At 43.1% G+C, this 288,358-nt stretch overlaps 10 protein-coding genes, 1 long non-coding RNA gene and 1 pseudogene across 22 annotated transcripts in view; 4 read left to right on the forward strand and 8 right to left on the reverse strand.

The window, feature by feature from the left end:
* The first annotated feature begins 37,950 nt into the window (after positions 1–37,950).
* LOC110536376 (F-box only protein 21) lies at positions 37,951–50,980 on the forward strand. 4 transcript variants are annotated; one of them, XM_021622129.3, is made up of 13 exons: positions 37,957–38,217; positions 40,857–40,992; positions 41,479–41,588; positions 41,851–41,972; positions 42,986–43,132; positions 45,035–45,171; positions 45,805–45,941; positions 46,248–46,427; positions 46,578–46,592; positions 46,688–46,820; positions 48,354–48,544; positions 48,924–49,081; positions 49,393–50,980. In XM_021622129.3, the coding sequence occupies exons 1-13, from the start codon at positions 37,994–37,996 to the stop codon at positions 49,659–49,661; spliced, it is 1,959 nt and encodes a 652-aa protein (XP_021477804.1). In that variant the 5' UTR covers positions 37,957–37,993; the 3' UTR covers positions 49,662–50,980. The 4 variants fall into 4 exon arrangements, with proteins under 4 accessions (XP_021477805.1, XP_021477804.1, XP_090047252.1 ...); XM_021622131.3 differs by having other exon boundaries at positions 37,959–38,217; positions 41,494–41,588; XM_021622130.3 differs by lacking the exon at positions 46,578–46,592 and having other exon boundaries at positions 37,951–38,217.
* Positions 50,981–51,203: 223 nt separating this feature from the next.
* On the forward strand, positions 51,204–62,671 carry LOC110536377 (calcineurin B homologous protein 3). The gene is made up of 8 exons (XM_021622134.3): positions 51,204–51,567; positions 54,699–54,768; positions 58,363–58,443; positions 58,971–59,110; positions 59,602–59,663; positions 60,965–61,072; positions 61,287–61,334; positions 61,789–62,671. The coding sequence occupies exons 1-8, from the start codon at positions 51,504–51,506 to the stop codon at positions 61,876–61,878; spliced, it is 663 nt and encodes a 220-aa protein (XP_021477809.2). The 5' UTR covers positions 51,204–51,503; the 3' UTR covers positions 61,879–62,671.
* On the reverse strand, positions 62,348–91,581 carry LOC118937383 (F-box/WD repeat-containing protein 8-like). Its single transcript, XM_090191128.1, has 6 exons — positions 91,374–91,581; positions 89,351–89,532; positions 88,745–88,908; positions 79,928–81,338; positions 64,546–64,661; positions 62,348–63,985 (listed from the first exon to the last, which is right to left on the reverse strand). Exons 4-5 carry the CDS (start codon positions 80,144–80,146, stop codon positions 64,629–64,631), a joined length of 252 nt encoding a protein of 83 aa, XP_090047254.1. The 5' UTR covers positions 80,147–81,338; positions 88,745–88,908; positions 89,351–89,532; positions 91,374–91,581; the 3' UTR covers positions 62,348–63,985; positions 64,546–64,628.
* A 381-nt stretch (positions 91,582–91,962) lies between these two features.
* On the forward strand, positions 91,963–94,168 carry LOC149979871 (uncharacterized). 2 transcript variants are annotated; one of them, XR_016484699.1, is made up of 2 exons: positions 91,963–92,413; positions 92,961–94,168. It is a non-coding gene; the product is annotated as an uncharacterized LOC149979871 (long non-coding RNA). The 2 variants fall into 2 exon arrangements; XR_016484700.1 differs by having other exon boundaries at positions 91,978–92,426.
* Positions 94,001–103,501, reverse strand: rnft2 (ring finger protein, transmembrane 2). Of its 3 annotated transcripts, none has more exons than XM_090191130.1 (10): positions 103,351–103,501; positions 103,006–103,085; positions 102,312–102,799; positions 101,925–102,001; positions 101,644–101,744; positions 100,883–101,036; positions 98,585–98,734; positions 97,235–97,300; positions 95,062–95,163; positions 94,001–94,819 (listed from the first exon to the last, which is right to left on the reverse strand). In XM_090191130.1, exons 2-10 carry the CDS (start codon positions 103,050–103,052, stop codon positions 94,685–94,687), a joined length of 1,320 nt encoding a protein of 439 aa, XP_090047256.1. In that variant the 5' UTR covers positions 103,053–103,085; positions 103,351–103,501; the 3' UTR covers positions 94,001–94,684. The 3 variants fall into 3 exon arrangements, with proteins under 3 accessions (XP_090047256.1, XP_090047257.1, XP_090047255.1); XM_090191131.1 differs by lacking the exon at positions 100,883–101,036 and adding an exon at positions 101,314–101,341; XM_090191129.1 differs by lacking the exons at positions 103,006–103,085; positions 103,351–103,501 and having other exon boundaries at positions 102,312–102,989.
* Positions 103,391–107,446, forward strand: spring1 (SREBF pathway regulator in golgi 1). The gene is made up of 5 exons (XM_021622138.3): positions 103,391–104,216; positions 104,420–104,576; positions 104,854–105,005; positions 105,288–105,401; positions 105,780–107,446. Exons 1-5 carry the CDS (start codon positions 104,124–104,126, stop codon positions 105,861–105,863), a joined length of 600 nt encoding a protein of 199 aa, XP_021477813.1. The 5' UTR covers positions 103,391–104,123; the 3' UTR covers positions 105,864–107,446.
* A 376-nt stretch (positions 107,447–107,822) lies between these two features.
* LOC149979872 (uncharacterized) lies at positions 107,823–110,726 on the reverse strand. Its single transcript, XM_090191132.1, has 3 exons — positions 110,626–110,726; positions 110,307–110,452; positions 107,823–109,004 (listed from the first exon to the last, which is right to left on the reverse strand). The coding sequence occupies exons 1-3, from the start codon at positions 110,660–110,662 to the stop codon at positions 108,609–108,611; spliced, it is 579 nt and encodes a 192-aa protein (XP_090047258.1). The 5' UTR covers positions 110,663–110,726; the 3' UTR covers positions 107,823–108,608.
* A 2,747-nt stretch (positions 110,727–113,473) lies between these two features.
* On the reverse strand, positions 113,474–117,877 carry LOC149979873 (uncharacterized). The gene is made up of 2 exons (XM_090191135.1): positions 115,707–117,877; positions 113,474–115,171 (listed from the first exon to the last, which is right to left on the reverse strand). Exons 1-2 carry the CDS (start codon positions 115,830–115,832, stop codon positions 114,737–114,739), a joined length of 561 nt encoding a protein of 186 aa, XP_090047261.1. The 5' UTR covers positions 115,833–117,877; the 3' UTR covers positions 113,474–114,736.
* A 197-nt stretch (positions 117,878–118,074) lies between these two features.
* LOC110535112 (cytosolic arginine sensor for mTORC1 subunit 1) lies at positions 118,075–147,776 on the reverse strand. Of its 2 annotated transcripts, none has more exons than XM_036936300.2 (9): positions 147,427–147,776; positions 142,963–143,033; positions 138,844–139,037; positions 135,070–135,205; positions 134,660–134,783; positions 134,363–134,473; positions 123,847–123,929; positions 123,613–123,707; positions 118,075–119,300 (listed from the first exon to the last, which is right to left on the reverse strand). In XM_036936300.2, exons 1-9 carry the CDS (start codon positions 147,537–147,539, stop codon positions 119,232–119,234), a joined length of 996 nt encoding a protein of 331 aa, XP_036792195.2. In that variant the 5' UTR covers positions 147,540–147,776; the 3' UTR covers positions 118,075–119,231. The 2 variants fall into 2 exon arrangements, with proteins under 2 accessions (XP_036792195.2, XP_090047260.1); XM_090191134.1 differs by having other exon boundaries at positions 123,527–123,707.
* A 331-nt stretch (positions 147,777–148,107) lies between these two features.
* nipsnap1 (nipsnap homolog 1 (C. elegans)) lies at positions 148,108–165,324 on the reverse strand. Its single transcript, XM_021622140.3, has 10 exons — positions 164,392–165,324; positions 162,382–162,500; positions 161,700–161,745; positions 161,143–161,237; positions 160,832–160,902; positions 158,821–158,961; positions 149,937–149,968; positions 149,646–149,740; positions 149,339–149,422; positions 148,108–148,828 (listed from the first exon to the last, which is right to left on the reverse strand). Exons 1-10 carry the CDS (start codon positions 164,463–164,465, stop codon positions 148,764–148,766), a joined length of 822 nt encoding a protein of 273 aa, XP_021477815.1. The 5' UTR covers positions 164,466–165,324; the 3' UTR covers positions 148,108–148,763.
* Positions 165,325–178,540: 13,216 nt separating this feature from the next.
* Positions 178,541–193,628, reverse strand: LOC149979874 (leucine-rich repeat-containing protein 74A-like; annotated as a pseudogene).
* Positions 193,629–199,766: 6,138 nt separating this feature from the next.
* Positions 199,767–288,358, reverse strand: part of LOC110535113 (nitric oxide synthase 1) — a 94,875-nt gene continuing 6,283 nt past the window's right edge. Inside the window, exons 4-29 of one of the 5 annotated variants that reach the window (XM_090191137.1) lie at positions 279,307–279,444; positions 268,011–268,156; positions 267,007–267,169; positions 263,962–264,053; positions 258,215–258,356; positions 249,907–250,046; positions 248,337–248,511; positions 243,418–243,519; positions 242,253–242,447; positions 227,957–228,042; positions 223,224–223,368; positions 219,810–219,914; positions 219,569–219,627; positions 218,980–219,096; positions 218,227–218,401; positions 217,317–217,452; positions 216,981–217,059; positions 214,833–215,026; positions 214,144–214,313; positions 207,526–207,736; positions 206,968–207,055; positions 206,198–206,319; positions 205,809–205,957; positions 204,848–205,042; positions 202,610–202,728; positions 199,767–201,756 (exon numbers count right to left, since the gene is read on the reverse strand). In XM_090191137.1, the coding sequence (XP_090047263.1) occupies positions 201,744–201,756; positions 202,610–202,728; positions 204,848–205,042; positions 205,809–205,957; positions 206,198–206,319; positions 206,968–207,055; positions 207,526–207,736; positions 214,144–214,313; positions 214,833–215,026; positions 216,981–217,059; positions 217,317–217,452; positions 218,227–218,401; positions 218,980–219,096; positions 219,569–219,627; positions 219,810–219,914; positions 223,224–223,368; positions 227,957–228,042; positions 242,253–242,447; positions 243,418–243,519; positions 248,337–248,511; positions 249,907–250,046; positions 258,215–258,356; positions 263,962–264,053; positions 267,007–267,169; positions 268,011–268,156; positions 279,307–279,444 (3,456 nt within the window). In that variant the 3' untranslated portion in view covers positions 199,767–201,743. Of the gene's footprint in view, positions 201,757–202,605; positions 202,729–204,847; positions 205,043–205,808; positions 205,958–206,197; positions 206,320–206,967; positions 207,056–207,525; positions 207,737–214,143; positions 214,314–214,832; positions 215,030–216,980; positions 217,060–217,316; positions 217,453–218,226; positions 218,402–218,979; positions 219,097–219,568; positions 219,628–219,809; positions 219,915–223,223; positions 223,369–227,956; positions 228,043–242,252; positions 242,448–243,417; positions 243,520–248,336; positions 248,512–249,906; positions 250,047–258,214; positions 258,357–263,961; positions 264,054–266,630; positions 266,659–267,006; positions 267,170–268,010; positions 268,157–279,306; positions 279,445–288,358 lie in introns of those variants that run through there. The other 4 variants (XM_090191136.1, XM_090191141.1, XM_090191138.1 and 1 more) reach the window with 4 other exon arrangements.

Below are 288,358 nucleotides of genomic sequence, written 5' to 3' on the forward strand. Positions count from 1 at the left end.
TTACTGATGTAAGACTTGTAAAGGTAACTGCCAGAATAAAGGAAACACTTTAAACAAGGGATGTGAAGTACATTGAAAGCAGGTGCTTCCACACAGGTGTGGTTCCTGACTATATTAAGCAGTTAACATCCCATCATGCTTAGGGTCATGTATAAAAATACCCAGTTGCCAAATATTTTGGCTACCACGGCTAGAAGAAGAGATCTTAGAAGAAGAAATCTCTTTTGTCTGCATGAAAAATAAAGAAATATGCTTTAACGCACGCCCTGCTATGTGTGTGGAGAACGGAACCAGCTTTTCTTCAGAGGAGTGGATTTTGCTCAAAGGGAATGTTTATTTCTGGAGCTTGCCGCATGAGTTATGTTTTGGTCTGCACTTGGGCTCTCTGTGTGTGGATGGCTGGTTGGATGGTGTCTGTGACGCCGGGGGTAGTTTTCAAAATTGCAAAATTGGTCATGGATCTGATGGCGTATCTGGGCTAATTCTGGAGAAGTCCCCGAGACAGACAGGATTTTGTTCAATGAGAAAGTAAAATAATGACGGATCAACGTTATCACAGTTGCTTATTATTGAAGAGGCATCAGCTAAATACTAGCTATCATCTTCCTCCATTTCTGAATAACATGTTGGCTGTTTATTTCTGGCTGGCAAAATAAGTGAGCTAGATTTTGTTTGTGTCCTGCCATGTGTTGATAACATAGCCAAGTTTGTCACGGGTATGGGCTAGTCAATATCCTAAAGCTAGCCAGCTAGACAGTGATAGCCGCAAGCTAAAAACAAGGACAGAGGGAAGAGAGAATTCTCTTTTTGTTTAATCTGCTGCTGGCTTGATAATGTTCACGCAAGTATTTTTCCCACATGTAATTGATGAAATTAGATTTTTATTCGATAAAGATTGTAATTGTGTCAATATGTTGTGAATATTGTAGAAAAATCCTCAGTCATTTTTTCATACTAAAATGCACAACCTGGTGCGCACCAGTTTACCATGTACAGTAGGCTACAGTAGGCTCACCGTGTGAGTCATCAAAATTACCATCTTGGCATAGGCCCTTTCCAGCAGTCTTTGTGTGTGTGTGTGTGCGTGCGTGTGTGTCTCAGTCACCAGATCTCAATCCAATTGAACATTTCTGGGAGATTCTGGAGTGGTGTCTGAGACAGCGTTTTCCACCACCATCAACAAAAGACCAAATTATGGAATCTCTTGTGAAAGAATGTTGTTGTATCCATCCAATAGAGTTCCAGACACTTGTAGAATCTGTGCCAAGGCATATTGAAGTTGTTCAGGCGGCTAGTGGTGGCCCAACGCCCAAGAAAGACACTTTAAGTTGGTGTTTGTCATATTTTGGCAGCTACCTATATAAAACCAACTAATGTAACACCGGGCAGGTACATGACCAGTGTAAGTTTACCTTGTCCTCCCTCTGTGCCCAGCTTAACAAGCAGTGGTTCTATCCTCCTATGTCTCTGCAGTCATCTGGTACAGGTTGATCACCTGAAACACAGAGGTATATATTAACCACGAAAATTTAAACGTCAATGTGTAGGTTTCCTCTCTAGGTTTCTTCCTAGGTTTTGGCCTTTCTAGGGAGTTTTTCCGAACCACCGTGCTTCTACACCTGCATTGCTTGCTGTTTGGGGTTTTAGGCTGGGTTTCTGTACAGCACTTTGAGATATCAGCTGATGTACGAAGGGCTATATAAATACATTTGATTTGATTTGATTTGATAGACCCACATATTCAGACCTATAAATCAATGTGTAGACCTACACAATGTTATCTAATTTCCATGCAACAATTCCTAGCAGCATTCAAGCTAACAGACTAACAACAGTCACTCACCAACTTGGGTAAGAGTTAATCCTGATCCAGAAAGCCTGGTTTGTGAACATTGGAGTCATAGTCTCCATAATGCAAAGTAAAGAGAGAAAAACAGTTAAAATGATATGGTCAAGCAAAAATTACATAGTTATAATATGATAGTATATCTCTATCTCGTCCTAAAGTTTATGATGAAGAGGTGAAGGAATCAAATTGGTTAAAATGACAGGGGTCAGTCTTCCATCAACGAGGAGTCTCATTTACTTTCAACACACACACACACACACACACACACACACACACACACACACACACACACACACACACAACAGCTCCCTGGTCATCAGGAAATGGTGTCATTTCAGAAATGATTGATAACTCTTCATCGCTCCATAGGACATGAATAATACTAGACTAGAGGAGACAGGAAAGACCTTCAGTGGTGGTATCAAAATGATCCACTGACACGGAAATGACCTCTGTGGTCGTTCCTTTATAATTCAGAGGGTGTGTGTGTGTGTGTGTGTGTGTGTGTGTGTGTGTGTGTGTGTGTGTGTGTGTGTGTGTGTGTGTGTGTGTGTCTGTCACACATTCAAATCTGTCCTTTCTGTAACTAACTATTGTGTGAGGGCAGCAGCAAGCAGCAGTAACATCATAGCTGGCTTCTCTCACTGCCACATGCAAGCTGACATGGAACCGCTGACCTGAGAAGAGGACTGCACTGGTCTTGCTGTTCTGTGGCTTAGCTACTCAGACAGACCAGGACGCTAGCTTCCAGACTGGTACAAAAGGGGCAATTCTACAGTTAAAGAATGACGCTGAGACTCACTTAGGTTTTTCACTTAGGTTTGTCGATGTGGAATTGCCAAAAGGCCAAATGAAAGACTGGGGAGACCTGATGATGATAGCTGCCGCTCTTCAGTGGTAAACTACTGGGTAAATAAACATAGAGTCAGTAACACAATAGGAAAACCTATGTACAGTGTGTGCAAATGTAGAAGAGTAGGGAGGTAGGCAATAAATAGGCCAAAGGGGCAAAATATTTTTAAATTAGCATTATTACTGGAGTGATAGATGTGCAGATGACTGTGTGCAAGTAGAGATACCGGGGTGAAAAAGAGCAAGAGGGTAAGTAATAATATGGGTATGAGGAATTTGGGTGTGCTATTTACAGTTTGGCTGTGTACAGGTGTAACAGTATAACTTTAGACCGTCCCCTCACCCATACCCGGGCGTGAACCAGGGACCCTCTGCACACATCAACAACAGTCACCCACGAAGCATCGTTACCCATCGCTCCACAAAAGCCGCGGCCCTTGCAGAGCAAGGGGAACCACTACTTCAAGGTCTCAGAGCAAGTGACGTCACCGATTGAAACGCTATTTAGCGCGCACCGCTAACTAAGCTAGCCGTTTCACATCCGTTACACAGGTACAGTCATCGGTCAGCGATCAGTAAGCTGCTCTGACAGCTGATGCTTAAAGTTAGTGAGGGAGATATAAGACTCCAGCTTCAGTTATTTTTGCAATTCATTCCAGGTATTGGCAGCAGAGAACTGGAAGGAAAGGTGGCCAAAGAAGTGTTGGCTTTGGGGATGACCAGTGAAATATACCTGCTGGAGCGTGTGCTACGAGTGGGTGTTGCTATGGTGACCAGTGAGCTGAGATAAGGTGGGGCTTTACCTAGCAAAAACTTATAGATGACCTGGAGCCAGTGGATTTAGCGACAAATATATAGTAGTATAAGGGGCTTTGGTGACAAAACGGATGGCACTGTGATAGACTGCATCCAGTTTGCTGAGTAGAGTGTTGGAGGCTATTTTGTAAATGATATCGCCAAAGTCAAGGAATGGTAGGATAGTCAGTTTTACGAGGGTATGTTTGGCAGCATGGGTGAAGGAGGCTTTGTTGCTAAATAGGAAGCTGATTTTAGATTTTAATTTTGGATGCTTAATGCGAGTCTGGAAAGAGAGTTTACAGTCTAACCAGACACCTAGGTATTTGTAGTTGTCCACATATTCTAGGTCAGAACCGCCCAGAGTAGTGATGCTAGTCGGGTGGGAGGGTGCGTTTTTGAGTTTTGACTTTTTATAGTGAACAATTACTTTGAGGCACATCCTGTGTGCAAAAACAGTGCAATTACCTTTGGAGAGGTTGAAAGGACACTTGAATGTACCCTGGATACCCCACAACACCACCACAATGTTTGAGTGAGGTTGATATGGTAGAAATTGTGTTTTTATACTGAACAAATAGCATTTAGGGATTGCAAACATGTCATAGCACTGGAATGGTCTAATTTACATACATGTGCCACTTTGGGGAGGTTTTGGGACGCTTTGAAATGTCCCATGACCACACCTGACACCACTTACAAAAACATCTGCACATTTCTAGTTGTTAGGTCTATCAATACCATTCTTGAAATGATATTGTTCACATGTTGTGGAAGCCATCTGTGTTTTCAGCTCTGGGCATCAGTAATTCACTTATCAATGAAAGATTACTTTTTTTAAATTAAAAAGTAAAACCTTTGTGTGTGCTTGATCTTGTGTTTTCTGAACTATGTAACTCCTATCTATCTTCTGATAATTTCCTCATAATCTCCCAAATGTCTTCTTTCCAAATATACAGAGTTTTGGCATGTCAGAATGCTCTCGATGGTGCATATGTAGAATTTTTTTGAGGATCTGGGCACCCATGCTAAGTCTTTTCAGTCTCCTGAGGGGGAAAAGGTGTTGTCGTGCCCTCTTCACGACTGTCTTGGTCTATTTGGACCATGATAGTTTGTTGGTGATATGGGCACCAAGGAACTTGAAACAATCAACCCGCTCCATTACAGCACTGTCAATGTTTTAAGCGAGCCTGTTTGGCTCTCCTTTTCCTGTAGTCCACGATCAGCTCTTTTGTCTTGCTCACATTGAGGGAGAGGTTGACGTCAGCAAACTTAATGATGGTGTTGGAGTCGTGCTTGGCCACACAGTCATGGGTGAAAAGAGAGTACAGGAGGGGACTAAGCACACACCCATGAGGGGCTTGAGTGTTGAGGATCAGCATGGTAGGTGTGTTGTTACCTACCCTTACCACCTGGTGGCGGCTTGTCAGGAAGTTCAGGATCTAGTTGCAGAGGGAGGCTTTTAGTCCCAGGGTCCTTAGCTTAGAGATGAGCTTTGTGGGCACTATGGTGTTGAACACTGAGCTGTAGTCAATGAACAGCACTCTCACGTAGGTGTTCCTTTTGTCCAGGTTGGAAAGGGCAGTATGGAGTGCGATTGCGTCATCTGTGGATCTGTTGGGGAGTATGCGAATTGGAGTGGGTCTAGGGTTTCCGCAATGATGGTGTTGATGTGAGTCATGACCACACTTTAAAGCACTTCATGGCTACTGACGTGAGTGCTATGGGGCTGTAGTCATTTAGGCAGTTTACCTTAGCTTTCTTGGGCACAGGGACTATGGTGGTCTGCTTGAAACATGTAGGTATTACAGACTAAGGTAAGGGAGAGGTTGAAAATGTTAGTGAAGACACTTGCCAGTTGGTCCGTGCATGCTCTGAGTACAAGTCCTGGTAATCCGTCTGGCAATTTGGACCTGTTTAAAGGTCTTGCTCACATCGGCTACGGAGAGCGTGATCACACAGTCATCCGGAACAGCTGGTGCTCTCATGCATGCTTCAGTGTTGCTTGCCTCGAAGCGAACATAAAAAGCATTTATCTTGTCTGGTAGACTCGCATCACTAGGCAGCTCGCGGCTGGGTTTTCTTTTGTAGTCCATAATAGTTTTCGATCCCTGCCACATCCGACAAGCTTCAGAGCCGATGTAGCAGGATTCAATCTTAGTCCTGTATTGATGCTTTGCCTGTTTGACGGTTCGTCTGAGGGCATAGCGGGATTTCTTATAGGCGTCCGGATTAGTGTCCCGCTCCTTGTAAACGGCAGCTCTAGCCTTTAGCTCGATGCTGATATCGCCTGTAATCCATGGCTTATGGTTGGGATATGTACGAACGGTCACTGTGGGGACTTCGTCGTCGATGCACTTATTGATGATGCCGGTGACTGAGTTGGTATGCTCCTGAAAGCCATTGGATGAATCCCAGAACATACTCCAATCTGTGCTAGCAAAACAGTCCTGTATCGTAGCATCCACATCATCTGACCACTTCCGTATTGAGCAAGTCATTGGTACTTCCTGCTTTAGTTTTTTGCTTGTATGCCAAAATCAGGAGGATATATTCATTAGGGATGCACCGATATGACATTTAGGCCGACACCGATATCCAATATTTTCCTTGCAAAAAACAGATACCAATTTTGAAAAACATTTTCTGCCTTTTAAGCATTCTAGTACAGACAAATATTTTTTTACATTTGTTTTATTTTTACCCCTTTTTCGTGGTATCCAATTGTTAGTAGCTACTATCTTGTCTCATCGCTACAACTCCCGTACGGGCTCGGGAGAGACGAAGGTTGAAAGTCATGCGTCCTCCGATACACAACCCAACCAAGCCGCACTGCTTCTTAACACAGCGCGCATCCAACCCGGAAGCCAGCCGCACCAATGTGTTGGAGGGAACACTGTGCACCTAGCAACCTTGGTTAGCGTGTGGGGACGGACCTGCCGGTCGCGGCCGGTTAATTTAGATGGGCTACTGTATTTATGTATTTATTTTGCCATTATTTCTATCTCTACTTTGCACATTCTTCCATTGCAAATCAACCATTCCAATGTTTTACTTGCTATATTGTATTTACTTCGCCACCATGGCCTTTTTTTGCCTTTACCTCCCTTATCTCACCTCACATTGTATATAGACTTATTTTTCTACTGTATTATTGACTGTATGTTTGTTTTACTCCATGTGTAACTCTGTTTTGTTGTATGTGTCGAACTGCTTTGCTTTATCTTGGCCAGGTCGCAATTGTAAATGAGAACTTGTTCTCAACTTGCCTACCTGGTTAAATAAAGGTGAAATAAAACATTTAAAAGACATGTCAAGCAGTTAAGTTTCAGCACTCTCTGTCCATGGCCTCTAATGTCGTGGCGCCAACTCATATTTGGCTTCGTATACGACAAGCACTCGGTTTTGTTCCAGCAGGCTCTCCATTCTGTAAAAAGTACTGTTCCATCTGATGGAAACTTCTTTCATAACACCTTTTCATTTTCACTCCAAGCTTCTCCTGTATTGCTTGCAGGCAGCTGTATGCGAGCTGTATGCAAGCTGTATGTGAGCTGTATGCGAGCTGTATGCGAGCTGTATGCGAGCTGTATGCGTTTATGCGAGCTGTATGCGAGCTGTATGCTAGCTGTATGCTAGTTGTGAGTGTTTAAAATGACCCACCTATTTTCCTTCCTGTTGCCACTGTGTCAGACATGCTGCGTTGGCCCAAACGCCTTCATTCACAGCCAGTTGCAGTGTGTCTGCCATGTGTCGTGTCTTTGGCATCATTAAAAGTGAATACTGTTATTTTTTCAAATCAATTCTCTGTAATTATTATTACGTGATTAAACTAATCATGTAAATGTAATTAACTAGGAAGTCGGGGCACCAATGAAAATCCTCAGATTACAAAGTTATAATTTTCCTAATTTAACTTTTTAGATATTTTAATATCTGATCAATTAGTCTTCTAATTAATGAATTATTCTTTATCTCACGTTAGTCTCATTCCAAACGTCGTAAATTGTTGGTTATCTGCACGAACCCTGTCTTTGCTATGAATCATCCATACATCAATTGTGTTAATCATTTATTTACTAACTAACTACATAATCACAGAAATGCATAACAAACAAACAAACAGTAGGTATGGTTACAAGGAAATGATAGGGGATGTGCCCTAGTGGGCTAAACCGGTATGGCGGCTTGGTAGACAAAGGGACTGAGAAGGGCGCGAAAGACAAATGACACTACACAGTTGATAATTATAATAATTGAAATGCTAATCCTTTGCACATGAACGCTGACTCATTCAGGAATAATTGCAATCAATCAATATATTTATGCTCAATGTGTTGCTTTGATCTCTGTTGGAATCGTCCTTTTCTGTTGGAAAGTTCAGAGATTCTTTCTGCGTCCCTTGAGTCTTTGGTTAGAATGGATACTCCAGAGTAACATTCAGAAATGTTTTTATAGATAGATGTTTCGGCGGTTGTCGGTCTTCGCATTCAGCCGACATAAATTCTAGCTGCAGACTAGTAATTGATATCGAAGATTTGCTCTTATTCTGTCGGTATCGATAGTCTCAGAGTTTAACAACCATTACAACCTTAGCTTATACTGAAGGTACGCATGGTCTCTACTCAAACCTTAGCCCTCTCGGTAATCGAAGTACACAAGGTCTAAAGTGGGCTTCTCCAGGTGGGGGTGTTATTCAGAACTGTGGAAAAGCTGTCCCATGACGCCAGATCGATGTCTGTGCTCATGGTGGTAAGAGAGAGAGGGAGGGTACTCGCTATACCCAAATAGGGCCACGTCATGACACATGCATGACAAACTGGTGCGTCCGCATTCTTCCAAAGCCTTTGTCATGTTACGTGCATTATCACGTAGCACAGCGTGTACTTTGTTCTTGGGGATTTTCCAAGTTTCAAACATGTTCTCAAATGCCATTGAAATGGTAGCAGCCGTATGAGAACCAGCACATTCTTGAGCATGCAATACGACTTTCCTCAGTACGAAATCCTTGTCGACTCACTCTGCTGTCAGACTCAGCACACTCATGGGGCTGACATCGCTAGTCCAAATGCCAGTCGTGAAGCTAATAGCAGTGAAGCCCATAGCCCATGTGCGTTTCAACAATACTGTGTAACTCCGGTAGGGCAACATCTGAAAAATAGTGCCTACTTGGTAGTGTGTACCGGGGCTCGAGGTGCTCCACCAGTCGGCGAAAGCCAACATCATCCACAACAGAAAACGGTTGATTATCAAGGGCAATAATTTCCATTATCTTGGCATTAATGGATTTTGCATTTGAGTTTGTCGCTGAAATGCTTTTCTGTTTCAAATGACTGCTCAATTTGAATTTGTTAAGTTGTTGCAAGTAGTAGTCTCTGAACGTTTGGGGGTGATGCACTTTCAAATGAGTAGTTGGGTTTGTGGTTTTGAAAGATTTCACTTTCTCCCCTCCTCGGGAAATAATAGCAGCACAAACGTTGCATATGGCCTTTTTGTTATCTTCCTTTGAAACTTCAAAATAGATCCACACAGCAGATTGTGTGGGCTAGGAAAGGAATGCTGTGTTGTTGCTTGTATTTTGCATGGCGTCATTACATCTACCTATGTTATACAGGTATGTATGTCAGCTTTGACATTGGTTTTGCACATCGGCGTTAAACTAGACATAGAGCCAATGCCAATGTTGGCATTTTTAGCTAATATCAGCCGATTCCGATATATTGTGCATCCCTAATAATTATGGTCAGATTTGCCAAATGGAGGGCGAGGGAGAACTTTGTATGTAAAGGCGGTAAAGGTGGTCTAGAGTTTTTTATTTATATATTTATTTTTCTCTGTTTGCACGTGACATGCTGGTAGACATTAGGTAAAACGGATTTAAGTTTGCCTGCATTAAAGTCCCTGGCCACTAGGATGAGCATTTCTGGATGAGCATTTTCTTGTTTGCTTATGGCCTTATACAGCTCATTGTGTGCGGTCTTAGTGCCAGCACCGTTTTCTGGTGGTAAATAGACGGCTACGAATAATATAGATAACTATTGGTAGATAGTTTGGTCTAAAGCTTATCATTAGGTGCTCTACCTCAGGCAAGCAATCCCTCGAGAATTATTCAATATTAGACATCGTGCACCAGGATTGGCCTTATATTAGTAATCACCCCCTCTCTCCAGTCCGCTAGTCACGCCCTCTCTCCAGTCCGCTAGTCACGCCCTCTCTCCAGTCCGCTAGTCACGCCCTCTCTCCAGTCCGCTAGTCACGCCCTCTCTCCAGTCTGCTAGTCACGCCCTCTCTCCAGTCCGCTAGTCACGCCCTCTCTCCAGTCCGCTAGTCACCCCCTCTCTCCAGTCCGCTAGTCACGCCCTCTCTCCAGTCTGCTAGTCACGCCCTCTCTCCAGTCCGCTAGTCACGCCCTCTCTCCAGTCCGCTAGTCACCCCCTCTCTCCAGTCCGCTAGTCACGCCCTCTCTCCAGTCCGCTAGTCACGCCCTCTCTCCAGTCCGCTAGTCACGCCCTCTCTCCAGTCCGCTAGTCACCCCCTCTCTCCAGTCCGCTAGTCACGCCCTCTCTCCAGTCTGCTAGGGTAGTCACGCCCTCTCTCCAGTCCGCTAGTCACCCCCTCTCTCCAGTCCGCTAGTCACGCCCTCTCTCCAGTCCGCTAGTCACGCCCTCTCTCCAGTCCGCTAGTCACGCCCTCTCTCCAGTCCGCTAGTCACGCCCTCTCTCCAGTCCTCTAGTCACGCCCTCTGTCCAGTCCGCTAGTCACGCCCTCTCTCCAGTCTGCTAGGGTAGTCACGCCCTCTCTCCAGTCCGCTAGTCACGCCCTCTCTCCAGTCCTCTAGTCACGCCCTCTCTCCAGTCCGCTAGTCACGCCCTCTCTCCAGTCTGCTAGGGTAGTCACGCCCTCTCTCCAGTCCGCTAGTCACGCCCTCTCTCCAGTCCGCTAGTCACGCCCTCTCTCCAGTCCGCTAGTCACGCCCTCTCTCCAGTCCGCTAGTCACGCCCTCTCTCCAGTCCGCTAGTCACGCCCTCTATCCAGTCCGCTAGTCACGCCCTCTCTCCAGTCTGCTAGGGTAGTCACGCCCTCTCTCCAGTCCGCTAAGCTAGTCACGCCCTCTCTCCAGTCCGCTAGTCATGGCTTACAGCCAGTGAGTGAACGCCTGGCCAGTGAGTGAACGCCTAGTTTTTTTGGCGCAGCTGTTGCTTGAAATTCCAGTCAACACGTCTCCGGATGAGGTGCCCCACAGAATACTAAACAGCAGACAAAACCTCTCCAGACAGAACCGCCCCACACACAAACGTTAATTTTACACACACACACACACACACACACACACACACACACACACCAAACGGGCATGCAGGTTTACTGTCGTACACACGCACACCCAGACATACAGACATGCATGCACGAACACACACACCTTTCTGCTTCTTTCAATCCCTTTTTCCATGTGTCCTCCTTCAGTCTCTCGGTCTCTACGTCTCTTGCATTCTAATGACTTACTTCTAGGCTTTTCACGGCTTATGTTGTCCTGTGGTCTCCTGTCTCATTTAAATCAGATTACAGATCTTAAGTCTGTACGATTTCTCTTATCTCAACCCTCATGCCAGTTCACTCATCTTTCTCCCACTCACTTCTCTCCCACTCACTTCTCTACCACTCACTTCTCTCCCACTCACTTCTCTCCCACTCACTTCTCTCCCACTCACTTCTCTCCCACTCACTTCTCTACCACTCACTTCTCTACCACTCACTTCTCTACCACTCACTTCTCTACCACTCACTTCTCTCCCACTCACTTCTCTCCCACTCACTTCTCTCCCACTCACTTCTCTACCACTCACTTCTCTACCACTCACTTCTCTACCACTCACTTCTCTACCACTCACTTCTCTACCACTCACTTCTCTACCACTCACTTCTCTCCCACTCACTTCTCTCCCACTCACTTCTCTCCCACTCACTTCTCACATATCCTTTTTACACACACATACACTACCGGTCAAAAGTTTTAGAACACCTACTCATTCAAGGGTTTTTATTTATTTTTACTATTTTCTACATTGTAGAATAATAGTGAAGACATCAAAACTATGAAATAACACATATGGAACATGTAGTAACCAAAAACTATGATGAAACTGGCTACTACATGTTCCATATGTGTCATTTCATAGTTTTGATGTCTTCACTATTATTCCACAATGTAGAAAATAGTAAAAATAAATAAAAACCCTTGAATGAGTAGGTGTTCTAAAACTTTTGACCGGTAGTGGACATTCTACATCTGCTTTGCTTGCTCTCTCGGGTTTAAGGCTGGGTATGTGTATAAGCAATTTGTGACAACTGCTGATGTAAAAAGGGCTTTATAAATAAATGTGAATGATTGACATACGCACGCACGCATAAACCTTATGTCGTCCTCCCTCCCCTGGTGGTAACACTACTTTAGAGACAATGAATAGGTCCCAACAGAACAGGAAGCTATATCTGTGGCTCCTAAACAAAAAGGAGAGGATTGCCTGCTACCAATGCTTTAAAAGTAGTGGACTGCTTTCAACGCAGTCTGTCACCACCCTTACCTGGCAACCACATACTATGTGAAGTTAAGAAAGTTATGCAGATGAACACAAATATAATTTTGTATATAAAGTATGGTGTATGTGGACACCCGTTCAAATGAGTTGATTTGGCTATTTCAGCCACAACCGGTGCTGACGGTGTTTAAAAATCGAGTACACAGCCATGCACTCTCCATAGACAAGCATTGGCAATAGAACGGTCTTACTGAAGAGCTCAGTGACTTTCAATGTGGCACCATCATAGGATGCCACCTTTACAACAAGTCAGTTAGTCTAATTTATTTTCTGCTAGAGGTGCCCCAGTCAACTGAATCACGCTTCACCTTCTGGCAGTCCTACGGACAAATCTGGGTTTGGCGAATGCCAGAACGCTACCTGCCCGACTGCATAGTGCCAAATATAATGTTTGGTGGGGGAGGAATAATGGTCTGGGGCTGTTTTTCATGGTTCAAGCCCCTTAGTTCCATTGAAGGGAAATCTTAACACTACAGCATATAACATTCTAGACAATTCTGTGCCTCCAACATTGTGGCAACAGTTTGGGGAAGGCCCTTTCCTGTTTCAGCATGACAATGCCCCCGTGCACAAGGAAAGGTCCATATGGAAATGGTTTGTCGAGATCGGTGTGAAAAAACTTGACTGGCCTGTACAGAGCCCTGACCTCAACCCCATCGGACACCTTTGGGATGAATTGGAATGCTGACTGCGAGCCAGGCCTAATCATTCAGCCTCAGTGCCCAACCTCACTAATGCTCTTGTGACTGAATGGAAGCAAGTCCCCTCAGCAATGTTCCACCATCTAGTGGAAAACCTTTCCAGAAAAGTGTAGGCTGTTATAGCAACAAAGGTGGTGACGAACTACATATTAATGCTCATGATTTTGGAATGAGATGTTTGACGAGCATACTATTCTATGTCCACATACTTTTGTAGTATATGTAGGCTTCGCCCTAATTTATGTGCTCTCTGTCACCTCCGGCCCCATGACAAATGTTCCAGCAAAACATAAAGGACAATGCCCAAGGACTAGTCAGCCCTTCCCCCTCTGACGAGCCAAAATGTATCTCTCTCTGTTACCGTATTCAGACGACTGACTATGGGCCCTGGTCAAAAGTAGTGTCCTATAGGGAAAAGGCTGTCATTAGGGATGCAGGCAGTGAGACAGGGATGATGATGTCTTCTGATAAGCAGTAATCGGTGGTCTTGACACTATCTGAGCAGCGGAGAAGGAGGAGCGGTGCTCCCAAAACCTCTGAATTAATGTGGCTATTAAGGAAACAAGCTTTATTTTTGCAGCATCCATTTTAACTTGTTGTTGTTAATTTGTGGACCGGCTTTAATAGCCGGTCCTCTAAATCGTTTTCCGCGTGGTAGGCCATTTCTCTCTTCAAAACCGCTACATCGCCTCCTAAATGCTTTAAAACAGATCAAATATATATATATATTTTTTTTTATTATTATTATTTTTTTGTCGTATGGTTTGTTAACAACAGGTGTAGACTAACAATTAAATGTTTAGACATTGCAGAGAATGACAATGCAGAACTTTTGGGGGGAAATAATAAAATAAGTAACAAATACACAATGAGTAACGATAACTTGGCTATATACACGGGGTACCAATACTGAGTTGATGTACAGGGGTAGAAGGTAATTGAGGTAGATAAGTATATATAGGTAGAGATAAAGTGAGGCTGGTTGTACATACTGCCAAATTCTCTTAAACGACATTGTAGGTGGCTTATGGTAGAGAAATTAACATAAAATTCTCTGGCAACAGCTCTGGTGGACAATCCTGCAGTAAGCATGAAAATTGCACGCTCCCTCAACTTGAAACATTTGTGGCATTGTGTAGTCTGACACAACTACACATTATAGAGGCCCAAAGAATTGTCAAAGACTCCAGTCACCCAAGTCATAGACTGTTCTCTCTGCAACAGCACGGCAAGTGGTACCGGAGCGCCAAGTCTAGGTCCAAAAGGCTCATTAACAGCGTCTACCCCAAGCTATAAAACTGCTGAATAATTCATCAAATGGATACCTGGACTATTTACATTGACACCCCCCCCCCCCCTTTGTTTTTACACTGCTGCTACTCGCTGTTTATTATCTATTCATACTCCTTGTATATAGCCTCGTTATTGTTAATTTATTGTGTGACTTACTATTTTTATTTTATTTAGCAAATATTTTCTTAACTCTATATCTTGAACTGCATTGTTGGTTAAGGGTTTGCAATGAAGCATTTCGCAGTCAGGTCTACCTACACCTATTGTATTCGGCGACTGTGACAAATACAATTTGATTTGATAAATGTGGCTAGTTGAGCTTTTAACACCTAATGTGGTCATTGATACATGTGACACGCACACTGTTGAAGCTGCCAATTCACAGCTTTATTGACAACGTTTCGATCTGAAACAGATCTTGGTCAAGTCAAACAAACTGAGTGCTCAAACCCCAAAATATAGACATTTCACCTCACATGACCATTATGCACATGACGCATGGTGGGCGTGGAAACAATGCAATTTAAAATGACCAAGTAGGAGACCTGGAAGGCATGACAAATCAAAGTGACATATTCATTTAAGAAATGGTCTGATGTCAAACTCTTGGTTTACACCTACAGGAGACATGGTGCACAAACGGTGGATCCATTACAATTTTCTTCTCAATAATAGATTATCAGTATGTTTCTTATCATTTTGATGTCGATGGGTAGTCTGGACAAAAGTAATGCACAATAAAGGGAATAGGATGCATTTTGGGACACATCAGTGTTTGTCAGGACTGGGAAGGAATTCCCCACATAGTGTGAGGACAGGGGAGAAAGAACAGTGGTATTATGCAGTGCATTGATTCCACATGGCTGAACACAATCAGAGAGGGATAATGGCAAAGTGTATTACTGAGAGGGCTCTGGCTGAGAGGGCTCTGTCGCTCACACTGTAGTAACCAGAAAAACTAGATGTGAAAGCTTGCCCTCTATTGGCAGTCTGCCTGAAGAGATCAGTGGTGTAGCTTCAGTTGGGTTATAATGCCCATTTCAATGGGATCACTGTTCAAAGAACTGTGAGAACGCCCATAACCGTTTATTTAATGGAGTATTATTACATTGATGGGCTGAGTGCCTAAAGAGCCAAATGTCTCTTCGTGCTGTCTCAAGGTCTGCAATGACTATATGATTCTCACTGAAACATTGAAAGCTTTTCTGAAGTAAACTGACCTGAAATACACCTCGGTATTTCTTTTAACATTCTTAAAAGTGGCCAGCGAAGTGAGGAAAGATACTGGGAAGATTGAACACGTTTTTTTAAAGCTGCACTGTCACTGCCCAGACAGCATGCTCTGAGAGGAATGTCAGTCACATAAATCTCAAAGTAAAATAATGGAATTAAGAAATATATCAATATTAGATCGAGCAATGTCGGAGTGGCATTGATTAAAATACGGTAGAAGAGAATACAGTATATACGGGGCTCCCGAGAGGCGTCACTACAGACCCTGGTTCGATTCCAGACTGTATCACAACCGGTCATGATTGGACGTCCCATAGGGCGGCGGCACAATTGCCCAGCATCATTAGGGTTTGGCCAGGGTATGCCGTCATTGTAAATAAGAATTTGTCCTAAACTGATTTGCCTAGTTAGATAAAAAATGTCAAAATAATCATATATACATATGAGATGAGTAAAACAGTATGTAAACATTTATTAAAGTGACTAGTGTTCCATTATTAAAGTGGCCAGTGATTCCAAGTCTATGTATATAGGGCAACAGCCTCTAAGGTGCAGGGTTGAGTAATCGGGTAGAAGCCGGCTAGTGATGGCTATTTAGCAGTCTGATGGCCTTAAGATAGAAGCTGTTTTTCAGTCTCTCGGTCCCAGCTTTGATGCACCGGTACTGACCTTGCCTTCTGGATGATAGAGGGGTGAACAGGCAGTGGCTCGGGTGGTTGATGTCCTTGATGATCTTGTTGGCCTTCCCTGTGACATTGGGTGCTGTAGGTGTCCTGGAGGGCAGGTAGTTTGCCCCCCCCCCCCCCCCGGTGATGCGTTGGGCAGACCGCACCACCTTCTGGAGAGCCCTGCGGTTGCATGTAGTGCAGTTGCCATACCATGCGGTGATACAGCCCGACAGGATGCTGTCGATTGTGCATCTGTAAAAGTTTGTGAAGTCTCTTCAGCCTCCTGAGGTTGAAGATGTCCAATCTGCAGGATTTAGAAGAAGAACAATGCTTACCAAATGGAACCTTAATCACTAGATGGTGCACTACTATTGACCACAGTCCTATGGGCCCATGTCAGGAATAGGTTGCCATTTTGGACTTAGCCGAAGTCTTTGGTGATTTCAGGTTTGTAAACATTAAAAGATTAAAAGAAGCAGATATGTCAGTAAGTGTCAGTGAGCAGAGAGAGATACATTTTATGGACAGGCCCCTGAGGTAAAGTTGAATGGTTATTGAAGGAGATGGGGAAGAATCCAAACCATTTTTTATTTTAATATTCGAAGAGAGAAATATACACTTGTTCAAGTCTTAGATTAAAAGTATTGAAAATGAGCCTCCTTCAAACAATGACTAGAGCTAGGCTCCCTTATTGGTGGCCAGCTCTACCTTAAAAATGTGTCTTTCATACATTGATATAGATATGAATTGAGTTGATGAGCAGGAATGAGTCTGCCAATCGTAGGGAGAAGAGATGCTGAGTGGTGTCCTGAACCAACTCCTCTGCGTTCTCAGGGTAAAACTTTGGCCAGGAAATTAAGGGTGATTGGTTCCTCCTTGGATACATCCCACTGGGCAAAAACTGGTTGAATCAACAATGTTTCCACATCATTTCAACAACAAAAAAATCGATGGGATGAAGTTGAATCAACATGGAAAACTAATTGGATTAGCAAAAAGTCATCAATGTAAAGGAATTGTGTATGTTTTTCACTGAACTTTATTTTATTACTTTATTTAGAGATTCAGATATAACAAAAACAGTACAACCCCAACCCCTCATTCTCCTATCCATCCATCTCCTCCACTCCCTCCCTCCCTCCAAACCACCTACCCACTAAGGCATATATATAGGTAAGTTAAATTGGAAAGGAAAAACAGAAACAAGCAGTAATAGAAACAAAAACAACGGGGGGAAAAAGTTAAATAAATATTCTTATCAGCACAAATAGCCACTAGAATAAACATGACTACTTACCAAACTATGCAAGTTACACTAAGTAAAAGACAGGCTCTCCAGGTATTGTATTAATGGGGTACAAGTTAAGTCAAACTTCTGTTGGGACCCAACCAAGCGTAGTACCCTGTTGGGGCTAGACGTTCCCCTCAGGGAACTCCACCCCCCCCGTTCAGCTGAAAAGGTGGCGCAGGGAATTCAAAGATATTCTTTAGAAATATTTAACTTTCACACATTAACAAGTCCAATACCTCAAATGAAAGATAGACACCTTGTTCATCTACCCATCATGTCAGATTTTTTTTATGTTTTACAGCGAAAACACAACATATATTTATGTTAGACCACCACCAAACCAAAGAAAAAACTCAGCCATTATATCCAGCCTAAGATAAAATCACAAAAGCAGGATTAGAAATAAAATCAATCACTAACCTCTTGAAAATCTTCATCAGATGACAGTCATATGACATGTTACACAGTACATTTATGTTTTGTTCGATAATATGCATTTTATATCCACAAATCTCAGTTTACATTGACGCCATGTTCAGAAATTCCTCCAAAATACCAGGCATAATTACAGAGAGCTAAGTCAGATAACAGAAATACTCATCATAAACTTTGATGAAAGATACATGTTTTACATATAATTAAAGATACACTGGTTCTTAATGCAACCGCTGTGTCAGATTTTTTTTAAACGATACGGAAAAAGCCTAACATTGCAATAATCTGAGACGGCGCTCAGACGTAACCGCCATGTTGGAGTCAACAGAAATACGAAATTACAACATAAATATTCCCTTACCTTTGATGATCTTTCATCAGAATGCAGTGCAAGGAGTCCTAGTTCCACAATAAATCGTTGTTTTGTTCCATAATGTCCAATACTAGTGTCCAAGTAGCTGCATTTGCTATCACTTCAGCTCACGTGCCCAAAAACTGACTGCTGGTCCAAGGTAACTCGCACGAAAACTTCCAAAAGACATATTCCAGGTCGAATAAACTGGTCAAACTAAGTAGAGAATCAATCTTCAGGATGTTATTATCATATATATCCAATAACGTTCCAACCGGATCATACGTTTTCATCTGGGGCCGATTGGAACAGCCGTAGCACCCACAGAGAAATGCGCCACAGCAAAATGGCATTCTGTTGCGACACTGACTATTTTCCCTCCCATTAGGTCAAAGTTCACAGCAAAGGCTCCATTACACTTTCTACTGAATGAGGACATCTAGTGGAAGGCATAGGAGGTGCTTCCAGATCCATATCTTTTTGGGAAAGGAGATGACGTCAAAGTTGCAATTTTCAGAATTTCAAAACTTGTTTGGAAGATTGCCTGCCCTATGAGTTCTGTGATACTCACAGACTTAATTCAAACAGTTTTAGAAACTTCGGAGTGTTTTCTATCCAATAGTAATAATAATATGCATATATTAGCAATCTAGGACAGAGTTTGATGCAGTTCACTATGGGCACGCAATTTATCCAAAGTGAAAATACTGCCCCCTATCCCCAACAAGGTACCTTCTCCAGAGGCAGAGATGACATCACCTCCTTAACCCACTGCATAAAGAAGGGTGGCTTTGCAGACTTCCAGTGAAAGAGGACCAGGCGACGAGATAGCAGCGATGAGTGGTAGCATTCTGGTCTGGAGGAAGTACCGCAAAAATGGCAGTGACCGAGTTGGTGCTAACAGTTGTATTACACGTATGTGAGAATGCCTCAAAAATGGGTTCCCAGAGGCCACTCAGATTGACATGACCAAAACATGTGTACTACAGTCGATGGACTCTGGTGGCATCTCAGACATTTGGGGTCAACATTTGGGTATATTTTTGGCAATCTGTCATTTGAGTAATGGAGACGGTGAAAACCCTTAAACTGAATAAGCCCATGCCTTATGCAAAATGGTGTGGATACGCTCAATACTTTGCCATATATCATTTGGTAGCTCGCCACCTACGTCTTGCTCCCATGCAGATTTTGTATTTGCAAAGGAAGGCAGATTATTGTTCTGTATTATGTCCTATAATCTGGAGATTGTGCCCTTAAAATAAGTGTTAAGGTCTAAGCACCTCTTGACTGGATACTTAGTAGGCTCGAGTGGAAATGAAGGGACATGTTTTTTGGCAAAGCTGTGAGTTTGCAGGTATCTAAAAAAGTGTCTAATGGGAATATTATGGTAAACCCTCAGAGTATCGAATGAGACGAATGTGTTGTCAACAAATAGGTCACAAAAAAACATCAAACCATTCCTGTGCCAGAACTGGAATGCCGTGTCAATCTGTGACGCTGGGATTAGATGATTAGATGTTAATGAAGAGAAGTCGCTTGCTTGTTTAAGGCTAAAGTGACTTTGGAATTGGGACCAGATTTTAAGGGAGTTCTTAACAATGGGGTTCAAAACATGGGTTCCAAGGTTTTCTATTTATTTTATGTACTTCACCTTTATTTAACCAGGTAGGCCAGTTGAGAACACCTTTATTTAACCAGGTAGGCCAGTTGAGAACAAGTTCTCATTTACAATTGCGACCTGGCCAAGATAAAGCAAAGCAGTGCAACACAAACAACACAGAGTTACACATGGAATAAACAAACCTAAAATCAATAATACAGAAGAAAAATCTATATACATCATGTGCAAATGAGGTAGGATAAGAGAGGTAAGGCAATAAATCGGCCATGGTGGCGAAGTAATTACCATATAGCAATTAAACACTGGAATGGTTGAATGTGCAGAAGATGAATGTGCAAGTAGAGATACTGGGGTGCAAAGGAGTAAGGTAAATAAATACAGTATGGGGATGAGGTAGATTGGATTTACAGATGAGCTATGTACAGGTGCAGTGATCTGTGAGCTGCTCTGACAGCTGGTGCTTAAAGCTAGTGAGGTAGGTAAGAGTCTCCAGCTTTAGTGATTTTTGCAGTTCGTTCCAGTCATTGGAGGCAGAGAACTGGAAGGAGAGGCGGCCAAAGGAAGAATTGGCTTTGGGGATGACCTTTCGAGATATGCCTGCTGGAGCGCGTGCTACGAGTGGGTGCTGCTATGGTGACCAGTGATCTCATGGGCATTGGGGAGTACAGGAGCGGGACCAGAGAAGTTGCCAGACTTGACTATAACTCCATGATGGCCTTAGTTAGGCCATCCTTGTTTTCAAATGTAGAAACCCAATAAACACATTTAGATATTTGCTGACCAGTAGTAGTAAAAAAATTGGGAAGGCCCAACCCGCCTTTGGGTTTAGGTCTCTCTAGATAAACCTGTGGATTTCGTGGATTTGACTTCATGTTAGCTGTCCAGTTGTTCGAACATCGACTTTGGCAGAAAAATGAGTATAATTTCAAATAAGTACAAAAACCTAGGTAGTACAGTCATCTTAACAGAATGAATGCAACCTGTTAATGAAATGGGAAGAAACAACCACGTTATGAAATCCTGCTTAGTGCACTCCAGGAGTGTTTTGAAGTTAGGTTTAAACAGAGCCTTAAATGAGTGTGTGACCTTTATCCCTAAATGAGTAAAGACCTGATGCTGTACCTTTAAATGAGAAATAGGCATACCCAATTCCGTCTGCTAACTGATTAATGGGGAGGAGCACACTTTTTGTTAGGTTTAACTTATAACCAGAGAATGTCCCAAAACATTGTAGCATGTCCAAGAAATAGGGTATAGACTCCACAGGGTTAGAGATGTATAAAATAAGGTTGTCTGCATTTTAGGACACCTTGTGAGATATTTTGCCCCTTAATCCTCTCTTCCGCCCGCAGGGCAATAGCAAGAGGCTCAACAGCCATATCAAATAGGAAAAGGGATAAACAGCAAACCTGCTTGGCCCCCCTATGGAGAGGGAAGTAGCTGGAGGTAACATTGTTGGTGTGAACAGAAGCCACTGGGGACGAGTACAAAATCCTAATCCAGGAAAGGAAAGACGGGCCAAACCCAAATCTCTCTGGTACTGTAAATAGATATTCCCACTCAACCTGGTCGAAAGCCTTTTTCAGCATCAAGAGAGATGACGACCTCTGGCTGTAGAGTTGAGTGGGCAGAATAAAGAACATTAAATTGCCGGCACATATTATAGAAAGATTGCTTAACTGAGAGAAATCCGGTTTGGTCAGAGTTAATTATATTAGGCATCACTGTCTCTAAACGGCGCGAGAGGACATTAGGGAGAATTTATAATTGCAGCACAAAAGGCTTATAGGATACTATGAGCCACAGTCTAGGGGATTCTTGTCTTTTTTAAGCAAAACCGTAATAGTTGCCTGGGTAAGTGTCTGTGGCAGTTTCTGACTAGAAAGGATTTCATTGTATATTGAGCTGAGGATAGGGGATCATTTAGAGGAGAATGCTTTATAAAATGCAATAGGGAAGCCATCAGGCCCAGGGGCTTTACCACTCTGCATGGACTGGATTGCCAGAGGTGCTTCATCATCACTTACTGAGGCATCCATGTTGGTTTTTCCATCTGAATTGAGACAGGGGATGTCCAGATTGTCTAAAAATGCATGCATACGAGATGTCAGGAGAGCCTCTGACAAGTAAAGAGCAGAATAGAATTGCTTAAATTGATTGTTGATTTCTTTGGGATTGGTGGAAGTTAAATCAGATGCAACACAGATTTCAGGTATGGTGCTGCTTGCAGCGGATTGTCGAAGCTGGTGAGATAACAACCTGCCAGCTTTCTCCACATGTTCATAGAATTTTTGCCTCGACTTAAAACCTCTTTGGGCTAGGGGGCAGTATTTTGACATCCGGATGAAAAGCGTGCCCAAAGTAAACTACCTGTTACTCAGGCCCAGAAGCTAGGATATGCATTTAATTGGTAGATTTGGATAGAAAACACTCTCCAAAGTTTCTAAAACTGTTAAAATAATGTCTGTGAGTATAATAAAACTGATGTGGCAGGCGAAACCCAGAGGACAAAAAAAATATTCAGCCTACCACTATTTTTAATGGCTGTCACCTTTATTTTAAGGCAAAATCCTCCCAGATTGCAGTTCCTAGGGCTTCCACAAGATGTCAACAGTCTTTAGAAAGAGTTTCATGATGGTTTTTGGAAAAATGAGCCAGAAATTGTAGTTTTTCTAGGTGGCTCCAATTTTGGCTGTAGTGTTTCCAAGCGTATGGGTGAGAGCACGTTCTTTGTTATTTTTCTCCTGTAAAGACAATAACGATTCTCCGTCTTAAATTGTATCATTTCATTACGTATTAGGGTACCTAAAGTTTGATTATAAACGTTGTTTGACTTGTTTGGAAAAGTTTACTAGTAACGTTTGGGATTCATTTTGTATGCATTTTGATGGAGGGAAACCGGTGGATTATTGACTGAATCGCGCCACCTAAAATTAGTTGATATGGATATAAAGAGGGATTTTATTGAACAAAGGACCATTTGTGATGTAACTGGGACCTTTTGGAGTGCCAACAGAAGAAGATCTTCAAAGGTAAGGCATTTATTATATCGCTATTTCTGACTTTTGTGTCACACCTGCCTGGTTGAAATGTTTTTAAATGTTGACACAGCGGCTGTATTAACAAGAAGTTAAGCTTTATTTTGATGTATTACACATGTATTTTCATGAATGTTAAATATTATTATTTCTGTAGTTTGAATTTCGCGCTTTGCAATTTCACCGGATGTTGTCGAGGTGTCCCGCTAGCGGCACGTCTAGCCGTAACAGTTAAACAGAAGTTGCTTTTGTCTGTTTGGTGGAAAGATTGTCAAATACCAATTGGTGTAGCAGTCTCTCTTTGTAGAGTTCAGGAGTCTGAGAAGAGGCATATCTGTAGTCCACATCTAGAATGAGTTGACATAGCTCCGATAAGTGTTTGGTGCTCTGTTTGTTGTCATAAGCTGTGTATGAAATAATGTAGCCCCTTAGATATGCTTTTAACGACTCCCACACAGTAGTGAGACATGTCAGGGGTGCAGTTGCTCTGTAAAAAGACATCAATGTGAGTTGATACTGTATGTATTTTTTAAAGGCACTACAGGATAGTAGTAGTGGGTCAAGTCGCCACACGTGCTGTGACACAGTACTGTCCGGAAAGCAGATATCTAGCTGGACAGGGCAATGGTCTGAGATAATGATGCTGTGATATTGGCTATTGTCCAGCAGGAAAAATTCAATCCTAGAGTACGAGCGGTGGACAGGAGAAATAAAAGGAGTACGGTTTAGAAGTGGGTGTCACACCCTGACCATAGTTTGCTTTGTATGTTTCTATGTTTTGGTTGGTCAGGGTGTGAGCTGGGTGGGCATTCTATGTTACATGTCTAGTTTGTCTAGTTCTATGTTTGGCCTGATATGGTTCTCAATCAGAGGCAGGTGTTCGTCATTGTCTCTGATTGGGAACCATATTTAGGTAGCCTGTTTGGTGTTGGGTTTTGTGGGTGATTGTCCTTGTAACTGTCTTGTGTTAGTTTGCACCAGTTCAGGCTGTTTCGGTTTTCACGTTACGTTTATTGTTTTTGTATTGATTCGTGTTTACGTTGTTTTATTAAACATGAATCTCAATAGCCACGGCGCATTTTGGTCCGACTCTCTTTCCCATACAGAAAACCGTGACAGTGGGATTGCTCCTCCATGGATCAGACAAATTATAGGATTCTAGAAATTAGTTGATTACTGCGTTTGATTTTGAAATGACATTGTTGGGCTTCGGTCTGGATATGTCTAGACTTGGATGCAATACATAATTGAAATCTCCGCTCAATGTCAAATGATGAGTTAAGGTCAGGAAGTGTTACGATGAGGTTCAGAAAGAAATTGATCATCATCTCAATTAGGACCATAGAGGTTAGCCAGAATAACCTGTGTGGTAAACAATTTCCCCATCACTATAATATACATGTATCTGCCATTAGTATCTGAAATTACTTTGGAGGAGACAAACTGGGTGCCTTTTCTGATGAGGATGGCTTCCTCTCTGGCCTTAGCACCAAAGTTGGAGTAAAATATTTGGTCTACCCATCCTCTCTTTAGTTTATCATGGTCGCTGGACCGGAGAATGGTCTCTTGGAGAAAAACATTTTTTTTAAATTATTATTGTTTTTATTTCACCTTTATTTAACCAGGTAGGCCAGTTGAGAACAAGTTCTCATTTACAACTGCGACCTGGCCAAGATAAAGCAAAGCAGTGTGACACAAACAACACAGAGTTACACATGGAATGATCAAATGTACAGTCAATAACACAATAGAAAATATCCATATACAGTGAGTGAAAATGAGGTAAGATTAGGGAGGTAAGGCAATAAACAGACAGTAGTAGCGAAGTAATTACAATGTCCGGACTTAAGATGAGCATACATTCGGCTAAGCTTGACCGCCTGGTAAAATCCTTGGGTTCGATTCCATAAATTGGGTTCGATTCCAAATTAAACGTTACAAAATGAATGGGGATGTGTTGGTCAAGTAATAATAGTAAATAGTTTGACACACCAGGTCCAGATGTCTCTGTCCTAGAGCCTGACACACCAGCTCCAGATGTCTCTATCCTAGAGCCTGACACACCAGATCCAGATCTGTCCTAGAGCCTGACACACCAGATCCAGATCTGTCCTAGAGCCTGACACACCAGGTCCAGATGTCTCTGTCTTAGAGCCTGACACACCAGGTCCAGATGTCTCTGTCCTAGAGCCTGACACACCAGGTCCAGATGTCTCTGTTCTAGAGCCTGACACACCAGATCCAGATCTGTCCTAGAGCCTGACACACCAGATCCAGATCTGTCCTAGAGCCTGACACACCAGGTCCATATGTTTCTGTCCTAGAGCCTGACACACCAGATCCAGATCTGTCCTAGAGCCTGACACACCAGATTCAGATCTGTCCTAGAGCCTGACACACCAGATCCAGATCTGTCCTAGAGCCTGACACACCAGGTCCAGATGTCTCTGTCCTAGAGCCTGAGGTGTTGGTCAAGTATTAATAGTAAATTGTTTGCCCTAGATAGAAGCACCAAGAAAACGCGTCTTCACATGTTGCTGCTCACCAGTGCCCCCCTTTCACTCAACTTTTAACATAAATCCAAGTGGGATTGTGGTCCAAAACCTGCGAGACAGATGAAAACAACATAAACACCATTTAGATTTGATATTTTTACAACTCAATTAGCCTGACAGTTGCTTGCCAGGCCCATGACATCCCTGGAAGACGTATATGATGGGTGAACAGAACTAAATCTCGATTCACCTCACAAGCAATATGGAGGACACTGAGTACCAACCAACACATTAACCTGTGTGGGAGATTTTGACATCATACTGGAACCCAAATAAGCAGATCTGTCTCTGTCTTAGAGCCAGGCACACCAGATCCAGATGTCTCTGTCCTAGAGCCTGACACACCAGAACCAGATGTCTCTGTCCTAGAGCCTGACACACCAGATCCAGATGTCTCTATCCTAGAGCCTGACACACCAGATCCAGATCTGTCCTAGAGCCTGACACACCAGGTCCAGATGTCTCTGTCCTAGAGCCTGACACACCAGATCCAGATGTCTCTGTCCTAGAGCCTGACACACCAGATCCAGATCTCTCTGTCCTAGAGCCTGACACACCAGATCCAGATGTCTCTGTCCTAGAGCCAGGCACACCAGATGTCTCTGTCCTAGAGCCAGGCACACCAGATCCAGATGTCTCTGTCCTAGAGCCTGGCACACCAGATCCAGATGTCTCTGTCCTAGAGCCAGGCACACCAGATCCAGATGTCTCTGTCCTAGAGCCAGGCACACCAGATCCAGATGTCTCTGTCCTAGAGCCTGGCACACCAGATCCAGATGTCTCTGTCCTAGAGCCTGGCACACCAGATCCAGATGTCTCTGTCCTAGAGCCAGGCACACCAGATCCAGATGTCTCTGTCCTAGAGCCAGGCACACCAGATCCAGATGTCTCTGTCCTAGAGCCTGGCACACCAGATCCAGATGTCTCTGTCCTAGAGCCTGACACACCAGATCCAGATGTCTCTGTCCTAGAGCCAGGCACACCAGATCCAGATCTCTCTGTCCTAGAGCCTGACACACCAGATCCAGATGTCTCTGTCCTAGAGCCTGGCACATCAGATCCAAAAGATCCTTTCCATTTAACCTGAAAAACCAGATAGTAGCAAGAATGGATTGACAGTAAATGCAACATTCTATTCTGTTCTATTATGTTCCAGTAGGGTACATACAGCACTACATAACCTATTTGGGATTTGGAACAGTCTCATAATGTGTGTGAATGATTGACGGAGCAAAAAGTGTAACTAAAAATATGTCAGAGAGTAAGCGAAGTCATAAGAGTCTTGAGAGGCTACAACAAAATGTGTTCAGGCTGGACATGTCAAATGTATTTGTCACACGCGCCGAACAGAACCGATGTAGACTTTACCATGAAATGCTTTTACTTACGAGCCCTTAACCAACAATAAATAGTTAAAAAGTAAAACAAAAATAGTAGCGTGGTTAAAATGCATAAAGCCCCTTTACTTCAGCAGGTTTGTGTGTGTGTGTGTGTGTGTGTCTGTCTGTCTGTCTGTCTGTCTGTCTGTCTGTCTGTCTGTCTGTCTGTCTGTCTGTCTGTCTGTCTGTCTGTCTGTCTGTCTGTCTGTCTGTCTGTCTGTCTGTCTGTGTGTGTGTGGAGTCACTATAAATGTGTGCAATAAGGTCAGTGCAAAACATTTAAAAAAGGGGGTCAATGCAAATCGTCTGGGTGGCCATTTCATTAACTGTTCAGCAGTCTTATGGCTTGGGGGTAGAAGCTGTTCAGGAGCCTTTTGGTCCTAGACTAAGCGCTCCAGACACCTAGGTACTGCTTGCCGTGCGGTAGCAGAGAGAACAGTCTGTGAATAGAGTGGCTGGAGTCTGACAATTTTTGGGGAGTTTCTCTGACATCAGCTGGTATAGAGCTATAATATAAAGCTATAATCAACGTGCTCCATTTTAACAGTAGGGGAGAGAAGGGTAAGTTGGGAAAAAAATGTGCTTCGTCAAGGGAAATATAGTATTCTTTTTAACAGAATGTTTAGTATCCCTGGAAATAATCAGGATCAATGTAAACATTACAGCTTTAAAAACATAGTTTGCCTGAAAAAAGTGTTTTTTTAGCATAATTTACGGGGTAAGTTGAGCCATGGGACAGGGTAGCCTAAGTTTAACTGCCTACAAATTTCTCTACTGAATTAAATATGATATAAAACCATGTCTATATTTATTTCCCAAACACAAATCAACACAATCATAATCACTTTTTGTCTTTTAATAATTTTAAACATCTTTTAAAACAGACTTAACACCTGACAAACACTTTGTATTTTTTTAATCATAGACCAGGCCCTGTTGTTACCTCAGACTTAGAATATGTGGACAAATACAAATACCTAGGTGTCTGGTTAGACTGTAAACTCTCCTTCCAGACTCACATCAAACATCTCCAATCCAAAGTTAAATCTAGAATTGGCTTCCTATTTCGCATCAAAGCATCCTTCACTCATGCTGCCAAACATACCCTCGTAAAACTGACCATCCTACCAATCCTCGACTTCGGCGATGTCATTTACAAAATAGCCTCCAACACCCTACTCAATAAATTGGATGCAGTCTATCACAGTGCCCTTTCAGCTCGCTGGTCACCATAGTAGCAACCACCTGTAGCACGCGCTCCAGCAGGTATATCTCTCTGGTCACCCCCAAAACCAATTCTTCCTTTGGCCGCCTCTCCTTCCAGTTCTCTGCTGCCAATGACTGGAACGAACTACAAAAATTTCTGAAACTGGAAACACTTATCTCCCTCACTAGCTTTAAGCACCAACTGTCAGAGCAGCTCACAGATTACTGCACCCGTACATAGCCCATCTATAATTTAGCCCTCTTCCCCTACTGTATTTATTTATTTATTTCATTTGCTCCTTTGCACCCCATTATTGTTATTTCTACTTTGCACATTCTCCCATTGCAAATCTACCATTCCAGTGTTTTACTTGCTATATTGTATTTACTTTGCCACCATGGCCTTTTTTTGCCTTTACCTCCCTTATCTCACCTCATTTGCTCACATCGTATATAGAATTATTTTTCTACTGTATTATTGACTGTATGTTTGTTTACTCCATGTGGAACTCTGTGTTGTTGTATGTGTCGAACTGCTTTGCTTTATCTTGGCCAGGTCGCAATTGTAAATGAGAACTTGTTCTCAACTAGCCTACCTGGTTAAATAAAGGTTAAATAAATCAAATATCCCAGTGATAATGCCTTCCTTGCCTTATGCCTGGGAAGAAAACACTTCAATTTGCTCCACATGCTATTGGCTCAACCATTGGCTCAACTTACCAAAAGGCAAACAATTTGATTATGTTAGCCCACGCAGCTACAAGGGTAAACTTTCATGGTAAATTTAGGACCAACTGATGTATAAAGACGCCAACTGATGTATAAAACAATCTACATTGGTGTAGATACAAGCATCATGAAACCTCTTAAACACATGAAATGAATTTGACTTTTTGGACCTTACCACTTTTTCCATGTGATTTCTGCCTTCACAGACTCCTTGAAACGATGTTCTCTTTCCTCAAAAAACACTGTTTGCAAAGTTAAACAAACCATACAACTCTATGCACAAGGTAAATATTGAAAAGTAATGCACTTCTAAGACTCTGCACCTCAAATGGCCAAACACTCAATAATTACTGTTTACCAAGCATATAATTTATACAATTATCATCCCGGTACAGACAGCAGTCAGCCCAAACCTGCAATTTCCATTCTGCAAATCTGTGTTATTACTCATTTACATTCCAACCTTGGTCCAGGCTGCTTGCCCTGTACTGATGTCCTTTCCAAGTTATTATTATGATGCGTTCTTTGCATAGCCAAGGGCTCTAGGCAATGTTCATTGCCTTAAGCTGGCTTCTATGGGAGTCAATTGCATTACAGGGCCTGAAAGGCATAGAGGACTAAAAGTAATATAAGGCCTATTCAATACTATACATCTGAACAGGTATTATCCTAAAGCCTATCATTTCCACTTTGATTTATATTGTATGATAGGATCACTGTTTTCATGACCCCCTTTTGCTGGGTCTGTCAGCTGTACTGTAAGTGACCTGAAAGAACAACTTAGAGGTGGGACATCTATCTGCAAGCCGTTGTTTCCCATGCATCTGAGCTGATAAATAAGAAAGGAAGTCCTTGCTGATTTTGGCTACACTGTGAGCGATTCCTGTGAAGTTTGAGTCACACTTCTCCAGGAGGACATTCATAGATACTCACTGCCATCTTGTGGTACATTTTATAGTTTTGTTATTTAGCAGACGCTCTTATTCAGAGCAGAAGCAGTTAGGGTTAAGTGCTCTGCTCAAGGAGAGAGAGGGAGATAGGGGGAACCTGTTGAGAGCGAAACATAAGAAGGGGCATTGAACTCCATGTCTGTTTGTGGGGTTTGTCCTTCAGCTGCTCAAGCTGTTTACCCAACTTTTTAGAGAGCAGGTAGATATACTGTATTGAACCAAGCATGCCATGAAAATTGTATATTCTGAATCAGGGGAGGATTTCCGGAACAATCCACACTTTTTGTCTTTTTTATTTTATTTATTTGAATTGGTTAGAAAGCTATTGACGAGAGAGTACCAAACATCAAATATAAAAATCTTTACCTAGGTGCCAAACAGAATGATATAACTACCGGCTTTCTAAAAGGTTGGGTAAACAATAGTTTCCTGTGGATATTTTGTCTGAAGCTGCTGAAGAACAAACTGCACAGAAAACCAGTAAAGTAAATTTAAATGTAATTTTACTCGTGTAGGTGATTCAAAGTGGCATTATTCTTCTTTGGTTGTAACTTTAGCATACAGCGACATCTTCTGGTGATACAACAGATGGGAATGACATTGATCATACTGGTATTTTTAGTAGCCAACAGTAGACCCTATATTGGTAATTATAGAGTCATCGGTTCTCTTCAGTCAGTTTGCAAAACATTTTCATTGCTAGTAGGTTAAGTGTAAATATAGCACATTGGGATGTGTAAAACTTACTCCTCAGCCTGAAGTATCCCCACGGTGGTACCGAGTTCATGCCAGGTGTGTGCCGAATTGGGAGAAAGTAGTACTCGCTGAGCAAGCAGTGTGGGGTCCTTTACATAAGCACAATGGTAAAGACAATCGCACTTACTGGTAATTGTTGATTGTAAACCTAAACAGAGGACGCAAATTTACATGAAGTGGAGATTAATCTGGTTTTAAAAAAAGCTTTTCTCTCTGCAATGTTATGCTGTTCAATATACTGAATAAATTAGTATTCAAAATGTTTGTGTACTTGACAATGTTTCTCCCAATCATTCGTCAAGCCTGTCTGCTCTCAGGGAATGAAGGACTCTCTGACCTTTCTCTTCCTGTCTCTCCTTTGAGTTGCAGCAAAGATATGATGATTTATTCCTCTAAGTCTGAATCCTATCTGGTTGCAGTCTCCTGACCTGGCGCTGGTCTCTGAAGACATAATCTACCAATGACTAAAAGCACAGCAGAACATACAATCAAACGATCGTTGCCAAATATGCCCCTGTCAGACCGCCTTTGACACAACCTCTCTCTCTCTTTCTCCACTGTCATCCTCTCATTATCGGATCGATAAAATAGAATGGATGCCTTAGTACATATTTTTTTAAGGTTTCTCATACCTGACATATGCACTTGAGGAAGTGGTAGTAGACGAAAGGGCCAAGAAAGCAAATCCCTCTTCTGAGGACCAGTGCCAACACCTGCCTCTCCACAATAATAACACTGTCCTTTTTCCAGAGTAGTTGTTTCCCCCAAGGAAGCTGATTTATTTAACTGACTCTAAAAAAATAAGAAACATTGGAAGAAGACAACTGTGAAATGCTGTACAGCCACAGTGTGTGTGTGCGTGTGTGTGTGTGTGTGTGTGTGTGTGTGTGTGTGTGTGTGTGTGTGTGTGTGTGTGTGTGTGTGTGTGTGTGTCCAGATGTTCAGCGCGTCAGACTCTTCATGATCAGAGCAGATAAGAGTAAGGAAAGAGTGAGGTCCATCAGGTCATGTTATACTTCATACCCCACCACACACCTCCCTCTGACATTTAAATGTTACGTACAGCTGAGGAAGCTGTAGCATACGTTTTCATGTCCAAGACTACCCTTTAAATAACCACTGGTTATCACCCCTTGTGGTGGTTGATGACTGCTGCAAACATCCAGAGCCTACTCACACAGTACATGTAAGGCTATTGTGAGCTATGAGATACAGCTTGAAGAAGCTCTATCTTATACAGTGGTCTGTACATAGGACTGTCGTTGCTGTCTACTCATGTCACTACCACTTTGCCTTGTGTAAATGAGGTGATTTTGAACTATGCTTGTGTGATGTTTATACTGGTATTTTGACTAGCCTTCAGTAGGCCCTAAGTGATATTGGCTAAACGAGAGAGTCATAGGTTCGGTCAGTAGCTAAGTAAAATGTTTGTATTGTTAGTACGTTAAGTGTAAGCAAAGTTATTGACAATAGCACAAAGTGTATTGTTCAGTACACAGTGGGCCCTTATCTATATCACAAGCAGTGAAGATCAACCTGACATTTACATTCATATCAATCTACATTTTATTTATATCTGCAAATACTGGATGTTAAGCCATTGATTATGCTGAATAAATTAGTTAATAGAAGCAAAAGCAAGCTGTGGGTACATGACACTGTTTATCCCATCATGCATTAATCCTGTCCTGCTCTCTCGTGAATTAAGAACGTTCTCTGAGTTGACTTCCTCTTCCTGTCTCTCCTTTGAATTGCAGACTCCTGGGCCACCGATGCTTGTCTCTGAAAACTCAGAGAGACATAAATATCCCTGAATGAATACAAGTGCAGCAGAACATACAACATTCACAGTATACTAATAGTAACAACCCACCATCACCCAATCTGTCAATATTAGACCCATTCAATCAGAAAGAGACAATCATCACTGTTATACTAGTTTGATGGATTGAATGATGAAGTGTAGATATAAGTGATGATCACAAATGTGTAGAGAATGTAGGGTGTGGTGTGGTATATCTGTTGTGTGACATGTTATTGTTGAGGTATCAGAAGAGGAGCACTATGTTACCTGACATATACACCTGGTGATTTGTTTATTTTTATTTAAACTTTATTTAACTAGGCAAGTCAGTTAAGAACAAATTATTATTTTTAAATTATGACCTACCCCGGACGATGCTGGGTCAATTGTGCGCCGCCCTATGGGACTCCCCATCACGTCCGGTTGTGATACAGCTCGGGATTTAACCAGGTTCTGTAGTGACGTCTCTATCACTGAGATGCAGTGCCTTAGACCGCTGCGGCACTCAGGAACTGTGGCAAGTGATGAGAGTAAGTAAATTACAGACCTCCTATGAGGACCAGCATCAACACCTGTTGGTCAACACATTAAATGAAGATGTACATATAGTATAGCACGTGCATTAACTATGGTCCTAGACAAAAATTGTTACCAGTATATTCTGTAATTTGTTTATTTATAATGTGATTTATCTGGTAAAATAAGAGAACATGATTGAACATAATGCTGCAGTATTTGGCAATAAGTATTCAGTGAGGAATGGATAAGGATTTATCAGAGGATAAGTATTCAGCCAGGAATGGAGGATAAGTATTCAGCCAGGAATGGATAATGAATGGACAAGGATTGAGCAGAGGATAAGTATTCAGTATTCAGCCAGGAATGGATAAGGATTGATCAGACGATAAGTATTCAGCCAGGAATAGATAAGGATGATCAGAAGATAAGTATTCAGCCAGGAATGGATAAGGCTGGTCAGAGGATAAGTATTCAACCAGGAATGGATAAGGATGATCAGAGGATAGGGCTACCTATGATGGTCAAATTCAACTTCATTATCCTTACACCCCATACACCTGTTACTGCACAATTGTAGAGCCACGTGTCAGTCAGCTCTACATCAGAGATCCTCATCTCTAGGTGTAACAGGATCAACATTCATCCTGTCTGAAGGGAAGTTGCTCATAGTTTTATTAGAGCAAAAATCACAACTGGGTCTTTTTTTCCAGATGACTTGATAAGTAGTCATGGATACATTGCCCATCAAAGCAACACTTTCCCCTAAAGAAGCTAAAGCTAGTTGACTAAAATAGAAAGAACAAAATGGAAGAAGACAACTGTGAAATACTGTGAATACGTACAGTATACTGTACAGACAAAAAAAGGTGTCAGCCAGCAAATTAACAGTGTGTGTGTATTTGTATTTATTATGAATCCCAATTAGTTCCTGCCAAGGCAGAAGCTACTCTTCCTGGGGTTTATTATGGATCCCAATTAGTTCCTGCCAAGGCAGAAGCTACTCTTCCTGGGGTCCAGCAAAATTAAAGCAGTTTACACAATTTAAAAAACATTGTATTCACAACAGACTTCAGAACACATTAAGCACGCATATTAAGTATATGACCTCAGGCCACTACTCTACTACCACATATCTATTGTGGGTGTGTATGCATGTGTCTGTGCCTGTATTTTTATTATTTTTATTATCTGAATCGATTGCTTGCATCAGTTACTTGATGTGGAATAGAGTTCCATGTTGTCATGGCTCTATGTAGTACTGTGCGCCTCCTATAGTCTGTTTTGGACTTGGGGGCTGTGAAGAGACCTCTGGTGGCATGTCTCGTGGGGTATGCATGGGTGTCCGAGCTGTGTGTCAGTAGTTCAAACAGACAGCTCTGTGCATTTAACATGTCAATACCTCTCACAAATACAAGTAGTGAAGAAGTCAATCTCTCCACTTTGAGCCAGGAGAGATTGACATGCATATTATTAATGTTAGGTCTCTGTGTACATCCAAGGGCCAGCCGTGCTGCCCTGTTCTGAGCCAATTGCAACTTTCCTAAGTCCCTCTTTGTGGCACCTGACCACATGACTGAACAGTAGTCCATGTGTGACAAACCTAGGGCCTGTAGGACCTGCCTTGTTGATAGTGCTTTATGCAGACTAGCGCTTTATTAAGGACAGGCTTCTCTATATCTTAGCTACTGTTGTATCAATATGTTTTGATCATGACAGTTTACAATTCAGGGTTAGTCACTTCAATTAGCTAAATTTCCACATTATTCATTGCAATATTTAGTTGGTTTAGGGTTTAGTGAATGATTTGTCCCAAATACAGTGCTTTTAGTTTTTTAAATATTTAGGACTAACTTATTCCTTGCCACCCATTTTGAAACTAACTGCAGCTCTTTGTTAATTGTTACAGTCATTTCAGTCGCTGTAGTAGCTGAGATGTAAAGTGTTGAGTCCTCCGCATCCATAGACACTCTGGCTTTATTCAAAGTCAGTGGCATGTCATTAGAAAATATTGAAAAAAGTAAAGGGCCTAGACAGCTACTCTGGGGAATTCCTGGTTCTACCTGGATTATGTTGGAGAGGCTTCCATTAAAGAACACCCTCTGTGTTCTGTTAGACAGGTAGTGGCAACCCTCCATTCAGGGCAGGTGGGGCTCTGACCCACATTTTTAGCTAAATAAATCAAATCTTATTGTTTTTTTGGGGGGGCTTGTCTGTTTTGCATGTTATTTTGGCATAATACTTGTCACATACCAGTTTGCAAACAATGTTAAAAAATGGTCTCTTTTTTGCTTTCTTGAGTAAGGCAGCCTAGTTCAGTGCTTTCTGTGGTGGTGGTGGGGCAAGCCAGCAGAAAATACAGAGCGTTGTGCTGTGATTGGCTCAGTGTAATTATTTATTTTATTTATCTGTTATTTTAACAGGTAAGTTGACTGAGAACACATTCTCATTTGCAGCAACGACCTGGGGAATAGTTACAGGGGAGAGGAGGGGATGAATGAGCCAATTGTAAACTGGGGATAATTAGGTGACCGTGATGGTTTGAGGGCTAGATTGGGAATTTAGCCAGGACACTGGGGTTAACACCCCTACTCTTATGATAAGTGGCATGGGATCTTTAATGACCTCAGAGAGTCAGGACACCCGTTTATCGTCCCATCCGAAAGACAGCACCCTACACAGGGCAGTGTCAATCACAGGGCCAATCACTGCCCTGTGGCATTGGGATATTTTTTTTAGACCAGAGGAAAGAGTGCCTCCTACTGGCCCTCCAACACCACTTCCAGCAGCATCTGGTCTCCCATCCAGGAACTGACCAGGACCAACCCTGCTTAGCTTCAGAAGCAAGCCAGCAGTGGTATGCAGGATTGTATGCTGCTGGGATAAATGTAATGCCACTCCTGGGGACACTACGTCACCGCCAAGTCTAAGGGTAGAGCTATTCTAGCCCCTTTGGTGCTGCCATAGAGTTACATTGGAAGTGCCCCTCCAAGAAGGCTCAAAGGTCATTGGCCACAGATAAAATGACATTAAATCACATTACATGTACAGTAGCTTTGGACTGATCATGTCAACATCATACTTTCAAAAGTAGCTAGCAGTCATCATCATGAATCAAGTCGACAATCTACTGGCAAATTATTTTTAATCCTTGTCATATGAATAGAAATACTGAAGAGAAATTATAGATAAAGGGTATCGGTGCTCATCGGCCACTGCACATGAGCATTACATAACAAGTTGGAAATCGCAAATTCAACAGTGAGTGGTTTGGAAGGAATCAGTGACAATGGCTAACTGCAAGCATTGCAAAGCTATCACTAGCCTGCTATTCAGTGGAGTGGCTGTGTGGTCCCAAATCTGGGATTAAGGGGCTCTTTTCCAAATTTAAAATGATAAACATTCAACATTGGCCATGCTGTCAATGAAGCATGATTTGTACTGTGCCCAAAACATCTGCTAACTTGACTTCAGTGAGTTCAAGACAACTGGGAAGTCGGGAATAAACAAGCTCCAATTGGAAAAATATGATTTGAACGGTCATCCAACTCAGAATTGTAAATCCGGCATCTTTCTAGAGCTACGACCTGAAGATCAATGACATCATCATGATTCGATTTAGCTTTTTTCTGAAATCTCAGTTATTTTGAAATCACCATAAATCCAGAGAATGCCAGACTTTGATGACAATATTTGCCCATGAAGGACCACCATGCCACCTTCCTGTTCAAGTGAGCACCGCACAACAAGGGGGGTCCAAAAATGTATTGTATGCTGCTGCATAAATTATGTAATATACCAGGGAGATAGATATATGTATACTGTAGCTAAGAAAGTAATACTAAGTGTATGTTGTGTAGTAAGCTGTTAGTAGCCCATGTACCTCGCCCTAATAATTTGGTTTATTTACCCCTCTTAATTTCACCTACTGTTCTGACTTGATGATGCACCTGCAGCCTATAACCTGTTTTAGAGAAATGTAATAATTGAATATTGTAAGAGCTTTCATTGTCTGCTTATATGCCCCATTTATTTATCCTATGGTTCTGACTTGGTGTACAGGGAGAACACTAAGAATGCCCCATGTTCTGAATACTGTCACTGTACATTTGAAAAGTGCTAAACAAATAGTTATATAGACTATGGCCGTCCTAGCACGCTCATTAATGTCTTAATCGAAATTGCATCTTATCCTCTTATCGTTCCCCTATGCCATAGTTTGTACATCTCAATTGTTATTAGAAACCACATTTGTTTAAGCAAGTCAGACATATCAGCTATATATATTTAAAAGGCAGTAAATTAGGCTGAATAAACAATTTCGCTGCCAGACAAGGCTCTGCTGACAGCCAGGTGTAGCGGTGGTAAGGTGCTTGGACTGCTGTTGGGACAGCTTTCTGTAGGCCGTTTGTGAGCACCGTTTGATACGGTTATAGTGGTTGATGTGTTGTGTTGTATTGTATAGTGTAGTGGCTTTGCTGGCATGCATTATACTTTCTCTTTTTTTGCCCCACCAAGATGTGCATGCTAAAATCGCCACTGTAGACCGGTAACTCTTTATCCACGATATAGCAGGGGTGTAAAGCCATAACACATACGTTTTTCCAGCAGCAGACTATGATCAATTTCTCTCAGCCAATCATCAGTCATAATAAGTGCGGTGCTTGTTGAATGTCCTTCACTATAAACGTGCTGAAAGTCTGTTGTCAATTTGTTTATTGTAAAATAGCATTGTATCTGGTCAAACACCATTTTTTCCAAAAGTTTACTAAGGGTCGGTAAAAGGCTGATTGGTCGGCGATTTGAGCCAGTAAAGGGGGCTTTACTATTCTTAAGTAGCGGAATGACTCTTGACTCTTCTCCAGACTCTCCAGGTCTGAGGGAACACACTTTCTAGTAGGCTTACATTTAATATGTGGCATATAGGAGTGCCAATATTGTCCGCTATAAACCTCAGTAATTTCCCATCCAAGTTGTCAGATCCCGGTGGCTTGTCATTGTTGATAGACAACAATCATTTCCGCACTTACTTTACCGAATTCAAATTGATAATGCTTGTCTTTCATAATTTCGTCAGATATACTTTGTGTATGTACAATTGAAATTACATTTGTTGACATCCTAACATATTAACCATGGCGTGTTGATATATCACTACTGTATGCAGCATACACTTGTCTTGTTGTGACTAACAACAGTGAATTGATTCCATAAAACGATTTAATTTTTATTTTTTAAATAACAATGTTCCAAATGTGCCCCTCCGGACGGTTTTGAGACGCTATTGACAGTTCTGTGTGATCTCGAAGTTCGGCCCCCTGCGCCAGAAAGGGGCGGACTTGTGGATTGAGGTAATCGGAGTAAACAGTAAAGATGGCGACGTCTGGAGCAGGAGATGGGTGCTCCAGCTTGAACGGGTTCGTTTCCGAGATAGAACAGAAACAATTTACAGACCTGCCAGCCGAATTACTTGAGTACATCTTATGCTTTCCTGTCCTCAAACATGTCGACATTTGCAACGTGTCCTGTAGCTGCAAGCGGCTACACGACGTTTGCCACGGCAGGGGGAAGGTCTGGGGACACCAGTACAAACTCAGGTGAACTGACATTATTATCATCTTGTTAGCTATCTTGCTAACTAGAGCTTTGACTCTCTAACGCTAATTGGCATCTAAATCGCAGTTGCCTCTGTAAAATATTAGATCTATTTCAGTACAGTCAGAACAGATCCGTTATAGCGAGTAAGCAAAGGGAGCTGTCTAACGGCCGTTGACTTTCTGCTGATGCACCACATTTGACATCACACAAAGCAGTAGGTACTATAGCCAGTTTAGCTAGGCAGCTATACTAATAAAATGTCTCAGTCAAAATAACAATTTCACAATTATTGTCTTGTGCCGCTGAGGACAGCTATTGAAATTGTGTGACCTTGAATGGTGGGAAATACAGTGATTGGACTGCAGGTCTTGTGTAACGTGAGTTGTTGTAAAAATCAGTTGGCTTGACATGGCAAGGCTTTGTTTTTCTCTGAGTCCCATGCAGTAACGTAGTGGTTCAGAATATATTGGTATTCTTTGAAGACCACCAACTATCAGCAAGCTACTTATATCATTTGCAATTTAGGTAGTGCCTTTTGAGGTCAGTTTCGATTATTATTATTTTTAAACATGAAATGCATTATGAAACGATGACTTTAAAATGTTTTTCTGAGCTTTTTAATGGCAATTCCACAGCCTAAACAGAAAATATCCCATTGTCTCTGATCAGGTCCACATTGGGTAGACATCAATAGAAACATAGGAAATTACTATGTATTATTTCAGTTGTGTATATTACTTAGTTTTTATTTGATTACGTTCTTATTTTTCATTCCTTAAAAGTCACCATCTCATCTGCTCAGGCAGTAGCGGTCAGCCAGGCCATCTAACATTGTCATCCCCATACTGTACTGTCTTTAGTCATCCTATTTATACTGAACAAAAATATAAATGTAACATGCAAGGAAGTTGTGATGTCTTTAGTAGTTAGCTACCGTGGTTGTCATTCTGACTTAGCCTAGCTATACTGAACTAAAATGTAAAGGCAACATGCAGCAATTTCAAAGATTTTACTGAGTTACAGTTCATATAAGGAAATCACTCAATTTAAATAAATACATTAGGCCCTAATCTATGAATTTTACATAACTGGGCAGGGGTGTGACCCTGGGTGGCCCTGGGAGGGCATATACCCACCCACTTGGGAGCCAGGCCCAGCCAATCAGAATTAGTTTTTTTCCCCCACAAAAGGGCTTTATTACAGACAATACTCCTTAGTTTCATCAGCTGTCCAGGCGGCTGGTCTCAGACGATCCTGCAGGTGAAGAATCCGGATGTGGAGGTCCTGGGCTGGCGTGGTTACACATGAAGTCAGTTGGACTTATAGCCAACTTCTATAAAACGATGTTGGAAGGGGCTTATGATAAATTAACATTCAATTCTCTGGCAACAGCTCTGGTGGACATTCTGGCAGTCGGCATGCCAATTGCACTCTCCCTCAACTTGTGTCATCTTTGGCATTGTGTTGTGTGACACAACTGCTCATTTTAGAGTGGCTGTTTATTGTCCCCAGCACAAGGTGGACCTGTGTAATGATCATGCTGTTTAATCAGCTTCTTGATATGCCACACCTGTCAGGTGGATGGAATATCTTGGCAAAGGAAAAATGCTCACTAACAGGGATGTAAACACATTTGTGCACAAAATGTGAGAGAAATAAGCTTTTTGTGCATATGGAAAATGTCTGGGACACTTTGAAACACTTTACATGTTGCCTTTTTTATATTTTTGTTCAGTATAGCTAGCCTTCCAAAGTGTGCTGCAGAGCTGTCCGACAATCACTTTACGAGTTCATCAAAATAGATAAGGCATACTTTCACATTGTCTCTGGCCCTCTTGTCGTTGTTGTGTACATTCCTTTCTCAGGTGGTCTGTGTGTATCTAACGTAACGTAGCAGATGTACAGGTGTGTTCTTCCAGAGATCTATCTAATGACGAGATGCTCAAGTCTCCGCCCTAACAATGGGAGTCGTTGTCCCAAAGGTGGGAAGGCAGGTGACAAACTTAGGTCCAAAATAAACCCATAGAAACGCATTGGGCTTGTTTTTGGACTGATTTTGGCGAGAGTAAAACCTTTCGCTTTGCCTCTTCCTCTCTGATCTGTCTGAACCTCAAAAAAAAACTGCTGCAAGGGATTATGACCATTGTTGTTAATTACTACGTTTCTGATCTGAACTAGGTTGAATATTTGCTTAATGAAAACTACAACTCCTTTAATCCCTGCATCCCACATGGTTCTTGATTTGATTTATTTTGTGAATGATTTGATTTCTCTCTAGAGAAATGTGTTGCTCTCTGTTCACACTGCTATGCTTTATCTTGGCCAGGTCGCAGTTGTAAATGAGAACTTGTTCTCAACTAGCCTACCTGGTTAAATAAAGGTGAAATAAAAAAACAGAATTGAAGTAATTGAACCGACGTTGGTCAATTAGTTGTTTAATAACCAAAACAAATAAATGTTGGTTAATCGTTCAGCACTAAATTGAAGCCTAATGCAGATTGCAGACATTGGATGCTTTTGGATTGTTTTATTGTGAGTGATCATGTGTCAGACTGTCACACACCTCAAGTCAATACTTTATATGGCTAACTGTCTGCCTTAACTTTCTGACTGCAGTCCCTTTTCCTACACTCCCCAGATGGCCAAGATTGCAGAAGCATTACCGCCAGAACGAGTGCTGTGATTGGCTGAAAGAATACAGAACGCGGCACACTGTTGGTCTACAAATACGACGAACAGTTGTATCCATCTCCCAGAGATTCTTCACAGAAGTTGTAAGTGATATCTTTAGTAGTAAGCTGCCATTGTTATTGTCATTCTGATTCAGCCTAGCTATACTGAACAAAAATATAAATGCAACAATTTCAAATCTTTTACTGATTTACAGTTCATATAAGGAAATCAGTACATTTTATATATTCATTAGGCCATAATCTATGGATTTCACATGACTGGGCAGGCCTAGAATTGCATTTTATATTTTTGCTCTGTGTACTTTGTGGAGACGGAAAGAGGTGTTACTAACATTGTAAAAAATGAGCATGAAAGATACTGTATTTATTGGCCATCCTAACCCCACCACGCTCAATGTTTGACTGGGCTGGCCTGATGGTGTATAAGTGCATTGTGTGTGTGTGTGTTGAGTACATGCAAGCGTGTGTTCCCTGCGCTGCGTGCATGTGCGTGTAGTGGTGTCCGTATTTGAGTGTGTGTGAGTTGGGCTGGCCTCTTTAGCACTAACCCAGAGATCTGTAACGCAGCCTTGCGTTGGCCAGGTGCTGGGGGACAGCTTTGCTGAGATCGAGTCCCTCGGCGCCCCAGAGCACTTCTGTGAAGACGAGCTGCTCTCCATACTCAACTCCGACAGGAGGTAAGAACCATGTCCACACTCCAGTCCAGCACGAACAACTATCTTTGGCCATTAATTCGGTGTTAATCCTCCCTGGAGCGTTGTAACAATGGACAATGAAAATCTGTTTTTCTCCCTCCTCTCTTGCCTTCTTTCTCATCACTCTCTCACCAATCTATCTTTCTCTCTCATTTTCACCTCCCTTGCTCCATCCCTCTTTTGCGCTCTCTCCCTCGCTCACTCTTTCTCCTATCTCTCTTCACACTCTCTCTGCCTCCCATAGGAAAAGCCTGACACTGAAGTACTATGCAAAGAAAATCCTTTATTTCCTGCGCCAGAAGAACATCCTGAGGAGTTTAAAGATGTTTCTGGAGCAGCCTGCAGAGCAGCAGTCAGCCCTAGAGGGTGAGTCATGGACGTGGAATGGGCCTAGCCATACACTACATTGCGCTTAGGTTGATAATACACTTTCATGACTTGCAGTGTAAACAAGGCAGTGGTGGAAGAAGTACCCAGTTGTCATACTTGAGTAAACGTAAAGATACGTTAATAGAAAATGACTCCAGTGAAAGTCTCCCAGTAAAACTACTTGAGTAAAAGTCTAAAATTTTGTTTTAAATATACTTAAGTATGAAAAGTAAATGTAATTGATAAAATGTACTTAAGTATCAAAAGTAAAAGTATAAATCATTTAAAATTCCTTATTTTAAGTAATCCACAATGCACCATTTTTTATTAAAAAAAATATTTACGGCCTGCCAGGGGCACACTCAACACAGTTTACAAATGAAGCATGTGTGTTTAGTGAGTCCTCAGATCAGAGGCGGTAGGGATGACCAGGGATGTTCTCTTGATAAGTGCGTGAATTGGCCCATTTTCCTGCCCTGCAAAGCATTCAAAATGTAACGAGTACTTTTGGGTGTCAGGGAAAATGTTTGGAGTAAAAAGTGCATTATTTTCTAATGTAGTGAAGTAAAACTCTTCCAAAAATAAAAAATAGTAATGTAAAGTACAGATACCAAAAATAAAGACTTAAGTAGTACTTGAAAGTATTTTTACTTAAGTACTTTACACCACTCAAACAAAGTAACGCTGAATAATATGGACATAATAACATACATGTGGTGTGGGCTTAGCCATACACTGCACTGCACACTGCACTGCACAATACACTCTTATCCTAGTGACTAGTGTTAACAAACTCAGAGAAACGGCTTGGTAAGCATTGTCTTCTTGTGAATAATGTTGGGCATCTTGGGCATAATGTTGGAAATAATGAGGTGTTTAGGGAAAAAAACAATGTCTGTGCATTGTGGTTTTTGAAAATAACATAAATAGAGTGAAAGTGTTAAGGCCATAAGAAAGAATGTGTATAACCAGCTTTTTACAGTCTCTGATTGTCTCCTCTCCTGTTGTAGGAGCTCTGCTGGTAGACCAGTATTGTAACCCCCTGGCAGATGTGTCATTGGACGGTATATCCTCCCAGCTGGAGGAGATCACTGACAAGATCAAGAAGATGCTGCGGATAAAGAACCCCTCTCATCCAAGCCTGAGGGTCACACAAGGTTGGTCTGGACTGAGGAGTTGGAGAGAAACACATGTTCTCTCAGTGTCTCTTAGGAATGAATACAAAGAGCTTATACCAAAGCAAAAAAACATAGTCTTCATGTGGAAAAGTAGTCTTCATGTGGAAAAGTAGTCTTCATGTGGATTTGAAGCAGAATAATTAGTCTTTCGTTTTGAGTCCATGCACGTTCATGTTGACATACGATCCATTTTTGTTCTGAAAATGCCAAACTTGATTTTAGAGTTAACTCGCCCTTTAAAATATCTAACCAGGTACAGTTGAATTCGGAAGTTTACATACACCTTAGCCAAATACATTTAAACTCAGTTTTTCACAATTCCTGACATTTAATCCTAGTAAAAATTCCCTGTTTTAGGTCAGTTAGGATCACCACTTTATATTAAGAATGTGCAATGTCAGAATAATAGTAGCGAGAATGATTTATTTCAGCTTTTATTTCTTTCATCACATTCCCAGTGGGTCAGAAGTTTACATACTCTCAATTAGTATTTGGCAGCATTGCCTTTAAATTGTTTAACATGGGTCAAACATTTCGGGTAGCCTTCCACAAGCTTCCCACAATAAATTGGATGAATTTTGGCCCATTCCTCCTGACAGAGCTGGTGTAACTGAGTCAGGTTAGTATGCCTCATTTTCTATAGGATTGAGGTTAGGGCTTTGGGATGGCCACTCCAATACCTTGACTTTGTTGTCCTTAAGCCATTTTGCCACAACTTTGGAAGTATGCTTGGGGTCATTGTCCATTTGGAAGACCCATTTGCAACCCAGCTTTAACTTCCTGACTGATGTCTTGAGATGTTGCTTCAATATATCCACATAATTTTCCTGCCATCTATTTTGTGAATTGCACCAGTCCCTCCTGCAGCAAAGCACCCCCACTACATGATGCTGCCACCCCTGTGCTTCACGGTTGGGATGATGTTCTTCGGCTTGCAAGCCTCCCCCTTTTTCCTCCAAACATAATGATGGTCATTATGGCCAAACAGTTCAATTTTTGTTTCATCAGACCAGAGGACATTTCTCAAAAAAGTACGATCTTTGTCACCATGTGCAGTTGCAAACTGAAGTCTGGCTTTTTTATGGCCGTTTGAAGCAGTCGCTTCTTCCTTGCTAGCGGCCTTTCAGAGTATGATGACATAGGATTCGTTTTACTGTTGATATTGATACTTTTGTACCCGTTTCCTCCAGCATCTTCACAAGGTCCTTTGCTGTTGGTCTGGGATTGATTTGCACTTTTCGCACCAAAGTACGTTAATCTCTAGGAGACAGAACGAGTCTCCTTCCTGAGCGGTATGATGGCTGCGTGGTTCCATGGTGTTTATACTAGCGTACTATTGTTTGTACAGATGAACATGGTACCTTCAGGCGTTTGGAAATTGCTCCCAAGGATGGACCAGATTTGTGGAGGTCTACAATTTTTCTGAGGTCTTGGCTAATTTCTTTTGATTTTAATATGATGTCAAGCAAAGAAGCACTGAGTTTGAAGGTAGGCCTTGAAATACATCAGAAGCTTCTAAAGCCATGACACAACTTTCTGGAATTTTCCGAGCTGTTTAAAGGCACAGTCAACTTAGTGTACGTAAACCTCTGACTCACTGGAATTGTGATACAGTGATTGATAAGTAAAATAATCTGTCTGTAAACATTTGTTGGAAAAATTACTTGTGTCATGCACCAACTTGCCAAATCTATAGTTTGTAAACAAGACATTTGTGGAGTGGTTGAGAAACAAGTTTTAATGACTACAGCAAGTGTATGTAAACTTCCGACTTCATCTGTAGGTCTTGAGTGTAAGTATAATTTTGTTTAATTCTCAGCCCTTTTCTTCACTGATGTACTTTACAATGTGATCCTGTTTTCTGATTGTGTCTGGTTCTAGGCGATTGTTTTGCTGTAGATGACTTTGATCTCCAGAGACAGGTGGTCGTTACCCTCAATGCTGTTTTATACGAGCAGCTTCAGTACAAGGGCAACGAGTGTGACTACTACAACCCTCTCAACTCCTATATACACCAGGTATGAGCTACTACAACCCTCTGAACTCCTACATACACCAGGTATGAGCTCCTACAACCCTCTCAACTCCTACATACACCAGGTATGAGCTACTACAACCTTCAACTCCTACATACACCAGGTATGAGCTACTACAACCCTCTCAACTCCTACATACACCAGCCATGACCTACTACACCCCTCTCAACTCCTATATACACTAGGTATGAGCTACTACAACCCTCTCAACTCCTACATACACCAGCCATGACCTACTACAACCCTCTCAACTCCTATATACTCTAGGTATGAGCTACTACAACCCTCTCAACTCATACACCAGGTACAGTAGCTCAGAGAGGTTATAGAGGACATGGATGATGATGTTTTCCTTGGCCAGTATTTGCAAATCGTGTCAGAGTTTTAGTTCTGATCAGTGTGTCTTTTCAATCATGATGAATAACAGTAGTTGGACAGGGGGACCTGATCCAAGATCAGCACTGTTACTCTGAGACCTTGTGAAAATGGGCCCTGGACTTGATTATTCAAATAGTGAAAGTCTATATAGGACCTTTTATAATGCTATATCAATCAACTAAGAAACATGACAGACATTATGTGGCTCTCATACTCCCATGTCTCCTCCCTACGTAGGTGTTGCTCCGCCGGACAGGCATTCCCATCAGCCTCTCTGTCCTTTACATGACGCTGGCCAGGAAACTGGGGGTTCAACTGGAGCCTGTCAACTTCCCCAATCACTTCCTGCTTCGCTGGTGCCAGCAACAAAGAGGGTAAGGGGCCAAAGTGTGAGAGGAAGTGAATGGAAGGCAAATGCTTCTTTAGTGATCAAGGACTATACGTTTTTCCATCCACTGGCATAGTTGTGCATAGAGACAATCATAAAATTAATTGATCTTGATGGGATAGTTTAACGTTTAGTTTTCAACTAGTTCATGATTGGGTGAAATTCAGTATTGCGCTCACAAAAATGCTTGTTTTCAATTTACCCGATGTAGCATTGTCTGCATTGCATGCCAGAAACCGCGTCAAAGTAACATGTTTGTACTTGTATTGATAAAACCTCATGTCTCATTCAGGAGTGGGGACATCTATGATTTTGTGTACATTGACGCCTTCGGTAAAGGCAAGCAGCTGACGGCTAAGGAGTGCGAGTACCTCATTGGTCATCAGGTGACTGCAGACTACTACAATGCCATCAGTACAACAGAAGTGCTGTTAAGGATGGTGGGAAATCTGCTGAACATCGGCAAACGAGGGTAAGACTTATGAACATAGGAATGTTTTTTTTTCTTCTGACTAATATATAATTTATGCTTTTCTGACATCAGAAAATCTCCAACCGTACATCATGGAATTGAATCAATCCAAATGTTTCTTTTTTCTTGATTTTTCTATGTTGTCCTCAGGATCTCATCCTTGAGGTAATGTTAGAGTTGGTCAAAAATAAATTCCTACACTCAACTGTCGCTGTTGTGGTATGAAACAACACTGTGTATCACTGTGCTATGTCATGCAGGGAGGGCAATGAAAAATCCTACCAGCTGCTGAGAGACTCTCTGGATCTCTACCTCACCATCAACCCAGACAACGTTCAATACCTTCTACTACAGGCCAGACTCTACTTCCACCTGGGCATCTGGCCTGAGAAGGTTAGCATGATATTTCAACACGGCATATCTACATTTACATCTTGGTAATTTAGCAGACGCTCTTATCCAGAGCGAATCCCCCATGGGAATCGAACCCACAACCCTGGCGTTGCAAGCGCCATGCTCTACCAACTGAGCCCCACGAAACCCAAATACACTACATGGCCAAAAAGTAGGTGGGACACCCCTTCATATTAGTGGATTCGGCTATTTCATATACCCGTTGCTGACCGGCGTATAAAATCGAGTACACCGCCATGCAATCTTCATAGACAAACAATGGCAGTAGAATGGCCTTACTGAAGAGCTCGGTGACTTTCAACATTGCAACTTCATCGGACGCCACCTGTCCAACAAGTCAGTTCGTTAAATATCTGCACTGCTAGAGCTGCCCTGGTCGACTGTAAGTGCTGTTATTGTGAAGTGGAAACGTCTAGGAGCAACAACGGCTAAGCCGCAAAGTTTTAGGCCACACAAGCTCATAGAACTGTACCGCCGAATGCTGAAGCGCGCATGGTGTAAAATTAGTCTGTCGTCGGTTGCAACTGCTCGTCGGGAGCTTGATGAAATGGGTTTCCATGGCCGAGCAGCCGCACACATGCCTAAGATCCCCATGCACAATGCCAAGTGTCGGCTTGAGTGGTGTAAAGCTCAACACGTGTTCTCTGTAGTGATGAATCACTCTTCACCATCTTGCAGTCCGACAGAGGAATCTAGATTTGGCGGATGCCAAGAGAACGCTACCTGCCCAATTGCATAATGCCAACTGTAAAGTTTGCTGGAGAAGGAATAATGGTCTGGGCTGTTTTTCATGGTTCGGGACCCTTAATTCCAGTGAAGGGAAATCTTAATGCTACAGCATACAAAGACATTCTAGATGATTCTGTGCTTCCAACTTTGTGGCAACAGTTTGGGGAAAGCCCTTTCCTGTTTCAGCATGATAATGCCCCATGCACAAAGCGAGGTCCATACAGAAATGTTCAGTGTGGGAAAACTTGGCTCAACCCCATCGAACACCTTCTTTCAACATCGAGTGGAAAGCCTTCCCAGAAGAGTGGAGGCTGTTATAGTAGCAAAGGGAGGACCAACTCTATATTAATGACCGTGATTTTGGAATGAGATGTTTGACGAGCAGGTGTCCACATACTTTTGCCCATGTAGTGTACATGTAATTGGACCGAATGGCTTTACCCTGGCTTTGATACTGCAGATTTTTTGTAAAAAAACAACAAAAATTGGTCTGCCTTTCTTTTTTTTAAAGTTGTATTGTCACATACACCAGATATGTCCAGTGAAATGTGTTGTTTTACACGGCACCCCTGGAGCAAATAAGGGTGCCTTACTCAAGGGCACATAGGCAGATTATTTTTTTCGCCTCGTCTGCTCAGGTTTTCGAACCAGCAGCCTTTTAGTTACTGGCCCAATGCTCTAACCGTTAACCTGCCTCTACCTGCTTACTACAGTCCAGAGCAGAGGACAAGCTTTCCCCAACTGATAATGACTGGTGTCTGACCCCTCTCCTGCCTCTTCCAGGTCCTCGACATCCTGCAGCACATCCAGGCGTTGGACCCGTCCCAACACGGGGCAGTGGGTTATCTGGTACAACACACCCTGGAACACATCCAGCACAAGAAACACCCTGTAGATCCAGAGGTGAAGAGACGCAGCGCCCCCGAACACCTAGAGCTGCAGTACAGTGTAGGCCTCATCATGAAACACAAGAGGTGGGTCTGAGCAGTCAGTCTGTCCGAGCAGCCTGTCTGCCTGCCTGCTTCCCTGTCCGAGCAAACAGTCCGTCTGCATGTCTGTTTATCCATTCCGTCTATTAATCCTTCCTGTCTATCAATCCCTCAATCTTTCCATCTGTTTGTCCTTCCATCCATCCCTGAATCAGCTGTTTGTCCTCCACCACCCTCTATCTGGGTAAAGCTGCCATCCTCTGCTGTTGATTAACACTGTCAATGTAAAACTACTGTACTCTGTTGAATGTCAGAATAGCTATTTATGGAATAATGCTTTTTATTATAATCATTGTGATTTATAAACCTGTAGTGTGCCCTTTCCCCATGTGTGACACTGTGTGACTGTCCCCCTTCTCTCCAGGTCTGGCTATAACTGTGCAATCTATGGCTGGGACCCCAAGTGCACCATGAGCCAGGAGTGGATTACCACCATGAGGGTCCACCAGCTGTCCAGCGGGGCTAACCAGCCCTTTTACAACGTCTTAGTGCAGGACGGCACCTGCCGATACGCTGCCCAGGGTACATCTATACCAGAGACATTATCTTTCAGTGACATGTACAGTATGTCATTCTCAATGTCAGGGCAGTGGTAGTTCGTTAAGGAGGCATTCTGAGAAGAAACATGACAAATGTAATACTTGAAATGCTTATTGAAGAGTTATACATGCTGGATGAGTAAGGTGCTGCTAAGGTGTAGGCCTATATACTTTCAAATGTACACAGAATATGCAGCTATCTTGTACAGTAACTTGCCTCGGCTCAGTTTGAGATTTCCTGTTAAATGATACTATACTTAGTATCTTTATGCCTCTTTTTCTCTCGTCTCCTAGAAAATCTAGAGCCCCATTCTGCCCCTCTGGAGATCGCTCACCCGGAGGTGGGACGCTACTTCTCAGAGTTCCATGACAGCCACTATGTTGCCAATGAGGAGCTGCAGACACGCTACCCAGAGGACATGGCAGAGACCCTGGGCACCGTACGGGACCTCTACCACAGACTGATGCCCAGCCCAGTGCAACAGGAGAGCCCCAACGGCCCAGAGGGACCTTCCCAGGAGAACCAGGACAGCCAGGAGAACCAGGACACCATGCCCACATAGCTAAGCCTTCATTACTCCTCGGCCCCATTCAAAACAACCTCTAGTTCCTACCACCTAGGCACAGGTACATCTGAAAGGATTGGATGTGTATAAACAATATGGCAGAATTACAACTAGCCTGTCATAGGGCAGATTGTAGCTACTACTAGCCTAACCTAATGTGGAAAGATGCCTGAGCGGAGTCCTCACTTCCGTTTTTCAGGGGAAATGGAAGTTAGGTTGAAAATACTTTATCCCTGAAAACCAGACATCCGCTTTCAGCCAATGCCGCTAAGGGTGCTACTAGCCTATTGTGTAGCAGGTTGGCGCTACGACTAGCCTTTCATAGGACAGGGAGGCATTACTACTAGCCTATTATCGGGCAGGGTGGAGCTACTACTAGGGTCTAGGGGTTGTTTCTGGACAGGGCCCTCTGTTCCCCATCCAGTTCCATTACTTGACACAACATCCTGTCCCCAAAACCATCAGGGCCGTCGGTATTCACAGAGTCTGAGTAGAAAGTGCTGATCTATGATCAGGTCCTCCACCTGTCCATATTATCTTATTCACTATGATCTTAAGGGCAAAACTGGTCCTAGATCAGCGCTCTTACTATTGAGAAGCTTATTTTGAATACTGACCCGTTAATTCTTCAGTACCTGGATCATGTGCTGTACCACCGCCTGCCAACCAACACCAGTCAAAGCCAAAGCCCCTTTTCTCTCTCTAACTTCATGAAGACTTACTGAGATCGAAAGACTTACTCTCTCTCTCTCCACCTCAATATACTTTCTCCAACATCTGTCAAGAAGAGGTCTTCCCAGACTTGACTCCCTAGTCTCTCTACCCCTTTCCACTTCCACATGAAACAATATTAAAAAAATACTTTACAGTATGAAACAATATGAAAATGAGACTTACAATATGAAAATGAACCTTGCAGTATGAAAATGAGCCTTGCAGTCTGAAACGATATGAAAATGAACCTTGCAGTATGAAACAATATGAAAATTAACTTTACAGTATTACACAATATGAAAATGAATGTTACAGTATGAAAATGAGTGTTACAGTATGAAAAGATAGGAACATGAGCATTCCAGTTTCTACTCACACATTTTGAGTTGAATACTTTCAGTTGTTCAACTGACAAGGTGTCCCTCTTTTCTTCTGTCACATTACATTATAATAATGATTCATGCACTTATGAAAGGATGACTTTCACATTTCTAGAACGTGTTATTAAAAAATGCTGTATATTTACAAGTAAAACATTGCAGAACTACAATGACTTGAAACAGGAATGGGTTGCCAGACTTAATAAATATAAATAAAATGTTTATTTTGGTCTTGACTGTGTTATTACATAAGCCTACTGCAGTTTTTTTTCTGTTATTTCTTCTAGAATGTTCTCTGACTTGAGAATATAGTAGGTATATGTTTTTGAAAGATAAGGGTCTGTAACGTTACACTCAATGACAATGCCTTTTCACTACACGCAAAGATTACATTTGAAATGAGTCTCATTCTGCTATTAATGACTGATTGTGCGTCCGTCACATTACCAGTAATTAATTCAAGGACACAGTCGATTCATTCTGAATTGACTCATGTAAAAAAAATCGATATATATTCCTCCACAATGGTACACTGTTTTAGGACCTTGGGGAAGTCAGCACATCGTCTCTCCCAATGGACCATAATAAAGAGTATGTTACTAACTTCCTTATGAAAGCAGAGGAAAGAGCTTCTTGGTACTAGTGAGGACAGTACAACTCAAGTAGTTTTACCTGCGGTTAAGATCATAGTGCGCTCCTGAAATAACTTCAATGCGCATTTGCAGCTCTTTTGAGAATAATCGCAATGGGAGCCTCGCAGTCTGCGGGCACTGAACACGAGTTCCAATATCTGGCTGATCGAACTGGATGTAAGTAGCCTAGGCTTTACAATACTCTAACAGTTTTATTTCACTTTCTATTTGATTATAGTCAAATGCAAAATAACTCCTTATTTATCAATAAATAGACTAAACTTTGATGAAGGGAAAATACTCTACATGTATAAAAGTATGTGGACACCCGCTCACTGAATATATTCCAAAATCATGGGCATTAATATGGAATTGGTAACCCCTTTACTGCTATAACAGCCTCCACCCTTCTGGGAAGGCTTTCCACTAGATGTTGGAACATTGCTGCAGGGACTTGCTTCCATTTATCCACAAGGGCATTAGTTAGGTCGGGTAATGTTGGGCGATTAGGCCTGGCTCGCAGTTGGCTTTCCAATTCATCCCAAAGGTGTTCGATGGGGTTGAGGTTAGGGCTCTGTGCAGGCCAGTAAAGTTATTCCACACAGAACTCAAAAAACAATTTCTGTATGGACCTCGCATTGTGCATGGGGGCGTTGTCATGCTGAAACAGGAACATTTTCCCCAAACTGTTGCCACAGAAGCACAAGATTGTCTAGAATGTCTTTGTATGCTGTAGCGTTAAGATTCCCTTTCACTGGAACTAATTGGCCTAGCCTGAACCATGAAAAACAGCCCCAAATCATTATTTCTCCTCCACCAAACTTTACAGTTGGCACTATGCATTGGTGCAGGTAGCGTTTTCCTGGCATGCGTAAAACCTAGACTCGTCTATTGGATTGCCAGATGGTGAAGCGTGATTCATCACTCCAGTGAACACGTTTCCACTGCTCCAGAGTCCAATGGCGGCGAGCTTTACACCACTCCAGCCGATGCTTGGCATTGCGCATGGTGATCTTAGGCTTGTGTGCGTGCGGCTGCTAGGCAAACGTAAAATCATTGCATGAAGCTCCTGACAAACAGTTATTGTGCTGAAGTTGCTTCCAGAGGCAGTTTGCTACCCAGTAGTGAGTGTTGCAACCGAGGACAGACGATTTGTACGAGCTATGCACTTCAGCACCTGGCGATCCCGTTCTGTGAGCTTGTGTGCCCTACCACTTCGCGGCTGAGCCGTTGTTGTTCCTAGATGTATCCACTTCACAATAACAGCACTTACAGTTGACTGGGGCAGTGTAGCAAATCTAGAAGTGCCTCCTCAGTTCATATTTCAAACTAGAATTCTGAATTGCATAGTCACATTTCTTTGGTCAGTCTTCTGAAGAGCACAGAATGAGATGCTGTATTCTGGCTGTTTTCACATGAATAGACAATAGTTGGATTGTCCTTCTGTCATTCAATTGAAAATTTGATTAGAGGGTGGTAGGTGGTGGTAGGTAAGGACAGAGGGACCACTGTTTATTGAACCAGCTGTATAGAATGTCATGCAACTTGCCAATATGGCTCCATGCAAGATTAATATGTTGAGTCTACAGGTTACTCTATAGTCAGATTTTTTACTTTGTAGTAAAAAGTATAATTTCAATATTGCACAGTCAATTATGTATCTAAAAATGTATTGACAGTCCAACAAATATCACAGTATTTTTGGAAGTGAAAAGTGTTGCTTCCCACTCAGTGTATAACAAGTGGATGAAGTACAGGTTTGCTTCTCCTCAGTGTATAACACGTGGATGAAGTACAGGTTAGCTTCTCCTCAGTGTATAACACGTGGATGAAGTACAGGTTAGCTTCCCACTCAGTGTATAACACGTGGATGAAGTACAGGTTAGCTTCCACTCAGTGTATAACACGTGGATGAAGTACAGGTTAGCTTCCCACTCAGTGTATAACACGTGGATGAAGTACAGGTTAGCTTCCCCTCAGTGTATAACACGTGGATGAAGTACAGGTTAGCTTCTCCTCAGTGTATAACACGTGGATGAAGTACAGGTTAGCTTCCCCTCAGTGTATAACACGTGGATGAAGTACAGGTTAGCTTCTCCTCAGTGTATAACACGTGGATGAAGTACAGGTTAGCTTCCCACTCAGTGTATAACACGTGGATGAAGTACAGGTTAGCTTCCCCTCAGTGTTTAACACGTGGATGAAGTACAGGTTAGCTTCCCCTCAGTGTATAACACGTGGATGAAGTACAGGTTAGCTTCTCCTCAGTGTATAACACGTGGATGAAGTACAGGTTAGCTTCCCACTCAGTGTATAACACGTGGATGAAGTACAGGTTAGCTTCCCCTCAGTGTATAACACGTGGATGAAGTACAGGTTAGCTTCCCCTCAGTGTATAACACGTACAGGTTTGAAGTGGTAGCTAGGTGTTTGGAACATCGATCTGCTAATCTTATCAGCTGGCTGCTTTCATAAACGGGATGACTGATTTTCAGAAGAGAGGGTGAGAGAGTTCAATGAAGACTGATAATAATACTCTGATTGATCATGGACCGTTTCCAATAAAATTCCAACTTAAGTTTATTACCATGTGTGTAAAGTGAGAATGGAGATCTTGACAATGAATGCACCGCCACCTACATTAATCTCTACACCTGCCTGTGCAAAGTCTAGTGTGTGGTAGCCTATTGTTCTGTGGTTACTGAAGCATATTCACCTACAGTAGTTGTTGTTCCTGTAAATATCCATTTGAGTGTGTGCTCTTAACAGGCACTGAGAGGCGAAGCAAGTTCCTCCTTTAAAATAAACACTATTGTCGGCTAAATAACCTCTTCCAAATATCACAAACTGTGGTTCTATAACTGTATCTAGCAACCATAACATTCAAATGCTCATGTGAAGACATTAGCCCACACATAAGTCAATAATTCAACGTTCCCTTTGAATGCAAATATAATCACACCAGTGTGTTTGTTTTTCCATCAGGCTGATTGTGTTTTTATCATCAGGCTGATTGTGTCGTAGGCCCATTGTTGTCACAGTTCTGAACAGGTCTATCTGTTCTGTACCTGTTTGCACTTAATTTTTTGCTACAGTTCAATGTTTTGCATTTCACAACATATAGAATCCAAAAGGAAAGCTTGAATGAAAATGAAAAGCAGTGTAAAGATATCCAACCAGTCTAGGAGGGCGGTGTATCTGGAAATACAATACTCTGAAGTTATTAGGACTTTAAGTCTTAAGTGGCTCACTACTGATATATTGCTAATGCTAATCTGCTCTAAACTACTGTGGTTGGTTTCTTTCAGTTTCCCTGGAGCAGATTGGCAACATCAACAAAAGATTCAGACAGCTGAGTAACAATGAGGAGACACTAAGGTATTGTCACCAACGCCCTCATACAGTTCCCCAACGCCCTCATACAGTCCACCAACGCCCTCATACAATCCACCAACGCCCTCATACAGTCCACCAACGCCCGAATACAGTCCACCAACGCCCTCATACAGTCCACCAACGCCCTCATACAATCCACCAACGCCCTCATACAGTTCCCCAATGCCCTCATACAGTCCACCAACGCCCTCATACAATCCACCAACGCCCTCATACAGTCCACCAACGCCCTCATACAGTCCACCAACGCCCTCATACAGTACACCAACGCCCTCATACAGTCCACCAATGCCCTCACACGGTCCACGAACACCCTCATACAGTCCACCAACGCCCTCATACAGTCCACCAACGCCCTCATACGGTCCACCAACGCCCTCATACAGTCCACCAACGCCCTCATACAGTCCACCAACATCCTCCTACAGTTCACCAACGCCCTCATACAGTCCACCAACGCCCTGATACAGTCCACCAACACCAATATATAGTCACCAACACCAACATATCCATATACCAACATGTCCATCATTGTCTGTTACCCATATCCATGTATTCATAACACATCACCTTTTCATTGAAAACAGTTTGAGTATTATTTACCTAAACTAAGGGTACTATTCAATCAGATCCGCTTTAGCCGACATCCACTTAGCAGTTGTTTTGGCGGTGTCGGAGGTGAAACTGTGTTAGAGCTGTCAAATCCACAAGTAGCTCCTGGCATTATACCTAAAGAGAACATGAGATGCCAAAGAAACTTCTAGTTGGTAAATGGTCAATGTAAGTTGAACAGTAAGAATGGAGACATTGACAATGCATGTGCTCCCACCTTTATAAAGTGGGGCAAAAAAGTATTTAGTCAGCCACCAATTGGGCAAGTTCTCCCACTTAAAAAGATGAGAGGCCTGTAATTTTCATCATAGGTACACTTCAACTATGGCAGACAAAATGAGGAAAAAAAAATCCAGAAAATCACATTGTAGGATTTTTTATGAATTTATTTGAAAATTATGGTGGAAAATAAGTATTTGGTCAATAACAAAAGTTTATCTCAATACTTTGTTATATACCCTTTGTTGGCAATGACAGAGGTCAAATGTTTTCTGTAAGGCTTCACAAGGTTTTCACACACTGTTGCTGGTATTTTGGCCCATTCCTCCATGCAGATCTCCTCTAGAGCAGTGATGTTTTGGGGCTGTTGCTGGGCAACACAGACTTTCAACTCCCTCCAAAGATTTTCTATGGGGTTGAGATCTGGAGACTGGCTAGGCCACTCCAGGACCTCTTGTTGTCAGAGACGTGTGTATAGGTGGCAGGGAAGTCAGGCGCAGGAGAGTCAAACAGAGTGTAAAATGGAGTCTTTTAATCAATCTCCAAGTAACATGCTCCATAACACTAATAAGAAAAATGAATATAAAACAAATATGGGTACGAAGACCTCAATCAAATCGAAGCAAATCAAATGTATTTATATAGCCCTTCGTACATCAGCTGATATCTCAAAGTGCTGTACAGAAACCCAGCCTAAAACCCAGCCTAAAACCCCAAACAGCAAGCAATGCAGGTGTACAATCCTATGTAGAAAAAAAACAGTATACAATAGTACAGTAATTTCACAGGAAAAGGTAACAGAAGTGCTGATAGTGCATAGAATACAGTACTGTAAGCAGGAACTGAAACCGTGCAGATATTTTTGATATGATGATATTTTTACAATACCTATTTTCCAGTCTAAATGTTCTCATCACACTTGCCACTGTATATCGGCTTAGATTTGGCTGTACTCGCAGTCCAGCCTCCTTCAGCGTCAGGCCGTGGTTGACAACGTGGTCGACCAGTGTTGCGCGGATCTCATTTGTCAGATTCGGTCCTCTTTGAGCACCTTCTTGTCTTCCTCTTCCTCCCCTTCCTCCTCGTCCTCGTCCTCCTCGTTCTCCCGTCGATTTGATTGTTCTCCCGTCGCGCACCTATACAAATAAACACTACACTGACAATAAACAATCTCTGACAAAGACATGAGGGAAAACAGAGGGTTAAATACACAACAGGTAATGGATGGGATTGAAAACAGGTGTGTGGGAAGACAAGACAAAACCAATGGAAACTGAAAAATGTATCGATGATGGCTAGAAGACCGGTGACGTCGATTGCCGAGCACCGCCCGAACAAGGAGAGGCAACGACTTCGGCAGAACTTGTATGTCTTCCATTTCCTAATAATTGCTCCCACAGTTGATTTCTTCAAACCAAGCTGCTTACCTATTGCAGATTCAGTCTTCCCAGCCTGGTGCAGGTCTACAATTTTGTTTCTGGTGTCCTTTGACAACTCTTTGGTCTTTGCCATAGTGGAGTGTGGAGTGTGACTGTTTGAGGTTGTGGACAGGTGTCTTTTATACTGATAACAAGTTCAAACAGGTGCCATTAATACAGGTAACGAGTGGAGGACAGAGGAGCCTCTCAAAGAAGAAGTTACAGGTCTGTGAGAGCCAGAAATCTTGCTTGTGTGTAGGTGACCAAATACTTATTTTCCACCATAATTTGCAAATAAATTCATTAAAAATCCTACAATGTGATTTTTTTGATTTTTTTTCTAATTTTGTCTGTCATAGTTGAAGTGTACCTATGATGAAAATTACAGGCCTCTCTCATCTTTTTATGTGGGAGAACTTGCACAATTGGTGGCTGACTAAATACTTTTTTGCCCCACTGTAAATCTACACCTGCCTGCACGGAGTCGCATTATGAGAAATCTCATGCAGCCTTGTTTACAAGTTTGAACACTTGAATGTGAGATGTAATCTACACCTCGATTAGGCCGATAGAAATCCTCATAATTTTGTCAAATTATTTTAAATGTGAGTGTCATTATTTCTATATCGCCCACACTTTCTCCTTATGAACTAATATTAGTGGGATGAGTGTGGCTTCGTGACAATGAACAAGAGCAGCTGCTCAGCAGTTCCACCTCCAACACCTCCAAAACATCAGCTATGCGGGTGTCGGCTATCGTCGGTTAACGCATGATCTGATTGAATCTAGGCCTAAAATAGTGCCTGCTAAGTCCTCTTGAATGTGTTGCATTGTGGGTATATATGTTATGGCCACACACAGACATAGGCGCACACACACACACACACACACACACACACACACACACACACGCACACACACACACACGCACACACACACACACGCACACACACACAATCACTCATCATTGGCAGGTTGCCTTGCATAGTGACATAGTGATAGATTGCACATGCGTTCCCTTTAAAAAGAAAGAGGGAGTGGGCAAGTATTTATTTTTGATATTCTGTACTGTACTGAATTTAAATTATATGTATTGACAGAACAATAACCTTGACCTTTAGAAAGAAAGACGCCCTTTAACTTTGATTAATAGTTGATAATGTTAATAATAATGTTTTCTGTTTTGCTGTTGACTTGTTGCGAACATATTGTCATATCATGTTTTCTGTTTTGTTGTTGACTTGTTACTAACATATTGTCATATCATGTTTTCTGTTTTGTTGTTGACTTGTTACTAACATATTGTCATATCATGTTTCTTCTGCAGTCGAGAGGATTTGGCCAGCATCCCTGCTCTAGATAACAATCCAATCCGGGCTCAAATTATTAATGCATTCTTTGATAAAAGGTGAGTATATAGCCAAAGTGTTGAAAATATCCTCCCGACACATTGGTGGTGGCTGGCTTCCGGGATAAGTGGGTATTGTGTCTAGAAGCAGTACTGCTTGGTTGGGTTGTGTTTCGGAGGACGCACGGCTCTCGACCTTCGCCTCTCCCGAGTCCGTACGGGAGTTGCAGTGATGAGACAAGACTGTAACTACAAATTCGATACCACGAAATTGGGGAGAAAAATTGGTAAAAAAATATATAAAATAAAATAATGAAAATATTGAAATCACTCATGCAATACATCTTTACTGCCATTGACTGTTATAACCAAGTTATTACACATAGACAAGAGTTTTGTTCATGAAGTAATCAGTGATGCTGTGAAGGCTTTAGTCGTGAAGCATGTTCAGCACATGGCAGTCAGTGAATTGCCATGTAACTGTGACTGTATTCCTCTCTAATTGTTTGGTTGAACCAAACTGAACCCTGTCCTCACTGGTGAGCCTGGTTTAACCAGCTAAATGCCTCCCCTGTATCCTGATCCAGAAACCTCCATCAGAATGAGACGGGTACTGTCCAGGAGATTGGCTTTGAGGAGTTCCTTATGGTGATGACTCACTTCCGCCCAGCAGCCATGGGCATAACGGAGGAGGAGAGGGAGAACCTGAGGAGGGAGAAACTACGATGTGAGTTTGGTTTGGTGATGAGTAAAGTAAGATTGTCTAAGACTTGGGTTAGTACCCTGGGCTAATTCCTAGGCTTTAACTCAGTGAGCTAACGTGGTCTTGAGTCATGCAGAATACATGGGTTTGATACTAAGTCAACACCAAGATTTATAATTGAAGAAAAATAACATATTCTGAGTTTCTATTCTAAGGGCAATTCTTCAAGCGTAGATAGAATTCTAACAAAGTTTCAGTTCAGTAATCATACTCTTGTCTAGAATCTAAATAGGGCCTAAAGTGCACCAGCCAGTCTGTCTTGATCCTCATAATCATGGCTGAATCTCAGAGGCAAATTGTTTTCTAATCATTCATTAGAGTCATTAGAGCCATTAGAGTCATATCCTTCCCCTGAACAATGATAGTAAGAGACCCTTAAGTTACACTATATTTGGGGAGAAAATATTTGGTAAAAAACATACTGTTTAGCTTGTTCCTCTTTATTGTCTCTTCAGTTCTGTTCAACATGCATGACACAGACAGCGACGGCACCATCAACCTGGAGGAGTACAGACGGGTAACGCCTCCCTTTACTTCTCTCTCCTCACCATAGTCCTCCAGGCCCAGGGCTTGTATTCACAAAGGGCCCGATTCAGACTTGGGAAATGTACGCCTTTCCTACACACTTCTCAGCAGTTGGTATTCACCTTGTGCTGGTGCGTAACAGGCTTTGCAGGCATGGTTCCCTTGGCGCACTGAATTCATTTAATTCAACTGCTGAAAACCCTCCCACTTGCTAGCCAACAGATTTTCTCGTGGAGTTTTCATTCAATGTGTTTTTCAGTAAATTTATCTGAAGCCATCCCTTTGAATTTAGTGTAGGCCTATCTTTAATTTGAATTTTCTTGACAGACTCACTAAAATTTATGGAGAGAAGGGTTCAGAATATTAGGGATCAATTAATGAAAGCCATCTAAATATATGCATATTCATCTCCGTTTCAGAACCAATTGGTAGATTTAAAAATACTCTGATCTTGTATATTATTTAGGGTTAGGAAAGTATTTATGAATCAAATAAAATACATTTATTTGATTAATCCTGAAAGTGACCATATTCAGTTGTTCAATCCATTACATATTGGAAGGTGAGAACAGTGTACAATAGGGGTTGAACAGTAGTCCTATAAATCTACCCTAATAATCATGGAACTGTGATGACAATGGTCCTGTCATTACGGCTTACTCATTTACCTAGCTCTTATCAATAGTTCTTATCAATCTGTAAATTGCAGTGCATGGAGAATGGTGTTATTTCCATCAGAAAAAAATTAAGTTGATGTTGTTCCACTTGGAACCGACAGGTTTCTCGCCCTTATTCACAGTTTCATCGCATGTAAAGGTGGGAATTAAGTCAAGGTCAGAATCCGGTGTATCTGTAGACACCACAGACAAACCTTCATTTATTTGATCTCCACCCCAAACGAACAGCAGGGTGAATAGCATGCTATTCTCAAGGTTAGTATACTCATAGAGAGAAAAGTGCATATAAGGGACTTTCCATTTACGGGTGTGTTTAACTCGGGTCGGAATTCCCCCCAAAGTGTCTCAGAGAAGTAGTGCTGATGAAACATCAGGTCCCCCTGTCCACATAGTAATATTTTACATTAGGATCTAAAACGCAATACTGATCCTGTCAGCACTCCTATCCCTGTGACGCTTTGTGATGGACGGTTTATCATTGACCATTTTAGTATAAATTGAGTTTATTCCAATATTCATGGCAGCTTTAAAGCTGAATTGCGTGTACATCAGAAATTCAAGATAACACAATAAATTAATAAATGTTTTATGGACCATTGTGCTGTTTTCTATCTAGGTGGTGGAGGAGCTCCTATCTAAGGCTGGCACTATCGGACAGGAGACCGCCAAAGCCATCGCAGACGCTGCCATGCTGGAAGTGGCAAGCACTACAAGGGGCAAAATGGTAACGGTATCACTAACACTGCTTTATTGTACTACTGATCAAATAGTTGATGTAGTAGGTATATGAGTAAGATATGCTGATAGCACGATTAATTACAGTGAACCACACCTTATTTTGAAGTGCAAAGTACTGTTCTACTGTGTACTGCTTCGTGTCGTGCCTAAGAACAGGTCATCATGCCATATTGCTTGAATTGGGTTACTTTGTTTTTCAGGAACCTGATGAATTCTATGAAGGAATCACTTTTGAAAATTTTCTACAGGTATGGTGTTACTGTGTATTGCACAAGATATTCAAATTGTCTGTTTCATAAAAAAAGGAAATGCCATTTCACTATGAGTTATACAAACACAAGCTATTAAAACAGGGACATTTGGTGTCTTTAAATTCTGGTATACTTTATATACAGTATACTTTGAATACTGTATACTTGATATACTTTATGCTGTTTACTTTATATAATGTATACTTTATTCTGTTTACTTTATATACTGTTTATTTATTTATATACTGTACTGTATACTTGATATACTTTATGCTGTTTACTTTATATACTGTTTACTTTATATAATGTATACTTTATACTGTTTACTTTATATACTGTATACTTTATTCTGTTTACTTTATATACTGTTTATTTATATACTGTACTGTATACTTTATATACTGTATACTGCCATATCAGTCATATATTCCACTACCCTTTCTCCCCTCAGATTCTAAACACCTTCGATATTGAGACGAGGATGCATGTTCGCTTCTTACACATGGACACTGCAACCTTGCGATGTGGAAAATCTAAATGAGCCTCGGTCTCCTTTAAGAGACATCGTTATGGTACTGCTGTTTTTTGTTGAATTAGTCTCTCCCGTCTTCCTCTGTAATAAGGCCAAATACTTTTCATATGCACTAAAGTGTAATTAAATACCTTTCATATGCACTAATATTTAAATACAATTAATATGCACTAATGTTTTCATACTTTTAATGATTAATGGGAAATTATTATCAGAATAATACATTGTGATACATGACATGTTAATGCACAATATTATCTACATATACCCCCCTCAGCCTTCATACCCCCCTCCTCCCTTCATACCGCCCCCCTCATGTCAATGTTATGTTTACAGTACTAACATTTTGAGTGCCTAGATGTTCACATGACCTGTTATGTGGATCACTTCTGAGGATCAGAGTTGGCAATCGCATCCAGGGTCACTATTATTCTGGCTCACATTCAGAGCCTGAGACACGGGGCACAGTGCATTCCAACAGGGCTAGAGACTTGGGACTCATTTATCTACTTCACCGAGCTTTATTATGTCTGTGCTTTTCCAATTGAAACACTGGACACTGTCCTCTTCTATGGCCTTGGTAGGGAGACTTACAGCACTCTGTAAGTTGTAAGTTTCACCTTCCTACCCTCTAAAACCAAAGAATAACCACTTAAATGTACTACTTCTTTGTTTAAGTTGAATTTCTAATACATTAAATGGATATTGTGCCTTGTGCCCAAAGAAGTTGTAGTAGCCTTGACAGTAATTTATATACATGTTCTATAAATTCAAAATAAAAAATTGTGATGAAAAATGTCAACATTATTTGTTTTGCGTGCATCTTCTTGTGAATACAGAAGCACTTTACGCAGTTCCACTGAAGTAAATTAAGCAGAAAGATTAGTTGATTGTTGTTCAATTTATGGAGCATACTGTATCAGTGTGAAGTTCAATATCTCTTTAACAAAATATAATCCCATCATGACAATGCATTTATTCTGAATTCATTTATTTTACATCATAAGTTCAATTAAACAACTCACTGTACAAAATGTGGATAGCAAAACCAATGCTTTGAATGCACATTTACACCTTTATGAGGAAACATGAGGTTCTTTAAAAAATAAATACGGACTACTACCTTCACAAACAAAATTTTAAAATTAATTCAGTTTGGAAAATCAAACAGATTTATAAAAGCTGGTTTGATTTGTGCAGACCCCATATCCTGGTTAAACCAGACGGAACACAGAACAACAGTGAGCACAGCATTCAATCTTCTTATCTATGAATAGTCATTTAACGCTACCTACATGTACATACTACCTTAAACACCTCAACTAACCGGTGCCCCCGCACATCGACTCTGTACCGGTGCCCCCGCACATCGACTCTGTACCGGTGCCCCCGCACATCGACTCTGTACCGGTGCCCCCGCACATCGACTCTGTACCGGTGCCCCCGCACATCGACTCTGTACCGGTGCCCCCCCGCACATTAACTCTGTACCGGTGCCCCCCCGCACATCGACTCTGTACCGGTGCCCCCGCACATCGACTCTGTACCGGTGCCCCCGCACATCGACTCTGTACCGGTGCCCCCGCACATCGACTCTGTACCGGTGCCCCCGCACATCGACTCTGTACCGGAGCCCCCGCACATTGACTCTGTACCGGTGCCCCCGCACATTAACTCTGTACCTCGCTGTTGTTATTTTACTGCTGCTGTTTAATTATTTGTCATTTTCATTTTTTACTTATTTCTCTTAAAACTTCTTAAAGCTTGTTGGTTGTTGGTTAAGGGCTTGTTAAGTAAGCATTTCACCTGTTCATGTGACAAATAAAAGTAGATTTGATTTTGATTAGATTTTTGATTGAACCAGGATATTAGAACAATGCAGTCACACATAACATACAGTATATAGTGTCCAGAGGCGGAGCCAGTGTATAAAAGTCCTGGTTGTAGATTGTGTACGTGGGTCAGTAGGAAGGGTAAGAGCAAGACAGGATGTCATTGGGAACGGCCGATGTTGTAACAGGATGACTCTACGTAGTGAGAACTGCAGATAGACATAACATGGTCCTGGGAGGAAGAGTCTTCAGAGAAGTCCTAGTGGCAGATCACTTCCCTGTGTCTAATGTGGACGGAGAGAAAGAGGTGAGTTAAACAACAGACACTACTCTGTCCCCTGTGTCGTGTGGACAGAGAGAATGAGGTGAGTTAAACCACAGACACTACTCTGTCCCCTGTGTCGTGTGGACAGAGAGAATGAGGTGAGTTAAACAACAGACACTACTCTCTGTCCCCTGTGTCTAATGTGGACAGAGAGAATGAGGTGAGTTAAACAGACACTCTCTGTCCCTTGTGTCGTGTGGACAGAGTGAATGAGGTGAGTTAAACAACAGACACTACTCTCTGTCCCCTGTGTCGTGTGGACAGAGAGAATGAGCCAATGCTCTCTGCATAATGTTCTGTAGATCAGAGTAGAGGTACGCTAAGCCCAAAGCTTATAAGTATGAGAAGTATCTTCTTGTGCAAGGATCTGTATTGGGATAGGACAGCCTGAGGAAGTACTTAGAACCGGGGTATGCCATGTTTATGAATAGCATTAGCATCAAACAGCCTTCAGGGTTTAGAGTGTTAGCGGGAGTCAGTGTTAGAGGGATGAGGGAGGGTCTGTGCGTTATCAGTCACCTGCAGTAGGCTGTGAGGTCGTCGTCTGTGATGCAGGCCCCTCGTGGAGACTTTTGTCTGGGAGGTTGGTGGTCATCAGGGAGCTAGTGTTGAACCAGACGTGTCTGACTGGGTGCCTGAAAATAGACAGGAAGGAGAAATAACAAACACCATTTTTTACAATTAAATATTTGTATATATATTTTTTTATATTTTTCACACAAACCCAAACACACACAAACCCAAACACACACGAACCCAAACACACACGAACCCAAACACACACAAACCCAAACACACACGAACCCAAAAACTCACAAACCCAAACACACACAAACCCAAACACACACAAACCCAAACACACACAAACCCAAACACACACAAACCCAAACACACAAAACCCAAACACACACAAACCCAAACACACACGAACCCAAAAACTCACAAACCCAAACACACACAAACCCAAACACACACAAACCCAAACACACACAAACCCAAACACACACAAACCCAACTGTGTGCCGCGTTATGGCAGTGCTGTAGCATTAATAAAACTAAGAGGAAGATTCTTGGGTCTGGTTTGACGAGCCACACATGCCCCATGGACCTCAGCTCCATCTGTTCATCACCGCTTCAGTTTATTGGGTCCCCAGCAACAGCCAGAGGATGAGTCCATGCTAAAAGCTTTCCAAAAGTTCATACACCAAATCTAATTTATTTGGGGGTGAACAGATTAAATTTCCGCTTCAAGAAATTAAACGAATCAGGGTTGCATAGCTAAATGGGCATTAGTATTGTAACTAAGACGTATGGCGAGACATGGGTGTGTCCCAACAGGCACCCTATTCCCTACCTAGTACACTACTTTTGTCCAGAGCCCTATGGGCCCTGGTCAAATGTAGTGCACTAATAGGGTGCAATTTAAGATGCATCAATGGTCGTGGCTGCTGAGTGGTGTTGTTTCAGGGGATTAAAAGTTACTGTCTGGCAGTCTGTTTGAACTGGGCCCCTGTCTTCCCTAAGCTGCCAGTGAACACACTACTACACATTCATCATTCCCATCCTTGTTTTCTACTAGAAAACACAGCAAAGTGACAGTGAGCCTGCACACACCAGATTGGGATTACATCATCGTACCGTGGACACTCAAATACTGGAACATGTTTTGTTAACAGTTGAGGTCAATAAAGGTATGTTGAAAACTAGACTAACTATTTGATGTTTTAACACATAGTGCAGAGTCACAGACTGCCATGAAACAGAAAGCCTACTAGAGGAGACATTGCAGACAGGCTATTTTTCTACTGGCACAGGACCACTGGGCACGACCTTGGCTCTCTCTCCCTCTCCCCATCTGTGGCCTGGGCAGTTATGATCAGGCAGTATTCCAGACAGCCCCGGTCTAATCAGGACCCTCATTTGCTCCCTGGAAACTCCAGAAAAAGAGTGAGAGCGCAATCAATTTGGAGAGGAGGAGGAGAGGAGGAAGACGTGCATTAGACCCTGGCCCTTGGCCACCCTAATGGACAGCCAGAACAGACTCCAGCCCCTAGACCTCCACAGCCAGATCAGACTCCAGCCCCCTAGCCCCACACAGCCAGAACAGACTCCAGCCCCCAGACCCCCACAGCCAGATCAGACTCCAGCCCCCTAGCCCCACACAGCCAGAACAGACTCCAGCCCCCACAGCCAGAACAGACTCCAGCCCCTAGCCCCCACAGCCAGAACAGACTCCAGCCCCCTAGCCCCACACAGCCAGAACAGACTCCAGCCCCCAGACCCCCACAGCCAGATCAGACTCCAGCCCCCTAGCCTCACACAGCCAGAACAGACTCCAGCCCCCAGACCCCCACAGCCAGATCAGACTCCAGCCCCCTAGCCCCACACGGCCAGAACAGACTCCAGCCCCCAGCCCCCACAGCCAGAACAGACTCCAGCCCCTAGCCCCCCACAGCCAGAACAGACTCCAGCCCCTAGACCCCCACAGCCAGAACAGACTCCAGCCCCCCACAACCAGAACAGACTCCAGCCCCTAGACCCCCACAGCCAGAACAGACTCCAGCCCCCCACAACCAGAACAGACTCCAGCCCCCCACAGCCAGAACAGACTCCAGCCCCTAGCCCCCACAGCCAGAACAGACTCCAGCCCCCAGACCCCCACAGCCAGATCAGACTCCAGCCCCCTAGCCCCACACAGCCAGAACAGACTCCAGCCCCCACAGCCAGAACAGACTCCAGCCCCTAGCCCCCACAGCCAGAACAGACTCCAGCCCCCTAGCCCCACACAGCCAGAACAGACTCCAGCCCCCAGACCCCCACAGCCAGATCAGACTCCAGCCCCCTAGCCTCACACAGCCAGAACAGACTCCAGCCCCCAGACCCCCACAGCCAGATCAGACTCCAGCCCCCTAGCCCCACACGGCCAGAACAGACTCCAGCCCCCAGCCCCCACAGCCAGAACAGACTCCAGCCCCTAGCCCCCCACAGCCAGAACAGACTCCAGCCCCTAGACCCCCACAGCCAGAACAGACTCCAGCCCCCCACAACCAGAACAGACTCCAGCCCCTAGACCCCCACAGCCAGAACAGACTCCAGCCCCCCACAACCAGAACAGACTCCAGCCCCCCACAGCCAGAACAGACTCCAGCCCCTAGCCCCCACAGCCAGAACAGACTCCAGCCCCTAGACCCCACACAGCCAGAACAGACTCCAGCCCCGCACAGCCAGAACAGACTCCAGCCACCAGCCCCCCACAACCAAAACAGACTCCAGCCCCCCACAGCCAGAACAAACTCCAGCCCCCCACAGCCAGAACAGACTCCAGCCCCCCACAGCCAGAACAGACTCCAGCCCCCCACAGCCAGAACAGACTCCAGCCCCCCACAGCCAGAACAGACTCCAGCCCCCCACAGCCAGAACAGACTCCAGCCCCCCACAGCCAGAACAGACTCCAGCCCTAGCCCCCACAGCCAGAACAGACTCCAGCCCCCCACAGCCAGAACAGACTCCAGCCCCCCACAGCCAGAACAGACTCCAGCCCCTAGCCCCCACAGCCAGAACAGACTCCAGCCCCCCACAACCAGAACAGACTCCAGCCCCTAGCCCCCACAGCCAGAACAGACTCCAGCCCCCCACAGCCAGAACAGACTCCAGCCCCCCACAGCCAGAACAGACTCCAGCCCCTAGCCCCCACAGCCAGAACAGACTCCAGCCCCTAGCCCCCACAGCCAGAACAGACTCCAGCCCCCCACAGCCAGAACAGACTCCAGCCCCCCACAGCCAGAACAGACTCCATACAAGACTACTACATCAGAGACTGATTACATACAAGACTACTACATCAGAGAGACTGAGTACATACAAGACTACTACATCAGAGACTGACTACATACAAGACTACTATATCAGAGAGACTGAGTACATACAAGACTACTACATCAGAGACTGACTACATACAATACTACTACATCAGAGACTGACTACATACAAGACTACTACATCAGAGAGACTGAGTACATACAAGACTACTACATCAGAGACTGACTACATACAATACTACTACATCAGAGACTGACTACATACAAGACTACTACATCAGAGACTGACTACATACAATACTACTATATCAGAGAGACTGAGTACATACAAGACTACTACATCAGAGAGACTGAGTACATACAAGACTACTACATCAGAGACTGACTACATACAATACTACTGTATCAGAGAGACTGAGTACATACAAGACTACTACATCACAGACTGACTACATACAATATTACTATATCAGAGAGACTGAGTACATACAAGACTACTACATCACAGACTGACTACATACAAAACTACTATATCAGAGACTGACTACATACAAGAGTACTACATCAGAGACTGACTACATACAATATTACTATATCAGAGAGACTGAGTACATACAACACTCCTATAGAGATTGACTACATACAATACTACTATATCAGAGACTGACTACATACAATACTACTATATCAGAGACTGACTACATACAAGACTACTACATCAGAGACTGACTACATACAAGAGTACTACATCAGAGACTGACTACATACAATATTACTATATCAGAGAGACTGAGTACATACAACACTCCTATAGAGATTGACTACATACAATACTACTATATCAGAGACTGACTACATACAAGACTACTACATCAGAGACTGACTACATACAAGACTACTACATCAGAGAGACTGATTACATACAACACTCCTATAGAGATTGACTACATACAATACTACTATATCAGAGACTGACTACATACAAGACTACTACATCAGAGAGACTGACTACATACAATACTACAATATCTGAGACTGACTACATACAAGACTACTATATCAGAGAGACTGAGTACATACAAGACTACTACATCACAGACTGACTACATACAATACTACTATATCAGAGAGACTGACTACATACAACACAACTACATCAGATAAACTGACTACATACAAGACTACTATAGAGAGACTGACTACATACAAGACTACTACATCAGAGAGACTGACTACATACAACACAACTACATCAGATAAACTGATTACATACAAGACTACTATAGAGAGACTGACTACATACAAGACTACTATAGAGAGACTGACTACATACAAGACTACTACATCAGAGACTGACTACATACAAGACTAATATAGAGAGACTGACTACATACAACACAACTACATCATATAAACTGACTACATACAAGACTACTATAGAGAGACTGACTACATACAAGACTACTATAGAGAGACTGACTACATACAAGACTACTACATCAGAGAGACTGACTACATACAAGAGTACTATATCAGAGAGACTGATTACATACACAACTACTACATCAGAGAGACTGATTACATACAAGACTACTATATCAGAGAGACTGATTACATACAAGACTACTACATCAGAGAGACTGACTACATACAAGACTACTATATCAGAGAGACTGATTACATACAAGACTACTACATCAGAGAGACTGACTACATACAAGAGTACTATATCAGAGAGACTGACTACATACAAGACTACTACATCAGAGAGACTGACTACATACAAGAGTACTATATCAGAAAGACCGACTACATACAAGACTACTACATCAGAGAGACTGATTACATACAAGACTACTATATCAGAGAGACTGATTACATACAAGACTACTACATCAGAGAGACTGATTACATACAAGACTACTACATCAGAGAGACTGACTACATACAAGACTACTACATCAGAGAGACTGACTACATACAAGACTACTATATCAGAGAGACTGACTACATACAAGACTACTATATCAGAGAGACTGATTACATACAAGACTACTACATCAGAGAGACTGATTACATACAAGACTACTACATCAGAGAGACTGATTACATACAAGACTACTATATCAGAGAGACTGATTACATACAAGACTACTATATCAGAGAGACTGATTACATACAACACTACATAAGGCAGAGGGACAAAGTTAAGTATTCTACTTTGGCTGTTGTTGCAGGTGAGCTGGGGGTCCCACCTTTAAAAGACTGGCTATGCACAACGAGACATAGAGTTGTCTGGGCTTTGTCTGCATTAGTCTGTCTATTTATTGCCTGATGAATTTGGTAGGAAAGTCATGGCAGGAGTTTGATTGGTAAGGATTCTGCCCAATTCTTTTTCCTTTATTTTACCTGCCAACTCCTGCACCGCTGTCAGGGACAAGTGCAGATGAAAATGGCTCGTTTTCTGTCTTTCTTTCCCCCATTCTGAGAGCCAGGTTGCAGATACAGTGTGCGCGTGTGTGTGTTTTAGCGGCTGAATGGCGAGGCCACAGGACAGCAGTGTGTGAAGGCTGCCAGCATCTGCCTCCCGTTGTCTCCCTCACAAATACCCCCAGGCTATAACACTCTGCTGATCCACGTAGCTCCCTCTTATAAAATCTATTTGATTTTTGGCCTGATTTCATTTAGGTTTTCTCTGTTTAGTTTTTCCAGGTTTCCGTTTTCTCAGGTTTTCGCTCTCAAAATCAGATTTTTCATTTATTATTATAGAAAAACAACTATATGGTTGTTAAGTCCACATCAATGCTTAAAACACACCAGGAGAGCACTTTTGAGGTCTAGGATTTTTGGGTGTAGTTATCCTTAAAATTCCAGCAAGAGGCAGTTGTTTAGCTGTGTTTTTGTAGCACGTGTGATGGTAGAGTTTGCAAAATAACTACCCACTGGATTGATGCAAATAATCATGATATCATTCTGCCAGGTAAGCATAGACTACTTTGTAGACTACTTTCAATACATTTAGTTGATTTTCTACATATCTCTCTCACTCTCTCTCGGCAACCCGAGAGAGAGAGAGGTGCGAAGAAAATTGCTTTTCTTTTTCCAAACACCTGAGCCTCCCTCCTGCAAGTATGCTGTTTGTACCTCCATATTTCAATGTTCCTAATCAGTTGTGATTGTGTGTTGAGGAATATTGTGTTGTGATAAACAGGTTTGTTTCTGACTAGAGCCCAGCGGGTGTACCCAAGGGAGCCACTGGATCTAATCTGGTACTACTGTGGTGCTCAAATCTGACAGGCATGTGTGTGTGTGTGTGTGTGTGTGTGTGCACTCAGCAGGTGCAATGACACATTGGGTCCCATACCTCCTGTCTTTGTTTCCTCACACCATCAGGTGAGAGGGGCTGTCTCTTAGGTGGACACAGGAACAGTCTCCTGCTGAGTTTCCCAGAGACACCTCAGACTGGCCTGTCTATAGACTGTATATCTGGATCTGTACACAATACTACACAGAGAATTAGACTCCTTCACTGGCTACTAAAATTATTCTGTACTTGAATATAAACAGAGGTCACACATAGAAACAGAGTTTTTTGGCAATGGATACTGTTGCTACAGACACTGCAGCATGAGTTAGATAACACCTGGATTTGAGCAGATTGAGCAGAGTGTAAAACGTCCTCATGGTGTACTCTACATCTAGCAGCAGCATGAGACATGAAGCAGTGAAGACAGACGTTGATCCTCACAACTTTCTTCTCTCACACACACCGTCTCTGTCTGTCTGAGCTCCGAGACTCAACACAACACTTTCCATTGCCTACGCTTTTACACAGGAATTCATCTCTGTGCTGTTAACAAGCAGGCAGCAGACCATGCTTTGTAACTGACATGAAGGGACATTAACAGAATCTAAATTAAATGAAATGGTTGTCAGTAATTATAAACACTACATTTTCTTGGCAAAAAGGGCTATGAATACAGTATTGTAAAGCTTAAATAACAAAAAGGTTTGAGTATGATAGGAAGGACAATGACCCACAAGCATATCAATATTAATTCAAAGAGAATGATTAATTGTGTTCCCTCCAGCTCCATAACAAAAGCCTTTTAAAATGTTATTTAAATGATGTAATCTGGCTGTGTTATAATTGGTCAATTAGTGGCTGGAGCTGTTCTCTTTTCAAAACAACACTAAACAAACTAGCCAACCTTCAGACAGAATGGGGAATGATAGATAAAGACATTAAACAAAGGATGAGAGAAAAGAGAAGAGGGGGGAGAAGAGAGAGAGAGAGAGTGTAGGAGAGAGCGAGAGAGAGAGTGTGTAGGAGAGAGAGCGAGAGAGAGTGTGTGTAGGAGAGAGAGCGAGAGAGAGAGGAGAGGTGGCAAGCAGCATGATGTAAGGCTTGAGAAGATGCCAATTGTTTTGTGTCTCCTATTTGGGCCAGGCAGCCTTAATGTGAGCTAGCCCCAAGCGGAGCAAGCCAAAATCACACACAGGACATACACAGGACACACTCTCACACGCACACAAACCCACACACAGGACTTTGAAATGACAGCTTGATGGGATTCGGGAAGGGGCCTAGGAGGAAAGGAGAGGGGGAAGGAGAAGAGAGGGGAGAGGGAAGGAGAGGAAAGGGAAGGAGGGGAGAGGGAAGGAGGGGAGAGAAGGAAGGAGAGGGAGAGGGAAGGGGGAATGAAAGGAAAGAGAGAAGGAGAGGGGAGCGGGGAGGAGAGGAGAGAGAAGGGGAGGAGAGAGAGAGCAGAGGGGGGATGAGAGGAGAGAGAGAGAGCAGAGGGAAGGAGGGAGAGGACAGGAGATGGAAAGAGAGGAGAGTGGAGAGGAGAGAGAAGAAGGAAGGAGAGGAGAGAGGGGCGATGAGAGAGAAGGAGAGGGGAGAGGGAAGGAAAGGGAAGGAGACAGGAGTGGATGAGAGGGGGCTGTCTGCTTGTCTTTTTTTCGATGAATCATCTCAGTTTTGGGGGAGGGGATTTGATTAAAAAGCAGCCCAAACCAGCTATTATGTGGAGGAGCTGTCAGTGAAAGGGAGTATAGAGGCAGTTTGACGCTAATATGGAAACAGTGTAGGGAGCACCTCAGCATGCTTTGATGAAAGGCCTCATGGCTTTGGCTACAGCAGAGTCATCGTGCTGCTGGATTCCTGGAGGGATAGTTAGAACAAAAATAAAATGATCTATAATTTGTCCTAAATCACTCCCTTCACGAGTTCCTTTGTTAAGTTAATGAAGATGAATGTCCCTAAATGATTGTCAAATTATGCAGTCAGTTGAGTTCATGTTGCATTGTTTTTACACTGACTTTCAGATGTCAGGTAGGTTAATGCATTTAAAAACAAGTAGAACTAACTTATAGATCCAATGTGAACAAACATTGGTATATCAAGCTCACAGAGTTTGAAGACACACATTCAAAGCAACTGTCAGAAGTTAATCAAGACCATTGATGCTAAACGACGAAAGCATCCTAATGGAACATGCCACAGTTTTCACTGATGGATGTGTTGTCATGGATGTGTTGTCATGGATGTGTTGTGTGTAACCTATAGAGGTGGCGGGTAACAGGGTAACAGGAGCACTGAGCAGATAGACCCCCAAGTCCACTGGCTCGGGAGGGGAGAGAGGGAAGGGAGGAATTGGGCTGGTGAAGGGAAGGAGGGTGCAGGTCCAGAGGAGAGGGAGACTGACTGTTCAGCTGACTCTGGCTGACTCTCACAGACACCAGACAGACAGGCCAATAGACAAAGACATGAATAAGACAGACAAATACACGAGACAAACAAACAAACAAACAAACAGACAGAGACAGACAGACAGACAGACAGACAGACAGACAGACAGACAGACAGACAGACAGACAGACAGACAGACAGACAGACAGACAGACAGAGAGAGAGAGAGAGAGAGAGAGAGAGACAGACAGAGAGAGAGAGAGAGAGAGAGACAGGATCATTACAAAGACCATTCATATCATAATACCTCTAAAATATGTAGCTGGAAAAGCAACAAGTCCTAGTGATGACTCAACTCCTCGGTGTGAAGAGAAAACGTCTGGATGCCACCTCCATTCTTTTCACAGCTTTTAATTAGGCATATGTCTTCTCATGAAATAACACATAACACATTCTGCCTCAGAGTGTGTTGGCAATTCTTACTTCCCACTTTGCAGAAGGAACATGCTGTCAGAAACACTATGAAACCGATAGACTTGTTAAAGCCGATTAAAAGCTGTAATTCTTCAGTTTAATTAGTGAAGCAAAAATGTGCTAATCATGAATTGGCATAATTTAGAGAAGATGAGCTAGCTAGGTCTATAGTGGAGAGATGAAACGAACGAAAACTCAATGCTCGATTTAATTCATGATCACTACCATATCAAATATTATCCAATCAGTAGTGTTGTTTTAGAATAATTCATATGGAAAAAAGAGGCCTAAGCGGCAGTATTTTGGACAGGACATGAGACATCGACATGTATGCCTAGTCAGGTTGAAGACCTGTGGAGCTGATAGGCTACAGTGGCAGGAAAAAGTATGTGAAACCTTTGGAATTAACTGGATATCTGCAGAAATTGGTCATCAAATTTTATCTGATCTTCATATAAGTCACAACAATAGATAAACATAGTGTGCTTAAACTAATAACACACAAATTGTTGTATTTGTCTTGTCTATATTGAATACATCATTTAAACATTCACAGTGTAGGTTGGAAAAAATATATGAACCCCTAGGCTAATGACTTCTCCAAAAGCTAATTGGAGTCAGCTAACCTGGAGTCCAATCACTTAGACGAGATTGGAGATGTTGGTTAGAGCTCCCTTGCCCTCTAAAAAACACTCACAAAATATGACTTTGCTATTCACAAGAAGCATTGCCTGATGTGAACCATACCTCCAAAAAAAAGAGATCACAGAAGACCTAAGATTAAGAATTGTTGACTTGCATTTAAGCTAAAAAGGGTTACAAAAGTATTTCTAAAAGCCTTGACGTTTATCAGTCCCAGTAAGACAAATTGTCTATAATTGGAGAAAGTTCAGCACTGTTGCTACTCTCCCTAGGAGTGGCTGTCCTGCAAAGATGACTGCAAGAGCACAGCACAGAATTCTCAATGAGGTTAAGAAGAATTATAGAGTGTCAGCTAAAGACTTACAGAAATCTCTGGAACATGCTAACATCTTTTAGATATGTAAAACACTAAACAAGAATGTTGTTCATGAGGGGACACCACGGAAGAAGCTATTGCTGTCCAACAAAAAACAGTGCTGCACGTCTGAAGTTTGCAAAAGTGCACCTGGATGTTCCACAGCGCTACTGTCATAATATTCTGTGGACAGATGAAACTACAGTTGAGTTGTTTGGAAATAACACAGAACACTTTGTGTGGAGAAAAAGGCACAGCACACCAACATCAAAACCTCATCCCAACTGTAAAGTATGGTGGAGTGAGCATCATGGTTTGGGGATGCTTTGCTGCCTCCGGACCTGGACAGCTTGCTATCATCGGTGGAAAAAATGAATTCCCAAGTTTATCAAGACATTTTGCAGGAGAATGTTACGCTATCTGTCCGCCAAATGAAGCTCAACAGAAGTTGGGTGATGCAACAGGACAATGACCCAAAACACAGAAGTAAATCAACAACAGAATGGCTTCAACAGAAGAAAATACACCTTTCTGGAGTGGCCCAACCCGATCGAGATGCTGTGGCATGACCCCAAGAGAGCGGTTCACACCAGACATCCCAAGAATATTGCTGAACTGAAACAGTTTTGTAAAGATCAATGGTCCAAAATTCCTCCTGACCGTTGTGCAGGTCTGATCCACAACTACAGAAAACGTTGAGGTTATTGCTGCCAAAGTGAGGGTCAACCAGTTATTAAATCCAAGGGTTCACATACTTTTTCCAACCTGCACTGTGAATGGTACACGGTGTGTTCAATAAAGACATGAAAACATATAATTGTTTGTGTGCTATTAGTTTAAGCAGACTGTTTGTCTACTGTTGTGACCTAGATCAGATCACATTTTATGACCAATTTATGCAGAAATCCAGGTATTTCCAAAGGGTTCACATACTTTTTCTTGCCATTGTATATGACATCTCTCTTGATTTTACAAGATTTTTAAAAAATCCTTTAGCTGTAACCTTGAGAGGAAGCACTGCAGCAAAGTTATCCCTCAAACTTTCTCCTAGGCCCAATATGTGGCGCTTTAGTGATAATATAACATCATCAGGAATGAGAACATTGTAATGATGTCAGTGGGATAGCTCTGCCAAAGAAATGTCTAACCAGCAGAGAGAGGCTCCATTTAGGTCCGGTCCCTAGTCACTTGACTAATTACTTAAGGACCAGTATCTGTGCCTATCAAAACATTCAACATTTAGAGAGAGACAGACTAAGGTGTTTAACAAAGTGGGTTTTTCAAACAGGGTTTTTGTCACAAAACTACATCTTGCAAATATTTATCTTGAAATACACTGAAATGCATGACACCGATTTACAACTACAGCCCAAATTGGATCCTCAAATTGGAGCTCAGGTGCATCCTGTTTCCATTGACCATCCTAGAGATGTGTCCACAATTGGCATTCCACCGGTGGTAAATTCAGTTGATTTGACATGATTTGGAAAAGCACATACAGTGCCTTGCGAAAGTATTCGGCCCCCTTGAACTTTGCGACCTTTTGCCACATTTCAGGCTTCAGTCTGGGATCTGGGACAGTCGCTGGGTATTGTGGGTATAGAAATAGCTGAACCACTCCTACTGGGCCTTGTTCCTAGGGCTAGGGTCAGTTTGTTATATCTGGAGTACTTCTCCTGTCCTATTCAGTGTCCTGTGTGAATTTAAGTGTGCTCTCTCTAATTCTCTTTTTCTCTCTTTCGGAGGACCTGAGCCCTAGGACCATGCCTCAGGACTACCTGACATGATGACTCCTTGCTGTCCCCAGTCCACCTGGCCGTGCTGCTTCTCCAGTTTCAACTGTTCTGCCTTATTATTATTCGACCATGCTGGTCATTTATGAACATTTGAACATCTTGGCCATGTTCTGTTATAATCTCCACCCGGCACAACCAGAAGAGGACTGGCCACCCCACATAGCCTGGTTCCTCTCTAGGTTTCTTCCTAGGTTTTGGCCTTTCTAGGGAGTTTTTCCTAGCCACTGTGCTTCTACACCTGCATTGCTTGCTGTTTGGGGTTTTAGGCTGGGTTTCTGTACAGCACTTTAAGATATCAGCTGATGTACGAAGGGCTATATAAATACATTTGATTTGATTTGACATGTCATCTTGCTAACTCTTCTGAAAGGGACACCCCTGTTCTGGAAAAGACCCAAGAGGTGTAACCATAGATGGCCATAACAATTACAAGAATAACCGACAGGTGCATATCTAATGGTGTCCAATGATCTAGAGCACATACAGAGTACTAGTTTTGCTGACACCTTCTGAAATAAATAATTGCCACATATGTACTGGAAAATTCACTATAACATACACAACATTGTTTCCCATTCTTTAATAACAGACTCATTAACACAAACACACAATGGGCTACAGCTCACTTCACAGCTGTGGGGAACTCAACGTATTGTAGTACTGTGTGTGGAGTGCTCTGTACGCAGCATTGTACCTTCACTGTTGTGTTTTGCTCGAAGAAAAAGCTTCATAAACTCAGTCTCCTGTAATTAGCAGAGGGCTAAATAAAGGTACTAGCCTCAGTTAGGAGAGGGGCCCTTAGATACACCACAATAATACGTTATATACAAATAGCAGATACTTTGGGAAATGGACTCAACATGTTTAGTGTGTGTATGTGTGCGTGTGCATGTGGATCAAGAGTAAAGAGTAAACCAAATACTACAGTAATTAGGAACAAGGCCCAGTAGGAGTGGTTCAGCTATTTCTATACCCACAATACCCAGCGACTGTCCCAGATTCCCCAGACTGGCGTGCACCTCCCTGTTGGGGTTCCAGAGACTGTTAATAGACTCAGGTGGGTATATTGCTACTGTCGTGTCTTTACTATCATTAAATTGAAGACTTAGTTTTTATCAAAGATTCTCTGTAATTATTATTACGCGATTAAACTGATTAATCATGTAACTGTAATTGACTAGGAAGTCGGGGCACCAAGGAAAATTTTCAGATTTAAAAAGTTATCATTTCCGAAAATAACTTTTCAGATATTTTCATATCTGATCCATAGTCTTCTGATTAATGAATTATTTACTTTACCTCACGTTAGTTCATTCCAAACGTTGTAAATTGTTGGTTATCTGCACGAACCCAGTCTTCACTATGAGTCATCCATACATCAATTGTCTTAAATCATTTATTTATTACTAACTAAGTAATTCACAGAAAGGCATAAACAAACAAACAAAGTCAATATGGTTACAAGAAACGTGCCCTAGTGTGCTAAACCGGCATCTTGGTGGATAAAAAGGGAAGTGGGGGTCAGCTGAGAAGTCACTACAGAGTTAATAATTATAACAATTGAAATGCTAATCCTTTGCACATGAACGCTCACTCATTCGGGAACAATTGCAATCAATATATATATTTACACTCAGTGTGTCGTCTTGATCGCTGGTGAAAAGTTGTTTCTTTTGTAGAATTGTCCGTCTCTCTCCCGCTCTCTCTCTGTCGTGGTTATAGTGGATAGTTCAGAGTGACATTCATTCATGTTGTTGTAGAATGGATGTTTCGGCGGTTGTCGTTCTTCGCATTCGATGATACCGAATTCCTAGTTGCAGACTAGTAATTATATCAAAGACTTGTTCTTATTCTGTCGGTGTCAATAGTCTAAGAGTTTAACCACGTGGTATGGTTAAAAGATTCAGCAATGGTCTACAACCTTTGTATTACCGTGATTGAGAGAAACAGGGTCTGGTGATCATTTCTCAAAGTTGGGTTTTATTCGGAATTGCAGAAAAGGGCTGTCCCAGGATGCCTGACCCTAACTGGGAACAGGGGCGATCCTCTGATTTAGTTAAGCTCAAAAGGGAATTGGAGTTTCCTTCATTAAACAGTCCAAAATCACATCAAACAATTTTACAAACAGTATTATACTCATTCATTAATCTTATACAACAATTAGATGTAAACCTCATATCTGAGGCTATTATATAAACAACGTTATGGCAATGTGGCCACACCGTCTCTCATGAGCTTCCCCAAAATGTGACAAACGGACCAGTTCGTAGATGGATTTTTCACCAATCTTTTATACCTTGTCCGGGAACATGACATTTGTTCGGACCTCAAGTTCTGTGAGGTGGAGGAAATTCCTTTGTTCTCTATGAAAATTCACTCTGTCTCTTATACTGTTTGGCCATGAGGCAGGGTCTTCTCAGGAATTTACAACCTCTCTCTGACCACAGCAGCTAGTTAAAGGAGGCAGGGGGAGGCGGGGAGAGGGGGATGGGCTTGCTGTACCCAAAGAGGGCAACGTCATGACACTACTCAGACTCAGATTCGTGTATTGCTACTCAGATTCAGACTCAGATTAGTGTATTGCTACTCAGACTTATTAGTGTATTGCTACTCAGACTCAGATGGGTATATTGCTACTCAGACTCAGATTAGTACATTGCTACTCAGACCAAGATTAGTGTATTGCTACTCAGACTCAGATTAGCGCATTGCTACTCAGACTCAGATTAGTGCATTGCTACTCAGACTCAGATGGGTGTTTTGCTACTCAGACTCAGAGAGATGCAGGTTTGGGGTGACGATAGGGATGCTATTCACTTCGGGTTTCCATTCAGCCCTATAATTATATCAGTAAAAACAAACATTAAAGGTTGGCCAATTTATAGCCGTCCAAATGTGTTGAGCACTCAGAAAAATAATGGTTTGGGCTTCAGTATTTGCTTAGTGCTTAGCTTTGGCATACCTACCTTAATGTAACCCTGTTCCTAACTCCAGGTACAGTAGATCAAAAACAACACCGGGGTTGTATTCATTAGAAACCCTCATTGTCTGTCATGTTTCAATGAATTCCTTAATGAATACGACCCTGTCAAAAGACTGTAATCAATGTTGATTCACCTACCTTGCCTCCATTGTTCATGGCCCATCCACAGCTCTTGACCCCCAGGGCAGCGTGTGTCACTGAGGCGTCCAGACAGATGATTGGGAGGCCGTAGATGGTATGGAGCACCCGGGGCTCCAGGTCCTCAGGGGACAGCAGGTACACTGTCTCCCCAGCAGAGAGGGTCACCGTGGGGCTACTGTCTACTCCTCTCCCCTCAGCCCCTGGTACTAGGACCATAGACTCCTCCTGTGTCCAGAGCCACTGTTAGAAAAGTTAATAATTTATTCAGCCTGCTGATTAGACTTCTCACTCCATGTGACAGTGAAGTACCTCACATATGAAAAGTCCAGTTGCACTGCTAATGAACTAATATGGTATATAATGGATTGACTGTGACAGATAGAGGAATTCAAATATGAGAAATCACAACAGCAGACTGGATCAATGTAGACACCGTTTCATTGCATCAGGGGATTCTATCATAATCCTCTTTAAAATGATCAAGCTAAGAGAGAGAGACAGACAGAGAGAGAGAGAGAGAGAGAGAGAGAGAGAGAGAGAGAGAGAGAGAGAGAGAGAGAGAGAGAGAAAGAAAGAGAGATTGAGAGAGAGAAAGAGAGACAGAGAGAGAGACAGATAGAGAGAGAGAGAGAGAGAGAGAGAGAGAGACCGAGAGAGAGAAAGAAAGAGTGAGAGAGTGAGAGAAAGAGAGACAGAGAGAGAGAAAGAGTGAGAGAGTGAGAGAGAGAAAGAGAGACAATGTAATCATATGTTTCCATTGCCAATAAAGCCCTTTGAATTGAAATTGAATTGAATTGAGAGAGAGATACAGGTTTGAGCAGCGTGGCCTGGCAGAGGGTCCTCCAGTAGCCCGTCATCAGGCTGGTCCAGCCGGACGTCTAGCCCAGCAGCTAAGGTGGGGCTCTCCAGGCTCAGAGCCAGGGTGTGTGGACCCTCCCAGAGATCTGGAACCCTGCTATGTGCTGCAAATCATGTGTGAAACACAAACAAACTCTGGCTGAAACTAATCCTGGACTTGCATGAGTAGCAGGTCCAAGATCCAAGACCAGAGTACCAGATGCAGCAGCCAGAGTCACGTGGAACCTTTTGCCCAGCTAGCTTGCTAATGTGGAATGTGTGTCTTGCTAATCACACCCTGAAACTGTTATTTCCAAGTCTTGTGAAAGCAAAACGTTTTCTGTACAATTCCCAGAAAAGGCTAGCCAGTGGAATAGCCATTAACTTGACTGGAGAGTTGAGGACCCCCAATCACCATGGCCATAGGAAGCCACACCAGACGTGACTGATGTGAGGTCTGGGGCTGAGGTCTGCAGTCAAGGGGGCTGGGCCTCAGGAAGTGAGCCTCAGGAAGGGGGGTGCAGAGTCCTAGTGGAGGGTGTCCCACAGTCTCACATCCCCTGATGTGTACCTGGGGGGGACGGAAAACAACGTTACACAACACAAGGGATTATTTTAACATTAAAGAGATTCGCAACATAGTGAATAGAAGCCTAAAACAGTCACTTTTTACGAAGCATTGATGCATACTGCTCAAGAGGACCAGGCAGATATCAGTTATGGCCAGTTAGTAGCTCTAAACAGATATAACTAGCTCATCCTAGCTTTAGACAGTCCTCTCTCTGCACATGCATAGAAACACCAAATGCTTCCCAAGTTTCCCATTTGCAGCTTAGTCAATTGGAGACATGCAGAGTTGAGTGAGGTGGCAGCTGAGTTCCTCACAGTCGGCATGAGAATAGCCATGAGACAAGCTACCCCAGGTCCACCCCAGCACCAGCTGCCCTGGGCTGCCTCAGACGGACAGAGCTCCTCCACGGTGCTGGAACCTGGATGTGGGTCAGGACTGGTGCTGGGTTGGGCTGTTGGAGAGAGCTGCAGACAGAGATAACCACAGAGAGTAGCACCAAAGGGCTGCCAGATAAACCCTTTCAACTAGTTTGCTACCAATGACACTGTAGTACAAACAAGATGGTAAGATGGCTAGCTTCAACTCCCCAAATTACATGCTACAATCACTTATACCACTTCAGCTAGCTACTGTACCACCCACTTCACTGAGCATCGGTCTCCCAGCATGAGGAAATGAGCCAGCCAGCCAGCCAGCCAGCCAGCCAGCCAGCCAGCCAGCCAGCCAGCCAGAGAGACAGACAGACAGAGAGAGAGAGAGAGAGAGAGAGAGAGACAGACAGAGAGAGAGAGAGAGAGAAAGGAGGCTAAAACTCTCCATCTGATATCTCAGGGTTTGTCAGGAAGGTAACAACACTCAACATAATTAGTGCATCACCCTTCAGCCAAGAATCAACAGGAGAAATTCATGCCTTTCCCTCTTCCAAGCCATGAAACGTTTGATGTATCAATTTTAGGCAAGATCAAAGCACAACCTGCAGTTCTGCTTCCTCAGTGCATCTACAAGATACTGTATGAAGGTGAGAGAAATATTTGATCAGTTTGCCTCGAAAAACCACCGGGGGAAAAAAATGTCAGCTAAAACTCAACCCTAGTTATACAAGGATCTCATAGTGACGCATAGTATCTTATAAAATTCAGTGATCCAAATCGAATTAAGTCAAATGTTATTTGTCCACATACACCGAATACAACTAGTGTATACTTTACTGTGAAATGCTTGCTTACGAGCCCTTCCCAAAGATATAGAGTTTCAAAATAATAAAATATTAACACAAGGAATAAAATACAGAAGAACGGAGCTATGTATAGGGAGTACCAGTACCAGATCAATGTGGAGCTATATACAGGGAGTACCAGATCAATGTGGAGCTATATACAGGGAATACCAGATCAATGTGGAGCTATATACAGGGAGTACCAGTACCAGATCAATGTGGAGCTATATACAAGGAGTACCAGATCAATGTGGAGCTATATACAGTGCCTTGCGAAAGTATTCGGCCCCCTTGAACTTTGCGACCTTTTGCCACATTTCAGGCTTCAAACATAAAGATATAAAACTGTATTTTTTTGTGAAGAATCAACAACAATTCGGACACAATCATTAAGTGGAACGACATTTATTGGATATTTCAAACTTTTTTAACAAATCAAAAACTGAAAAATTGGGCGTGCAAAATTATTCAGCCCCCTTAAGTTAATACTTTGTAGCGCCACCTTTTGCTGCGATTACAGCTGTAAGTCGCTTGGGGTATGTCTCTATCAGTTTTGCACATCGAGAGACTGACATTTTTTCCCATTCCTCCTTGCAAAACAGCTCGAGCTCAGTGAGGTTGGATGGAGAGCATTTATGAACAGCAGTTTTCAGTTCTTTCCACAGATTCTCGATTGGATTCAGGTCTGGACTTTGGTCATTCTAACACCTGGATATGTTTATTTTTGAACCATTCCATAGTAGATTTTGCTTTATGTTTTGGATCATTGTCTTGTTGGAAGACAAATCTCTGTCCCAGTCTCAGGTCTTTTGCAGACTCCATCAGGTTTTCTTCCAGAATGGTCCTGTATTTGGCTCTATCCATCTTCCCATCAATTTTAACCATCTTCCCTGTCCCTGCTGAAGAAAAGCAGGCCCAAACCATGATGCTGCCACCACCATGTTTGACAGTGGGGATGGTGTGTTGCTTTTACGCCAAACATAACGTTTTGCATTGTTGTCAAAAAGTTCAATTTTGGTTTCATCTGACCAGAGCACCTTCTTCCATGTTTGGTGTGTCTCCCAGGTGGCTTGTGGCAAACTTTAACCAACACTTTTTATGGATATCTTTAAGAAATGGCTTTCTTCTTGCCACTCTTCCATAAAGGCCAGATTTGTGCAATATACGACTGATTGTTGTCCTATGGACAGAGTCTCCCACCTCAGCTGTAGATCTCTGCAGTTCATCCAGAGTGATCATGGGCCTCTTGGCTGCATCTCTGATCAGTCTTCTCCTTGTATGAGCTGAAAGTTTAGAGGGACGGCCAGGTCTTGGTAGATTTGCAGTGGTCTGATACTCCTTCCATTTCAATATTATCGCTTGCACAGTGCTCCTTGGGATGTTTAAAGCTTGGGAAATCTTTTTATATCCAAATCCGGCTTTAAACTTCTTCACAACAGTATCTCGAACCTGCCTGGTGTGTTCCTTGTTCTTCATGATGCTCTCTGCGCTTTTAACGGACCACTGAGACTATCACAGTGCAGGTGCATTTATACGGAGACTTGATTACACACAGGTGGATTGTATTTATCATCATTTGTCATTTAGGTCAACATTGGATCATTCAGAGATCCTCACTAAACTTCTGGAGAGAGTTTGCTGCACTGAAAGTAAAGGGGCTGAATAATTTTGCACGCCCAATTTTTCAGTTTTTGATTTGTTAAAAAAGTTTGAAATATCCAATAAATGTCGTTCCACTTCATGATTGTGTCCCACTTGTTGTTGATTCTTCACAAAAAAATACAGTTTTATATCTTTATGTTTGAAGCCTGAAATGTGGCAAAAGGTCGCAAAGTTCAAGGGGGCCGAATACTTTCGCAAGGCACTGTACAGGGAGTACCAGTATCAGATCAATGTGAAGCTATATACAGGGAGTACCAGATCAATGTGAAGCTATATACAGGGAGTACCAGATCAATGTGGAGCTATATACAGGGAGTACCAGATCAATGTGGAGCTATATACAGGGAGTACCAGATCAATGTGGAGCTATATACAGGGAGTACCAGATCAATGTGAAGCTATATACAGGGAGTACCAGATCAATGTGGAGCTATATACAGGGAGTACCAGTACCAGATCAATGTGAAGCTATATACAGGGAGTACCAGATCAATGTGGAGCTATATACAGCTGCCACTGCACTGAAGATAGGAAACACTGTCACCACTGATAAATCGACTATAATTGAGAATTTCAACAAGCATTTTTCTACGGCTGGCCATGCTTTCCACCTGGCTACTCCTAACCGGTCAACAGCACTGCACCCCCCACAGCAACTCACCCAAGCCTTCCCCATTTCTCCTTCTCCCAAATCCAGTCAGCTGATGTTCTGAAAGATATATATACTACCCACCATTGCGACCTGTACGCTCTCGTTGGCTGGCCCTCGCTTCATACTCGTCGCCAAACCCACTGGCTCCATATCATCTACAAGACCCTGCTAGGTAAAGTCCCCCCTTATCTCAGCTCGCTGGTCACCATAGCATCACCCACCTGTAGCATGCGCTCCAGCATCACCCCCAAAACCAATTCTTTCTTTGGCCGCCTCTCCTTCCAGTTCTCTGCTGCCAATGACTGGAACGAACTACAAAAATCTCTGAAACTGGAAACACTTATCTCCCTCACTAGCTTTAAGCACCAACTGTCAGAGCAGCTCACAGATTACTGCACCTGTACATAGCCCACCTATAATTTAGCCCAAACAACTACCTCTTTCCCTACTGTATTTATTTAATTTATTTATTTTGCTCCTTTGCACCCCATTATTTTTATTTCTACTTTGCACATTCTTCCACTGCAAATCTACCATTCCAGTGTTTTACTTGCTATATTGAATTTACTTTGCCACCATGGCCTTTTTTTTTGCCTTTGCCTCCCTTATCTCACCTCATTTGCTCACATTGTATATAGACTTGTTTCTACTGTATTATTGACTGTATGTTTGTTTTACTCAATGTGTAACTCTGTGTCGTTGTATGTGTCAAACTGCTTTGCTTTATCTTGGACAGGTCACAATTGTAAATGAGAACTTGTTCTCAACTTGCCTACCTGGTTAAATAAAGGTGAAATAAAAATACAAGGAGTACCAGTACCAGATCAATGTGAAGCTATATACAGGGAGTACCAGATCAATGTGGAGCTATATACAGGGAGTACCAGATCAATGTGGAGCTATATACAGGGAGTACCAGATCAATGTGGAGCTATATACAAGGAGTACCAGTACCAGATCAATGTGAAGCTATATACAGGGAGTACCAGATCAATGTGGAGCTATATACAGGGAATACCAGTACCAGATGAATGTGGAGCGATATACAGGGAATACCACTACCAGATGAATGTGGAGCTATATACAGGGAGTACCAGTACCAGATCAATGTGAAGCTATATACAGGGAGTACCAGATCAATGTGGAGCTATATACAGGGAATACCAGTACCAGATGAATGTGGAGCGATATACAGGGAATACCAGTACCAGATCAATGTGGAGCTATATACAGGGAGTACCAGTACCAGATCAATGTGGAGCTATATACAGGGAATACCAGATCAATGTGAAACTATATACAGGGAATACCAGATCAATGTGGAGCTATATACAGGAAGTACCAGATCAATGTGAAACTATATACAGGGAATACCAGTACCAGATGAATGTGGAGCGATATACAGGGAATACCACTACCAGATGAATGTGGAGCTATATACAGGGAGTACCAGTACCAGATCAATGTGCATGTGTACGAGGTATTTGAGGTAGACATGTACATGAAGGCAGGGTAAAGTGACTAGGCATCAGGACAGATAATAATAAGGTAATTGAGGTAGATATGTACATGAAGGCAGGGTAAAGTGACTAGGCATCAGGATAGATAATAATAAGGTATTAGAGGTAGATATGTACATGAAGGCAGGGTAAAGTGACTAGGCATCAGGATAGATAATAATAAGGTATTTGAGGTAGACATGTACATGAAGGCAGGGTAAAGTGACTAGGCATCAGGACAGATAATAATAAGGTATTTGAGGTAGATATGTACATGAAGGCAGGGTAAAGTGACTAGGCATCAGGATAGATAATAATAAGGTATTTGAGGTAGACATGTACATGAAGGCAGGGTAAAGTGACTAGGCATCAGGACAGATAATAATAAGGTATTTGAGGTAGATATGTACATGAAGGCAGGGTAAAGTGACTAGACATCAGGATAGATAATAATAAGGTAATTGAGGTAGATATGTACATGAAGGCAGGGTAAAGTGACTAGGCATCAGGACAGATAATAATAAGGTATTTGAGGTAGATATGTACATGAAGGCAGGGTAAAGTGACTAGACATCAGGATAGATAATAATAAGGTAATTGAGGTAGATATGTACATGAAGGCAGGGTAAAGTGACTAGGCATCAGGACAGATAATAATAAGAGTAAAATAAAGAACAGAGGCGCAGCAGCAAATGATGTTTAACAAAGCGCAGTTGTTAATTGAAATCCATTCCAGGTGACTACCTCATGAAGCTGGTTGAGAGAATGCCAAGTGTGCAAAGCTGTCATCATGGCAAAGGGTGGCCACTTTGAAGAATCTCAAATATAAAATATATTTCTTTAACACTTTTTGGTTACTACATGATTCCATATGTGTTATTTCATAGTTTTGATGTCTTCACTATTATTCTACAACGTAGAAAATAGTACAAATAAAGAAAAAACCCTTGAATGAGAAGGTGTGTCCATACTTTTGACTGGGTGGCTGGAGTCTTTGGCAATTCTTCCAGCCTTCCTCTGGCACCGCCTGATATAGAGGTCCTGGATGGCACGGAACTCGGCCCAGCGATGTGCTAGGCTGTCCGCATCACCCTCTGTAGCACTTTGCAGTCAAGGGTGGTGCATTTACCATACCAAGCAGTGATGCAGCCAGTAAAAATGCTCTCGATGGTGTAGCTGTAAAACTTTTTGAGGATCTAAGGGCCTATGCCAAATATTTTCAGCCTCCTGAGGGGGAAGACATGATATTCTGGGTGAATACAATTTGCTGCAGCAGGCAGCCCTCTGTCTCTGTATGTAGGGAATAGAGTGCCTTTTGGGACCCAGCCAGAGTTCACCGGCGCCAGAGGAGAATTTAATCAGACCACTCCCTGTGGGCCCCAGCCTCCTGAAACAACATTTAACAGACTCATTTCAGCAGCTCAAGTCACACTATCATCCTACTGTACACCGGACCCAGTCGAATTTAAGTAGCTTACTTCATGTGAGAATCCATAGCTGTAAGGGACATAACATAGAGGCTGAAGTCTATTGTGTTTTCACAACAGGTTGAATTAAAAGAACATGAAAAAAAAGGAGTTCAAAGACAAGTGGTGGTCTCTTTTAGTACAGAGTCAAAACAGCAGCTCAATGTCTATTGATCTCCCTTCATTAGGCTGGAAATGTGCTGATCAACACAGCTGCTTGCCCCTTCTGACACTGAAAACAGGTTATATACTGTATATCTTACATCGGCAACAACATAGCTGTCACAGGAACTGATGTCACACAGCACCTTCTCAAAGGTCATACTGCAGTTAGCTGATTGATCCAACACGATTCTAGGAGTAGGAAGACATGCAAGTCGAAATGTTGTTTATCAGGGTCCTTGCAATTACAATGTTATTACTACAATGAATACTGTATAGTTACACATGTTTAAGTTAATACTGTATTATTACACCGGTTTAAGTTAATACTGTATAGTTACACATGTTTAAGTTAATACTGTATAGTTACACCGGTTTAAGTTAATACTGTATTATTACACCGGTTTAAGTTAATACTGTATTATTACACCGGTTTAAGTTAATACTGTATAGTTACACATGTTTAAGTTAATACTGTATAGTTACACAGGTTTAAGTTAATACTGTATAGTTACACAGGTTTAAGTTAATACTGTATTATTACACAGGTTTAAGTTAATACTGTATCGTTAAACAGGTTTAAGTTAATGCTGTATCGTTAAACAGGTTTAAGTTAATGCTGTATCGTTACACAGGTTTACGGGCAAATTCAGATGAAGTGTTATCTAAAAAAATGCATTGAGTTAAAGTGCCACACACACAGCCAAGCAGTCAGACACACACCCCTATCAAGCCAAGCTGTCTCCTACCTCCCAGTTGGAGCGCACAGTGTTCTCAGAGTTCCTGCAGTCTCGTAGTGTGTTCTTCCAACAGGGGGAGTCAGAGACAGCGGTACCGTGGTGATAACCATTCTCCAGACACATCCTAAATGACAACACATCGTCCTCCGCCAGGACGGCCCATGCCGTGGAACCTGTGGAAGCATATTGAGTGATCATCACTAGGTACAACAAAGTAGAACGGTGTAGTTATACTACACATCTTGCTGACCTGGAGAGGAAATTGAAGTGTTGGATAGTGGTCATCATCACTTACTAGGGCCTACGTCACATTAGGGTTGCACAAAACATTGTGCGGTCTGTTCAGGTCTACTTATGCTTCAAGTGAAAACAGAGTAGTCTCTGAGTTTTATATAACTGACGGATCTGATCATGATCTTAGTTTACCTGAGCACATCATCCCAACTCTCTGGGGCTAACTCATAGGGCGACTCGACGTCAAAGAAGGGAATGTAATTTATCTCATTCTGCAAAAAATAAGTAAATCAGCAATGAAATTGAGTTCCACTTAATGAAGTGGTAGGTAGGCTACCTCTACTGGTGGAATTGTCATGATCATCCTCGACATCATCTTACCAGGTCTTGAATGAATTGATCCACCAATTTGTTTGCCTTGTTAACTTTCACACTGTGGTATTGTCTCTTCCTTCGTATCCTCTCCTCTTGAATCCTCTCCAACAAGGGACTGGTCCTTCCACCAAGCAAGCCCTCGGGCTATCAATACATTGTGGTTGGTCCTCTTCTCGTTCACTGTTACCCTGTAAAGTTGCAGATGACACATGCTTCTGTCTTCTTTCTGGTCCACTTACATTTTCACAAAACATCTTATTTTTAGAGTCCTCCCGACTTGATTGGCCAAGAGAGTCACCATTGGAGTTTGGTTGCTCGTTGTTTATATGAAATCAAATTGTATTTGTGACATGCACCGAATACAACAAGTCGTGGCCAAAAGTTTTGAGAATGACACAAATATGAATTTCCACAAAGTTTGTTGCTTCAGTGTCTTTAGATATTTTTGTCAGATGTTACTATGGAATACTGAAGTATAATTACAAGCATTTAATAAGTGTCAAAGTCTTTTATTGACAATTACATTTTATTGACAATTACAGTATTTTTCAAGACCTCTGTAATCTGCCATGACATGCTGTCAATTAACTTCTGGGCCACATCCTGACTGATGGCAGCCCATTCTTGCATAATCAATGCTTGGAGTTTGTCAGAATTTGTGGGGTTTTGTTTGTCCACCCGCCTCTTGAGCATTGACCACAAGTTCTCCATGGGATTAAGGTCTGGGGAGTTTCCTGGCCATGGACCCAAAACATCGATATTTTGTTCCCCGAGCCACTTAGTTATCACTTTGCCTTATAGCAAGGTGCTCCATCATGCTGGAAAAGGCATTGTTCATCACCAAACTGTTCCTGGATGGTTGGGAGAAGTTGCTCTCGGAGGTTGTGTTGGTACCATTCTTTATTCATGGCTGTGTTCTTAGGCAAAATTGTGAGTGAGCCCACTCCCTTGGCTGAGAAGCAACCCCACACATGAATGGTCTCAGGATGCTTTACTGTTGGCATGACACAGGACTGATGGTAGCGCCCACCTTGTCTTCTCCGGACAAGCTTTTTTCCGAATGCCCCAAACAATCGGAAAGGGGATTCATCAGAGAAAATGACTTTACCCCAGTCCTCAGCTGTCCAATCCCTGTACCTTTTGCAGAATATCAGTCTGTCCCTGATGTTTTTCCTGGAGAGAAGTGGCTTCTTTGCTGCCCTTCTTGACACCAGGCCATCCTCCAAAAGTCTTTGCCTCACTGTGCGTGCAGATGCACTCACACCTGCCTGCTGCCATTCCTGAGCAAGTTCTGTACTGGTGGTGCCCCGATCCCGCAGCTGAATCAACTTTAGGAGACGGTCCTGGCACTTGCTGGACTTTGTTGGGCGCCCTGAAGCCTTCACAATAACCGCTCTCCTTGAAGTTCTTGATGATCCGATAAATGGTTGATTTAGGTGCAATCTTACTGGCAGCAATATCCTTGCCTGTGAAGCCCTTTTTGTGCAAAGCAGTGATGACGGCACGTGTTTCCTTGCAGGTAACCATGGTTGACAGAGGAAGAACAATGATTCCAGGGCACCACCCTCCTTTTGAAGCTTCCAGTCTGTTATTCAAACTCAATCAGCATGACAATGTGATCTCCAGCCTTGTCCTCGTCAACACTCACACCTGTGTTAACGAGAGAATCACTGACATGATGTCAGCTGGTCCTTTTGTGGCAGGGCTGAAATACAGTGGAAATGTTTTTTGGTGATTTAGTTCATTTGCATGGCAAAGAGGGAGTTTGCAATCCATCTGATCACTCTTCATAACATTCTGGAGTATATGCAAATTGCCATCATACAAACTGAGGCAGCAGACTTTGTGAAAATGTGTATTTGTGTCATTCTCAAAACTTTTGGCCAATACTGTACAAGCCCTTAACCAACAATGCAGCTGTTTTTAAAAGTATGTAAGACATTATTTTCAAAAATATATATGAAAACGGAAGGAAAAAAGTAACACAATAAAATAACAATAACGAGTCTATATACAGGGGTACCGGTACCGAGTCAATGTGCGGGTATGTTGTTTGTCAGTTCTTGCTTCAAACGCTCTGTAAACGCTGCCATATTTTCTACCATTGTTACAACAACATGTATCTTTAACTTGTTATTTTTAGACAAAATAACAAAGCGGTAGGGTTAACATTTTTAAAGCTAGCCCATCTCAACAAAAAAAAAACAGTGAAGTCCTGTACCAAAACCTGTCCGACTAGAGACTTTGCTATCAGATTAGTTCCACAAAATGTAATTCCTCAGTTTATTATGGGCGCATCGGTCTGTAATAGTGGATTGTTTCATATTTTAATTTCAACAAAGAATAACGTGTACAATGAATAAAGTTTAAATGAAAATACACAATTATTAAAGAAAAAGGTTTATGATCCCGATGGTATACTTTCTAGGTACAGTACTCTCAAATGTATTATACGTATTATTTTACATCCTATGATTATTCAACTAGACCTCTCTTTGACCATTATATCAAACAAAAGCCTATGCGGATAAAATGAGACGACGGGTTTTTAAGAGTTAATGATTACCTCTCTCTTTTGGGAGAATATGATGTAAACCCCTCACACCATGTGACTCTTTAATCATGAATAATATAAGAAAGAGAGAGAGCGAAACAACACAGTCCAGATCTGATCCGTACAGTAAAGAGGATCATATTACCGATGAGTGGATAAGAGGAGGGGACAAGGACAGATAATAAATATAAATAGATTTTTTGAGAACATGTGCTGGCTCCCGATAGACCAGCCTTTGCCTCTACCCGGTGACTCGATTATATGTGCCCAAGGACCCTCACCATGCTCCGGGACCCAGTCGCTCGCCTCCCGCCTCCGGAGGATCGGGGACGAGATGGATAAAACCTGGACGGTTGGCTCTCGAGACAACAGATATTACGATAAACTGGAGTTTAATAGAAAAGTCTACTTTAAACGTTTTGTATGCACAGCAATACAAATCACCGTCCTCATGCTCTTTATCAGAAAGCGACACCTGTAGGTGCGAGACACTGCAAAGGCAAAACCAGCAACCGGTAAGCTTCACAGGTACGCGTCATCACTATTGCCACGTTCAAAACAACTGGGAACTCGGAAAAATACGAGGTCAAATCATGACGTCGGTAATCTTTTGGTCGGAAAGTCGGAGCATTAGAAAGAGGCCCGAGTTCCCGAGTTCGAATTCCGAGTTGAATGACCGTTCAAATGTATTTTTCTCAGTCGGAGCTCGTTTTTGTCCGAGTTCCCAGTTGTTTTGAACTCACTGAAGTCTGAAGTCGGAGACTTCCGAGTTCCCAGTTTCGAGTTGCTTTGAACGCAGCATATGAGTAAAGCAAACAAACTTGGTTGCGAGTATAGACGGTTGATTGTCAACTTTCCCCAACAATGTTCAGCAGGTAAATTGCGGTTATAAATATGTAACTATAGTTGGTGTAAGCTGTAGTTTATTTACAATTTGAGTATGTATAATTTAGTTTTTCATAAGCAAAACTATGTTGGACTATTCAAAGATTATGAAAAAAATCTAAATATGAACTAAATGTTTATAATGCACTAACGTTTGAATTTATTTATCAATTTTAGATGATCCCGAAGAGGAGAGAAAGCTGTCAGAATATTTGCACTGAGAAAATGGATGCCAGCCAGTCAGCCCCAGAGCGCCGAGGTCCAGCGTGCACACTGACATGTCATCATGATAAACATGCCACACATGCAGCTAGACTGTTAGGAACAGGGATTTGAAAAATAAGGAATCTGACCAAAATCAAAGGACATATATTATTTGTACTTTAGGTTGGCTAAGGAAAATGTTGTGCTTCTGAATTCAGGTGACATAACATTATGTCACAGAGATTGAGTAACATTTTCAATTCAAATAATACTTTAGGACATGTGGGTCTAAGATACAGTACTGCGTGAATACATTTCTCGGTTCGCTTTTCCCCCATTTATTAGATCGTTTGACTCATTGCTTTGAATTCATTTGTATTCAGATATGAATTGACGTAACTTTTATCATCACTCTCAATGTCTGGCGGTTCTTCCGAGTAAGGAACGGTGATGTCATTCTCCCCTGACGGTTACCAAAGGAAAAACGTACTTATATTGCCCACGCAACTGTCATACGTTGATGAATTTACACTTGAATTATCGATGCACTATATACGATGTCAATTACCTAACTGAAATATCCTATTGGTATGCAAAAACATACATTTAAGAACGCGTGCAGCCTACTTTTAGGCGCATTGTCTCTTGTGATGGGCATTCTTGGTGCTCAGTGGAACAATTGCACTGTACTTGTTAGATAAGCTTCTGTAATAATAATAGACGATGTAAAGTCTGGGCTTTACCATCACTACAGATGAAAATCCATTTTGATACGATTTTTTTCCTACCGTTTTTTTTTGTTTCTATAGTCATTTATTTTTATTAGGATGAATATCGCTGTGGGCTGTATCAAATATTGATGACTGAAGAAAGGGGAATACATCAACTGTTACATTTCTTGGAACTTTTGAAATTGTCTTGGGGGCTCAGCATTTTGTAGCAGTGTTCATGCAGATAATGTTAATGAAACCGTGCAAGAAACCATGTGCAAATATAAGGGCATGCTATTTATGTTTACAGTCATAAGCTGTTTTTATATATCACAAAAACTGTAGTTTTCACAATTGCAGTGCTGAATCTGTGTCTTTTATAAAGAATGTGTTCTTTACATGCTATTTAAATATGTATTACATTGTGAATTCTGTGCTCAATCTAGGTAATAAAAGTTTGAAAAGTAAAAATGCATTCATGCTATCATTATTATACAATGAGTAATATCGTGACAACATAAAACATTAAATAAATGTTGAACAATACTGCATTAATCATGGTTTAATTGGAAAGTCTGATACACAATGAAAGACAACAGAACCTGTGCCTTTTTCTATAAAGTTTTTGTATTTTAAATAAAATCATTAAACATAAGCTGAATCTACACTACAAGCCAGGTGAAATGCATAAGTAACTAAATAAAACTAAATACATGAGCAAACAAGCAATTGTTGCACTGAGATACTACTATAGGTACCCTTTGCCAGAATACTAACCCATACCACATGGTGCTGGGTCACACTGACATAAGTTAATATTCAATTTCTTTGCAAGACATGGCTGAAGCCAAACTTAGACAAGCAGTGTGATAGGGATAGTGACAGCGGTGTAGAGAAGGTATAGTAACTGACTTGATACATTAATGGCATACTAAATTGGACTCCATAGTGCCCCCCAGTGTCTGGTGGGCATCTGGCCATCAATCACTAGTAGATCTGGACGTGGGCAGATGTGGTGCCGTCCTTCCAGCAGTGCAGGGTCTCTATGACCGCAGATCGACACAGGGGGCACGTTCGCTCACGGTCGAACCACAGACACAGGCACTCCTCACAGAACACATGCTAGAGGGGAGAGAGACAGACAGACAAAATTAAGTTTAACGTTACATGCACTCCTTCACCCATGACATGACACTACTCTACTTACTGTCTACACCACAGATTGCCCACAATATCACACAACCAGCTGTTGGTAAAAAATGACAACCTGACACAAATGTAACATAGAACTCTTAGCAGTGAATAACATACTAGTGAGGATAGTAGCTAGAGACAGGGCCATGGGTTCATATATGTCCCCTCACCTGACAGAGAAGAACGATGGGGTCTCTGAAGTCGCCCTGACAAATAGCACACACGTCTCCGGCTTCACTGCACTGCTGGCTGCTGGCTCTCACACCATAACTCTGTGGGTGATAGAGCAGCAACTAGGTGGTCACAAAGAGGCAAAGGCAGGTAGGCTAGCGGTTAACCGAAAGGCTGCCGATAACCAAACGTTTGCTGGTTTCGAATCCCCGAGCCGAATAGGTGAAAAATCGGTCGATGTGCCCTTTGACCAATGCACGTAAACCCTAATTGCTCCTGCACGTCGCTCTGGATAAGAGTGTCTACTAAATTACTAAATAATATATATATTTTTTTTAAATGTAAATGTGTACATTCCCATTCCATACAAGGTCAACTTAGTGTACAGTGGGGCAAAAAAGTATTTAGTCAGCCACCAATTGTGCAAGTTCTCCCACTTAAAAAGATGAGAGAGGCCTGTAATTTTCATCATAGGTACACTTCAACTATGGCAGACAAAATGAGGGAAAAACATCCAGAAAATCACATTGTAGGATTTTTAATGAATTTATTTGCAAATTATGGTGGAAAATAAGTATTTGGTCACCTACAAACAAGCAAGATTTCTGGCTCTCACAGACCTGTAACTTCTTCTTTAAGAGGCTCCTCTGTCCTCCACTCATTACCTGTATAAATGGCACCTGTTTGAACTGGATATCAGTATAAAAGACCTGTCCACAACCTCAAACAGTCACACTCCAAACTCCACTATGGCCAAGACCAAAGAGCTGTCAAAGGACACCAGAAACAAAATTGTAGACCTGCACCAGGCTGGGAAGACTGAATCTGCAATAGGTAAGCAGCTTGGTTTGAAGAAATCAACTGTGGGAGCAATTATTAGGAAATTAGGAAGACATATTAGGAAGACATACAAGACCACTGATAATCTCCCTCGATCTGGGGCTCCACGCAAGATCTCACCCCGTGGGGTCAAAATGATCACAAGAATGGTGAGCAAAAATCCCAGAACCACACGGGGGGACCTGCAGAGAGCTGGGACCAAAGTAACAAAGCCTACCATCAGTAACACACTACGCCGCCAGGGACTCAAATCCTGCAGTCCCAGACGTGTCCCCCTGCTTAAGCCAGTACATGTCCAGGCCCGTCTGAAGTTTGCTAGAGAGCATTTGGATGATCCAGAAGAAGATTGGGAGAATGTCATATGGTCAGATGAAACCAAAATATAACTTTTTGGTAAAAACTCAACTCGTCGTGTTTGGAGGACAAAGAATGCTGAGTTGCATCCGAAGAACACCATACCTACTGTGAAGCATGGGGGTGGAAACATCATGCTTTGGGGTTGTTTTTCTGCAAAGGGACCAGGACGACTGATCCGTGTAAAGGAAAGAATGAATGGGGCCATGCATCGTGAGATTTTGAGTGAAAACCTCCTTCCATCAGCATGGGCATTGAAGAAGAAACGTGGCTGGGTCTTTCAGCATGACAATGATCCCAAACACACCGCCCGGGCAACGAAGGAGTGGCTTCGTAAGAAGCATTTCAAGGTCCTGGAGTGGCCTAGCCAGTCTCCAGATCTCAACCCCATAGAAAATCTTTGGAGGGAGTTGAAAGTCCGTGTTGCCCAGCAACAGCCCCAAAACATCACTGCTCTAGAAGAGATCTGCATGGAGGAATGGGCCAAAATACCAGCAACAGTGTGTGAAAACCTTGTGAAGATTTACAGAAAACGTTTGACCTCTGTCATTGCCAACAAAGGGTATATAACAAAGTATTGAGGAAAGCTTTTGTTATTGACCAAATACTTATTTTCCACCATAATTTGCAAATAAACTCCAAATAAAAATCCTAAAATTTGATTTTCTGGATTTTTTTCTCATTTTGTCTGTCATAGTTGAAGTGTACCTATGATGAAAATTACAGGCCTGACTCATCTTTTTAAGTGGGAGAACTTGCACAATTGGTGGCTGACTAAATACTTTTTTGCCCCACTGTATATCTAATAATGTATATGTAGTAATATAACTCAATCAGAGTGCAAGATCAGGCACAACCAGTTGACAGTTCAAGGTGTACTACTTTAGCTAGAAATATTACTTCCATGGCTATAGGATAGTGAAGTGGGCTGCCAATTGACGCAGATACTTGTATTTACAAAAAGTAATAATTTCTCACCTGAGAACTGCAGAGAATTGCCATGGCCTTGCGTATGGCTGATACTCGTCCACAGAGGTCAAACGACTGAAAGAGAAACACACACAGTCAAGGCTCTAGAATCGGGTGCATTAGTGCAGGGATGGAAAAAAAACCTGCACCTCCAGCTTTCCAGGAACAGAGTTGGTGACCACTGAATTTTATCCTGAAAACATTACAAAATTCTAACTTATGACGTTCTTTCTAACTAACACAATTCTCTACTAGGTCAATATATTTTGGTTCCTTTTATATTCTTAACTGAATGAAATGTTCTATTCTTTAACCACTCAGTGAGGTGCAGTGTCCTGTCCCATTTTGCAACCTTCTGAGGGCACACATCTATGAACAACTATGACTAAATTTCTCCAGTGTCTCATCTCAACCCATAATACTTTCAAAGCTGTAGCCACCCATGATGTCTTCATGCTTTAGCCTATTTATCATGCATTTCTTGCACATACACTACCCCCACCCACCCGCATTTAGCAATCACAATACCAACAACTCCATTAAATATACAGAGTTGAATATAACTGAATATGACTCCATTGAACAGGCTACTCCAACAACATTGAATATAACTACCACCACCTACACATAAAGGAGTGTGAGTTATTTTAGCGCTACGTTACCTTGTAGAGGCTGTGGGCGAGTTATATTAGCGCTACGTTACCTTGTAGAGGCTGTGGGTAAGTTATATTAGCGCTACGTTATCTTGTAGAGGCTGTGGGCGAGTTATATTAGCGCTACGTTATATTGTAGAGGCTGAGTGTGAGTTATATTAGCGCTACGTTACCTTGTAGAGGCTGAGTGTGAGTTATATTAGCGCTACGTTACCTTGTAGAGGTTGAGTGTGAGTTATATTAGCGCTACGTTACCTTGTAGAGGCTGAGTGTGAGTTATATTAGCGCTACGTTACCTTGTAGAGGCTGAGTGTGAGTTATATTAGCGCTACGTTACCTTGTAGAGGCTGAGTGTGAGTTATATTAGCGTTACGTAACCTTGTAGAGGCTGAGTATGAGTTATATTAGCGCTACGTTACCTTGTAGAGACTGTGGGTGAGTTATATTAGCGCTACGTTACCTTGTAGAGGCTGAGGGTGAGTTATATTAGCGCTACGTTACCTTGTAGAGACTGTGGGTGAGTTATATTAGCGCTACGTTACCTTGTAGAGGCTGAGGGTGAGTTATATTAGCGCTACGTTACCTTGTAGAGGCTGTGGGTGAGTTATATTAGCGCTACGTTACCTTGTAGAGGCTGTGGGCGAGTTATATTAGCGCTACGTTACCTTGTAGAGGCTGTGGGTGAGTTATATTAGCGCTACGTTACCTTGCAGAGGCTGTAGCTGATAATGAGCATGGCTCCTAGGAAGTAGCTGGTGGACGGGTCCTCTCCCATGATGTACTTGTACCACAGCTGGATGGGCACTAAGGCCCTGAACAACTGACTCAGCTCCTCTATCACCAGGTAGAACTTACCCTGCGACATACACACACATGGAGGAAGGACACTGATAAGACATTGGAAATGCATGTTTTATGTTTCATCTGAACAATGTCTGTGGTTTGAGATGGTGTGAAAAAGAGAAATACAGAAAAGAGGTTTCATCACAAACTAATTTTAATCTTCAAAGACAAGTGTATATTTCCTCAATATAGAGTCAGTTTTTCATTAAGTTAAGTAAACGGCCAAAAAGCAGCACATATAAGGCTAGCTCTAGTCCTATCTGTTGAGCAGCAGCACACTGCAAGCAACAAGCTCCAGCCTAAGCATGGCCACCGGCGAGGGCTCCGCAGGCTCTGCAGCTTCACAGCAGTAAAGGCAATTTCCCCACACTGCAAGAGAAACTGGCAGCCACACGGCTCTCTTCACCTGCTACCCACACAGTTCAGCCCTAGGCAAGTCAACCTGTGGGGGCAGCCATCAAAATATGGCTCTTTAAGAGGCCACTCCTCCTCGCTCTCCAATGGATGCCACAGGGGAAGCCAGGAGGACAAGGCGACAGTACTCTTCAAAAATAAAAAGTTCCTGTTGTTGCTGTGTGTGTGGGAGGAGTGGGGGGGTTCAAAAACAGAAGGCCAACACTAACAGGAAATGGATTCCCAATGGCATCACAGTATGTATAATGGTTATGTGGATATCACTTGACAGAGATTAATCACTCTGGGTTGGAAACCCTGTAGCAGAGACACTGAGGGTGGGAGACCTCCGCAAGCAGGAAATTCATCTTTCCTCATTGTTGTCCCCCCCCCACACACACACTGGATGTGTCAAACAAAAGCTGGACTCCAGCCAGAAACTTTGAGCCATGGCAGCAGTTCCAACACATTCTGGGACTTCCTGCTGGGTTTTTTTCATTAGTGACGCTGACCTCTCAGACTACCAATCAAAACCTAACCAGCAGTTAGGGTACGCCACTGTTATGAGTTATCCCCCTCAGCTGCTAAAAACATGTTTTCATTAAATCTTGCTTCAAGTGGATGCATGGATACTAGAAAATACATTTCCCTGGAGTGGAGTGCACTGACAGTGCCAACAATGTAGCCAGCCAAGGAGCAATGTTGAAGAAACAGCAGAGCAAACTAAATCAAATAATAAATCAATGTACATGTGTCTGGTGTGTCTTTTTCTGTAGGGGGGGGGGGGGGGGGGGGCAGAGGATGGAGGCTGAGGTGGGGGTCGGTCGGTCGGTTTAGTGATTGCGTGGCGTGGGCTTCCCCAGCAGCCGAAAGTGAGGGGTAGTGGGAGCACACACACACACGCACACACACACCACAGTAATGGTCCAGCCCCAGGGAGTGATGACCTCACCCCTGCAGTCCCCCAGGATGAATGAGCTCAGTGGCAGCCGCCTAATTCTCAGATTGGCCTGTTTATTAGCCGAGTCAAAACCAATGATGTATATAAACCCTGGATTGCTGATTTTATGTATTGGCCATTGAGAGGCTTTGAAGCCACCAGTCAGCAATTGTGGCACTCCCCAGTAGGAGCAACCGTTCATAGGAATTAATGGAATTCTACAGTATTTCAATTAAATGTTTCATGGTCAAAATGACATGTATTTAAATATTTGTTGTTGTAGTGGGGCCAGTGGCATTAGTAATCTCAAAAAGATATAGTTTAAGCAAACATTTTATATATTTTTAAAATATATGTTTAGCTCACATGTAATTTAAAAGTATGCATTAAGGTGTCTGTAACAGAATAAATGTGGCAAAAACAAATAGACATTAATAAATACATGTCTATAGATTCCAGAATAGATTTTAACAACGGTATAGGAATGCCAATATGGAGGCACGGTGGCCTCAACACAGCGCCCCCTATCAGTCATCTAGTGTATGTATAAATCACTTGTCAAAACATACTGTGAGCCCCAGGTGCAAAACCTGCACACTGATAGAACACATACAGATACACAATCACAGACACACACTCTTTCTGTGACCACAGGTTATTATAAGCAAAACTGTCATGTGGATAAGACATCAATACACACACTGCCACACTGTGACCCCAAGGACATGAGGGAAACTTTAATGAATATAAAACACACACTAGCTGTAACCCTGAGGATAACAGTAAAAACTTTGATGAATATAAAAACACACTAACACAGGCTCTTACCCTGGATTTGAAGGCCAGGAGGATCTTGGGTAGAAACAGGATGAAGCACTTCAGACCGATTGTAAAGTACTTGAGAACAAAGTCGGTGATCCCCACCGCCCAGATTAGATCAAAGAAGTCAAAGCTGTTTATGTTGGGCTTTGCAAACATCAGACTGATTTTTTTTGGGGGGGAGGGGGGGGGCAGAGATGAGACAGATTTCAGTACTTTACAGGTTGAGGTTTGATTGTGGATGAATGTGATACCTTATGTTTGGTCTTGTCTCTAATGGTTACAAGGGACACATTCATGGATCAACAGAGGACAGTAACAAAAATGAACAACATGACTAAAAATGTGGAGGAAAAAACAAAATGTGGAGGACAAAACAAAATGGAGGACAAAACAAAATGTGAAAACAGGTGAAATGATAAACGAAAATCAATACTCACAGGACAAGAAGGCACATGGTAACATAACCTAAAGACAATGAAAATCATATTACAACAACAAAAAGGACAAAACTGAATGAATAAATTACCACAGTCATTCTGTATACAGATCGATGAGAAAGAAAATAATATCAGAGGTAAATGTCAATGTCAGCCAACTGTAAACCATTAGTCCTAAATATTGGGTGGTTGACAATGTTGGGTTTTTAGTGCAATGTAAGGTCTTCAGTGCAATGCAAGGTTTTCAGTGCAATGTAAGGTTTTCAGTGCAATGTAAGGTTTTCAGTGCAATACCATAAGAAAGAACCACAAGACATGGTTTTACCCTACCTGTTGTACAGCTCCTCAGCACTGAATGTGTAGTAGAGATACACTATGTTTCCAGATAGGAACATGATCATCCAGAGAGCTACAACCACAGACCTCTCCTCCTGATATGCACAGACAGACAAATAGTAAATAATCAAATGCTTTACTAATCACCAATGTACGCATATTCTCACTTTCTCTCGGGCTAGCTATTTACATAGATCGATAACACTCAAATAATGTTTATAAAAAGTATCAGAGTTATGCTCTCATATCAAAGTTGTACAAAAGGTGAAAATTACCCGCAGTGACACCTGGTGCTTGAATGATGAATTGGCGAAGGCAAACGTGCTGGCCATCCCAATACAGACAGCAATACCTACCAGAGAGAAACAGAAGAGTTACCAGTCAGTCACACACAGTATCTGACACGTCCAAAGTTTCCTTATTCTACTTATTCCACAAAACGACCGACTCCAATACTATACAATTACCAAGCAACTACTAACAAAAACATTGTCATTAGTGTAGTCTTTATATCAGTCTAGTATATCTGTGTAGTATTTATATCAGTGAGGTATTTATCAGTATAGTATTTATTTCAGTGTAGTATATCAGTGTAGTATTGGTATTACTACACACGTGTAAGAGTCATTTTTTTATTTATTGCGATCTAAAACCAGTCTTACCGAGCTTGTGCTGAAAACACACTTTAGCCAGGAGGATCAGGATGAACGGGAACCCCCTCTGTAGCCAGGTGACTACAGGCTTCAGCTCCGACAAGGCCGGGGCCGGTGTAGAGGGGTCTTCCGAGGCCTCCTCCCTGTTCCCATGCCTCTCTCCGGATGTACGGTGCTGTAGTGGTTGGTGGAAGTGGTGGTGGTTGTGATGATGGTGCGGGGGCGGGCGGGGGAGGTAGGGCCCACACTCAGAGCGGTGTGGCCCCCCTTCCTCCCTGGAGGAGGCAGTCATCTGGATGAAGACGTCTGGAGGAGTCCCCAGAACAAGACCAGCCGCCTGGAAGTTTGCGGAGGGCACACCAGATCCCGAGGGAACCCCGACCCCAACCAGGCCGGAGAAGAGCTGCTGGGGGGAGGTGGGCGAGTCGGGTTTCAGGCAGTCAAACACACCTCCTTCGTCCAGGCTGCTTTCTGATCCAAGGGTTTGGCTACGGCTCCTGGAGAGCAGAGAGAGGATCAGCTGCATCTTTTGACGGTTCAAAGACTGTTGTCTATTGTTTATTTCTTGCATTGCCTTTCAATGGATTTGGCTCCCGAAGTTAACCAGTTATATAAATATATATATTCAATCCTCTTTAGTGCACAATTTCAGGTTGTGATGATGAACCTGCAAATGCCTGTGTCCTAGGACGTGAACTCAAACCTTTCAGAGGGCATGCCATCCGTGTTGCTGCTGTGTCTTCTCTGCATGGCACATCCAGTTCATACCCGAGTGATCCAGGGCTATGGTGGGGTGCAGACAGACACACAGACTGCAATAAGTGCATACAAGTACAACGCCGCAAGGAGAGTATCGATGGTTGGATAGACTTTATTGCAACAATTAGCTAACCGCAGATAGCTAACGCTAACTAGCTATGATGGTTGGCAGTCGCACCATCACGCCACCATTTACATGTACAGTACAATGGTTTACTGGTTTCTCTATTGCATGATTTATATGCATGATTCTTAGTTAATATTTGTCCACGGCAATTGTTGGTCTCACCTGAATCATCGTTTTGTTTATTCTTCTCATTCCCATGTAGTTATTTTGCCTACACACCCCTGCGGCTTGCCTGGCCTGGCTCGCGACGATGTTTTTCCTGTATGACGTCAATGACATTCAACTCGGCCAATCAGCGTTCACTTTCCCACCACACATCCGTGTTAGGGAATTGTTTTGATGGTGGACGTCAGATTTCATGGGGAAAACGTTGCTTATTTTCTAAGCTTTCTCGGTCATTTATCTGAAGGCAACGTCAACAATATATGTTATTTGTCAGTAGGGGTTGTTTTGTAGAGTTATAGCCAGCTAACTAGCTAATGCATCTCACGGCAGGTAACGTTAGCTAGCTAATGTTAACTGTCAGTCTAGCTAGCTGGGTGAGTAGTTAGCCTAGCATCGTTAGCTTGTTTCCAGCGACGCAGGCTAACAAAGCAGTCTTTATCTTAAACGGCTAGCGAATGTGTACGTTACTTTGTAGCTACCTAACTAGCACAGCTGTGGTCCTTCTCTACAGCGTATTTATATACAGATAGCTAGCTAACGTTATTTACCACGGTTTCTTGCCTAGCTTTGCTAACTAGCCAGCAAAATGGGTTAGGTTGTGGTGTTGACCAAACGAAGCTCAGTTATTGAACGTGATTTCTAAACTGCCAATCATAACCAGACACCCCAGTTGAACCAGAAATTTCTAGCTACCATATGGTTTATCCAGCTAATATTATCTAGTTAGCATTGCTGCAATCCAATCAGGGATCTTCCAATAACGTCATGCCATGGTGCTAAGAAGGTTACTGAGAAAACGTTGGGTGCTAGGTGTGGTGTTTGGACTGTCTTTGATCTACTTCCTAACCAGCACCCTGAAACAGGTATTTAAACTCTTGACATCTCATGTTTATATTTAGTCCACAGAACACAGATTTATGAATACATTTGATTGATATGAGGTCCAGCTCTAGGCTATACTAGTTTGTCAAACCACACCTGACTATCTATCTGTCATGCTGCAAGGTCTTGACTTTTGGCTATACAAGATGTGTGTGTGAGATATATATTGTGATGTGTTATGCAGGAGGAGAGAACCATACGGGATCGCAACCTGTTGGAGGCCAGGGACCCGGATCACCGGATCCCATGGAAAGTCAGGTTCAACCTGGGCAACAGTAGCAGGCAGATCACTCAGTGCCGGAACTCCATTCAGGGCAAAACTCTGCTCACAGATGAACTGGGTGAGTTATGAACCTAACTGGACTCATTCACTCACTTGTTATCCCTTAGGGAATAACGCCTCTTTCTCCAACAGTTTTTTCTGTGATTCCTCACAATCTCCTCACCTTCTTTTCAACCATATTTGAGAAGAATGCCCAAGGTCCCTCCCCTCTGTTCTTCTTCCCCAATGCGTTTTAAGGAAAGATGATGTGAGAAAAGCCCCTATATTGAGGTATTATAAAATACCACTTCAATATTCAAGTCACTAATCCATTGTACATGTGAATGTCCCCACAGGTTATGTGTGTGACAGAAACGATCTGCTGGTGAATGGTTGCTGTAATGTCAATGCCCCCAGCTCAAAACAGTACATTTGTAAAAGCTGTCTGGCCAACGGCTGCTGCAACATCTACGAGCACTGTGTGTCCTGCTGCCTCCAGCCTGATAAGGTATTCAAGCTGTGGCACTGTTGTTGAGCTGCATCCAACAGCAAAATGTTTTGTTCCAAATGAGAATTTGCATCTTTTGCATGTACATCTTTTGGGTGCATGGCTTTTCGGGCAATGGAGTCAGATCTCTATCTTACCCTGACATCTTTAACTTTACGTTGTTTTCATCTGAACATTTTGCAGGGGTTGTATTATGACTAATCCATGTGAGACGTACCAGATTTTGATCTGACTGTTGCACCTCTACTCCTCTCTCTCTCTCTCATATTCTCTCCTTCTCAGCAACCTCTTCTAGAGAGTTTCCTGAACAGAGCTGCAGATGGCTTCCAGAACCTATTCACAGCCGTGGAGGACCACTTTGAGCTGTGTTTAGCCAAGTGTCGGACTTCATCGCAGGTAGGTTGAGTTGTCTACATGAAACAAACAAGGATAACCTTGCCCAGATTCACAAAACACTTCTTACGCAAAAATGTAAGAAGCTTCTTAATAAATAAGAAAAAAATAAGTTAGTTTGTAAGTGCAATTCTTCAACAAGATTGAATGATTTTCTTATGAAGCTTCTTAAGATGTGTGTTGCTAGGCAACTGATTTAGCTAGCTTTTATCGAAAAAAATGGCAGTTAATGAGAAATGTATTCTTAAGGTTTTGTGAATCTGGGCCCATTTCTCTGATCACTCCCTGACCCTACCCACATCCTGTCATGCAGAGATGGCACGAGAGATTGATGTAAAACATTCTAATGGTTGTGTTTACCCTCTCTTTTTGCTCCTGAAGAGTGTCCAACATGAAAATACCTACAGAAATCCACAAGCAAAATACTGTTATGGAGAAAGTCCACCCGAACTCCTGCCTATATGATTGTTTGGACCTACGATACTGTATATAAACTAATAACGGTCCTCTGGGACCTACAAGACTGTATAGAAACTAATAACGGTCCTCTGGTACCTACGAGACTGTATTGAAACTAATAATGGTCCTCTGGGACCTACGAGACTGTATAGAAACTAATAACGGTCCTCTGGTACCTACGAGACTGTATTGAAACTAATAACGGTCCTCTGGGACCTACGAGACTGTATAGAAACTAATAACGGTCCTCTGGTACCTACAAGACTGTATAGAAACTAATAACGGTCCTCTGGGACCTACGAGACTGTATAGAAACTAATAACGGTCCTCTGGGACCTACGAGACTGTATAGAAACTAATAACGGTCCTCTGGGACCTACGAGACTGTATAGAAACTAATAACGGTCCTCTGGGACCTACGAGACTGTATAGAAACTAATAACGGCCCTCTGGGACCTACGAGACTGTATAGAAACTAATAACGGTCCTCTGGGACCTACGAGACTGTATAGAAACTAATAACGGTCCTCTGGGACCTACGAGACTGTATAGAAACTAATAACGGCCCTCTGGGACCTACGAGACTGTATAGAAACTAATAACGGTCCTCTGGGACCTACGAGACTGTATAGAAACTAATAACGGTCCTCTGGGACCTACGAGACTGTATTGAAACTAATAATGGTCCTCTGGGACCTACGAGACTGTATAGAAACTATTAATGGTCCTCTGGGACCTACGAGACTGTATAGAAACTATTAATGGTCCTCTGGGACCTACGAGACTGTATAGAAACTAATAACGGTCCACTGGGACCTACGAGACTGTATTGAAACTAATAATGGTCCTCTGGGACCTACGAGACTGTATATAAACTAATAACGGTCCTCTGGGACCTACGAGACTGTATTGAAACTAATAATGGTCCTCTGGGTCCTACGAGACTGTATTGAAACTAATAATGGTTGTCTGGGACTTACGAGAATGTAAAAAGAACTTAAGAGTCCAACTAAGAGCCAAGAGACACACCTTGATACTCCGTGGGAAGACGGGATTCCCCTTCATCTTGTGTCGACATAATGGCCTTGAAACGTCAGACACCATACGGTGCTTAACAGATGAGAGCCACCAAGAACACCAAACCCTGTATAGAGGGGATTTGACTGACAATAACGGACGCCATGTTGAACCTTTTGATAAAGTAATGAGAGTAACAGTCTCTACATATGGCTCTGAAGAACACTATCGTAACCTCACAACAATGGACAAATACTGTATGTGATATAGCTATATTATTTACACTTCATAAGTGCATAGCTTCATAACTTCATCAGTGATGATCATCAGGGCTCATTAGACCAGTTAGGATTCACCTCATGCTGCCATTGTTTCACATTATGGTCATGTTCATTAGGGCACGCAACAGAAAATGTTTAAAAATGTTTGAGTCTCACATGTTTTAGTCTGTTCGGTGCAAAATGAACACGACCCATGTTATAAAGGTCTGTATTTAATGCCTGACGATATACTGAAGGTTGTTATTGGTTGTTTAGTCCTTATTGTTGAATATAAAAACAAACTATAAAGAATGTGTCTACTTTTGTGTGTAGTGGTGCATGAAAATTGACTGACTGGTTATTTAATAAAGTGACTGTGAAAGTTATCGGCTCACAGTTTACATTGCGCAGACCCTTTCAGAATAATTCTCAGTATTTTATTAAATAAGTTGATGTATTTCACACTATGAAAGCATTCTATATATTGGATAATGTTTATCGGGGGTCAGAGCTGTATCAACAAGAATTGGCATATTTTAATATACAGTATGACAAAATGAAAACTTTTTAAACATCTTAGTTTTTCACAAAGTGGGGGATAAGAAACTTGGACAGTGTCACATCAATTTCAGAAGTGTTTGATGAGCTTGAAGCATCTCGCTTGATTTGAAGAAGGGGCTGTCAGTGGTTGTAATTTATACACTATGTAGGGTGCAGGTATATTTTTATTTAATTAGTCAGTTAAGAACAAATTCTTATTTACAATGATGGCCTAGGAACAGTGGGTTAACTGCCTTGTTCAGGGGCAGAACAACAGATTTTTACCATATCAGCTCGGGGATTCGATCTAGTAACCTTTCGGTTACTGGCCCAATGCTTTAACCACTTGTCTACCTGCCTCCCCACTAGGCTACATGCCGCCCCCATATAGAGTGCCATTTGGGATGCACAGTAGCCCTCTGCAGATATAATAATTCTCCATGCCTTTAAATTATCCACTTGGGGAACATAGCCAGAGCTAAACAATTAATCATCCTGAAGGCTGTGAAAACAGAATCTGTCTTGTAATTAGAAAATATATTAAGGTCCTGACAAATGTTCATTCATGGCTATTTGATTAATGACTGTCACATGGGAAGAGAACACAGTGTAGGCCTGTCCACTAAGTATGCAAACTGTTTCATTTAGCACAAACTATTAGAACTATGTCATCATGACACTGTTTGGCAATGGTATTATTATTATTATTGCAGAACTTCCGATACAAATCAGCTTTATAAGAAAACAGAAATGCTGTTGCTGTAGTCAAGATAGACATGAGCTGGCAATATGCTGAAACTTTGTACTAAAAGAAAGCATCCATAACATTTGAATAAATAGCATTTAAGATGAATAAATAGCATTTAAGATGAATAAATACATTAAATTCACCAAATACATTAATATTATAATAAATAAAATATAATTCAGTGATTTATAGAATCAATGCTATTCTGGAATCCACTACAGACTCCACCCAAACGAGGAAGTCCCGCGACTCCTCCAGCAGGGTAATGCTCCACCGCTTCCTCTGAAAGGGGGGCTTGGGCATCTCGGGATGGGCTGGCTTCCGTGTGCAGTCAACCCCAATGGTTATCTTCAGACAGGCAGATAGCCTCCCCACCATGGTAACAGAGTCATTCAGGTTGTTGTGCATTGATATGTGATCTGGGTTCAGGTCACTCTCTTGGTCCTTGAGGACTTCTTTCAGGGCCTTGCCAATGAAGTGTAGCCCACACTGAGCTCTCTCCAGAGGGGAAGGTGAGGTACTGTTGAGGTCCAGATCTGGGAACCCCTGGGCAAAACGTTGGTTCTGTCCATTGGCTGCCATCTGTGGAAAAAAATATTTGAAAATAGACCATAAATATGTACTCTGACATGATGGAATGTCTTCAGTACATTCTGTTTTAAGTCAATGTTTTTCAGTTGTTATTTATCATGGACAGAATGTCTCAGTTAAATAAAGAGGGCAATTAATATCCCAGTAACAACAGTTGGTATTTTGACCCATGAACTGACTTGTCTTTCTCCAAATTGGCAGAAAGGAAAACGTTGGAATTTGCGTGGATCAATAAGTAATGAACTGAAAGGATCATGATGGGACCCAAGGGAACAGAACAGTAGTAATTGTACAGGTACCGTAATGTATGTAAACACGGTTACTAAAGTCAGTCAGTAGGCAGGTTTCTATTGACCCAGGTTTATTCGACAAAAGCAATGTTGGCAGAAAAATCACGTGTAATGGAAACGGAAGATTGGAGACATTTTCTAAAGATGGACAACATTTTTATCCTTTCTACAGGTGGATTTTTCTTTTGTCGAACTTAATTGCGACAAATGACGATGGAAACAGTTTTTCTAATAAATGATGATTGCCGATTACTTTTGAAGGTACGTGTTGTCATCATGTAACCACAACTTTCACTCCACATGTCATTCTAAATGCGTAATGCTGGCAAAGTACTTTCTTTTTTGAACTGCATCGCCTTGCTTTTCTGGTTGGCTGGTAAGTTTCAACATCCAATTATTTCAGATCTTCATGAGGGTAAATTTCACCATGGCACGGACCTTGGCGATACGTTGGCACATGATAATTATTATATGACACACATTAGTAAATTATTGCATTCTATCCATGCTGGCTTTCGCGGGGTACCTGAGGCATGCCACGGATAGGTGGGAGGGCATACAGGCTGTCTCCAATTTATTAATGCGCAATTTGTCTAAATGAGTAACGGAAACACTTTAACCACCACATTTTTATTCGAAACTTCACGCGCCTGCGTAGCTTCAAAAGTATTTCGCAATTGTTAGGTGACGTCATTGACGAGCTGTTTTTATCGAAACAAAATTGTGAAATGGCAAAGCACCCTAGAAGGCAATTATCGCATTTATAGACAACAACAAAAATCCATGGGGAAGTTAATGGAAACATAGCTACTGAAGACTGTTTGGTTCAGGTGGTGTGTGTGTGGCTTAGTTGGTAAGAGAATGGCAGAACTAGCAACTCCAAGTAAGGCTGTGGGTTCAATTCCTGCTGGGATCACATACAACATTTTTATATATTCAATGTAAGTTGCTTTGGATAAAAGCGTCTGTTAAATGGCATATTAGGACAGATGTAGCTACTTACATAGCTGGTTAGGCTGTCATTGATGAGTGTTTTGGTGAGAGTGGTTAGCTCCTTGACCCTGCAGCCCCTGGGTGATTTCATTCGGTGTAAAGAGTCAGCCTCCAGAGTGACCATCATCACCAATATGCACAATGCTTTAAGAAGTCCTGGGAAAGAAGTCAATGCAAAATTACAGCAATATTTTACAATACTGAAAGACTTGAATTAAAGTACACATGGTTTTCGAGTAGGTCTTTTTGTGAATAATTTGCTAAACTTTTCTTTCTGTAATATGTTGTAATTGAATGTAGTTGTGGACACAGGTGTTGCATAATATTACCTGCAGTTAACTTCACATATAAAATCTCATATGTCATTATATATTTAGTTTTTCCTTGCTTATGTTGTCAGTTTAGCCAAGAATGAGTTGCTCAGCCCATTGACAGTGGTCACCGTCTTATATTCATCTTGCTTCGTCATATGTTGAAAAAAAGTTATGAGGATATGATCAACTTCCTTCATATCTTACAATGTGATATCACACAAGGTGAAAACCCATCAGAAAAATCAATTAAGATGTTTCCTTTTACGTGGTTATTTGCTTAACCAAACTTTTTTCGTGGCCGATGAGTTACATGTCTGAATATCCACTGAATCACCTGGTATTATTCCCATGACAGCTACCTATTTCTCAACTTCAGGAAGTTGACGTGCAAGAAAGTGACGCAACTGCCACTACAGAAAGTTCGGCTCAGGCTGAAGATATTCAATGAGATTTATGAACCAGAATACATTCACAATGCCATGTTTGTTATGTTGTGTGTAATCATCTATTAAAGGCCCAGTCCAGCTGTTTTTATCTCAATATATCAAATTGTTCTGGATAACAAGTAAGTTACTTGCTGTAATATACTCAGCAAAAAAATAAACGTCCCTTTTTCAGGACCCTGTCTTTCAAAGATAATTAGTAAAAATCCAAATAACTAAACAGATCATTGTAAAGGGTTTAAACACTATTTCCCATGCTTGTTCAATGAAACTTAAACAATTAATGAACGCGCTCCTGTGGAACGGTTGTTAAGACACTAACAGCTTACAGACGGTAGGCAATTAAGGCCAAAGTTATGAAAACTTAGGACACTAAAAAGAGGCCTTTCTACAGACTCTGAAAAATACCAAAAGAAACATGCCCAGGGTCCCTGCTCATCTGTGTGAATGTGCCTTAGGCATGCAGCAAGGAGGCATGAAGACTGAAGATGTGGCCAGGGCAATAAATTGCAATGTCCGTACTGTGAGACACCTAAGACAGCGCTACAGGGAGACACGACAGACAGCTGATTGTCCTGGCAGTGGCAGACCACGTGTAACAACACCTGCACAAGATCGGTACATCCGAACATCACGAGTTACACCAGGATCGCACAATCCCTCCATCAGTGCTTAGACTGTCCGCAATAGGATGAGAGATGCTGGACTGAGAGCTTGTAGGTCTGATGTAAGGCAGGTCCTCACCAGACATCACCGGCAACAACGTTGCCTATGGGCACAAACCCGCCGTCACTGGACCAGACAGTGACGGCGGGTTCGTTTGCTCTTCACTGACCAGTCTCGGTTTTGTCTCACCAAGGGTGATGGTCAGATTCGCATTTATCGTCGAAGGAATGTGTTACACTGAGGCCTGTGCTCTGGAGGGGGATCAATTTGGAGGAGTGTCCATCATGGTCTGAGGCGGTGTGTCACAGCATCATCGGACTGAGCTTGTTGTCATTGCAGGCAATCTCAACGCTATGCATTACAGGGAAGACATCCTCCTCCCTCATGTGGTACCCTTCCTGTAGGCTCATCCTGACATGACCCTCCAGCATGACAATGCCATACTGCTCGTTCTGTGCGTGATTTCCTGCAAGACAGGATTTTCTGCCATGGCCAGCAAAGAGCCCGGATCTCAATCCCATTGAGCACATCTGAGACCTGTTGGATCAGAGGGTGAAGGCTAGGGCCATTCCCCCCAGAAATGTCTGGGAACTTACACGTGCCTTGGTGGAAGAGTGGGGTAACATCTCACAGCAAGAACTGGCAAATCTGGTGCAGTCCATGAGGAGGAGATGCAATGCAGTACTTAATGCAGCTGGTGGCCACACCGATACTGACTGTTACTTTTGATTTTGACCCCGCCTTTGTTCAGGGACACATTATTCCATTTCCGTTACTCACATGTCTATGAAACTTGTTAATGTTATGTCTCAATTGTTGAATTATGTTCATACAAATATTTACACATGTTAAGTTTGCTGAAAATAAACGCAGTTGACAGTGAGAGGATGTTTCTTTTTTTGCTGAGTTTGGTTTTCCATTAAATGGTCAAAAAGTTATAAGAAAATAATAATCTCGCTCAGGCTGAGTGGAGCAGGGAAGGGGACCAGAGCAGTGCATTAACCACATATCACGTTTAGGTAAGACCCAGATGCAGACACTATAGAAGTAGCAATAGTTTATTACAACCACAGGGGCAGGCAAACGACAGGTCAAGGCAGGCAGGGGTCAGTAATCCAGAAAGGGTGTAAACGGTCCAGAAGGGCAGGCAGTCTTAGGGAAGGCAGGGGTCAGTAATCCAGAACGGTAAGGTACAAAACGGCAGGCTGTCTCAGGGTCAGGGCAGGCAGAATGGTCAAAACCTGGAGGGACTAGAAAACAGGAGCAGGAAACCAGGCAGGAGCAGGTAAACAAACACTGGTAGGTTTTTACAAACAAAACCAACTGGCAATAGAACACAGGTATAAATACACAGGGCATCATAGGGAAGATGGGCGACACCTGGAGAGGGGTGGAGACAATCACACAGACAGGTGAAGCAGATCAGGGTGAGAACACAGAATTGGAGCGGGGAAGTGGACCTGAGCAGTGCATTACCATAGAAGTGAAGCAGGGAAGCTTAATAGTAGGAATATGTAACTTGAAAGCTAGCGGTTATTGGCATAGACGTTTGTTAGAGTCTTTATTATTTTTGCCTGGTGATGTCCTGAAGCAATCCACAGCTCCAGCCAAGCAGAACCAGCTGAATTTAAGGTTCTGTGTTGATTTTCAACCATCAACCATTGGGGAAATAACACTGATCTCGTTTCACATGTACAGTGTTTGTTTCATCAGCTGTTGTACACATTTCATACAAAACAAAAGGAAAAACAGAATTTTGGCTACACCGAGCTTTTAATATGAATGGCAAAACAAATACAGTAAAAGTAGTCATTCATTACTGTATTCATATTGTTTTTATATTAAATATGAATAACATTTACAGTGTTTACTACCTACAGCTCCAGTTCTTGAAGGGAACATCACCCATTTGATTCTTCTTTTTGAGGTGTTCATATCAATCGCATGACAAATTGAACACGTACATTTTGTGTGCAAATTGAACACAAATGTCCAGTTTATAAAAAGGCCACCACGTAGCTAAGAGACCAAAAGTGGCAAGTTTAAACACAAACCCATACATATAGTGTACAGTTAAATAGGCCATTAAGCAACCTAAAAACAACCTACAGTACACAAATGCATACATTTGTAGTATACAATGACCATCTATAGCATAGCCAACGGTTTAGTATCCAGCATCAGAATGAAACTGACAGACGTCAGCCTGCGATCTGTTGTGTGTGAGGATGCAGGGAGGAAGTCATGAGATGTGACTGATTAGGGAGGCAGTGGCTGCGTCCCAAATGGCACCCTATTCCCAATTTAGTGAACTACTTGGGCTCTGGTCAAAAGTAGTTCACTAGAGAATAGAGTGCCATTTAAGACACAACCTTTCACTGTCTGGGAAGTGCCTGTACCACTTCCCGTGGTTCTGCTTCACTCTATAACCACAACCACCTTCACCGCTGTGCATCAGCTCAGTCAGGAGGAGACGCTCCTTCAATTTTGACTCGTTCGACCAGGCTACCTTCAACCAGGGATGTTGTCATAAACAAAATGATGAGCAAAATCCCTGAGCTTCGTGGGTAATTAGATCCCTAACCCTAATCTGGGTTTACTTGTGTTTACCGTCCACTACCTCATTGACCTCAATGTATCTGCCATGTGTGGGGCATAAGGGAATAATTGAGGCGCCATAGACAAGGAGCAGTAAGGACAAAATAGCTTAAAGAGAGTGAACTGAGTAGCTTTAAATATGAATTCAAAATGTGATAACTGTAAGAGCAAACCAATGAATTTGATTCAAGACTGTTTCAGGACCGTGTTCTGGACTGTTTCAAAAATAATAACAAAAAATAAATTAAAAAATAGATATAAAATATATACTGTGCAGCAATCAAACTCTTCTCTTTCACATTTATATTATTGGCGGTTGGCCTTTGTCCCGATTGTTCCGTTACATGAAATACCTGATTATTTTGGAATAAATATCCTAAAATCACCCTTGGTTGACAAACAACCACTTTGTATAATCCTCACACAGTATTATCCTTAAAGCCAGCAACTTCCTGTAACACCATGGCCAGAAATTCCTTGTGCCCGTTTAGCACAGCCCAGCCATAGAGCTTTTTCTCATAGTCATCACAGAGCACGTCTTGGGGCTTAGTGGACGTAGTAGTGGGTGTGTTTGGGTCCAGAATCTGCAGGAGCACCTCTACGCGGCCAGAGAGTTTCTTGAGACGGTCCCTGGAATCGCTCAGGAGACCCAGAAGAATCTGAGTGTCATTATCTGAGTCCTCCAACATGTTAGTCATGTATTTGGTTACCATGTCGATGTGCCAGTGGAAGATCATGGCTTTGTTGGAGATGTTCCGAAGCTTCTCCTTAGGGGTGGAGCCAGCGATGGTTGCTGAGGGAACACCATCCATGCTGGGGGCCTGCTGGTCGTTCAGGAAGCCATTTGTTTTCATCTGCAAACACGATGGGGGGAATTCAAATCAGTTCACTGACATTCTCCTTGTGCAATTGACCTGTTTTCTAGTATAGTTCAGAACTATGCTGAGCAGTGTAAAAAGGTACCGTCATAGCCTTTGATCTGAGTCGGTGGTTGTTACACTGTAGTTACAGCTTTCCCATGAATAATAGAGTTCTGAGAAAAGCATATGAAATCATGTGGGTTAACAGTCATCACTGTCTAACCCTGTGGAATATTGGCAGAAAGTTGAGCTTCAAACAATAATTGCTGTGACACTGCGACGGGCAGTTCTGAGAAAACCCACGTGATCTCATATGGTTAAGTCATCACTTCGAATCATGGGGAATTTGGGAAATGCATTCGCCAGAAGAGGCCGTCACTACGGTGACCCCCGGTTCCCTACAGTCCCTCAATACTTGGTTAGCCCACTGAGATAAAGCCCAGTCATTAACCTGGGGAGCTAATGCAATTAAACAGGTCTCAGGGCAAAAATATTGACCGAACCACCTCCATTCCATCTTGTTACTTACGTAACTAGTCAGGAGGATGCCAGCTTCATGATCTGACAGTTTGGAAAGCTCTATGGTTTGTTCTAAAGCCTTCTGATACTTGTCCACATTTCCAGAGTGGGGTGCTGCACGTGCTGTCTCCAACATGATCACTAGAAAGACACTGAGTAAAACTGGTGAAGGGCAACATGGTTATTACAGTGTTTGCTACACAGTGTGTATGTATACTTAACACACACTTTACACATGCACACAAAAACTTGACAATCACCAACAATAGTAGGTTATTCTTTTAACAATCCAAGTATGTCACAAATGGTTAACTGTTGTTGTAAGAGTACAGTAAACATATTTACCAAACATATTGTAAGTCTGTTAGAGTTCTTCTGTGCTGGTGTCCGAAGGAGACACTTATGATGACTTGATCAACTCTAATATACGAGTGGTGTATAAGTGGTGTCTCAACCACAACCAATAAAGGAAATGTCACATTTTCTTAGAATTTCTATAAAAATATCATGTTTTAGTGTGGAACTTTCTCCTCCCATTTAAATGCACACCCACTCATCTAATATAGATTACAAGTCTACTCAACAAGACTGAAGAAACACAACGGTTGTCATGAAGACATTGCATAACTTAGTTTGACAAAGCATGTGTAATGCCTCAAACCCATATCTAAGCTACAGTGCCTTGCGAAAGTATTCGGCCCCCTTGAACTTTGGGACCTTTTGCCACATTTCAGGCTTCAAACATAAAGATATAAAACTGTATTTTTTTGTAAAGAATCAACAACAAGTGGGACACAATCATGAAGTGGAACGACATTTATTGGATATTTCAAACCTTTTTAACAAATCAAAAACTGAAAAATTGGGCGTGCAAAATTATTCAGCCCCCTTAAGTTAATACTTTGTAGCGCCACCTTTTGCTGCGATTACAGCTGTAAGTCGCTTGGGGTATGTCTCTATCAGTTTTGCACATCGAGAGACTGACATTTTTTCCCATTCCTCCTTGCAAAACAGCTCGAGCTCAGTGAGGTTGGATGGAGAGCATTTGTGAACAGCAGTTTTCAGTTCTTTCCACAGATTCTCGATTGGATTCAGGTCTGGACTTTGACTTGGCCATTCTAACACCTGGATATGTTTATTTTTGAACCATTCCATTGTAGATTTTGCTTTATGTTTTGGATCATTGTCTTGTTGGAAGACAAATCTCCGTCCCAGTCTCAGGTCTTTTGCAGACTGCATCAGGTTCTTCCAGAATGGTCCTGTATTTGGCTCCATCCATCTTCCCATCAATTTTAACCATCTTCCCTGTCCCTGCTGAAGAAAAGCAGGCCCAAACCATGATGCTGCCACCACCATGTTTGACAGTGGGGATGGTGTGTTCAGCTGTGTTGCTTTTACGCCAAACACAACGTTTTGCATTGTTGCCAAAATGTTCAATTTTGGTTTCATCTGACCAGAGCACCTTCCTCCACATGTTTGGTGTGTCTCCCAGGTGGCTTGTGGCAAACTTTAAACGACACTTTTTATGGATATCTTTAAGAAATGGCTTTCTTCTTGCCACTCTTCCATAAAGGCCAGATTTGTGCAATATACGACTGATTGTTGTCCTATGGACAGTCTCCCACCTCAGCTGTAGATCTCTGCAGTTCATCCAGAGTGATCATGGGCCTCTTGGCTGCATCTCTGATCAGTCTTCTCCTTGTATGAGCTGAAAGTTTAGAGGGACGGCCAGGTCTTGGTAGATTTGCAGTGGTCTGATACTCCTTCCATTTCAATATTATCGCTTGCACAGTGCTCCTTGGGATGTTTAAAGCTTGGGAAATCTTTTTGTATCCAAATCCGGCTTTAAACTTCTTCACAACAGTATCTCGGACCTGCCTGGTGTGTTCCTTGTTCTTCATGATGCTCTCTGCGCTTTTAACGGACCTCTGAGACTATCACAGTGCAGGTGCATTTATACGGAGACTTGATTACACACAGGTGGATTGTATTTATCATCATTAGTCATTTAGGTCAACATTGGATCATTCAGAGATCCTCACTGAACTTCTGGAGAGAGTTTGCTGCACTGAAAGTAAAGGGGCTGAATAATTTTGCACGCCCAATTCTTCAGTTTTTGATTTGTTAAAAAAGTTTGAAATATCCAATAAATGTCGTTCCACTTCATGATTGTGTCCCACTTGTTGTTGATTCTTCACAAAAAAATACAGTTTTATATCTTTATGTTTGAAGCCTGAAATGTGGCAAAAGGTCGCAAAGTTCAAGGGGGCCGAATACTTTCGCAAGGCACTGTATTTTAGTGTAAATTCATCCATACAAAAGTAAATTAACAATCAAATGTTAACTGAGGAAAAAATGAGGTGACAATGTATCCATAATGAAGTCCAGAACCAATACATTATTTAATAAGAAATGTCTTAATTGTGCAAATTGAAAAAGAAAATTGAAGAATAAGACAATAAAGTACAGAAATGTTGACCCTTAAAAAAAATATTGATATTGAAACTGCATCAGGGAATAAAGCTACTCTTTAACCTGGATAATCATGGGATGTTATTTTTTTCCCCTAGTATTGCCTGCGAATGTTTTTCCAAGAAAATATCATTCTGATATGTTTAACAATTAACACTAATTTCCACCAATACACCTCAAACTTTACCTTGTCTTTTTTTCTCTAATGTGATTGTCCAAAATAAGACTTGTGCCGACATCACTGAGCGGCTTCAGTTATTGGGGTGCGATTAGCCCATTTATGTGCCTTACTATTTGTGAAGATATGGCGAAAAAAGAAAACGAAAAGCACCAATGGAGAATAGTGTTTTACCAATGCATAAGTTGTGCTTCACATAATTCACTCAACCATGAAATAACTTGACCTTTGACACAAAGGGTGGCGTTCTGACACAGCATTACGATATAAACAGCACTGGAAGACAGTCGTGTTGTTTATAGTACTAGTAACATGTTTGTGCCCTGCGGCAAGCAGGTAAGTAGCATAAGAAAATCCATCACGGTTACATTTTATAAACTGCGGGTATTATGCATTATTACATGTTATAAACATGTACAAGCCTTTATAATGCGTTATTACAAGGCATGGGCTATGACTCGATGGCTGTTATTTTAGTCAGGATCTTTATGAGACGATAACAAGACATGAGGGGGTTATATATGCCTATAACAAGTCTTCTAATGAAAACATAACCGCATCATAATGCATTATATCTGCAGGCCTTAAGTACAGTGTTACCATCATCACAACAGTACTTCTGTTCACCAATCCCCTTGTCCCATTGGTCAGGGGTCCTGGCAGCGTCCAAACAATGAGTTTCCCAAGGAATTCTGGGAAGACAAGAGGCTCTCTTCAGACACCCCTTCCTTGAAGCGCTTTTGGTGGTCATGGCAACAAAGTTTATGGTTAATACTGCTCACACTGCAGTGCTAGTCTAGGCACGGAGTTCGCATCTCTCTTCAGACCTGTACTGCCCCAGGACACGGAGAGGGGTGTAGTATGGACCAAGCCGCCAGGTCGCCATCAGCAGGCTGGCTCTTTCCTATGCTGCCGGAGCATCTCAGTCACACTCACTATGTCCTCTTCAGGTACCTACAGTAGAACAGGAGAAGAGAACAGAATGGAATATGGGTCCAATTCCTACTCCATCAGCATCTTAAATCAAATGTTATTGGTCACATACACATATTTAGCAGATGTTATTGCGGGTGTAGCGAAATGCTTGTGTTCCTAGCTCCAACAGTGCAGTAATATCTAACATTATACAACAGGTCTAATCGTGAATGCTGATAGATTAAAACCCCATGCCAACTGTTGTCTATTCCACAATTTACCACCGGCTAAATCTAGGATGTTGAAATGCCTATTTACTCTGTTTCATCTGACTGCGCAATCCACAGTCTCATCAGTCCAGCCAGGCACTTAATAAACTTGATCTCCACTATAAAAAGCATCTAGTCATTCTCACATTTCTTTTAGACTGACATTTCGTTTTCAACAGCGGAGATTTAGATAAACCTTGCTGTCTGTCTCTCCGACATTAATCATGAATCAGCTGCCATAATTTATGGCTATGTACAAAGAAATGTCATTTATAAAAAGGTCAAACGAAATTAAATGCAGCTAGTTTGCAGTCTTTCCAGTTTTAGTTTGAAGTGATTGTGTTAGCTGTGTTTTTGGTTAGCTCCTCTGAACGACAGTGTCCAGACGAGTGAACACATTTGGTGGCGAAATCTTGCCTCATTAGCTCTAGTATTTATGTAACCTTTATTTAACTAGTTGAGAACAAATTCTTAACCCTAACCCGAACGACTCTGGGCCAATGATGCGCTGCCCTATGGGACTCCCAATCACGGCCGGTTGTGATACAGCCTGGAATCGAAATAGGGTGTCTGTAGTGACGCCTCTAGCACTGAGATGGAGTGCCTTTTTTATTTTACCTTTATTTAACTAGGCAAGTCAGTTAAGAACAAATTCTTATTTTCAATGACGGCCTAGGAACACTGCTTTGTTCAGGGGCAGAACAGATTTTGACATTGTCAGCTCGGGGATTCGATCTTGCAACCTTCCGGTTACTAGTCCAACGCTCTAACCACTAGGCTATCTGCCACCTACCTGCCGGTGTGTGTGTGTGTGTGTGTGTGCAGTCAACTTAGTGTATTTAAACTTCTGAGCCACTGGAATTGTGATACAGTTAATTATAAGTGAAATAATCTGTCTGTAAACAATTGTTGGAAAAATGACCTGTGTCATGCACAAAGTAGATGTCTTAACTGACTTGCCAAAACTATAGTTTGTTAACAAGACATTTGTGGAGTGGTTGAAAAACGAGTTAATGACTCCAACCTAGGTGTATGTAAACTTCCGACTTCAACTGTACATATGAAATGGGAAAAACAGTATGTAACCATTATTAAAGTGAGCAGTGTTCCATTATTAAAGTGACCAGTGTTTCATGTCTATGTACATAGGCAGTAGCGTCTAAGGTGCAGAGTTGAGTAACCAGGCAATAGCCTGTTAGTGACAGTGACTAAGTTCAGGGCAGGGTACTGGGTGGAGGCTGGCTAGTGATGACTATTTAAGCTGGAAGCTTTTTCCTTCTCTCGGTCCCAGCTTTGATGCAGCTGTACTGACCTCTCCTTCTGGATGATAGCGGGGTGAACAGACCGTGGCTCGGGTGGCTGAGGTTCTTGATGATCTTTTTGGCCTTCCTGTGACACCGGGTGCTGTAGATGTCCTGGAGGGCAGGAGTGTTACCCCCGCAGGAGAGCCCTGCGGTTACGATGGTGCAGTTGTTGTACCAGGCGGTGATACAGTCAAACAGGACACTCTCAATGGTGCATCTGTAAAGAGAGTCTTAGGGGCCAAGACAAATTTCTTCAGCCTCCTGAGGTTGAAGAGGCGCTGTTGCGCTTTCTTCACCACGCGGTCTGCGTGTGTGGACCATTTTAGATTGTCAGCGATGTGTACGACAAGGAACTTGAAGCTTTTCCCCTTCTCTACTGTGGCCCTTCAATTTGGATGGAGGCGAGCTCCCTCTGCTGTCTCCTGAAGTCCAAGATCAGCTCCTCATTTTGTTGACGTTGAGGGAGAGGTTATTTTCCTGGCACCACTCCGCCAAAGCTCTCACCTCCTCCATGTAGGCTGTCTCGTCGTTGTTGGTAATCAGGCTACCGCTGTTGTGTTGTCTGCAAACTTGATGGTTGAGTTGGAGGCGTGTGTGGCCACGCAGTCATGGATGAACAGGGTGTACAGGAGGGGGCTGAGCACACATCCTTGTGGGGCCCCTGTGTTGAGGATCTGCATAGTGGAGGTGTTTTTGCCGACCTTAACCACCTGGGGGGCGGCCCATCAGGAAGTCCAAGACCCAGTTGCGGCAGGGTAGCCTAGTGGTTAGAGCGTTGGACTAGTAACCGGAAGGTTGTGAGTTCAAACCCCTGAGCTGACAAGGTACAAATCTGTCGTTCTGCCCCTGAACAGGCAGTTAACCCACTGTTCCCAGGCCGTCATTGAAAATAAGAATTTGTTCTTAACTGACTTGCCTGGTTAAATAAAGGTAAAATAAAAAATAAAATAAGGGCAGGGTTCAGACTGGGGGTCCCGAGCTTAATGATGAGCTTGGAGGGTACTATGGTGCTGAAGTGGGGCTGTTACGGTGACAGTATTACCACCACACCGGAGGTCACCAGTCATGACCGCAGTCAAATTCCACGTGACCATTTAGGTCATGGTAACTAGGCTTCTTCAAGCTCTGATGCTGCTGATGGTCATTAGTTAATTGCATTTTTGAATATTTGCGCTTATAGCCAACTGCTATGTGCGCATTGCTGTGCTTATAAATATGAAGAAATAGCCTAATAGTTTATAAACATTTTAAGCTAAACGTGTTGCATCAGCCACATTGCTTTTAAACGTGTTTTATTTAATGCTAGTGTTTGTATTAATTTGGGATCTATCACATCCCACAACTGTCCCAGAGTATATTTGGAATATTTCTTTATTGCACAGAAGGACACCTTTTAGAATAGGTTAACTTTTGTACTAATGGAGGAGAGTGGATTGACATATGCTAGTGCTTTTAATGTTCGTTAGGCCTACTCATCTTGTTGAAGGTTAAATGTGGACAGTTCTTCTAACATCTTCAATATGCGTCTCAGAATTCAATAACAAGGACGTGCGCAGATGCATCCCGATATGTCGGTATTCACTTGTAGCCTACTTTTTTTAGATGAGATGCCTGTGAGAAGGACCCGATCACGTGACGGACATTGGCTACTAAGAATTTAGTTATCTAAGCGTGCCATGTGAGGGAGAGGTGCTTCGGAGCACGGCAGCTGGGAGAAGGGAATTAAAATATTCAGCCCCAGGGCACAACAGCCACTTTGGCTACAAAAGGCATGGATTTATTAGATGGCATTACGCTGGAAGCCTGGTTAGAAGATTATCAAGTGCTTGTCAAATTGTGCATGACAGACTGATGAAGTGTGTGCAACCTGCACAAAAAACTAAGCAGAGTTCATGCCTTGCATGCAACTTTTTTCAAAATCATCATTAGCCGCATCATGCAGCCTTAGAATGTATAAAACGTTTTAACATATAACCCAAATTTTTTATCACAACTATCACAACTGGGTACAGAAACAATGGTGGACATCTTGAACCAAGTGGGGAGAGCAGACTGTGATAGGGAGAGATTGAATATGTCCGTAAACACTCCAGCCAGCAGGTCTGCACATGCTCTGAGGACGCGGCTAGGGATGCCATCTGGGCAGGCAGCCTTGAGGGGGTTAACACGCTTAAACGTCTTACTCACGTCGGCCATGGAGAACTAGAGCTTACAGCGGGAGCGGCCCGCGTCGGTGGCACTGTGTTATCCTCAAAGTGGGCGAAGAATGTGTTTGTTTAGCTTGTCCGGAAGCAATATGTCAGGTTCCGCAATATGGATGGTTTTCCATTTATAATCTGATTGTCTTCAGCATGAGAAGTATTCTGACTGACAGCTTATCTCTCAGTCAGGTATCTCACGTCAAACTATCAGTGTCATTCAGGTGTCAACTATGCAGATAGTGCAGAAGACACGTCAGACCAACAAAAGCTGGAAAGTCCACAGGAAGCGGTTGATTTAGCATCCTCTGACAAATCAAACGTTCATTCTGTCATCTGATAGCGCTGCTGACATTCTTGTGATGTTTATAAGCCCCGTTGCAAACACCTGCTACTGTATTCTTGGATAAAATAACTATCACAGTCATTAAACTACACGCTACCCTTTATCCAGGGGTGAACAGTGCCCTCTGTTGGTCAGAATCAGAACATACCCTCTTCTAAAGTTCTGTACTCCATGTTCTGTAGTGTAAAGCTGGGTGCCAGTGCCTGTCACATCAGCAGCTAAAGGCTTGCTCACCAGGGCATGGTCGAAGCTGAAGGTGCTGATATAATAGGCTGAGATGTTGTTGTCGGCTAAGGGCTGGGATATCTGGGCAACAATGCCACACTCGTCTGGAGAAGAGAAGAGAGATGGAGAGATCAACAATGAAGTATTTGTAGTATCAGTGTCAGTCTACCCACGTTAGAGTTGGGCATGATCCTAACCTACTTATAGTGGGTCTTTCAGAGGATGGATTAAAAGGTAGTTTACCGAAACCCAGAGGCTGTCCCCCAATGCGCACCATCCTCCACAGCTCCCTGGAGGAACTTGTGAAGAGAAGATCAGCAGGGAACCTAGAACACACACACACACACACACACACACACAGTTGGTCATTGCTGCTACCAAGATTCACAGGCCAGAATTCAGGAGGAGCAACAGCACCACCATCTGGCTATCGCCTACCATTGAACACCTGACTAACGTCTGTTTTATTTATTTTTTTTATTTTACCTTTATTTAACCAGGTAGGCAAGTTGAGAACAAGTTCTCATTTACAATTGCGACCTGGCCAAGATAAAGCAAAGCAGTTCGACAGATACAACAACACAGAGTTACACATGGAGTAAAACAAACATACAGTCAATAATAAGGTATAAACAAGTCTATATACAATGTGAGCAAATGAGGTGAGAAGGGAGGTAAAGGCAAAAAAAGGCCTTGGTGGCAAGGTAAATACAATATAGCAAGTAAAACACTGGAATGGTAGTTTTGCAATGGAAGAATGTGCAAAGTAGAAATAAAAATAATGGGGTGCAAAGGAGCAAAATAAATAAATAAATTAAATACAGTTGGGAAAGAGGTAGTTGATAGGGCTAAATTATATGTGGGCTATGTACAGGTGCAGTAATCTGTGAGCTGCTCTGACAGTTGGTGCTTAAAGCTAGTGAGGGAGATAAGTGTTTCCAGTTTCAGAGATTTTTGTAGTTTGTTCCAGTCATTGGCAGCAGAGAACTGGAAAGAGAGGCGGCCAAAGAAAGAATTGGTTTTGGGGGTGACTAGAGAGATATACCTGCTGGAGCGTGTGCTACAGGTGGGAGATGCTATGGTGACCAGCGAGCTGAGATAAGGGGGGACTTTACCTAGCAGGGTCTTGTAGATGACATGGAGCCAGTGGGTTTGGCGACGAGTATGAAGCGAGGGCCAGCCAACGAGAGCGTACAGGTCGCAATGGTGGGTAGTGTATGGGGCTTTGGTGACAAAACGGATTGCACTGTGATAGACTGCATCCAGTTTGTTGAGTAGGGTATTGGAGGCTATTTTGTAAATTACATCGCCAAAGTCGAGGATAGGTAGGATGGTCAGTTTTACAAGGGTATGTTTGGCAGCATGAGTGAAGGATGCTTTGTTGCGAAATAGGAAGCCAATTCTAGATTTAACTTTGGATTGGAGATGTTTGATATGGGTCTGGAAGGAGAGTTTACAGTCTAACCAGACACCTAAGTATTTGTAGTTGTCCACGTATTCTAAGTCAGAGCCGTCCAGAGTAGTGATGTTGGACAGGCGGGTAGGTGCAGGTAGTGATCGGTTGAAGAGCATGCATTTAGTTTTACTTGTATTTAAGAGCAGTTGGAGGCCACGGAAGGAGAGTTGTATGGCATTGAAGCTTGCCTGGAGGGTTGTTAACACAGTGTCCAAAGAAGGGCCGGAAGTATACAGAATGGTGTCGTCTGCGTAGAGGTGGATCAGAGACTCACCAGCAGCAAGAGCGACCTCATTGATGTATACAGAGAAGAGAGTCGGTCCAAGAATTGAACCCTGTGGCACCCCCATAGAGACTGCCAGAGGTCCGGACAACAGACCCTCAGATTTGACACACTGAACTCTATCAGAGAAGTAGTTGGTGAACCAGGCGAGGCAATCATTTGAGAAACCAAGGCTGTTGAGTCTGCCGATGAGGATGTGGTGATTGACAGAGTCGAAAGCCTTGGCCAGATCAATGAATACGGCTGCACAGTAATGTTTCTTATCGATGGCGGTTAAGATATCGTTTAGGACCTTGAGCGTGGCTGAGGTGCACCCATGACCAGCTCTGAAACCAGATTGCATAGCAGAGAAGGTATGGTGAGATTCAAAATGGTCGGTAATCTGTTTGTTGACTTGGCTTTCGAAGACCTTAGAAAGGCATGGTAGGATAGATATAGGTCTGTAGCAGTTTGGGTCAAGAGTGTCCCCCCCTTTGAAGAGGGGGATGACCGCAGCTGCTTTCCAATCTTTGGGAATCTCAGACGACACGAAAGAGAGGTTGAACAGGCTAGTAATAGGGGTGGCAACAATTTCGGCAGATAATTTTAGAAAGAAAGGGTCCAGATTGTCTAGCCCGGCTGATTTGTAGGGGTCCAGATTTTGCAGCTCTTTCAGAACATCAGCTGAATGGATTTGGGAGAAGGAGAAATGGGGAAGGCTTGGGCGAGTTGCTGTTGGGGGTGCAGTGCTGTTGACAGGGGTAGGAGTAGCCAGGTGGAAAGCATGGCCAGCAGTAGAAAAATGCTTATTGAAATTTTCAATTATGGTGGATTTATCAGTGGTGACAGTGTTTCCTATCTTCAGTGCAGTGGGCAGCTGGGAGGAGGTGTTCTTATTCTCCATGGACTTTACAGTGTCCCAGAACTTTTTTGAGTTAGTGTTGCAAGAAGCAAATTTCTGCTTGAAAAAGCTAGCCTTGGCTTTTCTAACTGCCTGTGTATAATGGTTTCTAGCTTCCCTGAACAGCTGCATATCACGGGGGCTGTTCGATGCTAATGCAGAACGCCATAGGACGTTTTTGTGTTGATTAAGGGCAGTCAGGTCTGGGGAGAACCAAGGGCTATATCTGTTCCTGGTTCTAAATTTCTTGAATGGGGCATGTTTATTTAAGATGGTTAGGAAGGCATTTTTAAAAAATATCCAGGCATCCTCTACTGACGGGATGAGGTCAATATCCTTCCAGGATACCCCGGCCAGGTCGATTAGAAAGGCCTGCTCGCTGAAGTGTTTCAGGGAGCGTTTTACAGTGATGAGAGGAGGTCGTTTGACCGCTGACCCATTACGGATGCAGGCAATGAGGCAGTGATCGCTGAGATCTTGGTTGAAGACAGCAGAGGTGTATTTAGAGGGGAAGTTGGTTAGGATGATATCTATGAGGGTGCCCGTGTTTAAGGCTTTGGGGAGGTACCTGGTAGGTTCATTGATAATTTGTGTGAGATTGAGGGCATCAAGTTTAGATTGTAGGATGGCTGGGGTGTTAAGCATGTTCCAGTTTAGGTCGCCTAGCAGCACGAGCTCTGAAGATAGATGGGGGGCAATCAGTTCACATATGGTGTCCAGAGCACAGCTGGGGGCAGAGGGTGGTCTATAGCAGGCGGCAACGGTGAGAGACTTGTTTTTAGAAAGGTGGATTTTTAAAAGTAGAAGTTCAAATTGTTTGGGTACAGACCTGGATAGTAGGACAGAACTCTGCAGGCTATCTTTGCAGTAAATTGCAACACCGCCCCCTTTGGCAGTTCTATCTTGTCTGAAAATGTTGTAGTTTGGAATTAAAATGTCTGAATTTTTGGTGGTCTTCCTAAGCCAGGATTCAGACACAGCTAGAACATCCGGGTTGGCAGAGTGTGCTAAAGCAGTGAATAGAACAAACTTAGGGAGGAGGCTTCTAATGTTAACATGCATGAAACCAAGGCTATTACGGTTACAGAAGTCGTCAAAAGAGAGCGCCTGGGGAATAGGAGTGGAGCTAGGCACTGCAGGGCCTGGATTCACCTCTACATCGCCAGAGGAACATAGGAGGAGTAGAATAAGGGTGCGACTAAAAGCAATAAGAATTGGTCGTCTAGAACGTCTGGAACAGAGAGTAAAAGGAGGTTTCTGGGGGCGATAAAATAGCATCAAGGTATAATGTACAGACAAAGGTAAGGTAGGATGTGAATACAGTGGAGGTAAACCTAGGTATTGAGTGATGAAGAGAGAGATATTGTCTCTAGAAACATCATTGAAACCAGGAGATGTCATTGCATGTGTGGGTGGTGGAACTAATAGGTTGGATAAGGTATAGTGAGCAGGACTAGAGGCTCTACAGTGAAATAAGCCAATAAACACTAACCAGAACAGCAATGGACAAGACATATTGACATTAAGGAGAGGCATGCTTAGTCGAGTGATCAAAAGGGTCCAGTGAGTGGAGAGGTTGGTTTAGGGTCACGGCGATTTAGACAGCTAGCCAAGCCAACCGGTAGCAAGCTAGCATAGGATGGAGTCTGTTGTTAGCCACCTCTTGCGTTCGGTCAGTAGATTAGTGGGGTTCCGTGTGGTAGAGGGGATTAATCAAAATCACACAACAACAAAAATAAGAACAATAGATATAGTTATAGAGGCCCGAGAAGAAAACATAATAATTCAAATAAATAAATTGTCCGATTGTCTATTCAGAATAGCAGCCGGAAAGACAGCTAACGGTTAGCGGGCCGCAGATGGGCGTTCCGGTAACGTCGCGACAGAGGAGCCAGCCGGATCTCCTTCAGGTAGATAACGTCGGCAGTCCGGTTGTGAAGGCCCGGTGGGGCTCCGCGTAGGCAGTGAAACGGGTCCGGATAGGTGACTGCAGCCCAGGAGTGAATGATGGAACTCAGGCGTGATTGACGGAGCTGGCTAGCACCGGAACAATCGATGTTTGCTCCGGAATCGACGAAAGCCGACTGTCACACGGATAGCAGCTAGCTAGCTGTGAGATCCGGGTATGAATGTCCAGAGAGCAGTTGAAATCCAGGGACATGGAGAGAAAAATTGGTCCGGTATGTTCCGTTCCGAGCCGCGCTGCGCCGTACAAAACTGGCGATAGATTTTCGATAGATTTTCGAACTAAAGGACAGCCGATGACCACAAACCGTGGTTAGCTTCTGATTAGCTTCTGGGTTAGCTCCTGGCTAGCTTCTGGCTAGTTTCTGGCCAGCCTCCTGGAGTTTCTGGCTAGCTTCCTGAAGGATTGCAGATCTGAGGTAAATAATACTTTTTTATAAATATAAATTGATGAGGCTGGTTGCAGGAGAGTGTTTAGAAGATGAGTTGATGGAAAATAAAAATAAAATGTATGTGAAAAAAGTTGTAAATATATATATATACAGGACACGACAAGACGAGGACAAAAGACGTCTGAACTGCTATGCGATCTTGGATGATCAGTGTGATCTGTGTGACGCCTGACTCTTAAAAAAATAGCCTGGAGCCATAGTGCTATTATAATACCGTAAAGTCTCAACTGCTGGAGGGTCTACATATTTCTTTATTCTATTTTCTTTATTTTAGGCTCAAAAGAAGTGTCCTCTTTCATCAGGGGTTTCAAACTCATTCAATGGAGGGCCTAATGTCTGCTGGTTTGTGTTTTTTCCTTTCAATTCAGACCCAGACAACCAGGTGAGGAGAGTTCCTTACTAACCAGTGACCTTAATTCCTCAATGAAGTACAAAGGAGGAGCGTAAACCCACAGACACTCGGCCCTCTGTGAGTTTGACATGTCTTATATGGCACTGCAGGCACATTTTTAATAACAATAGTAATATATACAACATGCATCAATCCACTGTCTCGAAGGTATCCATCAACTTTGCTACTTTGCTTATAGTCCTTGGGGCCCGTGCGTCATTGTCTTCAACTGTGTAGGCCTATCATTACCCGTTGCACTGTTTTCCTCTAAGTCTCAAACTAACCATCGTCAAATCCTTTCAAATAAAGGAAGTTGCATAGAGACAAATAAGCACTAGGCCACAAGTTATTTTTTGTATTACATTGTTATTGATTACTGCATTGTTATGTTTAGTGCTTGCAAGAAAGGCATTTCACTGTACTTGTGCATGTGACAACTTGAAACATTTCATTTCTATTGTTCTTTTGATGTTTCTGCTGATAATTTATGCCATTTGGTAGGCTATTTGTTAGTCAACAAAAATTGGATACATGAAGCTTCTCGTCATTAGCCTACTTGTTACTCTAGAATACGAATTGAAGCCTTGCTCACCATAATGTTATAAATGAAAAATCTAGTTGACATCGGTAGGCTAAAGTTCTCTTTCATGTCTGCTTCTCTCACAAAGCGAGGACTTTTAGGACCGGAGGCGAGGACTTTTAGGAAGATCAAAACAGTGTGGACTAGAAGGCAGGACAGGAGATCATGAGGTGGGCTTTGCGCTGTTTAGTGTGTTCGCTCACTTCTTAGTTCAGTAGGGAGAGTTTTGGAGAAGGGAAGCCAATCCGTTTAGATGTTGTGAAGAATATATGAGTATAGGTTACTCCATTGGCATGTACACGGTCTGCTCTGCCATTGCGCTCCTTCACACCAGGGTGAAGGAGAGTTTTTAAGGTGGAAATCGTAAAACTGGACCAGTAAGAATACAAAATAAAAATTAAATAGGTCCCCAATACCGTGTGAATGTGTATGTTTAATGTTGCCTTTTGGTGACCGGAGACCTTTCGAAAATACAGTTTAATGTCAAGTTATTTCTAGTTCACAAAAGCTTATGGAAATAAACTCAGCAAAAAAAGAAACGACCCTTTTTCAGGACCCTGTCTTTCAAAGATATTTGGTATTTTACTAATTAACTTCACAGATCATCATTGTAAAGAGTTTAAACACTGTTTCCCATGCTTGTTCAATGAACCATAAACAATTAATGAACACGCACCTGTGGAACGGTCGTTAAGACACTAACAGCTTACAGATGGTAGGCAATTAAAGGTCACAGTTATGAAAACTTAGGACACTAAAGAGGCCTTTCTACAGACTCTGAAAAACACCAAAAGAAAGATGCCCATGGTCCCTGCTCATCTGTGTGAATGTGCCTTAGGCATGCTGCAAGGAGGCATGAGGACTGAAGATGTGGCCAGGGCAATACATTGCAATGTCCGTACTGTGAGACGCCCAAGACATCGCTACAGGGCGACAGGTCGAACAGCTGATCGTCCTCGCAGTGGCAGACCACGTGTAACAACACCTGCACAGGATCGGTACATCTGAACATCACACCTGCGGGACAGGAACGCACAATCCCTCCATCAGTGCGCAGACTGTCCGCAATAGGCTGAGAGAGGCTAGACTGAGGGCTTCTAGGCCTGTTGTAAAGGCAGGTCCTCACCAGACATCACCGGCAACAACATCGCCTATGGGCACAAACCCACCGTCGCTGGACCAGACAGGACTGGCAAAAAGTGCTCTTCACTGACGAGTCGCGGTTTTGTCTCACCAGGGGTGATGGTCGGATTCATGTTTATTGTCAAAGGAATGTTTGTTACACAGAGGCCTGTACTCTGGAGGGGGATCAATTTGGAGGTGGAGGGTCCATCATGGTATGGGGAGTTGTGTCACAGCATCATCGGACTGAGCTCGTTGTCATTGCAGGCAATCTCAACGCTGTGCGTTACAGGTAAGACATCCTCCTCCCTCATGTGGTACCCTTCCTGCAGGCTCATCCTGACATGACCCTCCAGCATGACAATGCCACCAGCCATACTGCTCATTCTGTACGTGATTTCCTGCAAGACAGGAATGTCAATGTTCTGCCATGGCCAGCGAAGAGCCCGGATCTCAATCCCATTGAGCACGTCTGGGACCTGTTGGATCAGAGGGTGAGGGCTAGGGCCATTCCCCCCAGAAATGTCCAAAAACGTGCAGGTGCCTTGGTGGAAGAGTGGGGTAACATCCCCCCCCCCCCCTTTGTTCATGGACACATTATTCAATTTCTGTTAATCACATGTCTGGAACTTGTTCAGTTTATGTCTCAGTTGTTGAATCTTGTTATGTTCATACAAATATTTACACATGTTAAATTTGCTGAAAATAAACACAGTTGACAGTGAGAGGACGTTTCTATTTTTGCCGAGTTTAGGAGTACGCCATATCAATGTCTGGAAGGAATGTAAATCTTTTCCCAGTCACATGCAGAAAGTTCATTCAGGAAAGCCTGTTCACAAAACTGCTTGACATTCCCTTTATTACCCGAGGGGGTAATTTGGGGATTTTATTGTGCCTTGCACACACACATTGTTTGGGCAGATACAGATGTCTGGGTACTTACGCAGGTTATTAGTTAGGATAATATCAATTAGTGTTGATTTAGAGAGGTCTTTAGGGTTCAGCCTTGTAGCTGCCTTTATCAACTGGGTGAAATTCAACGTATTGCATAGCCCTTATATGGCGTTGGAGTTTGGCGATAACCAGTCCCAGTTTAAAATTGCCCATGAGAACCATTTAATTATTCCCCCAGATAGGTAAGAGCTCAGCAAGGGAATCTAGAGACTCGACCCTATCACGTAGGAATTCAGAAGCTGACAGTTGCAATTTCATAAAACACTAGATACGGTGGAATACAGACAAAACCCACTGGAAAAGAAAAGCTGCTACGCTGTCAGGTAAACTGGAGAAAAGCTGCTGCACTGTCAGGTAAACTGGAGAAAAGCTGCTGCACTGTCAGGTAAACTGGAGAAAAGCTGCTGCACTGTCAGGTAAACTGGAGAAAAGCTGCTGCGCTGTCAGGTAAACTGGAGAAAAGCTGCTGCGCTGTCAGGTAAACTGGAGAAAAGCTGCTACGCTGTCAGGTAAACTGGAGAAAAGCTGCTACGCTGTCAGGTAAACTGGAGAAAAGCTGCTACGCTGTCAGGTAAACTGGAGAAAAGCTGCTACGCTGTCAGGTAAACTGGAGAAAAGCTGCTACGCTGTCAGGTAAACTGGAGAAAAGCTGCTGCGCTGTCAGGTAAACTGGAGAAAAGCTGCTGCGCTGTCAGGTAAACTGGAGAAAAGCTGCTGCGCTGTCAGGTAAACTGGAGAAAAGCTGCTGCGCTGTCAGGTAAACTGGAGAAAAGCTGCTGCGCTGTCAGGTAAACTGGAGAAAAGCTGCTGCACTGTCAGGTAAACTGGAGAAAAGCTGCTGCACTGTCAGGTAAACTGGAGAAAAGCTGCTGCGCTGTCAGGTAAACTGGAGAAAAGCTGCTGCACTGTCAGGTAAACTGGAGAAAAGCTGCTGCGCTGTCAGGTAAACTGGAGAAAAGCTGCTGCGCTGTCAGGTAAACTGGAGAAAAGCTGCTGCGCTGTCAGGTAAACTGGAGAAAAGCTGCTGCACTGTCAGGTAAACTGGAGAAAAGCTGCTTCGCTGTCAGGTAAACTGGAGAAAAGCTGCTGCGCTGTCAGGTAAACTGGAGAAAAGCTGCTGCACTGTCAGGTAAACTGGAGAAAAGCTGCTGCACTGTCAGGTAAACTGGAGAAAAGCTGCTGCACTGTCAGGTAAACTGGGGTTACGGGGGACCTTTGAAAAGATCTGGGGAGACTCCCTATTGGAGGAAATAACGACCAATATAGCATAATTTGGTCTGTCAAACAGGTAAGACTACCCTACTTAAAAATGGCTCCAACAAAGCTTTTAGTAAATTGGCCTAATCAACTTTCCGCACTGGGCACTGTCCATTTTTATTTTTGAAATACAGTGTATTTGGAAAGTATTCAGACCCCTTCCCTTTTCCCACATTGTTACATTACAGCCTTATTCTAAAATGGATCAAATTAAGCATGTTCCTCAATTTATTTATTTATTTTTTTAAGTAATCCATTTTAGAATGAGGCTGTAATGTAACAAAATGTGGAATAATAACAAAAAAAGAGTCTGAATACTTTAGGCCTAGATCCAGGAGTGCCGGCTGCATATTAACTAGCCTAATCTTTTTTTTTATATACCATAAAATAAGTTGTTACTGTTCTTTGTGATATGTCTATTTTAGCTAAATGTACTATTTTACAGTCATGCTAAGCATAGTCTTATAAGATTTTTTTCATTGTATAAGATGGACATTTCATGTTCATTGTCTGATATGAAATAGTAAACTGACACATAACAAGTAAGTGTCACGTGTAAACAACGTCTAAATGATGTTAGCAATGTATATCTATCCTTCAATAAAACAAACTCCAAAGCAAATCAAGGGGGAGAAGAATAGGTTTATTCAGAGAGGACAAATCAAAATGTTACGCTGGGAGTCAGATGTTCAGTCTCCCCCTGTCCTCAGCATTTCCCCCCAGAACAAAGGACAGGATGCCACTTATAACCCCCCACCCTAGCCTGGGGTTGACCAATCAGAAGTCCTTGCAGGACAACTTGGCCAATGGCCAAATAACAAGTATCCCACTCCAGACTCAATGTACAGACCAATGAAAACGTGGCCCACGTAGAACACGTTGCTCTGAGTTCAGGAGTGACATTCCACAGATGTTGAACTGAAACCCAAATTCTACTTACAATTAGCTATTGACCATTGGTACTCTAATTTTTTGTCCTCTCAAACTCTGCGTTGTGTATTCATCTTCCAAATACTATTGCAATGACGTGTGCATGTCACATGACGTGAACACGTCGGAAGTTTGACTGCTAAGAAAAAAATATTTAAAATAATAATTAGGTGGGTGCTTATATGTCCTATTTCTTGTGTGTATTATACGCATGTGTGAAATTGAGATAGGGGGAGTTTGGTTTTGCATATCTTAAGACCCTCAGAGAGTGGGGTCACGGCCAGGGTCAGCCATTATCAATGGGGACCCTGGAGCAATTAGGGTTAAGTGCTTTGCTGAAGGGCACAGAGATTTTTTAGCGTCTTGCCTCAAGGATTCTAATTAGCAACCTTTTGGTTACTGGCCCAACGCTCTAACCGATAGGCCACCCACAAAGTGAAACTTTAAATCAGCTCAGATGTAAGAGAGGTGAGAGGAGATGAGTCTTACTGTCTTTGTGCCTCTGTGTCCATGACCAGAGAGACGTAGCCATCGATCAGAGAGAAGGAAAAGAACTTGATACAGTCCAGGTCCTGGCTGGGAAGAGCGCCCTCTTTAGGACTGAGGAAGAAAATCATTTTACACCACAGACTCAGAATAAGACCGTCTTAAAACAACTTGTTTTTTTTTTACAAAAATATGGCAGAACCATTACCCTAAGTAAGGATTTCACACGGCAGCCATCTTGACTTGAACTGGTAAGGCAACAAAAGGGTCAAAAAGGGTTTTGCGCGGAGCAGAGCTCACCTGTTGGAGTAGAAGAGAACGTCGATGAGTGTTGTTGCGATGGCAGGCAGAGTGTCTGGGTCCAGACTCATCACACAGAACTGGTTCTGGGGTATCAGCAAAGGGTGCACTGTCAGCTGGGGGGCTGGATATGAAACAGAAGGGGAATAATAGTATAGAACCTGAACCCAACCTGAAATAACCTGTAGCACTGGGACAGTGAGAAGTAGTGTTATAGAGTACAAGCATGTCTTCACTTTATCATGTGGGGGGATTCTATTGTAAAACATGGCTATTCTGTTACCCATAGTTCCCTTCAAAAAAAGAGCACAGACTGATAATATCGTTTCTCTATGTCTGTCCCTTTCTGTGACCCTCCAATACATTCGGTCTCACCCCCCCTCCCCTCCCCTCTCTCTGCTGCGACGTACCTTCTTTGCCGTTCTTCTGGAAGCCATTGTGGACATCTTGGCTGAGAACAGCAGAGTACTCTCCCCCCACCTCTCTGTAGATGTTGAACTCTTCCTCCAGAGTGTTAATAACGACAGCCAGGTCCTTCTCCCTCACCTACAGTAAGACAGTATTAATAACGACAGCCAGGTTCTTCTCCCTCACCTACAGTAAGACAGTATTAATAACTACAGCCAGGTCCTTCTCCCTCACCTACAGTAAGACAGTATTAATAACGACAGCCAGGTTCTTCTCCCTCACCTACAGTAAGACAGTATTAATAACTACAACCAGGTCCTTCTCCCTCACCTACAGTAAGACAGTATTAATAACGACAGCCAGGTTCTTCTCCCTCACCTACAGTAAGACAGTATTAATAACGACAGCCAGATTCTTCTCCCTCACCTACAGTAAGACAGTATTAATAACGACAGCCAGGTCCTTCTCCCTCACCTACAGTAAGACAGTATTAATAACGACAGCCAGGTTCTTCTCCCTCACCTACAGTAAGACAGTATTAATAACGACAGCCAGGTTCTTCTCCCTCACCTACAGTAAGACAGTATTAATAACGACAGCCAGGTCCTTCTCCCTCACCTACAGTAAGACAGTATTAATAACTACAACCAGGTCCTTCTCCCTCACCTACAGTAAGACAGTATTAATAACTACAACCAGGTCCTTCTCCCTCACCTACAGTAAGACAGTATTAATAACTACAACCAGGTCCTTCTCCCTCACCTACAGTAAGACACTATTAATAACTACAACCAGGTCCTTCTCCCTCACCTACAGTAAGACAGTATTAATAACAACAACCAGGTTCTTCTCCCTCACCTACAGTAAGACAGTATTAATAACGACAGCCAGGTTCTTCTCCCTCACCTACAGTAAGACAGTATTAATAACTACAACCAGGTCCTTCTCCCTCACCTACAGTAAGACAGTATTAATAACAACAACCAGGTCCTTCTCCCTCACCTACAGTAAGACAGTATTAATAACGACAGCCAGGTCCTTCTCCCTCACCTACAGTAAGACAGTATTAATAACTACAACCAGGCCCTTCTCCCTCACCTACAGTAAGACAGTATTAATAACGACAGCCAGGTCCTTCTCCCTCACCTACAGTAAGACAGTATTAATAACGACAGCCAGGTTCTTCTCCCTCACCTACAGTAAGACAGTATTAATAACGACAGCCAGGTCCTTCTCCCTCACCTACAGTAAGACAGTATTAATAACTACAACCAGGTCCTTCTCCCTCACCTACAGTAAGACAGTATTAATAACTACAACCAGGCCCTTCTCCCTCACCTACAGTAAGACAGTATTAATAACAACCAGGTCCTTCTCCCTCACCTACAGTAAGACAGTATTAATAACGACAGCCAGGTTCTTCTCCCTCACCTACAGTAAGACAGTATTAATAACGACAGCCAGGTCCTTCTCCCTCACCTACAGTAAGACAGTATTAATAACTACAACCAGGTCCTTCTCCCCCACCTACAGTAAGACAGTATTAATAACGACAGCCAGGTTCTTCTCCCTCACCTACAGTAAGACAGTATTAATAACGACAGCCAGGTCCTTCTCCCTCACCTACAGTAAGACAGTATTAATAACTACAACCAGGTCCTTCTCCCTCACCTACAGTAAGACAGTATTAATAACTACAACCAGGTCCTTCTCCCTCACCTACAGTAAGACAGTATTAATAACAACAACCAGGTCCTTCTCCCTCACCTACAGTAAGACAGTATTAATAACGACAGCCAGGTCCTTCTCCCTCACCTACAGTAAGACAGTATTAATAACTACAACCAGGCCCTTCTCCCTCACCTACAGTAAGACAGTATTAATAACGACAGCCAGGTCCTTCTCCCTCACCTACAGTAAGACAGTATTAATAACGACAGCCAGGTTCTTCTCCCTCACCTACAGTAAGACAGTATTAATAACGACAGCCAGGTCCTTCTCCCTCACCTACAGTAAGACAGTATTAATAACTACAACCAGGTCCTTCTCCCTCACCTACAGTAAGACAGTATTAATAACTACAACCAGGCCCTTCTCCCTCACCTACAGTAAGACAGTATTAATAACAACCAGGTCCTTCTCCCTCACCTACAGTAAGACAGTATTAATAACGACAGCCAGGTTCTTCTCCCTCACCTACAGTAAGACAGTATTAATAACAACAGCCAGGTCCTTCTCCCTCACCTACAGTAAGACAGTATTAATAACTACAACCAGGTCCTTCTCCCCCACCTACAGTAAGACAGTATTAATAACTACAACCAGGCCCTTCTCCCTCACCTACAGTAAGACAGTATTAATAACTACAACCAGGTCCTTCTCCCTCACCTACAGTAAGACAGTATTAATAACAACAACCAGGTCCTTCTCCCTCACCTACAGTAAGACAGTATTAATAACAACAACCAGGTTCTTCTCCCTCACCTACAGTAAGACACTATTAATAACTACAACCAGGTCCTTCTCCCTCACCTACAGTAAGCGGACAACATGCGGGCTGACAGTCAGTGACATTGAGAGAGAGAATTTTTTAAAAGCTACATTGTAGTCACTTCTATTACTTCAAATGGACTAGTGGCATATTTGTACTTATAACATTTATCTTACGTTTGGAGTGGGACAAATGCAACTGCTTTGCAAAGCTATACCTACTTCATCACAACTTATCATCGGCGTCTTCCGTAACATGCAACACTTTGACCCACTGCTCCCACCATTGTGGGAAATGCTCTTTTTTGACAAGGATTTGAGGGGACACAAAGTAAGTGAGGATGGCAGATTTGAGTTTGAGAACTTAGCATTTTTTCAAACACCTGAAACAGCTTATTCATGCAATAGAGCCATAATCATTATGCTTAATTCTATGTAAAAAGTCTGTTTATTTTTCTGCATATTTAAGCATACCTCTTGAGCTGTCTGTATCCTCCTGACTGATGGTTATTTTTTAAAGGAACCAAATATGCTTATCTGCATCTCTGCTAAAATCCGGGTAAAAGATTGAAAGGAATGCGAGTCTTATTCAGTATATAGTTATTGCTTGGCTTTTCTAAAGTCTAGCAATCTTGTCAGCAGGCATGCCAGCTAAGATAATTAGACAAGCTACTCAAACTTGATTAATAGCCTAAAATGGCTTGGTAGCTAGTTATGAGGTATTAGAGAGAACCAATAAAAAATCAAAAAATAAATGATTTACTCATCAAGAAGGAATCAGTAGGCTACATAGCTTGATCAAATTAATTTACAAGCATACCTCCTGAGAGTCCTGCACATCACAGGCAGCTATAGGCAGATCAAACGCTGTGTGTCTTTGCTCTGTGGCGCACCTTGGAAGGGACCACTTACTGGGGGGGGGGGGGGGGGGGGGGGGGGGTACACTTTACTTGGTCCAGTGAGTGTGCCCCCTCCTCTTTTTTTTAAATAAATAATGATAAAACGTGGGCTTAAAAAGGAAGTTCAGTAATTCCTTTAAAATCTGAAAAATTAGGACAAATCTGTGCCCTTGTGCCCCCTATGGGCATGACGCCTATGGCTATTGCTTAGCAACTGTTGTAATGGTTGGATACCAGTGGCCCGTTTAGGAGGGAGTAACGTTACAGAATGTTCAGAGAGAAATGTAGACCTATTATGTTGAAAAACAATGATAAAGAATCACATCAGACAACCCAATAAGCCCCAGCAGGTAATAACTGGAGGGGTCACAGAGACAGGGGACTCACCAGGATGAAGTCCGTCTGATAGGTCGAGAGCATGAAGACTGACACGTGCTGCTGGGCCAATGGGGCGATGACAGACTTAGCGATTTTGGTCACGCCCACTGCCTGCGAGCTGCTGGAAGAGTTGCCGTTGGAGACCACGTTGAGTGGCAGCCACACGGAACTTTCGACCAGTAGATGCTCCGAGGGCTGCAGCTCTGCAGGGGGGAGAGGGGGGGGGGGGGGGGTTAGGTAATGTCAGAACACACACACACACACACACACCACTTCACTCAAACAAAGACTATCCACTAGTGGTCTATACTGTATTGAACAGAAAACCCACAGTAAAGTTAGGCCTTCTTTCTAAAAGCAATCGTACATACAGGCCCAATGCAAAGTTGTTACTTTCCTGCTTTTTAAATTATATGAACATAAAATATTCAATTTTATTTGGAACGGCAAGCCAGATTAAATTAAAAAGGCCTAATTATATAACAAATATGAATTCAGAGGGCAGAAATGATTAAATATAAAAGCATTAGACCTCTCACTAAAGGCATCAATCATACAAAAGTTAAACTTAAATCCAAACTGGTTTTCTAGTAAATTGGTAAGAATGTCTCATTCTATGTTCAAGAATGGCCTTTTCCCCTTTATTCAGATTACACCGGCCCACTTTCGGTTGTTTGAAAAGGAAATAATCTCCAAAATATCTTTCTTTTTTTAAACAGGTTGCAATTTCAGTTTAAATCCACCTGAAAAGACAGAACAAATAATACAACAAATATTGTGGTTAAATTCAAATATACTAATTGATTAAAAAAACGATTTTTCAAAGAAATGTTTAAAAAAGGTATAATTTTAGTGAATGATATCATAAATAGGACTGGTGGAGTTATGTCACACATGCAGCTAACACAGACATCTGTCTGCTCTAGCCAAAATTACAACCAATTAATTGCAGCACAAAAAAGTAAAGAACTTGTATGTCGGCCCTGTATTAAAGAACATAAATGGTTAAAGAAAAGTGTGATAAATAAAAACATATACCAATTTAATTTAAGGACCAAAAAACTGACAGCTGTGCCATATAAATTGCAAAATAGTTGGGAAGAGATTTTGGATGTACCCATTCCATGGCACATGGTTTATGAATTGATACGCAAAACAACGCCGGATGCAAAACTTCAAATTTTTCAATTTAAATTACTATACAAAATTCTTGCAACCAATAGAATGTTATATATATGGGGGATACAATCTTCCCATCTCTGCAGATTTTGCTGTGAGGAGGCAGAGTCATTAGATCATTCATTTGGTACTGTCCATATGTAGTTCATTTTTGGTCACAGGTCCAGGAATGGCTGAAGAATTGTAACATTTGACTAGAACTAACGATGCAGATAGCAATACTGGGTGATTTGAAAAATCATAGTCAATCAATCATTAATATCATAATTATTTTAGCAAAAATGTTTATTTTTAATTTACAAATCGGTAGAAGCTATGAGAATAGAAAGGTTCAATTCGTTTGTGAAGCATCACAGCACAGTTGAAAAATATATGGCAAATAGAAATCCAAAATGGATGATGTTGAGAGGTGAGAGGAGAGGTTGAATGGAGCTGAAGGGTGGGACTAATAACAAGATAAAACATGTAAAACATACGGAGTCTGTAAAATGTATATAGGATCAGAACTTTTGTGAAATATCACAGTTACAAATAGAAATCAAACTGGATGGACATCAGAAATAGAGGTAGGACTAAAAACAAACAAGAGAGAACTATTGTAAAGTAGACTGTGTCTGTAGAGTGTGTATAAGATGTATGGATTGAAGGTAAAAGTGAAGGTAAAAGTGTTTATTAGTTTACTCCAATTGGGGGATCGGCAGAAGGGTTTGTGGGGAATAATAATAAAGGTATATTCTTTAAAAAAGTATGTATGTCTATATAGGTATGTGTATGTATATATGTGTATATGTATGTCTATATAGGTATGTGTATGTATATATGTGTATATGTATGCATGCGTGTATGGATATATACATATTTACCAAATAAATATATTGGGGATTGGAAACGATGCAGACAATTACATTGATGGAACCGATATTCTTTCCGTGATATTAAGCTGATCCACCCCTTAAATGTTAGAATTTGTTTAAGTTGCTACTTTCCAAACCTGACCTTATGTCTACACAGCTATTTTAAGTAATTTCCTCTGATTGGACCCCATCCCCACTGCCATCCACTTCCTTCGGGGGGGGTAAATCATGTCATCATCCACTCTCCACCATCCCCACTATGGTCCCTACAGTATGTTGGGAGTAGGATGAAGTGCCCCCAGGGACTGATCTAAAGTCAGTCTAAGATTTGAGGAGAGTAAGCCACTTCTTAACAGCGCGTGTGTGTTTATGGTCTGAGAAGGGGTCAAGGAGGGTTCAACCAGGTCCTATTCCCTACAGGGTCTAGAGGGCCATAACTGACCCAGACAGGACACTGATCAGTCCTCACCCCTTCCCCAAACAGGCCATCAACAGCAGATAGCTACTTGGGAAGCAGGTGTGAGCTCTCAAACTTTTAATGTAATATTTGATTTATACAGGAAGTATAGGAACTGGGAGGAAAGTGCACTCGGATACTGGGTTGTATACTGAGATGTGTATTTCACTGTATTTCAAAAGGTGATTGTGCACTAGCAGATGCATTGTACTGGATTTAACAAATCATTGTTTGTTTACCGAAATAAATTTAAATAAACGCAACCTGGAACAATTTCAAAGATTTTACTGAGTTACAGTTCATATAAGGAGATCAGTCAATTTATATACATTCATTAAGCCCTAATCTATGGATTTCACATGACTGGGAATACAGATATGCATCGGTTGGTCACAGATACCAAAAAAAAGTAGGGATAGGAGTCAGTATCTGGTGTGACCAACATTTGCCTCATGCAGCATGACAAATCTCCTTTGCTTAGAGTTGATCAGGCGGTTGGTTGATGGTGGCCTGTGGAATGTTGTGCCACTCCTCTTCAATGGCTGTGCGAAGTTGCTGGATATTGTCGGGAACTGGAACACGCTGTTGTACATGTCGATCCAGAGCATCCCAAACAAGCTCAATTGGTGACATGTCTGGTGAGTAAGCAGGCCGTGGAAGAACTGGGACATTTTCAGCTTCCAGGAATTGTGTACTGATCTTTATACGTTACACCTGTCAGATAGATGGATTATCTTGGCAAAGGAGAAATGCTCACTAACAGGGATGTAAACACATTTGTGCACACAATGACAGAATTAAGCTTTTTGTGTGTTTGGAACATTTCTGGTATCTTTTATTTCAGCTCATGAAATATGGGACCAACACTTTATATTTTTGTTCAGTGTATTTTGTTGCTATGTTATTTAATCTTATATAGCAATGTGTTTTTATATTAGTTGCTATAGAGCCTATTTCATTCCACATAAGAAGAGCACTGTCATGCAACAATTCAGTGTTCTCAGGGATGCGCCTGGTTTGAATTAAAAATGTGTGAAGTGAACTTCAATTACTTCAGGGGATGAAGAAAAACAACACTTTCAGGCTGGGAAACTAATGGTATTCATTCACAGCAGTGCCAGGACTCTGATCTCCCTCTCAAAAATCAACAGTAAACATTACACTTCCAAAAGATCCAAAAGCATAACGACATTTCAAATGACATGTCTACATAGTGTTGTAATGATGTGCAAATAGTTAAGTAATTATCTTTTTGTTTTCTCATGATTTGGTTGGGTCTAATTGTGTTGCAAGGCTCTGCTTCTCTCTATCTATTCCCCTTCAAAAGGGGAACTGTTCTGGTTGGAATCATTTGTCAGAAGCAGCCCCTTGTGGATTCTCTGCACCAGCTTTCACCTCTTAAAATAGACAGAAAGATAGAGAAGGCCTGGAGGCAATATGTGCCTGTAATGTCAACTACATCTGTGAGATACAGACATTGGGAATAAAATACCTCAAAAGAGTATCGGCCATAAAAAAAACATGTGACGTTGAAGTTGTTGACTTCAGGATGTTAAGGGAGTGTGACTGAGAATAGGCTGGGGGTGGAGGTTTGTTAAGTGGTGCATCTCTGGTTGATACCAAGGAGGAGTCATTTACCTTTAAATCCCTCTTCATCCAGGACAACCGTGTAGTTCTCTGGGGTCTCTGTCAGACTGAAGAACTTGCATCTGAGAGAAAGGGAGAGAGAAGATTAGATCACCATTTTCAGAACAAACTAAAACATGCTGCCACTATGAGTGTTACTGTGTAGTATGGCGATGGTGTGTGTGTTGGGGATGATTTAAACCTAGTGCCCTCTGGCCAAGCTCCAAACTCTAGTCTTCACTGTGCCAATATTCCCCCAGCATGCCTGGTCTGCTCACAATGTGTGCACCCAATCGAACAAGGCTCTGCTTTGCTTCAATCACCCACTGTGTTTTTTAATCCTAGAGAGAGCAGAGCCAAACCCGGCCGTTCTGAGATGGGACGGCAGGATGGTCCTTCTTTCGAGGGCCCCATTCATTAGGCCCAATGCTGTGCTGCCTAGCAGTGGGGAACACTGGGTACATTGGGGTAAGCGGGGGACTCCCGACTGGCTTCATTATTTCAGGACTGAACCCAAAATACTTTGGTCTCAGAGAGAGACAGAGGAGTTTTGGAGACACTCTGTCCACAATGTTGTCTTTGTGGCAGACTGCCCCCTGGCCAGCAGAAGAGAGCGGTTCACGAGGACTATGCATAATACAAAGTAGAAGTTTTGCAGGAGAGGAGTGAAAGAACAGGAAGTCCATTCAGCATAAACATACAGTATGTGGCTCATTCAAGACCACGCCTCTCTCCCTTGCAAGGTTGCTGCAAAACCGAAGAGGAAATAGCCTGGCCCCAGATCAGTTGGTTCTGTAGACTTGTATAGTCAACTCCTATGGTCGTTGTCACGGATGCAGAGTTAGAGTCAGACCAATCTTCTGGATGATTAAACAGTGCAACACCTTCCCCTTCACTGTTATTCTGCCTCAGCAACAGACAGCAACATCCCTCTCTGCTGTCATTAGAAAATGTCCCCCCCCCATGGCTATCCCTCCCATCTGTATAACACTAGAATCCTGTACGGGGTCCTACTCAGCAAAACGTAATCCGCTGGTTTCATGAGACAGGGCAATCAATCCAGAGAGAGGTGTGCATCCGAAATGGCACCCTATTCCCTACAGAGTAGTGTACTGCACATCATACAGTAGGGAATAGGGAGCCATTTCGGACGCAACCAGTGAGAGGGGACAAAATACATAGCTCCACCCAGCCGTCTGTAGAGCAAGCAAGGCAGCGAGCTAACTCAGCAGACCATTGTCTACTGTCACCTCACAGTCAGCCCTTCCTGTTGACCTCTCACCCTGTCCGGCTCTACAGCAACATACTGCTAGGTAGCCCAGCGCCCGTCAGAGCACGAACAAGGCCAGTGAAAGTTTGCTTCATTCTCAACCTCGGAATTTACTGCTAGATTTCCGACTTGTTATTGTAAAGCCTGCTAGAAGAAGGGGGAGAGGATGGTGCTAACAGGTAGCAACCCTCAATCTGCTTTGTTAAGGCTGCAAACATTTAAAAGCTTATTAATGATCATATTTTTTTTTACCAAAGGGAGAGTGTAGCCTAATTGATGGTTTGGAGCTGGGTATTTAACTTCCTATCTACGTGACGCTGTTGCTGGGTTAGGATAGTTTCCTGTTTCTGTGCTAGTCATTCTAGATTTTCTAAAAAAGCTTCTACATTAACATTCTAATTCTTTATTCCAGCCTTAGATAATAAAAGTCAACATCCATTCCATTCTCATGTGTCTCCATGATGCAACAAAGGCACAGTCAGCACATTTATGATTGGTGACAAACAATTTATTTATTTTGTGGTGTGAGGGCAAGAGAGCAAGTGAAAGAGAGAGACTTGAAAAACATGGCACTCAAAATGATGTTCTTTACCAATACAGAGGAGAGAACTGGCGTTCCATCAGAGGAAAGGTGAGGGTTGTGAGCCGTGATGGCGTTCTGTGTTATGAACCATCTCCCACCAACTCTGGATGAACATGGTGTATGTGTCTAAACTTGCGATTGGCTAGAGACTGACCTAATGGGCGTTCCACTTTCACAGAGTGTCTTTGAATGAACAATGGATGAAGTTTACCCAGCTCTCCCCCTGCTGCTAACCAAGGGCCCTTGACTGCCTACTGTAGAAGGCAAATGGAGAAGAAAATAAATCCACATTAATTTTGGCTCAGAGTTGCGACCCATGCTCTCTCGTCAGCAAGCTGCAGAGGTCAGGGGGCAGGCAGCAACATAGGCTACTGACTAACATTATACAGTATGAGTGTGCATCCCTGACCACCACCACAGCCTTAGAGATTAACACTGTAGCAGACACTAAATTCAGCTGGGAGAGAGATAATCCTTCTCCTTAACCTTTCCTTCAAACCCTTATCATGAAGGCTGACGGTGCTTATTTCAGCAGAAGAATAACACTGCCAAGAAGAAACAGAAACTTGGTGAGAGAGAGCGATGATCAATAAAGTTACCATTACCAGCTGGTTATTGCTGAACACTAGAGTAGGCTACTTAAGATTCAATAACACACTCACACAGATATTCTACAATAGATTGTTGCGGAATGAGAATTATGCTACTGAAGAAACTGTCAGACAGAGCTGTAAACAAGAAAAAACAGCTTACAAGATCTGCTTGCTACTATACTGTGCTGACTGGTTAGGTAGCCTATCCTGAAAATTCCTTCTATGGTTGTTTGCTTTTGAGTGATTTTGTGCCCTATACTCTAATTTATTGCAGAGCCCTACAAGAGGGAGATCTGTAGTCTAAAACCAATTATATTGTGAAGCGGTCTAAAAAAAAAATAAAAAAAATAAACATTGTTTATATTAGGGTTGTTGTTATGTTCCCCAAATGCATTCATGGTAACTCAAAACAATTCAGTCTAAACCATTATTTTTCCACATGGCCTGATCCTTACTCCAAAACAGGAAAACAACCAGGACACAACAGAATATGACATATGAATATGACACAAAGCAACAACAAAGGGAGACAAAACCCATGTAGGTTAACAGCCTAAGTCCCTAAGCTGTTACTGCATGACAGGGCAATTCTACTTCATTCTGACTTTTCTTTGGATTCAACCCTAGTAGCTGACCATAAGCCAGCAGGTACAATGAATAACCTACTAATGACTCACTGGAGGGAGAAGCTGAGGAACTCTTTGGGTGACTAACACCTTTAGAAGCTATCATTGAGCAATATATCCAGTGTGTACATGTCTCTACACATCTAAAGGAAGTGTCGGGGGGGGTGGGTGGGTGAGGGTCAAGGCCAATTCTATCATCAGTGACGCTAGTCAGACGAGTATGGCGCCTGAGCTGGTAGACTGATGTTACTGGATTGATCTGTGAAACCTTTATGATAAGCAAGTCCTTGAAGACTGCCAGTAGAGCTGCTTAGACTTCGCAGAACACAAAGTGGGGTCTAGGCTATAAAAATCACCTTTTAAAAACAGCCTTCTCCAACTTGGCATGGATGGCATTTCTTCCCAAACTATGTAGGCCTACTGTGTATGTTGAGCCTCCTTTCCACCTCTGAATTCATAGGCCTACAATTATATAGGCTACTACTATACAATATACTGCTAGCCTGTATAGTTACTGCTAGATGTTTAATCCTTTCTTCCGGCTGATGCATATGCAGGACAGGCCCAGTCATAAACAATTACATAACAAAGGCAGGATTTCCAGGGATTAACTAAAAATTGCCACTGCAGCCACCATCCGTTCCAGACACTTTAAAAGCTTTATATTCAGGCTCTTTAAAGATGAATTTCCAGAGAGCTGCCTTTGCCATGACAAGTCTTGGGGAAGTGATTAGGTCCCATTGAAAGGAAAGTGCTTTCATCATCATAATATCATGTAAGAACAGACAAGTACCTAAATAGAAAACAGTGAAAGTGAGGTGGGGTTAACTAGACAATTGCTCTGCCCAAAGACCACCTGTATCTGAACACTGAATACGTGTTTTGTTTGTTGGCATAGTTACCAATAGGCCTATAACAACTAAACATACTTTAGGTTTTCTAATGATCACTCTTCAAAATAATAGCTAAACATTTACTGAGCTACTGTTTCAGCAAATGAAAGACTGATATTAGTATAGAAAAATTAAACACTACTACATTTTGGACTGGTGTGCTCATTCATTGACGGCAAGTACAATAAACAGTGCACCACATTAAATTGTCTGGTTACCTCTGGTCCACGTTTTAATCATTGTTTAGGGGTGCAGCTGGCTACATCGACATAGCATGACATGCACAATTACGGCCTTAATTGAACGGGATAGCGTCGCTAACTACAGTATATCATGACATTTACATAGCAGATGAATGTGAGACAGGATTAACAAACTAGCAAACGTTAGCTAGCAAGCATGTCTGCTATCAGCGAGTGCGAACTGCTTTTTTGTTGTTGTTGTTGCTGGTTTTAGGATCGCTGACTGTTTTAAATTAGCTAAAATAATCTCGTCATGCAAACAACCTTACCTTGCTCTGTTCCGCAGGAAAATTAGTTTGATGAGGGGGTGAGTGAAATTGACCAGACCATTTTTGCAAATGCTGGTCACTCGCAGTCTGTGATCCAGAATGTGCAAATCCATGGTTCTGAATAGCGCAATCCCTTAGTTGGTTTGAATGAATGCTTGACTATTTACAGGAACGATCCAATAAAAGGTTCCTAAATTAACGTTTTGAGTGTGTTATGTTCATTCCTGAGGACTAGACGCTTGCTGCTTAGTTATTTAACTGTATGTCTTGCATTAGTCAGTCACAGATAAAGAGAAAAACATCAGACGCAATCTGACTCCACTACTGTATATTCAAATAAAAGGCATCATATAATAACACGCCCCCTGCTCTTAAAGCTACACACGTGAATTTGTCCAAATTAAAAGTTTTAGCTTCACTGTCCAAATAAATACGAAGGGGAGTGTATAATAACATATTCTGATATAACAATATCTGATACCCATAGCCTAATTATCACACCTATACAGAAAAATATGAACAATTCTAGAACAGTGTTTGTAACTTGGGGTCTGCAATACCACCACTGCAAAAACATATTTCCATTCACTTAATACATTTCCAGGTCAAATAATATTAAATTCAATAGATTAACATGACACTATCACACAAGAAGATAAAACACAATCAATGAGACATAGAAAAAGATCACATAGCATTTAATAATCCAGTGTTCATGTTTCTCATTTCAAAGATGCATCTACTTATGTCTATTGATTTACTTCTGGTCGATGGTTGACAAAGGAAGAGACTCACATTAGCTCACATTGACCTATAGGTTTCTTATACCTGAGATATGGCATATGCTTCTACATATCCACTGAGTAGGCATTTCTTACTCCTGTATGTTCACACACTCAAGATGCATAATGACAGTAGCAACTAGTTCATTTCCCTATCATAGCTATTAATTCACAGTTTCATAGCTACTTCATACCTTATTGAAGTTATTGAAGATTTCCTTTCCCTTGTTTGGCACATAATTCACCCGAAATATAATTTATCTATCAATTTAGGTGAAATAAAATCTCTCCCCTATTCACCATGGTAGCAAAAATGGAAACTGGATTCTATTTTGAATGCATTGAATGCAGTCTTCAAACTGAGGGCTTGCCAGTGCATCAAAACATGAGTTTTCATCAAAAGGTTCCATATACCACAGTTCATAGATTCAAGCTTTACATGACAAGTTGTCTGCACCTACAACAAAAGAGAAAAAGACAGAGAGACACGATGGAAAAATGCCCATAATCTGTTCTCGCTTTGGTCTTCCAGAACGGTATCTTGACTGAATCTGGTTATTGCAGAGGTGAACTCTTTGTAGGAATCATAATCCTAGACTCCATGCTCCTGATCAAAGGCACTAGGAGAGGAGATGTGACAGAGAGAGAGGTTAGAGCTCAACATCAAACATCTAAAACCATTTTTCTCAACTCCAATCCGTGAGTACCCTCAACTGTACACATTTTTATTGTAGCCCCAGACAAGCACACCTGATTCAACTTGTCAACTAATCATCAAGCCCTGGATGAGTTTGTCCAGGGTACTATTGGGGGTAACCGAGGAACGAAGTTGGGAAACACTGAAAAAAAGACAGCAGCCTATATTTTGTGTCAAGACGGAGTAATACAGGGTTTTCATTAAATGATTTGAAATGATCAGTATTCACGGATGTACTTCAGTGAGTCTGATCCGACAGCCCACAAGACAATTCATTTAGACTTACAAACATAGTGAAATACTGAGTTTGATGCAATTGAAAAACATGATTATTCTGAAGCTTCTCTCACAGTAGAAGACAAAAAGCACAATGCATTGCCAGAGAGGTTTTGATTGATGTCTATGTGTTTGTTTTGTGTGTATTATTTCCTACCTGTATAATAGACACTAGAATCCCATCCCTCCTTCTGCCAGGCAGAGTTTCTTGTCTCTTCTCTGGATTGAAGGTCTTTATAGGCTGTAGATGGAACAAATTATTTAGTATGCATGTATTCATAATATACAAATAGGGGCAGGTACAAGAGACATTGACATACAGAATAAACAATAATCCAACGTGTTGCACCATAGTGTGTGTATTGATAGTAGTAAACTGTCTGTCACAAACACACAGCATTGTTTGGCTTCATTTGATAAAATAGTGTCAATGTTTTGCATACGGGTATCATCAGCCGACTCACCCCACAGATGATGAACTTCATACAGGTCTCCTATCTGAGAGAAGAACCCTCCAACTGCCTCATTGTTCTCCTGTCGATGTTTGATCGCCCTCGCCCTATCAAGATAGGTAATGAATACAGTCAATATTGGACATATTTGACATTCTACTGAAACATTTACTGATATGACTTATTACCAGCTTTATTTCTGCATTAATTATTTACAAAAAATGACATGCAACTTAGATGCATATGGTACATGCACATTTCTTTCAAACAATGTACATATTGCAGTCTCATGAGAAGTCTTACCAATGATTCCCCCATTCAATCATCGTTCCAGGCTAAAAGTTGGTTGAGAAAAAGAAAACAATGTCTTTAACCACGTTTCCATCCAGTTTTTATGCAAGTAAAGTCATATCGTATAAAAAAAAAATGATCACGCCTCTCACGACATCAATGCATAAATGTCGACAGATAATGTGTTAGTTCGACATGGTGGGATCTTTTTGTGTCGTTAAAATTAATTACGCGGGAAATGGCTGTGGAAACGCTTTGATGCACAAATATTTACATAATAACCATCATATTGAAGTAAACTTGGAGTCAAGCAATGATATCATGTGTGGTCCTCCCACCATGACTTGGAAAACCGTTTATTAGGCTACAGATGAACTAAGTAATGATGAACTTCACATGGTGGTGAAAGTGTACGGCGATGAGCTTGACACTGCTTTCTAACAAATATCGAGGGTCTTACTTTGGTGACATGATGATCGATGTTTGACTGCCTTTTGACAAATACAAATATTCTCGCTATTTTCCATAATAATCTCATCATGTAGACTACAGGATGTTGGTGGCATCTTAATTGGGGAGGACGGGCACATGTTAATGTCTAAAGCGGAATAAGTGGAATTCTATCACATACATCAAACACATGGTTTCCATTTTTACGCTGCAGCTACTCTGTTTATTATCCATGCATATTCACTTTACCTCTACCTACATATAAAAGTGGCCAAAAGTTTTGAGAATGACACAAATATTAATTTTCACAAAGTCTGCTGCCTCAGTTTGTATAATAGCAATTTGCATATACTCCAGAATGTTATGAAGAGTGATCCATGCCATGCAAATTAACTTTGCCATGCAAATTAACTGAATCCCCCCCAAAAAAGTTCCACTGCATTTCAGCCCTGCCACAAAAGGACCAGCTGACATCATGTCAGTGATTCTCTCGTTAACACAAGTGTGAGTATTGACGAGGACAAGCCTGGAGATCACTCTGTCATGCTGATTGAGTTCGAATAACAGACTGGAAGCTTAAAAAGGAGGTTGGTGCTTGGAATAATTGTTCTTCCTCTGTCAACCATGGTTACTTGCAAGGAAACACGTGCCGTCATCATTGCTTTGCACAAAAAGGGCTTCACAGGCAAGGATATTGCTGCCAGTAAGATTGCAACCATTTATTGGATCATCAAGAACTTCAAGGAGAGCGGTTCTATTGTTGTGAAGAAGGCTTCAGGGCGCCCAACAAAGTCCGGCAAGCGCCAGGACCGTCTCCTAAAGTTGATTCTGCTGCGGGATCGGGGCACCACCAGTACAGAGCTTGCTCAGGATTGGCAGCAGGCAGATGTGAGTGCATCTGCACGCACAGTGAGTCGAAGACTTTTGGAGGATGGCCTGGTGTCAAGAAGGGCAGCAAAGAAGCCACTTCTCTCCAGGAAAAACATAAGAGACAGACTGATATTCGCAAAAGGTAAAGGGGTTGGACTGCTGAGGACTGGGGTAAAGTCATTTTCTCTGATGAATCCGCTTTCCGATTGTTTGGGGCATCCGGAAAAAAGCTTTTCCGGAGAAGACAAGGTGAGCGCTACCATCAGTCCTGTGTCATGCCAACAGTAAAGCATCCTGAAACCATTCATGTGTGAGGTTGCTTCTCAGCCAAGGGAGTGGGCAAACTCACAATTTTGCCTAAGAACACAGCCATGAATAAAGAATGGTACCAACACATCCTCCGAGAGCAACTTCTCCCAACCGTCCAGGAACAGTTTGGTGACGAACAATAACATTTCCAGCATGATGGAGCACCTTGCCATAAGGCAAAAGTGACAACTAAGTGGCCCAGGGAACAAAAACATAGATATTTTGGGTCCATGGCCAGGAAACTCCCCAGACCTTAATCCCATTGAGAACTTGTGGTCAATCCTCAAGAGGCGGGTGGACAAACAAAACCCCACAAATTTTGACAAACTCCAAGCATTGATTATGCAAGAATGGGCTGCCATCAGTCAGGATGGGGCCCAGAGGTTAATTGACAGCATGCCATGGCGGATTGAAGAAGTCTTGAAAAAGAAGGGTCAACACTGCAAATATTGACTCTTTGCATCAACTTCATGTAATTGTCAATAAAATACTTTGAAACTTATGAAATGCTTGTAATTATACTTCAGTATTCCATAGTAACATCTGACAAAAATATCTAAAGACACTGAAGCAGCAAACTTTGTGGAAATTAATATTTGTGTCATTCTCAAAACTTTAGGCTACGACTGTAAATAAGCATAGGCTTTGTTGTACCCTCTTCAACACCTGTCTTAGTGTGTTTGGACCATTCTAGTTTGTTGTTGATGTGGACACCAAGGAAGTTGAAGCTCTCAACCTGCTCCACTACAGCCCTGTTGATGAGAATGGGGGCGTGCCCTCCTTCTCCTGTAGTCCACAATCATCTCCTTTGTCTTGATCACGTTGAGGGAGAGGTTGTTTTCCTTGCAACACATGGTCAGGTCCCTCACCTCCTCCCTATAGGCTGTCTCATCGTTGTTGGTGATCAGGCCTACCATTGTTGTGTCATCTGCAAACTTAATGATGGTGTTAGAGTTGTGCCTGGCCGTGCAGTCATGAGTTAACAGGGAGTACAGGAGGGGACTGAGCACACACCCCTGAGGGGCCCCCGTGTTGAGGATCTGCGTGGCGGATGTGTTGTTACCTACCCTTACCACCTAGGGGCGGCCGTCAGGAAGTCCAGGATCCAGTTGCAGAGGAAGGTGTTTAGTCCCAGGGTCCTTAGCTTAGTGATGAGTTTTGAAGGCACTATGGTGTTGAACGTTGAGCTGTAGTTAATGAATAGTAGACATGAGGAGTTGCTTCACGTTCAGATGGAAGGGTTCCGGGACGTTGCCGAATGCCACGACCTAGCATTGGACGCATTGCGGGAGCAATTCCGTGGGTTGCCTACCAGGCAGCCTACCACGACGGTAACCTCCCAGCCAGTCAGTAACCTGTCTGGTAGCAGTGCAATCACCCCGGTTTCCCAGGAACCCCGCTTACCTCCCCGAAGCGCTACGATGGAGATACCAGAACCCTCAGGGCTTTTCTCTCCCAATGCTCCCTCGTTTTCTTCGTTACCCTCAGACCACTCAAAGATAGTGTACATTATTACGCTAATGTTCGGGAGGGCACTCGCCTGGGCCACGGCGGTGTGGGAGCAACAATCCGCCTTCTGCCTCAGTCTGGAGGTATTCATGGCGGAGGTGAGAAAAGTTTGAGGCTTAGTGTCCGGGAGAGAGGCTGCCCGGAAGTTACTCAAGCTTCGGCAGGACACCCTCAGTTTGGCAGACTATGCATGCGGTGGAGTTCCACACGCTAGCAGCGGAGGGTACATGGAACCCGGAAGCGCAGTTCGACACATTCCTGCACGGATTATCGGAGGAGGTAAAGGATGAGCTGGCAGCCCGAGAACTACCAACAGATCTCGACTCACTCATCGCTTTAACCATCCGGACCGATGATCGGCTACGGGAACGTAGGATGGAGAAGAGGTCTGATTACAGTCCCAATCGCTCACTCAAGGATTCCACCTTGTATCTGATGAACTCCGGCGTCTATGTCCCCGAGAGGATCCGAGCTTACCCGAGTCCCCCAAGAGCCTCCCGAGACTGCCGATTCATCTCTTCCCGAGCCAATGCAGCTCGGCAGGGCTAGGCCGTCTCCAGCCAAAAGCGTATGCAGATTTGAGACCCAGAGTTGTCAGTATTGCGATACTGCCGGTCATTATGTGTCTACCTGTCCCTTCAACAGACCTAGCTCATTTGTTGGAGCGAGTACACTGGTGGGCCTTAAAGATCATTTTCCGTCTCCCCTTGCTCGCACCCCTCTCCGTGCCAACCTGCGGTGGGGTGACCAGTCCAAGTCTCTCCAGGTACTCATCGACTCGGGGGGCCGACGTGAGTCTCATGGACGTTACCCTGGCGTCCGAGCTGGGCATCCCCACACAACCCCTCTCGATTCCCATGGGTGTTAGAGCGCTGGACAGTTGCTCTATAGGCCGGGTCACCCACCCGACCACCCACGTCAACCTACGAGTGTCGGGGAAACCACAGCGAGACGATCCAATTTCTGCTGGTTGAGTCTCCGCAGGTTCCGTGGTATTGGGATTATCTTGGCTCCAACGACACAATCCCTCCATTGACTGGGCTACTGATGCCATTGTGGGCTGGAGCCTGTCCTGCCACACTCATTGCCTGAAATCAGCTCTGCCTGCCCCGGGATGTCTTCCTGGGGCTTGGAAATTGCCCCGGACCTCTCCGCCAGCTACGCAGAGTACCAGGACCTCCGGGAGGGGTTCAGTAAGGCTCTGGCAACTTCGCTTCCACAGCACCGACTGGTATCCAAGGTCAGGCCTGAGGCACTGGTACGTCGCAATATTGCTGCGGCTACAGCCCCGGAAGCTGAGACCTTTCCCCCCTGCTCCAAGATCATTAGCCCCTCTGCTGTTCGTCCTCTGTTCCCCCGTACCCTCCGTATTTTTCTTACCTTTTCTGTGTCTAGAGTTAAAACCATGTCTGACTGCCCCTTGTCTCCTGTTTCCAGGCCCACCCCTCTCCCCCGTTTCATCGACGGCCGACCGGCATACATGGTGAGACGTATCCTGAAGGTTTGACCTCGGGGCAGGGGATTCGAGTACCTGGTTGACTGGGAGGGTTATGGTCCGGAGGATGGGTGCTGGGTCTCCGCAAGTGACGTCCAGGACCCAGGCCTCATCTCGAGTTCCAGCGCTGGCACCCCGCTCAACCAGGTATGCGCCCAGGTAGGACTTCAGGTGGCATCCCTAGAGGGGTGGGTGTTGTCACACCCTGATTTGTTTCACCTGTCTTTGTGCTTGTCTGCACCCCCCTCCAGGTGTCGCCGATCTTCCCCATTATCCCCTGTGTATTTATACCTGTATTCTCTCTTTGTCTGTTGCCAGTTCGTTTTGTTCCTCAAACCTACCAGCATTTTCCCCTTGCTCCTGCCTTGTCCATATTCCTGTTTTCTAGTTTTCCCAGTTTGTCCTTTCTGCCTGCCCTGACCCTGAGCCTGTCTGCCGTCCTGTACCTTTGCCCCACCTTTCTGCCCTTTGCCTGTCCTTTTGCCTGCCCCTGTTCGAGTAATACACTTTTGTTATTTCGACATTGTCTGCACCTGGGTCTTACCATCAAATGTGATAAGTGAAGACATTTGCCAGTTGGTCAATGCATGCTCGGGCTAGACGTCCTGGTAATACACCTGGCCCTGCGGCCTTCTGAATGTTGACCTATTTAAAGGTCTTACTCACATCAGCTGCAGAGAGCTTGATCACACAGTCGTTTGGAACAGCTGATGCTCTCATGCATGTTTCAGTGTTACTTGCTTCGAAGCGAGCATTGAGGTTATTTAGCTCGTCTGGTAGGCTCGTGTCACTGGGCAGCTCACGGCTGTGCTTCCCTTTGTAGTCTAATAGTTTGCAAGCCCTGACACATCCGACGAGTGTCAGAGCAGGTGTAGTATGATTCGATCTTAGTCCTGTATTAACGCTTTGCCTGTTTGATGGTTCATAGGAGGGCATAGAGGTATTTCTTATAAGCTCCTGGGTTAGAGTCCTGCTCCTTGAAAGCGTCAGCTCTACCCTTTAGTTCAGTGCGGGTAGGCTAAGCGAGTTACAGTGGGGTAAAAAAGTATTTAGTCAGCCACCAATTGTGCAAGTTCTACCACTTAAAAAGATGAGAGAGGCCATCATAGGTACACTTCAACTATGACAGACAAAATGAAAAAAAAAAATCCAGAAAATCACATTGTAGGATTTTTAATGAATTTATTTGCAAATTATGGTGGAAAATAAGTATTTGGTCGCCTACAAACAAGCAAGATTTCTGGCTCTCACAAACCTGTAACTTCTTCTTTAAAAGGCGCCTCTGTCCTCCACTCGTTACCTGTATTAATGGCACCTGTTTGAACTTGTTATCAGTATAAATGACACCTGTCCACAACCTTAAACAGTCACACTCCAAACTCCACTATGGCCAAGACCAAAGAGCTGTCAAAGGACACCAGAAACAAAATTGTAGACCTGCACCAGGCTGGGAAGACTACATCTGCAATAGGTAAGCAGCTTGGTTTGAAGAAATCAACTGTGGGAGCAATTATTAGGAAATGGAAGACATACAAGACCACTGATAATCTCCCTCGATCTGGGGTTCCACGCAAGATCTCACCCCGTGGGGTCAAAATGATCACAAGAACGGTGAGCAAAAATCCCAGAACCACACGGGGGGACCTAGTGAATGACCTGCAGAGAGCTGGGACCAAAGTAACAAAGCCTACCATCAGTAACACACTACGCCGCCAGGGACTCAAATCCTGCAGTCCCAGACGTGTCCCCCTGCTTAAGCCAGTACATGTCCAGGCCCGTCTGAAGTTTGCTAGAGAGCATTTGGATGATCCAGAAGAAGATTGGGAGAATGTCATATGGTCAGATCAAACCAAAATATAATTTTTTGTAAAAACTCAACTCGTCGTGTTTGGAGGACAAAGAATGCTGAGTTGCATCCAAAGAACACCATACCTACTGTGAAGCATGGGGGTGGAAACATCATGCTTTGGGGCTCATTTTCTACAAAGGGACCAGGACGACTGATCCGTGTAAAGGAAAGAATGAATGGAGCCATGTATCGTGAGATTTTGAGTGAAAACCTCCTTCCATCAGCAAGAGCATTGGAGATGAAACGTGGCTGGGTCTTTCAGCATGACAATGATCCCAAACACACCGCCCAGGCAACGAAGGGGTGGCTTCGTAAGAAGCATTTCAAGGTCCTGGAGTGGCCTAGGCAGTCTCCAGATCTCAACCCCATAGAGGGAGGGAGTTAAAAGTCTGTATTGCCCAGCAACAGCCCCAAAACATCACTGCTCTAGACGAGATCTGCATGGAGGAATGGGCCAAAATACCAGCAACAGTGTGTGAAAACCTTGTGAAGACTTACAGAAAACATTTGACCTCTGTCATTGCCAACAAAGGGTATATAACAAAGTATTGAGATAAACTTTTGTTATTGACCAAATACTTATTTTCCACCATAATTTGCAAATAAACTCATTAAAAATCCTACAGTGTGATTTTCTGGATTTTTTAAAAATTTTGTCTGTCATAGTTGAAGTGTACCTATGATGAAAATTACAGGCCTCTCTCATCTTTTTAAGTGGGAGAACTTGCACAATTGGTGGCTGACTAAATACTTTTTTGCCCCACTGTACCTCAATTACCTCGACTAACTGGTGCCCCTGCACATTAACTCTGTACCGGAATCCCATGTGTATAGCCTCGCTACTGTTGCTAGTTAATTATTTGTAATATTGATATTGTAAAAAAAAAATTCTTATATAATTATAATATATATTTTTTAGTCTTTATCTGTATTTTCATATTTTCTTTCTTCTTAAAGCTGCACTGTTGGTTATGTAAGTAAGCATTTCACTGTAAGGTCTACTACACCTGTTGTATTCAGCACATGTGACAAATAACATTTGATTTGCTCCATTCCAGCCATTATTATGAGCCTTCCGCCCCTCAGCTGCCTCCACTGATTGTAGACTAGACAACCCACACAGCCTACATGCACTATATCTAAGAGCTGTTAGCTATTGCGCAGGTTGCAAGACCAGAGTAGGCACATTTGCTATTTAATGCAACCGTTTCTGTGATAAAACTAATCGGTAGAGTTGAAAATGCAATGGAAACACATTGAACACATAGATTTTTATTCGGTACAGTGGTTAGAGCGTTGGACTAGTAACCGGAAGGTTGCAAGATCGAATCCCCGAGCTGACAAGGTAAAAATATGACTTTCTGCCCATGAACAAGGCAATTAACCCTCTGTTCCTAGGCCATCATTGAAAATAAGAATTTGCTCTTAACTGACTTGCCTAGTTAAATAAAGGTAAAATAAAACAAAACATGAAAACATAAGCGAAAAAGTACATTTTGTGTGCACTACATCATCACATACTGATTGTTACCCTCAACAAGTCCATTTGCTGGAAACATGCCATTGGTGGAAAAATGCACATACTTTCTTTATGCAGATTCTAGAATATTCGCATGAAAATCTTTCGCTAATTAGATGGAAATCTAGCTACTGGAGATAATTACACTGAAGTATGAAGACAGGAAACGTTTAACTTCATAACCACCCGTGTCCTTCACCTACAGAATGCAACAGCATCCCATTTACATACCATATTCCTAGAGATGCAGGTCCTGCAATCAAAACATACAGTTCTGTACACAATGCAGCGTGACGTAGGCCCACATACTGATTAGATACAGTCGAGACAGACATGTTGGTTGTGTTTGAGATTAGACGTTTATCTTAGGTACATGATGTCCATTGTGTTCTGTAGGGCCACTGTTTGTATATCTCTGGGTGTCCTCACAGCAGTATCTTACCTTGAGTTTCTACGAGCGCAATTTGTATGTCTAGGTCATTGCAAGACTTATCTTAAAGGGATAGTTCAGGATTTTGGCAATGAAGCCCTTTATCTACCTCCCCAGCGTCAGATTAGCTTGTGGGTACCTATTTTTTGTATCTGCGTCCAGTACGAAGGAAGTTAAGAGGTAGTTTTGCGAACAAATGCTAACTAGCATTAGAGCAATGACTGGAAGTCTGCATGCTAGCTGTTCCCATAGACGTCCAGTCATTGCGTTACCGCTAGTTGGCAATTGCGCTAACGTAAATTGACGACTTCCTTAAAACTGATTGGAGATATATAAAAATGGTATCCACAAGGTCATTGGACTCTGGGGAAGTAGATAACGGGCCTCATTGCTAAAATCCTGAAGTATCCCTTTAAGTTTGTATGACCACAGTTTGCATGTTTCTAGTCCCAATCAGTGTCTTACCTTGAGTTTGTATGAGCGCATCTCGTAGATGTTGGGTCCATTTCTGGGTGTTGGCTCGTTCCAGAAACTGAACTCTAGAAGAAGCTGGTTCCGCCGTGAGACCAGCATTTTACTCCTTTCCATCCTGAAGTGCAGATACTCCTTTAAAACAGTTTCATGTTGTTTGAAATTCATGAATTAGTAAACTAAAGAAGAATAGTTGTTTCACGTCAGCGAGTAGTAGAGCCATGCTTTCCCCCCAAAACAATGAGGATACTCTGATATTTATACAGTTGAATTCGGAAGTTTACATACACCTTAGCCAAATACATTTAAACTCAGTTTAGTCCTGACATTTAATCCTAGTGAAAATTCCCTGTCTTAGGTCAGTTAGGATCACCACTTTATTATAAGAATGTGAAATGTCAGAATAATAGTAGAGAGAATTATTTTTTTCTGCTTTTATTTTTTTCATCACATTCCCAGTGGACAAGAAGTTTACATACTCAATTCATATTTGGTAGCATTGCCTTTAAATTGTTTAACTTGGGTCAAATGTTTCGGGTAGCCTTCCACAAGCCTCCCACAATAAGTTGGGTGAATTTTGTCTCATTCCTCCTGACAGAGCTGGTGTAACTGAGTGAGGTTTGTAGGCCTCCTTGCCCGCACACGCTTTTTCAGGTCTGCCCACAAATTCTCTATAGAATTGAGGTCAGGGCTTTGTGATGGCCACTCCAATATCTTGACTTTGTTGTCCTTAAGCCATTTTGACACAACTTTGTAAGTATGCTGGGGGTCATTGTTCATTTGGAAGACCCATTTGCGACCAAGCCTTAACTTCCTGACTGATGTCTTGAAATGTTGCTTCAATATATACACATAATTTCCCTCCTCATGATGTCATCCTTTTTCTGAAGTGCACCAGTCCCTCCTGCAGCAAAGCACCCCCACAACATGATGCAGCCACCGCCGTGCTTCACAGTTGGGATGGTGTTCTTCGGCTTGCAAGCCTCCAAACATAACGATTATGGCCAAACATTTTCATTTTTGTTTCATCAGACCAGAGGACATTTCTCCAAAAAAGTACGATCTTTGTCCCCATGTGCAGTTACAAACTGTAGCCTGGCTTTTTTTTATGGCTGTTTTGGAGCAGTGGCTTCTTCCTTGCTGAGTGGCCTATCAGGTTATGTCAATATAGGACTCGTTTTATAGATACTTCTGTACCTGTTTCCTCCAGCATCTTCACAATGTCCTATGCTGTTGTTCTGGAATTGATTTGCACTTTTCGCGCCAAAGTACGTTCATCTCTAGCAGACAGAATGCGTTTCCTTCCTGAGCGGTATGACGGCTATGTGGTCCCATGGTGTTTATCCTTGCGTACTATTGTTTGTACAGATGGATGTGGTACCTTCAGGCGTTTGGAAATTGCTCCCAAAGATGAACTAGACTCGTGGAGGTCGACAATTTATTTTCTGAGGTCTTGGCTGATTTATTTTGATTTTCCCATGATGTCAAGCAAAGAGGCACAGAGTTTGAAGGTAGGCCTTGAAATACATCCACAGGTACACCTCCAATTGACTCAAATTATGTCAATTAGAATAGCAAAAGCTTCTAAAGCCATGACATCATTTTCTGGATTTTTCCAAGCAGTTTAAAGGCAGTCAACTTAGTGTATGTAAACCTCTGACCCACTGGAATTGTGATACAGTTAATTATAAGTGAAATAATCTGCCTGTAAAAAATTGTTGGAAAAATTACTTGTGTCATGCACAAAGTAGATGTCCTAACCGACTTGCCAAAACTATAGTTTGTTAACAAGAAATGTGTGGAGTGGTTGAAAATCGAGTTTTAATGACTCCAACCTAAGCGCATGTAAACTTCCGACTTCAACTGTATATAACAATATCAGATTTACAAATATTTGACATAACTTGATATACATTTTGAATGATCTGTTGTGGTACTGATTTGTCCAGAACATCATTTCTAATTGCTTTTAAAATGCTAAAAACATATAGTTTACACAGCCTACCTTATTGTTGTTCAATTTGGTCAAGCATTCAGTCAATGCTGGGTAGCCTCCTGTATACCGCCAAAGGTGCACTGCAACAAACAGACAGCAGAGGTCAGTGATGTATTGGCCAAACTGTTTACCTCGATCAGCTAGATGCTTCTGGTGAGTGACATCATTGTACAAGAGGCCTATCTTCACGGAAAAGGTATGTGATAACATTAGATCAGGGTTAACAGAGAACATAAGAATACATCAACAGATCATATTAGATAACAGTCGATTAGGGTTTTGTGACACTGTTGTTATGCACCGATGTCTCTGCCACTTACCTGCTTGGTCTTGGTCGCCATACCAAGTATTCCAGCTCCCCACAACATCACAGGGATAGTCCTGGTCTAAATGGAGTTTGTGCTGCACCTCAGCCCTGAATTCATGGAAACGTATAAAGACACAATATCACAGATACTGTATCTGTCTGCATTTTCATCGATTGTGCAGTCCTACTCACAGATATCTAGTAAACATCTACTGTGAATGACCAAAAGAGGAGACTGTCAGTTAGTATTTACAGCACATGTTTATTTATTTATTTATTTTACCTTTATTTAACCAGGTAGGCAAGTTGAGAACAAGTTCTCATTTACAATTGCGACCTGGCCAAGATAAAGCAAAGCAGTTCGACAGATACAACAACACAGAGTTACACATGGAGTAAAACAAACATACAGTCAATAATAAAGTATAAACAAGTCTATATACAATGTGAGCAAATGAGGTGAGAAGGGAGGTAAAGGCAAAAAAAGGCCTTGGTGGCAAGGTAAATACAATATAGCAAGTAAAACACTGGAATGGTGTGAGCAAAACTAAAAAATAAAGATGAACTCACTCTAGATTGTTGTACGCCTCCAGACACTCTGGCTTGACATTGTGAACTGAGAGAGAAAGGGACAGAATAAGCTAGTCTGAATATCGGTGGGTGGACATTAGGCAAAAAAAAAGGGAAATATCATATAACATACTGAGCAGCATCAGTCATATTATTAGACTAATGCGTTATTCCTTCTGCAAATAAACTATTTTTGGATCATCGTCCTCCTACCCAATTTCCCTGCTGGTTTTAATGGTCTTTCTAACCCAATTTCCCTGCTGATTATAATGGTCAGGCTAAAGTTATAGACAAGTCAAAGGACAAACTATCCAAAGTTAAAGTATGTGATGAGAACTAGACATTTCTAATTACATTTTTGTCACAACAAAACACATAATGGCATTGTTATGATACCATGTAATTACACATTCTCACTTCATTTAGCCACAGATCTGCATCCATCTTCCTGTAGGTCCCTTGGTGCAATAATATGCCTTAAATTATGATGATCCTTTCACTGTTTTCCAAAGAGACGGATTGATAAAATCGATAAAATCGATAAAAACAAAGCAAATGAATCCAATTCAACATCATTTTCTGCATTTGTCTCACATTTAGTTTATTATTGCACCTCAACCCCTCCTGCAGAAGATAATATAGATGTGTTGATGCAGCTAGGATATAATATATTATTACATACACTGAATTTTGTAGAGGTCGCTGGTCTCACTCTTCGACAGCAGGTTGGAGTGGGCATCTTTCCTTGCCTCCACTTCGTGCACAAACATAGACTGGAACCATCCTTTGTCTGAAAACCTCCTACACAAGAATCAAATTTAAAGAATCAAAATAATTTAGAGTTTTTGCAGGATCAGGCAACTTGGCATTGATATACAATAGAAACATGTCTTATCAGTATAGGCCATGAAATCTAAATGAGTCCACTGGTGGCACTGCAGTTATCACGCTATGATGAGTAGCCTACACCCTGGGTATGAGTGTGATCAATAGCCATTTATGTTAGTATGGTCAGTTGAATGAGAACAGCATTACTCATGTGTTTATTTACAAGAACCTGCCTTGGATATTGCATAGAAGATTTCCAATATTACTTGTGAAGATGTGTTACCATTTTAAATCCAAGAGTGTCATGTATTTGTCCATTAGTAGTGGCTCAGAAGAACTTGGTTGAATCAAGTTATTGACCAAGCAGTCTGACAGGCCTACAGATCATCTGCTCTGGTGTCACTGACTCAAATCAGATGGATTGAATGGAAATGCAAAAGCTGGCAAAGCAGTTAAAAGCTGAGTGTAGGCTAGCAGTAGATCACTTTAAAAGTGGGATTATAAACTGGGTGGTTCAAGCCCTGAATGCTGATTGGCTTACAGCAGTGGTATATTAAAGCAATAAAGCCAGAAGTGGAGTGGTATATGGCCAATATTTATTTATTTATCAGTTATTTTACCAGGTAAGTTGACTGAGAACATGTTCTCATTTGCAACAACAACCTGGGGATTAGTTACAGGGGAGAAAATTAGAAAATTGTAAACTGAGGATTATTAGGTGACCGTGATGGTTTGAGGACCAGATTGGGAATTTAGCCAGGACACCGGGGTTAACACTCCTACTCTTACAATAAGTGTCATGGGATCTTTAATGACCTCAGAGAGTCAGGACACCCGTTTAACGTCTCATCCGAAAGACGGCACCCTACACAGGGCAGTGTCCCCAATCACTGCCCTGGGGCATTGGGATATTTTTTTAGACCAGAGGACTACACCACTTCCAGCAGCATCTGGTCTCCCATCCAGGAACTGACCAGGCCCAACCCTGCCTAGCTTCAGAAGCAAGCCAGCAGTGGTATGCAGGGTGGTATGCTGCTGGCAATAATAAATATAGCATTTATAACAGACATTATAACAAGACATTATAAACTGGGTGGTTCAAGCCCTGAATATTGATTGGCTGACAGCTGTGATATATCAGACCATATACCACGGGTATGACAAAACACTTTTACTGCTCTAATTACATTGGTAAACAGTTTATAATTGCAATAAGGCACCTCAGGGGTTGTGATATATGGCCAATATACTACAGCTAAGGGCTGTATCCAGGCACTCCATGTTGAGTCGTGCGGGGAACAGCCCTTAGCCATGGTATATTGGCCATATACCACACTTTATCGGGCATTATTGCTTAAAATATAGAATATGGAATTTTGCATGCTGACTTGAATTTGCAGTCAGAGGAAAGGATAGAGTAGTTGTTTTTTGTTTTATTCAGTTGCCATGTTGTCATAGGGTTTAGTTACATTGTGTCAGCATTGGAAAAGTGATAACACCACAGTTGATCCCATTTGAAATGGGTCAAAGTTCAGGTGCCCAGCAAATTATTAAAGTAGGCTAGTAGACTCAGTAAGTGCAACTTTTTCATCATTAATCAGGATGTTTCCTCCTTTCAATCGTTGAACCTTCATAATTTGACCAACATTTGCAGATAACGCACACATTTAGCAGGCAGACATTGTTGGATATATCGTCCCTTATATAATTACTCTACGATTCAAAGCGACCTAGTTCACATAATTAGGGTTCACATTCTCAAAGTATTTAATTGCGCTGTGTAAGATTAAGTTAAGCACGTTCTCTGTTGATCAAAGATGCGAGTAAATGTTAGCAATTAAAACTTCCAACGTTTTCACTTTACCTTGCGACCTGCAGCTTGACAGCATTCCTGTACAGTAGTTGGCCCTTGGGCAATATTGAACACGTCGCCGCCATCTTCCCCAGACACTGAATGGAAACCTTTCCCTCGTTTGTGTGAAGCTTTATATGTACGGCCTGTGTAGTGCCGTTATGACGAGAGCTAAACAGAATCAGTAGTTTAATATTTAACCAAGGATAAGTATCTGACTGTTAACTGTAGTCAGAGAGGAAAAGGCGAAGCGAGAGGTTTTACTCTGCCCAAAATCTGTCCACGAAAATAAATCCACGAAGTGAGGATTTTTTGTATGGAAGTCAATGAGTATCGAATTTGGTCAACCAAAAATGTAATTGTTAGTTTGCTACGTGAGGCTAATTTGATTGAATAGAAGTTTCGTAATGGTTAGGTTGTTACGAATCAAATGATATATGTGGAATAGCGACAACTTGGTAAAAATAAACTACTTTATATCAGAGTTGTGCCTGTTGTCATAAGTTAGCTGACAACTTCATAAAAACGATGCGCACACTTCAATGTGGCAGAAGTCTGTGAGTTATGATTCTGGATGGACAGATAGCTACCAACTATGACAAGAAACTGCCATGTGAGGAATCGTAAGTGACTCGTTTCATCTTGTTCTTGTGTGGGCTTTATGGCAGACTACAAACCCCCAAAAAACTGTATTGCCCCCACCAACTGGACAGGGTTGAAAAAACAAGGTAAAAATTCAATTCATATGTGATAGGGAAAACAAACTTAATCCACCCAAATAAAAATAGTACATTGACAAAAACAAAACTCCCACTAATTTCTTCTTTCAAATCTCCATATCAAGAGCCTGAGAGGGTGGTATGGCTTGTGACAATACTCCATGCAACTCCTCTGCGAAGAAGTCTTTCAGACCCAGCCAGGAGCCGCATACACAATATCTATTTTCCTGGACTTCCTCTCCACTTTGGCAGTGCCACTAATCACCATAGCTATAAAGGCCACAAAGTCCACCTTCTTAACCTTTAACATATTTATTTAATTTTTTATTTAACCTTTATAACATATCTGAGTCCTGCTGGTGAAAGGCAGCAGGACAACCCTGACTTTGGCCACCTCATTCTTTTTCAGCCTTGTCGGGCATTCCAAAGATGTGTCTTCATGGTTCCCACCACAATTACAACATGTCACATATTCATCACTTATAACACATGAAACGATCTTTTCCACAACTTGGCTTCAACTTTCTGCAAACACTTGAAACATGTCCAAAAGCTTTACAGTGATCACACTGCATTGGTCTTGGGATAAATGCTCTGACTCTGTAGTTAATATACCCCAACTGCACTTGAGTAGGGAGAGACTCCATATCAAAAAACGAAATAACTTATGCCCTTCACTTTTTCTTCATTCACCACACAATTCATGCGATGTGCATCAATCACTCCTTTAATATTTTTCATCTCTGCAACATCCACTTCCCACGAGACGCCAGATATTACCCCCTTGGGGGGTGTCATGTTCCAAAGAGACACAACCGACACGTCAAACTTCTCAAATCGGATAAGACGCAACACACATTCCTTCTGATCCTCAGAAGTACAAAAAAAATCTAAACAAGCCCTCCTCTCGTGATCCTCACAGCCTTCACTTTACCCAGTACTCTCTCCACCAGTTTGGATATCTCAAATGGATTCTTCAACCAATCAGCTGCTCTTCATTAACAAACCGTTACTCCTAAAAGATAAGAAAGAACATTCTCAGCACTGTACGCTACTTTGCTCCGTTTTTTCATTATTTTGGACAATAGTCAATCAGCTGTGATTGGGAGTCCAATAGGGCGGCACACAATTGGCCCAGCATCGTCCGGTTTAGGGTTTGGCCAGGGTAGGCCGTCATTGTAAATAATAATTTGTTCTTAACTGACTTGCCTAGTTAAATAAAGGTTTCATTCTTTTTTAGGTGTTTTGACTGATTTCATGTCAATGTTAATATGTCTCAAATTCGCTAGCTAGCTAACAAACAACTCTAACAATGGATTTGAGAGACTAGTACCCATTGTGAAAATGTTTTTATGTTTTCAATAAACATTGGAGACAAAATATAGTTTACATGTTGTCAACAATCTATGCCAACCCCGTCTGCTTTGCCTTATAGATACGCGAGGCAGGGCTTAACGTGATCACGCCCCCGAGTAGGGTACAGGCATAGGGTACTCTCGTTACTTCTATGTTAAATTGTCTACTTTACTCATAACCCGACAATGGATGTATTAGTATTATAATAAAATGTTGTATCATTCTATAAACATTGTGTATATGCTTGGTAGGTCGTTTTTAACATACTTCCACGTCGTCTGAATCAACAAACTACAACATACCTAAAAAATAAAAAAAATTGACCTTTTTTTTTAGCATTAACAGATGTTGTGTGGAATTTACAGTGCGTTTGGAAAGTAATCCTACCTGTCATGTCTACTCCTGGTCCTCCCCTCCAGCATTCGATGTCACCGGTAAACTAACCACCGGTCCTGGCATCAATCATTACGCGCACCTGCACGTCATCATCAGACACACCTGGACTCCATTACATCACTTATTACCTCCCCTATAACTGTCACTCCCTTAGGTTCTTTCCCCAGTCAGTATTGTTTATGTGTTTCATGTCTTTATGCTAATCGTGTTTGTTATATTGTTTGACGTTCCGTTTATTATTAAACTTACCGCCTGCACTTGCTTTCCGACTTGCTTTCCGTTACAAGACCCCTTCACTTTTTGAAATTTCGCTCTAGCCCCGCTCTGGAATAGGTTGTCATCAAGGATCTCTCTGTACTTTGCTCTGTTCATCTTCCCCTCGACCCTGACTAGTCTCCCAGTCCCTGTCTCTGAAAAACATTCTCACAGCATGAGGCCGCCACCACCATGCTATCACCAAAGTGATGGTGGCAGGTGGAGTGCTGCAGAGATGGTTCTCCTTCTGGAAGGTTCTCCCATCTCCAAAGAGGAACTCTGGAGCTCTGTCAGAGGGACCTTCGGGTTCTTGGTCACCTCCCTGACCACAGCCCTTCTCCCACGTTTGCTCCGTTTGGACGGGTGACATTTTTTGGTACCCTACCCCAGATCTTTTCCTCAACACAGTCCTGTCTAAGGAGCTCAACGGACAATGCCTTCGACCTCATGGCTTGGTTTTTGCTTTGACATGCATTGTCAACTGTGGGACCTTATAGAGACAGCTGTGTGCCTTTCCCAATCATGTCCATTCAATTGAATTTGTAGAAACATCTTAAGCATGATGAATGGAAAAAAGGATGCACCTGAGCTCAATTTCGAGTCTCATAGCAAACGGACTGAAAACTTATGTGAATGTGATTTCTAAAATCCTGTTTACAGTTCCCGGCACCCCAGTGCGCATGTGCATTTCCTATTAGGTGTAGTAACGTAACACTGCCATAATGCATTACTGCTTAGTAACAGCACAGTAACTAATATAAACAGATGTAGATCCCAGATACTACACTCCTCCCCCATAGTGTTTAACTCCCAGAGAACAAGGTAAATATGTTAGGTAACTACTAATGCAATATCTGAACAATGCATTCTTAAACATTTTTCAACTACTGGGTTGAAGCAGACTTTTCAGAGCCCAGCACAAATCCAGGGGATTATTCTGCCCCGAAGATGGAGTTTGTGAACTAATAACTAACCCAGGTAATGTCCTTTTCCTTTCCTTTTATCTAGGACATAATAAAGTGTTTGTTTGTTTTACTGTCTGTTACCTCCTTAACCAGCTCAACTCACAGGTCAAGCTTTTGAGGTGCCCTTCGCTGTCGAATAGGATATCTTCGCTCCTCCTGGGCTTCCTGTGGTGGGCCAGGTTCGGGTGGAAGGTCAGGCTCTGTCTCTCCCGTACGCCCATAGTCAGGAGAATAGTCCTGGGGGTCGTTATTGTTCTTGTTCTCTCGGCATGTCTCTGTTGGGGCGTTGAACCGTAGCAGATGATCCACATGAACGTTGACCTGGCATGACCAATTTGGACTTGGTAAGTCAAAGGTCCTCTGCGTTGCAAGATCACACCTGAGTTCCACAGGCGCTTGGGGTGTCTGAAATCACGTACCATCACCCTCTCTTCCTCTTTGAATTCTCTGACAGTCTTTGAGTGTCTGTCATGAGCTTTCTTCTGCTGTAGCTGGTGCTTTGCCACAGTGCTTGACAAGTCTGGTTTCAACAATGTCATGTGGGTACGTGGTTGGCGTTTCAGAAACAGTTCAGCTGGTGTACATTCCGTTACTGTGTGTGGTGTGTTATGGTAAGTAAACAGGAACCGGGGAAGCCTTTGGTGGGTGGGCACAGACTGAACCTCGAGTCTAGTCCAGGCCTTCTTAAAGGTTTGCACGGCTCTCTCCGCTGCTCCGTTTGATGCCAGATGGTAAGGTGGTGACAGGATGTGCCTTACTCCGTTGTTCTTGAGAAACATTTCAAAATCGTTTGAAGTGAACGGAGGGCCATTGTCCGATACGAGCTCCTTGACTAGTCCAAAGGATGCAAACAGGTGTCTGAGAAGATTGATGGTCTTCTCAGCTGTGGTCAGTTGAGTAGGGAACACTTCCATCCACTTGGAATGGACATCGACGACAACAAGGAAATGTTGCTTGTCAATTTCAGCTAATCCACATGGATGCGTTCCCAAGGTGTAGCAGCCCAGGACCATGGATGAAGAGGTGCAGCAGCAGGCTTGTTGCGAACAGCTTCACAAGGTGAGCAGTGGCCTACATGCTGTTGAATGTCCTGATCCAGTCCAGGCCACCACAGATAACTGCGAGCGAGTGCTTTCATTCGAGTGATCCCTGGATGTCCCTCATGCAGGTCAGATAACAGACTCCTCTGGAATTTGTGAGGTACCACCACCCTTGATCCCCACAGAACACACCCTTGATCAGTGGACAACTGGTCTTTCTTGTCGATGAATGGACGAAGGTTATCGTCATTTACGAAGGTTGGCCAACCGCCTAATGTTAAGTCCAAGACTTTGGAAAGCACTGGGTCTTTCCTTGTTTCCTCTGCTATGTCTGAAGCAGATAGGAAAGACCTAGTAGGAGAAAAAGAACAGCAAATTAAGATTCATCAACTGCCCAAGAACCAGTTTGGAAGAACCTCATGATTTCAGGCTATTATGCCGCGATGATGATAGAAAGCTGTGGGCTCCGGTTGCTTGATACATTTATCTGTGTTCGAAGCACTTCATCACCAGTATGTCGCTAACTCTTGTTTGTATCTAGCTAGCTATGTGTATTTCATAAAACTTGCTAGTTAGCTTGTAGTTAGGACTAGTGTATCTGTCCAAATACCAGCTGTAATATTCTTCTGCATTTGGATATTCATGCAAACCTGGAGATTCCTCAAAGTACAGTTGAAGTTGGAAGTTTACATACACTTAGGTTGGAGTCATTAAAACTTGTTTTTCAAACACTCCACAAATTTCTCGTTAACAAATTATAGTTTTGACAAGTCAGTTAGGACATCTACTTTGACACACGTCATTTTTCCAACAATTGTTTACAGACAGATTATTTTACTTAAAATTCACTTTATCACTATTCCAGTGGGTCAGAAGTTTACATACACTAAGTTGACTGTGCCTTTAAAAAGCTTGGAAAATTCCAGAAAATTATGTCATGGCTTTAGAAGCTTCTGATAGGCTAAATGACATAATTTGAGTCAATTTGAGGTGTACCTGTGGATGTATTTCAAGTCCTACCTTCAAACACACTTCCTTTTTGCTTGACATCATGGGAAAATCAAAATATATCAGCCAAGACCTCAGAAAATAAATTGTAGACTTCCACAAGTCTGGTTCATCCTTGGGAGCAATTTCCAAACACCTGAAGGAACCACGTTCATTTGTACAAACAATATTATGCAAGTATAAACACCATGGGACCACGCAGCAGTCATACCGCTCAGGAAGGAGACGCATTCTGTCTCCTAGAGATGAACGTGCTTTGGTGCGAAAAGTGCAAATCAATCCCAGAACAACAGCAAAGGACCCTGTGAAGATGCTGGAGGAAACAAGTACAGAAGTATCTATATCCACAGTATAACGAGTCCTATATCGACATAACCTGAAAGACCGCTCAGCAAGGAAGAAGCCACTGCTCCAAAACCGCCATAAAGTCAGACTACGGTTTGCAACTGCACTTGGGGACAAAGATCGTACTATTTGGAGAAATGTCCTCTGGTCTGATGAAACAAAAATGGAACTGTTTGGCCATAATGACTATTATTATGTTTGGAGGAAAAAGGGGGAGGCTTGCAAGCCGAAGAACACCATGGGGATGGCAGCATTATGTAGGGGTGCTTTGTATTGGGTGGTATTGTTGGTATTGTCGGGGTGCAATGTAAATGTCTGATGGGGTTTCTGTCCTGAAGCAAGCACCAGTTAGGCTAGAGCTAGCCTCGAGCTAGGCCCTTCTCCCGGCTAGCCGAAGAAATCCCTCAGATAATTCCTGGGCTTCAATACCTCTTCTGCCAGTTGGCCTGGACCTTTTGCTGCCAAGAGCGGGGGCCCCGCTGATCCATCACAACTGGTCTGTCGACATAACCGTCCAAGGGGGATTCAACAGACTCTCCCATTGCGACGTTCCCCTGAGGCCCATCTGCTAGCCTGCTGGTTGCCGCGGCCTGCTAGCTGTCTGAATTGCCGTGCCTCCAGCTCGCCTAGCTACTCACTGGACCCTATGATCACTCGGCTACACATGTCTCTCCCTAATGTCAAAATGCCTTGTCTATTGCTGTTTTGGTTAGTAATTCCTGTCTTATTTCACTGTAGAGCCTCCAGCCCTGCTCAATATGCCTTAGCTAGCCCTTATGTTCGACCCCCCACACATGCGGTGACCGCACCTGGCTTAAATGGTGCCTCTAGAGACAAAACCTCTCTCATCGTCACTGAATGCTTAGGCTTAGCTCCACTATACTCACATCCTACCATAACCTTGTCTGTACATTATGCCTTGACTCTATTCTTCCGCGGCCAGGAACCTGCTCCTTTTACTCTCTGTTCCGAATGCACTAGACGACCAGTTCTTGTAGCCTTTAGCCATACTCTTATCCTACTCCTCCTTTGTTCCTCTGGTGATGTAGAGGTCAACCCAGGCCCTGCAGCCCCCAGCATCACTCCCATTCCACAGGCGCTTTCATTTGTTGACTTCCGTAACCGTAAAAGCATTGGTTTCATGCATGCAGTTATGCATTAGGGGGCGCTATTAACATTTTTGGATGAAAAACGTTCCCGTTTTAAACAAGATATTTTGTCACGAAAAGATGCTTGACTATGCATATAATTGACAGCTTTGGAAAGAAAACACTCTGACGTTTCCAAAACTGCAAAGATATTGTCTGTGAGTGCCACAGAACTGATGTTACAGGCGAAACCCAGATAAAAATTCAACCAGGAAGTGCCGCATTTTTTGAAACCGCCTCATGCCAATGACTCCTTATATGGCTGTGAATGAGCTACGAATGAGTTTTCCCCAAGGTGTCTACAGCATTGTGACGTCCTTTTAGGCATTTCAATTGAAGAATGGCTGTAAGGGACCATATATAGCATGTGGTCACATGGTGTCTCCCGCAGAAAATCTCGCGTAAAATACTGAGGTAGCCATTTTTCCAATCGCTTCTTATGAGAAACCAATTGCCTCAACGGATATATTATCAAATATATATGTTAAAAACACCTTGAGGATGGATCCTAAACAACGTTTGCCGTGTTTCTGTCGATATTATGGAGCAAATTTTGAAAAAAGTTTGGCGTTATAGTTGCAGCATTTTCCGGTCGATTTCTAATCCAAGCATGATGAAGAAACGGGAGCTATTTCGCCTACAAAAATAATATTTTTCGAAAAAAAGGAACATTTGCTATCTAACTGGGAGTCTCCTGAGTGAAAGCATCTGAAGTTCTTCAAAGGTAAATTATTTAATTTGGTTGCTTTTCTTATTTTCGTGAAAATGTTGCCTGCTGCCAGCAGAGCCTAGCATAGCATTATGCCATGATAAACTTACACAAATGCTTGTCTAGCGTTGGCTGTAACGCATATTTTGAAAATCTGAGATGACAGTGTTGTTAACAAAAGGCTAAGCTTGTGTTTGAATATATTTATTTCATTTAATTTGCGATTTTTTGCGTATTTATGTCCGCTGCGTTATGCTAATGCGTTTGAGGCCATGATTACGCTCCCGGATACGGGTTTGCTCGTCGCAATAGGTTAACATTAGAAGCCTAAATTTGTTTTAATCACTGCTTTAGCACACTCTGCCAACCCGGATGTCCTAGCCGTGTCTGAATCATGGCTTAGGAAGGCCACCAAAAATCCTGAAATTTCCATCTCTAACTATAACATTTTCCAATAAGATAAAGCTGCCAATGGGGGCGAAGTTGCAATCTACTGCAGAGAAAGCCTGCAGAGTTCTGTCATACTATCCAGGTCTGTGCCCAAACAATTTGAGCATCTACTTTTAAAAATTCACCTTTCCAGAAACAAGTTTCTCACCGTTGCCGCTTGTTATAGACCCCACTCGGCCCCCAGTTGTGCCCTGGACACCATATGTGAATTGATCGCCCCCCCATCTATGTTCAGAGTTCGTACTGTTAGGTGACCTGAACTGGGACATGCTTAACACCCCGGCCATCCTACAATCTAAGCTAGATTCCAGAGAGACATAAGAGACTGTCACGTTCTTTGCTTCACGGAAACATGGCCTACTCTAGAGGCGCTATCGGAGTTCGTGCAGCCAGCGGGTTTCTTCACGCATCGCGCCGACAGAAACAAGCATCTTTCTGGTAAGAAGAGGGGCGGGGTGGGGGGGTATGCCTAATGATTAACGAGATGTGGTGTGATCATAACAACATACAGGAACTCAAGTCTTTCTGTTCACCTGACTTAGAATTCCTCACAATCAAATGTCGACCGCATTATCTACCAAGGGAATTCTCTTAGATTATAATCACAGCCGTATATATTCCCCCCCAAGCAGACACATCGATGGCCCTGAACAAACTTTATTTGACTCTATGTAAACTGGAAACCACATATCCCGAGGCTGCATTCAGTGTAGCTGGGGATTTTAACAAGGCTAATCTGAAAACAAGACTCCTTAAATTCTATCAGCATATCGAATGCGCAACCAGGGCTAGTAAAACCCTGGATCATTGTTATTCTAACTTCCGCGACGCATATAAGGCCCTCCCCCTCCCTCCTTTCGGAAAAGCTGACCACGACTCCATTTTGTTGCTTCCAGCCTACAGACAGAGACTAAAACAAGAAGCTCCCGCGCTCAGGTCTGTTCAACGCTGGTCCGACCAATCTGATTCCACGCTTCAAGACTGCTTCGATCACGTGGATTGGGATATGTTCCGCATTGCGTCCAACAACAACATTGACAAATACGCTGATTCGGGGAACGAGCTCATTAGAAAGTGCATCAGCAATGTTATACCCACAGCAACGATTAAAACATCCCCAAACCAGAAACCGTGGATTGATGGCAGCATTCGCGTGAAACTGAAAGCGCAAACCACTGCTTTTAACCAGGGCAAGGTGACAGGAAACGTGACTGAATACAAACAGTGTAGTTATTCCCTCCGCAAGGCAATCAAACAAGCTAAGTGTCTGTATAGAGACAAAGTAGAGTCGCAATTCAACGGCTCAGACACAAGAGGTATGTGGCAGGGTCTACAGTCAATCACGGATTACAAAAAGAAAACTAGCCTCGTCGCAGACCAGGATGTCTTGCTCCCAGACAGACTAAATAACTTCTTTGCTCGCTTTGAGGACAATACAGTGTCACTGACACGGCCCGCTACCAAAACCTGCGGACTCTCCTTCACTGCAGCCGACGTGAGTAAAACATTTAAACGTGTTAACCCTCGCAAGGCTGCAGGCCCAGACGGCATCCTCAGGCCGTCCTCAGAGCATGCTCAGACCAGCTGGCTGGTGTGTTTAAGGACATATTCAATCAATCCTTATCCCAGTCTGTTGTTCCCACATGCTTCAAGAGGGCCACCATTGTTCCTGTTCCCAAGAAAGTGAAGGCAACTGAGCTAAACGACTACTAGCACTCACTTCCGTCATCATGAGGTGCTTTGAAAGACTAGTCAAGGACCATATCACCTCCACCCTACCTGACACCCTAGACCCACTGCTTACCACCCCAAAAGGTCCACAGACAACGCAATCGCAACCACACTGCACACTGCCCTAACCCATCTGGACAAGAGGAATACCTATGTGAGAATGCTGTTCATTGACTACAGCTCAGCATTTAACACCATAGTACCCTCCAAAATCGTCATCAAGCTCGAGACACTGGGTCTCGACCCCGCCCTGTGCAACTGGGTACTGGACTTCCTGAAGGGCCACCCCCAGGTGGTGAGGGTAGGTAACAACATCTCCACCCCGCTGAGCCTCAACACTGGGGCCCCACAGGGTGCGTTCTGAGCCCTCTCCTGTACTCCCTGTTCACCCACGACTGCGTGGCCATGCACGCCTCCAACTAAATCATCAAGTTTGAGGAACGACACTACAGTGGTAGGCTTGATTACCAACAACGACGAGACGGCCTACAGGGAGGAGGTGAGGGCCCTCGGAGTGTGGTGTCAGGAGAATAACTTCACACTCAACGTCAACAAAACAAAGGGCTGTATCACCGCTCTGCCCACAACCGTAAGGTTTTCCAGAGGGTAGTGAGGTCTGCACAACGCATCACCGGGGACAAACTACCTGCCCTTCAGGACACCTACACCACCCGATGTCACAGGAAGGCCATAAAGATCATCAAGGACAACAACCACCCGAGCCACTGCCTGTTCACCCCACTATCATCCAGAATGCGAGGTCAGTACAGGTGCATCAAAGCAGGGACCGAGAGACTGAAAAACAGCTTCTATCTCAAGGCCATACTGACTCAACTCCAGCCACTTTAATAATGGAAATTGATGCAAACAATGTATCACTAGCCACTTTAAACAATGCCACTTAATATAATGTTTACATACCCTACATTACTCATCTCATATGTATATGTATATACTGTACTCTATATCATCTACTGCATCTTGTCATCTTTATGTAATACATGTATCACTAGCCACTTTTAAACTATGCCACTTTTATGTTTACATACCCTACATTACTCATCTCATATGTATATACTGTACTCTATACCATCTACTGCATCTTGCCTATGCCATTCTGTACCATCACTCATTCATATATCTTTATGTACATATTCTTTATCCCTTTACACTTGCGTGTATAAGGTAGTAGTTGTGGAATTGTTAGTTAGATTACTCGTTGGTTAGTACTGCATTATCGGAACTAGAAGCACAAGCATTTCTCTACAATCGTATTAACATCTGCTAACCATGTGTATGTGACAAATAACATTTGATTTGATTTGAGATGCCCTCAATCTCACACAAATCATCAAGAAACCTACCAGGTACAACCTTAAATCCATAACCATGGGCACCCTCTTAGATATCATTCTGACCAACCTGCCCTCTAAATACACCTCTGCTGTCTTCAACCAGGATCTCAGTGATCACTGCCTCATTGCCTGTGTGCGTACTGGGTCCGCGGTCAAACAACCACCCCTCATCACTGTCAAACACTCCTTACAGCACTTCCGCAAGCAGGCCTTTCTAATCGACCTGGCCCGGGTATCCTGGAAGGATATTGACCTCATCCCGTCAGTAGAGGATGCCTGGTTGTTCTTCAAAAGTGCTTTCCTTAAATAAGCATGCCCCATTCAAAAAATGGAGAACTAAGAACAGATATAGACCTTGGTTCACCACAGAATTGACTGCCCGTTCTGCATTAGCATTGAATAGCCCCCGCGATATGCAACTTTTCAGGGAAGTCAGGAACCAATATACTCAGTCAGTTAGGAAAGCTAAGGCCAGCTGTAGCACTAATTTCCAAAAGTTTTGGGACACTGTAAAGTCCATGGAGAATAAGAGCACCTCCTCCCAGCTGCCCACTGCACTGAGGATAGGAAACACTGACACCACCGATAAATCTACGATAATCAATCATTCCATTAAGCATTTTTCCATGGCTGGTCATGCTTTCCACCTGGCTACCCCTACGCTGGCCAGAATCTCAGCACCCCCTGCAGCAACTTGACCCCCCCCCCATGCTTCTCCTTAACCCAAATCCAGACAGCTGATGTTCTGAAAGAACTGCAAAATCTGGATCCCTACAAATCAGCTGGGCTATACAATCTAGACCCTCTTTCTAAAATGATCAACCGAAATTGCTGCAACCAATTACTAAACTCTTTTTCGTATCGTCTGAGATCCCTAAAGATTGGAAAGCTGCCGCGGTCATCTCCCTCTTCAAAGGGCGAGACACTCTAGACCCAAACTGTTATAGACCTATATCCATCCTGCCCAGCCTTTCTAAAATCTTAGAAAGTCAAGTTAACAAACAGATCACCGACCATATCGAATCCCACCGTACCTTCTCCATTATGCAATCTGGTTTCCGAGATGGTCATGGGTGCACCTCAGCCACGCTCAAGGTCCTAAACGATATCATAACCGGCATCGATAGAAGACAGTACTGTGCAGCCGTCTTCATCGACCTGGCCAAGGCTTTCAACTCTGTCAATCACCGCATTCTTATCGGCAGACTCAATAGCCTTGGCTTCTAGAATGACTGCCTCGCCTGGTTTACCAACTACTTCTCGGATAGAGTTCAGTGTGTCAAATCGGAGGGCCTGATGTCCGTACCTCTGGCAGTCTCTATGGGGTTGCCACAGGGTTCAATACCAGCAGGTATATTGCGCGGGTCATCCCCAAAGCCAACTCTTCCTTTGGCTGTCTTTCCTTCCAGTTCTCTGCTGCCAATGACTGGAACGAATTTCAAAAATCTTTGAAGCTGGAGTCTTATGTCTCCCTCTCTAACTTTAAGCATCAGCTGTCTGAGAAGCTTACCGATCACTGTACCTGTACACAGCCAATCTGTAAATAGCACACCCATCTACATCATCCCCATATTGTTACTTACCCTCTTGCTCTTTTGCACCCCAGTATCTTTACTTGCACATCTATCACTCCAGTACTAATGCTAAATTGTAATTATGTTCACCTCTAGGGCCTACTTATTGCCCAGCTCCCTACTCTTCTACATTTGCACACACTGTACCTAGATTTTTCTATTTTTCTTTTCTTTTGTGTTATTGACTGTACGTTTGTTTTTGTGTAACTCTGTGTTGTTGTTTTTGTTGCACTGCTTTGCTTTATCTTGGCCAGGTCGCAGTTGTAAATTAAAACTTGTTCTCAAGTGGCCTACCTGGTTAAATAAAGGTGAAATAAATGAAATAAAAATTAAACACATGTGCATCTGTTGGTCACAGGTACCTTAAAATAAAGTTAGGGGCATGGATCAGAAAACCAGTCAGAATTTCCTTCACCATTTCCTTCATGCAGCGTGACACATCTCCTTCGCATAGAATTGATTAGGCTGCTGATTGTGGCTTGTGGGATGTTGTCCCACTCCTCTTTAATGGCTATGCGAAGATGCTAAATATTGGCAGGTACTGGAACATGCTGTCGTACAGGTCACTCCAGAGCATCCCAAACATGCTCCAAGTGTGACATGTCTGGTGAGTATGCAGGCCATGGAAGAACTGGGACATTTTCAGCTTCCAGGAATTATGTACAGATCCTTGCAACATGAGACCGTACGTTATCATGCTGAAACATGAGGTGATGGAGGCTGATGACTGGCATGACATTGGCCTCCAGGATCTTGTCACTGTACCTCTGTGCATTAAAATTGATATCGATAAAATGCAATTGTGCTCATTGTCCGTAGCGTATGCCTGCCTATACCATAACCCCACCGTTCACAATGTTGACATCAGCAAATCTGCCTCATACAGTTGAAACCGAAATTCATCTGTGAAGAGCACACTTCTCCAGTGTGCCAGTGGCCATCGAAGGTGAGCATTTGTCCACTGAAGTCAGTTACGATGCTTAACTGCAGTCAGGTCAAGACCCTGGTGAGGACGACAAGCATGGAGTTGAGCTTCCCTGAGACGGTTTCTGACAATTTGTGCAGAAATTCTTTGGTTGTGCAAACCCTCAGCTGTCCGGGTGGCTGGTCTCAGATGATCCCGCTGATCACGAAGCCGGAGGTCCCGGGCATGTTGTCTGCGGCAGGTTGGACATACTGCAAAATTCTCAAAAACAACGTTGGAGGTGGCTTATGGTAGAGAAATTAACATGTAATTATTTGACAACCGCTCTGGTGGACATTCCTGCAGTCAGCATGCCAATTGCTCGCTCCTTCAAAAGATATCTGTGGCATTGTGTTGTGTGACACAACTGCACATTTTACAGTGGCCTTTTCTTGTCCCCAGCATTGTGCACCTGTGTAATGATCATGCTATTTAATCAGCTTCTTGATATGCCACACCTGTCAGGTGGATGGATTATTTGGGTAAAGGAGAAATGCCCACTAACAGAGATGTAAACACATTTGTGCACAACATTTGAGAGAATTAAGCTTTTATGTGTATGAAACATTTCTTGGATCTTTTATTTCAGTTCATGAAACATGAATTTCTGGGATCTTCTATTTCAGAACATGAAACATGGGATCAGCACTTTACATGTTGTGTTTATATTTTTGTTCAGTGTACAGTAGTTACGTGGCATATCTTAGACCAGCGAAATAGATCGAGATTAACTTCTCTCGCTAGCCAGCCAGCGTACCGGTAAAAAAACTAGGGGTAAACAAACAGTGACGTAAGTATAATGCAACAGCTTTACTAGCTTTGCTGTCAGTGTTAGCAAGTTGGGTAAAAAATTAGAGTGGCAGAATAAGTATCATGCAAACCATTTGATGTTTTGACAACCAAGTAATGCCTAGAGTGTGCAAAGCCATCATCAAGGAAAATGGTGGCTACTTTGAAGAATCTCAAATATTTTTGGTTACTACATGATTCCATGTGTTATTTCATCATTTTGATGTCTTAACTATTATTCTACAATGTAGAAAGTAGTAAAAATAAAGAAAAACCTTGAATGAGTAGGTGTGTCCAAACTTTTTACTGGTACTGTATATACTAGGCGGTGTCAGAGGAATACCCAAAAAAAGACTCCAGTCACCCAAGTAATAGACTGTTCTCTCTGCTACCACACGGCAAGTGGTACCGGAACGCCAAGTCTAGGTCCAAAAGGCTCCTTAACAGCTTTTACCCCCAAGCCATAAGACTGCAGAACAATTCATCAAATGGCCACCCAGACTATTTACATTGACACTCCCCCTCCTTTGTTTTTACACTGCTGCTTCTCGCTGTTTATTATCTATGCATAGTCACTTTACCCCTACCTACATGTACATCTTACCCCGACTAACCTGTACCCCTGCACATTGACTCGGTACCGGTACCCCCTGTTTATAGCCTCGTTATTGTTATTTTATTGAGTTACTTTTTATTTTATTTTTTAGCGGATCGCACCTTCAGGGGTTACCCGATTGTTACTGTGGGGGAGAGACAATAATACGTGTTTAGGGTTTGAGGCAAGCAAAATAAAAGCAAAATAAAACTGTTGCCTTTCAAATAATGTTCTTACATTCTGAAGTGATGGCATAGGTCTTTTAAAGTTTTGCAACAACATTTCTGCAAATAAAGTCATGAGTTTAAATCCAAACCTTTCTGTTTTACTATGCTGTCTTTATTAGGAACATCTGTTTAATAACTCTGAATGTTAGTTGAGAAAAGTGTATAAGCATAACAGGCAAAAAACCTTATATTGATGTCATCTTGAGTGTTGTTTTCTCATAGAGCCTCTCCTAAAGCTCCATCCTTCCCCAGACCATTATGAGACCGATTTAGATCACCTAATCAATCATTTAAACAAGATCAGAGAAATCAATATAAATGGGTTAACAATTATCATTGTGCTTTCCTTGGCCTCTGGCGTTCAAACGGTGAGGACTAGGTGCACTGGCGTAACACAGTTTCTCTGGCCCCCATTCCTAAGAAAGAATGAAATAAATTGAATATGTCAACCAGACAGCCACTCACAGCTGTCCAAGGTGTTGAAATGTGTATGCGGCTGCCTATCGAATCGAGGATATACTTTCTGTGGTGCCAGGGGATGTAGCCTATAGCTTTTCTTTAGCTAATGGATAAATGTTCATTGGAATGCCTATTTGGTCATCATTTTCTCATGTTAAGCCAAACATTTCATGAAGCTATACACAGTGTCGCAATGCTGTCATTTAGACTGCTGGTTGGCGACAATAATATAATTACTTGTTTAGTAATTAAAGTTCGACATTTAAATAATGCAGATTGTAAAATACATTTTTGATGCAATAGCATACTAATCAGCTACCAATTTATTTGAAAACAATTTACAACTGTCCTGTATAGCCTACCTGAACATGCATGACATGAGAAGTCCTCGCATACTCTCCCAGCTTGGATAGAAAGTTGTTTTGCGTTAAACCAGTCTATTAATGTCAAGTAATACAGTCAGTCAACCTTGGCGGCAGGTAGCCTAGTGGTTAGAGCATTGGGCCAGTAACCGAAAGGTTGCTAGATCAAATCTCCGAGCTGACAAGGTCGTTCTGCCCCTGAACATGGCAGTTAACCCACTGTTCCTAGGCCGTCATTGTAAGTAACAATTTGTTCTTAACTGACTTGCCTAGTTAAATAAAACAAATAAAAAAATAACACTAGCTCACTGGAGGTTGTTTCATTGTGCAGTGTAGCTATATTGTGCAGTGTAGCTATATTTAGCTGCTATTTACTATAGACTTTTTATAAAAAATTATACATCGAGCAGTTCTCCTGAAGTATTCGCTCTCTTTTGTTCTATGTGGAGGCCCATAGTAGCTACAGTATGTGACTGGCCCATAGTAGCTACAGTATGTGACTGGCCCATAGTAGCTACAGTATGTGACTGGCCCATAGTAGCTACAGTATGTGACTGGCCCATAGTAGCTACAGTATGTGACTGGCCCATAGTAGCTACAGTATGTGACTGGCCCATAGTAGCTACAGTATGTGACTGGCCCATAGTAGCTACAGTATGTGACTGGCCCATAGTAGCTACAGTATGTGACTGGCCCATAGTAGCTACCCAGACATTCTTTTCTGAGACATTGTGCATTATGTCCATTGCGCTGCACACAATTTAAACTTAGTCTTGAATGATGCATGCCAAGATATATCAGAGATATACCGACTGTTGATTTTGCTACCACACATCTCAAATGTCGGTTCACTAGTATGAACGAAATCGCAAACTGATTTTTTTGTTTGAGCCCTCAAGTACTGTTGTCCGCTAAAGGTAATAATCTGTTTGCATCTGCCAATTTATTGGCTGTCCAGTATCCAGACGACCTGTCCCCCAGAGCTTTCTTTCTGTAATGTGCTGAGGCCAGCAATTAAGGAGAATGAGAGGCTCAATTAAAGATGTTGCAGAATTGCTGTATTTGAATCACCACTCCCTTCTGCCCAGTTTCCCTGATGTTGCTATGGCAATCAAGCTGTGTTTAACCATCCCTGTAACTCTCTCTTCTGCGGAAAGATTGTTTTCTAAACTAAAACTGTCACGCCCCGATCTGTTTCACCTGTCCTTGTGCTTGTCTCCGACCCCACTCCAGGTGTCGCCCATCTTTCCCACTTATCCCCAGGGTATTTATACCTGTGTTTTCTGTCTGTCTGTGCCAGTTTGTCTTGTTCAAGTCAACCAGCGTTTTGGGTTTGACCAGTCCAATTCCAATTTGCAGACGAGAAGAGGCACTGTAGACTAATTGAGAAGAAACACAATAGAGAGCAATACCCTCAGTGAAAACATTTCCATCACAATGATTAGAACTCCTTCCAAAACATGGTATTAACCGTTATAGATAGTGATGGCTCTCGATTTACCTAATGTGGCATTGAAGAAAGGTAATAACAGTGAATGTAAACCAATAAAATGTCAGTATATCTTGATTGATACAGTTAATCATTAGGGCGGGGAATTGCCAGGGACCTCACGATAAGATACTTAGGTACCGATACGATATGTATTGCAATTCTCACGATTTGGTTCTGTGGTTTTATTGTGATACGATGTTCCAAACACATTGCTCACCATCTGTCTGCTGCAGAGGGGTGAGAAAGAGCCATAATAAAACACCCTTTTTGCTCCCTATTTAGAACAAAGATGGAGAACAAGCTATGAAGGAAAAATACTGGAGTTTTGGTGCAGGTACAACCAACAAGCTCAAATATAACATTACCATGGAGATGGTTCCTTTCCCCCTACTTAAATGAAGCAATTGTCTCTGTTTCAATTATGGGATCTTGTCTGAAGCTGCACCATCTGGTTTGTCATTCACTCTCATCAGCACCAGAGGGTTTATGTCACAAATCTCATTCACGTCCTAATTGAGTAGACTTTTAATGAAGGAGATTTCTTGACCTTTGAATGCCACAATCTACTACAGAAGCTGTGGTCTGTGGCTGCCTGCTCTGCATCAAAATGTCACTACTAGTGTGTGTGTGTGTATGTGTGTGTATGCGTGTGTTTTATACACTCAATGATCATCACTGACTGCAGTATTTCAGTTGTCTGAAACAGATATTATTAATGCTGAGAAACACGCTCACATTGAGGGATTGATTAGGAAATTGAGACCTTGAAATTTAAGAGATTCACTTTTGTTGTGCAGGGCGAGTTATAACAGATGACATCTGTTCATTTAATAGCCAAAGTGCTGGGAACTATAGTGGCTTGCGAAAGTATTCACCCTCCTTGGCATTTTTCCTTTTTTGTTGCCTTAAAACCTGGAATTAAAATTTATTTTTGGGGGGTTTCTGTCATTGTAAGGACTGTCGTGGGTTGAAGAAGGTGAGGACCAAGGTGCAGCGTGATACGTGTTCATCTTTATTTATGAATTGAACACTGAATGAAAAAACAACAAAAAGAGAATGAAAGAAACCGAAACAGTTCTGTCTGGTACAGAATACAAAAACAGAAAACAACTACCTACAAACACAGGTAGGAACAGAGTACCTAAGTATGGTTCTCAATCAGAGACAACGATTGACAGCTGCCTCTGATTGGGAACCATACCAGGCCAAACACATAGAAATACAACACACAGAACAAAACATAGAATGAAAAACATAGAATGCCCACCCCAACTCACGCCCTGACCAAACCAAAATAGAGACATAAAAAAGGAACTAAGGTCAGGACGTGACAGTCATTTGATTTGCACAACATGCCTACCACTTTGAAGATGCCAAATATTTTAATTGTGAAACAAACAAGAAATCGGATAAAAAACAGAGAACTTGAGCGTGCATAACTATTCACCCCCCCAAAGTCAATACTTTGTAGAGCCACCTTTTGCAGCAATTAAAGTTGCAAGTCTCTTGGGGTATGTCTCTATAAGCTTGGCACATCTAGCCACTGGGATTTTTGCCCATTCTTCAAGAAAAAAAATCAAGTTGGATGGGTTCCACTGGTGTATAGAAATCTTTAAATCATACCACAGATTCTCAATTGGATTAAGGTCTGGGCTTTGACTAGACATTTAAATGTTTCCCCTTAAAGCACTTGAGTGTTGCTTTAGCAGTATGCTTAGGGTCATTGTCCTGCTGGAAGGTGAACCTCCATCTCAGTCTCAAACCTCTGGAAGACGGAAACAGGTTTCCCTCAATAATTTCCCTGTATTTAGCACCATCCATCATTCTTTCAATTCTGACCAGTTTCACAGTCCCTGCTGATGAAAAACATCCCCACAGCATGACGCTGCCACCACCATGCTTCACCGAAGTGATGGCGGCAGGTGGAGTACTGCAGAGATGGTTATCCTTCTGGAACGCCACCACCATGCTTCACTGTGGGGAGGGTGTTCTCGGGGTGATGAGAGGTGTTGGGTTTGCGCCAGACATAGCGTTTTCCTTGATGACCAAAAAGCTGAATTTTAGTCTCATCTGACCAGAGTACTTTCTTTCAAATGTTTGGGGAGTCTCCCACATGCCTTTTGGCAAACACCAAATGTGTTTGCATATTTTTTTCCTTCAAGCAATGGCTTTTTTCTGGTCACCCTTCTGTAAAGCCCAGCTCGGTGGAGTGTACGGCTTAAAGTGGTCCTATGAACAGATACTCCAATATCCGCTGTGGAGCTTTGCAGCTCTTTCAGAGTTATCTTTGGTCTCTTTGTTGCCTCTCTGATTTAATGCCCTCCTTGCCTGGTCCGTGAGGTTTGGTGGCAGCCCTCTCTTGGCAAGTTTGTTGTGGTGCCATATTCTTTAATTTTTTTAATAATGGATTTAATGGTGCTTTGTGGGATGTTCAAAGTTTCAGATATTTTTTTATAACCCAACCCTGATCTGTACTTCTCCAGAACTTTGTCCCTGACCTGTTTGGAGTGCTCCTTGGTCTTCATGGTGCCGCTTGCTTGGTGGTGTTGCAGACTCTGGGGCCTTTCAGAACAGGTGTATATGTACTGAGATCATGTGACTCTTAGATTGCACACACGTGAACTTTATTTAACTAATTATGTGACTTCTGAAGGTAATTGTTTGCACCAGATCTTATTTAGGGGCTTCATAGCAAAGGGGGTAAATACATATGCACGCACCACTTTTCAAGAAATTTTTAATTTGCCATTTTTTGAAACAAGTTATTTTTTCCATTTCACTTCACCAATTTGGACTATGTTGTGTATGTCCATTACATGAAATCCAAATAAAAATCGATTTCAATTACAGGTTGTAATGCAACAAAATAGGAAAAATACCAAGGGGGATGAATACTTTTGCAAGTGTAAACCAGAGGTGACTGTGGAGTGGAGACTGTAATCCAGTCTTCTTTATAACAGTCATTTCTTTATAACTGTGAGACTCGAACACATAATCTTGCTTTTTTACCCTTTTTTCTCCCCAATTGGTAATTACAGTCTTGTCTCATCGCTGCAACTCCCGTACAATCTTGGGAGAGGCAAAGGTCGAGAGCCGTGCATCCTCTGAAACACAATCCAACCAAGCTGCACTGCTTCTTAACACAACACTTAACCAGACACACACACACACACACACACACACACACACACACACACACACACAATGTATCCAAACCCTACCGGCTGCATCTCCCATGGTGTTGTGACTAAGAGCTAGTGTCTCCAGCTTGGTGTTGGAGGTCAGGTCTTGGGCCAGGTGCTGTGCATCCCTGTCAGGCAGCTGGTTCCTGGAGAGGCGAGACCAGGAGGGTGTCCTCCAGAAGCATAATGGAAAGGGATCGGGTACCATGCTTCCCCAGTCTGTTCTCCCCCAGGTCAACCTCTGGCAGAGGAACACACTGAGCATTCTGTTTTGTCTCTTCCAGTCTTGATGTTCCTAGGGAAATGGAGCTCCTTAATGCAATGGTAAAGACCTAACGTGATCTGAATTTAGCAGATATCTATGTGTATATCCCACAGTGGATCATTTTCTATCCTCTCCTTGTCATCGGTTAACCTATTATTCTAATAGCAGTGTCATTAAGGCATTGGGAGTGACAGTTATTAGTTGTGCAATAAGGACAATTGGAATTGTGACGGTGAATATAATGATACACTCAGCGGTGGAACAATCTGACATATCGACTGCTGAGGGAATGAACGTCAGCAGGTAGACCCTTAAGGGCCAACCAGGGTCCTTTATGTAAAAATAACAACACTCGCTCTCCTCTCACTCCTCTCCCCTGGATCATGAACTGTGTGTGGCGCTAGCTAGACACTGACAATTTTAAATAGGGCCCCACTGTAGGTGTCGAGGCACAACCAGGGTGGCAGGGGGTGAGGGTGAGGGTGGCACACAGGTGTGTGTGGGTTGCACCCCCGCCCCCCTGAGCCCCCTGAGGCCCCGGAGCGGAGGTTGGAAGAGCACCCCCTGTGATGTAACAGTTCTCCTTTAACATGGTGGCCCCGCCCACCCCTTCCATCCAATTATCTCTGAGGTTGAGCTTCAGCAGGGAAGCGTTGGTTACCAAGGGAACCACCGGCACTTTGGTGCCCTGTAGAACATATTTCACACAAAGTGAGATTATTTTGTTTGTTTTTCTACCTCTCTTTTTTCATGAAGAGAGAAGGATGTGCTCTCGAATGAAGCAAGTGGGCCGTGAGAGCAGGTGTCTGTCTGTCTGTTTTATTTCCTATTAGGAATGCACCTCACCCATCGTAAGGATGGCAGAATGACCTTGTTTTTATTGAAGGACCTCTTATTAGGCTTGGGCGGTACACCATATGGGTCTTTCTATAAATAATGGGGCCAATGTGTGACATAGGAATCAATGTTTGAAAATGGTTTGAAACTAAAATAAAAATGATTTTTATGCAGTTCCACATGTGTACTTAGAGGGGGAAAAAGTAAATATATGCAAATACAACATCGTAGGACTAGGACTATGCATCCTTTAAGCAGAGTTCAACCAGACAACAGAAACTCAATGTTATACACTTTATATAATTGTACATATAGGGCCTAATATGCAGAAAGGAAAAAAATAAATAATTGTAGGCCTTGCCAATGCACTGATATTCAAATTATTATAAAATATGTGAGAATAACGTGGACATTGCCTGAATAAATAGAGATGTTCTGTAGCCTGTGTAGCCGACGCAGGCACACATAATAAAGCCATGCAGGAAAATAACCTCACACTCAACATCAACAAAACGAAGGAGATGATTGTGGACTTCGGGAAACAGCAGAGGGAGCACCCCCCTATCCACATCGACGGGACAGTAGTGGAGAGGGTAGTAAGTTTTAAGTTCCTCTGCGTACACATCACGGACAAACTGAATTAGTCCACCCACACAGACAGCGTTCAACCTCAGGAGGCTGAAGAAATTCGGCTTTTCACCAAAAGCACTCACAAACTTCTACAGATGCACAATTGAGAACATCCTATAGGATGTATCACTGCCTGGTACAGAAACTGCACGGCCCCCAACCGTAGGGCTCTCCAGAGGGTTGTGCGGTCTGCCCAACGCATTAATAGGGGCACACTGCCTGGCCTACAGGACACCGACTGCACCAATGTTACAGGGAGGCCAAAAAGATCATCAAGGACAACAACCACCCGAGCCACTGCCTGTTCACCCCGCTATCATCCAGAAGGCGAGGTCAGTACAGGTGCATCAAAGCTGCAACCGAGAGACGGATAAACAGCTTCTATCTCAAGGCCATCAAACTGTTAAATAGCCATCACTAGCCGGCTACCACCCGGTTTGTATTATAGTCAGTGCCACTCCGACATTGCTCGTCTTTTAGATTTGTATGTATTGTTGTGAATTGTTAGATACTACTGCACTGTTGGAGTTCGGAACACAAGCATTTCACTACACCTGCAATAACATCTGCTAAATATGTGTATGTGACTAATAAGATTTGATTTGAAACTGTGTCTGAAGACTTAATAGCTGTCAAATCCTTACTTTGCTTGTTTCCTCAATTCGTTGCTTCCCTCTCAAAGCTTATTCGAGGAGGAGACCCAAGGGAGCATGAGGGAGAGACCGTGGAAGGGAACATTTTTACATTATTCAAACAGGGCACTGGCCTGGTCTGGTCTTAGACCGTGGTGCATCATGGCCAGAAAATAGATTACAGGGACCACATTGAATATTCTACACGCCTCCCTGTACCCAGTCTGGCCCGTTGGGTCACATACCTCCCTCACATCTACAACAGAACCAAGCAGACTCAAGACTTGGGTTCAAATACTGTTTGAAATCCTTTAAAATACTTCAGCTGGACTTGATAGAACTTGGCTGATGCAATGGAACCAATAGAATAGGCCCAACACTGCAATTCCCATCCACTGGGCACTTCAGACAGGCTAAAGCAAACTCTCAAACTATTTGAACGATTTCAAATAGTAGTTGGACACAGGTCTGACCCGGCCACACTTGTTTCACCATCAGAGCCCCTCACTATCAAAACAGTGAGTAAAAGGACTTGGCATTTCTGCATATCCCTCTGAGATGGCCTAGCTGTCAATGTGACTTTGGTCATTAAAGTCCCTTGCGGTTCATTTCACCACGTCTGGGGACTTGGTAGTGGATACTGGGTAATAGCTCATTCATGTACCAGATGAACTTTACTTATGGTGAAAGAAGCCTTGATACAATGCCTACATAAAGTCATTAAGATGCACAACAGGAATCTGTTGAGAATGGCGCCGGAGGGGAAAACTGCTGTCTTATCGGCTCTTAACCAACCATGCTATTTTGTTTGTTTTATTGCGTTGCACGTAACTTGTTTTCTAAATAATGTTGCTGCTACCGTTTCTTATGACCGAAAATAACTTCTGGACATCAGAACTGCGATTGCTCAACTCAAACTGGACGAAGAGTTCTTCGTCATTGAGTCAGACGGGAGGGATATAATACGGACACCCGACCCGGCCCAGATCCCTGTTATTCGCTGGAGGAAACACAGATTTTTTCAGAAAGAGATCAGGGTGCCTTGAGAGGATCAGGCGACGAGTGGAAAATCTGCCAATGCCTTCAGTCCTGCTAGCTAACTTTCAGTCGCATGAAAAGAAATGGGACTAACTGAAAGCATGTTTATCCTACCAACGGGATATTAAAAACTGTAATATCTTATGTTTATGTAAACAACAGCTGGTGTACGATATCTAAGGAAGTCTCGAGGTTTTTCTCGCCTGAGGTAAAGTATCTCATGATAAGCTGTAGACACTATCTACCTAGAGAGTTTTCATCTGTATTTTTCATAGCTGTCTACATACCACCATAGACCTATGCTGGTGTGGAGTATACCAGGAGGTGTCAGAGGAATGGCCCTATAAATTGTCAAAGACTCCAGCCACCCTAGTCATAGACTGTTCTCTCTGTTACCGCATGGCAAGCGGTACCAGAGCGCCAAGTCTAGGTCCAAGAGGCTCCTAAATATCTTCTACCCCCAAGCCATAAGACTCCTGAACAGCTAATCAAATTGCTACCCAGGCTATTGGCACGAAATTCTGCTTTCGACTTTCTGTTATTATCTATGCAAAATTACTTTAATAACTCTACCTACATGTACATATTACCTCAATTACATTGACACCGTTGCCCCCGCACATTGACTCTGTACTGGTACGGTACCCCTGTATATAGCCCCGCTATTGTTATTTACTGCTGCTCTTTAATAATTAGTTATTCTTGTCTCTTACTTTTTTAGGTATTTTGCATTGTCTGTTAAGGGCTTGTAAGTAATAATTAATTAAGGGCTCGTAAGTAATAATTTCACTGTTGTATTCGGTGCAGGTCACAAATAAAATTTGAGGAGTGTGTGTGGGTGTTTGTTTCTGCATTTTTATCAGGAGGAAAAGCAGAGAGGAAGAGGAGGGGGAGGAGGTGGGGAGGGGAGGAGAGGGAAGGGAAGGGAGAGAGGAGAGAGAGAGAGAAGTGAAAGTGTTAATGATGATGCTTCCTAGAGAGAGAAAACAGAAAGAGCATGTGAATGTCAGAAGATCGATCTATCAGAGATGAAACGGTTAATGACAAACGCATGACTCACATCAGCCATTTCTTTTCCCCGAGACGAGAGACCGAGAGTGACAAACCACACACTCTGCCCCTTAGCTCTCCGACTCTGATGCCCTTTATCAGAACGTGTGATTCACCCAACTCTCTCTCTCATTCTCCATTTTAATAAGAACTCACAGCACTACAATGTGCTACCTGTTTCGTTCCACAAAATGAGTCCCTTTTGGGTGGTGTTTATTTCATGCAATTTTAACATTCTGTCACAAGGAGCACTTGCTCAACTTAATAAAAAACGTGTTTTCCCATCCCCATCAAAAAGTGCCTATTACGTGACAAATAAAGTAGCAGGGTTGACCATAACAGGAAAGACGATTTCATCAGCCATCAGCCATGTGCTTGTGACCAGAGGAATGGAAGCTTGTTGTTCACAACAGGGAGTGGCAATTGATTGAATGCATTTTTAAAAAATTGTTAAGACATTTCTAGACTGTCTATCTATGGGTAACAGGGTTGACGTGTTATGCTTGACCCACTCAGTTTTCCACCACAAAACACCAGAAAATGGCCCAAAAAAGAAGAACCTCATGTGCTTTCGTACTATGATTTGACTATCAGATGTTCAATGTCCCTTTTGAATAAAAATTAAAAAATAGTTTAAAATGAATGAAATGTAAAAAAAAAAAAATGAAAGTTTAGTTCACGTAACAGAGTTGACCTTAAAATGAGGGACAGGTTTTTTTAATCTTAAATTGAATCACATTAAATAAATGATAATCTTAGGATATTTATTTTTATATTTAATTGAACCGTTATTTAAATAGGCCAGTCAGTTAAGAACAAATTCTTGATGGCCTACCCAGGCCAAACCCCAACCAGGACGATGCTGGGCCTGTTGCGCACCGCCCTATGTGATTCCCAATCCATCATTAAGCTCGAGGCCCTGGGTCTGAACCCTGCCTTGTGAAACTGGGTCCTGACTTCCTGACGGGTCGCCTCCAGGTGGTGAAGGTAGGAAACAACACCTCCTCTTCGAACAGAAATTTGCATCCTGTAGCATCCTGTAGAATGCCATTGTTGCAACCCCTATTACCAGTTTGTTCAACCTCTCTTTCGTATCGTCTGAGATTCCTAAATATTGGAAAGCTACCGCGGCCATCCCCCTCTTCAAGGGGGGTGACACTCTAGACCCAAACTGCTACATACCTATATCCATCCTGCCCGGCCTTTCTAAAGTCTTTGAAAGCCAAGTTAGCAAACAGATCAATGACCACTTTGAATCTCACCGTACCTTCTCCGCTATGCAATCTTTTTTCTGATCTGGTCACGGCTCACTTCAGCCACGCTCAATGTACTAAACGATGACATAACCGCCATGGATAAAAGACAATACTGTGCAGCTGTCTTCATCAACCTGGCCAAGGCTTTCGACTCTGTCAATCACTGTATTCTTATCGGCAGACTCGACAGCCTTGGTTTCTCAAATGACTGCCTCGCCTGTTTCACCAGCTACTTCTCAGATAGAGTTAAGTGTGTCAAATCGGAGGGCCTGTTGTCCGGACCTCTGGAAGTCTCTATGGGGGTACCACAGGGTTCAATTCTCGGGCTGACTATTTTCTCTGTATATATCAACAATGTCGCTCATCCTGCAGGTGATTCCTTGATCCATCTCTAAGCAGACGACACCATTCTGTATACATCTGGCTCTTCTTTGGACACTGTGCTAACTAACCTCCAAACGAGCTTCAATGCCATACAACACTCCCTCCGTGGCCTCCAACTGCTCTTAAACACTAGTAAAACTAAATGCATGCTCTTCAACCGATCGCTGCCCGCACCCGCCAGTCCGACTAGCATCACTACTCTGGACGGTTCTGACCTAGAATATGTGGACAACTACAAATACCTAGGTATCTGGCTAGACTGTAAACTCTCATTCCAGACTCATATTAAGCATCTCCAATCCTTTACTCACGCTGCCAAACATACCCTCATAAAACTGAATATCTTACCGATCCTCGACTTTGTCATTTACAAAATAGCTTCCAACACTCAACTCAGAAAACTGGTTGATCACAGTGCCATCCGTTTTGTCACCAAAGCCCCATATACCACCCACCACTGCGACCTGTATGCTCCCGTCGGCTGGCCCTTGCTACATATTCGTCGCCAGACCCACTGGCACCAGGTCATCTATAAGTCTTTTCTAGGTAAATCTCCCTCTTATCTCAGCTCACTGGTCGCTCCAGCAGGTATATCTCACTGGTCATTCCTACTTTGGCCGCCTTTCCTTCCAGTTCTCTGCTGCCAATGACTGGAACAAATTGCAAAAATAACTGAAGCTGGAGACTTATATCTCCCTCACTAACTTTAAGCATCAGGTATCTGAGCAGCTGATCGCTGCAGCTGTATACAGCCCATCTGTAATAAGCCCATCCAACTACCTACCTCATCACCATATTGTTTTTATTTACTTTTTTGCTCTTTTGCACCCCAGTATCTCTACTTGCACATCCTCATCTGCACATCTATCACTCCAGTGTTAATTTGCTAAATTGTAATTACTTCGCTACTATGGCTTATTTATTGCCTTACTCCATTTGCACACACTGTATATAGACTTTTCTATTGTGTTATTGACTGTACTTTTGTTTATTCCACGTGTCACTGTATTGTTTGTGTCACACTGCTTTGCTATATCTTGGCCAGGTCACAGATGGTTAAATAAAGATCAAATAAAATAAATGTAAAAAATAACGGGTCTCGGTACGCCTATGTCGATATTCCATTACAAATCAGCCGTTTCCAGCTACAATAGTCATTTACAACATTAACAATGTCTACACTGTATTTCTGATCAATTTGATGTTATTTTAATGGACCAAAAAAACAATCCATTCCTTACTTAGATTTACGTGTGTTTTGGGTATATGTTGTGAAACTGTTAGATATTACTTAGACATTATTACTATTACTTAGATATTACTGCATTGTCGGAGCTAGAAGCACAAGCATTCCACTACACCCACAATAACATCTGCTTAACAAGTGTAATAAAATTTGATTTGATTTGAGAGAAGGCACAGAGGGAGATGTCAAAATGCTGAATTGTTGCACAATTTCTATTTAAAATATTAAAGGGATGCAAAAAGGACTGATTTCATGTAACGACGCAACCACCTGCCTCCCAGCTCCAAGTCAGTGTTATAGTTGTCATCTGCAACCCTTCCCCTCTCCTGTCAGTCTTCATCGACACCACTTCCACTGCCCTCTTCTTCCTCCTCTTCCTCCCCCTCATCCTCCCTTCTCCCAGCCCTCTGTCACATCCCCCTCTGGGCTGGAGTGGCGACCGGACGCTGACCGGGTCACTGTCCTGCTGCAGGGTAGGGGGGAGACAGATGAAGGATCTAAGAAATGTTACACTGCTGAAATGTGACTGTGGAGGTGTGTGGAGCAGGCAAGCTAGCAGTTAGCAGACCGAGGCAAGCAAGCTGGCAGTTAGCAGATGGGGGTAAGTCTGTTTTTGCCTCCTTGTGCGGTGACGTCGATAGATCAGTTGTGGAATTAGTAGGGTTCCAAGTAGCTCTAGGTAGCTAGTAGGCCGCTGTTAGCAGAATGGGCCTTCAGCGGACGTTGTGCCCGAGGGGCCTGTTGGAATCTTCGGGCAGATTATGACGATTGCCGGGGTTCCGTGCCCCATACCGGCAGTAGAAGGGTTCAGAATATTGTAGCACGGGAGTGGGCTTCGGTGCTAGCACAAAACCCTGCCTGGGCTAGCTTCAGGCTAATTGGTGCTTGCTCCGGGATGGAAACGATAGCCAGGAGTGGTCACCCGGGATTGCGGTTAGCTAGTTGCGAAGATCCAGATGAAAATGTTCAGAGTTTGTGGTAGGAATACGGGAACATTTCAAGAACTTTGAAAGTTTCTTCAAGTGCAGTCGCAAAAACCAAGAAAAACAAAAAATCAAGCGCTACGATGAAACTGGCTCTCATGAAGACCACCACAGGAAATGAAGACCCAGAGTTAACTCTGCTGCAGAGGATAAGTTCATTAGAGTTACCAGCCTCAGAAATTGTAACCCAAATAACTGCTTCACAGAGTTCAAGTAACAGACGCATCTCAACATCAACTGTTCAGAGGAGACTGTGTGAATCAGGCCTTCATGGTCGAATTGCTGCAAAGAAACCACAAATAAAATACACCAATAAGAAGAAGAGACTTGCTTGGGCCAAGCAACACTGGTCTGATGAATCCAAATTTGAGATTTTTGGTTCCAACTGCTGTGTCTTTGTGAGACGCAGAGTAGGTGAACAGATGATCTCCGCATGTGTGGTTCCCACAATGAAGCATAGAGGTGGAGGTGTGATGGTGTGGGGGTGCTTTGATGGTGACACTGTCTGTGATTTATTTAGAATTCAAGGCACACTTAACCAGCATGACTACCACAGTATTCTGCAGCAATATGCCATCCCATCTGGTTTGCCTTTAGTGGGACTATCATTTGTTTTTCAACAGGACAATGGCCCAAAACACACCTCCAGGCTGTGTAAGGGCTATTTGAACAAGAAGGAGAGTGCTTGAGTGCTGCATCAGATGACCTGGCCTCCATAATCACCCGACCTCAACCCATTTGAGATAGTTTGGGATGAGTTGGACCACAGAGTGAAGCAAAAGCAGCCAACAAGTGCTCAGCATCGGAACGCCTTCAAGGCTGTTGAGAGCGCATTCCTCATGAAGCTGGTTGAGAGAATTTCAAGAGCGTGCAAAGCTGTCATGAAGGCAAAGGGTGGTTACTTTGAAGAATCTAAAATCAAAAATATATTTTCACTTGTTTAACACTTGTTTGGTTACTAAATGACTCCATATGCATTGTTATCAAAGTAATCAAGTAGATAAGAGTACACAGGTTGTTTTTTAACCAGAGGGAGATATCAGTGACTTGCTTGTGGTGGTGGATATCCACAACAATGAACATATCAACAGTGCTTACTATTTTACCGGACTGTATAAAGATCCTTTCCAACAATCTCTTAAGTCTGTCTATCTGCCCACCTGCCTGCCTGTCGATGGTTTCCCTACTGAGAGCTGTCCTAGGTCTGCTGGGTGGTCGGGCTCCCTATCCCACGCAGCTGCTCGCTCTCACTCGCTCTCTCTCGCTCTGTCTCCGCGTCATCATCTTCCAGTACGGACGGCAGCAGGGACTCTTTGGCCAACTTCTTCCCAACTACCACGGTTCCACCACAATGGTTCTACCACAATCTATTTTTCTTACCCAAAGAGATTATTTTCTACCTTTTTCTGTTTCCTTTTAAACTTACAAACAGATAGTTAAGCTATATCTGAGTGTGTTTTTTTGTGTGCTGATGATGTAGGTTCAATGTTGTTTAGAATGATAAAGTGACTGATGATGAAATCAGTGCAGGGGGCTTCTTAGCTTTCTCCTGTGCTCCACTGACTGCTTCCCCAACCTACATTATATATTCAAAAGTATGTGGGCTTCAAATTAGTGGATTCGGCTATTTCAGCCACACCCTTTGCTGAAAGGTGTAAAAAATCGACCACACAACCATGCACTCTCCATAGACAAACATTAGCAGGATAATTGTCTTACTGAAGAGTTCAGTGACTTTCAATGTGGCACCGTCACAGGTTGCCACCTTTCCAACAAGTCAGTTCGTCAATTTTCTGCCCGGCAAGAGCTGCCCCGGTCAACTGTAAGTGCTGTTATTGTGAGTAGCAACAACGGCTCAGCCACGAAGTGGTTGGCCACACAAGCTCACAGAGCGGGACCGTCTGTCCTCAGTTGCAAGACTCACTACCGAGTTCCAAACTGATTGAAATGCATTCCAACGTCAGCACAATAACTGTTCGTCAGGAGCTTCATGAAAGGGGTTTTCATGGCCGAGCAGCCGCACACAAGCCTAAGATCACCATGTGCAATGTCAAGCGTCAGCTGGAGTGTTGTAAAGCTTGCCGCCATTGGACTCTGGAGCAGTGGAAACGCGTTCTCTGGAGTGATGAATCACACTTCATCCTCTGGCAGACCAACAGACAAATCTGGGTTTGATGGCTGCCAGGAGAATGCTACCTGCCTAAATGCATAGCGCCAACTGTAAAGTTTGGTGGAGGAATAATGGTCTGGGACTGTTTTTCATGGTTAGAGCCCCTTAGTTCCAGTGAAGGGAAATTTTAACGCTACAGCACACAATGACATTCTAGAACTTTGCACAGAGCCCTGACCTCAACCCCATCGAACACCTTTGGGACGAATTAGCACGCCGACTGTGAGCCAGGCCTAATCGCCCAACATCAGTGCTCAACCTCACTAATGCTCTTGTGGCTGACCGTAAGCAAGTCCCCTCAGCAATGTTCCAACAGTGCAGTCTGTTATAACAGCAAAGGGGGGACCAACTCCATATTAATGCCCATGATTTTGGAATGTGATGTTCGATGAGCAGGTTTCCACATACTTTTGATCATGTAGTGTATCTTGCTCAATAGGAAGGTCAACCTCATAAAACTTTTGACTGGCATGCTAATTAGGAAGCTGTAGGCTTTTCGCTCTGGCGCACACCCACTTATCCACAGGAGGGTGAGGACACGGGGGCTGGTTTAATGTTTGGCTGATTTACTTTGTTGTTAGATTTCCATGGTGCTGGGTTGTATCTGTAGCTGAGTGCCACCGCCTACACATTGTATCTCAGTGCCTGAATTGTACCTCTGAGTCCCTACCCTGTTGTGAAGGCTTTGAGAATGACAACAAGAGCAGGAAGTGCACAGAGCTGGCTTGTTTGCAGTAACTCTAATCAGTTCAATACAGGAAAGACACAGGACATGTGAAGTGTATACAGTACATCTCCCATAGCTTTTGGATCTTTGAAAAGTGCAGGCAACACTCATCAACAACAATCCACATTGACCTTAAAGTCCACTACCCACGTCCCACTCATTTAAAATCCCATGACAGTTTAAACACACAAGAAAAGACAACAAACACATGATTGACATACTGTACGTTTTGTTTTATTAAGTAAATGCCAAGGCCCTTGCAGTATGCATTAAAATGCAAACCGTCAAGGTTGATAAATTCCACACTAAGGGTCATAGCAGAGGCTGTTTGGGTTGTTGGAATTCAGCAGCAGCAATACAAACACAGAAACCCCTTAAGCACATTGACCGTCCGTCCCATCACACTGTGGATGGATGGAATGAGTCACATTAGTCGTAGTCGTTGACACAGTGCTGTTAAGTAGGCAGAGATTTTTTACAAGAGGACATAGAGCAGTAGCTACAGAACATCATGCATTCATATAGTGCTGCTGTTTTTCTCCAACGTAAAGGATATCAGGGAGACCATGAACCTGGCTTGTTTTCTTATGTGTTCTTCTTTCTACCAAGCAGAAAAGACAAATAATATTAATTTAAATAAACAAAATACATTCTTAGAAAAAGTTGGTTCAAATAGTTCAGTTTAATATTTTTCTTATTTGTATATATTATATATAGACTATATTCACATACAGTACCAGTCAAACATTTGGACACACCTACTCATTCAAGGGTTTTTCTTTATTTTTTAATTATTTTCTACATTTTAGAATAACAGTGAAGACATCAACACTATGAAATAACACATATGGAATCATGTAGTAACCAAACAATTGTTAAACAAGTCAAAATATATTTTGTATTTTAGATTCTTCAAATTAACCTCCCTTTTCCTTGATGACAGCTTTGCACACTCTTGGCATTCTCTCAACAAGCTTCATGAGGAATTATTTTCCAACAGTCTATGCTGAGCACTTTTTCTTCCCTCTGCGGTCAAACTCATCCCAAACCATCTCAAGTGGGTTGAGGTCGGGTGATTGTGAAAGCCAGATCATCTGATGCAGCACTCCATTACGCTCCATCACTCTCCAAACCAGATGGGATGGCATATTGCTGCAGAATGCTGTGGTAAACATGCTGATGAAGTGTGCCTTGAATTCTTAATAAGTCACTGACAGTGTCACCAGCAAGCACCCTACATCATCACACCTCCTCCTCCATGCTTCACGGTGGGAACCACACATGCAGAGATCATCTGTTCACCTACTCTGCGTCTCACAATGACACGGAGGTTGGAACTAAAAATCTCAAATTTGGACTCATTAGACCAAAGGACAGATATCCACTGGTCTAATGTCCATTGCTTGTGTTTCTTGGCCCAAGCAAGTCTCTTCTTCTTATTGGTGTCCTTTAGAAGCAATTTGACCATGAAGGCCTGATTCACGCTGTCTCCTCTGAACAGTTGATGTTGAGATGTGTCTGTTACTTGAACTCTGTGAAGCATTTATTTGGGTTGCAATTTCTGAGGCTGGTAACTCTAATGAACGTATCCTCTGCAGCAGAGGTAACTCTGGGTCTTCCATTCCTGTGGCGGTCCTCATGAGAGCGAGTTTCATCATTGCGCTTGATGGTTTTGCGATTGCACTCAAAGAAACCTTCAAAGTTCTTGACATTTTACGTATTGACTGACCTTCATGTCTTAAAGTAATGATGGACTGTCATTTCTCTTTGCTTATTTGAGCTGTTCTTGCCATAATATGGACTTGGTCTTTTACCAAATAGGGCTATCTTCTGTATACCACCCCTACCCTGTCACAAACCAACTGACTGGCTCAAATGCATTAAAAAGGAAAGAAATTCCACAAATGAACTTTTGTCAAGGCACACCTGTTAATTGAAATGCATTCCAGGTGACCTCATGAAGCTAGTTGAGAGAATGCCAAGATTTTTCAAAGAATCTCAAATATAACATATATTTTGAGTTGTTAAATTTTTTTGGTTCCTACGTAATAGGGCTCCCGAGTGGCGAAGCAGTCTCAAGCACTGCATCTCAGTGCAAGAGGTGTCACTACAGTCCCTGGTTCGAATCCAGGCTGTATCACATCCAGCCGTGATTGTGCGCCATATGGTGGCGCACAATTGGCCCAGCATCATCTGGGATTGGCTGGGGTAGGCTGACATTGTAAATCATTTGTCTGACTTGCCTAGTTAAAAAAAGGTTAAATGAATATATATATATATATATATTCCATATGTGTTATATCATAGTTTTCACTATTCTTCAATGTAGAAAACAGTAAAAATACAAAAACCCTAGAATGAGTAGGTGTGTCCAAACTTTTGACTGGTACTGTATATTTTTTTGTTGTTGCACATTTTACATCACAGAGTTTTAGCGGCCCTCATTCCAAATCCCCCAAAAACCTAAGTAAACAAATAATAATAATATTTATTCATTATTTTAAAATATTCATTTTATATAGCGCTTTATTTTACAAATAATCTCAAAGACGCTTAAAAACAAAAAGCAAAAGTACTTGTAGTTCTTGGGAGGAACAAAGACATTCAGCAATAGGAACAATGAACAGAGTCGCCTAATTCTCCCTAAATAAAAACAGAATGTTTTCCGTTAAAAGCTTAATCTATATGCGCCAGTAAGTAGCAGAGAGACTCAGATAACAGAAATCCATTACGTTTCAATCATGCTTGCGGCCATTTTAATTTGCAAACAAAGGAAACGCTAAAGAAAGAGAGCAGGCAAGCACAAGAAGCTAAGAAATAAAAGGAAGAAAGAAAAGAAAAAACACAAGTAACTGCAGAGTTGGTGACCATTGGAGATATTTTCTTTATCACAACCAAATGTCAATGGCATGTTTAGAATGTAAACAGGATTACTCAGATCAGCTCTGCTAAATGGCCTTCACATAATGCTCATTGAAAAGGCTGTTTAATTACCTTTTGCCTAAAGTGGGAAAATTAAGGTAAACACAGTACTTTGACAAAGGATGAATATCATACATTTAATTTTTATTAAAATATCATCCTCAACCTTCTTTTACAATGAAGTAAACTCGACTTAGTTGGATTGCCATGACAACAACCAAAAAGCAATGATCTAATTATTCATTTCTTGATCTTTAAAATGCAGAGAGAGTGAGAGAGAGAGAGAGAGAGAGAGAGAGAAAATTATTATCTTGGCAAAGGAGAGACACTCACCAACAGGGATGTAAACAAATTTGTGCACAACATTTGAGAGAAATAAGCATTTTGTGAGTGTGGAACATTTCTGGGATCTTTAATATCAGCTCATGGGATCAACACTTAACATGTTGCATTTATATTTTTGTTCAGTGTAGTTCTTGACTTGATTTCTCAGATTTCTCTCGTGAAAGTTTTGAATTGGCGTGGTGGGCTCACAAAACAAACAAAACTAAATGGAATTCAAGTAATTAAACAGACATCGGTCAATTAGTTGTTTAATAACCCCGCAAAATTGGAAAGGTCGGTTAATCGCTCCAAACTAGCTATTCAAGATCCGCTATTCAAAATTTCTCCCATTTGAGATTCCTGCTATTTATTCCAGATCTGATAACATGGGGATAAGAAAGACACTATGCACAAACAGGGGTTCCTCTACATTGATAGTTACTGTACATGTAGACATATTTAACTCTGGTTACATGGTTAAATGAAGATGTCCCACTTAGGCCATTTATCATATCATTTTTCTTTCACAGTAACGGTCTGATTAAGTGGTGGCTCTCCCATAGGCACCAATGAATTAGCAGTTCATTGACTGTATAAGAACCAGAAAAAAGGAGTGAGTTGTATGTCTCACTTCCTTTTCCGTCTCTGGTAATGGTTGGTCAAGGACAGCAAGCAAAGTAAAGCAACCCAACCTCTTGATTCACTTAAAATCATGACTCCTTTCCTCACTCAGTTACCACTGGAAATATGTACCATATATGAAGTTATTTCAAAGCTATCAGACAGCACCCCAATACCTCAGTATTTGGTCTTAGCGAATAAATAGGAAGGCAGCCAGAGATATGTGCCATAGATTTTTTCCCCCCTTGATAATATTGTATGCCATTTAGAAGATGCAGAGCCCTCTAGATTATAAGTATTGTTTTTTGTGTGTAATTGTTAAATATTGGCTATGAATGTATACAGAAGATACACATGCATAGGCTCTCCCACGGGGTGACATTTCAAACATTGCAATGGCTTTCGTCCACATTTGAATGCAGTTCCTGTTGGAAATCAGACCACAAAATAGGGAGAAAACGCTGCTACTCTGACAGCCAGGCGGAGAGACAGAGAAACAAATGCATTTTGATGGACTGTCAAGAAAATCTGGTTCATAGTTCTTCACTGCACGCATTTATGTATTTTTTTCTTTCTCTCGCTCTCAATAAAAAGAATACACACTAAAACAGGGTAGACCAGCTCAGACTGACAACATTCCAGCCTTGTACAGTATATGTTGAAATGCATTAGATTCAGTTGGTTGGGAATGGAACTTAGGCTGAATCTCCAATCAAAGCATTGTGACCTTGTTCACCATAAGTAGTCCTGCAAATATAAAACTTTAGCAAAAGGGTTTGATTCTAACATTAAATAGCTAACAGTATATTTATGTACCAATATTCTCATCTTGCTCATGCATCAACAAAGAGGCTGGTATAATACTAGGTACACATTATTATGCATAATGAAATCAGAAAGTAATCCATTTCGGAATAAACAAAAAAACGCATCTCAAAATTCTAAAAAAACTAAATATTTCCAACCTTGCTACAGACTAATTGCAGAGACCATGATGAAGCTGAACTGGTATATAAAAAGAACAAACATTTTTTACAGTACAAAACTTGGCACAGTATTCTCGATCAGCTGTAGTGTCTGTCACTCGTTTCCCCGCCCCCCCTGCGGCGTACTGATTGGTCCACATCAGAAAGCTCCAGAACCCCACTTACGGTTCTACTAGCAGAACACCCTGACAGAGAGGAGGAGAAGGAAGAGAGAGACAGACAGAGGTGTTACTCATCCAGCTCACTCTGTAACAAGGCCTTTGATCACATACATTACTATGCCGATTTTTAATGAGGCATTGTGCAAACCAGACTTATTTCTTAATTCATTTGACAAATGTTTAAAAAGGAGGCTATTATCTTAAGGCGCAAACCGCAGTTCAAACAACAACAAAATGCCACCCTCCACTGTTTCGGTCAAAAGCAGAGGGATGGGACTAGAGAAATGTAACCACTTTAAATTCCTAGACAGAGCAAGGACTGCCCATCCATGATATAAACATGATGGTTTGAACCATGTTTTGAGGCTAAACAGTGTTTGCTTACAATTACATTGTTTACAAACGATGGAGTAAAACAAGCTTGTATTTTTGGTTCTGATGGGATACGACAGTGGAACTAAGCTCGAGGCATTTTTAAGTTATATTCTACAAGAATCAATGGGTGTATTTCATTCATTTAATAGTGCAAAAAATGACTGTACCAATGGAAGATTGCCCCTTTACGAAACAATGGAATGGAATTATAAATATACGGAGTGAACGGAAAACACAACAGAGCCACTTGTATACACTGTGATCCGGTTGGTTGAGTTGGATCCCTTTTAAACTGGTTTCTATGGTTACCCATTCTGCATTTTGAAAACAGTCATAAACCAGACCAGAGACTGCATCTCCAGTGTATCTACAGCCTGCAGGTCCCTCCCACCAGTATGGCACAGTATGTAAAAACAGCAGAGATGTCCCGGGGACAGTTGGTGGCTGTGAAAGAAGAACAGGGGAACACAGTGAAAGTTGCGGGGGTAAACTCAAGACTCACTCGTCAGAGTCCTTTTTGCTTTCCTCAATGTAGGCGATGGATTCCGAACGCAGCCGGTTGGTGACCTCGTACGTTCGCAGCGTGACACCGAAGATGTCCTCGTGATAGCGGTTTTCGTCCTGCGAGGAGAGAAGATAAGGCGTGTGTGTAATAAAATGGCCACAGGATTACGCCATAGAAGAAGTGAGGTTAGATGAGTACAGGAAGATCAAATAGATACAGTGGGATCGGTGGGGACAGAGGAGAAAGACGGATACAGTGGGATCGGTGGGGACAGAGGGGAAAGACAGATACAGTGGGATCGGTGGGGACAGAGAGAAAAGACAGATACAGTGGGATCAGTGGGGACAGAGAGGAAAGATGGATACAGTGGGATCGGTGGGGACAGAGGGGAAAGACAGATACAGTGGGATCGGTGGGGACAGAGGGGAAAGATGGGGACAGTGGGATCGGTGGGGACAGAGGGGAAAGACAGATACAGTGGGATCAGTGGGGACAGAGAGGAAATATGGATACACTCGGATCGGTGGTGACAGAGGGGAAAGACAGATACAGTGGGATCGGTGGGGACAGCGAGGAAAGATGGATACAGTGGGATCGGTGGGGACAGAGGGGAAAGACAGATACAGTGGGATCGGTGGGGACAGAGAGGAAAGACGGATACAGTGGGATCGGTGGGGACAGAGGGGAAAGACAGATACAGTGGGATCGGTGGGGACAGAGGGGAAAGACAGATACAGTGGGATCGGTGGGGACAGAGAGGAAAGACGGATACAGTGGGATCGGTGGGGACAGAGGGGAAAGACAGATACAGTGGGATCGGTGGGGACAGAGGGGAAAGACAGATACAGTGGGATCGGTGGGGACAGAGGGGAAAGACAGATACAGTGGGATCGGTGGGGACAGAGGGGAAAGACAGATACAGTGGGATCGGTGGGGACAGAGGGGAAAGACAGATACAGTGGGATCGGTGGGGACAGAGGGGAAAGACAGATACAGTGGGATCGGTGGGGACAGAGGGGAAAGACAGATACAGTGGGATCGGTGGGGACAGAGGGGAAAGACGGATACAGTGGGATCGGTGGGGACAGAGGGGAAAGACAGATACAGTGGGATCGGTGGGGACAGAGGGGAAAGACAGATACAGTGGGATCGGTGGGGACAGAGAGGAAAGACAGATACAGTGGGATCGGTGGGGACAGAGAGAAAAGACAGATACAGTGGGATCGGTGGGGACAGAGGGGAAAGACAGATACAGTGGGATCGGTGGGGACAGAGGGGAAAGACAGATACAGTGGGATCGGTGGGGACAGAGGGGAAAGATGGATACAGTGGGATCGGTGGGGACAGAGGGGAAAGACAGATACAGTGGGATCGGTGGGGACAGAGGGGAAAGACAGATACAGTGGGATCGGTGGGGACAGAGAGGAAAGATGGATACAGTGGGATCGGTGGGGACAGAGGGGAAAGACAGATACAGTGGGATCGGTGGGGACAGAGGGGAAAGACAGATACAGTGGGATCAGTGGGGACAGAGGGGAAAGACAGATACAGTGGGATCGGTGGGGACAGAGGGGAAAGACAGATACAGTGGGATCGGTGGGGACAGAGGGGAAAGACAGATACAGTGGGATCGGTGGGGACAGAGGGGAAAGACAGATAGATGGATACAGTGGGATCAGTGGGGACAGAGAGGAAAGACGGATACAGTGCAGTGCAATGTACAGTACGGTCCAGCATTGTCTTGAAACATGTTTTCAATAGCCAGAGCTTGGATAAAACCGTTTCTTAGTTGATCATTATCATTTAAAAATGAGTTTGATTATATACCCCTCTTCTGTTAAGTCAATAGTGATCCAGCCATTCTGCTCATGTGGATCTTCGATTCCAGTCTTTCATGTACAGTATTGATAGTCTGTACAGTTGGTTGTCTGGTGGTCTTTACCCATTTTACTTATTCAATTCTTTGAAACGTGCGTTTCTGGTTTCTCTTTCTTTGAGTCGGTAATGTAACAACCTTATTTGAATCCCACCAAACAAATCCTGAACGTGTCTGAATGTGTCTGTCATATTCTGAAAACCGTCCATAAGAAGGTGTAATCTGCCAATATCCAAATCACATGACTTACATTTACTCTGTACTTTATGTTTCAGTCAGTCAGTCAGTCGTTCAGTCAGTCAGCTAGATTACTTAGTTAGTTAGTTTAGTGTTCAGGATAGCAAAGCCTATTGTCATACTCTGAGTTTGCTGATGTAGAACCCAGCGTCCTCCAGCGTCATGTTTCCCTGCAGTTTGATGATCTGCTGGACGGTCTTGAGGACGTCCCCGGCCATACCAACGTCCCCACACACGTAGATGTGTCCTCCCTCTTCCTTCAGGCACTGGTACACAGTCTCTGACAGCTGCTCACAAAGCACATCCTGCACATATGTCTGTGTCAGAGAGCGACAGGAGAAAGAGGGATTTAATCAATCAGATGGAGAGAACTACAGGGTCAAAGAGAGTGGGAGGCAACAAACAGATTGTAGAGAGAACTACAGGGTCAAAGAGAGTGGAAGGCAACAAACAGATTGTAGAGAGAACTACAGGGTCAAAGAGAGTGGAAGGCAACAAACAGATTGTAGAGAGAACTACAGGGTCAAAGAGAGTGGAAGGCAACAAACAGATTGTAGAGAGAACTACAGGGTCAAAGCGAGTGGAAGGCAACAAACAGATTGTAGAGAGAACTATAGGGTCAAAGATAGTGGAAGGCAACAAACAGATTGTAGTGATGTAGGATTGGGTTTGTTTAGAATCCTACATACATGGTGGCGTTTGTGAGGACAGTATTTTACAACCGGAAGAACGTAACAGTGGGAGTCAAGCACAGGAGGATGGTGGCACCTTAATTGGGGGGAACAGGCTCGGGGTAATGACTGGAGCGGAGTTGATGGAATGATATCAAATACATCAACCACATGGTTTCCAGGTGTTTTATTCCATTCCATCTACTCCGTTCCGAAACATCATTATGAGCCCCTCAGCAGCCTCATGTGGCGTCAAGCGAAAAGACAAACACAGGGATAGAGACATCCATACGTTTTATTTAGAAATCCACTTTCTTATCTCCCACATGGCCTCTGTCTATGTTGCTGTGTCTTTACGGCCAAAGACACATTGTCACGTTTAAACTCAAAATGGGACTAAGGTTAACAGTACCTTAGGTCTGCCAGGCTCTCTGGAGTAGGCTGTGTACAGCTCTTTGAACACCTCCTTGTTCTTAGCCTGGATTGTCTCCTCCTTGTAGATGTGGTCTATCTGGGACTGACGACATCCAAACACCAGGATCATGGGGCAGGATTTGATCCCTACGGAAGCAAACAACACATTACTTCACTTTTCACTGAACTATACATGTTTTAGAGTCATCTAAAGACTACAGTGTTTATTTATGAAGTTCTGTCTGTAATGTTGAATAAGCACAAGTGATACTGGCTGCACAGTGTGTGGTTAATTTGACATTTTTATTAAAAGTCATTATCGAATAATTCCCACATGCAAGAATTAGGATCAAGTGTGTGAATGCTTTTCCTTTTTTGTACACAAACCCTTGTGTTCGTAGTCAAATAGTTTCTGTTCCCAGAAGCTTCTGAAGGGGGCGATCCCAGTGCCTGGACCGACTAGGATACACGGAGCTCTGTGGTCCTTTGGCAATCGGAACGTAGGCGCACTAGAATCAGACATTTGATCAAGACATTTTTAATTAAGAGCACTAGATTCAAAGCATCTTTTCCATCAGAAATGACAATTGAAGGCATACCATAAAACATTTAAAATAATACATGTACCAAATGATTGTAGAACGCACCATAAAGGCTGCGAATCAAGACATTTTAAGATAAAGAAAAATGCTTTGACTCTAGTTGATTCTAGTTATTAGAAATTAAAATGTCTTGATTCGCAGCCTTTATGGTGCGTTCTACAATCATTTGGTACATGTATTATTTTAAATGTTTTATGGTATGCCTTCAATTGTCATTTCTGATTAAGAAAAATGCTTTGATTCTAGTTATCAGAAATTAAAAAGTAACAGAAGAAACAACCATTTTAGTCAATAATTGTAGAGTACACCATATATGAGTCAATGTTGGATATGAATCATATGGTATAATCATGTGCAGTGTTGTGACCTGCACTGACATAGAGCTGAGTCAGCACATATGAATTACACACCATATAACAATCAATGTTGACGTTTGTTATAGTCCAAACCACCACTTACAATCATAGAAAATGACATTATTCATTCCATAAGAGTAAAGCAATCATGCAACAACAACACACAAACACAAACACAAAAAGTAGTACAATGTTATACCCTCTGACAAAACAGGGGACCATTTCTTCTGCCTCTATTCTGTTGAGCCATGATGAACATACTCCATGGTGGATCGGGCCCTCTCCATCTGAAATGAGATAATTACCTATCATCCACTTCACCGGCATACCTCCTCCTCTCCAAACTAACACTGAAGAAGAGGACACATAATGCAGTTCCCAGGGCTAAGGGCATTTGTCTCCTCTCCTCCTCTCCTTTCCTACTCTCCTCTCCAACTCCTCTCCTCCACCTCTCTCAGCCTCTCTACTCAGCTTCACACACATCACATCATATTGTGCGCACATACAATGCATCTCTGAGAAAATCATAACCTTTACCATATGTAGGGGAAACAACCTGAGATTAGTGTCTAGGGGTAACTTTACACTTGTAAACACCACGTAACCTAGCGACAGCCCTTACCTCTAGTGTTGTAGAGCCTCATGCCATAACCACACTGATTAGACTAGGAACATGTAAAACTGACCAGATCAGTGTCTATGAGGGAACTTCCTCCTGCTACCGTAAACCCAACACAGTCTAGTGCCCAGCCCTTACCCCTGGTTTTGTATGACACTACGGCTACGGTGAGGTGAATCTCCCCTGGGTGGACGTCTGGTGAGGAGCTGATAGAATAGTATCTGGGCTGGAGCAGGGGTAGCTGGGTTAACAGCAGGGTAGAGGGCATTTGGATGGAGGGAAACTCATCCAACACCTCCACCATGGTTGGGTTGTTATACCACTTCCACTTCTCATACTCCTGCAAGCCCTGAGAGGAGAGGAGTAGGAAAGGAGAGGAGAGAGGTGGAGAGGAGAGAGATGGAGGAGAGGAGTAGAAAAGGAGAGAGGTAGAGGAGAAGAGTAGGAAAGGAGAGGAGAGAAATAGTAAAGGAAAGGAGAGGAGAAAGGTGGAGGAGAGGAGTAGAAAAGGAGAAGAGAGAAATAGGAAAGGAAAGGAGGGGAGAGAGGTGGAGGAGAGGAGTAGGAGAGGAGAAAGTTGGAGGAGAGGAGTAGAAAAGGAGAAGAGAGAAATAGGAAAGGAAAGGAGGGGAGAGAGGTGGAGGAGAGGAGTAGGAGAGGAGAAGAGAGAAATAGGAAAGGAAAGGAGGGGAGAGAGGTGGAGGAGAGGAGTAGGAGAGGAGAAAGTTGGAGGAGAGGAGTAGAAAAGGAGAAGAGAGAAATGGGAAAGGAGAGGAGAGAGGTGGAGGAGAGGAGTAGAAAAGGAGAGAGGTAGAGGAGAAGAGTAGGAAAGGAGAGGAGAGAAATAGTAAAGGAGAGGAGAGAGGTGGAGGAGAGGAGTAGAAAAGGAGAGAGGTAGAGGAGAAGAGTAGGAAAGGAGAGGAGAGAAATAGGAAAGGAAAGGAGGGGAGAGAGGTGGAGGAGAGGAGAAAGTTGGAGGAGAGGAGTAGAAAAGGAGAAGAGAGAAATAGGAAAGGAAAGGAGGGGAGAGAGGTGGAGGAGAGGAGTAGGAGAGGAGAAAGTTGGAGGAGAGGAGTAGAAAAGGAGAAGAGAGAAATAGGAAAGGAGAGGAGAGAGGTGGAGGAGAGGAGTAGAAAAGGAGAGAGGTAGAGGAGAAGAGTAGGAAAGGAGAGGAGAGAAATAGTAAAGGAGAGGAGAGAGGTGGAGGAGAGGAGTAGAAAAGGAGAGAGGTAGAGGAGAAGAGTAGGAAAGGAGAGGAGAGAAATAGGAAAGGAAAGGAGGGGAGAGAGGTGGAGGAGAGGAGAAAGTTGGAGGAGAGGAGTAGAAAAGGAGAAGAGAGAAATAGGAAAGGAAAGGAGGGGAGAGAGGTGGAGGAGAGGAGAAAGGTGGAGGAGAGGAGTAGAAAAGGAGAAGAGAGAAATAGGAAAGGAAAGGAGGGGAGAGAGGTGGAGGAGAGGAGAAAGTTGGAGGAGAGGAGTAGAAAAGGAGAAGAGAGAAATAGGAAAGGAAAGGAGGGGAGAGAGGTGGAGGAGAGGAGTAGGAGAGGAGAAAGTTGGAGGAGAGGAGTAGAAAAGGAGAAGAGAGAAATAGGAAAGGAAAGGAGGGGAGAGAGGTGGAGGAGAGGAGAAAGTTGGAGGAGAGGAGTAGAAAAGGAGAAGAGAGAAATAGGAAAGGAAAGGAGGGGAGAGAGGTGGAGGAGAGGAGTAGAAAAGGAGAGAGGTAGAGGAGAAGAGTAGGAAAGGAGAGGAGAGAAATAGGAAAGGAAAGGAGGGGAGAGAGGTGGAGGAGAGGAGAAAGTTGGAGGAGAGGAGTAGAAAAGGAGAAGAGAGAAATAGGAAAGGAAAGGAGGGGAGAGAGGTGGAGGAGAGGAGTAGGAGAGGAGAAAGTTGGAGGAGAGGAGTAGAAAAGGAGAAGAGAGAAATAGGAAAGGAAAGGAGGGGAGAGAGGTGGAGGAGAGGAGTAGGAGAGGAGAAAGTTGGAGGAGAGGAGTAGAAAAGGAGAAGAGAGAAATAGGAAAGGAAAGGAGGGGAGAGAGGTGGAGGAGAGGAGAAAGGTGGAGGAGAGGAGTAGAAAAGGAGAGGAGAGTAGAGAGGTTGAGGAGAGGAGTTGGAGAGGAGAGGAGGAGGAGAGGAGAGAAGTAGGAAAGGAAAGGAGAGAGGTGAAGAAGAGGCATGTTAATGTAATGTGCATTCAATATATAAGGAGCCATGCTAAAGAAAATGTATTGCTTCAGAGAAAATTTGTTATTAAGATTGTTTCTCCAACTCCCCACCTGGTGGAGAAGATAAGAGGTGAGACACATATTTCAGTCAGACAACTCACAACAATCTCCTGATGTGATGATGACATTATGTATGATTGACTTTTGACATATTTTGGGCTTTCCGGCTTCAGTCATTATCTAAACTTCAAATCAAATGAAATGTTATTTGTCACATGCGCCAAATAGAACAGGTGTAGACCTTACAGTGAAATGCTTACTGACAAGCCCTTAACCAACAATGCAGGTTGAAGAACAGCCGGAGCCTGAGTACCTTGTGTAAGCCACAGACACTGGGAGTCACGCAGGTCAACTGGGACGAAGAAAAATAGCAAGGATAGCAGGTAGCTGAAGATCCCACTGTGGCTTGATGTCTGTTTTTTATTTCAATGTTTCTCTTTTTTTCCTCTTTAGTTTTTTTAGAGTGAGTTGAACCACAAAGAGTGAGGCACTCACTCACCTGGCCTGACCAACATAATGTTTTAAGACATTCACCAAAATTGACGTTTTTGAACTGTGGGAGTCTCTGTATGGGGAGAAAATGTTTCTGAGGGTTACCGGGCGCAGGGCTTAAATTCTATGGCGTCTGTGCAAGCTAAAACTTGTCTACTCTAAGGTTATTTTCAACAAGCGCAAAGTGCTTCAAAATGGTTTTCAATCACGTAGAGGAAGGCATTCATGTCTTTTTGTGGTAAACATATTGAATACACGGGTCAATTGTGCCTTGAGCACAGGGTGCCTCCGTTTTGCGATAAAGTGGAAATTCACAGCTACTGTGTTGACAAGAAGAACGCATTCAACAGGGAGACATTCAAAAAGTTTACATTTTGGGGTTGAAGAATTCGCAAGACAATAAAGCAAGATGTAAAAACCAAGATGATGCTTTTATTTCCACCTTCCCAACAAGTATTTGTACCTCTGTTTACTGTGCTCACTGTCTGTGACAAAAGGCATAATGAAAACGCTTGAAGGATCTAATGAATACTAATCAAATTAATTACCTCAGCAGTCCTTTGTGGCTCAGTTGGTTAAAGTATAGTGCTAGTAACACCAGAGTCATGGGTTGGTTAAAGCATAGTGCTAGTAACACCAGAGTCATGGGTTGGTTAAAGCATAGTGCTGGTAACACCAGAGTCATGGGTTGGTTAAAGCATAGTGCTGGTAACACCAGAGTCATGGGTTGGTTAAAGCATAGTGCTGGTAACACCAGAGCCATGGGTTGGTTAAAGCATAGTGCTGGTAACACCAGAGTCATGGGTTGGTTAAAGTATAGTGCTAGTAACACTAGAGTCATGGGTTGGTTAAAGCATAGTGCTAGTAACAACAGAGTCATGGGTTGGTTAAAGTATAGTGCTAGTAACACCAGAGTCATGGGTTGGTTAAAGTATAGTGCTAGTAACAACAGAGTCATGGGTTGGTTAAAGTATAGTGCTGGTAAAACCAGAGTCATGGGTTGGTTAAAGCTAAGTGCTGGTAACACCAGAGTCATGGGTTGGTTAAAGCATAGTGCTAGTAACACCAGAGTCATGGGTTGGTTAAAGTATAGTGCTAGTAACACCAGAGTCATGGGTTGGTTAAAGCATAGTGCCGGTAACACCAGAGTCATGGGTTGGTTAAAGCATAGTGCTAGTAACAACAGAGTCATGGGTTGGTTAAAGCATAGTGCCGGTAACACCAGAGTCATGGGTTGGTTAAAGCATAGTGCTAGTAACAACAGAGTCATGGGTTGGTTAAAGTATAGTGCTAGTAACAACAGAGTCATGGGTTGGTTAAAGCACAGTGCTACCAATACCAAAGTTGTGGGTTCAATTCCCACTGGGGTCACACATAGTGAAATGCACTCACTGTACAGTAAGTCACTTCGAGTTAAAAGTGTCTGCTACTTCAAATATAAACATATTGTGTTATTCTATCCTGTGGAATCTATGCATTATTAAACATAAAATCACAATGGACCTACAAAAATGCAATGTACCAGGGTCTTCCTAGCACTGAATTTCTTCAGATAAAACTGAAGTGTCTAATTTGACCAGTTTCCCACAGCAGGTAAATCTACACACAATCTACTCCATAATGACAAAACAATAACAGTTTTTAAAAAACTATTCAGACCCTTTACTCAATACTTTGTTGAAGCGCCTTAGGCAGCAATTACAGCCTCAAGTCTTCTTGGGTGTGGCGCTACAAGCTTGGCACACATGTATTTAGGGAGTTTCTCCCATTCTTCTCTGCAGATCCTCTCAAGCTCTGTCAGGTTGGATGGGGAGCATTTCTGCACAGCTATTTTCTGGTCTCTCCAGAGATGTTCAAGTCCGGACTCTGGCTGGGCCGCTCAAGGACATTCAGAGACATTGGATTGATCTCTTGTTGAAAGGTTAATCTTCGTCCCAGTCTGAGATCCTGAGCGCTCTGGAGCAGGTTGTCATCATGGATCTCTCTGTACTTCCCTCCGTTCATCTTTCCCTCAATCCTGACTAGTCTCCCAGTCCCTGCCACTGAAAAACATCCCCACAGCATGAATCTGCCACAACCATGGTTCACTGTAGGGATGGTGCCAGGTTTCCTCCAGACGTTACGCTTGGCATTCAGGCCAAAGAGTTCAATCTTGTTTTCATCAGACCAGAGAATCTTGTTTCTCATGGTCTGAGAGTCTTTAGGGGCCTTTTAGCAAACTCCAAGTGGGCTGTCATGTGCCTTTTACTGAGGAGTGGCTTCCATCTGGCCACTCTACCATAAAAGCCTGATTGGTGGAGTGCTGCAGAGATGGGTGTCCATCTGGAAGGTTTCCACTTTATTCTTGGGGACCTTCAATGCTGCAGACATTTTTTGGTACCCTTTCCCATATCTGTGCCTCGACGCAATCCTGTCTCAGAGCTCTACGGACAATTCCTTCAACCTCATGGCTTGGTTTTTTGCTCTGACATGCACTATCAACTGTGGGACCTTACAAATAAATGCCTCATGAGCTCACTGTCTAACCACTTCAGAACCCAAAATATAAGCTTGTTTACTCCAATGTTTGTAACAATGTAAACACAGTATAGCTTCAAATCATTAGGCTCTATTCAATCCGTATAACGGATATTCAGCTTTCCAGCGTGATTACCTTTACATTTCAATGTTCAATAGGAAATGAGGAAAATATCTTAACATTTCTAACACTTCAGCAATACAGATTGACTATAGGCCATGGTTAACACTATGATTTTGATATCATAGATAGTCAGTCCTCGCATCCATACCCGTCTCTATGAAGTTGAGAGTGGTTACATTTCTTCAGGCCCTCTCAGCTTTTTACCAAAACAGAAGCAGGGTGACCCCTTTGTTATTGTTTTAATTAAGGATTCTAGCTTTAATTTACATTTTTGTAGGTGTTGATACATTTTTCTTTCGGGCCAATCAAGTCACGTCTGACATTTTAAACTGGGAATTACAACCAGGAGTATCATTCACACCAAAAATCTGAGGGGGCACAAAGTATGTGAGGATGGCTTGGGGTGGTCTGGAGGGGGGGGGGGCTATGCCCCTTGTCCATAAATTGGAGAATTTTGAATTTTTCAAATACCTGAAACACCTTATTCCTGCAATCTAAAGCCATAATCATTATGCTTAATTTTATGTGTGTGTGTATATATATATATATATATATATATATATATATATATATATATCTAAAGTACATTTTTCAGCATATTAAAGCATACCTCTTGAGTTGTCTGCTTCTCTGCATCTGTGCTAAAATCTGGGTAAAATATTGAAAGGAATGTGAATCTTATTCAGTACATTTAGTTATTGCTTGCTTTTCTATATTCTAACGTTGCCAGCAGACATTCCAGCTAAGATAATTAGACAAGCTAGCTACTCTTGCTAGCTAGTTATAAGGTTAGGAGATTGGGAACCTATCTGGGCTAAAGCCAACTTCATAAAATTGCTAGGTAGCTTGTAGTATTACAGATTTGTTATTTATTTTTTAAACAGGACAAATATGAGGGGACACATGCCCCTGTGCCCCCCTATGGGCATGATGACTCTGATTACAAACTTTAGGAGCCTTTTAAAGCATTTTCTGCTGTTCAGGAAAATGATCTGCGATAACAGAGGGATCAAATGAACATTGCAGATTGTAGGAGTACATTGCAAAAGCGACCCCTTGACTCTGGAGGATCGACTGGTGGACCTTTTAACATACTGAGTAACACTCAAGGATATAAGGTACATAGGATCTTCATTTGACCACTCTTTTATTGCTTTGTGATTTATATAAATTCACTGAAAACCCACAAAAACCCACGGTTATATTAACAGTATTGCACTTTTCATGTAGTCTACTTTTAGCCAGCTAATAGCCTAACCACCGATCAAACAACATTATGGACTAGACATTCAAATCCTGTTGCTGCAGGATTATTTTGCTGTGACAATATGAGTCAAATTAAGATCCTACATCTGTACATATGGTGAAACATACAGACTATATGGTTAGAACCGTTCATTACCTTACTGAGGGTCTCTAGCTTCTTCCTCTGCTTGTCGTTAGTGGCCAGGGAGGCAAACTGCTGTAGCAGGACTGGGCTGGGGGGTGTGGTGATATCCAGGAAGTACTGGAAGGCCTGGTAGATGGTGCAAGGGGGGAACCGAGGTTCCTCCAGCCAGTTACTGATCACACCTTCAGATGGAGAAAACAAGCACAAAAGTACATTTGATGGACACTCTTATCAAGAGCGACATACAGGAGCAATTATGGTTGAGTGCCTTGCTCAAGGGCATATCAACTGTTGTTTTTTTCTTCACCTAGTTGGCTTTGGGATTCAAACCAGTGACGTTTCAGTTACTGGCATAACGCTCTTAACCGATAGGCTTCCTTCCACCCCCTTAGAACAAGTTCAGTATTTATTCTTGTGCATCAATAATATAACACCACAATAGCATGATGTATGAGTAGCCTACACGACTTGTGAATGCCAGTGTAAAATGTTAAGCACTGCTTTTAAAAAATTACATATTTGAGCATTAAATAGTCAAGTATACTGTACACTGTGCATAATGTAAACCCCCATAAATCCTCCTAATAAGACCTGCATATCCAATATCAAACTCTTTTTGTTCTTTATTGTCTAATATTGAATGAAGAGCATGGAGGGCTTCCTAAATACAGGTTATATACATAACATAGAGTTCTACTAACCCAGTGCTGTGTTCCTCTCTTCCAGGAACTCCACCTTAACGATTTGATTGACAGGTGGACCGTCCTCTAGTTTCTCAATGAGGGCCGTAATCAGGTCCTCATGGTTGCCAGGGAAGATGCCCAGATGGTCGCCGGGCTGGTACGCCAGTCTGTCCTCGTTATTTGTGTGGAGTCTAACAAATATGGTGGAGCGACTGCTAGGGGATTCAGAACTGTGGTTACAGTTGGTGGTTACAGTTTGTGGTTACAGTTGTGGTTACAGTTTGTGACTAGAGTTCGGTGTTAGAGTTTGTGGCTAGAGTTTGTGGTTAGAGTTTTGGGTTACAGTTTGTGGTTACAGTTTGGGGTTAGAGTTTGGGGTTAGAGTTTGTAGTTATAGTTTGTGGTTATAGTTTGTGACTAGAGTTTGGGGTTAGAGTTTGTAGTTAGAGTTTGTGGCTAGAATTCTGGAGCTAGAGTTTGGGACTAGAGTTTGGGGGTAGAGTTTGGGATTAGAGTTTGGGATTAGAGTTTGGGATTAGAGTTTGTAAACAGTGTACAGTTTGTGGCTAGAGTTTGGGGTTAGAGTTTGTAATTACAGTTTGGGGTTAGAGTTTGGGGTTAGAGTTTTGGGTTAGAGTTTAGGGTTAGAGTTTGTAGTTACAGTTTGCAGTTAGAGTTTGTAATTACAGTTTGGGATTAGAGTTTGGGATTAGAGTTTGGGGGTAGAGTTTGTAATTACAGTTTGGGGTTAGAGTTTGGGGTTAGAGTTTATGGCTAGAGTTTGAGGTTAGAGTTTGAGGTTAGAGTTTGGGGTTAGAGTTTGGGGGTAGAGTTTGGGGGTAGAGTTTGTAATTACAGTTTGGGGTTACAGTTTAGGGTTAGAGTTTGGGGTTAGCGTTTGTAGTTACAGTTTGGGGTTAGAATTTGTAGTTACAGTTTAGGGTTAGAGTTTGGGGTTAGAGTTTGTAATTAAAGTTTGGGGTTAGAGTTTTGGGTTAAAGTTTGTGGCTAGAGTTTGGGGTTAGAGTTTAGGGTTAGAGTTTTGGGTTAAAGTTACGGGTTAGAGTTTGGGGTTTGAGTTTAGGGTTAGAGTTTGGGGTTAGAGTTTGAAAACATTGTACAGTTTGTGGTTAGAGTTTGGAGTTAGAGTGTAGTTACAGTTTGTGGCTAGAGTTTTGGGTTAGAGTTTTGGGTTAGAGTTCTGGGTTAAAGTTTGTGGCTAGAGTTTGAGGTTACAGTTTGGGGTTACAGTTTGGGGTTAGAGTTTGGGATTAGATTTTGTAGTTACAGTTTAGGGTTAGAGTTTGGGGTTAGAGTTTATAATTACAGTTTGGGGTTAGAGTTTGTAGTTACAGTTTGGGGTTAGAGTTTGGGGTTAGAGTTTTGGGTTAAAGTTTTGGGTTAAAGTTTGTGGCTAGAGTTTGTAGTTACAGTTTGGGGTTAGAGTTTGTAGTTACAGTTTAGGGTTAGAGTTTGGGGTTAGAGTTTGTAATTACAGTTTGGGGTTAGAGTTTGGGGTTAAAGTTTGTGGCTAGAGTTTAGGGTTAGAGTTTAGGGTTAGAGTTTGGGGTTAGAGTTTGTAAACATTGTACAGTTTGTGGTTAGAGTTTGGGGTTAGAGTGTAGTTACAGTTTGGGGTTAGAGTTTGGGGTTAGAGTTTGTAGTTACAGTTTGTAGTTACAGTTTATAATTACAGTTTATAATTACAGTTTGGGGTTAGAGTTTGGGGTTAGAGTTTGGGGTTAGAGTTTGGGGCTAGAGTTTGGGATTAGAGTTCAGGGTTAGAGTTTAGGGTTAGTGTTTGGGGTTAGAGTTTGTAGACATTGTACAGTTTGTGGTTAGAGTTTGGGGTTAGATTTGGTCGTTACAGTTTGTAAACATTGTACAGTTTGGGGTTAGAGTTTTGGGGTTAGAGTTTGTAAACATTGTACATTTTGTGGTTAGAGTTTTGGGGTTAGAGTTTGTAAACATTGTACATTTTGTGGTTAGAGTTTGGGGTTAGAGTTTGGGGTTACAGTTTAGGGTTAGTGTTTGGGGTTAGTGTTTGGGGTTAGAGTTTGGGGGTTTGGGGATTATAGCATCTCATATCAAGCGAGGCTAGAGTAAAATCATAAAACATACTTATTGAGCTAGCTATAGAATACTGTGAGAACAAAATCTACCCACTTGGATGTCGAACTCTGGAGGTTTTCACTCTGTATGATCTTGGCTCCATAGACCTTCTTCTTGTGGATGCTGTATAACGCTGTTGAAGGACACATTCACAAAAGTTCATAAATGAAAGCATTTGAGCTATTCTATACTGTACTGTAACAAATTCACTTTGATCAGATACATAGACTCCTTTTTCCACCCTTTAAATATCATGACACTTGCTTATGAATGATTTATGAAGTACATAGGCCTTATAAAGGGTTTATAAAGGCTTCATAAGATGATGTATATTTTTTAAAGCTATGTTTTGTTTAAAGTGTGACAGAGCTTTGAATGAAACCTTTATACCTTGTGTTAGGGCAGGGGCCTCAGCTGTGTATGTGAGGCGGAACCTGCTCTTCTTCCAGCTACGATCGTTACTGATCAAAGAATCATGTGCCTTCTCGATGTTCACATCACCGATGCAGAACACATCACAGGCAGCCTTGACAAACAGACACAACCACAGGCGTTTATAAGGACAGGTATTCAAAGCTTTGCTTGTTTAACAGCACATTTTAGACCACATTCGGAACTCTATCTTTCACAGCTGATAGGCTTTTTACAGATGCATTTTGAGCGTTTTATAAAGATGAATAATGCACTAAATGAACCTCCTGGTCTGCACATAAACATAAGATCATCATCCCCACTGTCAAGGTCTGGCTGCCTGACGCATTAGCTCAACAAAGAACGCATGAATCCACAGGCTGTCAGAGTGTGGGGGGTTGTTCCTAATTTACTACTGAACATAACTCTACAGACCATGCAGACACCTGTAGGCACGTCATACATCACACCAGGTGTGCCAGAAAGTATTGTTCTGTGGAGCCCATTATTAAGACCATTACCGCTATTGATTTGATTTCATTCAGACAACCATACAAAGGAATTGCTCAAAAGACCTGATTTCTGTGTGTGCATGCCTGTGTGCACGCGGACGTGTAGGCCTTCATGCGTGTGAGTGAGTGTGTTCCGTGCCCCACAAGGACTCCCCCCAGTCACCCCACCTAGAAAACCTTCTTGGCCCAGGCATCCCCAGTCACCCGACCTTGAAAACCTTCTTGGTACAGGACTCCCCCCAGTCACCCCACCTAGAAAACCTTCTTGGTACAGGACTCCCCCCAGTCACCCCACCTAGAAAACCTTCTTGGTACAGGACTCCCCAGTTACACCTTCTTGAAAACTGTCTTGGCCCAGGACTCCCCAGTCACCCCACCTTGAAAACCTTCTTGGCCCAGTTTCTGAAGGACTCCTCCTGGCCACACAGCTCATCTCCCTCCCCCATGCGTAGGATGCGCTCCCCCCCCAGCTCCTCGAACAGCGTGTCCACAGCGTGGGCAAAAGCACAGAAGTGTGGGTATGCCCTGGAGCCAAGGCCAAACACTGAGAACCTGGAAAAAGAGAGAGAGAAAGAGAGCGAGAGAGAGCGAGAGCGCGCGAGAGAGAGAGAGAGAGAGAGAAAGAGTGAAAGATTGAAAGAGTGAAAGAGAGATGCACACAGGCACACACACACTCAGAGTTTAAATTGATTTGATTCAGACAACCATACAAGGGAATTGCTCAAAAGAGCTTATTTCTTCCTCCCTCTGTCCTCTTAGAACACTATACAGACAGGCAGTATAAAGGAATGAGTTATCACTTCGTCTGATGTTTTCTATGTTATCTTGCACCAGATGGCCCCTGTCTGTGTTAGTAAAAAGGAGACATTTCCACCCCCGTGCAGCCATCAAAACCCAGGTTTAATAAGCAGTCCAAGACGTCTTTGGGTTCTCTTCAGGGCTTTGTCTCCCTGTCGTAGCTTGGCTATCATCTACACTCACAAGTCTGGCGGTTTTTCTTAACCTGTTAAAATCTGTTTCAGCACAATGCGAAAAATATATTAGAATTTAACCACACCAATATTTTTTGACAATCAGATTGCACTTCAACCCACATCGGCCAATCATAAAGTTGGGCTAGCTTACTGTACCTGACGTTGGCGAGGGGTCCGGTGCTCTCGAAATTGACCCTGGGCTCGGGTTCGTCGCTGGAGGATTTGCGGGTGTCTGAGTAGGACGACACGCTGTTGAAACGGACCTTGTAACTCCTGACAGAGAGGCAGATACAGGGATAGCATGTACACTCAGTATATAATACTACTTCACTAGTCCATTGTAGAGACAGAAATATTTTCTTCTGCTGTCCCCCCAACGACTTCAGACAAGACACAACGCATCAATTTGGGAGGAGTACAAGACCTGCCGCAGTGCAGAATCTGTGGAGCAATTTTAGGGGTTAAGTAGGTTACTCAAGGGCATAAGGACAGGAGATAGTACACTCACTCCCACAAAAAAAACATCTCAAGTGTTGAGTAATGCTGTCCATCTGTATGAGGATGTCTGTGACCTTTACTGTAGCCATGATTACATCCCAAATGGCTCCCTATTCCTTATATAGTACACTACCCACTCCATGTAACCCTGGTCAAAAGTAGTGCACTATATAGGGAATAGGGTGCCATTTGGGATGTGTCCAAGTCAGCATTCTCTGGTTGAATGGGCCCAGATGGTTGAACTCACTTTCTGTCCTCTGTGTTGGATGTAGGATGTCTCATTTCCATCAAGGCAGCTCCAAATTTCTACACAAACAGGAAGATGGTCAATAGTCTATCGCCTGCAGGTTAAACAACATATACATGGTACACGCTGCACACTGCTGTGGGAATCAAACACACACACGCAGTTAAACACACTCAACCGCACGCATGCACACACGTGCAGGTACACACACAAACTAACACACTGTACTGGCCAATCCTACCTCTCCATTTTCGGGTGGATCTCCGTTGCCAAATGTACTGGTCACGGCCAACACCAGTGTTTCATGCTCCAGATCCACCATGTCATATTCATCCATTGACATCACCTGTAGTAGTGGAACATGTGTGTCAATAAAGCTGCCCACATTTCATACATTCACTTAATGTGTGTGAACCAGAGACATTTTGACATGAAGTGAAAACAAACACAAAACAATAACAGTCATATAGTGCCTTCGGAAAGTATTCAGACCCCTTGACTTTTTCCCCAGAAAATTATGTTACAGCATTATTCTAAAATGTTTTAAATAAATAAAAATCCTCAACAATCTACACCATACCTCATAATGACAAAGTGAAAACAGTATCTTATTTAAATACAGTATCAACCAAAAGTTTGGACACACCTACTCATTCAAGGGTTCTTCTTTATATTTTTTACTAATAATACTCATCAAAACTATGAAATAACACATATGGAATAATGTAGTAACCAAAAAAGGGTTAAACAAATATATGTTATATTTGAGATTCTTCAAAGTAGCCACCCTTTGCCTTGATGACAGCTTTGCACACTATTGGTATTCTCTCAACCAGCTTCATGAGGTAGTCACTAATGTTGTGACAAGGTAGGGGTGGTATATAGAAGACAGCCCTAATTGCTAAAAGACCAAGTCCATATAATGGCAAGAAAAGCTAAAATAAGCAAAGGGAAACAACAGTCCATCTTTACTTTAAGACATGAAGGTCAGTCAATACGGAAAATGTCAAGAACTTTAAAAGTTTCTTTGAGTGCAGTCGCAAAAACCATCAAGCGCTATGATGAAACTGGCTCTCATGAGGACCGCCACAGGAAAGGAAGACCCAGAGTTACCTCTGCTGTGGAGGATAAGTTCATTCGATTTACCAGCCTCAGAAATTGCAGCCCAAATAAATGCTTCAGAGTTCAAGTAACAGACACATCTCAACATCAACTGTTCAGAGTAGACTGTGTGAATCAGGCCTTCATTGTTGAATTGCTGCAAAGAAACCACTATTAAAGGACACCAATAAGAAAAGACTTCCGTGGGCCAATAAACACAAGCAATGGACATTAGACTATTGGAAATCTGTCATTTGGTCTGATGAGTCCAAATTTGTGTCTTTGTGAAATGCAGAGTAGGTCAACGAATGACCTCTGCATGTGTGGTTCCCACCGTGAAGCATGGAAGAGGAGGTGTGATGCGTGGAGGAGCTTTGCTGGTGACATTGTCAGTGATTAATTTAGAATTCAAGACACACTTAACCAGCATAACTAACACGGCATTCTGCAGCAATACGCCATCCCATCTGGTTTGCACTTAGTGGGACTATTGCTTGTTTTTAAACAGGACAATTACCCAAAACACACCTCCAGGCTGTGTAAGGGCTATTTGACCAAGGAGAGGGATATAGTATGCTGCATCACATGACCTGGCCTCCACAATCACCCGACCTCAACCCAATGGAGATGGTTTGGGATGAGTTGGAGCGCAGAGTGAAGGAAAGCAGGCAACAAGTGCTCAGCATATGTGGGAACTCCTTCAAGACTGTTAGAAAAGCATTTCACATGAAGCTGGTTGAGAGAATGCCAAGAGTGTACAAAGCTGTCATCAAGACAAAGGGTGGCTACTTTGAAGAATCTCAAATATGAAAAAGATTTTGATTTGTTTAACACTTTTTGGCTTACTACATGATGTGTTATGTCTTCACTATTATTCTACAATGTAGAAAAAAGTAAAAATAAAGAAAAACCCTTGAATGAGTAGGTGTGTCCAAACTTTGGACTGGTACTGTAAGTATTCAGACACTTTGCTATGAGACTTGAAATTGAGCTCAGGTGCATCCTGTTTCCAATGATCATCGTTGAGATGTTTCTACAACTTGATTGGAGTCCAACTGTGGTAAATTCAATTGATTGGACATGACTCGGAAAGGCACACATCTGCCTATATAAGGTCCCATACATGTCAGAGCAAAAACCAAGTCATGAGGTTGAAGGAATTGTCCGTAGAGTTCGGAGACAGCATTGTGTTGAGGCACAGATCTGGGGAAGGGTACCAAAAAATGTCTGCAGCATTGAAGGTCCCCAAGGACACATTGGCTTCCATCATTATTAAATGAAAAAAGTTTGGAAACCACCAAGACTCTTTCTAGAACTGACCGCCCGGCCCGACTGAGTAATCGGGGGAAAAGGGCCTTGGTCATGGAAGTTCAGAGTTCCTCTCTGGAGATGGTTGTCCTTCTGGAAGGTTCTCCCATCTCTGCAGCACTCCACCAATCAGGCCTTTATGGTAGAGTGGCCAGACGGAAGCCACTCCTCAGTAAAAGCACATGAAAGCCTGCTTGGAGTTTGCCAAAAGGCCCCTAAAGGATTCTCAGAACATTAGAAACAAGGTTCTCTGTTCTGATGAAACCAAGATTGAACTCTTAGGCCTGAATGCCAAGCGTTACGTCTGGAGGAAACCTGGCATCATCCCTACTGTGAAGCATGGTGGTGGAAGCATCATGCTGTGGGGATGTTTTTCCTCCTCTGACTAAGACCACAAGGAAGAAACGCGGTCATGAATCCAGAGACCATAGGGCAGCAGTGAGGTATCAAATGAACACTACGTCCTTGTCTTAACGAGCTGATCATGTGCTGCGATACACCCAGATATCTCTGACTCCAGCAGCCTTAGTTGCTACGGGCCATCGTGCTGAGAGAAAGAAAGAATGAGAGAATGGACAAGATGACGGGAAGAGGAAGAGAGGAAACACCCTGTCATCCATCTGCTCTGCATCTGCCTGTCTGACTCAACTACAACAAGATGGTCCCTCTCGTCTGATTGATTACTTTAAAAAGGAAGCAGTAAAAACAGAAGATGTCATGTCCTGGAGGGGGACACTAGATGATTGAGAGCAGTAGAGCCGCATATTTTTCTATTTTGACAAACACATTTACACAGCCTGCGGTTTTTAAAGATTTTATCTTAAACTACAGCTTAACGCTTGGATGGGTTGATTCTTCCGCTGTGGCCCATGGCACTTTGCTGCATGAGAGGGAATCGGAATGTGACAAAATATACATTTCCGTGTAACCTCGCCATGTTGGTGTGAAACCGTCTGCTCGCTTTTTCAAATCTGCGGGGCCTCAGCTTTGTCAGTGAGGGGGGATTGTTTTTTTAAAGCGTTGTCTTCCATTCACAATAACATCCCAAAAAAAGACATGACGCATGAAGTCATATTCAAGTTGTGTGGTTTACCTTTGCGTCAAAGAAATGCTTGAAAATCTCACACAGGGTTCAGGGGGATGTTTTTGAAGCCAGCTTTTTCATGTTAGAATCAAGATAACATCAAAAAATAGACATGGCACATCAATTCATATTCAATTTGTGTGGTAGTTATATAAAGGTTACCTTTGCGTCAAAGGCATGCTTGAAGATCTCACACAGGGTTCTTGCATAGTCTTGAGATTTTCCAGTCTCGGTGGCAAATAGTATAGTAGCTTTGACCCTCTTAGCCATGGCTTGGCCCATTAGCTTGGCTGAGAACTTCACAGCCCTGCACACAAACACAGACAGATAGAGAGGACATGTATAATTCATAACATAATAAAACGTCTATATATATATATATATATATAAACATTTAAAATGGTTAATTCATGAAAGCTTTTATATAGTGTAACCAAAAAAAGGATAAATCACAGGCACCAGTGATCAAAGGCACAGCAGACCTTGTAACCACGAACCCTTAACCCTTTACCCATTACCTTTTACCCCTTCCACCTTCCCCCTTCTCTCTTCCCCCTCACCTCTTCCCATTTCCCCTCACCCCTTCCCCCTTGCCCCTTCCTCTTACCTCTTCCCCCTTCTCTCTTCCCCCTCACCCTTCCTCTTACCTCTTCCCCCTTCTCTCTTCCCCCTCACCCCTTCCTCTTACCTCTTCCCCCTTCTCTCTTCCCCCTCACCTCTTCCCATTTCCCCTCACCCCTTCCCTCTCCCCCCTTGCCCCTTCCTCTTCCCTCTTCCCTCTTCTCTCTTCCCCCTCACCCCTTCCTCTTACCTCTTCCCCCTTCTCTCTTCCCTCTTCCCCTTCCCCCTTTACCCCTTCCTCCTTCCCTCTTCTCTCTTTTCCTTTTTCCCCTTCCCCCTTTCCCCCTTCCCTCTTCCCCTCACCCCTCACCCCTTCCCTCTTCCCCTCACCCCTTCCCTCTTCCCCTTCACCCCTTTCGCTTACCTCTTCCCCCTTCCCCCATCTCTCTTCCCCTTCCCTCCTTTACCCCTTCCCTCTTTCCCCCTTACCCCTTTCAACCTCTCTTTCCCTTCCTCCTTCTCTCTTCCACCTTCACTCTCTCTAAATTTTTCTAAACTCAGATAACTACTGTAGTTTACTAGCTTAACCTCCACGCTCGGGTGGTTTGCTTGAGCAGACAGACAGACAGACAGTGCTGCACGTCATGCCTAAACAGCACATGGTAATCGTGATGACCTAGCTTGTCGTATCCTCGTGATGACCTAGCTTGTCGTATCCTCGTGATGACCTAGCCTGTCGTATCGTCGTGATGACCTAGCCTGTTGTATCGTCGTGATGACCTAGCTTGTCACATCCTCGTGATGACCTAGCTTGTCGTATCCTCGTGATGACCTAGCCTGTCGTATCGTCGTGATGACCTAGCCTGTCGTATCCTCGTGATGACCTAGCCTGTTGTATCGTCGTGATGACCTAGCCTGTTGTATCGTCGTGATGACCTAGCTTGTCGTATCCTCGTGATGACCTAGCTTGTCGTATCCTCGTGATGACCTAGCCTGTCGTATCGTCGTGATGACCTAGCCTGTCGTATCCTCGTGATGACCTAGCCTGTTGTATCGTCGTGATGACCTAGCTTGTCACATCCTCGTGATGACCTAGCCTATCGTATCCTCGCGATGACCTAGCCTGTCGTATCCTCGCGATGACCTAGCCTGTCGTATCCTCGTGATGACCTAGCCTGTCGTATCCTCGTGATGACCTAGCCTATCGTATCCTCATGATGACCTAGCTTGTCACATCCTCGCGATGACCTAGCCTGTCGTTTCCTCGTGATGACCTAGCCTATCGTATCCTCGTGATGACCTAGCCTGTCGTATCCTCGTGATGACCTAGCCTGTCGTATCCTCGTGATGACCTAGCCTATCGTATCCTCATGATGACCTAGCTTGTCACATCCTCGTGATGACCTAGCCTGTCGTTTCCTCGTGATGACCTAGCCTATCGTATCCTCGTGATGACCTAGCTTGTCACATCCTCGTGATGACCTAGCCTGTCGTATCCTCGTGATGACCTAGCCTATCGTATCCTCGTGATGACCTAGCCTGTCGTATCCTCGTGATGACCTAGCTTGTCACATCCTCGTGATGACCTAGCCTGTCGTATCCTCGTGATGACCTAGCTTGTCACATCCTCGTGATGACCTAGCCTGTCGTATCCTTGTGATGACCTAGCCTATCGTATCCTCGTGATGACCTAGCCTGTCGTATCCTCGTGATGACCTAGCTTGTCACATCCTCGTGATGACATGAGTAGATGAGCTCCCTCCCTGTCTGCACCACTACCTCATCTCATTCATGGAGACACAACAAAGAAGAGGAAGAGCAAACGGAGGATAAATGGAAATGACGCGACCAGCAGGCCGCCCTATAATATCATTAACACGCTGTATTTAGTAGTAGTTCTATAATACCATTAACAAGCTGTATTTAGTAGTAGTTATATAATATCATTAACATGCTGTATTTAGTAGTAGTTATATAATATCATTAACATGCTGTATTTAGTAGTAGTTCTATAATACCATTAACATGCTGTATTTAGTAGTAGTTCTATAATACCATTAACACGCTGTATTTAGTAGCAGTTCTATAATATCATTAACACGCTGTATTTAGTAGTAGTTCTATAATATCATTAACAAGCTGTATTTAGTAGCAGTTCTATAATATCATTAACATGCTGTAGTAGTAGTTATATAATATCATTAACATGCTGTATTTAGTAGCAGTTCTATAATATCATTAACATGCTGTAGTAGTAGTTATATAATATCATTAACATGCTGTATTTAGTAGCAGTTCTATAATATCATTAACATGCTGTAGTAGTAGTTATATAATATCATTAACATGCTGTATTTAGTAGCAGTTCTATAATATCATTAACATGCTGTATTTAGTAGTTCTATAATATCATTAACATGCTGTAGTAGTAGTTATATAATATCATTAACATGTTGCATTTAGTAGCAGTTCTATAATATCATTAACAAGCTGTATTTAGTAGCAGTTCTATAATATCATTAACAAGCTGTATTTAGTAGTTCTATAATATCATTAACATGCTGTAGTAGTAGTAGTTCTATAATATCATTAACATGCTGTAGTAGTAGTTCTATAATATCATTAACATGCTGTATTTAGTAGTAGTTCTATAATATAATTAACACGCTGTAGTAGTAGTTCTATAATATCATTAACATGCTGTATTTAGTAGTAGTTCTATAATATAATTAACACGCTGTAGTAGTAGTTCTATAATATCATTAACATGCTGTATTTAGTAGTAGTTCTATAATATAATTAACACGCTGTAGTAGTAGTTCTATAATATCATTAACATGCTGTATTTAGTAGTAGTTCTATAATATCATTAACATGCTGTATTTAGTAGTAGTTATATAATATCATTAACACGCTGTATTTAGTAGTAGTTCTATAATATCATTAACATGCTGTATTTAGTAGTAGTTCTATAATATAATTAACACGCTGTAGTAGTAGTTCTATAATATCATTAACATGCTGTATTTAGTAGTAGTTCTATAATATCATTAACATGCTGTATTTAGTAGTAGTTATATAATATCATTAACATGCTGTATTTAGTAGTAGTTCTATAATATCATTAACATGCTGTATTTAGTAGTAGTTATATAATATCATTAACACGCTGTATTTAGTAGTAGTTCTATAATATCATTAACATGCTGTATTTAGTATTAGTTCTATAATATCATTAACAAGCTGTATTTAGTAGTAGTTCTATAATATCATTAACATGCTGTAGTAGTAGTTATATAATATCATTAACATGCTGTAGTAGTAGTAGTTCTATAATATCATTAACATGCTGTATTTAGTAGTTCTATAATATCATTAACAAGCTGTATTTAGTATTAGTTCTATAATATCATTAACAAGCTGTATTTAATAGTTCTATAATATCATTAACATGCTGTATTTAGTAGTAGTTCTATAATATCATTAACACGCTGTATTTAGTAGTAGTTCTATAATATCATTAACAAGCTGTATTTAATAGTTCTATAATATCATTAACATGCTGTATTTAGTAGTAGTTCTATAATATCATTAACACGCTGTATTTAGTAGTAGTTCTATAATATCATTAACATGCTGTAGTAGTAGTTATATAATATCATTAACATGCTGTATTTAGTAGTAGTTCTATAATATCATTAACATGCTGTATTTAGTAGTAGTTCTATAATATCATTAACAAGCTGTATTTAGTAGTAGTTCTATAATATCATTAACACGCTGTAGTAGTAGTTCTATAATATCATTAACATGCTGTATTTAGTAGTAGTTCTATAATATCATTAACATGCTGTATTTAGTATTAGTTCTATAATATCATTAACATGCTGTATTTAGTAGTAGTTATATAATATCATTAACATGCTGTATTTAGTAGCAGTTCTATAATATCATTAACACGCTGTATTTAGTAGTAGTTATATAATATCATTAACATGTTGTATTTAGTAGTAGTTCTATAATATCATTAACAAGCTGTATTTAGTAGTAGTTCTATAATATCATTAACACGCTGTATTTAGTAGTAGTTATATAATATCATTAACATGTTGTATTTAGTAGTAGTTCTATAATATCATTAACAAGCTGTATTTAGTAGCAGGTCTTTATCAGTGCCAAATGGAGGATTAGGAAACAAGTGTGCACTTAAAGTGTGTACTTCCGTATACATAAACAGCAAGCAGGACTGCAATGGAGAACTCTAACCCCAATCTAGGTGAAGCATAATGCTGCCCTAAGGCCTAATGACAGGACCTCTCTATCTCTGTACTCACTTGGCCAGTTTCTTGAAGCCGATGGCTCTTTTCTTGGTGGGTGTCCCATTGTTGACTTTCCACACGTGGTGATTCCATGGGTCAGCCTATAGTGGTGAGAGAAGCTTGTCACATTAGGCTCAACATACAACTCAGTGGATGATGTTACTGTACATTTAAAGGAGATACATACTGTACATACTGTTATGTTTTGACTTAATTTTACCGGGCAATTTAAATAAAGCACAACTAAAGTATTTGAAAGAATTTGACTATGACGACACAAACTCTCCTTCTTCCCCGAACCACCGCATTTAACCCCGGTAGGGTGACTGGGAACACAAGTCAATCAAAGAGGCAAAAAGACATTACAAGGACAAAGTGGAGTCACTATTCAACGGCTCAGACACGAGACACAGATGGCAGACAATCACGGATTATAAAGGGAAAACCAGCTACGTCGCAGACACTCACTCCCAGACAAAATAAACACCTTTTTCGCCCGCTTCGAGGAAAACCACACAGAGCCGTTGTCGTGGGCCCCCGCCGCTCACATGAACTGTGGGCTCCATATCTCTGTAGCCAGCGTGAGTAGTACTTTCAAACTTGTTAACCCTCGCAAGGCTGCTGTCCAAGACAGCATACCAAGAGCATGCGCAGACCCGTTGGCTGTAGTGTTTCCGGACATATTCAACCTCTCCCTATCGTAGTCTGTTGTCCCCACTTGGTTGAAGAAGTCCACCATTGTCTCTGTACCCAAGCAAGGTAAGGTAACAGAAACCTCTGTCATCATGAAATGCATTGAGAGAATGGTCAAGGACAATATCACCTTCAGGGCCTGAACTCCCTGTACAACTGGTTTCTAGACTTTCTGCCAGGCTGACCCCAGGTGGGTGAGGGTAGGCAACAACATGTCCACTATGCTGATCTTCAATACGGGGCTCCCCAGGGTTGTGCGCTCAGCCCTCTACTGTAGTCCCTGTTCACCCATGACTGCGAGGCTACGCATGACTCCAACTCAACCATCACGTTTGTTGACGACACGACAGTGGTAGGCCTGATTATTAACAACGATGAGACAGCCAACAGGGAGGAGGTTAGAGCCCTGGCCGAGTAGTGCCAGGAAAATAACCTCTCCCTCAACGTAAAAAAAAACGGTCTGTACAGGTACATCAAAGCTGGGACAGAGAGACTGATAAACAATTTCCATCTCCAGGCCATCAGACCGTTGAACAGACATCACTAGCTGGCTACATGCCCGGTACTTACCCTGCACCTTGAGACTAATGCCCCATGTGTATAGTCTTTGAAGGCTGGTCACCTCATATACTGGTCCTATACTGTTGTTTACTCACTGTGTATGTATATACTGTATTCTCCACATAGCTGTATTCTCCACATGGGGCGGCAGGTAGCCTAGTGGTTAGAGCATTGGGCCAACCGAAAGGTTGCTAGTTCGAATCCCAGAGCTGGTAAAAATCTGGTAAAAATCTGTCGTTCTGCCCCTGAACAAGGCAGTTAACCCACTGTTCCTAGGCCGTCGTTGTAAATAAGAATGTGTTCTTAACTGACTTGCCTCGTTAAATAAAAGTTAAATAGAAAAGCTCATCCTAATATACCTACTACTATACATTCCCTTTTATTTCCAAATAACACACTATACACACCACATATTTATATTCTAGATTCTGACACATGCTCACCCTAATATATACTGTATACCCCTGTTAATTGGATTTGTTCTGTCATATCTTGATTTCTAGTTTAGATTTTTGATAATTTATGTATTTGTATTGTATTTGTAAGAAATTCTACTGCCCTGTTGGAGCTAGTAAGACAAGACATTCTACTGCCCTGCTGGAGCTAGTAACACAAGACATTCTACTGCCCTGCTGGAGCTAGTAACACAATACATTCTACTGCCCTGTTGGAGCTAGTAACACAAGACATTCTACTGCCCTGCTGGAGCTAGTAACACAATACATTCTACTGCCCTGCTGGAGCTAGTAACACAATACATTCTACTGCCCTGCTGGAGCTAGTAAGACAAGACAGTCTACTGCCCTGTTGGAGCTAGTAACACAAGACATTCTACTGCCCTGCTGGAGCTAGTAAGACAAGACATTCTACTGCCCTGTTGGAGCTAGTAACACAAGACATTCTACTGCCCTGCTGGAGCTAGTAACACAAGACATTCTACTGCCCTGCTGGAGCTAGTAACACAAGACATTCTACTGCCCTGTTGGAGCAAGTAACACAAGACATTCTACTGCCCTGCTGGAGCTAGTAACACAAGAAATTCTACTGCCCTGTTGGAGCTAGTAACACAAGACATTCTACTGCCCTGCTGGAGCTAGTAACACAAGACATTCTACTGCCCTGCTGGAGCTAGTAACACAAGACATTCTACTGCCCTGTTGGAGCTAGTAACACAAGACATTCTACTGCCCTGCTGGAGCTAGTAACACAAGACATTCTACTGCCCTGCTGGAGCTAGTAACACATGACATTCTACTGCCCTGCTGGAGCTAGTAACACAAGACATTCTACTGCCCTGCTGGAGCTAGTAACACAAGACATTCTACTGCCCTGCTGGAGCTAGTAACACAAGACATTCTACTGCCCTGCTGGAGCTAGTAACACAAGACATTCTACTGTCCTGCTGGAGCTAGTAACACAAGACATTCTACTGCCCTGCTGGAGCTAGTAACACAAGACATTCTACTGCCCTGCTGGAGCTAGTAACACAATACATTCTACTGCCCTGTTGGAGCTAGTAACACAAGACATTCTACTGCCCTGCTGGAGCTAGTAACACAAGACATTCTACTGCCCTGTTGGAGCTAGTAACACAAGACATTCTACTGCCCTGTTGGAGCTAGTAACACAAGACATTCTACTGCCCTGCTGGAGCTAGTAACACAAGACATTCTACTGCCCTGCTGGAGCTAGTAACACAAGACATTCTACTGCCCTGCTGGAGCTAGTAACACAAGACATTCTACTGCCCTGCTGGAGCTAGTAACACAAGACAGTCTACTGCCCTGTTGGAGCTAGTAACACAAGACATTCTACTGCCCTGCTGGAGCTAGTAACACAAGACATTCTACTGCCCTGCTGGAGCTAGTAACACAAGACATTCTACTGCCCTGCTGGAGCTAGTAACACATGACATTCTACTGCCCTGCTGGAGCTAGTAACACAAGACATTCTACTGCCCTGCTGGAGCTAGTAACACAAGACATTCTACTGCCCTGCTGGAGCTAGTAACACAAGACATTCTACTGCCCTGTTGGAGCTAGTAACACAAGACATTCTACTGCCCTGCTGGAGCTAGTAACACAAGACATTCTACTGCCCTGTTGGAGCTAGTAACACAAGACATTCTACTGCCCTGCTGGAGCTAGTAACACAAGACATTCTACTGCCCTGCTGGAGCTAGTAACACAAGACATTCTACTGCCCTGCTGGAGCTAGTAACACAAGACATTCTACTGCCCTGCTGGAGCTAGTAACACAAGACATTCTACTGCCCTGCTGGAGCTAGTAACACAAGACATTCTACTGCCCTGTTGGAGCTAGTAACACAAGACATTCTACTGCCCTGCTGGAGCTAGTAACACAAGACATTCTACTGCCCTGCTGGAGCTAGTAACACACGACATTCTACTGCCCTGCTGGAGCTAGTAACACAAGACATTCTACTGCCCTGTTGGAGCTAGTAACACAATATATTCTACTGCCCTGCTGGAGCTGGTAACACAAGACATTCTACTGCCCTGCTGGAGCTAGTAACACAAGACATTCTACTGCCCTGCTGGAGCTAGTAACACAAGACATTCTACTGCCCTGCTGGAGCTAGTAACACAAGACATTCTACTGCCCTGCTGGAGCTAGTAACACAATACATTCTACTGCCCTGTTGGAGCTAGTAACACAAGACATTCTACTGCCCTGCTGGAGCTAGTAACACAAGACATTCTACTGCCCTGTTGGAGCTAGTAACACAAGACATTCTACTGCCCTGTTGGAGCTAGTAACACAAGACATTCTACTGCCCTGCTGGAGCTAGTAACACAAGACATTCTACTGCCCTGCTGGAGCTAGTAACACAAGACATTCTACTGCCCTGCTGGAGCTAGTAACACAAGACATTCTACTGCCCTGCTGGAGCTAGTAACACAAGACATTCTACTGCCCTGCTGGAGCTAGTAACACAACACATTCTACTGCCCTGCTGGAGCTAGTAACACAAGACATTCTACTGCCCTGCTGGAGCTAGTAACACAAGACATTCTACTGCCCTGCTGGAGCTAGTAACACAAGACATTCTACTGCCCTGCTGGAGCTAGTAACACAAGACATTCTACTGCCCTGCTGGAGCTAGTAACACAATACATTCTACTGCCCTGTTGGAGCTAGTAACACAAGACATTCTACTGCCCTGCTGGAGCTAGTAACACAAGACATTCTACTGCCCTGCTGGAGCTAGTAACACAAGACATTCTACTGCCCTGCTGGAGCTAGTAACACAAGACATTCTACTGCCCTGCTGGAGCTAGTAACACAAGACATTCTACTGCCCTGCTGGAGCTAGTAACACAAGACATTCTACTGCCCTGCTGGAGATAGTAACACAAGACATTCTACTGCCCTGCTGGAGTTAGTAACACAAGACATTCTACTGCCCTGCTGGAGCTAGTAACACAAGACATTCTACTGCCCTGCTGGAGCTAGTAACACAAGACATTCTACTGCCCTGCTGGAGCTAGTAACACAAGACATTCTACTGCCCTGTTGGAGCTAGTAACACAAGACATTCTACTGCCCTGTTGGAGCTAGTAACACAAGACATTCTACTGCCCTGCTGGAGCTAGTAACACAAGACATTCTACTGCCCTGCTGGAGCTAGTAACACAAGACATTCTACTGCCCTGCTGGAGCTAGTAACACAAGACATTCTACTGCCCTGCTGGAGCTAGTAACACAAGACATTCTACTGCCCTGCTGGAGCTAGTAACACAAGACATTCTACTGCCCTGCTGGAGCTAGTAACACAAGACATTCTACTGCCCTGCTGGAGCTAGTAACACAAGACATTCTACTGCCCTGCTGGAGCTAGTAACACAAGACATTCTACTGCCCTGCTGGAGCTAGTAACACAAGACATTCTACTGCCCTGCTGGAGCTAGTAACACAAGACATTCTACTGCCCTGCTGGAGCTAGTAACACAAGACATTCTACTGCCCTGCTGGAGCTAGTAACACAATACATTCTACTGCCCTGCTGGAGCTAGTAACACAATACATTCTACTGCCCTGTTGGAGCTAGTAACACAAGACATTCTACTGCCCTGCTGGAGCTAGTAACACAAGACATTCTACTGCCCTGCTGGAGCTAGTAACACAAGACATTCTACTGCCCTGCTGGAGCTAGTAACACAAGACATTCTACTGCCCTGCTGGAGCTAGTAACACAAGACATTCTACTGCCCTGCTGGAGCTAGTAACACAAGACATTCTACTGCCCTGCTGGAGATAGTAACACAAGACATTCTACTGCCCTGCTGGAGTTAGTAACACAAGACATTCTACTGCCCTGCTGGAGCTAGTAACACAAGACATTCTACTGCCCTGCTGGAGCTAGTAACACAAGACATTCTACTGCCCTGCTGGAGCTAGTAACACAAGACATTCTACTGCCCTGTTGGAGCTAGTAACACAAGACATTCTACTGCCCTGTTGGAGCTAGTAACACAAGACATTCTACTGCCCTGCTGGAGCTAGTAACACAAGACATTCTACTGCCCTGCTGGAGCTAGTAACACAAGACATTCTACTGCCCTGCTGGAGCTAGTAACACAAGACATTCTACTGCCCTGCTGGAGCTAGTAACACAAGACATTCTACTGCCCTGCTGGAGCTAGTAACACAACACATTCTACTGCCCTGCTGGAGCTAGTAACACAAGACATTCTACTGCCCTGCTGGAGCTAGTAACACAAGACATTCTACTGCCCTGCTGGAGCTAGTAACACAAGACATTCTACTGCCCTGCTGGAGCTAGTAACACAAGACATTCTACTGCCCTGCTGGAGCTAGTAACACAATACATTCTACTGCCCTGTTGGAGCTAGTAACACAAGACATTCTACTGCCCTGCTGGAGCTAGTAACACAAGACATTCTACTGCCCTGCTGGAGCTAGTAACACAAGACATTCTACTGCCCTGCTGGAGCTAGTAACACAAGACATTCTACTGCCCTGCTGGAGCTAGTAACACAAGACATTCTACTGCCCTGCTGGAGCTAGTAACACAAGACATTCTACTGCCCTGCTGGAGCTAGTAACACAAGACATTCTACTGCCCTGCTGGAGCTAGTAACACAAGACATTCTACTGCCCTGCTGGAGCTAGTAACACAATACATTCTACTGCCCTGTTGGAGCTAGTAACACAAGACATTCTACTGCCCTGCTGGAGCTAGTAACACAAGACATTCTACTGCCCTGCTGGAGCTAGTAACACAAGACATTCTACTGCCCTGCTGGAGCTAGTAACACAAGACATTCTACTGCCCTGCTGGAGCTAGTAACACAAGACATTCTACTGCCCTGCTGGAGCTAGTAACACAAGACATTCTACTGCCCTGCTGGAGATAGTAACACAAGACATTCTACTGCCCTGCTGGAGCTAGTAACACAAGACATTCTACTGCCCTGCTGGAGCTAGTAACACAAGACATTCTACTGCCCTGCTGGAGCTAGTAACACAAGACATTCTACTGCCCTGCTGGAGCTAGTAACACAAGACATTCTACTGCCCTGTTGGAGCTAGTAACACAAGACATTCTACTGCCCTGTTGGAGCTAGTAACACAAGACATTCTACTGCCCTGCTGGAGCTAGTAACACAAGACATTCTACTGCCCTGCTGGAGCTAGTAACACAAGACATTCTACTGCCCTGCTGGAGCTAGTAACACAAGACATTCTACTGCCCTGCTGGAGCTAGTAACACAAGACATTCTACTGCCCTGCTGGAGCTAGTAACACAAGACATTCTACTGCCCTGCTGGAGTTAGTAACACAAGACATTCTACTGCCCTGCTGGAGCTAGTAACACAAGACATTCTACTGCCCTGCTGGAGCTAGTAACACAAGACATTCTACTGCCCTGCTGGAGCTAGTAACACAAGACATTCTACTGCCCTGCTGGAGCTAGTAACACAAGACATTCTACTGCCCTGCTGGAGCTAGTAACACAAGACATTCTACTGCCCTGCTGGAGCTAGTAACACAAGACATTCTACTGCCCTGCTGGAGCTAGTAACACAAGACATTCTACTGCCCTGTTGGAGCTAGTAACACAAGACATTCTACTGCCCTGTTGGAGCTAGTAACACAAGACATTCTACTGCCCTGCTGGAGCTAGTAACACAAGACATTCTACTGCCCTGCTGGAGCTAGTAACACAAGACATTCTACTGCCCTGCTGGAGCTAGTAACACAAGACATTCTACTGCCCTGCTGGAGCTAGTAACACAAGACATTCTACTGCCCTGCTGGAGCTAGTAACACAAGACATTCTACTGCCCTGCTGGAGTTAGTAACACAAGACATTCTACTGCCCTGCTGGAGCTAGTAACACAAGACATTCTACTGCCCTGCTGGAGCTAGTAACACAAGACATTCTACTGCCCTGCTGGAGCTAGTAACACAAGACATTCTACTGCCCTGCTGGAGCTAGTAACACAAGACATTCTACTGCCCTGCTGGAGCTAGTAACACAAGACATTCTACTGCCCTGCTGGAGCTAGTAACACAATACATTCTACTGCCCTGTTGGAGCTAGTAACACAAGACATTCTACTGCCCTGCTGGAGCTAGTAACACAAGACATTCTACTGCCCTGCTGGAGCTAGTAACACAAGACATTCTACTGCCCTGCTGGAGCTAGTAACACAAGACATTCTACTGCCCTGCTGGAGCTAGTAACACAAGACATTCTACTGCCCTGCTGGAGCTAGTAACACAAGACATTCTACTGCCCTGCTGGAGATAGTAACACAAGACATTCTACTGCCCTGCTGGAGTTAGTAACACAAGACATTCTACTGCCCTGCTGGAGCTAGTAACACAAGACATTCTACTGCCCTGCTGGAGCTAGTAACACAAGACATTCTACTGCCCTGCTGGAGCTAGTAACACAAGACATTCTACTGCCCTGTTGGAGCTAGTAACACAAGACATTCTACTGCCCTGTTGGAGCTAGTAACACAAGACATTCTACTGCCCTGCTGGAGCTAGTAACACAAGACATTCTACTGCCCTGCTGGAGCTAGTAACACAAGACATTCTACTGCCCTGCTGGAGCTAGTAACACAAGACATTCTACTGCCCTGCTGGAGCTAGTAACACAAGACATTCTACTGCCCTGCTGGAGCTAGTAACACAACACATTCTACTGCCCTGCTGGAGCTAGTAACACAAGACATTCTACTGCCCTGCTGGAGCTAGTAACACAAGACATTCTACTGCCCTGCTGGAGCTAGTAACACAAGACATTCTACTGCCCTGCTGGAGCTAGTAACACAAGACATTCTACTGCCCTGCTGGAGCTAGTAACACAATACATTCTACTGCCCTGTTGGAGCTAGTAACACAAGACATTCTACTGCCCTGCTGGAGCTAGTAACACAAGACATTCTACTGCCCTGCTGGAGCTAGTAACACAAGACATTCTACTGCCCTGCTGGAGCTAGTAACACAAGACATTCTACTGCCCTGCTGGAGCTAGTAACACAAGACATTCTACTGCCCTGCTGGAGCTAGTAACACAAGACATTCTACTGCCCTGCTGGAGCTAGTAACACAAGACATTCTACTGCCCTGTTGGAGCTAGTAACACAATACATTCTACTGCCCTGTTGGAGCTAGTAACACAAGACATTCTACTGCCCTGTTGGAGCTAGTAACACAATACATTCTACTGCCCTGCTGGAGCTAGTAACACGAGACATTCTACTGCCCTGTTGGAGCTAATAACACGAGACATTCTAGTGCCCTGTTGGAGCTAGTAACACAAGACATTCTACTGCCCTGCTGGAGCTAGTAACACAAGACATTCTACTGCCCTGCTGGAGCTAGTAACACAAGACATTCTACTGCCCTGCTGGAGCTAGTAACACAAGACATTCTACTGCCCTGCTGGAGCTAGTAACACAAGACATTCTACTGCCCTGCTGGAGCTAGTAACACAAGACATTCTACTGCCCTGCTGGAGCTAGTAAGACAAGACATTCTACTGCCCTGCTGGAGCTAGTAAGACAAGACATTCTACTGCCCTGCTGGAGCTAGTAACACAAGACATTCTACTGCCCTGCTGGAGCTAGTAACACAAGACATTCTACTGCCCTGCTGGAGCTAGTAACACAAGACATTCTACTGCCCTGCTGGAGCTAGTAACACAAGACATTCTACTGCCCTGCTGGAGCTAGTAACACAAGACATTCTACTGCCCTGCTGGAGCTAGTAACACAAGACATTCTACTGCCCTGCTGGAGCTAGTAACACAAGACATTCTACTGCCCTGCTGGAGCTAGTAACACAAGACATTCTACTGCCCTGCTGGAGCTAGTAACACAAGACATTCTACTGCCCTGCTGGAGCTAGTAACACAAGACATTCTACTGCCCTGCTGGAGCTAGTAACACAAGACATTCTACTGCCCTGCTGGAGCTAGTAACACAAGACATTCTACTGCCCTGCTGGAGCTAGTAACACAAGACATTCTACTGCCCTGCTGGAGCTAGTAACACAATACATTCTACTTCCCTGCTGGAGCTAGTAACACAAGACATTCTACTGCCCTGTTGGAGCTAGTAACACAATACATTCTACTGCCCTGTTGGAGCTAGTAACACAATACATTCTACTGCCCTGCTGGAGCTAGTAACACAAGACATTCTACTGCTCTGTTGGAGCTAGTAACACAAGACATTATACTGCCCTGTTGGAGCTAGTAACACAAGACATTCTACTGCCCTGCTGGAGCTAGTAACACAAGACATTCTACTGCCCTGCTGGAGCTAGTAACACAAGACATTCTACTGCCCTGCTGGAGCTAGTAACACCAGACATTCTACTGCCCTGCTGGAGCTAGTAACACAAGACATTCTACTGCCCTGCTGGAGCTAGTAACACAAGACATTCTACTGCCCTGCTGGAGCTAGTAACACAAGACATTCTACTGCCCTGCTGGAGCTAGTAACACAAGACATTCTACTGCCCTGCTGGAGCTAGTAACACAAGACATTCTACTGCCCTGCTGGAGCTAGTAACACAAGACATTCTACTGCCCTGCTGGAGCTAGTAACACAAGACATTCTACTGCCCTGCTGGAGCTAGTAACACAAGACATTCTACTGCCCTGCTGGAGCTAGTAACACAAGACATTCTACTGCCCTGCTGGAGCTAGTAACACAAGACATTCTACTGCCCTGCTGGAGCTAGTAACACAAGACATTCTACTGCCCTGCTGGAGCTAGTAACACAATACATTCTACTTCCCTGCTGGAGCTAGTAACACAAGACATTCTACTGCCCTGTTGGAGCTAGTAACACAATACATTCTACTGCCCTGTTGGAGCTAGTAACACAATACATTCTACTGCCCTGCTGGAGCTAGTAACACAAGACATTCTACTGCTCTGTTGGAGCTAGTAACACAAGACATTATACTGCCCTGTTGGAGCTAGTAACACAAGACATTCTACTGCCCTGTTGGAGCTAGTAACACAAGACATTCTACTGCCCTGTTGGAGCTAGTAACACAAGACATTCTACTGCCCTGTTGGAGCTAGTAACACAAGACATTCTACTGCCCTGCTGGAGCTAGTAACACAAGACATTCTACTGCCCTGTTGGAGCTAGTAACACAATACATTCTACTGCCCTGTTGGAGCTAGTAACACAATACATTCTACTGCCCTGCTGGAGCTAGTAACACAAGACATTCTACTGCTCTGTTGGAGCTAGTAACACAAGACATTATACTGCCCTGTTGGAGCTAGTAACACAAGACATTCTACTGCCCTGTTGGAGCTAGTAACACAAGACATTCTACTGCCCTGTTGGAGCTAGTAACACAAGACATTCTACTGCCCTGTTGGAGCTAGTAACACAAGACATTCTACTGCCCTGCTGGAGCTAGTAACACAAGACATTCTACTGCCCTGTTGGAGCTAGTAACACAAGACATTATACTGCCCTGTTGGAGCTAGTAACACAAGACATTCTACTGCCCTGCTGGAGCTAGTAACATAAGACATTCTACTGCCCTGCTGGAGCTAGTAACACAAGACATTCTACTGCCCTGCTGGAGCTAGTAACACAAGACATTCTACTGCCCTGCTGGAGCTAGTAACACAAGACATTCTACTGCCCTGCTGGAGCTAGTAACACAAGACATTCTACTGCCCTGCTGGAGCTAGTAACACAAGACATTCTACTGCCCTGCTGGAGCTAGTAACACAAGACATTCTACTGCCCTGCTGGAGCTAGTAACACAAGACATTCTACTGCCCTGCTGGAGCTAGTAACACAAGACATTCTACTGCCCTGTTGGAGCTAGTAACACAAGACATTCTACTGCCCTGTTGGAGCTAGTAACACAAGACATTCTACTGCCCTGCTGGAGCTAGTAACACAAGACATTCTACTGCCCTGTTGGAGCTAGTAACACAAGACATTATACTGCCCTGTTGGAGCTAGTAACACAAGACATTCTACTGCCCTGCTGGAGCTAGTAACATAAGACATTCTACTGCCCTGCTGGAGCTAGTAACACAAGACATTCTACTGCCCTGCTGGAGCTAGTAACACAAGACATTCTACTGCCCTGCTGGAGCTAGTAACACAAGACATTCTACTGCCCTGCTGGAGCTAGTAAGACAAGACATTCTACTGCCCTGCTGGAGCTAGTAACACAAGACATTCTACTGCCCTGCTGGAGCTAGTAACACAACACATTCTACTGCCCTGCTGGAGCTAGTAACACAAGACATTCTACTGCCCTGCGGAGCTAGTAACACAAGACATTCTACTGCCCTGCTGGAGCTAGTAACACAAGACATTCTACTGCCCTGCTGGAGCTAGTAACACAAGACATTCTACTGCCCTGCTGGAGCTAGTAACACAAGACATTCTACTGCCCTGTTGGAGCTAGTAACACAAGACATTCTACTGCCCTGTTGGAGCTAGTAACACAAGACATTCTACTGCCCTGCTGGAGCTAGTAACACAAGACATTCTACTGCCCTGCTGGAGCTAGTAACACAAGACATTCTACTGCCCTGCTGGAGCTAGTAACACAAGACATTATATTGCCCTGCTGGAGCTAGTAACACAAGACATTCTACTGCCCTGTTGGAGCTAGTAACACAAGACATTCTACTGCCCTGCTGGAGCTAGTAACACAAGACATTCTACTGCCCTGCTGGAGCTAGTAACACAAGACATTCTACTGCCCTGCTGGAGCTAGTAACACAAGACATTCTACTGCCCTGCTGGAGCTAGTAACACAAGACATTCTACTGCCCTGCTGGAGCTAGTAACACAAGACATTCTACTGCCCTGTTGGAGCTAGTAACACAATACATTCTACTGCCCTGCTGGAGCTAGTAACACAAGACATTCTACTGCCCTGTTGGAGCTAGTAACACAATACATTCTACTGCCCTGTTGGAGCTAGTAACACAATACATTCTACTGCCCTGCTGGAGCTAGTAACACAAGACATTCTACTGCTCTGTTGGAGCTAGTAACACAAGACATTATACTGCCCTGTTGGAGCTAGTAACACAAGACATTCTCCTGCCCTGTTGGAGCTAGTAACACAAGACATTCTACTGCCCTGTTGGAGCTAGTAACACAAGACATTCTACTGCCCTGTTGGAGCTAGTAACACAAGACATTCTACTGCCCTGCTGGAGCTAGTAACACAAGACATTCTACTGCCCTGTTGGAGCTAGTAACACAAGACATTCTACTGCCCTGTTGGAGCTAGTAACACAAGACATTCTACTGCCCTGCTGGAGCTAGTAACACAAGACATTCTACTGCCCTGCTGGAGCTAGTAACACAAGACATTCTACTGCCCTGCTGGAGCTAGTAACACAAGACATTCTACTGCCCTGCTGGAGCTAGTAACACAAGACATTCTACTGCCCTGCTGGAGCTAGTAACACAAGACATTCTACTGCCCTGCTGGAGCTAGTAACACAAGACATTCTACTGCCCTGCTGGAGCTAGTAACACAAGACATTCTACTGCCCTGCTGGAGCTAGTAACACAAGACATTCTACTGCCCTGCTGGAGCTAGTAACACAAGACATTCTACTGCCCTGTTGGAGCTAGTAACACAAGACATTCTACTGCCCTGTTGGAGCTAGTAACACAAGACATTCTACTGCCCTGCTGGAGCTAGTAACACAAGACATTCTACTGCCCTGTTGGAGCTAGTAACACAAGACATTCTACTGCCCTGTTGGAGCTAGTAACACAAGACATTCTACTGCCCTGTTGGAGCTAGTAAGACAACACATTCTACTGCCCGGTTGGAGCTAGTAAGACAAGACATTCTACTGCCCTGTTTGGATCTAGTAACACAAGACATTCTACTGCCCTGCTGGAGCTAGTAAGACAAGACATTCTACTGCCCTGTTGGAACTAGTAACACAAGACATTCTACTGCCCTGTTGGAGCTAGTAACACAAGACATTCTACTGCCCTGTTGGAGCTAGTAACACAAGACATTCTACTGCCCTGTTGGAGCTAGTAACACAAGACATTCTACTGCCCTGTTGGAGCTAGTAACACAAGACATTCTACTGCCCTGCTGGAGCTAGTAACACAAGACATTCTACTGCCCTGTTGGAGCTAGTAACACAAGACATTCTACTGCCCTGTTGGAGCTAGTAACACAAGACATTCTACTGCCCTGCTGGAGCTAGTAACACAAGACATTCTACTGCCCTGCTGGAGCTAGTAACACAAGACATTCTACTGCCCTGCTGGAGCTAGTAACACAAGACATTCTACTGCCCTGCTGGAGCTAGTAACACAAGACATTCTACTGCCCTGCTGGAGCTAGTAACACAAGACATACTACTGCCCTGCTGGAGCTAGTAACACAAGACATTCTACTGCCCTGCTGGAGCTAGTAACACAAGACATTCTACTGCCCTGTTGGAGCTAGTAACACAAGACATTCTACTCTGTATACGCGACCAATAAACTTTGATTTGATTTGATTTACCTGGTATTCGAAAGATGGCGTGAGGCGATAGTTGAGCATCTCCTGGTGGAACACCGGGGTGATGCTTCCAGACATGGGGGGTACAATCCAGACCCAGTCCCCTGGGCAGCCCCCCCGCACCCTGATCTCATTCTCCATGTGCTTCATAAAGGACTCTGTGGCAGAGTGGTGATCCACTATAGTTACCTTAGATGACTGAGAACAGATAACAGGAATCAAATCATGAAGGGGAATTCATTTAATTCATTCAGTTCATTTACCTTAGTTATTTCAGGATTATATTTAGTTTATCAAGGTGTAAATTAAATCTCTCTCAAGCACCCATAATTACAAATAATTTAAACACATTTCTGACTTCATAAAAATACATGTTTCATATATAAAGCGTAATACTAGTTTGTCTACAGCAAGGACCATCCTAGAAAATCATTCAATATAGTATCAAAATCATGGGCATTAATATGGAGTTGTTTCCCCCCCCCCCCCCTTTGCTGCCATAGCAGCCTCCACTCTTCTGGGAAGGCTTTCAACTAGATGTTGGAACATTGCTGCAGGGACTTGCTTCCATCCAGACACAAGAGCATTAGTGAGGTTGGGCACTGTTGTTGGGCGATTAAGCCTGGCTCGCAGTTGGCGTTCCAATTAATCCCAAAGGTGTTCTATGGAGTTGAGGTCAGAACTCAGGCCAGTCAAGTTCTTCCACACTGATCTCAACAAATAATGTCTGTATGGATCTTGCTTTGTCATGCTGAAACAGGAAACGGCCTTCTCCAAACTGATGCCACAAAGTTGGAAGCGCATAATTATCTATAATGGCATTGTATACTGTAGCGTTACAGCACTTACAGTTGACCGGGGCAGCTCTAGCAGGGCAGAAATTTGACAAACTGACTTGTGGAAAGGTGGCATCCTATGACGGTGTCACTGAGCTCTTCAATAAGGCCATTCCACTGCCAATGTTTGTCTATGGAGATCGCATGGCTGTGCGCTCGATTTCATACACCTGTCAGCAATGGGTGTGGCTGAAATAGCCGAATCCACTAATTTGAAGGCGTGTCCACATACTTTTGTATATATAGTGTATGAAATGCAAGCCCTGTAAATAATCAATTCCAGCACCCCAGTAACCTTTAGATATTTACATGGCCAGCAGATAAACCCACACCTGGAAACTGTAGAGGACTGCTATGTTGATCTCCACCAGTGCCTTGTCCTTCCATAGAGAAGAAGTCTTCCTGGTGTCCAGGGCCATCAGATTGGCCACTTCCTATTGGACAGTAACATACCATGCTTTAATAACAATACCTGTTGTGTATAAAGATACATTGAAGATAAACAATCAGGGTAACATTTTATTCTTCTTATCTTATTGCTAATATATTACCTGCTACATATGAGATAAATATTTCTCTTTATCATTCAAGTAACCTTGTTGTGATAAGAATAATTGTCAGCTAAGTGCTGTTGTTCATAAAGCTACATAGGTGGCAGGTAGCCTAGTGGTTAAGAGCATTGGACCAGTAACCCGAGCTGACTAGGTGAAAAATCTGTGGATGTGCAAGGTACTTAAATCAGTGGTTCCCAAACTGAGGGGTTGGCAAACTGTCCTGTGAGTGACAAACTGTCCTGTGAGTGACAGAGTGACAGGTGATTGGTTGCAGTCAGTATAAAACCACAGGTGATTGGTTGCAGTCAGTATAAAACCACAGGTGATTGGTTGCAGTCAGTATAAAATGGCCGAAATACATAATGGAGACATTTTAGAACAATAAAAAACAACCGTTTTAGAAGTGCCTTTTGTTCTGCATTAAAATAAGAAAATGTCACATAAAGTCTATCATAACAATTTTGTTCATGGATAAAGCTGCATTTAGCAGCAGGGCGCATGATGCTTGAGATGGGAATACAAGATGAGGGGAAATGACTGAGAAAACAACTAAAGTGACTTTCTAAGCATGGGAACTCTGAAAACATAACAACACATCATCACCTTAATGGCTATGCTAATACATTAGCTGAATGAAATCAGCACAACCAGAGACATACTTATTATATCTACAGCCTCTAAGCTTGACATGTTCTAGACATCATGATACTACTGTTTGTGACATAAAACACATTCATCATTAATTCATCACCATAGCTACAGCAAAAAATATCCTCTTCATCCGACCAGCAATACAGATGTAGGATCTTAATTTGATCACCCTGTTGCAGGAGATTTTAAACATGTAGTGTATTTAAGGTTTTAAAAGACTTCTGAAGTTTGTAATTTACACTGACATTTCAGACTTGATTTTCCCTTACGAAAAATGTATCAACCCCTACAAAAATGTCCAATAATTATAATCCACATAATAATTCACATTTCCTGTTGCTGCAGGATAATTTTCCTTCTGTAGAAAAGACTGTCTCAAATTTAGATTCTACATCATCAAAAAAGATGTTTCTATTTGTTTAAACATCAAAATAGACTGTTTTCCTGGAAACAGCAAGTCAAATTCAAATCAAATCTTAAATATGTGTATTCAACCAATAATATTTTATTTGATTTGATTTTGACTTGCTGTTTTCAGGAAAACTATAAAAAAATGTATGCTTAAAAAAATAGAAAACATCTATTTTGATGTGATTTGGAAACCCATGAATGTTGAGAATTTAAGTGAAGAATGTTAGCCTGTATGCATGTGGTCATGAGAGCAGACTCATCTGCCACACTGGTAGAATATGGGCCAAAACAACAAATACAGACATAATGGTTTTATCAGAAACTTGGCCAAAGAAATCTGTGTCAAATAACTAGATTGTTATTGATGGGTACACCGTTTTTAGAACGGATCGGATGAGTAAAGGAGGAGGGGTTGCAATTTAAGTGAAATCCGAGTTTAACGCCTCTGAAATTCTCTCGATTACCAAAGTCAAACATTTTAAATTGCTTGCAGTTAAAGTGAACGTATATAAGGACTCCCACATCACTGTAGTCGGCTGCTACAGACCGCCCTCGGCTGCTACAGACCGCCCTCGGCTGCTACAGACCGCCCTCGGCTTCGGGAGACGCACTAAACTCTCTTTCTGATGTCCTGCACAAGTTAAATGACTCTGAATTCATTATTTTAGGAGATTTGAACTGGGACATGCTTACATCTGTTTCGGACTCTTTACAAGAACTGTGTGACTCTGAATCTTGCTCAATTAATTAATGTGCCTACAAGACCGAATCCCAGAGCACCTAACAAATCAACGCCATTGGACATTATGCTAACGAATACCCCTCACAAATACACATCGACTGGGATATTCTGTAATGATGTCAGTGATCACTGTGGAATTGCTTGTGTTAGAAATACAAAAATGACCAAAGCCAAACCCCGTTATATTTTTAAAATACATTTTAGACAGTTTGATTAAGGGTTCTTACATTATCTGTACCGTAATATTGACAGAGTAAGTCTGATTCCCGATGTTGACACTGTCTGGGACTATTTTATAGGAAATTTGTGTTGATTTGTGATAAGCATGCCCTTGTGAAGAAATGTAGACTCAAGTGGAAGGGACAATCCCTGGTTTTCAGATAACTTGGCAGAATTAATTAGAAAGAGAAATATCTCTTGGGCTCAAGCTAGACATACAAATGCTCCTGTTGACTAGGACTCTAATGTAAACTCTGTTACAGTCAACTATGCTATAGGCCCTCATGTGAACCATTTTATTGTTGAGTCTGTTTCTTATACTGAGGTCTGTAAAGCACTAAAGGCAATAGACACTAAAAAGTCTGCAGGTCCAGACAACCTGGACCCCTACCTCTTAAAGATAGCAGCTGGTATTATTACTGAACCTGTGGCTCACATTTTCAACTTGAGTCTCTTGACCAATTCCATACCCAGCATTTGGAAATCAGCTTCTGTCCTCCCACTGCTAAAGGTTGGAGATCCCTCAGATGCTAATAACTATCGTCCTATCTCTAAACTCCCTATCCTGGCCAAAGTATATGAATCCCTAGTGATCTCACAGTTAAAAAACGTCTTAATTGAAAATAACATACTGAGCGGGGTTCAGTCTGGCTTTAGATCGGGGCACAGCACCACAACTGCAGCTATGGCAGTGGTAAATTACATCATAAATGCACTTGATAAAAAGCAACACTGTGCTGCTCTGTTTGTGGGTTTATCAAAGGCCTTTGATTCAGTTGACCATGAATTGTTGCTAGCTAGACTCAGAAACATTGGTCTCAGTGAAGGGACAGTAAATTGCTTTAGGAACTACCTTTCTGACAGAACACAATGTGTATATACTGACAATCAAAAGTCTAGCTATCTTGAGATTAATAGAGGTGTGCCCCAGGGTTCCATTTTAGCTCCTGTGTTGTTCTCAATTTGTAGTAATGGGATGCAACCAGCAAAGTTACATCTCTATGCAGATGACAAAGTAATATATTCATGTGCTCCTTCTCTGGTTCAGGCTGTTGAAGAGCTCCAGACTGCTTTTCAGACACTCCCTCCCTTTATGGTCTCAAACTGGTCTTGAATGTAAAAAAAAAACTAAATTCATGACCTTTACCAGAGCTAGAACTCTGCCAGAGAACGTTAGCATTGGCTTATCCATTGAAAAAGTGTCATCCTATAAATACCTAGATATTTGGTTGGATGACAAGTTGTCCTTTAAAGTTCATGTGGATAATCTTGTGACAAAGCTTACATTGAAATTGGGTTTTTATTTTCGTAATAAGGCTTACTTCCATCTTATGGCTAGAAAGAAGCTTGTTCAGGCCACTTTTCTCTCTGTAATTGATTATGGTGTCTTGTATATGCATGCAACCTCCTCTGTCTTACAGACTGGACCCTGTTAATCATGCATCCTTGTGCTTTATTACAAATGCCAAGTCACTCACCCACCATTGCACATTGTACCAAATGGTAGGTTGGACTTCACTTTATATGCGTAAAACTTCCTCTTGACCTCACTTTATATCATTTTGGGTAAACTCCCTCTTTACCTCTGTAGTTCGGTCTCCTTCACCACCAGCAGTTACCGTACCCGGTCTGCTAGGTGGTTGCTACTTAAAGTCCCCAGGACATTCATAGTATTATGCAAGACTGCCTTCTCTTCTTGTGCAACAGAGGCATGGAATAGTCTACAATCCATGCTTCATCTAGATATGTTAGTGCCACTGAATGGATTTAAAATATTGACGGGAGACTCTGTTAGGGAGGAGTGAAAAATGCTTTTTTTTTAGGCTGGATCATGTTGTTGTATTCTATTGTTGTATGTTTTCATTCTGTAATGTACTGATTGTTGCTGCCTTTTTGGCCAGGTCTCCCTTGAAAAAGAGACTCTGGGTCTCAATGGGCTTTTCCTGGTTAAGGTTAAATAAAATAAAATAAAGTATTACAGGCGTATAGTATAAAAAAAACACACCAGATTATGGTAAAGCATATGATAGATTCTAGTGAATATCCTAGTAAAAGATTATAGTAATGCATATGATAGATTCTAGTGAATATCCTAGTAAAAGATTATAGTAATGCATATGATAGATTCTAGTGAATATCCTAGTAAAAGATTATAGTAATGCATATGATAGATTCTAGTGAATATCCTAGTAAAAGATTATAGTAATGCATATGATAGATTCTAGTGAATATCCTAGTAAAAGATTATAGTAATGCATATGATAGATTCTAGTGAATATCCTAGTAAAAGATTATAGTAATGCATATGATAGATTCTAGTGAATATCCTAGTAAAAGATTATAGTAATGCCTATGATAGATTCTAGTAAATATCCTAGTAAAATATTATAGTAATGCATATGATAGATTCTAGTAAATATCCTAGTAAAATATTATGGTAAAACATCCACTCACAACTATTGTGTGAATTCCCATTACAAACCCCACACATAACATAGGTAACATCCCTTTATACCTCATGGTAAAATTAGAATATGTCCAAATAGTGCATTTAACCATTGCAGCTGTCACAGAGGTCCCTGGCGCATATCTCCGTGCCCATGTAACTGCCACCGAAGGGGTGCTTATAAACGTTTAGAAATGCATATGAATGCTTTATAAGTGATCTTAAAACCTCCAGGATGTTGTAGCGAGAGCTGTCACAGAAGTCCCTGACGCCGATCTCTGTGCCCATGTACCAGCCACTGAAGGGACAAGCAGTGAATTCCAGCCCCCCCACCTCTAGCAGCATGCTAGATACAGCAGGCAGACTGTACCACTTCAGATTCAGGTCCTTGAACCAATCATACCTGCAAGGACGGGGGAGCAAAGACATTGATTCAAATTATTAGCATTCAAGGTATGGAGGAAAGATGGAGAATGTGACTTATAACTTGACTTGTTGATTCAAATGAATAAGCTAGCATTCAAGGTATATAGAGATGGTTGAGAGGATATATTATACATAGCTTGAACTGTAGCTGACTGCTGCTGTTGTTTACATTCTGAATACATGTAAAAGCACACTTTCTTATCTTGGTGAAAAGCCATTGGAAGAGACTAGTGACAAGTTTATATTCTGACATTGACATTTGTATAGTACGTCATGGAAAGAAAATACAGTTTGTAGGTAAAGAAGTTAAGGATTTCTCCAAGAGATGTTAGATGTTAGAATTCTTCTGTGATAACATATCTGCCCACTGTGATGACATATCTGCCCACTGTGATGACATATCTGCCCACTGTGATGACACATCTGCCCACTGTGATGACATATCTGCCCACTGTGATGACATATCTGCCCACTGTGATGACATATCTGCTCACTGTGATGACATATCTGCCCACTGTGATGACACATCTGCCCACTGTGATGACATATCTGCCCACTGTGATGACACATCTGCTCACTGTGATGACATATCTGCCCACTGTGATGACACATCTGCCCACTGTGATGACACATCTGCTCACTGTGATGACATATCTGCCCACTGTGATGACACATCTGCTCACTGTGATGACATATCTGCCCACTGTGATGACATATCTGCCCACTGTGATGACAAATCTGCCCATTGCGATGACATATCTACCCCCTGTGATGACATATCTGCCCACTGTGAAGGTATATCTCCTCACTGTGATGACATATCTGCCCACTGTGATAACAAATCTGCCCACTGTGATGACATATCTGCCCACTGTGATAACAAATCTGCCCACTGTGATGGTATATCTGTGCTGTGCTGACCAATCTCGTCACTGTGATGGCATATCTGCCCACTGTGATGACAAATCTGCCCACTATGATGACAAATCTCGTCACTGTGATGACATATCTGCCCACTGGGATGATATATCTGCCCACTGTGAAGGTATATCTTCTCACTGTGATGACATATCTGCCCACTGTGATGACAAATCTGCCCACTGTGATGACATATCTGCCCACTGTGATAACAAATCTGCCCACTGTGATAACAAATCTGCCCACTGTGAAGGTATATCTGCCCACTGTGCTGACCAATCTCGTCACTGTGATGGCATATATGCCCACTGTGATGACAAATCTGCCCACTGTGATGACAAATCTGCCCACTGTGATGTGTGTTGTCTCATTCACTTGGGATGTGTGTTTTGTGTGTGTGTTCGGTGGGGGGGGGGGGGGTGCATGTGGCATGTGTGTGTCTTGTCTCACTCACTTGGGGTGTGTGATCTGCACCTCTAGAATGAGGTCTTGAGGTATCTCAAACAGCTCTGGGTCGTTTCCGTTGGACTGCAGCAGGAGAGGCAGCACGTCGAAACGGCCCTTGGGAGGCTTCCAGCCCTGCTGGATACAGATCTACAGACCCAAACCAACACATTTCATTACATTTTAACATGGATTCACTCAAGTAGACTCATAAATCCTGTTTAGTGGTTTCCACTCCAGAATCTGTTTTGTCAGAGTTTTAGCCTTGCTCAGAGACATGCTATATAAAGACATTGAACACTTCCAGGTTTTGTTATCGACTTCCGGACTTGTCTCCATGCTGTTGTGCTGTTTATTGCTGTTTGTTGTGCTTTTTGTTGTGTTGTTTGTTGTGCTGTTGTTTTGCTATTTGTTGTGCTGTTTTATGGTTGCTGTTTGTTGTACTGTTTGTTGTTATGTTTGTTATGCTGTTTGTTGCGCTGTTTGTTGTGCTGTTTGTTGTGCTGTTTGTTGTGCTGTTTGTTGTGCTGTTTGTTGTGCTGTTTGTTGTGCTGTTTGTTGTGCTGTTTGTTGTGCTGTTTTGTTGTTGCTGTTTGTTGCCATTTGTTGTGCTGTTTGTTGTGCTGTTTGTTGTTATATTTGTTGTGCTGTTTGTTGTGCTGTTTGTTGTTATATTTGTTGTGCTGTTTGTTGTGCTGTTTGTTGCCATTTGTTGTGCTGTTTGTTGTGCTGTTTGTTGTGCTGTTTGTTGTTATATTTGTTGTGCTGTTTGTTGTGCTGTTTGTTGTTATATTTGTTGTTGCTGTTTGTTGTGCTGTTTGTTGTGCTGTTTGTTGTTATATTTGTTGTGCTGTTTGTTGTGCTGTTTGTTGTTATGTTTGTTGTGCTGTTTGTTGTGCTGTTTGTTGTTATGTTTGTTGTGCTGTTTGTTGTGCTATTTGTTGCCATTTGTTGTGCTGTTTGTTGTGCTGTTTTGTTGTTGCTGTTTGTTGTTATATTTGTTGTGCTGTTTGTTGTGCTGTTTGTTGTTGCTGTTTGTTGTTATATTTGTTGTGCTGTTTGTTGTGCTGTATGTTGTGCTGTTTGTTGCCATTTGTTGTGCTGTTTGTTGTTGCTGTTTGTTGTTATATTTGTTGTGCTGTTTGTTGTGCTATTTGTTGCCATTTGTTGTGCTGTTTGTTGTGCTGTTTGTTGTGCTGTTTGTTGTGCTGTTTGTTGTGCTGTTTGTTGTGCTGTTTGTTGTGCTGTTTGTTGTGCTGTTTGTTGTGCTGTTTGTTGTGCTGTTTGTTGTTATATTTGTTGTGCTGTTTGTTGTGCTGTTTGTTGTGCTATTTGTTGCCATTTGTTGTGCTGTTTGTTGTGCTGTTTGTTGTTATATTTGTTGTGCTGTTTGTTGTGCTATTTGTTGCCATTTGTTGTGCTGTTTGTTGTTATATTTGTTGTGCTGTTTGTTGTGCTATTTGTTGCCATTTGTTGTGCTGTTTGTTGTGCTGTTTTGTTGTTGCTGTTTGTTGTGCTGTTTGTTGCCATTTGTTATGCTGTTTGTTGTGCTGTTTGTTGTGCTGTTTGTTGTGCTGTTTGTTGTTATATTTGTTGTGCTGTTTGTTGTTATGTTTGTTGTGCTGTATGTTGTGCTGTTTGTTGCCATTTGTTGTGCTGTTTGTTGCCATTTGTTGTGCTGTTTGTTGTGCTATTTGTTGCGCTGTTTGTTGTTATATTTGTTGTGCTGTTTGTTGTGCTGTTTGTTGTGCTGTTTGTTGTGCTGTTTTGTTGTGCTGTTTGTTGTTATATTTGTTGTGCTGTTTGTTGTGCTGTTTTGTTGTGCTGTTTGTTGTTATATTTGTTGTGCTGTTTGTTGTTATATTTGTTGTGCTGTTTGTTGTGCTGTTTTGTTGTTGCTGTTTGTTGTTATATTTGTTGTGCTGTTTGTTGTGCTGTTTGTTGCCATTTGTTGTGCTGTTTGTTGTGCTGTTTGTTGCGCTGTTTATTGTGATGTTTTTTGTGCTGTTTTGTTGTTGCTGTTTGTTGTGCTGTTTGTTGTGCTGTTTGTTGTTATATTTGTTGTGCTGTTTGTTGCGCTGTTTGTTGTGCTGTTTGTTGCCATTTGTTGTGCTGTTTGTTGTTATATTTGTTGTGCTGTTTGTTGTGCTATTTGTTGCCATTTGTTGTGCTGTTTGTTGTGCTGTTTTGTTGTTGCTGTTTGTTGTTATATTTGTTGTGCTGTTTGTTGTGCTGTTTTGTTGTTGCTGTTTGTTGTTATATTTGTTGTGCTGTTTGTTGTTATGTTTGTTGTGCTGTATGTTGTGCTGTTTGTTGCCATTTGTTGTGCTGTTTGTTATGCTGTTTGTTGCGCTGTTTGTTGTGCTGTTTTGTTGTTGCTGTTTGTTGTGCTGTTTGTTGTTATATTTGTTGTGCTGTTTGTTGTGCTGTTTGTTGTGCTGTTTGTTGTGCTGTTTGTTGCGCTGTTTGTTGTTATATTTGTTGTGCTGTTTGTTGTTATATTTGTTGTGCTGTTTGTTGTTATATTTGTTGTGCTGTTTGTTGTGCTGTTTGTTGTGCTGTTTGTTGAGCTGTTTGTTGCGCTGTTTGTTGTGCTGTTTGTTGTGCTGTTTGTTGTGCTGTTTGTTGTTATATTTGTTGTGCTGTTTGTTGTTATGTTTGTTGTGCTGTTTGTTGTTATGTTTGTTGTGCTGTTTGTTGTTATATTTGTTGTGCTGTATGTTGTGCTGTTTGTTGCCATTTGTTGTGCTGTTTGTTGTGCTGTTTGTTGTGCTGTTTGTTGTGCTGTTTGTTGTTATGTTTGTTGTGCTGTTTGTTGTTATGTTTGTTGTGCTGTTTGTTGCCATTTGTTGTGCTGTTTGTTGTGCTGTTTGTTGTTATATTTGTTGTGCTGTATGTTGTGCTGTTTGTTGCCATTTGTTGTGCTGTTTGTTGTGCTGTTTGTTGTGCTGTTTGTTGCCATTTGTTGTGCTGTTTGTTGCCATTTGTTGTGCTGTTTGTTGTGCTGTTTGTTGTGCTGTTTGTTGCCATTTGTTGTGCTGTTTGTTGTGCTGTTTGTTGTGCTGTTTGTTGTGCTGTTTGTTGCCATTTGTTGTGCTGTTTGTTGCCATTTGTTGTGCTGTTTGTCACTACTTGGCTATCTGCCAAACCTTTATTTTTTTTATTTTTATACATTGACCAACGACTTCGTTTGTTGTTTCCTCGCTATACTTTTTTCAATCAGCTTTTTCACCCTGGAAGCTTTATCTGGACATGGTTCTACTGGACCTTGACCAGGCAACAAAGCTAAGTGGTAACATTAACATGATGCCATCTAATTGCAGTTGCTGTTCTCATAATATACAGGAGAACTATCACCTTATGGTGAGTATAGCCGTGCTGCCTGCACAGCTTCAGGTGCAATCGTTAGGCAGGGCAATTTAAGTTTAGGAAAGGAGGAAACAGTGTCTGTGCCACCAGTAAGTACAGTTAGTAGTATACATCCTACCGCACAGTTCCCACAGCCGGACAATTTTATCAAGGCTTCTGGATAGAAATGCTGTGGCCATGCTAAACCGGTGTCACTCATTCAGCCGACAGACACTTTCAACCAGTTCTCCCCATTAAGCAACGAGTCTGAGTCAGAGGCCGAGCCTTCTCGGGTTTCTCCTTCACCCATTACGGGGTCTGAGCCATCATTAGCTCTGACAAATTGAAAACCCTAGTCATTCACGATTCCATTACCCCAATATTAGACCTAAAAATAATCATCCAGCGATCATACACTGTTTCCCAGGGGGCAGGGCTACCGATGTAAAGGCTAATCTGAAGATGGTGTTGGCTGAGGCTAAAACTGGTGAGTGTAGAGAGTATAGGGATAATGTTATCCACGTCAGTACCAACGATGTTAGGATGAAACAGTCAGCGGTAACCAAGCGCAACATAGCTTCAGCGTGTAAATCAGCTAGAAATATGTGTCGGCATCGACAAATTGTCTCTAGGCCCCTCCCAGTTAAGGGGAATGATGAGCTCTACAGCAGTCTCACAACTCAATTGCTGGTTGAAAACTGTTTTCTGCCCCTCCCAAAATAGAGAATATGTAGATAATTGGCCCTCTATCTGGGACTCACCCACAAACAGGACCAAGCCTGGCCTGCTGAGGAGTGACGGACCATCCTAGCTGGAAGGGTGATCTCATATTCTCTATGAACATAGATAGGGCTCTAACTCCTCTAGCTCCACAATGAGATAGCCTGCTGCCTGGCCTGCACCCTGTTAGCCAGCCTGCCAGCGTAGTGGAGTCTGCTACTAGCACAGTCAGTGTAGTCAGCTCAGCTATCCCCATTGAGAACGTGTCTGTGTCTCGATCTAGGTTGAGCAAAACAAAACATGGCGTTGTTCATTTTAGCAATCTCACTGGAATAAATACCTCCTCCATTCCTGACATTATTGAAAGAGATTGTGATATCTCACATCTCAAAATAGGGCTACTTAATGTTAGAACCCTCACTTCCAAGACAGTTATAGTCAATGAATTAATCACTGATCATAACCTTGATGTGATTTGCCTGACTGAACCATGGCTCAAGCCTGATGAATTGACTGTGTTAAATGAGGCTTCTATCCTGGTTACACTAGTGACCATAACCCTGCGCATCCCGCAAAGGTGTTGCTAACATTTATGACAGCAAATTTAAATTTACAAAAACAAAAATGTCTGTGTTTTTGTCTTTTGAGCTTCTAGTCATGAAATCTATGCAGCCTACTCAATCACATTTTATAGCTACTGTTTACAGGCCTCCTGGGACGTATACAGCATTCCTCACTGAGTTCCCGGGATTCCTAACGGACCTTGTAGTCAAGGCAGATAATATTCACATTTTTGGTGACTTTAATATGGACACATGGAAAACATGGAAAAGTCCACAGTCCCACTCCAAAAGGCTTTTGGAGCCATCATCTACTCAATGGGTTTTGTCCAACATGTCTCTGGACCTACTCATTGCCACGGTCATACCCTGGATCTAGTTTTGTCCCATGGAATAAATATTGTGGATCTAAATATTTTTCCTCATAATCCTGGACTATCGGACCACTATCTTATTATATTTGCAATCGCAACAAATAATCTGCTCAGACCCCAACCAAGGATCATCAAAAGCCGTGCTATAAATTCTCGGACAACCCAAAGATTTGTAGATGCCCTTCCAGACTCCCTCCACCTACCCAAAGACGTCAGAGTACAAAAATCGGTTAACCACCTAACCGAGGATCTAAATTCAACCTTGCGTAATACCATAGATGCAGTCGCACCCATAAAACCAAAAAACATTTGTCACAAGAAATGTGCTCCCTGGTACTGTATATAGAAAATATCCGAACCCTGAAGCAAGCTTCCAGAACAATGGAAAGGAAATGGCTCTCCACCAAACTGGAAGTCTTCCTACTAGCTTGGAAAGACAGTTCCATGTAATATCGAAGAGCCCTCACTGCATTTCGATCATCCTATTTTTCCAACCTAATTGAGGTGAATAAGAACAATCCAAAATGTATTTTTGATACTGTCGCAAAGCTAACTAAAAATAAAAACCAGCATTCAACAAGAGAGGATAGCTTATGAGTGTCTTCGATGAAAAGATCATGATCATTAGAAAGCAAATTACGGACTCCTCTTTGTATCTGCATATTTCTCCAAAGCTCAGTTGTCCTGAGTCTGCCAGGACCTAGGATCAATGGAGACAGTCACGTTTTTTTAATCCTGTATCTCTTGACACATTCATGAAAATAGTCATGGCCTCTAAACCTTCAAGCTGCACACTGGACCCCATTCCAACTAAACAACTGAAAGAGCTACTTCGTGTGCTTGGTCCTCCTATGTTGACCATAATAAATGGCTCCCTATCCGCCAGATGGCAGTAATAAAAATGGCAGTAATAAAGCCTCTCTTGAAAAAAACAGACCTGTAAAATTTAAAAAAAAATATTGGCCTATATCGAATCTACCATTCCTCTCAAAATGTTTAGAAAAAGCTGTTGCGCAAATAATGTATACGAAGCACTTCAGTCTGGTTTTAGACCCGATCATAGCACTGAGACTGCCCTCGTGAAGGTGGTAAATAACCTCATATTGGTGTCAGACCAAGGCTCTGCATCTGTCCCTGTTCTCCTAGACCTTGACACCATCGATTACCACATTGTTTTGGAGAGATTAAAAACCCTAATTGGTCCACACGGACAAGTTCTTGCCTGGTTTAGATCTTATCTGTCGGAAAGATATCAATTTGTCTCTCTGGATGGTTTGTCCTCTGACAAATCAATTGTAAGTTTCGTCGTTCCTCAAGGTTCCGTTTTAGGACCACTATTGTTTTCACTATATGTCCTACCTCTTGGTGATGTAATTTGGAAACACAATGTCAACTTTCACTGCTATGCGGATGACACACAGCTGTACAATTCGATGAAACATGGTGAAGCCACAAAATTGACAGGCCTGGAAGCCTGTGTTTCAGACATAAGGAAGTGGATGGCGGCAAATGTTTACTTTTAAACTTGGACAAAACAAAGATGCTAGTTCTAGGTCCCAAGAAACAAAGAGATCTGCTGTTGGATCCGACAATTCATCTTGATGTTTGTACAGTCGTCTCAAATAATCTGTGAAGGACCGTTACTCTGGACCCTGATCTCTCTTTTGACGAACATATCAATAATATTTCAAGGACAGTTTTTTTCCATCTTCGTAACATGGCAAAAATCAGAACCTTTTTGTCCAAATTGATGCAGAAAAACGAATCCATGCTTTTGTCACTTCTAGATTAGACTACTGCAATGCTCTACTCTCTGGCTACCCGGATAAAGCACTAAATAAACTTCAGTTAGTGCTAAACACAGCTGCTAGAATCCTGACTAGAACCGAAAAAATTTATCATATTACTCCAGTGCTAGCCTTTCTACATTGGCTTCCTGTTAAGGCTATGGTTGATTTCTTTTAACCGACAGGTTTTACTGATAACCTACAAAGCATTACATGGGCTTGCTCCTACCTATCTCTCCGATTTGGTCCTGCCGTACATACCTGCACGTACACTTCGGTCACAAGATGCAGGCCTCCAGCTGGAGGCAGGGATTTCTCTTATAGAGCTCAATTTTTATGGAATGGTCTGCCTATCCATGTGGGAGACGTAGACTCGGTCTCGACTTTAAGTCATTACTGAAGACTCATCTCTTCAGTAGGTCCTATGGTTGAGTGTAGTCTGGCCCAGGTGTGTGTAGTCAACCCCTTATTACGGGGGCTGAGTCACTGGATTATTGGTGCTCTTCCATGCCGTCCCTAGGAGGGGTGCGTCACTTGAGTGGGTTGATTCACACACGTGCTCTTCCTGTCCAGTTTTGCGCCCCCTCGGGCTTGTGCGGTGGAGGAGATCTTCGTAGGCTATACTTAGCCTTGTCTCAGGTAGTAAGTTAGTGGTCTGTTGATATCCCTCCAGGGGTGTAGGGGCTGTGATTTAGCAAAGTGGGTAGGGATATATCCTGCCTGGTTGGCCTGGTCCAGGGGCATCGTCGACCCAGCTGTCTCAGTCTCAAGTCTCTATGCTGCAATAGTCTACGTGCTGGGGCGCTAGGGTCAGTCAGTTAAATCTGATGTAATTCTCCTGTCTTACCTGATGACCCTGACCTGTTCACCGGACATGCTACCTTTTCTCGGACCTGCTGTTTTTGACTCTCTCTCTCTCTCTCCATCTCCCCCCATTTCTCTCTACCGCAACCTGCTGTCTTGACCTCTGAATGCTCGGCTATGAAAAGCCAACTGACATTTACTCCTGAGGTGCTGATCTGTTGCACCCTCTACAACTACTGATTATTATTTAACTCTGCTGGTCATCTGTGAACGTTTGAACATCTTGAAGAACAATCTGGCCTTAAATGGTCATGTACTCTTATAATCTCCACCCGGCACAGCCAGAAGAGGACAGGCTACCCCTCAGAGCCTGGTTCTTCTCTAGGTTTCTTCCTAGGTTCCTGCCTTTCTAGGGAGTCTTTCCTAGCCACTGTGCTTCTACATCTGCATTGCTTACTGTTTGGGGTTCAGGCTGGGTTTTTGTATAGCACTTTGTGACATCTGATGTAAAAAGGGCTTTATAAATAAATTTTATTGATTGATTCATACTGTAAGTGGTTCAGTGGGTTGAAGCTGACAAGACATAGCCAGCTTCAAGAGCTGGCAAGACATAGTTGACAAGACATAGTTTGTGGTTTTATATCCCATGAGGGATACATATGCCATGCTCTTATGAACTATAATTCACTTTGAATAACAGTGACCACAATGTTATTTAACTGTACCTCAGTGAACTCTACATTGGCTGGGTCTCCCAGAATCTGACCGTCGGGTTGCTTGTAACCGGCATAGCGAATCAGCTGTGTGTTCCACACCCGGAAGTCGTGCTTGCCATCTGTCCTCTGAGGAAATATGGTAATGGCAGATCTGAAAAAAATTGAAATGACCAGGTGTGAAAGTAGATTTAATTTCTTCCCTTAATTCTATGTTCAGGCTCCTTGGGCCTGAACATAGAACTACATAAAGCAGAGGTGTGGATTCGAGTCACAAATATGATGACTTGCAACTCGACATTGACTTTAACACCAATGACTCGTGACGTGACTTTGCCTTGAGCCCAATGACTCGACCTGACTTGATATCCTAAAAAAGTGTGCAGCACATCAACTCTTCATTTAACCGATTACAGTTTGAATCAGACAGCAGCCAAACAAATTGTGCCAGCTGAGAAAAAGTTGTGCGTGGCAGTGTAGAGGAACATCGGCGGTGAATTCAGAAGGAGCCCTTGGAAAGATAACACCCCAAATTACTATTTTCGGATATAAAGACGAAGCTGTATCAACACAAAACGTATTGCAACTTACAAAACATGCGGGAAGAAAATTACAGACGGAGGCGCAACAACTTCCAACTTTGTTCTATATTAGAAGCTGCACAAAGAACGGTAAGTCGAGGCTAATATAGCCAACAGCTACAGTCGTATGAAAACGTTTGGGCACCACTCTGAGGCTGCATAATAATTTACTCTGTCGTCACAGAAAATGATCACAGTGGCATGCCAATACCGGGGTATTGTCCAAAGATTTTTAGTGTAGCAATATTAAGTTGTATGAAATTAAATCAGATGTGAAAAATAGGCTATGCAAAAATGTGGGCACCCTTGTCATTCTGTTGATTTGAATACCTGTAACTACTTAGCACTGATTAATTGGAACATACAATTGGTTTGGTGAGCTCATTAAGCCTTGAAATTCATAGACAAGTGCATCCAATCATGAGAAAAGGTATTTAAGGTGGCCAATTGCAAGTTGTTGTTCTCTTTGACTCTCCTCTGAAGAGTGGCAACATGGGGGCATCAAAGCAACTCTCAAATGACCTGAAAACAAAGATTGTTCAACATTATGGTTTAGAGGAAGGCTACATAACGCTATCGCTGAGATTTAAGCCGTCAGTGTCCACTGTGAGGAACATAGTGAGGAAATGGAAGACCACAGGCACAGTTCTTGTTAAGGCCAGAAGTGGCAGGCCAAGTAAAATATCGGAGAGGCAAAGGCGAAGGATGGTGAGAACGGTCAAAAACAGCCCACAGACCACCTCCAAAGACCTACAACATCAACTTGCTGCAGATAGTGTCACTGTGCACCGTTCAACAATTCAGCGCACTTTGCACAGGGAGAAGCTGTATGGGAGGGTGATGCGGAAGAAGCCTTTTCTGCACACACGCCACAAACAGAGTCGCTTGATTTTGGAATAAGGTGCTGTGGACTGATGAAACAAAGATTGAGTTATTTGGTCATAACAAGGGACGTTATGCATGGCGGCAAAAGAACACAGCGTTCCAAGAAAAACACTTGCTGCCCACAGTAAAGTTTGGTGGGGGTTCCATCATGCTGTGGGGCTGTGTGGCCAGTGCCGGTACTGGGAATCTTGTTCAAGTTGAGGGTCGCATGGATTCCACTCAATATCAGCAGATTCTTGGGAATAATGTTGAAGAATCAGTCACAAAGTTGAAGTTACGCCGGGGCTGGATATTTCAACAAGACAACAACCCAAAACACTGCTCAAAATCTACCCTGGGCATTTATGCAGAGGAACAAGTACAATGTTCTGGAATGGCCATCCCAGTCCCCAGACCTGAATATCATTGTGAATCTGTGGGATGATTTGAAGCGGGCTGAAGTGAAGCGGGCTGAACTGGAGATGTTTTGTAAGGAGGAATGGTCCAAAATACCTTCATCCAGAATCCAGACACTCATTAGAGGCTATGGGAAGCGTCTAGAGGCTGTTAATTTAGCAAAAGGAGGCTCTACAAAATATTGATGTGATTTTTCTATTGGGGTGCCCAAATTTATGCACCTGTCTATTTTTGTTTTGATGCATATTGCACATTTTCTGTTAATCAAATAAACCTAATTTCACTACTGATATATTACTGTGTCCATCAGTTATTTGATAGATCAAAATGAAATTGCTGATCCAAACACCCAATTATTTATGAATGGAAATCATGGAAATTGTCAGGGGTGCCCAAACTTTTTCATACGACTGTATATATTTTATAACTTTACTGGTGTATCATGTAGACTAATGTAACGTTAAATCAATGAGCCTCCACACAGTCAGTCAGTGCGGGAACGTGAAAATTGCACCCAAGATTGAGCTACACCTGGCTAGGCAGTTGGTAACCTAAATCCTGCCTGATGTTCCTAAAACAAGGGTCTTTCTCATGGCTACCCATGTATTTCCATGGAAAAATAACATTTATTTGGAAAGTAATACATCTCTTTTTAAAAGCATTCATGATTTGTGTAAATGTAATATACTAACTATTACTCCTGTTAAAAATATGAAATGGTATTACATTTGGTGAAGAGCACATTATGACTTATTTAGGACTCGAAACTCAAAATTAAAGACTTGAGGCTTGACTCGATACTTGACGGTCTTGACTTGAGACTTGACTCAGACTAGCCTGTCTTGTCTTGGGACTTGACTTGGGACTTGACTTGAGTGCTAAGACTTGAGACTTACTTACAATGACTTGGTCCCAAATATTTGTCGCTTAACTTTTGAAATGTATCCTTTTAACGTGGCATGAACATAAGCAGTCATGATGTTTTCATCTGATTGTCAAACAATCACTTTAAAAGGTTCCAGTTGGCCTGGCAAGCTGCAAATGTTCGTTGACTCTAAAATAATTCCCGCGTCCATACAGTGCATTGTGCACCAGTCATTTGAAGAATGGAAAGAGACATCGCCAACAAAACCCTAAGAAGTGTAATGAATGACATCCGGTGATTGTCCTTCTTTGGGCCTACATCTCATTAGACCTGAACTGTCTGCGCTCCACTATCTGCGCTCTTCTTGGTCGTTTCTGCCTCGCAAAATTTCACTGTTATTGTCAAACCACCCCTCATTTTTATGAGCGCATTCCACAGGTTTTCAAGTCCGTTTGCTCTGTTTTCATTAGGGGGACATGCGTAATGATAGATAATAGTGTAGTAGCCTACAGTAGTAATTATTGTGATACGCTCATGTTGAACCAATACGGCATAACCCCACTATTTGTTATTATTTATTAACCTTTATTTAACTAGGCAAGTCAGTTGAGAACAAATTCTTATTTACAATGACGGCCTACCACGGCAAAACTCGGACGACGCTGGGCCGCCCTATTTTGTCAATACTCTGCTTACTTTCACCCCTGCAAAATAAAGCCACCCTCCCCCAGCAAGAGAGCGAGGGAGCGAGAGCGAGAGAGCGAGACCGAGACCGAGAGAGCGCGAGAGAGCGAGAAAGCGAGAGAGCGAGAGCGCGAGAGAGAGAGAGCGAGAGAGCGAGAGAGAGCGCGAGAGAGAGAGCGCGAGAGAGAGCGAGAGAGAGAGAGAGAGAGCGAGAGAGAGAGAGAGAGAGCGAGAGTGAACGAGAGAGAGCGAGGCGAGCGAGAGAGAGCGAGGCGAGCGAGAGAGAGCGAGGCGAGCGAGAGAGAGCGAGGCGAGCGAGAGAGAGCGAGGTGAGCGAGCGCGAGAGAGCGAGAGAGCGAGAGAGCGAGAGAGCGAGATTTGAATGACGGTAGTATACAGACTATCTATGGCAATGCAACAAATGAAAGTCTACTCACATAGTATCTAAAGGTTAAGCACAGTTTAACCCAGGGGTCTGTGGGATAAGGGAGCCTGGACAGTCTGGCAGGGCTAAAGCTGGGCTAAAGCAGGGCTGGGCTAAAGCAGGGCTGGGCTAAAGCTGGGCTAAAGCAGGGCTAAAGCCATGACAGGGAAAACCTGTTGATTCTACTGATCTGTCTGTAAATCTAAATCAAATCAAATTTTATTTGTCACATACACATGGCTAGCAGATGTTAATGCGAGTGCAGCGAAATGCTTGTGCTTCTAGTTCCGACAATGCAGTAATAACCCAGCGGAACAGTGAGAGGAGAGCAGCTGGTATGATCTGGGGCAGTTAGATACAGCATCTGGGCACCAGTCTCTCTACTATGCTCTGTTTACAGACCAGAAACTGGTGGTTATGTGTGGCTCAGTTAGTAAGAGAATGGTGCTGGTAATGATAAGTTCCATGGTCAATACAAGCCCCCTAAATGTTAAGGGAATAGACAATATTTTTGGAGGCTGAATCAGAAGCAGTCTGCAGATCAGCAAAGTTGTGATTTAGCCAACTCCATACTCATTTGATGTCATGCTATACAAAAACCTGACAGAGGACATGGCTAAATCACAAACTGATCTGCTATCAGGCTTCTGCTACATGCTGACAGTGGCTGAATATTTTTTGATTTATGATATCAAGGACTATCAGCGGTCTTTGGGAATGTGAGGTGAGGCGACAGACAGACAGACAGATAGACAGACAGACAGACAGAAATGGAAAGAGGGAGAGATGGAGAGATGGAGAGATGAAGACAGGGGGAGATGGAAAGAGGGAGAGATGGAAAGAGGGAGAGAGGGAAAGAGGGAGAGATGTAAAGAGGGAGAGTGGGAGAGGGAGAGATGGAAAGAGGGAGAGAGGGAGAGATGAAGACAGGGAGAGATGAAGACAGGGAGAGATGACGAGAGGGAGAGATGAAGACAGGGAGAGATGAAGAGAGGGAGAGATGAAGACAGGGAGAGATGAAGAGAGGGAGAGATGAAGAGAGGGAGAGATGAAGAGAGGGAGAGATGAAGACAGGGAGAGATGAAGAGAGGGAGAGATGAAGACAGGGAGAGATGAAGACAGGGAGAGATGAAGAGAAGGAGAGATGAAGAGAAGGAGAGATGGAAAGAGGGAGAGATCAAGAGAAGGAGAGATGGAAAGAGGGAGAGATGGAAAGAGGGGGAGATGAAGAGAGGGAGAGATGGAAAGAGGGAGAGATGGAAAGAGGGAGAGATGGAAAGAGGGCGAGAGGGAAAGAGGGCGAGAGGGAAAGAGGGAGAGATGAAGATAGGGAGAGATGGAAAGAGGGGGAGATGAAGAGAGGGAGAGATGGAAAGAGGGAGAGATGGAAAGAGGGAGAGATGGAAAGAGGGGGAGATGAAGAGAGGGAGAGATGGAAAGAGGGAGAGATGGAAAGAGGGAGAGATGGAAAGAGAGAGAGATGGAAAGAGGGAGAGATGGAAAGAGAGAGAGAGATGGAAAGATAGAGAGATGGAGAGGGAGAGAGATGGAGAGGGAGAGGTGGAGAGGGAGAGGTGGAGAGGAAGAGATGGAGAGGAAGAGATGGAGAGGGAGAGGTGGAGAGGAAGAGATGGAGAGGGAGAGTGAGAGATGAAGAGATTAACTGAGGTTCAAGGTGAAAACAGAGAGAAAACAGAGAGATCCAGATGGAGAAACTAAACTAAAGGGAAGTGAGTGACAGACCAGCAGAACATAGAGAGGAGAGGAGACAGAAAAGAGACAGAAAGACAACACTGAGAAAAGGGACAGGGAAACAAACAAAAACGATTTGAGAAAATGAACAGCAATTTTTAAAGGAACAGGTTGGCTCTCTTTTATCTAGCTAGGTCTTTTTTATTTGTCTAAATTTGCACTACCAACTCACCTCAGGTTTCCTTTATTAGTGGCATACTTGATGTGATTGCAGATGTAATTGTACATTCCGTGAGCCGTTGTGCAGTCCCTGGCATCGAATACCTGTTACAAAAACATGTATTTAAAGAATGTTACTCCAATATTTTGAACGCTACCACAGTTTTATTGAGTGCAATCTTTCATCCTGAAGTTCTTCGTCATGTCACCACTCATGAAACAACTCAAATTCAACACATATTAAAGAATCCAAGGACCTCAGTAAAAGCATGTTGTCATTTCTTGTTACCGCTATATGGTCAGGCAAATAAATGAAAGCGGCATCACTCTATTTTCCATTACAGTGTGATTTGTTTCACCTTAGATATCACTTCTTTCATCCTCAGCCTATATTTGATAGTTTTACTCCTAACCTTTGGGATGTCTGCCCTGCCTCCGTTAGGGTGTATATATAGACATAAAAGCCAATAAGTTATTGAAATAAAATGGTGGAATACATCACTCTGCAATGCATTCATTTATTTTTCAAAGTTGACCTTTCCTTCTATTCAGTGCTTTACCCGATAGGTGCAAATTAGTCACATGTATTGACATATTACACAGATCATGACGAGAGGCGAGAGGCGTGTTATGTACCTCCATTCCAGTGGATTTTAGATGTTTCTTCATAACTGGTGGCATATTAGCTTTAATTTGGACAAAATCTAATCGAATTGTATTGGTCTCGTACACATATTTTGCAGATGTTATCGCAGGTGTAGCGAATTGCTTATGTCCCTAGCTCTAACTGCAGTATACCTTACAATGCAAAACAATACATACAAATCTAAACTAAATCAAAAATAATAAAGAATTGAAGAAATATCAGATTGAGCAATGTCAGAGTGCGGAATTTAAATATATAAATATATATATACAGTGGGGAGAACAAGTATTTGATACACTGCGGATTTTGCAGGTTTTCCTACTTACAAAGCATGTAGAGGTCTGTCATTTTTATCATAGGTACACTTCAACTGTGAGAGACGGAATCTAAAACAGAAATCTGGAAAATCACATTGTATGATTTTTAAGTAATTAATTTGCATTTTATTGCATGACATAAGTATTTGATCACTTACCAACCAGTAAGAATTCCGGCTCTCACAGACCTGTTAGTTTTTTTTAAGAAGCCCTCCTGTTCTCCACTCATTACCTGTATTAACTGCACCTGTTTGAACTCGTTACCTGTATAAAAGACACCTGTCCACACACTCAATCAAACAGACTTCAACCTCTCCACAATGGCCAAGACCAGGGAGCTGTGTAAGGACATCAGGGATAAAAGTGTAGACGTGCACAAGGATGGGATGGGCGACAGGACAATAGGCAAGCAGCTTGGTGAGAAGGCAACAACTGTTGGCGCAATTATTAGAAAATGGAAGAAGTTCAAGATGACGGTCAATCTCCCTCGGTCTGGGGCTCCATGCAAGATCTCACCTCGTGTGGGGCATCAATGATCATGAGGAAGGTGAGGGATCAGCCCAGAACTACACGGCAGGACCTGGTCAATGACCTGAAGAGAGCTGGGACCACAGTCTCAAAGAAAACCATTAGTAACACACTACGCCGTCATGGATTAAAATCCTGCAGCGCACGCAAGGTCCCCCTGCTCAAGCCAGCGCATGTCCAGGCCTGTCTGAAGTGTCCCTATGACCATCTGGATGATCCAGAGGAGGAATGGAAGAAGGTCATGTGGTCTGATGAGACAAAAATAGAGCTTTTTGGTCTAAACTCCACTTGCCGTGTTTGGAGGAAGAAGAAGGATGAGTACAACCCCAAGAACACCATCCCAACCGTAAAGCATGGAGGTGGAAACATCATTCTTTGGGGATGCTTTTCTGCAAAGGGGACAGGATGACTGCACCGTATTGAGGGGAGGATGGATGGGGCCATGTATCTCGAGATCATGGCCGACAACCTCCTTCCCTCAGTAAGAGCATTGAAGATGGGTCGTGGCTGGGTGTTCCAGCATGACAACGACCTGAAACACACAGCCAGGGCAACTAAGGAGTGGCTCCGTAAGAAGCATCTCAAGGTCCTGGAGTGGCCTAGCCAATCTCCAGACCTGAACCCAATAGAAAATCTTTGGAGGGAGCTGAAAGTCCGTATTGCCCAGCGACAGCCCCGAAACCTGAAGGATCTGGAGAAGGTCTGTATGGAGGAGTGGGCCAAAATCCCTGCTGCAGTGTGTGCAAACCTGGTCAAGAACTACAGGAAACGTATGATCTCTGTAATTGCAAACAAAGGTTTCTGTACCAAATATTAAGTTCTGCTTTTCTGATGTATCAAATACTTATGTCATGCAATAAAATGCAAATTAATTACTTAAAAATCATACAATGTGATTTTCTGGATTTTCGTCTCTCACAGTTGAAGTGTACATATGATAAAAATTACAGACCTCTACATGCTTTGTAAGTAGGAAAACCTGCAAAATTGGCAGTGTATCAAATACTTGTTCTCCCTACTGTATATACTGCTTACAGTGCTGTTACTGACCTGTAGTTTGGACCACTGGATGCGTCCTACACAGTGTTGTTACTGACCTGTAGTTTGGACCACTGGATGCGTCCTACACAGTGTTGTTACTGACCTGTAGTTTGGACCACTGGATGCGTCCTACACAGTGTTGTTACTGACCTGTAGTTTGGACCACTGGATACGTCCTACACAGTGTTGTTACTGACCTGTAGTTTGGACCACTGGATACGTCCTACACAGTGTTGTTACTGACCTGTAGTTTGGACCACTGGATACGTCCTACACAGTGTTGTTACTGACCTGTAGTTTGGACCACTGGATACGTCCTACACAGTGTTGTTACTGACCTGTAGTTTGGACCACTGGATACGTCCTACACAGTGCTGTTACTGACCTGTAGTTTGGACCACTGGATACGTCCTACACAGTGTTGTTACTGACCTGTAGTTTGGACCACTGGATACGTCCTACACAGTGCTGTTACTGACCTGTAGTTTGGACCACTGGATGCGTCCTACACAGTGTTGTTACTGACCTGTAGTTTGGACCACTGGATACGTCCTACACAGCGGGAAGCGTTCCTCCAGGCGTGTTTGGCTCCGTAGATCAGCTCTGTGTCCTTCAGCTGGTACGTTCCAGAACCCTCTATCTCCTTAGTCGCCTCCTCGAGCCGGTCAAGGTGGGCCTTCGAGCCAAACCTGTTACAGTATACACAGGCAGGAGGACAGAGCCGGGGGTAACACAAGGGTCATGTCAGAACAATTGCATTTAGAGTCCGTTTTGCATCAAAAACATTCTCTAAACCTCTTTAGGCTATTCTTAGCTGCTGGGCTGCTCTGGCCCCGGGGGTCCACCGTCCTGTGGATTGGCATTCTGGCCCTGGCCTAGTACACCCGAAGCCAGTAAAGCATGTTTCACAAAGTTCCTGAAGCGTGGGGGTGTGTTGGGTTGGGGCGTTGCAGCGCGGTGGACCCCTGGGGCTGGGGTGACCAAGCTACAGTATATTGTGTGCAAGTAAAAAGAGCTATACATTATTATTGTGAAATGAATTATATGGAGGCTGTGCTCTTCCTGAATGTATAGGAATATATATGTATGTGTGAGCCACAGGAGGCTGGTGGTACCTTAATTGGGGAGGACGGGCTCGTGGTAACGACTGGAGCGGAATCAGTAGAACGTTTTCAAATACATTAAACACATGGTTTTCATGGTTTCCAGGTGTTTGATGCCATTCTATTGGCTCCGTTCCGGACATTATTATGAGCCGTTTCCAAACCTTTCCCCCAAACCTTTCCCTCAATAAAATACATTTTATTTGTTATAAAAAAAAACATTATGGGCACCCAGGCATGAGTGTCACAGAGAAAGAGGTACTTTAAAGTAACACATTTTTAGAGTACTATTTCCATCATATGTATATGAGGACAAACAAATTACATTTGTACTACTGGTGAGGATGCTGGCAATGAGGGACGCATGCAAGTACATTCAAAGGTATCTAAATAACTAAAGTATAGGGTGTTTGTGCAACTCTCCTGCCTTTTGATGGAGGTGTAGTACTGGTCTATGAAGTCAGTAGCCAGCGGCAGCAGCTCTTCTTTGGTCCGAGACTCATCTGGCTTGCGGCTCCCCTGACTTGGTGTCATGATAGACCCGAAACACACACGCTCAGTGCAGATCGGCAACTGAAAGGCAACGTGGATGACATTACATCACACAAGGCTCTGATCACATGTAATTTCCTTGTAGAACAAAAGCCATTGAGGAATCACATGGCTTCCATCTATAGTAATCACAGTTCTGATCACACATCACAGCCCCCAGGGGACTTCTGATCACACATCACAGCCCCCAGGGGACTTCTGATCACACGTCACAGCCCCCAGGGGACTTCTGATCACACATCACAGCCCCCAGGGGACTTCTGATCACACATCACAGCCCCCAGGGGAAAAGTATATGTGTTCTTTGTCTCGTGCAGGTGCATTCTCTCTCTGACCCTCTGTCCCTCTCCCTCTCCCTCTTTCTCTCTCTCTTGAGGTCATGGATGGTCAGTCCTTACATCCATGGTTCTGTCTATGAATTTGAGAGTGGTTACATTTCTCCAGCCCCATCCCTCAGCTCTTTGTTATTGCTCGAACTGCAGATTGCCCCTTTCAACAGATATGTCCAGAATGACTGAATTATTCATTGAGTTATAGTGGCAGCCTCAGAGAGCGAGAGACACATGTGGGGACACAAATATGGGGACACAAATGCGCGCACAGGAACACTACCTGATCTAACGAGCACACAAGGGGACAGCTTTATTACAGGCCATACTGTTTCTAACTGTCTTCATCTCCCCATAGAAACAACAGAGACAGCACTATCAACAACAATGGAAGGGATCTGTTGTAGCTCTGTCAAAGCCTGGGTCTGTACTTTGTCAATGGTAGCTTACGGGGGGACTCTTTGGGGAGATTCACCTATTGCTTACCTCTTGGCCACAGCACAGTAGACTATATGATTACAGACATTGACCCTTTCTCTCCCAGCTCATTCACTGTCAAGCCACTAACACCTCTGTCTGATCACAGCCATATTACGTTGTTTCTGAAAAGAACAGACATGGAAACAACCAGACATTCACAGCCCAGTGAGCTGTACAACATCAGACATTCACAGCCCAGTAAGCTGTACAACATCAGAAGTTCATACAGATGGGCACAAAACAGCACAGAAGAACACCAGAAAGCAACCAGTAACCAACATATACAACACTCTTAGATAACTGTCTGGATAGCACATTCACTCACAGTAAAGAAGGCATCAATCTGGCAGTAAAAAACATCAACTATATATTCAGGCAAACGGCCAAAGAAGCACATTTGAAATGGATAAAAAACAAAACAAAACAAAACCAAAAAGATCACAGATGACAACTGGTTTGATGCAGATTGTAAAATTATAAGGAAAAAACATAGAACACTGTCAAACCAAAAGCACAGAGACCCAAATAATGGTGAATTACGCCTTCATTAATGTTGAATGGATTAGAAAAAGCTATAAAGGACAGTCAAAATCCATTGGACTCCCCAATTACTGACCAGGAGCTCTGTAAGAAACTAAACTATTACTGACCAGGAGCTCTGTAAGAAACTAAACTATTACTGACCAGGAGCTCTATAAGAAACTAAACTATTACTGACCAGGAGCTCTATAAGAAACTAAACTATTACTGACCAGGAGCTCTATAAGAAACTAAACTATTACTGACCAGGAGCTCTATAAGAAACTAAACTATTACTGACCAGGAGCTCTATAAGAAACTAAACTATTACTGACCAGGAGCTCTATAAGAAACTAAACTATTACTGACCAGGAGCTCTATAAGAAACTAAACTATTACTGACCAGGAGCTCTATAAGAAACTAAACTATTACTGACCAGGAGCTCTATAAGAAACTAAACTATTCCTGACCAGGAGCTCTATAAGAAACTAAACTATTCCTGACCAGGAGCTCTATAAGAAACTAAACTATTCCTGACCAGGAGCTCTATAAGAAACTAAACTATTCCTGACCAGGAGCTCTATAAGAAACTAAACTATTACTGACCAGGAGCTCTATAAGAAACTAAACTATTACTGACCAGGAGCTCTATAAGAAACGAAACTATTCCTGACCAGGAGCTCTATAAGAAACTAAACTATTACTGACCAGGGGCTCTATAAGAAACTAAATTATTCCTGACCAGGAGCTCTATAAGAAACTAAACTATTACTGACCAGGGGCTCTATAAGAAACTAAACTATTACTGACCAGGAGCTCTATAAGAAACTAAACTATTACTGACCAGGAGCTCTATAAGAAACTAAACTATTACTGACCAGGAGCTCTATAAGAAACTAAACTATTACTGACCAGGAGCTCTATACGAAACTAAACTATTCCTGACCAGGAGCTCTATAAGAAACTAAACTATTACTGACCAGGAGCTCTATAAGAAACTCAACTATTACTGACCAGGAGCTCTATACGAAACTAAACTATTACTAACCAGGAGCTCTATAAGACACTAAACTATTACTGACCAGGAGCTCTATACGAAACTAAACTATTACTGACCAGGAGCTCTATAAGAAACTAAACTATTACTGACCAGGAGCTCTATAAGAAACTAAACTATTACTGACCAGGAGCTCTATAAGAAACTAAACTATTACTGACCAGGGGCTCTATAAGAAACTAAACTATTACTGACCAGGAGCTCTATAAGAAACTAAACTATTACTGACCAGGAGCTCTATAAGAAACTAAACTATTACTGACCAGGAGCTCTATAAGAAACTAAACTATTACTGACCAGGAGCTCTATAAGAAACTAAACTATTACTGACCAGGAGCTCTATAAGACACTAAACTATTACTGACCAGGAGCTCTATAAGAAACTAAACTATTACTGACCAGGAGCTCTATAAGAAACTAAACTATTACTGACCAGGAGCTCTATAAGAAACTAAACTATTACTGACCAGGAGCTCTATAAGAAACTTCAGGCTCTCAAATGTAAAAAAACATGCGGACCTGATGGCATCCTAAATTAGATGCTCAAACTCACTAGTGCAAAATTTGAATTGGCTATAATAAAACTGTTTAATTTGATCCTGAATGTAGGTTATTTCCCTGAAATCTGGAATCAAGGACTCATAACCCCAATCTTTAAAAACGGAGACAAATTTGACCAACAATTACAGAGGCATGTGTGAACAGTAACCTGGGGAAGGTTTTCTGTAGTATTATAAATGTAAGAGTTCTAAACTTCCTTAATAAGCACAATGTCTTGAGTAAAAGCCTAATTGGATTTATACCAAAACATCGCACAACTAATCATATTTACACCCTACACACCCTGATAGATAAACATGTCCACCAAAATAATACCATATAATGCCTTCGTCGGGGTTGCAATCTGAGCCCTACACTCTTCAATTTTACATCAACGAATTGGCCACTATTCTCGAAAAATCCTCAGCCCCTGGTGTTAGTCTCCACAATTCAGAAGTTAAATGCCTACTCTTTGCAGATGACATGTGCCTACTGTCACCCACAGCACATGGCCTACAGCAGAGCCTGGACCTGCTAGAGCAGTACTGCCAGACCTGGGCCCTGGCAGTAAACCCCAAAAAGACTAAAATAATGATTTTCCAGAGAAGATCCAGATCTCAGGGAATAAGACCAAAGTCTAATTGGTACAAAATATATAGAGTACTGCACACACTACAATTACTTAGGTTTAAAAATAAGCTCAACTGGACACCTTAATGAGGCAGTGAGAGAGAAAGCACGCAGGGCATTCTATGCCATTAAAAAGCTAATTCAAATTGAAATACCTATTCAAATTTGGCTAAAACTAATTGAATATGTCATTGAACCAATTGCACTTTATGGCAGCGAGGTATGGGGTCCACTTGACAAGATTTCATCACATGGGACAAACACCCCATTGAAACCCTGCATGCAGAGTTCTGTAAGATTATCCTACATGTCCAGAGGAAAACTACAAACAATGGATGCAGGGCAGAATTAGGCCAATATCCACTAATAATAAAAACTCAAAAAAGAGCAATTAAGTTTTGGAAACATCTAAAATACAGTGACCCCCTCTCATATCACTACCAAGCCCTGCAATGCCAAGAGCTGAGCAAAGAAAAGAGTCCCCTCATCTAGCTGGTCCTGGGGCTGAGTTCACAAACCTGTTCTACTAACACACTGAAGCCTCAGGACCAGAAAATCCAATCAATCAGGATAAACCAAAGTACAACACAGTCAAAACTACATTGCTTATTGGGAAACACAAGCACAAAGCAAAATGCAGTGCTATCTGACCCTAAATCGACAGTACACCGTGGCTATTTGACCACGGTTACTGATCAAAACCTTAGAAAAACCTTGACAAAGTAGTGAGCACAGCCTTGCCATTGAGAAGGGTAGACACAAGAAAACCTGGCTCCCTGTAGAGGAAAGGCTGTGCAACCGCTGCACAACAGCAGAACCTGAGACGGAGCTGTATTTCCTATAAAACAATTAGAGAGTGTCATTTCCCCAAATTTGAAACCCTTGTTCAAGGTTTCAAAGACCTCTATGATGAGAGTAGGCTACCCGTCCTGTTGGGGGTGGACGCAGAGAGCTGTGGGTTGGCAGCGCACTACATTGCTGCCTGCCATAAGTTGAGTGATGTGATAAGCACATGTCCTCTACTGTATGCTTATTGTTGTGGTTATTTTGACACTTGGTTATTGTTGTTACTGTTGTCCCATTGACAATTTTGATTCTCATTTTTATATTGTAAATATCCAAAATAAGCTTTGGCAATATGTACATTGTTACGTCATGCCAATAAAGCAAATTGAAATTGAATTGAGAGAAAGAGAAAGAGAAAGAGAAAGAGAAAGAGAAAGAGAAAGAGAAAGAGAAAGAGAAAGAGAAAGAGAGAAAGAGAGAGAGAGAGAGAGAGAGAGAGAGAGAGAGAGAGAGAGAGAGAGAGAGAGAGAGAGAGAGAGAGAGAGAGAGAGAGAGAGAGAGAGAGAGAGAGAGAGAGAGAGAGAGAGAGAGAGAGAGAGAGAGAGAGAGAGAGAGAGAGAGAGAAAGAGAGAGAGAGAGAAAGAGCTTGGGAATTTATTATAAGCGAGAGAAAGAAAGCCCCAGGGGACCCATCGCTCAAGCCGTGGCATTTCTGTTTTACAGAGAGAGAGACACTAAAGGAATTCTTTATTTAGTGTCTGAACATTCTTTAGCAGTCACTTCCTCTAAACAATAAAAAGGAAACATTTCTAAATGTAATGCAGCGAAAACAGCAAACTAACGATATCCAAATAGGATTTTAGTAACCACATGGTCGACCTGTTACAATACATCAATCATGAAGTATTTGACAAATATCCACTTTGTAATAACAAATTTGTTGAACGTGTGCCAATCCAGGGTCTTTCTTCTATCCCCTACAGCCTGCGTTCCATTGACCTCTTTACCGCATCTATGCATTCGCCAAATTAGACAGAGAGAAAAAAAAAGGCAGAAAATGTTTGGCCGAGCACGAACACAGAGCGGAAATTTAACAGTAACTCAACAACGCTGCCACTAAAATGGGCAGTCTAGTCATGTTGGATGAACCACACACCCAATCACTCTGTCCAGCCACTCAGGCCTTGCCCTAAAAATCCCTTCCCCCCCTCTTCCCGTACTCAAACAACCTCATCCTTAGTGTGACGCTCGCTTAAGTCGCAGAAGTAAACAAGACGTACAAAAACAGCCGATGAGAATGACGAGGGGAGATAAGAGAGAGGGAGAGGGAGATAAAGAGGGACGCAGGGGGACAGAGAAAGAGAGAGAGACAGAGAAAGAGAGAGAGAGAGAGACAGAGATACAGAGAGACAGAGATACAGAGAGACAGAGATACAGAGACAGAGGAAAAGGATATACAGTACATGTATATATACACATAAACTACATGACCAAAAGTATGTGGACAACTGCTGGTCGAACATCTCATTCCAAAATCATGGGCTTTAATATGGAGTTGGTCCCACTTTGCTGCTATAACAGCCTCCACTCTTCTGGGAAGGATTTTCACTAGATGTTGGAACATTGCTGCTGGAACTTGCTTCCATTCAGCCACAAGAGCATTAGTGAGGTCGGGCACTGATGTTGGGCGATTAGGCCTGGTTCGCAATCGGCGTTCCAATTAATCTCAAAGGTGTTCGATGGGGTTGAGGTCAGGGCTCTGTGCAGGCCAGTCAAGTTCTTCCACACCGATCTCGACAAACCATTTCTGTATGAACCTCACTTTGTGCACGCGGGCATTGTCATGTTGGAACAGGAAAGGGCCTTACCCAAACTGTTGCCACAAAGTTGGAAGCACAGAATGGTCTAGAATGTCTTTGTATGCTGAAGCTTTAAGATTTCCCTTCAAGGGGCCTGAACCATGAAAAACAGACCATTATTCCTCTTCTACCAAACATTTCAGTTGGCACTATGCATCGGGGCAGGTAGCGTTCTGCTGGCATCCACAAAGTCTAGATTTGTCTGTCGGACTGCCAGATGGTGAAGCATGATTTATCACTCCAGACAAAGCGTTTCCACTGCTCCAGAGTCCAATGGCGGCGAGGTTTACACCACTCTAGCCGATGCTAGGCATTGCCATGGTGATCTTAGGCTTGTGTTCGTCTGCTCGGCCTTGGAAACCCAATTCATGAAGTTCCTGACAAACAGTTATTGCGCTGACGTTGCTTCCAGAGGCAGTTTAGAACTCGGTAGGGAGTGTTGCAACCGAGGACAAACTATTTTTACACGCTACGCGATTCAGCACTCGGCGGTCCATTTCTGTGAGCTTGTGTGGCCTACAATTTCGCAGCTGAGCTTTTTTAGACATTTCCACTTCATAATAACAGCACTTTGACACAGTTAACCGGGGCAGTTCTAGCAGGGCAGAAATTTTACAAACTGACTTGTTGGAAAGGTGGCATCCTATGAATATGCCACGATGAAAGTCACTGAGCTCTTCAGTAAGGCCATTCTACTACCAAAGTTTGTCTATGGAGATTGCATGGCCATGACACACCTATCAGTAACGGGTGTGTCTGAAATAGCCCAATCCATTCATTTGACGGGGTGTCCACATACTTTTGTATATATAGTTTATATACAGTGCATTCGTAAAGTATCCCTTCACTTTTTACACATTTTGTTACGTTATAGCCTTATTCGAAAATGGTATTTATTTTGATTAAATCCTCATTAATCTACACACAATACCCCAGGTTTTTACAATTGCTATGAGACTTGAAATTGAGCTCAGGTGAAATTGTTTCCATTGATCATCCTTGAGATGTTTCTGCAACTTGATTGGAGGCCACCTGTGGTAAATTCAGTTGATTGGACATTATTTTTAAATGTACAAACCTGTCTATATAAGGCCCCACAGTTGACAGTGCATATCAGAGAAAAAAAACAAGTCATGAGGTCGAAGGAAATGTCCGTAGAGCTCCGAGACAGGATTGTGTCGAGGCACAGATCCGGGGAAGGGTAGCAAAAACTTTATGCAGCATTAAAGGTCCCCAAGAACACAGTGGCCTCCATAATTCTTAAATGGAAGAAGTTTTGAACCACCAGACTCTTCCTAGAGCTGGCCGCCCAGCCAAACTGAGCAATAGGTTGGAGAAGGGCCTTGGTCAGGAAGGTGACCAGGAACCCGATGGTCACTCTGACAGAGCTCCAGAGTTACTCTGTGGACATGGGAGAACCTTCCAGAAGAACAACCATCTCTGCAGCACTCCACCAATCAGGCCTTTATGGTAGAGTCGCCAGACAGAAGCCACTCCTCAGTAAAAGGCACATGACAGCCCGCTTGGAGTTTGCCAAAAGGCACCTAAAGACTCTCAGACCATGAGAAACAAGATCTGATGAACCCAAAATTGAACTCTTGGCCTGATTGCCAAGCGTCACGTCAGGAGGAAACCTGGCACCATCCCTACGGTGACGCATGGTGGTGGCAGCATCATGCTGTGGGAATGTTTTTCAGCAGCAGGGACTGGGACACTCGTCAGGATCAAGGGAAATATGAACGGAGCAAAGTACAGAGAGATCCTTGATGAAAACCTGCTCCAGAGCGCTCAGGACCTCAGACTGGGGCGAAGATTCACCTTCAACAGGACAACGACCCTAAGCACACAGCCAAGACAACACAGGAGTGGCTTTGAGACAAGTCTCTGATTGTCCTTGAGTGGCTCAGCCAGAGCCCAGACATCTCTGGCGAGACCTGAAAATAGCTGTGCAGCAACGCTCCCCATCCAACCTGACAGAGCTTGAGAGGATCTGCAGAGAAGAATGGGAGAAACTCCCCAAATACAGGTGTGCCAAGCTTGTAGCGTCATACCCAAAGAGACTCAATGCTGTAATCGGTGCCAAAGATGCTTCAACAAAGTACTGAGTAAAGGGTCTGAATACTTACGTAAATGTAATATTTCAATTTAATATTCAATTAAATTTATAAAAACATGTTTTTGCTTTGTCATTATCGTGTATTGTGTTAAGATGTCTGAGAGTTAAAAAGATTAAATGAATTTTAGAATAAGTCTAACAAAATGTTTAAAGGTCAATGGGTCTGAATGCTTTCCGAAGATACAGTGAGCGCCTAAAGTTTTGGGACAGTGACACACTTTTTGTTGTTTTGGCTCTGTACTCCAGCACTTTGGATTTTACATTATACAATGACTATGAATTTAAAGTGCAGACTGTCCATTTTTATTTGAGGGTATTTTCATCCATCGAGTGAACCGTTTAGAATTTACAGCACTTTTTGTACATAGTCGCCCCATTTTAGGGGACCAAAAGTATTTGGACAAATTCACTTCTATGTGTATTAAAGTAGTACAAGTAGTTTTGACTTTTCAAATTTGTCAGATGCATTTGTGCATCTGTAACTTTCTCACTCATCATTATTCACGATTCATTCAGGACTATCCGTAATCATGGTTGCAGCCACATGAATGTAGAAGTGTTAAGAAAAATTCTATTGGGCACAAAATAATCTGAAACATAACTTCAACACACATATAAGTGAATTTGTCCTAATAGTTTTACTCTATTAAAAAGATGGACTGTTTACCAAAAGTGCTGTAATTTCTTAACGATTAAATTAAAAAGTCATTGTAATTGTATCATTTCAAATTCAAAGTGCTGGAGTACACAGTCAAAACAACAACACATGTGGCACTGGCACTGTCCCAGAGAGATAAAGAGACAGAGACAGAGACAGAGACAGAGACAGAGACAGAGACAGACAGAGAGACAGAGACAGAGACAGAGACAGAGACAGACAGAGAGAGAGATGGAAAGAGGAAGAAAGAGAGGGGAAGTGAGAGAGAGATGGAAAGAGGAAGAAAGAGAGAGGGGAAGAGAGAAAGGGGAAAAAGGGTGATGATGAACAGAGTGTTAAAAATAAAACAAAGGATTCACTCTTGCCTCAATACTTCCGCTCGACATAAAGCTCTGGGCATTCATGCCACGCAGCTGTTCTTTATATGACTGAGAAAAACATAATTCTGTGATTTTTTATACATCTGAAGATGTGCTATTAGAGACGAGGCACATTCATTGGGATGCATAGCAGGCTGTCGTCCGATAAGTCGCTGAAATAATTAGCTAGGCTCATGTTAAAAGACCAGGCGACGGCTGCAGAGCTATCTGTGCAGATGAATGGCTAAATGCTTAAGATGGGCAACTCATGAGGGGCCACAGTGGCTTGCGGGTATGCATCCCCACATCCATCCCCACATCTGTACCCACATCCATCCCCACATCCGTACCCACATCCGTACCCAGATCCGTCCCCACATCCGTACCCACATCCGTACCCACATCCATCCCCACATCCGTACCCAGATCCGTCCCCACATCCGTACCCACATCCGTACCCACATCCATCCCCACATCCGTACCCACATCCGTACCCACATCCATACCCACATCCATACCCACATCCATCCCCACATCCATCCCCACATCCATCCCCACATCCATCCCCACATCCATCCCCACATCTATACCCACATCTATACCCACATCTATACCCACATCCATCCCCACATCTATACCCACATCCGTACCCACATCCATCCCCACATCCATCCCCACATCCATCCCCAAATCCATCCCCACATCTATACCCACATCCATCCCCACATCCGTACCCCCATCCATACCCACATCTATACCCACACATGCAGTCAGTCGGCTCCAGCCTTTTGGGGCTCCTAAGTTACATTTTGCCATATGCTGGAGAGAAATGTTTACAGTTTTTAAGATTATATCTGTGTGAGAGTGACTGACAAAATCAATGGGGGCCCCCACAGTCGATAATTCAACCATGATTACTACACGTTTAGATAGCTGGCTAGACTAACTTACCAATCTAAAACCTGCTGATATGGGCTAATTGAGTGACTGCTGATATGGGCTAACTGAGTGACTGCTGATATGGGCTAATTGAGTGACTGCTGATATGGGCTAATTGAGTGACTACTGATATGGGCTAATTGAGTGACTGCTGATATGGGCTAATTGAGTGACTGCTGATATGGGCTAATTGAGTGACTGCTGATATGAGCTAATTGAGTGACTGCTGATATGAGCTAATTGAGTGACTGCTGATATGGGCTAACTGAGTGACTGCTGACATGGGCTAACTGAGTGACTGCTGACATGGGCTAACTGAGTGACTGCTGATATGGGCTAATTGAGTGACTGCTGATATGGGCTAACTGAGTGACAGCTGATATGGGCTAACTGAGTGACTGCTGATATGGGCTAATTGAGTGACTGCTGATATGGGCTAACTGAGTGACTGCTGATATGGGCTAACTGAGTGACTGCTGATATGGGCTAATTGAGTGACTGCTGACATGAGCTAATTGAGTGACTAAATTTGACTAAACTAAATTTTGAAATTTCACCTTGTGTATTCTAATATTCTAACTCTCAACAGTAAGTTGAGACCTCGACGGAGTTCCTAAAAAATATATATTATTATAAAAAAATATATATTATCTGCCGTATTTGTAAGAAAATGGCTATATAAGTACACACTAATTTGATTAAATTAATTGTTTGATTGATTAGCTAATTGACTAATCAATTGATTGATGAGAGGAAGCAACTGTTGTACAGATGAGAAGCCACACAGTCCGTTGACTGATTAATTGATTGGCTAATTGGTTAATGATTAACAAATTGACTGATTGATTGATGAGAAGAAGCCAGTGTCTGCAGACGAGAAATAAAGTCAGTTCCGTACCTTACTAGAGCTGTGGTGTAGAGTGTCATTGTACGTGACTCCAGTCTCCACATTCTTGATCTTCATGAAGCGATGGCATTTGGATGGGCTGCCATTCTGGAGAGCCTTGTTAGGGGATATCCTCCCCTGGGCTGAAGGCTAGAGGGAAGAAGCAGATGTTTAGGAGAATTCATACACTTTAGTCAGTAGACTAGCCGATAATGCTTCTACCAAGATGGCGGTCGAGCACCCCTGACAGTGGCGGTTGGATACAAGAACTTTAGGTAGAGAAGGGGGAAAGAATCAGAGAAAGAGATAGAGACAGTCACACAGAGCGATAGACAGTCGCAGAGAGACGGAGATAGAAACAGTCAGCCAGGATCCGCCAGAGCCGCCAGTCAGCCAGGATCCGCCAGAGCCGCCAGTCAGCCAGGATCCGCCAGAGCTGCCATGATCTGCCAGAGCTGACATTCAACCAGGATATGCCAGAGCTGCCATTCAGTCAGGATCTGCCAGAGCTGCCATTCTGCCAGGATCTGCCAGAGCTGCCATTCAACCAGGATATGCCAGAGCTGCCATTCAGCCAGGATCTGCCAGAGCTGCCATTCTGCCAGGATCTGCCAGAGCCGGCATTCAGCCAGGATCTGCCAGAGCCGCCATTCAGCCAGGATCTTCCAGAGCCGCCAGTCAGCCAGGATCTGCCAGAGCCGCCATTCAGCCAGGATCTGCCAGAGCCGCCATTCAGCCAGAAGCTGCCAGAGCCGTCAACCAGCCTGAGCCACCTCTCAGTCCTGAGCTACCTCTCAGTCCTGAGCTACCCCTCAGTCCTGAGCTACCCCTCAGTCCGGAGCTGCCCCTCAGTCCGGAGCTGCCCCTCAGTCCGGAGCTGCCCCTCAGTCCGGAGCTGCCCCTCAGTCCGGAGCTGCCCCTCAGTCCTCTGTCCAGGGGCCCTTTGTTAGGGTTACTAGCCCAAGGTCGGCGGCGAGGCTCGCCACTCAAAGGACGCTAAGGAGGTGGACAAAGACTATGATGGAGTGGGGTCCACGTCCAGCGCCAGAGCCGGCACCGCGGACAGATGCCCACCTAGACCCTCCCCTATAGGTTTAGGTTGTGCGGTCGGAGTCCGCACCTGTGGGGAAGGGGGGGGGGGGGGTACTGACTATAGTTATTTTGTGTTTTCCTTGTTTTAGTGTTGGTCAGGGTGTGAGCTGGGTGGGCATTCTATGTTGTGTGTCTAGTTTGTCTATTTCTATGTTTGGCCTGATATGGTTCTCAATCAGAGGCAGGTGTTAGTCATTGTCTTGTTGGGATTGGTGGGTGGTGGGTGGTTGTTTACTGTCTTTGTGTTTTCTGCACCAGTTAGGACTGTTTTGGTTTTGCCACGTTTATTGTTTTGTATTCTGTTCATGTTGCGTTACCTTATTAAAATAACCACGCTGCGTTTTGGTCCGCATCTCCTTCCCAGGAAGAAAGCCGTTACAGTGAGTGAGATATAGACAGTCACAGAGACAGAGATAGAGGCAGAGTAGCATTATTTAGTATTTGCACAACCTCCTACAGTACCATCTGAATGACAATTAGAGACAGCCCCCATCAGGTACAAAGGCAATCAGCATCTTGAAACACTATTATTGTTGCTAATTGTAAGCTATCTCAGTTTGTCTACTTTGGCTCATTTTAGACAGACCAATTATTTTCTTTGATTCACTAATTGATCTTTTGACCAATTAGATCAGCTATGAAAAATATCTGATGTGATTTGTCAAAAGACCAATTAGTGGAAATAAGATAAGAATTATTCTGCCTCTGTAAACGCAGCCTACGATGCGGTTATTGACTGATAATTGCTTGAATTAATGTCATTTAGCACCGGACTTCATTTAGCACCGGATTGTTGTATTGAATTGATTCTATTTTTTTAAGTACTCAGACCTCTCCATCAATCCCACACCTTGTAATAGCTCTTATCATCATCTCTCAATCACACAGCCATGCATTCTCCACGCAGTGAAGGTGCCTCAAACAATAGGCAGAATTGTATCGCTAGCTGACAGAATGGAAGTAAAAAAGTGTGAAACGTAAATCTATCTAATCTATTGATATTTTCAAGAACAGGAGGGTGAACCTGTTTTAATTGATTTGATTCCTCACAGCGAGAAGAGGAATTCTGTGTCCATAAGAAATGCTCACCCAGCCCGCCAGCCACCCAGTCAGCCAGCCACCCAGACAGTCAGCCAGCCCGCCAGCCACCCAGACAGCCAGCCAGCCAACCCCCCACCCAGCAAGCCTGCCAGCCACCCAACCAGGTAACCACCCACCCACCCAGCCAGCCACACAGCCTGCCATCCACACAGCCAGCCAGCCACCCAGCCATGCAGCCAGCCAGCCACACAACCAGCCAACAACACAGCCAAACACAGCCAGCCAGCCACGCAACCAGCCAGCCACCAACACAGCCACCCACCCACACAGCCACCCAGCCAGCCAGCCAGCCACCCAGCCAGCCAGCATACAAACAGTCAGCCAATACAGAAAGCCTATTATGCAGCTAGGCAACATCAAGAGAGCCTAATACAGCTATAGTCAAACAGCCAGAGGAATCAAGATGAGGAAAATGAATGCGTTAAAGTGTGAGTGGGAGGGAGAGAGAAAGAGAGAGGGAGAGAGAGAGAAAGAGAGCGAGAAAGAGAAAGAGAGCGAGAAAGAGAAAGAGAGAAAGAGAGAGAGAGAAAGCGAGAGAGAAAGAGAGAGAGAAAGAAAGAGAGAAAGAGAGAGAGAAAGAGAGAGAAAAGGAACAATAACTAGAGGTGAAGAGTAATGCAACAATATGAATGAATAAATGAATAAAGAGAATTTACTGGTCAAACTCTATGAATCTATTCAATAACATTATGCAGAAGCATGAAGGATCTAAGAGAACTCCTGGCACTGGGAGCTTGCTTCTGCCTTGAAGAAGAGCCCTACCTCCTGAACCAGCCTTGAAGGAGAGCCATACCTTCTGAACCTCCCGCAAAGTAGAGCCATATCTCCTGAACCTGCCTCGAAGGAGAGCCCTACCTCCTGAACCTGCCTTGAAAGAGAGCCCTACTTCCTGAACCTGCTTTGAAGGAGAGCCATACCTCCTGAACCTCCCTCAAAGGAGAGCCCTATCTCCTGAACCTGACTCGAAGGAGAGCCCTACCTCCTGAACCTGCCTCGAAGGAGATCCCTATCTCCTAACCCTGCCTCAAGGAGAGCCCTACCTCCTGAACCTCCCACGAAGGAGAGCCCTATCTCCTGAACCTGCCTCGAATGAGAGCCCTACCTCCTGAACCTCCCGCGAAGGAGAGCCCTATCTCCTGAACCTGCCTCGAAGGAGAGCCCTACCTCCTGAACCTGCCTCGAAGGAGATCCCTATCTCCTAACCCTGCCTCAAGGAGAGCCCTACCTCCTGAACCTGCCTCGAAGGAGATCCCTATCTCCTGAACCTGCCTGGAAGGAGAGCCCTACCTCCTGAACCTGCCTCGAAGGAGAGCCCAATCTACTGAACCTGCCTCGAAGGAGAGCCATACCTCCTGAACCTCCCGTGAAGGAGAGCCATATCTCCTGAACCTCCCGAAAAGGAGAGCCCTATCTCATGAACCTGCCTCGAAGGAGAGCCCTACCTCCTGAACCTGCCTCGAAGGAGAGCCCTACCTCTTGAACCTGCCTCGAAGGAGAGCCCAATCTACTGAACCTGCCTCGAAGGAGATCCCTATCTCCTGAACCTCCCTCAGAGAAGAGCCCTACCTCCTGAACCTGCCTTGAAGGACAGCCATACCTCCTGAACCTCCCGTGAAGGAGAGCCATATCTCCTGAACCTCACGCGAAGGAGAGCCCTATCTCCTGAACCTGCCTCGAAGGAGAGCCCTACCTCCTGAACCTGCCTCAAAGTGCCCTACCTCCTGAACCTGCCTTGAAGGAGAGCCATACCTCCTGAACCTCCAGCGAAGGAGAGCCACATCTCCTGAACCTGTCTCGAAGGAGAGCCCTACCTCCTGAAACTGCCTCGCAGGAGAGCCCTACCTCCTGAACATGCCTCGAAGGACATCCCTACCTCCTGATCCTGCCTCGAAGGGAGCCCTACCTCCTGAACCTGCCTCGGAAGAGAGCCCTACCTCCTGAACCTGCCTCAAAGGAGAGCCATACCTCCTGAACCTCCAGCGAAGGAGAGCCACATCTCCTGAACCTGCCTCGAATGAGACCCCTACTTCCTGATCCTGCCTCGAAGGAGAGCCCTACCTCCTGATCCTGCCTCGAAGGAGAGCCCTACCTCCTGAACCTGCTTTGAAGGAGAGCCCTATCTCCTGAACCTGCATCGGAGGAGATCCCTGTCTCCTAACCCTGCCTTGAAGGAGAGCCCTACCTCCTGAACCTGCCTCAAAGAAGAGCCTTACCTCCTGAACCTGCCTCGGAAGAGAGCCCTATCTCCTGAAACGGCCTCAAAGGAGAGCCATACCTCCTGAACCTGCCTCGAAGGAGAGCCCTACCTCCTGATCCTGCCTCGAAGGAGAGCCCTACCTCCTGAACCTGCCTCGGAAGAGAGCCCTACCTCCTCAACCTGCCTCGAAGGAGAGTGCGTCCTCCTGAATCTGCCTCAAAGGAGAGTCCTACCTCCTGAACCTGCCTTGAAGGAGATCCCTATCCCCTAGCCCTGCCTCGAAGGAGAGCCCTACCTCCTGAAACTGCCTCGAAGGAGAGCCCTACCTCCTGAACCTGCCTCGAAGGAGAGCCCTACCTCCTGATCCTGCCTCGAAGAGGAGCCCTACCTCCTGAACCTGCCTCGAAAGAGAGCCCTACCTCTTGAACCTGCCTCGAAGGAGAGTCCTACCTCCTTAACCTGTCTCGAAGGAGATCCCTACCTCCTCAACCTGCCTTGAAGGAGAGCGCTACCTCCTGAACCTGCCTCGAAGGAGATCCCTACCTCCTGAACCTGTTGGCAGTGTTGTGACAGAACATTTAAAACCCAGAGAATAACAATAAAAAATGTTGACCATTTACAGCAAACTGTACCACACCTACTGACTATTTTTTATTGAACCTTTATTTAACTAGTCAAGTCAGTTAAGAACAAATTCTTAATTACAATAATGGCCAACACTGGGCCAATTGTGTGCCGCACTTGGGGACTCCCAATCAAGGCCAGATGTGATGCAGCCTGGATTCAAACCAGGTAATGCCGTGACCCCTCTTGCACTGAGATGCAGTGTCTTAGACTGCTGCGCCACTCGAGATTATACAGTAGATGGTTTGGATCTATTCAATAACATTAACATCTCCTCTATTGTCATCAACACCTCTCTGTCTTAATGAAATAAGAATTTAAACTCTACAACTCCTTATTTGGCAGTTCTGTAGCCTCCTGTCTCTCCTCATCCCACTTGGGATGGAGAATGATGTATTGCAGAAGTCCCCAACAGGTGGACGCCCTGCTTCCGCATTCAATTATCAAGGAAATATGAATAAATGGCTGGAGGAATCAAAAGTAATTTGGTAGAATAATAATACATTTGTCTCATAGACTTTTTACACATACACCCACCTCTGGGCTCTCCTATGAGTCAGACTCTGGAGTCAGGGCAAACACATACACCCACCTCTGGGCTCTCCTATGAGTCAGACTCCGGAGTCAGGGCAAACACATACACCAACCTCTGGGCTCTCCTATGAGTCAGACTCCGGAGTCAGGGCAAACACATACACCCACCTCTGGGCTCTCCCATGAGTCAGACTCTGGAGTCAGGGCAAACTCATACACCAACCTTTGGGCTCTCCTATGAGTCAGACTCCGGAGTCAGGGCAAACTCATACACCCACCTCTGGGCTCTCCTATGAGTCAGACTCTGGAGTCAGGGCAAACTCATACACCCACCTCTGGGCTCTCCTATGAGTCAGACTCTGGAGTCAGGGCAAACACATACACCCACCTCTGGGCTCTCCTATGAGTCAGACTCCGGAGTCAGGGCAAACACATACACCAACCTCTGGGCTCTCCTATGAGTCAGACTCCGGAGTCAGGGCAAACACATACACCCACCTCTGGGCTCTCCCATGAGTCAGACTCTGGAGTCAGGGCAAACTCATACACCAACCTCTGGGCTCTCCTATGAGTCAGACTCCGGAGTCAGGGCAAACTCATACACCAACCTCTGGGCTCTCCTATGAGTCAGACTCTGGAGTCAGGGCAAACACATACACCCACCTCTGGGCTCTCCTATGAGTCAGACTCCGGAGTCAGGGCAAACTCATACACCCACCTCTGGGCTCTCCTATGAGTCAGACTCTGGAGTCAGGGCAAACACATACACCCACCTCTGGGCTCTCCTATGAGTCAGACTCCGGAGTCAGGGCAAACTCATACACCCACCTCTGGGCTCTCCTATGAGTCAGACTCCGGAGTCAGGGCAAACTCATACACCAACCTCTGGGCTCTCCTATGAGTCAGACTCTGGAGTCAGGGCAAACACATACACCCACCTCTGGGCTCTCCTATGAGTCAGACTCCGGAGTCAGGGCAAACACATACACCAACCTCTGGGCTCTCCTATGAGTCAGACTCCGGAGTCAGGGCAAACTCATACACCAACCTCTGGGCTCTCCTATGAGTCAGACTCCGGAGTCAGGGCAAACTCATACACCAACCTCTGGGCTCTCCTATGAGTCAGACTCCGGAGTCAGGGCAAACACATACACCAACCTCTGGGCTCTCCTATGAGTCAGACTCCGGAGTCAGGGCAAACTCATACACCAACCTCTGGGCTCTCCTATGAGTCAGACTCCGGAGTCAGGGCAAACTCATACACCAACCTCTGGGCTCTCCTATGAGTCAGACTCCGGAGTCAGGGCAAACACATACACCAACCTCTGGGCTCTCCTATGAGTCAGACTCTGGAGTCAGGGCAAACACATACACCAACCTCTGGGCTCTCCTATGAGTCAGACTCCGGAGTCAGGGCAAACACATACACCAACCTCTGGGCTCTCCTATGAGTCAGACTCTGGAGTCAGGGCAAACTCATACACCAACCTCTGGGCTCTCCTATGAGTCAGACTCTGGAGTCAGGGCAAACTCATACACCAACCTCTGGGCTCTCCTATGAGTCAGACTCCGGAGTCAGGGCAAACTCATACACCAACCTCTGGGCTCTCCTATGAGTCAGACTCCGGAGTCAGGGCAAACACATACACCAACCTCTGGGCTCTCCTATGAGTCAGACTCCGGAGTCAGGGCAAACTCATACACCAACCTCTGGGCTCTCCTATGAGTCAGACTCCGGAGTCAGGGCAAACTCATACACCAACCTCTGGGCTCTCCTATGAGTCAGACTCTGGAGTCAGGGCAAACACATACACCAACCTCTGGGCTCTCCTATGAGTCAGACTCCGGAGTCAGGGTAAACACATACACCAACCTCTGGGCTCTCCTATGAGTCAGACTCCGGAGTCAGGGCAAACACATACACCAACCTCTGGGCTCTCCTATGAGTCAGACTCCGGAGTCAGGGCAAACTCATACACCAACCTCTGGGCTCTCCTGTGAGTCAGACTCTGGAGTCAGGGCAAACACATACACCAACCTCTGGGCTCTCCTATGAGTCAGACTCCGGAGTCAGGGCAAACTCATACACCAACCTCTGGGCTCTCCTATGAGTCAGACTCCGGAGTCAGGGCAAACTCATACACCAACCTCTGGGCTCTCCTATGAGTCAGACTCCGGAGTCAGGGCAAACTCATACACCAACCTCTGGGCTCTCCTGTGAGTCAGACTCTGGAGTCAGGGCAAACACATACACCAACCTCTGGGCTCTCCTATGAGTCAGACTCCGGAGTCAGGGCAAACTCATACACCAACCTCTGGGCTCTCCTATGAGTCAGACTCCGGAGTCAGGGCAAACTCATACACCAACCTCTGGGCTCTCCTATGAGTCAGACTCTGGAGTCAGGGCAAACACATACACCAACCTCTGGGCTCTCCTATGAGTCAGACTCCGGAGTCAGGGCAAACTCATACACCAACCTCTGGGCTCTCCTATGAGTCAGACTCCGGAGTCAGGGCAAACACATACACCAACCTCTGGGCTCTCCTGTGAGTCAGACTCTGGAGTCAGGGCAAACTCATACACCCACCTTTGGGCTCTCCTATGAGTCAGACTCTGGAGTCAGGGCAAACTCATACACCCACCTCTGGGCTCTCCTATGAGTCAGACTCTGGAGTCAGGGCAAACTCATACACCCACCTCTGGGCTCTCCTATGAGTCAGACTCTGGAGTCAGGGCAAACTCATACACCCACCTCTGGGCCTTCCCGGAAACACAGCTTTGTATTTACCTACAATGGCGCCAGTATGGCCCTACACACATACACACACTATGCCCACGTTATACACATTACCCCCATCCCCACTGCACACACACACATTCCAGCAGACCTCAAAGGCCTTAAAGATTTGGAGAGGGCCACATTAGAGGAGAAACATTTATCATCTCCCTCTGCGACCACAGCTGCCCTCATTCATTAGGGTCTCTTGGATGGTTTCTCTCCATCCGGCCTCATTCACTAAGAAAGAATTCACTCAGCCCAGCCCATCCTAACCCAGCCCATCCTAACTCAGCCCAGCCCATCCTAACTCAGCCCTGCCCAGCCCATCCTATCCCAGCCCATCCTAACCCAGCCCAGCCCATTCTAACCCAGCCCATCCTAACCCAGCCCATCCTATCCTAGCCTATCCTAATTTAGCCCCGCCCATCCTATCCCAGCCTATCCTAATTTAGCCCCGCCCATCCTAACACAGCCCATCCTAATACAGCCCAGCCCATCATAACACAGCCCAGTCCATCCTAACCCAGTCCATCCTAACCCAAAAGTTGGAAGGATCTAATTCCCAGGTGATGAGTTCCTGAGCGGGGAGCCTTGTTCTTGTTCTCAAGATGCACATGGATGCGCATCACAGTCACAGGAATCTCTAAGAGTTCCAAGAACAAGAAAGGAACAAGGAACATGCAAATGAATGTGTAGATTGGAGGATTCTAGAAGCATATGTCAAGTGTGACTCTAG

Source organism: Oncorhynchus mykiss, chromosome 11, assembly GCF_057628025.1.
Source record: "Oncorhynchus mykiss isolate SJ-2025 chromosome 11, ASM5762802v1, whole genome shotgun sequence".
Taxonomy (NCBI): domain Eukaryota; kingdom Metazoa; phylum Chordata; class Actinopteri; order Salmoniformes; family Salmonidae; genus Oncorhynchus; species Oncorhynchus mykiss.

Coding starts and splice junctions, on each gene's coding strand:
- LOC110536376 (XM_021622129.3), top strand. CDS start 37,994: ATGGCGACGTCTGGAGCAGGAGATGGGTGCTCCAGCTTGAACGGGTTC. Junction 45,942..46,247: donor TGGTGCCAGCAACAAAGAGG/GTAAGGGGCCAA, acceptor TGTCTCATTCAG/GAGTGGGGACATCTATGATT. Junction 46,821..48,353: donor TGGGCATCTGGCCTGAGAAG/GTTAGCATGATA, acceptor TGCCTCTTCCAG/GTCCTCGACATCCTGCAGCA.
- nipsnap1 (XM_021622140.3), bottom strand. CDS start 164,465: ATGGCGGCGACGTGTTCAATATTGCCCAAGGGCCAACTACTGTACAGG. Junction 149,969..158,820: donor TGCGCTCATACAAACTCAAG/GTAAGACACTGA, acceptor ACCAACTTTTAG/CCTGGAACGATGATTGAATG. Junction 149,423..149,645: donor TGAAGTTCATCATCTGTGGG/GTGAGTCGGCTG, acceptor TTCCATCTACAG/CCTATAAAGACCTTCAATCC.
- LOC149979873 (XM_090191135.1), bottom strand. CDS start 115,832: ATGTTGGAGACAGCACGTGCAGCACCCCACTCTGGAAATGTGGACAAG. Junction 115,172..115,706: donor GCATCCTCCTGACTAGTTAC/GTAAGTAACAAG, acceptor TCGTGTTTGCAG/ATGAAAACAAATGGCTTCCT.
- LOC110535112 (XM_090191134.1), bottom strand. CDS start 147,539: ATGGATTTGCACATTCTGGATCACAGACTGCGAGTGACCAGCATTTGC. Junction 135,206..138,843: donor ATCAGACGGACTTCATCCTG/GTGAGTCCCCTG, acceptor GTCTTACTGTAG/GTGAGGGAGAAGGACCTGGC. Junction 134,474..134,659: donor GTTCTCTTCTACTCCAACAG/GTGAGCTCTGCT, acceptor TTTCTTCCTCAG/TCCTAAAGAGGGCGCTCTTC.
- rnft2 (XM_090191129.1), bottom strand. CDS start 102,873: ATGCAAGAAATAAACAATAGACAACAGTCTTTGAACCGTCAAAAGATG. Junction 102,002..102,311: donor GTGTTTTCAGCACAAGCTCG/GTAAGACTGGTT, acceptor TCTCTCTGGTAG/GTATTGCTGTCTGTATTGGG. Junction 97,301..98,584: donor TCAGCTACAGCCTCTGCAAG/GTAACGTAGCGC, acceptor TTTCTCTTTCAG/TCGTTTGACCTCTGTGGACG.
- LOC149979872 (XM_090191132.1), bottom strand. CDS start 110,662: ATGACATATGAGATTTTATATGTGAAGTTAACTGCAG. Junction 110,453..110,625: donor ATATGTGAAGTTAACTGCAG/GTAATATTATGC, acceptor CTTCTTTCCCAG/GACTTCTTAAAGCATTGTGC. Junction 109,005..110,306: donor ATGACAGCCTAACCAGCTAT/GTAAGTAGCTAC, acceptor TTTTTTCCACAG/ATGGCAGCCAATGGACAGAA.
- spring1 (XM_021622138.3), top strand. CDS start 104,124: ATGGTGCTAAGAAGGTTACTGAGAAAACGTTGGGTGCTAGGTGTGGTG. Junction 104,217..104,419: donor TAACCAGCACCCTGAAACAG/GTATTTAAACTC, acceptor TGTGTTATGCAG/GAGGAGAGAACCATACGGGA. Junction 105,402..105,779: donor AGTGTCGGACTTCATCGCAG/GTAGGTTGAGTT, acceptor TTGCTCCTGAAG/AGTGTCCAACATGAAAATAC.
- LOC110536377 (XM_021622134.3), top strand. CDS start 51,504: ATGGGAGCCTCGCAGTCTGCGGGCACTGAACACGAGTTCCAATATCTG. Junction 59,111..59,601: donor GAGGAGGGAGAAACTACGAT/GTGAGTTTGGTT, acceptor TTGTCTCTTCAG/TTCTGTTCAACATGCATGAC. Junction 61,335..61,788: donor CTTTTGAAAATTTTCTACAG/GTATGGTGTTAC, acceptor TTCTCCCCTCAG/ATTCTAAACACCTTCGATAT.
- LOC118937383 (XM_090191128.1), bottom strand. CDS start 80,146: ATGGTCCTAGTACCAGGGGCTGAGGGGAGAGGAGTAGACAGTAGCCCC. Junction 64,662..79,927: donor CCATGAACAATGGAGGCAAG/GTAGGTGAATCA, acceptor GTCTATTTTCAG/GCACCCAGTCAGACACGTCT.